The sequence below is a fragment of the Sphaerodactylus townsendi genome, linkage group LG08, assembly GCF_021028975.2.
Source record: "Sphaerodactylus townsendi isolate TG3544 linkage group LG08, MPM_Stown_v2.3, whole genome shotgun sequence".
In the NCBI taxonomy this organism is placed as follows: Eukaryota; Metazoa; Chordata; class Lepidosauria; order Squamata; family Sphaerodactylidae; genus Sphaerodactylus; species Sphaerodactylus townsendi.
In genome coordinates, this window is record NC_059432.1 from 95109502 (window position 1) to 95397859 (window position 288358).

Sequence of the window (288358 nt, forward strand, 5' to 3'; positions counted from 1 at the left end):
CTTCGACAATACATTAAACAAACAGGTGTTGAGACATAATAAAATGGTGGTCAGTATCTGCTTAACATGGCCTCCACTCTCTTTCAGATCAGTGAAATTTATTTGCTTAAAATTATCAGTCATCACAAAACAATGTTCTTTGGAAATATACATAAAAGATTTTGCGAATCATCAAGCATATACTTTTCTAGAATTAGCTAATGCTAAACATTATATTTTTCACACCAAAATTATGGTGGAGCATTTATCAAGCTTTAGATATACATAATTTTAGGAAACTTCCTCTATCAGAAAAAATATAATACTGTTTATATAATATAAATAATATAATATAAATAAATTATACTATAGTATAATTTTCCAAGATGCTACAAGCTAAAAAAAAAAAGCAACAACAACAAAAAACCCTCCACACCTTTGTGTGTCAAATGCTTATCTAGATCAGGCAGATTTAAAATCTAGTAGCCCAGTAGTTCAACACAGCAGGACTGGAAATTTTTTGTTCTGTGGGTTTCTATATCAAAACCATAGTCATGCAGTTATTGGGATTTTTTATTTTTATGCTGGTGGGTTTATTGAAAACACAGTGAGGGTCCTCAGTCAGGCATGGGCCAATTCTTTACCTCCCCTTGTATCTACACACAACCCAAATAAGCCCTTCACTTTTTTCTGGTGGTGGAAATAGCGATCAAGTCACAAGTGACTTATGGTCTCCCATCCAAGTACTAACTAGGGCAGACTTTGCTTAGTTTCCAAGATCTAACTAGATCAGGCTCATCCAGGTTAGGGCCATCCAGGTTAGGGTTCACTTTTTCTACCACATATCTGCTTTCCATACATCCTGCAAGCTTCTGCCTCTAGAGGCTCCATGCCTTCCTGGCTCATTCAATTCCTATCTAGGGATTACTCCTGCATTCATGTTATCTTTTGTAACTAGATATGGTTTTGAAACAGGGTTTCATCTCTAGTGACCATGGCAACAAGCTGGACTTGTGTACAACTCAAGTTAATGTCAAAATAATATCAGAATACAGCATTAGTGAGTTTTGATCACTAGATTCTCATGGTCTGGTACTTTTCAACATCAACTGTTTTTCATACTCTTCATCTGCTCTGTTTTCTTAATTGCTGCACTGAAGGACCTCTGGTTTTCCTTCATTTTAGAAGGCACTGAAGAAAACATATTTTCATTTATTCATTATGTATTATAGGTACAGATCATCAATTTTAACGTGACTAATGAACTTCTGAAGGGTGTTAAGGTCACTCAACCATTGGCTCAGTACTTTTCACTATAGCAAAAAAAGAAATCAGTAGAATTAGAGATGGGGAAAAGATCCATTAGATTATCTGGTTCATCTTTCTGCTGAGAAATGCACCAACTGTCATGTCTGATTGCCTAATTAAAGGTATTCTTCTTAATGGAGTCTTCTAGTGTGACTTTCAAAATAATGACTTCCATTGCCATTATGGGAGATTATGTTTCATCTTGCAATGCATCACCTATGATTGTTGTAAGGACTTATAAGTGGAAATACAGATGCAAGTAGGAATGATTTCAAATTTTTCATCCCTGAAGTTTCAACCTGAAAATCCCTGCTTTAATGTTACTTTTTCTTGGGCCGAGTGAAACTTGTGATTTTTTATTTTCACACCATAGCTCATTTTCCTCACACCTCCTTTCCCATTAAATGTAGGCATTTTCAATGTTGTTTATGCATCAAAATAATCAGTGTTATAGGTTATACCAGGGGTCCCCAAACTACGGCCCGGGGGCCAAATGTGGCCCCCTGAAGGCATTTATCCGGCCCGCCAGGCATGGCGGCAATGGCTCCATTCATGTACAGTGGGGGCTCGAGGGAGAGGAGGAACCGGCCCCAACGGCTGTTGATTGCAATTACATGATGGCACCCCCAAATCTCCATGAATTTTCTGACCCAGAGTTGGAAACCTTACACGTGGCAACTCCTGCTCCGCCCTTCCCTCTTGGCTACTCCATGTGTTGCTCTCAGGCTTTCTGTTCTGCCTCACTCCCATTGGCATCAGCCAGGCTGGTGAATCACTCGCTGGCTGCTAGGGAGGAAGGACCCAGGAAGATACCTAATCCTGGGTTAGATGGAATGCTTCATTGGGCAAGTTCTGCTTTTTTTTTACAGGGGAAGGTATTTCACAGCCTCCCCAACAATATTTGGAGCCCACCCTGTACTTGTCATACTTTGGTCACTGTTCTAAAAACAGACCATGACAGAAAGGCTGAAAGGTGAAATCAGACATTTTACAATCATTTGTGCATAGGAATTTGTTCATAGTTTTTTTTTAGTCTGAGGGACAGTGAACTGGCCCCCTGTTTAAAAAGTTTGGGGACCCCTGGGTTATACTAATACTAATATTAGTATTAATATTAGCAGGGAGATCCCAGTATTGTGGGGACGGGGTAGATATGCGGGTAGGAGGGGGCCGTATGAGAGAAAGGGGGGGAGATGCATTTATGCTCGTCCCCTTTCTGGCCTCCGGCCTATCCCGAGAGATGCGGGCAGAGAGGCTCAGGTATACCCTGCTTCGAGCCTGGTGTTGATTAATGCCAGGTCCATTAATAATAAGACCACAACGCTTCGAAATTTTCTCGAGGCGCAGCTGATGGACCTGGCCTGCATCACCGAGACCTGGGTGCGAGAGGGCGAGACGGTCACCTTGAATGCGATCATGCCCCCAGGTTTCGCTTGTGTCCACCAGCCTCGAACACAGGGCCGGGGGGGAGGTGTGGCGATGTTCATCCGAGATTCCATCGCCTTCAGGGCAGTCCCTGCCCCTCAAATTCTCGGATTCGAGTGTGCTGGATTGGAGTGGCTGTCTGGGGAGAGGTTGGCCGTCCTCTTGGTGTACTGGTCGCCTAGCACACCTGGGGACGGCCTGCCACGGCTGCTGGAGGCGGTGGCCGAGTGGGCGTTGCGTTTCCCTCGACTTATTGTCTTCGGGGACTTCAACGTCCATGTGGATGCCGCCTCATGTTCAGCGGCAGTGGACCTGGTGTCATCCATGGCGACGCTGGGACTCTCCCTTCTAAACACCGGCGCCACCCATGAAGCTGGTCACACTTTGGATCTGGTTTTTGGGGCGGGAGTGAACATGGTTGTATCCTCTGTTAACAGAGTGCCATGGTCCGACCATTTTGCCCTGAAGGTTCGGGTGGACTCGCCGCGCCAACCCTGTCTAGGCGACGGACCTATTTACGTCCGCCCGCGAAGACTTATGGAACCGGCTAGGTTCCTGAATGCTTTGCGGGACCCTGAGCCTCCTGGCACCCTCGATGAGCAGGTGACAGACTGGAATTCCAGACTGTCCGATGCCATCGAGGAAATTGCTCCCAGGCACCCTCTGCGCCCCCGTTCACGACGGGCTCCTTGGTATACCGAGGAGCTGCGCCAAATGAAACGGGAACTCAGATGGCTAGAGCGAGTGTGGAGGAAGTCTCGCGACGAAGTGGCGCGAACAACTTATAGGACGTTTATGAAAGCCTATGAGTTGGCGATACGGAGGGCGAAGAATGCCCATTTCTCGTCCTCCCTCGCATCTGCTAGCTCTCGCCCGGCACAATTATTTTGGATTGTTCGATCCCTCACCTCCTTGGTGGAGGGGTCTATAAATTCTCAATTGACTATCGGCTGTGAGGCATTTCAGAGCTTTTTTGTAGATAAAGTCGCGTCACTCCGCCGGGACCTTCCGGCCACAATTGATACAGTAAAGGAACTCGAGGCTCTCTCGCCGTCTTTGGGTCCAAGTCTGGACCGGTTTTCCCTACTCTGCGAGTCCGATGTTGACAGGGTCCTAGCTGCTGTTAGACCTACTACCTGTCCTCTGGATCCGTGCCCCTCTTGGCTGATAAAAGCTTGCCGGGAGGAGTTACGACCCCACCTGTTGAATATAGTCAACTGCTCCCTTGAGCAAGGAGTGTTTCCGGGTGGGTTGAAGGAGGCAGTGGTCCGCCCACTCTTAAAAAGACCAACTTTAGATCCTGGCGATCTGGCCAATTACTGCCCCATTTCGAACTTGTCGTTCTTGGGGAAGGTAATTGAGAGAGTTGTGTTGGAGCAGCTTCAGGGCTTCCTGGAGGATGCATCAGTGCTCGATCCCTTCCAGTCCGGCTTCCGTGCTGGGCATGGGACGGAGACCGTCCTCATTGCCATCACAGACATGCTCCGCATGCAGCTAGACCACAGCATGATCGGCGCTGCTTGTGTTACTTGATCTCACAGCAGCGTTTGATGTGGTCGATCACGACCTTTTGATCCACCACCTGGCAGCCTCTGGAGTGCGGGGCATTGTCCTCCAATGGATTGCCTCGTTTCTCCAGGGTCGGGGTCAGCAGGTATGGTGCGGGGTTGAGGCCTCCCAGAGAGCCCCACTTAGTTGTGGGGTTCCTCAGGGGGCCTTGCTTTCCCCGCTTTTATTTAACATCTACATGCGACCCCTTGCTCAGCTGGTGCGGAGCTTTGGGCTGGTCTGTCACCAATATGCAGATGACACCCAGCTCATTCTGTTGATGGAGAGGGGGGCGGCCTCTGCCCCTGCAGCTCTACAGCATTGTCTGGAGTCGGTCGCTGGTTGGTTGAAGCAGAGTAGGTTAAAACTTAATCCAACAAAGACGGAGGTCCTCTGGCTGGGCTGGGGGGAAAGACCAAGGGAATTCCAGCCGCCTATATTGGAGGGGGTCGTTTTGGCCCCGGCATCCCTGGCTCGTAGCCTGGGGGTCCGCCTGGACTCTGCCTTGTCAATGGAGAGCCAGGTGGCCCATGTTACCCAGGTTGCGTTTTTCATCTTCTTCACCAAACGCGGTTGGCTCCCCTATCTCTCCCAGACTGACCTGGCCACTGTGATCCACATGCGACAGTCACCCCAGCGGTTAGATTACTGTAACTTCGCTTTCTGGCGGGCCTTCCCGCTGCATTGATCTGGAAGTTGAAGCTGGTCCAGAATGCAGCGGCACGGGCTTCTGACAGGTGGTGATTACTCAGACCATATCACCCCTGTGCTACTGCCCGTCTGCACTGGCTCCCAGTGGAGTTCGGATGCGCCTTCAAGGTATTGGTAACAACCTTTAAGGTATACTCGCGGCATGGGGCCCTCATATCTACGGGACCGCATCACCCCTTATGTCCCACATAGGCCACTGCGCTCGGCAGTGGCAGAATTGCTGGTGACCCCTAGCCCCGCGACGATGCGGCTGGCCTCGACCCGGGCCAGGGCCTTTACGGCTCTGGCCCCAGCCTGGTGGAATACCTTACCTTCATCAGTCTGGGCCCTGCGGGATCTTGGCGAGTTCCGCAGGGCCTGTAAGACAGAATTATTCCACCAGGCCTTTGGAGAGGCTGGCCGCTGTTCTACTGCCCCCCACTGAAACTCTGCCGAATTTCCATCTTTGTCATCTCGGTTGGGCCTGCTATGACTCCATCTGGGCCCACCTGTTCCCTCCCTTTCTTCTTTCCTCTTTTCCCTTGCTTTTAGCCTTAGGAACGGGCGCCTGTTTGAACTGTTTTATACTGTTTGAATGGCTTGGATTGTTTAAATTATATGTAACTGCTGCCGGAGTTTTAATGTTTAAGTTATGTTGTTGAGTTGCTGTTAATAACAGCCATGTTGTTGAGCCGCCTCGAGCCCTTCGGGGAAGAGGCGGCCTATAAATCTAAAATATAAATAAATAAATAAATAAATAAATAAATAAATAAATAAATAAATAAATAATATATTTTATATTCTTTTCTTTGCCCCACTGAGGGCTAGGGAGGCTACCAGCCGGAAGACCACAGAAGAAAAGAGAATACTTTCTCTTACATTCCAAGGAAACTCTCAAGAGACTGGCTTTTTTTGCACAAGTCAATAAAAAATGTTTGCAAAATGTTTGCAATCCTCACTCCATTTGTTCACACCCCATTTGCAAAATGTTTGCAATCCTCACCCCATTTGTTCACAGTCGCCTCCTTGAAGCAATTCCTGGCTGCCATTTTGTGCATGGATCTGATGCTTTGATGCTTCAAAGTGTCATGCTGCAATTCTTCATAGATCGTGCACTCATAACTAGTGCTTTTTATATTTCATATGTGTTTTATGTATTTCATTGTGTTTTGTTATTACTTGCATTGTAAGCCAGCCAGCCAGCCAACCAGCCAATTAATCAATAGGTATTTCATTCCCAAGAAAGCCTGCTAAAAATGATGACTTAGCAAAAGGTGGAGAGTCAGTTCTCTTATAGATCTTATTCAGACTAGCAATGTTATCTTTCAAAATTCATTTCTTGCTGTAGTTGGACTGTTCCAACCCTACCTTAGTAGACATTACAGTGATTGTCATAATAATCTCAGCAAATGAACATCAGGGACTTTGAAGTGCAAATCAGGATACCATCCAGCATGCTGAGCTGAGGGCATACTACTCCCTCTTGGCCTCAAAGATTTCTGTCAGATGCCAAGGGAGACAGGGAGCTGCATATATTTATTTAGTCTAGTGAGAATTAATTAAATAGAAAGAGTACATGTATAAAGATGTTTCAGGGCTTATTAATACTTGATATAATCAATGGGTTTCCTTTCCAAGAGACTCTCATGTGAAGGAAAGAATGAAAGATATGGTGTTAAGCACCATACAGATTCATGCTTTCTTTTCTAATAATGGAATAAAGTCATTATTTCCTCTCTCCATATATACTCAACACTGAAAAAGTGTTCCAGGCATATAGGTCTAAGATGATAACCAGTTTTCATAACACACATTCTTTGATAGCTGTTGGTATAATTTATGTTCGTGCCTTGGCACTTTGTGAAATACAGTTTTGTGCATATACCTACACCTTGGGCAGTGTAGTGTAGCCATTAGACTGTTAGACTAGGATCTAGGACAGTGGTGGCGAACCTTTGGCATTCCAGATGTTATGGACTACAATTCCCATCAGCCCCTGCCAGCATAGCCAATTGGCCATGCTGGCAGGGGCTGATGGGAATTGTAGTCCATAACATCTGGAGTGCCAAAGGTTCGCCATCACGGATCTAGGAGACCAAGGGGCAGAGGCGTAGCTCCAAGGGGGCCAGGGAGTGTGCAATGCACCGGCATGCGTCCCGTGGGAGTGTGGCGAGGGCATTCCAGGGGCATGGCGGGGGTGTTCTGGGGCGGAATGAGGGTGTTCTGGGGCGGGACGGGGGCGGAGGATGCACCAGTGCACTGGGTGCTTTCCCTCCTTGCTATGCCTCTGCCAAGTCGTTGGAGACAGCCAACTTTTTACTCAATCTCTCTGAATTCTCCTCCTCTTATCCTTTATCCCAGAAGAAGAAGGAGAAAGAGAAGAAGAGGGAGACGAAGTTGTATATAGAAACATTCCAAAAGAATAGAATTTTGGATTGTTTTTAAGAACTGAAGTTCTAAAAGATAGAAAACCTGCTAGAGTGGGACTGATAGCTAAGCTTCTATGAAAAATTCAGATGAAAACACAAGAATGAGCAGGAATTCAGATACACCAGTGTTCATGCTGGTTTCATTAATGTTTCTTTGTTATTCGTAAACAGCTTTTTTTTTCAAGGACGGAGGAATAAGACATAAATAGTTGCACTCCAGAGCCTTGTACAGGTTATTGCAAATTCAATTATTTGATTCTAAATATAAGCACTATACACAAAGTCTGGGCTCCAAACCAGAAAAATAAAAATAAAAACCTACATTGGTGGAACACAAACATTAAAGTGTTTCAGTGTCTCGGTCAAATGGAAGATAATTTAATGGCAAAAAACCAATAGCAAACATATGTGGGGGGAAAACACACACACACACACACACACACACACACAAGATAAAAGAGTAACCAGAGCAGTCATTTAGAAGGTTACCTTTTAAAGCCCACAATATTGATCATAGAATTCACATTTATTTTCTTTTTCAAACTGTGATTTATATATATATATATATATATATATATTGCTACGAAGCATCCGTCTAAATGGAGGGAAAAAACAAGTATTTTCACAGTCAAGTTACTTGTTCTGCTTGTACCATTGAAGATGGTTTGTTGGAAGCCAAGACCATTGTTGAACATCATAACAGCAGAAAAAGCATTCGAGAGAAGCCAGGTTCCTTTGCAAGCCTTCAAAGAGAAGCACAATTTCCCTTCCCTCTCAGAATCAAAATGGGATAACAAACTGGGACAGAGGACAGATAGCTCTTACTACCAAACACAGTTTGTTTATTTTATTAAATTTCCATACTGCCCCAAGGACATATGGCCCCAAGGACATATGGCATCCACTAGAGCTACAGCTTTTTCTGCTCTGGTTTCTACTTGGTGAAATACACTACTGGTTAACATCAGAGCCCTACAGGACATCACACAGTTCCAGAAAGCTTACAAAACCGAGCTATTTCACAGCGCTTACAGCTAGAGTCATAAGATCTGTATTGAGTTCAGTTGTCCCCTGTGATTTTATTCCCCTTCCTGTGGCATGAATGTTAAGTTTACATGGGTAAAGTACTACCACCATTCTAACATATATGTTAGAATGTTTTAATTGTAATTATATAATTTATTGATTTCATATTGTGATTTTAAGCATGTGTGTTAGCTGCCATGAGCCTGGCTTTGGCCAGGGAGGGTGGGTGGGATATTAAGTTGAAATAAATAAATAAATAAATATCCAGTATCAGGAGGAAACGTAGAGTGGGAAGAATGGAAGAATAGAGAAGGCTCTCAGCTGTGTGCTGTGGATTGCAAAATAATTTTATCTGTGGAAATAATATATTGTGCGCCAAAGCACTTGAAACAGGTCTAATCCACCTTTCCACCTGATCAGAACCCCCAAGACAGTAACCATGAAAGCATGAAAACATCTGAGCAATTAAAAACATTTAGAGCAATTAAATTCAATTTTAAAAAATCTCACATAACCATAGAATACCAGAACTCGAGAGGAGGACCAATAACCATTATTGGGGGTGTGCCAAAACCAAACCAAAAAGGCTTCGCCCACTGGCAGAAGATATTGATAGTGGGAGACAAATGTATCTCCCTGGGAGGGAGTTTCAAAGTTCTGTACACATTACTAAAAGTTAATGGCATTAATTTCAGCTCTGAACCAATTACCTAGTGCAGGTATTAGTACTCTATTGCAGACATTCTCTACCACCATCTGTAAGGATTTCCCCATTCATCTTCATAGGCATATGGAGCTATGTCCTGCTGAAGTTAAGGAGAAATCTACACATCAAAAAGTACTGTGCATGTATTGCTTGGGCACAGATTTCCATATTAGAAAGGTAACTTTACTTGAAATGTACCATTCAAGTCAATAAAGCAATTTTGTACAACTGCAGCATCAAAGTATATTTTTTACGTGTATGAAGCAAAATTACTATTCAAATATCAAGCAATTCAAGGATGGCAAATTTAGCCAGCCATTTTAAAAACACCTGCTACACCGTACAGAGACAAGCATTAAATATAATGTGTCCGAAGATATCATGATAACTGATTCTAACATGCAGTTTGAAAGAGAATATTTGTTTAGATCAATATCCAATTAGGACTGTGGCTACTTTGATTCCACTGTTTGGTTTCCCATCAAATTACTAAGGCTCAGGCTATTAGCAGATGTTATTAACTTCATGCTGGCCTCCGGAGAGTCTTTCGACCTGACCACTTTGTGTTTCTTAAAAGATAATTCTGAACACAGTATGATGTTGATTGTTTAAAGACTGTAATGTTGACTGTTCCAGTATCACATTTTTACAGTATGTGTGTGAATATGTTCCATTAACAAGTCAATAACTTCCTAGTTGGCAAAGATATCGAAGTGTAATCACTCAAAAAAAGAGTTGGAAACAAGTCCAATAAGTAAATATAAACATTGAGGTTGCCCACACAAACTTAGCTACACAGTTTTGCTTCAGAGAGTTGCCATGTTGGCCTGCAGTAGAACAGCTAGATTCGGACCCAGTAGCACCTTAGAGACTAAGTCCGCTTCCGCACGGAAGCGGAAGGGCTTGGGTCGGCGTAACTGACGCAGACCCGACGACACCGGGACCGTCCACATGGACGGTCCCAGAAAGAACATAACTGGTCTCCGGCCCTCCGGCGCGTCGCCAGGGCCTGGGGACACGCCTCCCCTGCCCTGTGCGCCTGCTTCAGCGTCGCAGAGCAGGGGGGCGTGTCCCCAGGCCCCAGCGATGCACCGGAGGGCCGGAGACCAGGTAAGTGAAGGGAGGGAGTGGGGAGGGAAGGCGCCTTGAAGCCGCTGCCGTTCGCACAGCAGCGGCTCCAAGCCGGCATTTCTCAACAACCTCGCTCCCCGAGCGAGGTTGGGAAATGCCGGCTTCGCAGTAGCTGCACCCCCTGTGCAAATGGCGGCCTAGGGACGGCGTTTTTGTCGTCCCCAGGCTGCCATATTCCGCCTGTGCGGAAACGGCCTAACAAAACTTTTGCTTCCTCTCTCCTTCCCGCTGAAAAGACCATTTCACTGTTGCAACCTACTAAGTACTAGAGTTGCCAGGTCCTTCCAAACTACCAGCAGGGGATTGCAGGCAGGGTTTCCAGACCCAGGTTGGGAAACTCCTGGAGATTTGGGAGCTAGTAAAAGGCAGTGACCTCAGCAGGGTACAATGCCATAGAGTCCACCCTCCAAAGCATCCATTTTCTCCAGGGGAAACAATCTCAGTAATTTAAAGACGAGTTATAATTCCAGAGGATCCTCAGGTCCACCTGGAGGCTGGCATCCCTGCTAGCTACCTATAAACAGTCAGCCTTTGCTGACAGACCAACCTAGACAGGAGTGGGGAGGAAGTTGGACAGAAGCCATTTTGTCAGTGGAAAAATTGCAGTGGACCTAGGCAATGTCTTTAACCTCTATGCTTTTACAGTGCTATGGCAGTTTTGAAACCAAGCCATTACACACACACACACACCACTTTCAAATAAGTACAATTCTCTTAGGAGTTTTGTTTTAAATATTGAATTAGTGCTTTGATGGTATTTAAAGAGAAGCAGGAATCAAGCACTCCTGGGGGCTAACATTTAAATTAACATTTAAATCTGTGCAAGAAAATAAATGCATTGGTTGTCTACAGAACTTAGCATAGCTAACTCTTCAGTTACATTTTACAGGAGTGTTTCATCCTATTTTCTGTGGGTTTCGAAGATCTCCATTTAATGGAGACGTTCAGTGACCGTTTGTCCTGACACAGTTCCATCAATGTAGCAGTAAAAGCAATTACTACATTACTCTACAACATTCCCATCAACTTTCCAGTAAAACCAATATGTTAAACCAATAAGCCTGCTCCTATATACTGTTAAGCCTAGACCCTTATACTGTTAGGTTTTTAAGCCATCTTGAAATTGTAATATAACTGGTTTTATACTGGTTTTAGTATTTATATTTTGTGATTTTGTACTGTTTTTATTATGTATCCTTTGTAAAGCCACCCTGAGTTCTTCAGGAGAGTGGGCAGGGTATAAATGTAAAACTAAATAAATAAAATATGTTTGGATTAAGACAGAATTTTTCCCTGAGGCAGACTGACTAAATGGTTCTGAATTCAATATTAATACTTGAAATCAAGTCTAAGGGCTATTATTACCTCAAATCAATAGTCATCATGGGGCACAATGACCATAACTCCGTTGAGTCTTTATATATATATTTGTTGGATTTATAGGCCGCCTCACCCCCGAAGGGCTTGAGGCGGCTCACAATATGGCTGTTCTCTAAGACAGCAAATCAATAAAAAAATATAACTTAAACCCATTAAAAATGTAAGCAGCAATTATTAGGAATAAATACAAATTAAAACAGCAGAAGTTGTTAAAAACAGGTGCCCGATCTAAAGGCCAAAAAGGGGCGGGGGGGGGGGGGGGGAGGTAGGGCCCAAGATGGAAAAAACAGGCAGCCTCAGTGTATTACATATAGCTGTATTACAAGAGTTTTTAAAAAACTTGGAGAAAAATAACAGAAAGACCTTCCTGACTAAAATATCTCTATGCGTAATTGAGCAAGTAGAGATAACACACTTCTAGCCAATGCATAGGCATGACTCACTTTCAGCCAATCTCCACACACGACTCATTTTCAGCCAATGACACTTTAAAGATTAACCCATGTAGGTGCCTAGGAAGAAGAGGAGGACAAGGAGGGAGATGGTGATTTGGGGCCAAGTCAGGGGAAAATGCAGGAGGGATTGGCCCCTTGGGTGGACACCGCTAACCCACCAACAGACCCTGTTGTATCTGTATAATGGGCTGTACTGCTAGTCTATTCATCACTGGAGTAAACCACATGAGACTGTAGGATGTCTTTTGTAGGCATCTGGTGAACACTCTTAATTCCTAATAGCTTGCCTTATAGTGAGGGACTGAATTGGAATAGCCACTGTGGAACTAGAATCTTATTGCTCTCATAGATATGAATAATTTATCATCATTTGATTCCTAAAAATCTTCAGAAAGAAAGTGGGAATCCAGAAGCAAAGAGGAAGTAAGGAGTATGTTGTTGATTAGTGTTTAAATACCTGCAAGGAAAGAAGTATTGGATCTTAGGAACAGAAGTGTTGCAAACCTCATGGGGAAAATGAAATCACTCTCAAGCTAAACCTCATATTCCCTCTTCTTGCCACCATTCAACTTGAACAGCAGCTAAACAATTTGGCCACTTTTTTTCTACGCCATCACACTTTCCATTTCAGACCTGATTTCTGTGCCATCAGTTATGGAGTTGAGGCAGGTGGCAAGTAGAGAGGGGGCTTTTGACAATGGCACCCCTTCTATAGAATACTGTCTTGGAAGATTTTCTTTTAGGCATCATAAGAAGAACCTTTATCAGACCAATGGCCCATCAAGTCATGTATCTGTTCTCAAGCAGTGGTCAACCATCAGGTAAAGATGGTCTTTCTTCTACTGTTGTGGTATTCTTTTTTTCTTGCACTGCTGTGAGGTTATTATGATTTAACATTGCTTTATTTTTAATCAAGTGTAAATTGATTGCTGCTATTTATTTATTGTGAACCCCCTCAAGCAGTTCTTTACTTTAGCAGTAGCTAAAATTAAAAAAAACTGTTAGATTTAGAAAATATTTATGTAAATGTCCCTTTTGTTAACACATCAGGTAACACTATAATAAAAAATAATGATTGCAAACAACGTATCCTACAATTATTGTTGTTGTGAGCATTCTTAATTCTGATTGATTTGTAAAACAGTGTCAGATTGCAAAAGCTTGTGAATGATCTCAGGATTCTCATAACATTGAAGCTCGATTAATTTTCAGAATTGTTCAAGTTAAGGTACGGCATAACAATCCATGGTGGGGTAGCAACTTAATAAAATGCAGTAAATGTGAAAAATGAATGTAAAGCAAGTAGCACTTTCAGCTAACATCTTTGAAATGAGTGTTTTTTTTTTCATTTACCTGAGCAAATTTGGAATGTGAGAATGGGAGTAAAAATCCATCTCTCAAAATTCCGTTCTATTCTATCCTACATACCTAAATTTAATTTAATTTACTTGATTCTGTACCAGATGATGTTCTCAATAATGGTAGCCAGGAAATGGGTCTGAGGGACTGAATCTTTCAGATGGATGCATTCATAGATAGAGATCGAATTAATCAGTCCAAAGTTGCCCCCTTCATTAAACGTTTTAAGGAGGACCATATTAGCTTGCCCTATTTAGAGAATTTGTCAACTTATATTTTTAGAATGGCTTTTACTAACCTGAGATTCCAGGCTATACCAACGGTAGTGTATAGCGCACAATGTAGCAATGTGCTGGTATCTAACTATAGATACATTTGTGGCAGTGAGGCAGATGAGGACATTCTGCATTATGTTTTGGAGTGTCCTCTTTATGATGACATAAGGACCAAATATATTAAAGAACTTCTCCCAATTGTGGGGGATGCTGATAACACTGGGAAACTGGTTTGTCTACTATCCAATGGCAATCCATACATTTCCAACTAAGTAGCATTTTTTACTCATGCCGCAAGAAGAATCAGGCTACTTATGGTGTAACGATGATGTGTTTTATTATTTGACAGGGATATTTGTATTAGTACTAATTAAGTTCATTTTAGCTATATTGGTATATATGGGGTTTTTTTGTGTCTTTTAATTTTACTATATTTGTGTACAAGCAGATTGTGAAGGCCTATGGCCAGGACAATAAGCTTATTACTACTACTACTTGATGTTTATTCCACAGTTTTATTCCATGGAGCCGAAAACAGCATGCATGGTCTTTATTTACATTCACAATAACCCTGTGAAAAGGTTAGGCTGAATGAGTGGCTCAACATTACCCAGTGAGGTTCATGGCTGAATCAAAGACCTCATGGCCACAATGGGGGTTGGGTCGGTGTACATAACGCCAACCCAACCCCCCCGGGACCGTTCGCATGACGGGGAGGACGGCGCAGCATCCACACAGGCTGTCCCGTCCCCCAAATGCCTCACCGTGTCCTCTGGCCTCCGACACGTTGCACAGGCCAGGGGACATGCCCCCCCCTGCCCTGCGCGACAGGTCGGAAGTCGCAGGGCAGGGGGGGCGTGTCCCCTGACCTGTGCGACACGCTGGAGGCCGGAGGACACGGTGAGGCGTTTGGGAAAGGGGAGGGGGAATGGCACCTTCCAGCTGCTGCCGTTTGCACGGCAGTGGCTGGAAGCCGCTGTTTCCCAAAAACCTTGCTGAGGAAGCGAGGTTGGGAAACAGCGGCTTTGCGCCGCTGGGGAGGCGCAAGGGCGGCGCAGCTGCAATGCAGCTGCACCCCCCCATGCGAACAGCTCCCTGGGGACGGCGTTTTTGCTGTCCCCAGGGCGCTGTTTATGGCCTGTGTGGAAAGGGCCAAAGCTAGGTACTTTTGGTCCTAATCTGATATGCTAACTCAGGACTCCCCAACCTTTCTGAGCCTGAAGGCACTTTTGGAATTCTGACAGTGTGGTGGGAGAAGTCACAAAATGGCTGCCACAAGAGGCAGAGCAAGCTACAAAATGACGGCCATAGCTTACTTTCAGTCAAACAGTTGAAGAGCCTTGTGCTGTTGTTGCCATTGCTGTCAAAGCAATGTTTTAAAAATCTGCATAGACAATCAACAGCCTTGCTGAGCAAAAGCATCCACCCAACCCCACCAACTTTAGAGAAACATTTGGTAGGAACCAGGAAAGGTGCTGGTCAACACCATAGCAACCATGAACACCGCTGGGGATCTCTAGGCTTTAATGCATTGTACTTGTTCAGCAAATTACAGAACTGTCAGGAGCAACCTGACCCACATCATTTAGCATTCCTTCACTTTATTCATTCCCTGACAAAAATGTAATCCAATAAAAAAAAAGTAGTATCCGTCTGTCAGAATTGCCCATTCAGGCCTTTACATCTGCTGATCAATTCATTTGTAATTGCTTGTCGGCTTCATGGGTTCAGAATAATTTTCCTCAACTCTGCAAAGTATTTTTCCTTGTGAAACTTGAGAAAGAAACTTTGCATTGCCAGTCCAAGCCATTTGTATTAGGATAACTTTGACTGGAACAAACTTTGCTTCAGCTACTTTCAGGAGTAATTTCACTGCATTGATATGGACTGTCTTCTGGCATCAGTAGAAGAAAGTGGACTGACTTTGTCTCTCATGTAGAACAATGATTCAGCATCTCCATGAGGAAAATAATGGCTTCAATGTTCAGAAACAAATGCTTCATACTCAGAAAATCTTTGAGAAAAATTAACAAAAAGAAATTCTGTGAACTTAGCAGTCTTTTTGGATGCGTTCTCTGTACTTGACTGCCTTTGGCATTCATAAAATTAAGTTATTCACATTAATATTTTAATCTATATTGGGCAACTGGAATTGATGATAGAATTTTTAAAAAATGATGAATATAAGTTGGTCTTCATTTTTTTTAAAGCTATTGGTCATGAAGGCTACATTAATTATAAAAATGGGCCCTTTTCTTAAGAGACCTCATCAATTGGAATTTTTTTTTAAAAAAAAACACTTACTTTATGCCTGAAAACTAGGTGATCTCCTTCTGCAGAAGAGCCATGATGTTCGCATTTTTATATAAGTAGGCTTGCTGACACATTGTTCTTTGTATTTGGGGCTTCATTTACAGCATCTTAATTTGCTGGTGATCTCTTGCCAGGATAGGTTATATAATCCATGTTATTCAAAGTAACAGGCAATTTTATCTGATTTCATCTCATTTCATGGGGGCAACTACAGATAGGTTAGGGGTTTCTGCAAAAATACCAAGACATGTTGTCTGAAGAGCATTGAGAAGGGCCAGTTCCTTCCAGAAATGGGCCAAAGTGGGGGAAAGGTCTTCAAATCCTTCTAGACCGAACCCTCCCTTGGTTCAGCAATATCTAAGCAGTTTCTAAGAGACACACTGAGGTTATGCTATACATTTCCCAGAACAACTCTACTGTTCTAACAGCCCCATCCAGATGCGGGGGGAGGGGGGGCTTCCCTGCAGCATGGGAAGTCTGAAAAGTAAAGCAAACAGAAACAAAAGGCAGCTGACAGAAATAACAGAGATATGCCCTGAAAAATATGGCATATCTCTGAGGCCAGCTCCACTGGCACACATGGACTCAGATGGGGGGAGTAGAAGCCAACTAAGGGTGACTGTAACCCCTGGTCTGCCCTTGAAACACACCCAGCCTAGGGAAGGATGGTGGCTTCTTGGTTAGGTGCCACGGAGCCACTCGGTGGCCACTGGCCTGGGTAAGTCTCTCCTCCACCGGCACATTTGACCCTTGCTCTGAAAGGGTCAACACCTTCTATTAGTCTATTATGGATTTTTTAAACATGGAAATTCCAAAAGAAAACGAAGCCAAGCTTTCAAGGATTTGTTATGAATTATATTCTGCAATCTAAGTTTTCATAAGTAATATTTCAAAATCAACTCAAGCTGCTCTAGATTCTGACATGTTCGGCATCCCTTCACTGGACTCAAGATGGGATTTCTGAAAGAGATAACAGTATACAGGTTCTGCTAAACAATTCAGCAATGCATCAATGACATTTCGGTGCCAAAGGCAGTTCCAGAATTAATTACAAGGAATAATACAAAAAGTAACTTGGAAATAATTAACAAATAAACTCAAAAGGAGGAAATACTGCAACTGTGGATTGGTGACGCTGCCGCATGTCTCATTTGTTTGCTTCTGTTCCCAGATGCAATTTACTCACGCAACCATTAAATAGCCTTCAAGGAAGCATGCTTGTACACTTGAGTTTATTTTGAAATACTACTTAAGATAATGTGGACTGCATAACATCATTCAAAACAAAATCTCGAAAGCTTTTATTTTCTTTTGGATCTAGGGATTCCACTTGAATTGTACTAATAATCTGTATTCTTTTTTATGCCAATGCAGACCTCCAAATTCCCCTTGTGTTCTTTCAAGGTGTCTCCTGTCACACTGGAACCATTTTGTACTCCCCCAGGAGGGGGATATAAAGAAATCCTGTTCCACAAACAGGAATGCTTCTGATTAGTGAAACATGGGATCCAAGCCATTAAAAGAACAGTATGCATACACAATACAAACAAATATTAATCCCTAAAGGTAAAGCTTTTCCAGCATAAATTTGTGTGTGTGTGTGGATGCTGTCAAGTCACAGCTGACTTTTGGTAACCCCATAGGGTTTTCAAGGCAAGAGATGTTCAGAGGTGGTTTGTCATAGAAGAAGAAGAGTTGGATTTATATCTCCCTTTTCTCTCCTGTAAGGCGACTCAAAGGGGCTTACAATCTCCTTTTCCTCATATATATAGTTCTATGGATATATAGTTCTATGGATGTTGAGTTCTATGGAAACAATTGCCATCCTCCAATTGGTATCTGGAGATCTCCTGCTATTTCAGCTAATTTCCAGGCAGCAGAGATCAGTTCACTAGAAGAAAATGGCCGCTTTGGAAGCTGGACTCTATTGCATGACAGCCCATTAATTGAATAAATTAAATCCATCTTCTCTGCACCCTCCTCAGCTCCATCCTCAGAATCTTTACGTATTTCCCTGACCAAAGCTGGCCACCCTATCTATGCAGCTTCACCTCGCATAACTATGTACACCCAAGAGTCAACATCACCAAGGTATTCTTTAATGTCCCCTAATACACTGGAATTACTGAAACTATAATGATGACATTGAGATATTATGTTATTTAATAACCTTTTGTGATCTTTCTAGAGTAAAGGACATTAAATATCAAGTTATGCTCTTTTTTTCCCTTCAGTATCCCATGACTGTATCTGTCACATTGAATAACTTGCTGATTAATGAACTCTAAAAGAAATCTGAAAAAAAATTGTTCACCATATTGATCACTCGCTGACATTTCCAGCTTCAAACAATGTACCTGTAAGAAAAAACAATAGTTGCATCATCAAGCTCACAAGTAGCACGTGCTTTACAACCTAAAGAACTTATTTTTTGCACATGGAAATAGGGCCTGTGGTTACAGAAAGGAAAGAAAACACTCATTTTATTTGATTTCATCTCATTTCATGGGGGCGACTACAGATAGGTTGGGGGTTTCTGCAAAAATAGCAGGTCATGCTGTCTGAAGACCATTGAGAAGGGCCAGTTCCAGTGGTGGGATCCAAAAATTTTAGTAACAGGTTCCCATGGTGGTGGGATTCAAACAGTGGTGTAGCGCCAATGGGGCTGGGCAGGGCATGATAGGGGCGTAACCAGGCATTCCGAGGGCGGGGCATTGCTGGGCAGGGCTGTGGCAAGGATGCAGCCACTGCACCAGTCCTTGGGTGGGAAACGAATGCACGCAGGTGCAGGTTGCCACGCATGCCGGTGAACCTCCTGCTAGACCGCTTCAAGTTCTGCGTGCTACTGCTGAGGAGCGGAGGAAGGGCGTAACTAAGGCAAAAATCACATGGCAAAATCACCAATTAGTAACCCCTCTCGGCACACACAAATAATTACTACCCTACTCTCGGGAACCTGTGAGAACCTGCTGGATCCCACCTCTGGCCAGTTCCATCTAGGAGTCCCAGAAAGCTGTCAGTGATTGAGCAGGATTGAAAAAAAGGGAAAACAAGGCAGAAGGATAAAGTGACGTTGGATAAAAATCACTGATCCATTTCTGTAGTTTCGCTATTATTTCCCTTTCCACATCCTTCCAATGACTCACTGTAAATTTTTATGACCCATTCACATGGAGGTGCATATGATAGATATTTAGAATATTTCAGTTGTAAAGAAATCAAGGTCCAAAACACACAGCATTCTGCAGCAATGGTGGTGTGGACAATCTGTCCTGCTATGGTGCCCAGGACAGGGGTGCCTTCCAGCACCTGGCTGTCCTCCTCACACTCTCCATTTTCATGGATGCCCACCCACAGGCAGTGGGGGGATCCAAAAATTTTAGTAACAGGTTCCCATGGTGGTGGGATTCAAACTGTGGTGGAGAGCCAATGGGGCTGGGCAGGGCGTGACAGGGGCGTGGCCAGGCATTCCAGGGACGGGGCATTGCTGGGCAGGGCTGTGGCAAGGACACAGCCGCTGCGCTGGTCCTTGGGTGGGAAACGAATGCACGCAGGTGCAGGCTGCCACGCACGCCAGTGCACCTCCTGCTAGACTGCTTCAAGTTCTGCATACTACTGCTGAGGAGCGGAGGAGGGGCGTAACTAAGGCATAAATCACGTGGCAAAATCACCAATTAGTAACCCCCTCTCGGCACACACAAATAATTAGTAACCTACTCTCGGGAACCTGTGAGAACCTGCTGGATCCCACCTCTGCCCACAGGCTATCCTGCAACAGGCAACTCTGCCCCAGACTTGCTAGAGAACACAGGCACCTTGTACAAGCCAGGAGAAGCTTCAGGGAGCTGGCAGGAAGGCCTGGGCAGCAGGAGCCAGCCTCAGCACTTCCACAGAGCAGGGCACAGCTGACACATCTAAAACCAAACTGCAATCAGCAGGGCTCAGCATTTCTCCAGAATAGGGCAGGGCTGACACAGCCTCAAGCAAGCTGCAATCAGCAGGCCCCAGACTTTCCTTAGAGTAGGGTGGAGCCTCCAGAGACCAAACCAGGCTGCGATCAAGGTTGAGGGCCAAGACTACTGGAGGACCAATCCTGAGACAGCAGGGCTTGACAGATAGCCCACCAGCCACTGATAACCTTGAGCAAAGAGATTCAAAGCAGGGGAGGAACCCTTTTAAGGAAGGAATAGAGGGCAGTACTAGTTGGTTGGTAGGAGAGATATGGAGAGGGTTGTAACTGCTTGAAGAAGAAATAAAGGCCTTCCAAGCAAAGAATCCTGTGGTCTTTGCCTTCTATTGTTCTGCTGGCTGATTGGGAGGGTCTGAGCCACCCTGCGAGGTTGGCAGAGAGGGGCAGTGCTTATATGTGGTAATATTGATCCCACCAAAAATGCTACATAAAAATGAAACTATTGTGCAATGATTTTAAACTGCCGTTAAAAGCTACTGATGGGTTGTTGTGAGGAGAAAATCAAACTTTGCTTGGTCTGACTCTTAAGCAGATTCCGCAAGGGCCAAAAGCAGCAGTGTGAAAGGAGTGCAAAAATGGTGTAAACCCTTTTACACCGTTTTAAACCTTTTTACACCAATTTCACACAGCTGTTTTTGGTGAAATCCCAAGCAAAATCCACTTTAGTGTGATGGTGAAACTATTGGCTACGATCCCATGGATCATAGGTATCAAACTCGTGGCCCTCCATCATGCTGGCAGGGGATGGTGGGAACTGTAGTCCATAACACCTGGAGGGCCATGAGTTTGACACCTGTGCCATGGATCATTTCTGCTGACAGGAAGGATCTCTATCAGCTGAAATTTTCTTCACCCCTCCTCTCTGCACCTGAAAATGTTTCCTGAATGAGGAGCATGAGAAAGGAGTTAGAGGTCTGCAGTCAGAGGGAGAAATTAGCAAAATTCCTCCCCCCACTGCCATGAGTAGAGAAATCATACTAAACCTGGCGTATTAAATGGAATTTGTCACCACCAGCATCTCAGCTTTACAGCATCCAAGACATGGAATGTAACAACGACCAGAACTCTCTATTTTACACATGTTATTTTTCCATTTAGGCCTCAGTTTCATTTTACTGGCACTGTCAAATAAATTTTTAGCACCTACATTACTGCCATGTGAATGCAGTCATATCACAAATGAATGAATAGCAATAACAGAAAATGATGTTAATCAATCTAACTTCTTTCTCCATTTTCCCTCCACAATCAAACTAAAAAATGTATGATTTGAGAAGATCTGTTTTTCCAACTATATTTTTAAAATTCAGTTAATTCTCTCATCACTGCATTGGGCAAGACATTGAAGGTGTTATGGGCTGTCAAGCTGTTTCAAGCTTATAGCAACCCTATGAATTAATGACCTCCAAACTGTCAATCACTAGCAGCCTTGCTCAGGTTTGGAAAACTATAGACCATGGCTTCTTTTGTTGGGTCAATCCATCTAAGTTGGATCTTACTTTTTTCTTGCTGTTTTCAACTTTTTGTAGCATTACTGTCTTTGCCAGTGAGCAATTTACCCTCTAATCCTTCCCTGGTGCTGCATGGAAGTTCCAAAAAACCTGTGTGGAACTTAGCCTCCCAGGAGAGCTGCACCTGCTGGGCAGCCCCTTATCTGTAATAGCACCAATATATTGTCTGTGCATGCATTCAGTTTACAGGGAACATTACCAGTGAATCTTGTCTAACCAAAGTGTTCCGTCCGGTCAGTTTAGCTCTTACGAATATATCAGGGTGGGTTTAATCTAGAACCCACTTATTTGTCTTTTTGATTATCTATGGTATCTGTAAAATTACCTTCCAACGTCATATTTCAAATGAACCAGTCTTTTTCCTGTCAGCTATTTTCATTGTCCATCATAAAGGTCACCAGCCTTTAGGTGGAGTCTGAAGATCTCCTGCAATTGCAAATGATGCCCTGACAACAGATAATTTCCTGTGAAGAAAATGGCTTCCTTGGAAGGTGGACTCTATGGCATTCTTCCCTGCTGAGATCCCTCCCTTCTCAAAACCTTTTCCCAAGGTCTGCTCCTAAATCTCCAGGAATTTCCTAACTTGGAATTGGCAGCCCTATTCAAAATGAAAAGCCATAGATAGTAATGGAGGATGCTACAGTATGACTTATCTTGATTTAGGTCACCAGCAACACTGCCTTACACTTAAGGATCTTTTCGAGTTCTTTCATGGCTGCCCTTTTAAGCCCAAATCTCCTTTGATTTCTCCTTTTGGTTGGTGATTGAGCCAAGAAAATGGGGGGAAAAATCAGTGTCTTCATTGTCAGCATCAACATTAAAGTTGTGGAATTCCTCAGTAATCATTACTTTTGTCTTCTTGATGTTCAGTAGTAATCTTGTTTTGGCTCCTTTTCCTTTAACAAGATATTGGGGGATCTACAATTGCTCTCCCGTCTCTTTAAATTCCCATTGTATTTTCTCTGTTGAGGTAAATAGCAGCTTAGAAGAGAGATTTACAATGAGAAAAATAGTGGGTTAAATTATTTTCCTGAGTCCTATCTGGCTTCCATTATGGTTGCTAATAATAGAAGAATAAGGAGACAGAAGAAATGATGTTGGATTTCCAAAATCACACACAATTTGACATTGAGTACAAATCTAAATAAAGCTACACCATTTTGATCCCATTAACTTCAATGGATTTAGAGGGGTGAAACACTGCTCAGGATGATACCATTAGTATATTAACATTATAAAACATCTCATTTTATAATATTGAAAAGCGGTCATATGATCCAGTTGTACCAGCTGAATAATTTATTCGTAAGACCAAACTATACTGCTGGTAAATAGAAGCTCATAACCTTCAGTTCCATGCTTCTTGTATCGATCACAGTTACTAAAAGTTGATAGAACTGAATGTACCAACTTTGACTCAAATGGGGGGTACATGTAGTGCCAACATAGCTCTATAGTCATTTTAGGTTACAAAAACTGAACTGAGAAAATAAAGAGAACAATGCCTTTTTGGTTTGATTTGTCCAGTATTAATAAATATAATATTAAGTAACCAACAATAAGAATTTATCACTTTTTCCAAAAGCTTTTTCCAAAAAGTAAATGCAGAGCAGCCCAAACCAGAGCCTTAGGTGGCCAGGGATGGCATTGCTGCCTCACCACCCGTCTGCCTCCAGAGGTCTTTCTGTTGGCACAGGGATGCAGAAATAGCAAAAAGCAAACAAACAAATCTTGCCATCAAAAAGCTTAATGGCCGTGTCACCCAAAAGAGTAGCATAAATCCAAGGCCTGGGCCATGGCATAACTGGCTGTAAAGCCAGGGTAGAAGCTGACTGGGCTGGCAGCAGCACAGGAGTGGTGATGCACCACCCACCACCATGTACAGGTATTTCAGAGGGCCATGGCACAGAGGCATAGCTAGGCCAGAGTGCACCCAGTGCACACTCTGGCTTTTTTGTCCACCCATAGCCCCCCACGGCCCCCCACAGCCCCCCTGCGGCACCCCACCCCACTTACTTTTAGGAAAGGAGCAGTCCAAAGAAGCCTGCCTGCGTTGCCTGGGCCTGGTGGGAACTACATTTTCCAGGAGCCCCTGAGAAATGTAGTTCCCACCAGGCCAACAACTCCGAAGCAAACTCTTCCTGAATGTTCCATTCCTAAAGGAAATAAAGATGAAGTCTTGCCCGTGAGGGCTGGAAGGATCCCTTAGCACGTGACCAGAATCAGTTGCACCGATTATTGTTGCGCACCCGTCCCTAGAATTCACCACTGCCATGGCATCCATCCAGCAGCATGTTTGCCCCAAAGATGGTGTGGTGTCCCCTCCACAAATGGATTCCCCACCCCAGATTGTGCCATTAGTAATTTAGATATGTGATAAATACTATTGTATATTTAGTATTCCAATCTCTCTTTTTCCACATACCTGTAATACATTCTGCTGATTTCTTGGCTTTTTATTACCCCCTAATAAATTGAGGCACAGTATGCAGTTCTCTTGTCGGACACTATGATTGGAATATATAGATTAACACAAAATAAATGAGTTTGGGTAATATATTCGTCTGGACCACATTAGTTCTCTCTATAAAAATAATATTTAAATGTGTTCATACCCATCTCACATTCTGAGATTAAGATAGCAGGAACGGGGGAGAAAGCTCGTGAACCTGAAGACTGCAGCTTTAGCTTTCCTGGGAGATTGATGGCAAATAGCAATTATGAACAGGGAAACTTTGGCAAGGAATCTAGCGATATTCAAAGAGGTTAGTGTTGCATCATAGATACAGCACTCAACAGAGGAAATTTATTTGACTGTTTGTTTCTAAATTTGGGAGGACTGTGGCTCCAATCCAGAATTTGGCTGTGGCAGAATACTCCCCAAAGCATGCAGTTTAAAGTTAGTATTGAACAAATTCTAGACAGCAGTGGCGTAGGAGGTTAAGAGCTCGTGTATCTAATCTGGAGGAACCGGGTTTAATTCCCCGCTCTGCCGCCTGAGCTGTGGAGGCTTATCTGGGGAATTCAGGTTAGCCTGTACACTCCCACACACGCCAGCTGGGTGACCTTGGGCTAGTCACAGCTTCTCGGAGCTCTCTCAGCCCCACCTACCTCACAGGGTGTTTGTTGTGAGGGGGTAAGGGCAAGGAGATTGTAAGCCCCTTTGAGTCTACTGCAGGAGAGAAAGGGGGGATATAAATCCAAACTCCTCCTCCTCTTCTTCTTCTTCTTCTTCTTCTTCTTCTTCTTCTTCTTCTAGACAGAATCAGCTTGAAAGTTGGGGAGAAACATGAAGGTGGAATTCCATCAGTATAATGGCATTTCTGCAGGCGGAATAAGTACATTTGTTGGTAGAAGAAGGGGTGATTTACACTAATTCAACTAACAATTGTATACTCCCATAGTTTATATGGGAACCCTGGGATAAAATGGGGGATGGTGTTGTGCCATATGAGGAGGTTAGTGGGAAAGCCCCACTTCATGAGTTTCACTTGACTTGTAGACATTTGGCTCCAACCTGATGTCTGTTTTGTCTTTTCTATTCCAATGCTGTAACAGATCAATCAAACATACATGGACTAGGATCAATATGAATATATGATTTTTTGTGTGTGACAGTGTTTTACTGATGGGCATGTGTATTTCTGTGCACTGATAAAGCACTGCACTAAAAGTATAACAGTCATACAGTTACCTCAAGATTTGGTGAGGAAGCAGTGTTTTATCAGCAAAACCACATTTATAAGAAATATAGAGGAAGGGAAAAGACAATAACAAAGTGATGAAATGGGAGCTTGGGAACGGTGAATACAAACCAAAGGCGGGAAGGGGGGCGGGACTGTATGTGTGAGGCAAGACGTCCTAATGAATGTTGCTGTTTGGAAGTAAACAAAATGTCCTATAACTCCTGCATTTTCATCAGTCTGTCCGGTGTCTGAGCAGATACCCATCCTGGCCCCTTTAAGATCTTTTCCTTTATTACTGTCACACTCCACAGCAGTTAGGCTGTTGGTAGTTTTTTCCAGGGGCCTTTTCACATGCCTCACATTCCAAGGGAGCAAAAAGATTTGCCAAAGTTACTGCACACTCTTTCAAGGCACACCCTAGTGATAAATCCTTCCTGGTTCCATAGAAAACCCCTATGTTAAGCTGCTTAGCTAATGGGGGAGAGCTTGATGCCTCCTGTTCATGTTGTTTCTTCTTATGACCTATACTTCAAGTGCGATGACTCACTCCAATCAAAGCAGTATAGAATAATGGACTTTGCAGTCAGATACTTTTAGCAAAATTAATAACAATGCATCTTAGCGAGGGAGGATTGAAGAGCTGCTGCAACCTCATCAACTGGAACCGGAAACAATATTTCCTATACTACACTACTCTTTGGAAGTAAAAACAGTGTTGCTTACCATAACTGTTGTTCATCTAGTGGTCCTCTGTACAGGCACATGTGGGGACTATGCTTGTGCAGGACCAACCATGAAGAATAGCATATTAAGAGCTTTAACCTAATTGTGAGCACTCCTCTTCCCCAGCCACAGGCCTGAGCTAGCTACTTTCTCTGCCCAGATCATGTGACTAGGGAGGAGAAGTTCACCTATTCCCTCCAGATCTCTCTTTGCCACAACAGCCCACAGTGGGGAAGGTGGGAGGGACATGTGCCTGTACAGAAGACCACTAGATGAACAACAGTTATGGTAAATAACACTGTTTTTTGTCGTGGCCTCTGTACAATTCCATGTAGGAGAACCACAAGCTTACTAACTTTGGAGGTGAGTGTGGCTGTTCGATGACTCTCAGATTGCAACACAGCTTGGCTCACATTGGTTTCAGCCCCAGCATCAACATCCACAGCATAATGCTTGATGAAAATCAAGGGAGTGGACAACATGGCTGTTCTACATATATCATTAAGGTCTACTATATTTTCAAAAGCCATAGAAGCCATCAGGACCCTCATAGAGTACACCCTAATGGGCAAGGAACCTAAGCCTTGTTGTAAGCCAATCTTATTGTAGACGCCACCCAATGTGATAGAGTGGGGACAGATACCTGGGAGTCATTCTTGGAGCCTCTAAAAACATATGAACAATTCAGTGTCCTTCCCTAACAAAGGAACTTGGTTCTAGCAAAGAAGTGGTACAAAGAGGGACTCTATACACACAAAATCCAGGGTACATCACCTATCCTGCACAGACCCCCAGAGAGTCCTACAGAAATATTATTCAGGCAGTGGGGAAGACTAAACATTTCTCCCCACATGCCATAATGCCGGGTGTGGGGGCACGCCTGACACAAAGTCCTCATGTAATCTACCAGCAAACATGCAATGTATAACAAGGTCCAAGTCTGAAGAAGCACAGTACCTCATCCATGGGCTGTCTGAACAAAATTTGCCTTCTTTCACCTATAAGCAGGAGTGCAGACCCTCAAGAACCAAATTCCTGCTCTTTGGCAGGAGGTTGGAACATGGCTCTCCCCTAGGCAGATCATATGGAAAACAAGAAGAGTTTGGATTTATACTCTTCTTTCCTCAACTGTAAGGGGCCTCAAAGCGGCTTACAAACCCTTTCACTCCTCCCCCTACAGCAGACATCTTGGGAGGTAGGTAGGGCTGAAAGGTGTTTGAGGAGAACTGTGACTAGCCTGAGGTTTGTGAATAGCAGGCTTCATGTGGAGTGGGGAAACAAACTTGATTCACCAGATTACAGTCTGCTGCTCATGTGTAGTTGTGGGGAATCAAATCTGGTTCTCCAGATTAGAGTCCACCTGCTCTTAACCACTGCACCATCCTGGTTCCAGGGCAAACCAACAGGACACTGTCACAGGACCACCGATAGAAGCATAAGGGTGCTGAGGGTTCCATCTGCTCCTAGCTTTCTATTTCCACGGATCAACAGAGTACATCAGCCATTCTCATCAGGAGTTTTTAAAACTTTGCGATGTTCTGCATCCCCGGGGAGTCCTCTTTGTATGCAGAGCACCCCTATGTGGTCTACTGGTGGCCCTGCGACAATTATTTGTTGGTTTGCCCTGGGGCCACCAAATTGATCATTAGAGAACATCATTAACAGTCATCCAAGAGAAATGCAATTTGGCAGTGCAAAATGTTAGAATGATGATTAGCTTGTAGTGGATAAGAAGACCTAATAGTAATTTGACATCTCCAGTTCCCATAATTCTGCACATGATAATTCAAACCATTTACGCTACTAATTTCTGCACGTTCTTTTTCATTAAAAGTGTTTAAGTCACCTTTGCAAAAAGTGGGCTGTCAAACTGCTCCCATTAGAAAGGGCAACCATCACCCAAATGGAGCTGCTATAGGGGAAAATAAATGCGATGACATGTTATTTTCATTTCTTTTGCTGCTCTCTGAAAAATGCTAAATTTTCTGCCATTGCATTTCAGAGGAAACCTATTTACCACTGACATGATTTCATTATGCGCTACCTCTCGCTTTGCTTTGCCAGTTTTTTTCTTCTTTCATATTCCCTTTGAGCAGCAGCACTAAGGATTTAGTGGTAAACAGGAGGTTTTCAGCTCATAGTTAGCCTGGGCTGCCAACTCTGAGGCCCCTTCTGCACACGCAAAATAATGCGTTTTCAAACCACTTTCACAACTGTTTGCAAGTAGATTTTGCTATTCCACACAGCTTCAAAGAGCACTGGAAGCAGTTTGAAAGTGCATTATTCTGCATGTGCAGAATGAGCCTAAGTTGGGAAATTCCCGGCAGCTGGGATTTAGAGATGGGAAGGACCACAGTTGGTTATTATGCCATACACTCCATTTTCCAAAGCTGCCATTTTCTCCATGGGAACTGATTTCTAGTCTGGAGATGACCTGTAATGTTGGAAGTTCTCCAGGCCCCATCTGGAGGCTGCCATACACTGTCACAGTATTATGAAGTTGGCTTTTACAAGCATGGAACAGTGGATGGTGTTTGCATGCATGCTCTCCCTCAGATGTTCAGTCCACTTCCAGCTTTTGAAACCCCTCAATATTGTACAAAAAAATAAAAAATGAGAGCGTGTCTATGGGACCACCTCTCCCCATATTGCCCCTGGGCACTCTTGGCCCAACTTACCTCATAGCATCATTGTGAGGATAAAATAGGGGGAGAAGAGAAAGATGTAAGCCACTCTGGATTCCCACTGTGGAGAAAAGCAGGATAGAAATGAAGTAAATAAGTAAATAAAAGGCCCTCTTGCCTCCTGTTGTGATCATCTTTGTGTGTATGTAGGGCTGACCATTGCCAGGTTACTCCTGGAGATCTGCTATTACCACTGATGTCCTGGTGATAGTGATCAGTTCCCCAGAGAAAATGACTGCTTTGGTGGGTGGACTCGATGGCTTTATACCCTTTTGAGGTCCCTCCCCTTCCCAAACCCCATCCTCCCCAGGCTCCACCTTTAAAATCTCCAGGTATTTCCCAACCCAGAGCTAATGCAGGGTTGCTTAAATCTTTTACCAACCTCACCTCCACTACCACCACTACTACTTAATTGTTATTGAATATTGAATTATATTGACTACTATTTATTTATTTATTTATTTATTTATTCATTCAGCAGTGGCGTAGGAGGTTAAGAGCTCGTGTATCTAATCTGGAGGAACCGGGTTTGATTCCCAGCTCTGCCGTCTGAGCTGCGGAGGCTTATCTGGGGAATTCAGATTAGCCTGTACACTCCCATACACGCCAGCTGGGTGACCTTGAGCTAGTCACAGCTTCTCGGAGTTCTCTCGGCCTTACCTCACAGGGTGTTTGTTGTGAGGGGGGAAGGGCAAGGAGATTGTAAGCCCCTTTGAGTCTCCTGCAGGAGAGAAAGGGGGGATATAAATCCAAACTCCTCCTCTTCCGCCTCTTCCTCCTCCTCCTCCTCCTCCTCCTCCTCCTCCTCTTCTTCTTCTTCTTCTTCTTCTTCTTCTTCTTCTTCTTCTTCTTCTTCTTCTTCTTCTTCTTCTTCTTCTTCTTCTTCTTCTTCTTACTACCACCCCTCCCCTTCTGGGCTCCAGGCAGCTTACAACATATAAATATACAACATTAAACACAGTGAAACATCAGTGAAACATACTATTAGATCCAAGTAACTACCAATTCATAACATTTAACAAATAACAGCCATAGCTCTGGACAGAGGCCCACAATCAAAGATGGAGAAATCAGAAACTCAAGAGATTAGAGTAGTGAGGGAGCCCTTGATAGACAAACCAAAACTTTTCTTGGGTGCTGCCCTCCTAAGCTTGTAATTTTTTAGATGCTGGTCAAATGGGGGGGGGGGGGGAGTAATTCATGAAATTGTCGATTTTTGGAACTTTCAGAACCTTGGCCTATTCTATGAATCAGGGATCTGTCAACCACAGACCCATGAACTGATCTTTGGACATTTGCAGTGGAAACTGGGAAATGTAAACAAGAGCCATTCATTATTCTGTAGTTTCCATCGTTATGCATGACCAATATCAGCCTTTGAGTAGAAGCGGGTGACAAACCCGACAGTAAGTGCAACGGAGCAGCACTATTTTTTCCCGTTTCAACAGCCGGTTATGCGACAATTTTTAAATAAATGCCTTTCAGAGTACATATAGTACCTTTTCATGGAGCACTAAGTTTATATTTAATAAGCCTTAATAAGCTGATTAATTCTGGGAATGAAAAACAGAAGTGCTTTCTCTCAGCAAGATGTGGTGTTGTTGTTGCCATGAAAGGGAAATACTACAGGAGCAGCATGTGAGGTAGCATCTGGCAGAAGGGGGGGGGGATGTGCAGACAATTAAATGATCAGGGAAAGTATAGCACAATTAAAATATTGATGAAAGATGTGATTTAAGAAATACTTTGCATCAGTGGCGAAAGGAACTGTCTTTTGACAAAAGTATATTCATAATGGCAGTGTTTGAATGAAGTAGTTGGTTGCTGGTGGCTTTGATAAAAGCTGCACAGAACGTCTTTTATTGGGTGCCTGTAAAACCTCATACTTCAGAGGGAGACTTGACTGCAGAGTCAGACAGAGGGAGAGCTCAAGACTACCGGTCATCATGTTGTGATCCCTCTGACACTATTTCTTTGATTTGTAGAGTGATACTGTCAGGGAAATTTCCTTTCTTCCTCTTCTTCTCCCAGCTCCTCTCACACATATGCGCATTACTCCATCTTGCCACCATGCTGGAAAGGTGCAGGCCCTGTATCTCTCTCCATCCCAGTTAGTTAGACTAGATTAGGAAACTATATTCACTCTATCCTATTTAGAAATGTCATTCCTGCAGTAAATATAGTATATCCGTTTAGACAAAAGGCTCTGCGTGATTTTGGCGATACCTGGCATTCTAAAACAGGGTAGATGGAACTGTGTTGCAATAATGTGACGAAAGCCTTGTACCACTCTGCTAAATTACTGCATCAGAAGAATCTGACTCGGCTTTTCCAAGGCAACCTTGAGATCCTTGAATTCAGCACCCTAGTTCTTAGGGCAGACCTGATCTGGCGAAGAGGCCATTTGAGAGCACCTCTTAAAGGCTGCAAAGGAGGGATGGCCCACTCTGCTGACATTCCTCTGGCTAAGTTTAGGGGTCAACCTCCCACCCCACATTTAGCCGAGATTGCTTAGGTTACTTTGGCTCTTCTTTTCAGATTTTACCATTCCCTAAAATAGCATGTTATCTACTTTTAGATGTAGCCCTGATTCTGAGTAAAACGAAAATGTTGCCATAGGAGACGGGCATTTCATACAACTGATTTCAATCTGCTAATAAGACACCTGTAAATTGCTCTGGAGCACTCTGCCCATTTCAAGCAGCAGTGTGTCTTTCTCCTGCCTTTTCTGCAGCACAATCTTTTTCAGCTTTTTTTAAAAAAATATTTTAAGATTAGTGCTATAGTCCCATAGCAATCCAATGCATCCAAATGGTGGTTCTATAGCACTACCATTCAAATGTATTGGAGTGCTATGGTGCTATAGCAGAATGTTTTTTAAAAAGTGCTGTGGAAAAACATGGGGAAAAATTGGTCTTTATGTCAACATTCCAGACATTTTAAAACCAACCTTACGCTGCCTTGTAGCAATTCAGAAACAAAATGGAAGAACTGAAAAGGTAGAAAGCAGTTTCTTCATTTTTGGGACATAATGGGTTAAGTACATAAACCATAGAAATAAAACTATCAATGTGTTATATATGTGCCTGTGTGTGGGTGGGTGGGTTTTACCTTGCTACTGTTAGCCACTTAGGTTTTCAGAGGAGTGGGCTACAGAAATTTGGCTCCAACTATCCATCAAGAAAAGGAGCTGAAGGCTTCATACAGTTAGCCTATAATGGTTTCTACTCCCTTGACAGTACTTTCTGATTCTTGGACGCAAAATGAGATTTAGATTCCAGGTCCAGCACAAGGGTTCCTGAGCTGCAGTATGGAAAAGGAAAGGAACAAAATCCTGCTTCTTCCATCAGTGATTATATGTGCATTTGAAGTGGAAGGAATAAAGAGAACGAATTTCCTCGGCTTTCTCAAACCTTCAGCCTCATCGCCATGGCTGTTAGACCGTGTAATCTCATGATCCTGAAATTATTTTTTGTGAAGTAAAAAAAAAACTGTTGCAGGGGAGCGGAATGCCACAAAGATCTACAAGCTTGCTCCCATAGGTCAATCAATCCTGGTTGTTTTTCTAAATTAAAAAATACCATGATAATTCTCTGTATGGGTTTTATGGGAGGAGAATTAGCACAAATAAAATATTTATCAAGTAACAGTATGGTGATAGCCGTTATAATTAAAACCAAAGGTTATACTGATGCTACAGAGGATTTGTAGTAGTTATGAGCATGTTTCTCCCAGCTTGATTCAAAATGAATTTGCCCAAAAAATGTGGAGGAAATTGTAATTGCTATGGTTGTGTGATGTCATTTCCTGTACTAGGATTCTATTGAAGCTACATCATAATATTTCAGTGAGATCCTAGAGCATCACCTTGCCAATAGGGTGATTTGTTTCACTCCCCCCCTGCCTCACTCCCAGCCTTCTTCTGATAGCAATCATGTACATAGTTCAGAGTTGTATTCTAGATGATCAAATCCTGTGTGTGTATGTGTGCTGTCAAGTCACAGCTGATTTATAGCCAGCCTACAGTGTTTTCAAGGTAAGAGATGTTCACAGGTGGTTTCCTATTATCTGCCTCTGTGTGGGTTGAGAGAGCTTTGAGAGAATTGTGCAGATGTTTTCGGAAGGACAGATCTGGAAAGATTCTTGTGGTGACCAGCCTACTTCAACAAAATGAAATGGTTGGGTTCACTTGCAAGCAAATGTTCCAAGGATTACAGAGTCTAAATTTCTTTTCAGATTTGTTTTCCCTTACTGTAAACTGCAATTCAGTTCCTCTTTCTTTACGGACTTCAGATGCCTGTATTTGAAGATAAATGTTCCATAGAAACAGGGAAAAATATTAATTAACTTTCCATAGCAAATGAGCTGCTTTTGATCTTGGGGCTCACAATGCAGTAGTTAGTGGTTTATGATAGGATAGGCTTAAATGCAATACAAAAATGGGGCCATCTGTAGTTGTGAACCAATTTACGGATTTGAACACAATGGGAACGGGAAGGAACAGTTAACAATTATGCTGCTGAATGGCTCAATGGAGCTAAATGTTGCATAGCATGTTTTCTGTTTTTATTTTTGCAGCGCTTCACCATTCAATTTGATCAGTGACATTCCAGAATATTGCATGCAAAATGTATCCCTCTAGCACAGGGGTAGGGAACCTGCGGCTCTCCAGATGTTCAGGAACTACAATTCCTATCAGCCTCTGTCAGCATGGCCAATTGGCCATGCTGGTAGGGGCTGATGGGAATTGTAGTTCCTGAACATCTGGAGAGCCGCAGGTTCCCTACCCCTGCTCTAGCACCACTGAGTAGGGAGCATGCTTACCCTTTGGACACAAAAGTCAGAATAATGTTTGCCAGTCAACAACGGTAACTGTCATGTCAAAAATTAATTCAGTTGTCTAAAATTTTTAATCGACTTGGGGGGTGGGGGTGGGAGAGATGTTATTACTTTATGCTGTCATAGGATGTTGCATGAATGTCTAGTGAACATTAATTTTTTTATCATGTTATGGGACGTTAAAAAAAGTTATGAACATTACCTTTCTTATAAAATACAGATAAAGAGTAGCAGTATGGTGGTTCAATAGTTTTAAAAGGTGACCAAGTTGGTCTATAGCAGAACTGCTAGATATAAGTCCAGTAGCGCCTCAGATACCAAAAAGATTTTCAAGGTATGAGATTTCAGAAGTCCAAGCTCCCTTCATCAAATAAGAGTGGTCAGTTTCTACCCCACTGATAAACTCAATAGGTGAGGTTGGACCAGTGGTGGGATTCAGCAGGTTCACACCACTTCGGAGAACCAGTTGTTAAAATGGTGCTTGTAAACAACCTGTTGTTAAATTATTTGAATTCCACCCCCAGACCTGGTTATTAAATTATTTAATCCCATCACTGGGTTGGACCAATCTCTTTCAGTCATCTTACCCTAACTCATAGAATTGTTATGAAGATAAAATGAAGATGTGAAAGCAGAGCTGAAAGTTGCATTAGGTCCATCTATTTGTTTTCCCAGATTTCATTATGCCATTTGAATCTATTCGGTGGGTTATGTTGCTTATGACTCATAGCTGAACCTGAAGTCGGCCCGCGGGGGTTGCAAGGAAGAGGCGAGACGCGGTGATATCATCCGGTGGAGAGAGCCAGCAGCAGGAAGCGCGGGATCCTTGGATCTGGCAACTCTCCGTGTGCTAGTCCCTGGCACCTTTTATTAGGGTTTCTTTGGGGGCGTGTAAAGGAGGTGAACAGGCAGGAAAGCGGGAGAGCGGGAGACCATCATGTGATGCATGATCTCATGGGGCTGCTACGTGCAGGAGGAAGCGTCTGTGTCTGGGTCTAATCCATACCTGGGGGCAAGAGCCCCTTTGTCCCTTTGTCTGGGACACCTGGTGACCGTGAGTCGGGTAGTTAATGACCTGTGACTCATGGGGGAATGGGGGGTGGGGGAGCGTGTGCGCCCAGAAGGCCGCAGCTGGCACAGGCATTCCATGCGCTCTATCTGCGGTTCTGCTGGGTACGCGGGCTCACCCCTACAGAACCTAATATGAAAATGCTTTTTATTAGGTATTCATATATTAACTTTTCCATAACATAAGCAATTCCATGATTTTGTGGCTTACTTTTTTGGGACTTTTTAAATCTTTCACTATCTGATTGATGTTAGAATTAGGGTGAGTGACTCTTTGCATGCATGTGAGCTTCAAGGCTGAAGATTCCAGAGCAGAAGGGGGGGCAGCTAAATTGCAACTATCCATGAAACACTCTGTGTGTTCTACAACTGTAGTGTTGCAAATTTCCTGAGCCACAGTTGAAAACAACCTCTTCCCCATTTCCTCTCATTGTCTTCTGGCACCTTGGATGCTAGCTGAAGGAACAGGGGGCTGGTGGTGGTGGTGACTGAACATGAACTGGCACAGTTCTGGCATGCTTACATCATTTTTTTGTGAAAAATGGAACAGACACATGGGTCTTTCTATCATTTTGCAAAAACTGAATGGCAAAGAGGCATACCAGCCTCCAAGTGGGACTTGAGAATTCCCTGGAATTACAGCTCAGCTCCAGTTTACAAAGAAAATGGATGCTTTGGAGGATTCTAGGATTCACATTTATGGAACTGCTCAAATGTATTGGGTCTCTTCCTTGTCCTTTGGAAACTGGGAGCACACCCCACAACACACCCTACACCAGTGGTGGCGAACCTTTGGCACTCCAGATGATATCGACTACAATTCCCATCAGCCCCTGCCAGCATGGGAATTGTAGTCCATAACATCTGGAGTGCCAAAGGTTCGCCACCATGGCCCTACACTGTTCAGTAGGTGTATATAATAAGAGGATACTACTAGCAGTGGCCAAACTTGTCCTTCATTATAGACTTCTGCCATAGATGTTCTCATTGAAAAGTTCCAGATAAACATCTAAAGCTCCTGAATTTCCCTCAAAATAGTCTGAAAAATCACAGGACAATGTTTTCAATAGGAAGATCATTAGTTTGCCATTGTTAGATAAATAAACAGACAGATATTTCACATATATTTTACATTGGCTAGGATATGTGCATTTAAAGAAACCTCTGGATTTTTGTTCCTAATTTTCCTTATTCGTTCAGTAATCAACAATCAACATCTGGTGTCATTTATCTTCATTTTCTTAAGCCTGCTCAGCAATGAATAGGGCATTGCTGTTCCTAAGCTGTTGGCAATCTTTTGTCTGACATTGTTGGTAATTGGTTGTCTTTCATCACATCACCAATCTCTAGCTAATTCTGTTTGTCTTTGCTCCCTATATGGTTCTTTAGGCAATTGCCATTCAATGTCATTGCCCTTGGCTTCAGCTGTTCACAGGGTGCACGATTGTATGATTCCTTTGGGTCATCTGTCATAACTGAGATGCTGACTAAGGTGAATGAATGTCTTGAAAAACACTGGACTAAATTAGAAAACAACATTGATAGGAGCACGTATAATTACGTCATGCTGCGTTTAGGCTTTCAGCCCATCTAGTTTGGTGATGTCTGCTTTAAGTTTCTCAAGGGCATAAGGCTTTGGGTTGATGCTGGGGCTGAAACTGGGGTCCAATATATGTCAGGATGTACTCCACCATTTAGTACAGCCCATCTGAGACTCCAACTTGTCCATTAGGTGACAAGGGTGTGAGAAGATTATGGAAGGAAGGTAGGGAGATTGCAAACATTTGTGTTTGCCTTTGCTGTGAAAGATGTTGGACGGACGTGTGCATCCAAACCATATTTTTCAGGTCTGTATAGTGCACATCTAAGATTTCTTTAAAAAAATCATTTAAAAATCTGTAATTTGTCATGAACAAAAAAGCACAGCTTTCCTGCTGGTCATATTGTCCAGCATCCAGCTTATACGCTGGCCAGCCAGTTTCCTTGGAGGCTGAAAAACAGGACCAAATGGACAAGTCTGTTCTGTGTTGTTGCTTCCTAATGCTGCCTTCCAGATGTTTATTGCCTCTGGGTGTGGAGGAATTGTCTTTAGTAGAAAGTTATATTAAAAATAGAATTGTTAAAACACATGGCAAAATGAATGAAGAGGAATCAGCATGACATCTGCAAAGGGAAGTCCTTCCCCCTCATCAAACTCTTTGAGGATGTCAACAACTACGTAGATGGGGTAAACTAGTAGACATTTATATCGGGACTTCCAAAAAGTATTTGTCAATGTGCCTCACCAAAGGCATTGGAGTAAACCTGTGGGTCATGGGGTAAGAGGATGGGTCTTTTTCTGGATGGACAACTGGTCTGATATGAGAAGGCAGGTTAGAAGGTAGGAACAAGACAGATGATGTTTGAAATAGAAGGAAGTGAGCCGAAGAGGCCGAAGCCATCTTGAGTTAGTACCAGTACTATTGGTTTATTCATAAATGACCTGGAACAGTGGAGTGAACAGTGAGATAGAAAAGTTTGAGGCTGGTACCAAATTATTCTGGACCAAATTATTCCTGGGGAAAAACAAAGTCAATTTTGAGGAGACAGAAAAAGGACCTTTTCAAACTAGGCAAAATGCCAGATTAAATTCGTTATACATAAGTGCAAAATGATGCACATCCAGGCGGGAAAAAAACCTTAAGAACATAAGAACATAAGAACAAGCCAGCTGGATCAGACCAGAGTCCATCTAGTCCAGCTCTCTGCTACTCGCAGCGGCCCACCAGGTGCCTTTGGGAGCTCACGTGCAGGAGGTGAAAGCAATGGCCTTCTGCGGCTGTTGTTCCCGATCACCTGGTCTCAGATCAAAGAGGATCAAGATTGGTAGCCATAAATCGACTTCTCCTCCATAAATCTGTCCAAGTTTTCATATGCATCAATACAGTCTGAACGGTAGTGACCAAAAGACTTTACACTTATGTTGTATAGCTCACTGAAAATATCAGTGTACAGGGCAATAAATGTGGTAAAAACATACTAGGAAACATCTGGAAAGTAACTGAGAATGAAACTATCAGTGTAGCAATTCCTGGATGAATGTCCACCAGATGGTCACATTTGGAATGCTGGATAAAGTTCCAGCACCCACATCCCCTGCACCACCACCACTGCATAGTGAAAGTGCCACAAAGGACAAGCAAAATGTTCAAGAGATTGGGGCACGTGCTCCATGTTGCAAGACTTTGAAAAACAGGGCTTTTGTGTTAGGGGAAAAAAGCAACTGAGGAGTGGTGTGATAGAGGTCTACAAGCTATGCATTATGTACAGCCAGTGGATGCAAAGGACTGTTTCTCCCTATCTTAGGAATGTCGTCCTCCAGGTGGAAACCGGGAATCATCTGGAATTACAGCTCATTACGAGACTACAGATATCAGTTCCCCTGGAGGAAATGGATGCTTTGGAGGGTGGACTTGTACCTTGCTGAGGTACCTGTCCTCCCCAGACTCTACCTCCAAATCTCTAGGAGTTTCCCAACCTGGATCTGGTTTCCAAACCCTACTCCCCCCCCCCCATCCCTTACCAGTTGCCATGGGTGACCTGGCAACCTTACCAGCCTCTCCCATAATACTAGAACTCAGACTCAGCCCATGAAATTTATTCAAAACAGAAAAAGAGAATACTACTTCACACAATAGGACTTCCATGTGGACCTCTTTGCCATGACATGTGTTGGTGGCCACTGGTTTAGATATGTTTAGACATGGAGGACGTACTGATTCATGTGTAACACTGCCTATTAATGAGGATAGCCAAATGAGACTTCTGATGCCTCTGATTGTTCACAGGGGAGGGCTGTTACCTGACAGTCTTATTTGTGCACTTCACTGTGTTATCTGACTGGCCGCTGTTGGAAACAGAATATTGATCTGGATGGCCCATTAGTTTAGTCCAGCATTCAACAGATAGCAGAAGGTAAAGCAAAATGGAAATAATTTTGCTCACTGCGTTAATGAAGGAGAGCAGTTGTGAATTCAGGCACAAAGTAAATTAGACAGCCCACCGTTCTTGCCGCTCATGAAAACAGCAGGACGTGCATAGGCATACAGCCAATGTTATGGCAATATCTCATCTCCATTTGTCAAACATTTAAACTAAAAAAAACCCTGTTTCCTAGATGAATAATTTGTTCCTTATTGATTATAAATTAAAAACATTGTGTCCTTTGCATTTGACAACAGATCAGAATGGACCTCCTAGATAACAAACAGAAGGCAGTATAAGTGGAGCAATGACACTATAGCCAAAGGCAATCCACCAGTGTGTTATGGAAGAAAAACTATAAACAGTCTTTGCCGAATTTGTTAATAAATGTCAAGCAGAGTTGAAAGGCTCAAGAGAATTTTTTTTGAGGGTGAGATTTGTTTTCTAAGATTTATTAACCCCTTTGGCAATGTTCACAGCGAGCTTTCAACCACATGTAATTAATTTAAAAAAATTCTGTGCATTTATAGCAATGTTCCACTATCTCTTGTAAAAAGAGCAGGGAAAAATAACTTGAAGCAAGTTAACTGTGCCTAATCATGACAGTTTGGTGGTGAAGCTGAAATCCTAAAATAAAAGGCATGATTGTTCAAAAATAAAAGACATGACTGTCACTCCCTGATAATGGTCTTCCGCTTGTACTTCAAATACAAATATTACTAGTGCTTTTAAAAAAATATTTCCAGTACAGCAGAGCATTTGGCAGCATTTTATGCAAGCACACAGTGCATAACACTGCCCAATTAGCGTTCTAGACCCCCATCTGTCTGCTTTCTAACCAATCGCACAAATAAACCTGAGCAAATTAATCAGGCAGCCAGTGATAATGCAGTCAGTATTTTAAAGGAGTCCTATATTCAAGTTCATCTTACCATCATTTTTTTCCATACATGGGCATTTTTACACAGCAGTCTTGTATTAGCCCTCCTTCTGTATCATTAGCAGCTCAGTCCAAACAAGGGGCAGTAGAACAGCAGCTGGGGATGACAATACACTGCCTCCAAAGAGACAATTGTGGCAGAGGCACTGGAGGAGAAGGGGGAAATGTTTACTCCCCCAGAGAAGCTCATTGCACAAAGCGCCTTACACCTCACTTTTCAGCATTTAAATAAAGGTTTTTAAGGATCTTTTACCTGTTCTTGCAGTCTTTTCCTTGTCTGACAACTGTTTTGTCTACATGCTCTTACATCACTTTAGGCTATGTGATATTTATGTATTATCCTTTTTGTGCTCGGGATAGTTTTAATGACTGACTTTTAATGGTGTGGTTAGATTTTCAAAGGTTTTGTTCTATGACTTTAATTTTAAGTTGCTTCAAACAGGGCTGTGGAGAGGCAGCATAAACATTTCCAAATGTAACTAGCTATACATATATTTAATCAGGGTTCCCCCCCCCCCCCATATCTTGAATTTACTTTTTTTCCTCATAAGCATGAATTTCCCAGTCTGACATTTGGCAGCAAGTAATGTAGAAACGTGAGACCTTATTGAAAAATGTCATGATTTTTTAGAAAAAAACAAAAAAAACAAAACTTTGGTCTTCATTTTTATGCCTCCGCCAATTTGAACCATGGCTGCTTCAAATGTAAAGCGCACAATAGACGTTCAACAAGTTTATCTCATCCCATCATAGTGCTTAGCTTCTAAGATACTGGGCTAGTCTGGGCCATTCAGGTCAGGGCCAGAAGATAAATACACGCTGTGTAATCTGGCGCTATGTACAGGTAATTGAAAGCAAATCTCTCTGTGCTCAGTAAGGCTTCCTGACAACAGACGGCATTTGCCCCTGAACTCCTGAGCCAGAAGCTCCCAAATTCCAACCCTGATGGTTCCATTGTTTCCACAGATATTTTTCCAGAATAAACAAAAAAATCCAAATTAATTTTAAAATATAAAATGGGGAGAAACTTGATGGCGGTGTAACCTCTAACTGTGGGTTCTGTGGGGCAGAACTTGAAAGGAGTTGCAAAGAACTATATTTTAAAACAAAAATGGTTTACTTCCTTAACAAATAACACTTTTAACATTAACATTAACAATTTACAGTCCTTCTAGGTTGCATTTCAAGTCCTTATCTTGACAATCTACTGATAAATGCCAAGTTCAATTCTTCCTGCTGGTGGTTGGCTTATGAAGACTTCAGAGGCTTGGTGAATGGGATCCAAGATGATGAAGGTCCCCAAACGAACTCCCATCAACTACATACATAGCAAGCCCTGAAACAATAAATTCTAACATTTACAAATATAGCAAAAATAAACAACTCCCTTCCCACTAGTTCCCAACAACTTTGCAGTTACCTTAAACAAGGTGTTAAGAGCTTATAAAGAATTAAAGCAAGGTCCCAGACTGGTAGCCTTGCTTCCTCCAACTTCACCAGTTTTTGCAGCCTTCTGCTGCTTTGAGTCTCCACCCCTTTCTGGGTCAACCCATTCTGAACATAGGGGTTACAGCTGCTGTTCCTTAACAAGCTAACAAGCAGTGTAACGTCAAACAAACTGCGTAACGTCAAAATATAAATTCCAAATCTGGTGGTTCAGAATTATGGTTTTAGGAGAAAGGTTTTATTGAAATGCTTCTCATTTCTGGAGGTCCACTTTGCAACTTCCTGGAAGCTTATATAGCAATGTGTGTTTCAACTGGAGAGTTTTAAAAGGCTGGGCAAATGTATTGCTCTTTTCTCATCTGGTGACAGTCAGTTAAAAAGACAAGGATGCATTTAAAAAAAACCCCTTTTTAAATAGCCAGTACAATTTATATTGTCACAACTGACTGATAGAGCGTGGTTGCTAAATCACAGTTAATCTTCTTGTTTCCTCTTCATGAGAAGGAGACGCTTCATATATTTAAAGGACATTTAGTGATGATTATTGTTTGGTTTGTCCGTAGTCAGTTTTTATTTCTCTATCTCTCTACCTACCTAGCTACCTATGCCTGTCAAAATAAAGACATTCCAGCTGGATTAAACAATCCATTTCCTTCTCACAGCATGGCTTGGAATTGTTGTTTAAAGCTCTCCTGGTCACAGCAGGCTCAGAGTGGTTAAAATCAGTGTATACATATCAAAAAAATATACATCATAGCATCCAAAAATACAGCTATGGACAATATATCAACATAGCAATAAAAACCTGGTATCCTAAAACAACTCCCATCACATCACCAGCCAAGTGTAGAAGCCAGCCGAGAACTAGATGTATAACTTACCAGGAATGTTCCTGTACACAGTACACCTGCAGCTCTTCAGAGCCGCTGAGACACAGAAGCAATCAGAGGCAAGTGGTAGGAATCCTAACACTACTTGGCAAACACTGGAAGATCAGAAAGTCTGCATCTGAAATAAGCAGAGTTTGGGTGGGTTTGAGCTCTTTCTAGAGGATTGCATTTGGTTTGGTAGATAGCAAGTTCTGCAGGATTGGTGTCGGAAGAAAGCTAGAGGAAGGCAATGCTCTCTATTTAATTCTAATTAAATGTTAGGTTTTTAGATTGAAAACATTTTCCCATTTTCACTTTAGAAATTTGACTTCGAGGGATATTTGAGGAGAAGACATAAATTTAACTCCTGTGGATTTATGTTAAGACAGAGGATAGGGTCAGAATTCAAAATGACCTGGACAGATTAGAAAGTTGGGCCAAAGTGAACAAAATGAATTTCAACAGAGATAAATGTAAAATACTACACTTAGGTGATTTCCTCACTGGCAATTAATCCTGGGATAGTCACCTGAAATATCCAGGTTCCCTCAAGATCTCCTCACAGCCGAACCGTGGAGCAGAGATCAGTACTGTTTCTGGTGCTCCTCCCCACACCCTTATCACGGGATTTTCCTGGACCTGCTTGTATATTCACCTTTTTGAAAAAAAAACAACACTCCAATGGGAGCTAATAGGAGATGGGGGCTACACATTTGAGGGTCCATAACTTTGGCCCCTATGAACCAAACTTCACCAAACCTGGCTGGTATCATCAGGAGGGCCTCCTAAAGACACTCCTAAAATTTTGGTGCTGCTAGCTTAACAATTGCACCCCTGACAGCAGGTGCCCCCCCAAGGGGCAGGCCTATATGTCTTCACTAGAAACATGCTGCAGTGAGGATGTTAGAACCTGGATGAAAAGGTGCCGATTCTTTTGAAACTTGGCTGTATCTAGATTACATTTTCAGTGGGAATTTGGCCTTATAGACAGAAAAAAATGAAATGCATAGATATAGGATGGGTGGTACCTGATTTCACAATAGTACATGTGAAAGGGATCTGGGAGTTTTAGTAGACCACAAACTGAACGTAAGTCAGCAGTGTGATGCAGCCACCAAGAAAACCAATGCAATTCTGGGCTGCATCAACAGGAGTATAATGTCTAGATCGAGGGATGTAATAGTATCACTCTATTCTGCATTGGTCAGACCTCACCTGGAATACTGTGGCAGGGGCGTGGCAGAAGCGCAGGGTGCACATGTGCACTTGTAACCTCAGCTTGTGGGTTCTGTGGGGCAGTACTTGGAAGGAGTTGCAAAGAACCAAATTTAAACAAAACAGTTTACTTCTCTTTACAAATAACATTAAACATCAACATTTAACATTTACAATTCAAGGTCCTGTTCAGGTTTGTATTTCAAGTCCTTATATTTACAGTCTACTGATATTGCCAAGTCCAATTCTTCTTTGCTGGTGGTTGGTTTTGAAGACTTCAGAGGCTTGGTGAACGGGATTCAAGATGATGAAGGTTCCCAGAAAACTCTCACCATTTACATACACAAAAACCCTGAAACAATAAATTCTAACATTTAAAATATAGCAAAAAAAATAAACTCCCTTCCCACTAGTTCCCCACAACATTGCAGTTACCTTAAACAAGGTGTTAAGGGCTTAATAAAATCAATCAAGGTCCCAGCCTGGTAGCCTTGCTCCCTCCAACCTCATGAGTTCTGCAGCATTCAGCTTCTTTTCAGACTCCACCCCTTTCTGGGTCATCCCATTCTGACACAGGGGTTACACACTGGGTTCAGTTCCCCCTCACTCCGCCCCTGTGCTAATGCAATTGCAACAAAATGCAGTTGTGAGTGTGATTGCAAAAGTGATTGCACGTGCAGTTGCGAATGTGATTGCAAACACAACTACAAATGAGCTCTACCCAGACACATGCAAATGTCCCTTACCCCCTGGAGAAGTGGACAAAAAAATGTAACCTACCACACAATCATTCCACACTGTGCCACAGAGGGAAACACATCTCACTGTGACTTGCCTCTGAAGATGCCAGCCATAGAGCAGGGGCAAAAGTTAGGAGCAAAAACTAACAGACCATAGTCACGCAGTCCAGAAAAAACCCACAACAGCCAAAACCAATTCCAGTTTATCAAAGTTTAACTAGAAGTGGAGCATAAAGTTTTCTTTACAGGAAGTTAAATGGTTCTGGGGAAATTTTTAGCTTGTAGTTCATTGCCTACTGCAGCAAATTGTTGTCTGGAGCTTCAGCAAGAATTTTCCTAGTTTTCTCTTGTTTTTTTTTTTAACCTTTTGTCTTTATGATAGGCAGTCATGACAGAAATTGCCATCTACCTCAGAGTCTCCTGAGAGTTTCAGATAGGAAGAATTCCACTGTTTTCTTGTGACTCCCTCTGCAAACCTTGATGTGATGACAAACTGATCGTTTCCTCTTGCGTCAGCATCCAAAACATCTTGTTGTCAACTACACAGTGATTTTGTTTGCACAGTGTTATAATTACCAATCACTGCTATGTCTAACATTGTGCACATTCAAATTGATTATTTGTCTTCGGAGATCTGGAAATGGATTCTGATTTAGAGGCTCGGGTCTAATGCTATTCCAAACAATGGAATTATGAACAGAAAACTGGGCTCAATTTCCACAGACACCCTAAAGGTTAAAAAGGAGGAGCTGACATCCTATTCGGGGAGGTCCTATGGCTCAGTGGCAAAGCATCTGCTCTCTATACAGAAGGTCCCATGTGCAAGAAAAATATCTCCAATTAAATGAATCAGGTACTACATTACTTGAAAGACCTCTACTGATAAGCTGTCAGTGTAGACAAGACTAACATGGTCTTGCACTCAGTAGCAGGTAACTTAATAGGTATGCCCAAACATCCTATGTAAAATGCAGGGCACTGTCTTTTGTTTAGCACAGTGGTTCCCAAACTTATTTGGCCTACCACCCCCTTTCCAAAAAAAATATTACTTAGCGCCCCCTGGAAATTATTTTTTTTTAAATTTTAATAGCAATTAAACAGAAAGATATATGTATTAATGTTTCTACCTGTGGCCATCACCGCCCCCCTGGATCGCTGCAGCCACTGGTGTAATGCCCATTGGGCAAGGTGGGCAGCTGCCCAGGGCATCACCTTGTGGGGGGCATCAAAATGCTGGGTTCGTTTTTGGGTATTTTAGTGGTTTTCCATTTTTGGCCTGCAGGGGGCGCAGTTTTTAGGCTAGCGGCACCAAAATTTCAGCATATCATCAGGGAACTGTTCTTATGGTACCCCCCAAGTTTGGTGCAGTTTGGTTCAGGGAGTCCAAAGTTATGGACCCTCAAAGGGTAGCCCCCATCTCCTTAGCAAAGAATGGGGGATGGGGCACCCCCTTTGAGGGTCCATAAATTTGGACTCCCTAAATCAAACTGCACCAAACTTGGGGGGTACCATAAGGACAGTTTCCAGATGATACCCTGAAATTTTGGTGCTGATATGTCCAAGAATGCGACCCCTGCAGGAACATCCCAGAAATTTGCCCAAGAATCTTTGTTCTGCATTGAGTTTTCTGTATTGCTGTCCATGGGGGTTGCAGACTGGGGGGGAAGGGGGACATTTCTGAAGGCACAGTCTCAAAACTTTCAGGATCTCATCAGGAGACTGCCCTGATGATACCCCCCCCCAGGTTTGGTGCAGTTTGGTTCAGGGGGGCCAAAGTTATGGACCCTCAAAACTGTAGCCCCCATCTCCTATTAGCTCCCATTGGAAACAATGGGGGATGGGGCACCCCTTTGGGAGTCCATAACTTTGGACTTCTTGAACCAAACCTCACCAAACTTGGGGGGTAGCATAAGGACAGTCTCCTGATGATATGCTGAAATCTTGGTGCTGATATGTCTAAAATGCACCCCCTGCAGGCACCAATGTCCTGGTGCAAAAAAATTGGTCGTGGTGGAGTGGCCGCCCATGGGGGGGGCATCCAACTCAGGTTTTGCCCAGGGCTACAGTTTGCCCAGGGCTGCCTTGTTATGCCCCTGGCTGCAGCACCCACCAGGGGGCGGGGGCGCCCACTTTGGGAATCACTGGTTTAGCACTATGGGAGTCACTAATAAGTGGCTTCTTCTAACATGGCTTGGTCAATTTGGGTTGCCAATCTCTAGAGGAGATCTGAAGAGCTCCCAGAATTATGGCTGTTCTGCAGACTACAGAGCTCAGTTCCCCTGAAGAAAAGGGCAGCTTTGCAGGGTGAATTCTACATGAGTACACCTGCACTGAACTCCCTCCTCTCCTCAAATTCTGCCTTCCTTGGACCCCTTAAATCTCCATGAATTTTCTAACCTGGAGTTGTCAAGGATCCTCAAGAAGAGCATGGGGGGTGGGGGGCTGTGGAAATTGTCCCTTCCATCAGTGGAACTTCCAGAAATTTAATCAAACCAACATTCCTTCTGAACTAAGCTGAACCCTTTATCAGTTTACAATAGACTATATGTTCACTTTTCTGAATAATATCATGCACCAACTATGAATATTTATAACAATAAACAACCCATAACAGAATTCCTGCTGTATCACACCCAAGATACAGCATGCTTTTCCCAGCTATCTCCTGAAGCTTACAAGGAGGGATGTAGGAAACCACCCTTTTCTACTCTTTGTCCTCAACATCTGGTTCTCAGACAGCCTCAGATCATCCATCAGCTTAAGCCTCTGGAGGGCAAAGTTTTAAAGAGACACGGCGTGAGATGAGAAACATAAGCAGGTGGGTACCTCCACAATACATCTTTACAACAATTATCCAGGCTGCGTCCCAGCCCCATAAATCCTGTCTGAGAACTGCAAGAAGAAAGTTGATACAGAAAGAAATATGCTTACTTTTCCTTCGGAACGATCATGATAAACTTCTCTCCATCACATGTAGCTTACTTCTCAAAAACAATGCAATTTATGGAAATTCACATAACAATCAATCATGTGAGCATCTGGGGCTGTGATTTACATACACTGAGCAGGTGTTCATTCACCCAGCAAATGTACTTTGCTGCTGATAAAAATATGCATAATATGCTACTTAGAGGGGATTATTGTTGACATCCAAATTGTGTTAAAGGTATCATAATCACTGTAATATACCACTAAAACCCTTCTTCTGCCAGGTAACAAAGGAGCATTAACAATGTCGAAATCTGTTAGAGAAAAGGGAGGTTGCTGGGGAAGGTCTCCACACATTCGCACGTTCTGAATGCACCAAACATTGGAACACCAATGCATGGGCATGAATTAGTTCCTCTGTATGTAATTTCTGAGCACTCAGTGGTTACCAGGTGAATGTGTAAACCGACAATATAGAAAAGTGTTGTGCATTCGAGCTATTGTGATCTGTGAAAAGTGGTGATGGATGAAGTCTATGTTAGAATGGCAAAATATGAGCAACACTGAGGAAAGCAAAAAAAGAATTCCCCAGGAGACTTCCAAAATAGTTTCAGTTTGTCTAGTCTATCCTCTACGCCCTCCATAAACTATCTTCTAAGCGCTTCGTTACCTACCGATCACCTCTCTCCAAATCTTCAGCAGTTCGCATCATCAATCGTGGTTCCTGCTGCTCCAGAAGTTCATAGGAAGGATCGTCCTATCTTTGTATGCTTCTCTCCTTCCTTCTCCAGATCTTCAGAGATAGTTATGACCATGGCCTTCTATCTGAATGCAAAATTCAGGCCTACCAGGAATAAGAGACCAAAGATGGTAAGGGAAGGAGATGGGTGAGAGACACTGACCTCTCTCCATGGCACAGCCTAGCTCTGACTAAAATTGAAGCTAGAGAAGACTACATGAGGGTATTGCGAAGTGCTGTGATTTGCATTCTGAACCCAAAGACTTGGGTAGCATCTCTAGTTAAGGCCCCTTCTGCACACCCAGAATAAAGCATTTTCAAACCACTTTCACAACTGTTTGCAAGTGGATTTTGCTATTCCGCACAGCTTCAAAGAGCACTGAAAGCAGTTTGAAAGTGCATTATTCTGCATGTGTGGAAGGAGCCCTTATTTCTGTTTGTGGTGTTGTTTTGTAATGGTCATATTTTATGATGCAGTCATCAAACAATGAAGAGGCATGTCTGCACCAGCCCTAAAGTCATGACACTAAGTGAAATATGAGAAAGTAAGCTTTGGATCAAATGTATTACTAGCTATGGTAACAAAAGGAAATTTCCACATTCAGAGGCCTCTGAATATCAGGTAAAGTTGCCAGCTCTATATTGAAAAATAACTGGAAATTTTGGGGGTGGAGCCTGTGACGGGTGGGGTTTGTGTAAAGGAGGAAGTTCAATTGTTCTGTCGCTTGATGGGGGTCACCGAGGGCCAGATCTAGGAGGGCAAGAAGGCAGGTGCCCTGGGTGACAGGCAGAGAGCGAGGGTGGCAAGAGGTGGGGAAGGCTCAATTGCTCAGCAGAGATGGCTCATTCTGCAGCATTCATGCCTTGTTCCCCCAATTAGGCTGCTGCTGGGAGTTGGAGGAAGAGAGAGGAAGAGAGAAGAAGAAGAAGAAGAAGAAGAAGAAGAAGAAGAAGAAGAAGAAGAAGAAGAAGAAGAAGAAGAAGAAGAAGAAGAAGAAGAAGAAGAAGAAGAAGAAGAAGAAGACGACTCAAAGGGGCTTACAATCTCTTTGCCCTTCCCCCCTCACAACAAACACCCTGTGAGGTGGGTGGGACTGAGAGAGCTCCGAGAAGCTGTGACTAGCCCAAGGTCACCCAGCTGGCATGTGCTGGAGTGCACAGGCTAACCTGAATTCCCCAGATAAGCCTCCACAACTCAAACGGCAGAGCTGGGAATCAAACCCGGTTCCTCCAGATCAGAATGCACCTGCTCTTAGCCACTACACCACTGCTGCTCCCAGGCATCAGAGGGGAGTCACAGCCATTTTTAAGGCAGAAACTGTACATGTTTGTTGGGTGAGATTATGGTGAGGAGATGCTCAAAGATGCCAAATTATATGCAGTGGGAGCCTTAGATCCCCAGGCACTCTTTCTTGACCTGGGTAATCTCCCCTCTTTCTTCAGCTGAGGCACCCTTTGCTCTTCCACCTGCAGGACTTTTCAATGCTCAATTCCACCTGCAGGACTTTTCAATTCCATCTCGAGTGTGGTTACAATTGTAAACATTTTTCTTTTTCTTTTATTTACTTATTGTCATCCAGGCAGATATAATACATTCCTCAACATGATAGCTTTCTTTTCCATCCTTTGGGGCACTCTTTCTTGACCTGGGTAATCTCCCCTCTTTCTTCAGCTGAGGCACCCTTTGCTCTTCCACCTGCAGGACTTTTCAATTCCTTGTCTCCTCCCATCTGTTTCATCTGTTTTGGGGATTTTTTAAATTCACTGTTTACAATTTTTTAATTATGGAATTGATATTTTATCATATCTGTTATCAGGGATTAAATTGCCGGAAACTGCTCTGAGCCCAAAAGGGCAAGGGCAACATTAAAAAATCCAATAAATCTAAATCTTACACTCAGTTCTAATTAAGAGGTGTAGATTTTGAAACTTTGGTTCAAGCTCCAGGTCAAAACTTCTGGAAGAAAGAATTTTTAAAAAATGTCTGGTTGTGGAATGCACATCCATCTTTAAGGATTTTGTTTTGTTTGCTTTTTTCCCATTTCCAGAATGGCAGGTGTCAGTGGATTGAATAAGAACAATGCCATATGTATTGAATAAGAAGCTGCTGCTGTAGGGGAGTTTTGAGTATTCACTGGTATTCAGAAAGCCTGCCTGGGAGTTTTCATCTTTAGGATGATTGGAATGTATGTGTTGTCTGGCTTTCTCAATGCAACAGCATACAGAGCTATCTCCATCTCGAGGGTGGTTACAATTGTAAACATTTTTCTTTTTCTTTTATTTACTTATTGTCATCCAGGCAGATATAATACATTCCTCAACATGATAGCTTTCTTTTCCATCCTTTGGGGGACCTTTTAATTAGTACCATACAAATGCTATTAGCACTGTTGATTCTTGGTGATTAGATATAGTGGGATTTGTCTTCTTTTCCCTCATGAGGTAAGTGTCAGGTAGAGTGAGAAACAATTATTAGCCATTTTAACAATATCTCCATCTGTACTACTACATTCATATCATATAATCGTTGCATTTAAAATTACCTTGTGTTTTCTCCCATCTTATATAATCCACAGTCCTTAATATTTTGGACTTAACATACTAAGGAAATGGGGATGTTACCAAATTTCATGAGTTTCAAACTGAAAACCCCTGTTTCTGAAATGGGTTCTCTCTGCTTATGATGAATCTTGAGATGCCAACATCTCAGTAGTGTCTGAAGATGTCCTGGGATTACAAATGATCTTCAGGAGAAAGAGATCAATTCACCTGGAGAAAACTGCCACTTTGGAAGACGAACTCTATGATGTTATACCCCACTGAAGTCTCTCCCCTCCTCAAAATCTGCCCTTCTCAGGATCCACCCCCAAATCTCCTGTTATTTCCCACCCTGGAGCTAGCCACCTTAGACAAATCCCAATTGTATTTTTCACCAACTACAGCCAAAAAAAATTAATGGTGTTGGTGATGGACTGCACAATATAAGTGACTCAAAAGGTGCCAGTCTGTCTAAAGAATTATTGTTTACAGTTCAGAGTGGGGAATAAATTCCCTAGGAACAAGAGCAGCAACTTAATCAGATGTATTAACACGTACTGTGATTGCTGTAGCAACTGGATGACGTAAAGAGGAAGGAGGACATTTCTTTGACAAGAAAAGTTTAAGAAGCTTTTGGATTTGGATTCCTAAGGGTGAACATCTGAGTGCCTTAACTGTGATATTCTCTGAAAGAATAGTTCAGTCAGTGAGAAAAACCTGACTGGTTCTACAGTGACAGCCTGATCATTGTAAAGGCAATATTATACCCAGGCAAGAGAGCTAGTGCTTTATTGAGGGGTCATAGCTAAGGAGAAGCACCTGAGTCTTTCCACAGGAGGGCATATATGTAAATCAGATAGGAATGGAATAGAGAAAAGAAAAATTCTGGAGGTCAGTTTGGTAAATTGAGATTTTGCTTTGTTTTACAGAGAGAGAGAGAGAGAGAGAGAGAGAGAGAGAGAGAGAGAGTTATGTTTGTTTTTGGAATTCTAACTGGGTGAAGGCTGTGTGACCGAACTGGGTATATGTACCAGCCTATTAGGACCCTGTGTACAACTCTAACTGTCCTATCTTTCAACATCTAAGCTTTTGTAACTGAAACATTTTAAGCCTATGTAGGATTTGTTCCAGTACTTGAAAACCAGAAACTATAAACTGACTTCATACCAAAGCTCTAGTGTGTATATATTTCTCCTACCCATTTTTCTTCCATCTAAGTTTCTCCTGTGCCCATCTCCTCTATTAATAAACTTTGATGCTGTTGGTTTGAACCTGCCTCCATATTATTTTGCGCCTTGAGAAGGAGTTTGCCCAAAAAGTAAAATGAGTCTCCTTTCACTTTCTGGAACAGAATTATAGGGCTGAGAAATAATGGTTTTATTTTTCCTCATGCTACCAGCTGAAGCAGCTCAGTTCTTGGAAAAGGCAGGAAATCTGACAAGCCTTGTCAGAGAGTGGCTGACCTGCCTTAAGAAGTTAAGAAGTTGAGGAGTTCTGTTGCAGAGTTATTGTTAAAATGTATGTCTTTCTCTTTCATACAAGTAGCATTAAAACAACATAGGAAAAATGGCATAAAAGGAACAAACAAATTAACACCAACTGCACAAAAGGATAAAATGAAGACGCTCATGATAACAATATGTAAATCCCTCAAAATAAATGAAAGGAGGGTGTATTTCTAATCTCCAAAAAGAAACAGGAATCAATGTAGCAAATGGGTAGCTTGCTTTCAACATTCCTTTTCAGATTTTGCTTGTCCCTGATGTAAATTGAACCCATGCATTTTATTTTTGCACCATTCTCTTTCCTTTCATTAGAGTTATCCCCTAAAATGCACACATTTTCAAATATTATTTGTGCTTTTTACATTATACATATTTCTACCAAAAAGTACATACACTGTACCTTAAAAAGTGTGTAAAAACTGCATAAAATCAACAAATCAACAAATGAGAGGACTGAAACTGTTTATAGTGAAAACCTATCCAAGGAAAAATAAATACAATAGGGCATATTCATCTATCCCTACAAAGAAATAACAGAGGACTAAGGATCTCTGAGTGCCTGCTGGTTCAGTTCACGTTTGGCTTACATACCAAATGCAAGCAGGGAACCAAGTTTTTGTCTATCAGCTCAGCTGTTCCTGAGCAGCTTGAGTATGTTTGTCAGGTTGTTTTTCACATAGTCAAACAGCATGTGGTACTCATGCATTTTAGTGAGAGTTAATTTTCACAGTCCCCACAGACCTATCCACACTACATGCTGTTGTGCTGCTAAACATATGAATAAATAGTGAGCAAATCAGTTGGTCAGTGCTGCTTATTTTTATAAATAGTTTTATAGTCTGATGTTCATTTAAGTCCATGTTGTGTGTATGAAGTACTGTCAAGTCGCACCTGACTTATGGCAACCCAGTAGGGTTTTTAATGCAAGAGACATTCAGAAGTGATTTGCCATTGTCTATCTTTGCATCACAGCCATGGCATTCCTTGGTGGTCTCCCATTCAAGAATTAACTAGGGCCAACCCTGCTTGGGTTCTGAGAACTGACAAGATCAGACCAGCCCGGGCCTTAGTCCATGTTATTTAGCCCATGTCTATTTTTCACAGCTTCATGGAAGACACAGTTCTGCCTCTGCCCAACATCATTACTTGTGAAGGTTTTCATGGCTGGAATCAACTGGCTGGTGTGGGTTTTTGTTGCTAATGTTTCACTTGCATCTATGGCTGGACCTTCTGAGGTATGTCACAGAGAGAAACACATCTTGCTACCATCAGCTGTGACCCTGCGAACACTCCAAGCTGCACCCTCCCACATTTGGGATGCCAGCACACAGCCCTGCCGCAATCTGGTCTTCCGGGTTTCACTGCAGCAGAGCTAAGGGGTGGGCAGCTGTTGGCATGTCTGCCTCCTTCACTAGGACAAGTGCCCTGGTGAAGGTAAACATGCAGCTGCAAGGCTGTATTGCTCCCTCAAACCCTTTCACACACACACACCCCACTACTTTGAATTTGGCTCTTATCCACATTATCCTAACTATGCCACTCTAGATTAATACAGATACAGGAGGATTTTTAAATAACCATTCTACAGTTATGAAGCTGCTTTCCCTGTGACTTTTTGAGTGTTCAATACTAAACAGGAGTTTTGTTCAAAGTTTTCTAAAGTGAGCTAAAATGAACAACTACGGTTCTTAAAATTTCAGAATTCCAATTTGATTTTTTGAAATTCAGCCATAATCTAATTTTGCTGTTAGAATCCAGATGTGAGGGATAGTTTCCAGTCTGTGCCAGTGAATTTTAATGTAACAGAGATTTATCAACTTGTCAAATATTTTTATATCTTGGAGGAAAAATGAACCAACAAAATTTAATTCAAGGGATGAAATAGAACATGATCCAAGATCCTTGCAAACAAATTTAAATCAGTAGAATTTTTTTGAGCAGCCAAGAGAGTGACTGATTCTCCTGGTTATCCACCTGAGTGCTGAGTTTAAACAATTATACACAGACCCTGAATTGGTTTATTGAAGGGCCAGGTGAAGGCCTAATAAATTTAAACAGTGGCATAGAGTCCACGGGGCAGGGGGGGTGACACCCCTGGTGGAGCCGCAGTGGAGATGTGGCTGTGCCATGGAGGGGGCATGGTGGGGGCGTTCTGGAGTGGGGCGGGGCAGGGGTGAGCGGTGCTGTGGAAGGGTTGCAGAGCGTGCGTGCGCCCAGGCACACTTTCCCTTTGCTCTGCTTCTGAAGTAGAATAAGGAGTGAATGAATCTAGCCTGTGATAGGACCCTATAAGTGAATAGCCATAAGCCAGAACTTCTAAACAAAGGAACTGTACAAGCTGTGAAACATCTTATGAAATATCTCTGAAACTACCATCTAAGTAATTTTAAATGCTGTGCTATGTGTATGGGCCAAACTCTCTTGTGTAATTAGTGTAAATATATTCTTTCTTGTCTCCTGCCTCGTTTGCTGCTGTCACCCATCTCAAACTTTAAATATCCTTTCCTTCACCATCTCCTCTGCCTGATGAATGAATCAGAGTTCTTGTTTAAGTTTAAATCTGCCTCAGTTTATTTAGTGTGCCTAGTGTAGGGAGTGTCTGAGAAGAAAGGGAAATAAAAGCCAATGGACATCCCTTTGCCTTCTGGTATGTAATAAAAGAGTTGAGGGAAAGTGCTTTCTGCCTTCACGCTACCATTATTAGAAGCACCTTAAACCCTGAAGTGAAAAGGCAGGAAAAAACAGAGGCTCATTCCGCACATGCAGAATAATGCACTTTCAAACTGCTCTTTGAAGCTGTGCGGAATGGCAAAATCCACTTGCAAACAATTGTGAGAGTGGTTTGAAAACGCATTATTTTGCTTGTGCAGAAGGGGCCAGAGTCATTGGTTTCCCTGCCTTGATGATACAGAAGGCTGAGTGGATTCCATTGCACATGGCTTTGCAGAATGGCAAAGAAAATGGAGGAAGAAGGTGTAATGAATGATCATGTGAGGGGTGAATGTGTATGTGATAAGATGCTTTTGACTCATGGCAATATTATGAATTAATGTCTTCCAAAACATCCTATCGCTAACAACCTTGCTCATGTCTTGCAAACTGAGGGCCCTGGCTGCCCCTATAGAATCAATGCATCTTATGGGTGCTGTGTGGTTTCCGGGCTGTATGGCCGTGTTCTAGCAGCGCACGGCCATACAGCCCGGAAACCACACAGCACCCAAGTGATTCCGGCCGTGAAAGCCTTCGACAATACAATGCATCTCATGTTGGGTCTTCCTCTTTTCCCGCTGCCTTCAACTTTTCCTAGCATTATTGTCTCTTCCAGTGACTCTTGTATTCTCAATATGTGACCAAAGTACAATAACCTCAGTTTAATAATTTTAACTTCTAGGAAGAGGCTGAGGAGTCTATGGAAACCTGGCCTTGGATCCTAGCCTATTACTGTGATATGATCTATTTCTACCATTTCAGAAAATAGACATTTTTTTCATGACTTAGGAGAACACTAGTATGGCATCATGTGTGTATGGATTGGTACCAGGTCCAGAGAACTGATTCCTGAGCCTTGGGTAGAAAGAGCTCATTCTGCAAAGAGGGTGAACTTTAATTGACATTTGAATTCAGCTGAAGTCATCTTAGGCCATTACCGCACGAAGGCGGAAGCGGCCGGGTTGGCGTTTACGACGCCGACCCGACGACGCTGGGACCATCCGCACGGATGGTCCTGAAAACAGCCGGGCAGCCGGAGCCGCAGAGTGCCAGCGCCCGGCCAACCCAGCATGTCCCCAGGCCTCCAGCGTGTCGCTGGGGCCTGGGGACATGCCCCCCTGGCCCTGCGCGCCTGCTCCAGTGGCGCAGGGCAGGGGGGCGTGTCCCCAGGCCTCGGCGACGCGCCGGAGACCCGGGGACAAGGTAAGTGCCGGGTGGGGGAGGCGTCGTGAAGCCGCTGCCGTTCGCTCGACAGCAGCTTCGAAGCGGCATTTCCCCCAAAAGAGCGCTTCCAAGCTCTCTGGGGAAACGCCAGCTTCGCGATGGGCGGGCGGCGCAAGGGCGGCGCGGCTGCGATGCAGCTGCGCCCCCTGTGCGAATGGCAGCCTGGAGATGGCGTTTTTACCATCTCCAGGCCTCCATTCATTGCCCATGCGGAAATGGCCTTAGTCTGGAGCAGCAGTGGTGTAGTGGTTAAGAGCAGGTGTACTCTAATCTGGAGGAACTGGGTTTGATTCCCTGCTCTGCTGCTTGAGCTGTGGAGGATTATCTGGGGAATGTAGATTAGCCTGTGCACTCCAACACACACCAGCTGGTTAACCTTGGGCTAGTCACAGTTCTTCAGAGCTCTCAGCCTCACCTACCTCACAGGGTGTTTGTTGTGAGGGGGAGAAGGGAAAGGAGATTGTCAGCCCCTTTGACTCTCCTTACAGGAGAGAAAGGTGGGATATAAATCCTCCTCCTCCTCCTCCTCCTCCTCCTCCTCCTCCTCCTCCTCCTCCTCCTCCTCCTCCTCCTCCTCCTCCTCCTCCTCCTCCTCCTCCTCCTCCTTCTTCTTCTTCTTCTTCTTCTTCTTCTTCTTCTTCTTCTTCTTCTTCTTCTTCTTCTTCTTCCTCCTCCTCCTCCTCCTCCTCCTCCTCCTCCTCCCTTTTTGGTGTACTTCCTAGGATTATTAAGAGAAATTCTCTCAATTACTCTTTAAATGATACCTCCCAGAAATCCATTTCTTGTCCTCTTTTTGGGAATTTGAAGTCAGTTTCTAATTAATTCCATTAGGATCATGATTTCATTTCTGGGTGCACAGAAAATGATGTCAGCTCTTTGGGACACAGCTTATGCTGTCCTTGTTTCCCACCATTTCCCCTCCCCCACCCCCTCCCCACTAAGCAGTGTTAGAGAAGTGACTGCTGGGTTTTGGCTAGCCACTGTAGCAGAGATTGGGAGATTTGGAGTTCAAGAGAATGTCAGCAGTTTTCTTCTGTTTTCCGGCCAGCAGTATAATTAGGCTTTTGCTCCAATTAGACCTTGACTTTGAAAGGCTTGACCGAACTAACATTTTTCATTTAAAATTAAAAGGTATTCCATGGCAGTTACACCAGCCCCTTTTAATGTAACAGAAAAATACATCATCTTTTGAGAAGCTTTCACAGTCCCACAGAATCTAATATAGGACTAGATTGCTATCATAGAATATTACAGGTAAGTTTAGATGTCTTCTTGAAAGGTAATTTTCCTTTAATTCCATAGACTTTTCCTGAAGGGTAAATCTGATCCTTTATAATGTCATGTAATAATGATATTTCTCATGAAGTTTCCATTAATTAAATAATAGACAGAGATAGTGGAAATTTGACATTTTTCTTAATTATAATGAAGCAGAGGAAGAAAGATAGGATTGAAGAATAATTCTCTAATGATCATACAGAAGCCTGTGTACTTGAACAACTTTAAGCTACCATGATTTCCCTAACACTTTATCATTTACAGGATTTCCAAGAGGTTCCCTCTTCCTTCCCCTTTACGCCATTCTTATCTAACTCAAACATCTCATGAATACAAACAATATAATTTGCCTAGCTACATGACCAGACCCAGGGCCTAAGAGGAGTTTTTTCCCCTTTTCTTTCTTCTCTTCTCAGTTCTTTCAGAGATCAGCGTCAGTGATACAATCTTGAGGCGATTTCAAAATGATATCTTTCTACATGGAGATTTTTTAAATAACAAAGATGACAGAAATAAGGGAACAGGGGTGACACCTCTCAAGATTACAAGGTTATGGAGCTGTTCCTGGTGAAGAAGGTGGTCCTTGAGTCACTCTGGTACCAAATTATTCATGACACGCCATAGTAATTTTCTTTTCATGTATTCATCAGCAGATAGATACACATCATCAGGATGGCAATAGTAGTGATGTTATTGGGAGAGAGCAGTGGGGCGTCATGATGAAAGTGTTTTACTTGGAGTAGAGATAGCTAAGTTCAAGACCTCACAGCTATAAAGTTTACTGGGTAACCTTGGGCCTTGGATTCTCTTTCACATCTTACGGTGATATTGTCCCTGTCCCAGAGAGTACGTTCAGTGTAGAGGTTAAAAGCAATGAACTGTAAACTGGAAAACCGAGTTTGATGGACCTTTATCTGGTGAACTGGATATGTTGACCCCCTCCTACACTTGAATCCTGCTAGGTGACCTTAGACTAGTCACAGTTCGTTCAGAACTCTTTCAGCCCCACCTATCCACAAGGTGTCTGTTGTAGGGAGAGGAAGGGAAGAAATTTGTAAGCCACCTTAAGACTTTTTACAGGACAGAAAGGTAGGGTATAAATCCAAACCCTCCTTGTCTCTTTTTCTTCACTTCCATCAAATAAGACAAATAGACGACAACAACAGCAATAGAATGATTTGACTAGATTATTAAATGGCTGATAGATGTTATAACTTATTTCTTTTTTTTAATGTGGGCAAACTGCATGTGCCAGCTAGGGTTGGAGATTCGGAAAGTCCGAATCTGGATTTTTACCGAATCTGCACTGATTCGGACGGATTCGGACGAGCAGGGGCCTAATCTGAGCTGTCCGAATCCTAACAGATCTGAATCCCATGGATTCGGATCACCAGCCGAATTGCATTTTTATTTTTTGGTGTTTTTTCACGTTTCGGCCTGCAGGGGGCGCAGTTTTAAACATATCGGCACCAAAATATCAGGGTATCATCAGGAGACTGTCCTGATGACACCCCCCAAGTTTGGTGCAGTTTGGTCTAGGGGGGCCAAAGTTATGGACCACCAAAAGGGGTGTCCCTGTCCCCCATTCTTTCCAATGGGAACTAAGGAGATGAGGCTACCCTTTTGAGGGTCCATAACTTTGGCCCCCCTGAACCAAACTGCACCAAACTTGGAGGGCATCATCAGGACAGTCTCCTGATGAAACACTGAAATATTGGTACCGATACATCTACAAATGCACCCCCTGCAGGCACCCCCAGAAATTTGCACAAGATTCTTTGTTCTGCAGTGACTTAGCTGCATTGCTGTCAATAGGGAATTTCTGATAGAGGGCTGTGGAGTGCACATTTTTCATGGTAAACCCACAAAACTTTCAGGGTATCTTCAGGAGAGTCTCTGGATGACACCATCTAGGTTTGGGGAACTTTACTTCAGGGGCAGTGGGATGGGCCCTACCCTTTGGAGTCCCATAGAATTACACCCCAGAAGCAAAATTCCCCAAACCTGGATGGTGTCATCCAGAGACTCTCCTGAAGATACCCTGAAAGTTTTGTGACCATACCTTCAGAAATGTGCACCTCACAGCCCTCTACCAGAAATTCCCCATTGACAGCAATACAGCTAAGTCACTGCAGAACAAAGAATCTTGGGCAAATTTCTGGGGGTGCCTGCAGGGGACTCATTTTGAGATGTATCGGCACCAAATTATCAGGATATCATCAGGTGACTGTCCTGATGTTGCCCACCAAGTTTGGTGCAGTTTGGTTTTTTATTTATTTATTTATCAGGTATGGACCCTCAAAAGGGGTGCAACTATCCCCCATTGTTTCCAATGGGAGCTGATAGGGGATGGGGGCTACACATTTGAGAGTCCATAACTTTGGCTCCCCTGAACCAAACTGCACCAAACTGTGGGGGTATCATCAGGACAGTCTCCTGATGATACCCTGAAAGTTTGGTGTCACTAGCTTTAAAAATGCTGGTTTGCGTGTTTCACCGCTCACTCACTCCAGCAGGCTTCATGTGCAGGAGCGGTGAAACATGAAAACCAGAATTTTTAAAGCTAGTGGCACCGAATTTCAGGGTATCATCAGGAGACTGTCCTGATGACACCCCCCAAGTTTGGTGCAGTTTGGTCAGGGGGGCCAAAGTTATGGACCCTCAAAGGGGGGCCCCTATTCCTATTGTTTCCAATGGGAGCTAAGGAGATGGTGGCTACCATTTTGAGGGTCCATAACTTTGGCCCCCCTAAACCAAACTGCACCAAGCTTGGGGAGTGTCATCAGGACAGTCTCCTAATGACACCGTGATATTTTGGTGCTGATATGTCTAAAAATGCGCCCCTGCAGGCACCCCAAAAAATTTGCCCAATATTCTTTTTTCTGCAGTGACTTCTGCATTGCTGTCAATGGGGAATTTCTGGTGGAGAACTGTGGGGTGCACATTTATCAAGGTACAATCACAAAACGTTCAGGGTATCTTCAGGAGAGTCTCTGAATGACACCATCCAGGTTTGAGGAACTTTGCCTATGGGGGCAGTGGGAGATGGACCCTACCCATAACATTGAACCCCTTGAAGCAACGGTCACCAAACCTGGATGGTGTCATGAAGAGACTCTCCTGAAGACACCTTGAAAGTTTTGTGGGTTTACCATGAGAAATGTGCACTCCACAGCCCTCCCACAGAAATTTCCCATTGGCTGCAATGGAGCCAGCCAGCCAGCCACTACAGAGCACAGAATCTGGGGAAATTTCTTTGGGTGACTGTGAGGGGTGCACTTTTAGAGCTACTGTCACCAAAATTTCAGGGTATCATACAAGTACTGTCCTTATGATACTCCCCAAGTTTGGTGAAGTTTGGTTCAGGGGGTCCAAAGTTATGGACCTTCAAAAGTGTAGCCCCCATCTCCTGTTAGCTTCCATTAGAAACAATGGGGGATGGGGCACCCCTTTTGAGGGTCAATAACTTTGCCCCCCCTGAACCAAACAGCACCAAACTTGGGGAGAATCATCAGGACAGTCTCCAGATGATATCCTGAAAGTTTAGTGCCGCTAGCTTTAAAATTGCGTCCCCTGCAGGCCAAAACGTGTAAAAACACCAAAAATTCAAAAAAATAAAAAAACGGACCAGAATTTTTCGGATTTACCCGAATTTTCGGGCATATCCAAATCGGCTATGATTCGGATTCGGGTATACAAATCATTTTATGCCCCAAAATACCCAAATCCGAATTTTAACGAATTTTTTTAGTATTGACCAACCCTAGTGCCAGCTTATCATAGATACCTTTATTTAGGCCTAATCAACCCCAAATTAATTCAAAATTATACCCTAATACAGAATGATCAGTAAGGAAGTGTCTCTACTGGACATGAAACAGATACTGTATTTTATGTATTTTATGTTATGTGTGATTGAATTTATGTATATATATGAACAAATGTTTTTGTCTGTGCAGACAGAAATGAATGCATAAGATTGAGTTTATTAGAATTTATTATATATACACACACACAAATGAAACAGCAAACAAGTTTTATGATCTATATTCTTGAATAGTTCATTACTGATCATTCTGCATCGGGGCATCGTTTTTATTTCCTTTGGGGTTTATTTGGTCTGGGGTTTACTATACTGTCCCTTTTACATTTGGGTATACCTTTGTTTGGGCAACAGTATCCTGCCTCCAGATGTAGGCAGCAAATGGTTGCTGACATTGATTATCCTCATTTGCATATGAATTGTGCTGAGTGGACCCAAACTTCATCTCAGTTTCCCAACATGCCATATGACAGCTAAGGGTTGGATTGATGCTGCTCAGCACCCAGGATGCATCTTCCTGATCCACCCCACTATGCAATGATTGATCAATTGGATACTTGCCAATTTCCCCCACCTAACTCATTCCCATCTGACCAATCTAAAGACGAGGCTTAGCTTTCTCTTGCATTTTCATTGTTCTTCCAATGCAGGTTGCAATTAGATTTTCCTGTGTGAAGCAAGAAAATCCACTTGCAAAAGATCCCTAAAATGCATTGAAAATGGTTCGAAAGAAGCATTCCTCACCATCTGAAAGCACCCTTATTAGTTATTCCACATAATCACAAAGGAAAAGCCTCCCACACATATATACCTGAAAACACCCACCAACCAAACAATATAATAACTCAGAAATGTCTCGGAAATCTTCTCGCCGCTAGAACAAATAACCCCTGCTGTCACAGGTGACCAAATCACTTTTTAAGCTATTGACTACACACACTGGCCAATCTCTCACCTTCTTACAAACTGTCAGAAAACAGAGTTGGAATTAATGAGAACTAGCAGAAGGACCACTTCTGACTACAACCACCGGTGTGACAATTATGCTCTTTCCAGGTATATTTGTTCAAATCCTCTCATATGGTAAGATCAGCCTTGGCTGAGTTACATGGTGATGCCCTCTTATGGAATATCCTCCCAAAGGCCCCTTCCACACATGCAGAATAATGCACTTTCAATCCACTTTCACAATTGTTTGCAAGTGGATTTTGCTATTCTGTACAGTAAAATCCAGCTGCAAAATGCATTGAAAGTGCATTATTCTGCATGTGCGGAAGGGACCTCAGACAGCCAGCATGGTGCAGTGAACTCTAAACTGGAGAACCAGGTTTAAGTCCCCACTCCTCCACATGAGTGACAGGCTTTTATGTGGCAAAGTGGATTTCTTTCCCTGCTCCTACACATGATGCCAGCTGGGTGACCTTGGGCAAGTCACAGTTCTCTCAGAACTCTCAGTCCCACCTACCTCACAAGGTGTCTGTTGTGGGGAGAGAAAGGGAAAGGAGCTTCTAAGCCACCTTGAATCTCCTTAAAGAAAAGAAAGGCGGGATAAACTCCAACTTATAAATTGTTCTTCTTCCTTATGTAAAGGGAGCTTCTTTGATAAGCATTTGATATAGGACAATCTAGGTAACTTTTTTTTCATTTATGTATTTATTTATTTGTTGGATTTGTATCCCGCCCTATTCCCACAGGGCTCAGGAGCTCTTATGATGTCAGGTTTTTTTTAAAATTCATATAACGTTGTTATTTGAACTTTAAAGTCAAAATCCAAAACATACATAAAAATAAATATTAAATTATTGACTTATTTCATCAAGACTTCCAGTTTTCTCTGCACCAAATATTAGCCCTAAAAACCCTAAACCTTTAGCACTTGCCATAAACATCAAAATAAAATTAAATCTTTAACATCATTATTGATAAAAATCTCTAATAGTTTTCTTTATTAAATCTTATTTTAACTGTCCCTGGCCTTCAAAACCATTAGTCATCAACTTTTATAATGCGCTCTGTGTGTGTGTGTATATATATATATATACATAAAGTGTGTGTGTGTGTGTGTGTGTGTATACATAGAGTACTTCTTGAGGAGAAAGTATGAGTACTTCTTGAGCGTGTGTGTGTGTGTGTGTGTGTGTGTACATAGAGTACTTCTTGAGGAGAAAGTATGAGTACTTCTTGAGTGTGTGTGTGTGTGTGTGTGTGTGTGTGTGTACATAGAGTACTTTCTTGAGGAGAAAGTATGGAATATGAATTCTTAAATAAATAAAAAGACAGTGACTAGCCTTGTGTCTGCTTTGAAGTTGTGGCCCAAAGTGGCTATCCAATTTGTGGAGGCAATATGGCCCCTCTGGCTGGTGACCAAAGTGAAATGCATGTGAACCTTGAAACATGTTCCTGATTTCCCTGGAATGTGTGACTTGCAAAGTTCCTCAGCAAATGAGACATAGTGCAATCCTAAATGGAGTTAGGGTACTGAGCTGATTGACTTCAACAGATTTTGAAGAGTATAGCTCTGCTTAGGTGTGCCTTCTTAGTGTCAAAAACAGAAAAGGTAGTCGGTGTGGTATTAAAGGACAACCAAGCAGAGGCGTTCCTCCCGTTGGGCAAAGTGGGCAGCTGCCCAGGGCGCCCCCTTGTGGTGGGCGACAAAATTGCAAGTTCGTTTGTGGGGGATTTTGTATTTTCAGTGTTTTTCCATTTTTGGCCTGCAGAGGGCGCAGATTTTAGGCTAGCAGCACCAAAATTTCAGGGATTTTTCAGGAGACTCTCCTGATGACATGATTCGGGTTTGGTGAGGTTTGGTTTAGGAAGTTCAAAGTTATGGACTCCCAAAGGGAGTGCCCCATCCCCCATTGTTTCCAATAGGAGCTAATAGGAGATGGGGGCTACACCTTTGAGGGTCCATAACTTTGGACCCCCTGAAACAAACTTCACCAAACCTGGGTGGTATCATCAGTAGGGTCTCACAAAGATACTCTGTAATTTTGGTGCTGCTATCATAATAATTGCACCATTGACAACAGGCAATTCTCTTTTTAAATCCACTCCCTGCCAATGCTTGTTTTCTTTCTTTCTTTTATTCTCTCAATGTCTAATAAAGGTTGTTGTTGTTGTTGTTGTTAAATCCACCCCCTTCGGCATGGATTTAAAGGGAGAATCTGAGGTCCCCAGTTTTAACAATGAAAGGGATGCTGTTTCAGGGTGGGGGAGAATCCACCGCAAAATAGCATCACTTTCAATGTGGTTTAAACTGGGGACCCCAGATTCTCCCTTTAAGGTGGATTTAAAAGGAGAATCTGGGCTCCCTAGTTTAAACACCATTGAAAATGATGCTGTTTGGGGGTGGATTCCAGCATCACTTGTTTAAACTAGGGAGCCCAGATTCTTCTTTTAAATCCACCTTAAAGGGAGAATCTGGGGTCCTCAGTTTAAATAACATTCAAAGTGATGCTGTTTCCCCCAGTTGGGGGGACTGGATACAACACCATAAAATGTTTTCATAGCAGTAATAAAACATTTTGAAATCATTTTGAAAATGTTTTCAAAAAATTATTTCTGCTGTGTGGCATGGCCCATTGCTGTGTTCAGATTTGTGAGTTGGGGGATGTCCTATAATGTGATGGTGACTTTAAAACGACCTGGTGGAAAAAATAATTGTTTGGTCACGGTGGGGGAGGGTGACCGCCCATGGAGGGGGGGCATCAAACTCAGGTTTTTCCCAGGGCTCCAGTTTGCCTAGGTACGCCTCTGCAACCAAGTTCCATCCACTGCATAGTCTGAGAATGCAAACTGTAGCTGAGGATACATTTGTCCTCTGGTTTTCTACACATAAAAAAAATTGGATGAGCTATTTTATACTGAATCATATAGCCTGGATATAATGCAAGGCTATTATTTGTTAGACAGAACCCATGAGGGAAGTGATGTTGATAGATAGATGGCATTAAAATGATCATAAATAATCCACACATTTTTGTTTGCTGTTGCTGTGAACTCTACACCCACTGTTTCTCTTCATTCATAAGGCTTCTTCTGTCACTGTTAGCACTATCTATAGTCTCAATCAGCAGGATCACTGATACTTGGATTTCTGAAGGACATTCACATGATTTGTAGCTTGTCGCATTTACCATGAATGAAAGCACAGAGATGTTAGGTTGCCCAAATCAAATGTATTGTTTGAAGCCCTTACCCAAGGTCAGGTTAGGCTGTTATGCAAGAATAAGACAATGATAAACAAAGGCAATTATAGTCTGTATAATCAGAAATGAAACTGTTAACAGGACAAGCCAAGGATTCTGCCCGCAATTAATTTTTTTTTCCAGCAGGAAAAGAAAAGCATTTAGGTATGAAGGGTGGGTCAAATTCAGTCCAGACAATAAAGCAGCATTGAAGCAAATACTCTCTGTCTTCGATTGTGCTTGATTGTAGCTTGGCTTGCTGTGTTTATACAATGAAAAATATATAAAAACTGTTTATCCAGATCTTCCACAAAGAAATGGAAATCTAAACTGAACTCTCCTGAAATCATGAGGCAATTAAATTGGGCTAAATGGCCCTTTGGGGTGGCATAAGTGCATCTTCCGTCTTCCCTGCCACTGGCGTTTCCAGAGCCAAAGCCTGGTGGGAGCCAACTAATGCTGGCTCCACATCTGAGAACGTTCCCAGCTATGTCAGCTTCAATGTCAGGCCAGTGCAGCTGTGAAGCAGCAGCCAGAGGTTAGTCAGGTGCGGTAGAACAACTATACATTAGGAAAATTTCAAGGTTTTCCTGTATTTCTTTATGGCATTTTAGGCCTGTTATTTGCAGCAAACTGAGAAAGTAGACTGTAGTACAATAGTAATCTTTGGCAGAGACTGAGGGAGCAGGGCTAGGTGACTCATGATACCCCAACATCATTTCCAATCATGAAGCTCAAAGTGACATCACGGAATCATTCAGACACACTAGGAATTTCTCAAATCTCTATGGTTTTACCATAAAAATGGGGAGATTGCTAGAAGTTTGTGATGATGTCATAGCATCATATGACAACTTCCCCCCTTCATTTTGCCCCTGCTGCTGCACCAGGGAGCAGTAGGTTGCCAAGGGTAGGAGGGCGCCAACTGCACCAGTAGAACTGGACCCTGTGCATACAAAATTGACTCCTCAATAATGTTGGGAAATCGTAGATTTGCATGAGGAAGAAATGGCATGAGGAATCATTAATCAACATGAGAATGAAGACTCATGGACTTCTTTCTCATAAAGGAGAAAATTGAGATGCTTACATTTGAACTGAATTAGTGACTGAGGGGATTAAAGAACTGTACTGAATGACATTTTTAGTTTTGAAAGCTTGCATTGCTCAATATGATTCCCTTCGTCCATTTTCTCAAAGAATTCTGGAAGGTGCCTTATAGTCCAACTTGCTGCTGAATGCAAAAAATAGACAGCTAGGATGTTGCTGAGATATGGTTGACCTGCCTCTACTCAGCCTTCAGTGAGACCCGTTTCTGGTAATAGTTTCTATTGCTGAACTACTTTTTCTGCTAAGAAGTTATCACTGCTAACGTTGTTCTCTGACAAACTCTATTATCCTGTAACTTAAACCCATTAAATCTAGTCGTACTTCTGAAGGTAACTGAAGAGTGCAATCATATCTTCCTTCAGCCTTTTCCTATCCAGCCAAACCATTCCTAGGTCCTTCAGCCTTTTCTTCTAGGACTTATTCTCCAGTCTCTCAAACTTCTTTGTTGCCTTCCTCTGAACTCATTCCAGTTTGTCTAAATCTTTCCTTAAGTGCAGTGTTAGGATTACCTCTTTGCTCTTTGCCTGATGGAATGGAATGGAGGTGGAGGAAAACATCACACCGGTGTGCCGATGTTGCTTCAGGTAAAAAGCAGAAGTGATGCAGCCAATGCTGTACCATTTACAAAAACTCTATGGTAAAACCATTGAGATTTTTACAATACTAGAGAATCTAAAGATGACATTTCTGGTTTTTCTAGAAGTGATGTCAACTTGCCAATATGTGAGGCCCTGCTCCCCAGTTTCTCCTGGGGGTTGCTGGCTGAGCACTGACAGTGCCCAGCATTGAAAGGGCGTTCCAGATAAGTTGAGACTAGTGCGGAGAATGGATGTCACAGACCTTGACACAAATGTGATTGGCAGGTGAACTTACCCTGCCTGACTTCCATCAGACTGGATCGCCTCAGCAGTCACTGGCAAAGGTTATGTGGAGCAACTTTGTGCCAGTGTTTACTTGACAGGGGCCCAGTCATTTCAGCTTCAGTTCTATTTGTCATTTTTTTTTGAACTGCCTGTCATGTTCACCATTTTCTTTTAAACTGAAATTGGTGCTATTACACCATTACACTATTACTACTGTTAGGCAATATACCTATTTTCAAGACAGACTAACATATATGGCTCAAAGTTGTTATTAAAATAATATACTTCATGAATTTCAGTAAACTGAAGAAGCAACTGATTGATGATCGCGCTGCATAATAGGGTAAGGTGACCAGATGGTCACCTTTGTAAACCGGGACGGACGGACGGGCAGGTAGGTGGGCGGCCGTGCGCACGCGCGCATGCGCGTGCAGCCGCAGGAGCACACTGCCTTCTGGGGCGCTCCCATTTCCCGCCCTGTGACAGGGCAGGAAATGGGAGTGCCCCAGAAGGCCGTGCTCCTGCGGCCACGTGCGCGGGAGGCTGCCGCACTGCCTTGCGCCCCAGAAGGCAGTGCGGCAGCCTTCCAAAAATTGGGACACTTCAAAAAACCCGCGGGACGCGGGACAAATTGTTTTAAGGCAGGACTGTCCCGCCAAAAGCGGGACGTCTGGTCAGCCTATACTAGGGTTGCTAAGCCTCTGGTGGGGCCTGGAGATCTCCCAGAATTACAACATATCTATGGACAACTTGTATCATTTCCTCTGGAGAAAATAGCTTCTTTGTGTGTGGATGCTAAGGCAGTATATGCTGATGAGATCACTTCCCTCTCCAAACTTCACCCTCACCAGGGCCTTACTTTCAAATTTCTGGGAATTTCCCCACATGCAGCATTCAAGCCTAGGATACACCAAAACACTTAAATACAAAGTTTCAATTAAAACAGATTATTTTGACCGGTGCCTTTTAAAATAAGGCAAGGTGGCAGACAAATGGCAGGAGGATGACTGCAAGGAAAAATCAGTGTCACCGTTCAAGAAAGCAGCATGATCCTATTCGTAGAAACCCAAACAGCACCGTGAATTATCATCTTCCTGCTCATAACCAGTGAGCAGGATGTGAGTTCAACTGGTGGGTGCTTGGGCCTAGCACAGAGTAGGTCATAATTTCCACAGAATACCATAAATGCCACAGAAAACTCATGAAGGTTCTTTGATTTTCTGACTGGCACTATGCATATATTCTCATAAATGTGGAACCTAGAGATTTTAGAGTGGAATTAAATTGTACTGTGCTGGTTTGAAGCTGTCATGCTCCAGTGTTTATTTTAACAAAGTCCATCTTTTCCCCAGAAAGATATTGCTAACAAAAAATGCCACTTCCTAGCCTTGTTTGACAGTTCTCTGAGCAAGAAAAAGCTATATATGTGTGTAGATCCAGGTTTTTGATAAATCAGAAGACACTTTAATTCCTAAGTATGTTATCTCCTTACATAGTTGTAGAGGAAATGGCTATAGCTGACCAGCATTTTCTTATCTTCTCTTTGCCGTCTCCTTGATGGAATCTTCCTGGAAACTTGTTATCTTTTCATAATACCTTTGAGTCTAGATCAGGAAGTGTAACGGCTTGTCTGAAAGCAAAGCTTCTGATATGTTTTTTCTTCCCCCCTGCTTCAAATTTCTCTTGCTAGCACATGCTCTGTTCACATTCCCGCATATACACACAAGCCTCTGCCTCAGAACTGAGAGTGTGTCAATGATTAAACAATGATACATTTGTGTAACATCTCTATGCCTTTCAATTAGCTTCCATGTGGTGGAGGGGAGTGATGCCACAGTCTACTTGCCCATTGTCCTGTTCACGCAGTGTCCTTGCTGGTGGGGCTTATAGTAGCCTCATAACTGAGACAGGAGGAGGCTGCCAACAGCTTGTTCTTCCTGTCCTCTCCAGCTTTCTCCTCAGCTGCTGGGAGAGACACTGGGCCTCATCAGCCTATTTATCAGCCCCTTCAGGAAGGATAGCAAGTTGAACATATAGTCCTGCTACTGCTGACCTCTTAAGGTCAACCTGTTCTGCCTTTCTCTACTCCAGAGCTTTTCTGGAACAGTCACAGGGCCCCATTCAAAGGGGATGGGGCAAATCCACTGTTGAGAGCAATACAGGGCTGCACCAACAGATTTGCTCGCCCCAGGGCACTTGCCTTGGAGGAGAGGCAAATCTGCTGCTGGGTGGCAGCCATGGCCCTTCACAGAGGTGAGATGTGGTGCATTCCTGCCCTCACCACTGGCATAACAGGAGTGTCCAGGGGTGTGGCTGGGGGAGGAGTCAACACTAGTCAACTCCCACCCAGCTGTTGATCCTGTTGTGCCAGCATCCAGAACCTGGGACTTATGCTACCTTTTCACTGGCCTCAGTCCATTAAACCTAATGGGGATTTCTGGCAGCGGAGAGGCTTTTTTGCATTTTTAGACCACCCACACCTCTGGAAAGCCTCCTTGTGTCCGGTGGGCCAGGGCAGCTGTGGCGCTGCATTTGGGTACCCCACCTTTTGGATGCAGCTAAAAAAGACTCATATTTTCCATGTGCATTTTTAGAGTTAAGCTGTCCTCCATGAATGGAATAGTGTTTATTTGTTTGTTTAGTTAGTTACAACATTTATATCCCACCTTTCTGCCCTTACTGGGCTGCCAAAAGGACTAACAATTTGAAATATACATGATAAAATTACATCCTAAAACCATTAAAATCAACCCCCCTCCCAAGCATACATAATTAAAACAACTTTTTAAAGAGTTCAAAAAAATAGTTAAAATATATACAAAACATAGGCCGTTTCCGCACGGCCTGTTTATGGCGCCCTGGGAACGGTAAAAACGCCGTTCCTGAGGAATGAGCCGATACAAGCGGCGCTTGCTTGCTTCGGCAGCAGCGCCGACCTGGCGTCGCTCCCCCTCCCCCAGGGCGGCGTCAGGCCGCCCTGAAAAACAACCCTTTAAAGAGTTGTTTTTCCCGCAACAGCGTGTTCCCGGCGGCGCGGTGCGAACAGCACCGCCGGGAACACACTGTTTCCCTTCTCCGTCCCACTCACCTTGTCCCCGTCATCGGCCTACTGGCCGTCGAAGCCCCGCCCACACTGTCCTCCGACCCCTGGAGGGCGGGGCTTCGACGGCCAGCAGGCCGACGACGGGGACAAGGTGAGTGGGATGGAGAAGGGGGAAGAGGCGGCTCCATGCGGAGCCGCCTGCCGGCCTCTCCGGAGGCCGCCCGCACGCTTGCGTGCGAACGGCCTCCGCCTCCACGCCGGCAGAATTCTTGCCGGCGTGGAGGCGCCTGGGGGGCCGTGCAGAAACGGCCATAGAAACAGTGGTTAGGAATGAGGAATCATTGAAGGAGTGCTAAATGAAACATGAAAGTTTTCACTCACTGGCAGAAGATAGCAACAGGAGATAAACAAACCTCTCTGGAGAGAGAGAGTTCCAGAGTTTTGGTGCCATGACCAAGAAGCCCTTCTCCCAAGTTGCCATTCTCCTAATCTCAAAAAGCGTAACAAGGCCATTGGCCCATCAAAGTCAGTATTACCTAATCTGTCTGGAAGCAGCTCTCCAAGATTTCAGAATCTTTCACATCACCTACTTTCCAATCCTTCTGATTGGAGATATTGGAGACTGAACCAACGTCCTTGTTCCTGCCAAGCAGATTTTCAACTTCTATGCTACAGTTTCAAAATGTACATTTAAAGCTTTACTTCCTAAGTGTATTGGAGGATCCCATTTTGTTTCATAAAAAGGAGAGGTTAAAGTGAAAATACATCTACTTTCTTGTCCTATGGGTAATGAGATTTTAAAATGCCGTAACATTTTCTCCAGATAAACCTTCCTGAGGGAAAACCTCAATAGTAGGGTTACACCCAAAGACATCTAGAGATTTCTGAATAGATTAGCAACAGCATTCGAATGTTCTCTACAGACATAGACAAACCAAGAAACAATACAGAATTGAATTTACGAGGCCTTGTTTCATTTATTCAGCAAATGCTTCACATATTCTATTTACAATAAAGGGAGAATAGATCTCATCATGATATTTGCATCTCATGTTTTGCAGCTGAATTTCTGTCATCTTGCTGGCAAAGACATTCCATCAAGATTCAACAACTGGTTGCTACAGCCATTGTCTTCACAACAACAGTGTCAAGAAGATAATGATGAATGTTACAAGGAACTGCTGAGTTCCTCAGGAACCTTTATGTGCATACCAAACGGCAGCATCAATCACTTGTCTTCTCCTTTCTTATTTCCTTGCAATACAGCCCTAAGGGAAAAGAGTTTGCTGTTGAGGTGGGAGTTGGCTGAAAAGGAATAAACAAAGCAAGGAGCTCAGGGTGGCTTCTATGGCCAGGCATTCCTCTCAGGTCCACTAGCCAAAATTAACCAGACAATTGGCCTGTTGACCATTTAACTAAGTCCCAGCGCAAGATTAAGGCTTAGTAGAGACTCTCCTTCCCTCACTTATAATTCATCCAACCTGACAGCCAATCAAGGCCTCTTCCCTCCATCCACTCCACTGTTCTCCCAGTGTCCAAAAGTGTAGTTAGTACTGTCAGCCAAAGGAAGTCTTCATTGGATATATTACGCATTGCTCCTCTTGTAATTTTGCAGTAGCCTTATCTAGTGTATGTATGCATTGTTCTCTGGTTCTGTAATTCCTGTGTTATTATGTATATTGAACTGTTGTAGTATAATAATTTCTAATTTCATTTACAGTTGCTACAGAATATTTGCTGGTTGTATGTATTGGTAGTGGAAGGTACTGTCAAGTTGCATAGAATTTTTAAGACAGGAGATGATCGGAGGTGATTTGCCATTGCCTGCCTCTGCATAGCAACTGTGTTATTCCTTGATGGTATCCCATCTGAGCACTAACTAGAGCCAAGCCTGTTTAGCTTCTGAGACCTGAGGAGATCGGGCTACACCAGGCCATTCAGGTCCTGGCATCTATGCATTATGCTGTTCTTATTGCCTTGATTTAGTTGTAATACACCTTAAGCCTCAGCAAGAAAATCAGACTATAAAGGCAGGCAGGCACTCAGGATGCATGGGTTTTTAATGTCTTGGCATTAACAGGAGAAGGTTCTAATTTTCCTAACCTCTGCCTCTCTTGCCTGCCCAGTATTACTGGGGAATGAGGCATTCTCAAATGGGAATTCTTAGGACAATTCTGCAGTGACAGAGTGCCCGCGGGGCGGGGTGTGTGTGTGTGTGTGCGACACCCTGGGTGCACACCAGGTCGGAGGCATGCCCATGGTGTGGAGGGGGCATTCCGGGAGCATTCTGGGGCAGGGCGGTGCCAGGCGGCATTGCAGCAGAGACACAGGGCGCACACATGCCCCAGGTGCAGTTCTCCCTCGCTCCAGCCGTGCTCTTCTGCACGTGCAGAATAATGCACTTTCAATCCACTTTCAATGCACTTTGCAGGTGGATTTTACTGTGCAAAATAGCAAAATCCACTTGCAAACCATTGTGAAAGTGGATTGAAAGTGCATTATTCTGCCTGTGCAGAAGGAACCTTAGAGAGCCCAGACTGGAGATGAGCCAGGCAGCGGCAGAATCATTAAAAGACCTGCAGCTGAGAAGGGAAGTTTGCTGTAGTATATTTCCGCACAGGCCAAAATATGTGTTCAAAAATCTTTCAAATGACCTCTGAGAGCTCTGTCAATGGATATTACAACAGTAAAACCTTATATTAATTATATAGTAAAACCAGTATCCAAGGTTAAAACTAGGAATATATTATTAAAGAGGACTGTAGACACTTGGCGTATTCTAGTTAACATTTATTAGCCCGATAAAAGACCAACAAGAAAAGATAAAGGATTCAACATTCATGAGACCTTTTCTCTGAGCCGAATTGTACAAATACAACCACTCAAATCTACAACTTCTGCATTTTAGATTGGCTGCCTTACAAGGGATTTATTTATACAAAGAAAGCCTCCTGCAGGAGGTTATTCTGAAGAAAAGGATTTACTATATTACATGGTATCGTCCAATGAGACTTCATTTTTAAAAACTCACTGATCAACCAGAAGGCAAAACCAGGGTTCAATTAAATGAACTCTGGTCAAGTGAGACAGTCTGAACATTAGTACCTATGTTTAGTTAGGGTCAGTCAAACCAAGATGATTCAAAGTTCAGAAACCAAGAAGATTTGAAGTTCAGAATTAGATTTGTGATGCAGCTTGTTTGTTTGTTTTTTAAGAAAACATGCTGCTAACTGGCTAGTAAGAGATTGTAGCCAGATTTTATTTGTTCTACACTCTGGATGCTATTTATGTCAGTAATTGCTTCCTTCATATATTTGTACTTTTATTTTTGCTAGCCAATTTTAATCATAGTGTTAAAAAAAATCAGAAGCATCATTAATGGGCCAGGAGTACTAGCTGATGTCTGACTTGTTGTCTGGCTCACTTGTTAAAGGCAATTTAAGCACTTATCTTTCCTCCGCCGGTTGTCACACTGAGATTTCAACAGCTCCATTAAGCATTTCAAGATGCAAGCAACAACCCTGCCTTTTGTCATTTTTTTAAAAAACTTAAATTCCAAACCTTTCCAAAATCAATTGAATGCTTACAATAATATTCAACATATATGTTTATTGCAATTTTCAAATTTGCATTTCAAACAGGCTCCCACTGAGTTACAATTCAAATTCTCTCCTATTCTTCGCACCCTGAAGGAACACGGGCTAGTTTTGTGGAAATCCTATTAAGTCTCACTGGATGGAAAAGATGCAAAGAGATCAAATTTTGCAGCATCCCTACACATTGCCCCATTTGAAGAGCTGGTCAGAGGAAAGAGAGACAGAGTAAAGATAAATGTCTCGGTCTAACAAAAAAAATCAAGTTTTCAGCAGGAGTCATACCTCTCTCATTTCTTCTTATGTGACTACTGAAGACTGTGAAGAGTTCTTAAGTCTGCTGCTAACAAACAGATGGAAGAATTCCAGTATATGCAGGCTTCTATGTGAGATGCAAAAAGCACATCGCAACTTTGCATGTTCTTGTTTGCCATGTAATTTACTTTTTTATCCTATCTTTCTTCTCTGATTAATTTCAAATCAGTGTGCCTTGAATTCCCAGGAAACACTCCATAAAGGCACTGGCTAGATCCAGATTAGTTTAAAAAAAGCCACTTCATTATGTGACTTCCACCCATACCTGGAACTGAAGAGTTCAGAGTTCTTTGCCACGTCATGGTGAAGGTTTTTCACCTTCTTCATGCAGACAGCAAATTCCAGTTAAGACTGTGAATTGAGACTATGAAGGTGGGTTTCATTTCCCCAGAATTAGCGCAATTATTTCCCCACCTAAGGTTCCCTACCCACTGCTTCTTTGACCAAGAGGACATCAAACTACTTCCTGGGTGAGGTTCAATCTCCTGCTCCCCACAAAACCTTGCAGTAAATATGGCAATACATCCTGGGTTCTTTGAGTTACAAGGTACATTTTATGCCATGTGCTGATAGTCTAACACACTGTCTTATATTCAAAGTATCATAACCAGAATTATAAGGATGGATTAAAATTTTATCAGCAAATCAGTTTTGCCTGTTAAAAAAAAAAGTCCACACATTGTCTTTTTCTGAAGGCATTGTGTTAATTTCATATGCGTGGTCACAGTGCAAATGTCTGAAAAGGTCTACATTGCAAACCACACCATTTACCCCTTTTTGTAAAATGGGCATTGTCAAACACCCAATGTATTTAATTCCTTTCATTTATTCATTCACCTTCTTCTTTTTGTTCATCATCATCATCATCATCATCATCATCATCATCATCATCATCATTCTTTTAGAGTAAGCTAGCTTGCATCATAGGCTCCTTCCGCACATGCAGAATAATGCACTTTCAAACTGCTTTCAGTGCTCTTTGAAGCTGTGCGGAATGGCAAAATCCACTAAGAGCCGTCAAGTCCAACCCCCCTGCCATGCAGGAATACGTACAAGCCTATTCCAGACCTTTTCCCCTTTTGGTTGCTCTCCTCTGGACATGCTCTAGTTTGTCAACATCCTTCTTGAATTTTGGTGCCCAGGGAGGCCATGGCAGATGCCTACTGGCATCTTTGCCCCTTTACTGGAGTAAGTGCATTTGCCCCTCCACTGGGGGGGTAGGGTGGGTATTTCTCATGGCATAGGACCTGCCACCTTCGCAAGTCCCTTCACCACCACCATCACCACTCTGGATTCAGTTGTAAGACTCCCAAATTCCTTTCACATGTACTGTTGTCAAGCCAGGTGTCACTTATTTCCAGGATGAAGATGAGCCATTGGTGAGCACCCTTTGGGTTCATTTGATCAACCAATTACACATCCACCTAACTGTAGCATCTTGCCCACATTTTACTAGCTTTTTTGCAAGAGTATCATGGGGGACCTGAAGAGAGCCACACATGCATATAAATGTATCTTTACAGACTCCATAGGAAGAACAGGGACCTGCTTTTTGCATGCTTCATGAAGATGGAAATGTATATTTTAATGCAGATTAATATTTCGATGAAAGCATGGACTATGATAGTGATCATAATCTCACTTGTACTAGTACCTTTGAGTAAGGACATGGTACACCACTATGCAGGTTAACTAGTTTATTAATGGCAGATCTTCTTCAATTAAGCATTCCTGAATTAGTGCAAGTTGCTACTAACACAGTCTACTAGGGCCACCCGTGTTTTGAATGAACACATCCCTGCTCCAAACTTAGCTGGCATTATTGTATTTGCTCAAAAAGATGAACCTGAATGTCAGATGACTTCCTGAAAAATGGTGTAGACATTTTAAAAAATCACTGCACATAACTGTAACTTGTATGTGAAAATAAGACAACCCCCCATTTTATCGCCTACCTGGGGGGAAAATAGTCTTATATTTGAATAAATATTGGATCACTGGCTTGATTTATCTTCCCCTGCATATAAAACAGTGCTGAGAGCTGTTCAGCCTTTATCTCTCTCCATGAATATGCTGCACCAACAACTAAATTCTACTCATTCACCAAGGCTGCGTCCTTTCTAGCCTACCAACCCACTCAAGTCAATGATACTCCAACTTGAAATTAAAATGGGAATTTTAAGTGCCAAGTGCCAACACTTAGTGGAAAGCACCACTTTAATGACATAAGGTATGAGCATCAGTGTCTTGTCGATGTGAAAGGTTAAGGCTAACTCAGACTTGTAAACATTTTTTTTTATTTTTTTTTAAAAATTCAACAGTTACTGTTACAGAAAATAAAATAAAAGGATAAAACAATCCAAGCAGAAAGAACAAAAAAGTGGATCTTGACTTGATTGCAATTCTGAGCACTGAGAGAGCCAGCATATTTTTGTAAATAATGTTCTACAAAACATTTAAAGATTGTACTACTTTTTAAAATACATACATTCTACTCTAGCTGCTGTCATTAAATATCAAATTCTTCTGAGATTACTGAAATGTTATTTGGCGCCACACCTAGTAATAGTGTCTTGGCATCCATACCAAATTTGATTAGACTCGGGCCTTCTCAACACAAGTCACTTACAACGTTTCCAGGAGGATAATAAAACATTTCCTCTGTGGATTTCTGTGTTAGTCCCCCCCCCCCCACTTTAGTCCCAGAAACATTTCCAAACAACTTTTTTCTCTGTTATTTCTGAAAACAATTTTACCACGTTTTTCACTGAAATGTTTGTGAGCTATTTTCCCTCACAGCGTAAGCATATCTGAAATGTTCTTTCTTTCCTGCCAAAACAGGGACCGCTATCCACGCCCCCTGTGCAGTCACCTGACCTTCCCTTTGGTGCTTGCTCTGCCATTTCCCCACCTTGCCACTTTGCCCCCTCCTATTAATTTCTAGTTTCTTTCCTTTTAACTTTTTTGTTGTTGTTCATTTTTTGAGACTATTGAATCAGCAATGCTGTGAATCATTACTGCAGAACTTGAATGAAAAAAGTTTTGAAAATGGCTGCCAGCAAGCAACGTTCGGCGAAGGGGAGTGCAACTGTACTTCGTTGTAAACAATGAGATTTTAAAAAAAACACTTTGGAAATGGGATGAGTGCAGAGTGTGGAGAACACTTGCAAACATTTTTGAAGGAACTCACCATAGTAGACTTGAACCAGCACAGTACTGTGCATTTTTTTTGAGGTTAAAGTCCTCATTCACAGTCCAAGGCTATGTATCCATAACCCTTGTCAGATCAATAGTAATACCTGTGGTCATTCCTTTAAGGTTAACAAATGTTGGACACATACTTCTCTTTCTTTTCTTCCAAACTTATAACAGCAGTGGCGTATTTGCCTAGGGATAAGGAGTACCCTCTGTTCCTGAACACCACTAATTTGGTCACGTGGGGTGTGTGCAAAATTGGCCCCCAATGTGACCAGGAAGATGGCAATACAGCACAACATCCTGCTGCCTTGTCGTCTTCAGGTGCTCTCGACCCCGCCCATGTTGTCATCGACATGGGCAGCGTCGAGGGTGCCCAGCTGCAGCCACCCCCTGCCACCGCTGCCCTCCCTTGCTCCCGGCTCATAACAGTTACCATCAGCAGCAATCCAACAAGGGATATGTTTATTCAGGTTTCTGTGCTGGTCTATTGACCATGGGGAAATGTATTACAGCATCTGTTTACATACATCATTCCACATTCAGGTAGAACCAACATGCATGGAAGTCAGAATGCAGCCTTAGCAGGACTGCAATAAATAACTATTCTGTTATTTTTTTACCACTTTTCCTCTACTTTTGAGATGTACATAAATGAAAGGCTGACAAATCAAATTTAGAGGACTGTCAGCCCTCACTAGTGTATCTGCAAATCTTCTGACAGTCACAAAATTCGTTGGGGATTCATTTGCTTATTTTAGAGTCATATTCTCTGCCATGGTAGGAGGATCCAACTATACAATCATCCATTTAAAAAAAGAAGAAGTGTAAAACTGTCTCTGATATATTTAAAAAAAGGTAAAACACTGAATAATACCATTATAACAAGATGGCAAATCAAACAACCAGTCTAAAATATAATGGCAACAGTATTATGATAGAGAATGGAGAGCCAGCCTGGTATACCTTGAATACTGAAATTGATTGCTACTTTCAGCTTCTCAATGAACAAATGCAGGAAACAAATGGTTTAATACGTATGTAATAAAGGGGAAACCCAGGTTCAAATCTCCCTCCTGAGATGAAACTCACTAAAGACCGAACCAGATGAGATGGCAGCCACCGGTCAAATCCATGGTCACTAATGCCATTTTAGAGTGAGATTTACAGCCTAATCCAGACCATGTAGGTGGTGAGGGATGGTGCTGCTGCTGCTCCATGTTACCATTCCAGAGGTCTTTCCAGAGGCATGGGGAGGGAGGGAACAGCAGAAACCCTCCCCACCTCCAAAAAGCCCTCCACTGGGGCCAATGGACCACCATCTAAGCCCCAGGTGGGAACTGGCTGCAAACCCCAGGTGGGAATGGACTAATGTTGGCTCCACTCCCAGGAGTGCCCTCCCAGGAATCCCCCCTCCCCGTGCCAGTGTTCATTTCAGATGCCAGCGCAGTCCAGCTGTGACTGGGATTTCTGGCTTTTGTAGTGGCCACCCTGAGAGACACCTAACTACCTATGTATTAGGTCCTCCACTGGCACATTTGCTCCTAGAGCCAGAGGGGTGGGCACCCACACGAGCACATGGCTGTGCAGGGTCCACAGATAGATCCACCTTCCCTGGATTGGGCTGCCCATCATTTAAAATGATTGTAAGAATCCAGTTGTGATCAGGCCTGTGGTGTGGTGGCCCCAGGAGATCTTCTTTCTTCCTGCTGTGCCTTTTCAGGTGAAAAGCTTTAAACCACTTAAGTGGCAGCATGACCTTAGTTCCAGTGTAAATGGCTCTTGTGCCGGCGTAAGGGGCATTTATGCCACAGCAGAGGCACTTATGGTACTCCTGGGGATCCGTGCAGTACTGCAATACCTGGATGCCAGCACAGTCATGGCAGCAGCACTTCCCCAGTACACGAGCCTTTGCTGGAGCCCAGAGGTGTAGCTAGGGAAAATGGAGCCTGGGACAAAACCTGAGTTTTGCACCCCTACCCCATATGGGCGGCCACCCTCCCCCACCACGACCAAAAAACATTTTTTTTGCACCAGGTCATCTCAAAGTCACCATCACATTATAGAACAAGCTCCAACACACAAATTTGAACACACCCAGTTTCCCAAAAATGTAACAAAAAATAAATTAAATAAAAATAATAGGTTAGGGTTAGGGTTAAGGCAAAGGCTGGGGATCTGGTTTGCCTTAGAGTTAAGTTGAGTTCTAGGGTGCCGTCTGAAAATATGGCTATGGTCAGTTTTAGGTTTTGGGTTTTTGTTACAATTTTGGGAACAATTTATGACCAAATAAATTAAATAAAAATAATAAATTAGGGTTAGGGTTAAGGCAAGGGCAGGGGCTCAGGCTTTCCTTAGTGTTACGTTGACTTGTAGGGCGCAGACCAATATTAGCATGATGGTCAGTTTTCGGTTTCGGGTTTTTGTTACAATTTTGGGAACAATTTATGACTGAATAAATTAAATACAAATAAAAAGTTAGGGTTAGGGTTCAGGCAAGGACAAGGGTTAAGGCAAAACCCCAGAACCTGAAACTGACCATAGCCCAATTCCCGGACTGCTCCCTAGATCTCAATTTAACAATAAGGCATACCAGAGCCCCTGCCCTTGCCTTAACCCTAACCCTAACTTATTATTCTTATTTAATTTTTTCTGTCATAAGTTTTTACCAAAATTTTAACAAAAAATAAATTAAATAAAAACAATGGGTTAGGATTAAGGCAAGGGCAGGGGATCTGGCTTGCCTTAGTGTTACGTTGACTTGTAGGGTGCAGTCCGAGAATACGGCTAGGGTCGGTTTTAGGTTTTGGTTACAATTTTGGGAACAATTTATGGCTGAATAAATTAAATAAAAATAATAAATTAGGGTTAGGGTTAAGGTTAAGGTTAAGGCAAGGAGAGGGGCTCAGGCTTGAGTTTGGGTTATGGTTAGTCAAATAAGTTACGGTTAGGGTTAGTCAAAGAGAGTTTTTACAAGGTCTAGGACACTTTAGTCAGCTTCATGAGTCCTGTCAGTGAACTTATAGCAGTAAAATCAGTGCCACAGATCTTGCTGGTGCAGGAAAGGAGCAGCGACATTGTTAGCTTTCTCTTAGAAGGCAGAGAAGCTGCACCACGCATGTGCCATCTCTAACCATGGTGCAACTTTCCTTCTTTAAAATTGCACTGTGGTTCTCCCTTTACAGCATGCTAGTGGTTGTGTGTTGGACCGATGGCTGCCACTACATCTAGCTTGTCCCTAAGTGACCGTGGGCCTGGTACTCTAGGCCATTCATTTTAAGCCTTATCAGATGTCACAAGTGTGTGTATGGAGAGCCTACCACCCATGCATGACAGGAGGGTGCTATTCACATTTCTCCTGATACAGGCAATCATGATTTTATGGGAATGGGGCAATATGCATTTTTATCATATGTGTACAACATGATTAAGAGCCTTGAACAATACAGTGGTCAGTTCATTCATATGGGAGCTGTGTGCACATGGTGAATGCACATTTTATTTCTGTTCATTCAGCATGAAGACTGCCCATGTCAGAAGGATTCCAAGTAGCACATTCTCTGTTTAATGTGATACAATCTCAGTACACAGTAACATTTGAAAAGGGCTTCTCTGACCACCAAATCTGCCTCACAAAGTTTATGCGAGGATTACGTGGCAAAAACCAACTCTATGCTCATTGCTCTGTAGGATAACAATGCTATGGATTGCAACTTCCTTATAACAATAAGTAACATACTATATAGTAACATACTATATAGACCATGGGTCCCCAATGTGGTGTCTGTTGGGGCCATGGTGCCCACCAATACCTTTTGGGGAGTCAGCAAGTGTTTTTAGGAAGTGGGTATGGACAAGTAGGACTTTTTGCCAGCTAGGCTTCTGATTTATTATTGGAGATTTGATTGGCTGTTCAGGTTTTTTTAAAATGTTGCTGCCACTACAGCACAAGGACCTGTACTGTGTTACTAAAATTAATCTGTGGCAATCTTTTTGTGGTTGGCTGTGCCTCCTGTGGCAGCCATCTTGTTGCTTTGCCCACCATTCCAAATGTGCCCACAGGCTCAAAATGTTTGGGGACTCTTGATATAGATTATCAAGTAACCCTTACAACATAACACTTTCAGGTAAATGGACATAAATAGCATCCCCATATAGCAGATGAGGACTGCATCTGTAAAAATAACTTGCTTAACAGCTCAATTTGGTGGGGGGACCTATCTGTGGAGCCAGCATAGCCTGACCCCAGTGTGGGTGCTCACTCTGCTGGCACAAGGGGAAAATGCAGTGGCAAAGGGCCAAATATGCAGGCAGCCAGGTGCCTTTCAGCCCCACTGCTGTGAACACTGTATGTTCCAGACACAGCAGGGCTGCACTGGCATCTGAAATAGATGTTGGCCATTTCCCCACTCACCTTTAGTTGCGGGGCACTTGCGGCAAATAATCCGAGGGCCTGCTGCGTTCCCCACTACTTCAGCGGCAGCAACGCAGTTACCCCGATTCTGCCGCTCTCCTTCCTCCTTTGCGCGCGTTATTTTAGTTCCTGGATGTTTGAGCGCCATTTTAAAAACCCCGCGCCGAGCACGGGGGCGCGCAGGGGAGTAGGGAAGCCCGGGGAGTGACTTCGGTTTTAAGTTTCCCGCCATCCGTCCAATAAGGCAACGGTATGTGCCATCCGCGTGCAGACTGGGTTTTAATTTTTTATTTGTAACGCTGAAAATCCACGTCTCCATGTTGTTTTGAGCGAACATGGGCAGATGCATATTGTGGATTCCGCAGCAGAATGTGGAGACATGGATTCGTCTTTTTGAAAAATAAAAAAAGTTCCCACCCCAGAACAGCGCACCAGCCAATCAGGACAGCCGCTGAGCGGAGTGGGGAGTCCTGAATAGATGCTGCATGGCTGCAGCATTCATTCGACCAAGGGGCAGAAGCTGTGCGGGCTCATGAGCAGTGTGGGCTCATGGTCCCCACCGAAATGGTCCCACAGCAAAGGAAACCGTAGCTAACATCCACCATTTCGTAAGTGGGGAAACGACCGGTATCATGGATGGAGGGAGGGACCTTCCTGGGACAGAGATGACATTAGTTTGCTCCCACCCAGGGTTTGTGGCCAGTTGTGCCACAACCCTGGCCCTGAAGTTATGCCACCCTTTTGGACGGCACAGAGATATAAGAGCAATTGAATCAAAGGTAAGCAGGGAGGGTTTTTGCAGTTTTCTACCTCCCTGTGCCTCTGGAAAGCCCTCTGGAGGTGGCAAGGTGTTACACCAGCAGCACCATCCCCAGCTGCCTTCACAGTCTGGATTGAGCTGTAATCCCCCGCCTCCCCCAGTAATATTGGAACCTGGAGCATCCACATTCACCAGTTTACATCATGGCGATCAGTGCAACAGTAAAAATTCCCCCATTCAGATTTCAAGGAATGCCTTCTTAAATAATTTAAAATGGACGTCACCATAAAAGGGAGTAGATTATTTTTAATGTTAGAAATAAAGCTTTAGGTTTTTAAAAAATAGAGTAGACTTAGAGAAAAGTAATCTATGGGGAAATGTAGTTGTGTGACACCATCAGTGTCCTTGATCTGATATGTTGGCAAATTAAAGATGCCACAGGGAATCTTACATCCTTAGTTGTCCAACACATCAAAAATGTTACAGGAAAAGATTACATCAAGAGGGTGAGCTGATTTATTCTTCCCCTGTCCCGCAAAGCATGCTTGATTTTAAAGCCATGCGACCAGCAATCTTCCTGGGTTCCCTATAGAATTTAATCTATAATTCTCCCAAGACTTTTGAGTCCCATTTTTCCAGCCGTCTATCTCTGCGCACATCCGACAGCAGTCCCACTGCTGTTGCTACCATGCAACAAGGGGTGTATTTGTTTAATTTAAAATGTGCACCTCATTCCTCCCCTCCATGGGACTTCTTAAAATTCCCTGGCTGATCTTCCCTCCCTGGTTCTATTGTCCTTATGTCTCTTTTTTTAATGTCATTTGTTTCTACTTTTAGATTGAAATCCTGATTTCAGGGACTGTTTTGTTTTAAAATCTTACACAGTACCTAGCTGTTGATGCTGCTGCTGCTGTTGCTACTACTATTATTACTACTTACTAGTACAAAGGTTGCCAACCTCCAGGCGGTGGCTTGAGATCTCCTGCTGTTATAACAGATATCCGGGAAAATACAGGTCAGTTTACCTGGAGAAAATGGCCACTTTGGAAGGTAGACTCTATGGCATTATGCCTCATTGAAATTCCTCACCTCCCCAAACCCCACCATCAGCCTCTCTCCAACTGAATATCTCCAGGTATTTTCCACCCAGAGATGGCAAACCTATCTGCTACTATTATTTCTGGTGGTGGTGGTGGTGGTGGTGGTGCTACTACTACAAGAATCTCCAGAGAGGAGAGGTCAAATTTTCTCTTCCCTGAGCTCTCATTACAACCACCTCCATCTGCTCCAGTGCTCCTTTTGAAGCTCCATCTGCTCCAGTGCTCCTTTCTCTTGGTTGCTTCCTCATTGTCCCTGCCAGTTTCTGCATGCCATTTGGGTTGTTATAGCAACATAAAATGATGCACAAACTTCAGTGGTTTGCTTTTTCTCTTCACACGTGTGTGGATGTTCTTTATTAGCGGGGCCCGGCCATGCGTTGCTGTGGCAATTGTCCTTCTCATCACTGTCCGCAACCCACGCAGATGTCCATGCAGGTCCAATGATCCCCAGCATAGCCTTTTGGGGTGGTCAAATGAAATCCCTCTTTCCCTTTTCAATTCACATTGTTATATGCTGGTGTCTTGTTTTTTTAGTATAAGGTAACCCTTTCCATTCCACAACGGAACTGTCCAGAGTGCGAATCCTGCTGTCCATGAGGCTGGTTGACACGCACAGTCCTGGCTTGGGGAAGGCAGAACTGGGGCAAGCAGGCTATCCCAGTCAGGCAGCAGAGGCAGGGTGGTGAGGCGCTCAGATCAAGGCCAGCTCCCTGGGTTTGTAAAGGGCCACATGCAAAAGAAGTGGAGCCAGTAGTGTTGGTTCGCTCCCACCCCGCGGATTTTCTTAGAAGAAAAAGGCAAACTCCAGCTTGCTTTTAGTAAAAGAGAGCTGTGGCGAATATGGGTGAGGAAGTGGGTAAGTGGTGGTTGGATGTGAGGGAGGGCAGAGTGAGGTGTGTGAGGATGTGTATGAGAGTATGTGTGTTGTGTGGTAGTAGTGGGTGAGGCACAGAGAATGAAAGTTACCTGTGTGTGCGGTGGGGAACCCCACCTGATGTCTCACATGGCAAAGTGTGTGTGTGTTTCACTTCCACTTGTATTACCTAACAGTATTACCTATTTACTGTTTTCAATGCTCATCTCTGGCCATCTGCACGAACATTGTAAGGGCATACCAAGCCCTCAGGCCACAGACATGCTGCATGAACATTATAAGGGTGACAGTTAAACACAACCAGCTTCATGGCCTGGTGTGCCAGGTTTTACCTGGCTCAGGTATTGAATTTCCACAATGTGAATATCCAAAAACCTGCCCGCATTGGAAAGGCACGTCGAGTGAAAATTTGAAAGCAATCTGTCCAGTGGTTTTGGAGTTAGAGCACGACTCACAAACAGATGGCTTGCTTTTTATATATATATATATATAGATTTCTGAGAAGATACCCTAAATTAGTATTTTAACAATTATATGGCAAAATCCTAGTCTCAACTGGTTCCACTGTGGACATTTCACTATCTGCAGGGCAGGGGTGGCCTTGTTTATTAGGTATAGTTAGTATTTCTAATCAGAACCAGTGGGCTGTAGAAGATGAAATGTCAGAGTAGGATTTAGATTGTCTGGGTTCCATTCCCTCTGTAGGGCCCCTTCCGCTCACACAGAATAATGCGTTTTCAAACCACTTTCACAACTGTTTGCAAGTGGATTTTGCTATTCCGCACAGCTTCAAAGAGCATTGAAAGCAGTTTGAAAGTGCATTATTCTGCATGTGCGGAAGGAGCCTATATGTCGTCAAGGAACAGCTAACTTATGGTTTTCAAGGCAAGAGACATTTAGTTTGCCATTGCCTTCCTCTGTATGCCCTGAGAGAGTTCTGAAAGAACCATGACTGTCCCAAGGCTTCATGAGGAGGATTGGGGAATTAAACCCGGTTTTCCAGATTAGAGTGTGCGACACTTAACCGCTATATTACACTGGCTCTTCACAAATCCCTACTAAGCCTTAAAACTCACTGATGACCTTGACCCAACCACTCTGCTACAGGTCTGTTAAGGGGATAAAATAGGGAGAGCACTATGTGCTGTCCTGATCTCCCGGGGAGAAGGATGGGGAGCAGCCATTTTATAGAAACCAGCACAGCCGATTAAAATCTATGTGTCCTGTGTAATCATCAGTGGAGAAACATTAACTTCTATACTATTACCTAAGACTGAACATGAACAAGACAGAAAAATTAGTTGAGATTTTTAAAAACAAAACTAGAAACAAGAAGATGCTCCTGTTCACATGCATCATTGCTAAATGAAATACACAACCAAGCAGATTTTCTTGTTCACATTATTTTCCTAAATGCTAAGCGTTTAGGTGTGCTACTGGAGCAAATGTCCCAGTGTCGGGTATCATTAAGAAAATCTTAACATCCTTGCCTGAGCACATGGAAAAGGTGTACTCCACATATGTGTGATAGAGAGAAAGAGAGACAGAAAGTGAGGGTAATGTGGATTGGTTCTCTCTATTGTGGAAATGGCTATTGTGGAACTCCTGCTTGATTTCTTTCATTTCCCAGTGGACTGATGAAGACCAGTCATGAACATCCTCCTGAAATGATCTAAGACCTTTGTATGTGGGCCAACATTATTTGCCACAAATGACATCTTTTTCATTCCATGAGAACAAACTCCAATTGCGAACAAGTCGGTCTATTCTGCTGCACACTGAAGTACTATTGTATTCAGTGGATTCAAGGAGGCCTGGAAGAATGCAGGCAGTTAATCGCTCTAGCTTCACACTTGCGGCTACAGTAATGAAATGTCAGGTGAAATGAGAAGCAGGAAAGGCCCTCTGAAAGTGATGTAATTGGAAATACCATACTGGACCCACGCTGATAACCATCTTGAAACGCAGAAGGCAGCTGCTTAATAAACACTAAAACTTTCCTGTCTGAAAGATTGCCGCTCCTCTAATTGCAGCAAATTAAATTGTTTGAGGGAAAGCTTACAAACATATAAGACATTAGGAGCTCGCTGAATAATCCTAGAACGCTGCCTCTTTGTTTGTTTGGCACCATCTAATCTCCCTATCGGTTGTGACGCTAAACATTGGGCAGGCTGCAGTTGAGAATTGAAAATGGAACTTGCTAAAGGATTGGGGTGCTTTGGGGAGAAAGGCATGCCCAGATACTCACTATCATGAGATGCAGAGATAGGGCTTGCAGCTGAGGAGGTCAAGGGTACACTGACAATCCTTGGCATCCCATATAGGATGAGAGTTCTATGACTTCCTGAGGCACACTGGCTCTTTTTCATTTATGACCAAAGCAGGTGGGGAAAGAAGCTGTAGCCTCTCCCCTCTGCTGTTTTCACATCTGCAAACAGCTCTGTTAGATCATGATTGGCTCAATTGTAAAAAGCAAATTACTTAAATAGTTACTAGCCTGAGTTTATTAGAGCTGAATGAAGCTAAACAGGATTAGTGTTTGGATTAGGATGGGAGACCACCAAGGATGACCAGAGTAGCTATGCAGAGGCAGCCCACAGCAAACCACCTTTTGTTTGTCTCTTACCTTGAAAACTTTACAGGTCACTATAAAACAGCTGCAACTTCATGACATATAATTGTTATTTAATTCTGTTTAATATCACAGCTGCCAGTTCTTTAGCTGGTTGTTGGCCTTTCATTACAATTTGAGCCCCACACAGAGGACTAGGACCTTGTAATGTATTGACTTAGTATTCGTGTGGATCCCAGCAGGGCTACCTTTTGAATCTGACAGATGTTAATTTTGTAAGGTGTTTCAAATGCAGGCCTAGTGTTTTTGGAATGGCGCCCAAGGTGCCAATTACCACTGGGACAACCACAGCTGGTTTGTGCAATAGTTGCTGAATCTTGATTCTCAAATCATGATATTTAGTAACTTTCTCATGTTCTTTTTCACCAACCCTGCTGTCAACAGATATTGCTATGTCAACAATGGTCACTTGTCCTTGATCACTGCGATATCCATTGTATTATGCACCAACATTCTGTCCATTTGGATTCGAAAGTTCCACAAGATCTTGTTTCTGTTCACTCAGGATTTTAATTAAGTGATCAATTTTTAAATGTTGTTTTAGTCTGAGAATTCTTAAGCTGTCAGTGTTCTGTTTTGATAATCTAAGTAAGGTTTTTAAATGCTGGATTCTAAGTCACATCTTTTGATGTTTTCTTTTTATTATTTTTCTTTTGTGAGCCACTGCAGGCAGGTCCCTGGAGAGGAATCATAAATACTTTCCAAATAAATACATACATACTGCATCATTATAATATCATGGATTTGGATCCCAACTAAATTTTCTGCTAACAGAAGGGGAGGTATAATTCTGTAGGTTCTTCCTCTTGGCTGCAGATTTGAAGCTCATGCTGTTCTTGAGGACTACCTGCCACCAAGGAGCAGTGCTTTGGAGGAAATGGGGGAGAGAAATGGGGGAGAGAAGGAAGTGGGGGAGAGAAGGAAGCTCTGTTGTGCTGCCGGAAGTCCCTTCAGTTTGCAGAAAATCCACCCTGTTGTTTCTGCATTTTCACAAAAAAGTCATTCGAATCTGGAAGTTACGTCATAAAAATAACTCCATAGAAAAATGACCAAGCAGAAAGAAGAGAGATGAAATACGCTCCCTGACTGGAAATTAATAGCCAAAGAGAAGATTTAAGGCAAGACTGTTGTAAATGTGCGAAATGTCATTTAGACAAATGTGAAGCTCTGCAGCCCTGCTTTTCAGCTAGTCAGTGCTAAAATACAAATAGGGTATTGTGTGTCCATATAAACTATGATTGGAACTAGAAACATTTCTCCCCTTGGGTTACATATAAATGAGAAAATGGGTGTTCGCATTTTTATGAGGTTGCAGTGTGTCATTTATTGAATGATAACTATGAATAAATATGCCGTCCACAGAATGATAATCCTCTTCCTACATACAGTTTGGAGCTATCAGAATCACAGTAGGTATCTATTCCCTCGTCATCCCACCTTTGTGGGGCTCTGCCATAGTTCAGTAAGATATTTCAGGCAGGATGGCTTCGCTGTTGAGCTCCATCCCACCGTTAGCAATGCCATGCTTTAGATTTTAATGGCTAAGGTTGGTGTTATGCAAAATAGCAAAGTATGACCTGGAAAACCTCACAAACCATATTGACAGAGGAGAGCTAGCCACACTCACAAACCTTTGGGGGGGGGATTCAGGAGTGCTAGGCCGTTTCCGCACGGCCATCAATGCGCCTCCACGCCGGCAAGAATTCTGCTGGCGTGGAGGCAGAGGCCGTTCGCACGCACGCGTGCGGGCGGCCTCAGGAGAGGCCAGCGGACGGCAGGCGGCTCCGCTTGGAGCCGCCTCTGCCCCCTTCCCTGTCCGACTCACCGTGTCCCCGTCATCGGCCTGCTGGCTGTTGAAGCCCCGCCCACGCTGCCCTCCGACCTCCAGGGGTCAGAGGACAGCGTGGGCGGGGCTTCGACAGCCAGCAGGCCGCCGACGGGGACATGGTGAGTCGGACAGGGAAGGGAAACAGCGTGTTCCTGGCGGTGCTGTTCGCACCGCACCGCCGGGAACACACTGTTGCAGGAAAAACAACCCTTTAAAGGGTTGTTTTTCAGGGCGGCCTGATGCCGCCCTGGGGGAGGGGGAGCGACGCCAGGTCGGCGCTGCTGCTTAGCAGCAGCGCCGCCTGTGTGAATGGCTCCCTGGGAACGGCGTTTTTACCGTTCCCAGGGCGCCATAAAAAGGCCGTGCGGAAACGGCCCTAGTTGAATAATCAAATACTACGGCTTATTATTTTCAATGCTTGCAGTGGGATATATTTCAAGGAAAATGGGGATAGGGGTTGGGGGCCCAGGATAAACTTTGAGCATGATTTTGAACATCAGGCATAACCATTTCCTCCTGAAAGCTTTCTAAAATTTTAGATTTAGAGAAGGGGAGTTGGAAGCAAAGGAACTTGACTTGAAACTCTATGGCTGTTTCCACACAGCACAAATAAAACATTTCAAGGCATAGTAATAAAATGTTTCCTGCAGGAGTTCCACACAGTTTTTAGCCCAAAATGTTTGGGAATGATTTATTTCTACCTCAGATTGTTTTATTTGGATATGGTAAACTAACAATCTTTTTCCCCCAAAATGTTACCTGCTTGCTGTGCAGAGATCAGGAAACATGTTATTTCTCCCACTTTCATTTCTTTGCTGCCCTCCATTTCCTGATGCTTCAGTGATTTTTGTGATGTCTACCATTTTCTGAAGTTTCCTACAGAAGTTTCCAACAGAAGTTTCTGAAGTTTCCTACATGGCTGCTCACCATTTCCATAAATGCTGTGCACTAATACATTTTTTTGCCTGCCAATTCCATGAACGTGTCATTTTTCCAGGTTTTTTTTAAATCTGTGAGGTATATTCAATGCTACTATGGACATGACATTTGAATCACCAAGGCTTCAAGTCTTGAGTCTCTGTAGCTTTAAAAATAAAACAGCATGATTTTTTTTTAAAAAAAGGAAATAATTATTTTCTTCTGAAATGCTTTATTTTTCCATATCCAGACAAAAAACCCCCCAAAAACGTTTCTTTTCAAAATGTTTTAAATGTTCTGTGCGGAAAAGTCCAGTGGAACACTTTCATAATGACAATATGGCTGCTGACAGTTTTTCCCTCATAATCAGCTCAGCAAAACTGATTTCTTCTATAAAATGATGTAGAAATAACTAGGTTCATCGTCTGTATCAATATGATCTGTGACATGAACTAGGAAGGCTAGAGTTAGAATTTGAAGAAATTCTGATCAGCAGGTTTTCCAAAGCCGAATCTAATAATAAGACAATGTCAACAATATCATGCAGTGGCGTAACTAGGCAAACTGGAGCCCTGATCAAAACCTCAGTTTGATGCCCCCCCAGGCGCGTGCTCGGTGCAACGCGCACTCCCCGGCTCCTTGTAGCTATGCCCAGTGGTGTATCTATGCAAACTGGAGTTTGGCACCCCCCCCCCCGGGCAGCCGCCCTCCCCCACCATGACGAAAGCAATGATTTTTTAGATTAGGTCGTTTCAAAGTCACCATCACATTATAGAACATGCCCCAACTCACAAATCTGAATATAGCAATAGGCCATGCTACACAGCAGATATAATTTTTTGAAAACATTTTCAAAATGCTTTCAAAATGTTTTATTACTGCTATGAAAACATGTTATGGTGTTGTATCCAGTCCCCCCAATTGGGGGAAACAGCATCACTTTCAATGTTATTTAAACTGGGAACCCCAGATTCTCCCTTTCAGGTAGATTTAAAAGGAGAATCTGAACTTCCTAGTTTAAATAAGTGATGCTGGAATCCACCCCCAAAAAGCCCCATTTTCAATGGTGTTTAAACTAGGAAGCCCAGATTTTCCTTTTAAATCCACCTTAAAGGGAGAATCTGGGGTTCCCAGTTTAAACAACATTGAAAGTGATGCTATTTTTGGGTCGATTCTTCCCCACCCTGAAACAGCATCACTTTCAATGTTTAAACTGGGGACCTCACATTCTCCCTTTAAATCCATGCCAAAGGGGAGGGGGATTCAAAAGGAAAATCTGGGGAAATTTTGGGGGTGCCTGCTGTCAGGGATGCAATTGTTAAGCTAGCAGCACCAAACTTTCAAGGTACCTTTAGGACACTCTCCTAATGATACCACCCAGGTTTGGTGAAGTTTGGTTCAGGGGGTCCAAAGTTATGGACCCTCAAAGGTGTAGCCCCCATCTTCTATTACCTCCCATTGGAAACAATGGGTAATGGGGCACCCCCTTTTGAAGTCCCTAGCTTTGGACCCCCAGACCAAACGTTACAAAACCTGGGTGGTATCAGCAAGAGACTCTCCTGAGGACACCTCCCAGGTTTGGTGAAGTTTGGTTCAGGGAGTCCAAAGTTATCAACCCTCAAAGGTGCAGCCCCCATCTCCTATTAGCTCCCATTGGAAACAATGGGGGTTGGGGCACCCCCTTTGGGAGTCCATAACTTTGGACTCCCTGAACCAAACCTCACCAAACCAGGGTGATAGCATTTGGAGAGTCTCCCGAAACATCCCTGAAATTTGGTGCTGCTAGCCTAAAAACTGTGCCCCCTGTAGTCCAAAAACAGAAAACCCACTAAAATACCAAAAATACACAAACAAACCCTGCATTTTTGGCGCCCGCCGCAAGGGAAACTGCCCACTTTGCCCAATGGGCATTACACCCGTGTATCAAGGCAATCAAATCAAGGCTGTATTCATGGATAACTAAGGAGTATAATCAAAGGATGTCTGCCCTGCAAACATATTCATGTCAAAGTTCTCAGCATCCCTACTTCTATCATCAGGCAATCCCCACATCTTAGGAGAGTTATGTTAGGCTAAGAGTGTGACTGGCCCAAGGTCACACAGCAGTTTTTTATGGTAGAGTGGGAATTTGAACCATGGTCTCCCAGATCCCTGTCCAACCCTCTAACCCAGGGGTAGGGAACCTGCAGCTTGAGAGCCGCATGCGGCTCTTCTGCCCTTGCACTGCGGCTCCACGAGCCGAGCTGCCGGCTTCATCCTTGCCTGCCCTGCAGGCAGCAGGGCGGGCACACCAACTGCCCGCGGATGGCTGGGCTGCGCCGCGGGCTTCCCCTCTCGCCTGCCCCATTGGGCCGAGGCTGAGCCGCCGCGAGGCCGAGCCGCCGGCTTCATCCTTCCCTTCTCTCCCGCCCCGTTGGGCCGAGGCCGAGCTGCTCCGAGGCCAAGCCGCCAGCTTCATCCTTGCCCGCCCTGCAGGCAGCAGGGCAGGCGCACCAATTGCCCATGGATGGCTGGGCCGCGCCACGGGCTTCCCCTCTCACCCGCCCCACTGGAGCTGGGCGGGCAGTTTCCCGGTGGCCGGCAAGGCCGAGCCACCAGCTTCATCCTTGCCCGCCCTGCAGGCAGCAGGGCGGGCGCACCAATTGCCCGCGGACGGCTGGGCAGTGCCGCGGGCTTCCCCTCTCGCCCACCCTGTTCGAGCGGGGCAGGCGCTTTCCCGGCAGCCGGCAAGGCCAAGCCGCTGGCCCCATCCTTGCCCGCCCTGCAGGCAGCAGGGCAGGCGCATCCATGCGCTTCTCAGAATGAGTGGAGTAAAAGGTTAAAAAAACCAATATATACAGTGTTATCTTTATTTTAAATGTCAAAAATTGTTTGCGGCTCCAAGTGTTTTATTTTCCCATGGAAAACAGGTCCAAATGGCTCTTTGAGTGTTAAAGGTTCCCTACCCCTGCTCTAACCATTGCACAAGACTGGTTCTTTGTGACTTTTACTTCTATTCATGCTCCAACTAAGGTTAGAGGACAGATGCAGGAATGTATTCCTCATGCTGTCATTGCCTTGTACAATTAAAGCTCTTAACTTGTTGCTTAAAGTGCATTGGAACATGTTTGCTATTGAAGGAAAACCATGGGAAACATCAGCACTTTATGGCAGGGAATAAAGATAGAATGGCTATTGCTTTTTTGCAAATGGGAATGGTATTGCAAAGTAGGCAGGCTGTGTGAAACTGCCCTCTTCATACGGCATCACCAGTTGTATACATGCTGTACCCAGACTCTGTCTGGCTGTTGACAAAAATACAATTCCTAAATTGAATTAAGCACAATGGAAGTGATGCAGTATAATGTTTAAAAGCATAGACAAGAGGGATGCTGTTTTCCAATGAGTTTTTTTTAAGGATATGGAGAATCAATGAGGCAGAGAGATGAAGAGCCTCTGTTCCAGATGGCAGAATCTTCCGGGAAAGGATTTGCACATAAGACCGTCTGATGTGACAGCAAGGAAATGGGCACGAGATGAGATGAGGGAATCTAAAGGGGTGCCAGAGAAACAAAGCACAGCATGGCCCACTGAATCAGGGCCCCAGAGAACAGATTTCCATCCCTTGTCTACAACTGCCTTGCCAGTTGACTTTGGGCAATGTCTTTGCTGCTGTTGTTTTACCATAATTAAATCCAAAGTTCTTCTTCACAATGTATGATATGATGCAGTACTGGGCTAAAGCAAAGGATTACAAAATTCAGACCTTAGAAGGTACCTCTGAGAAAGGGAGGAATGATCGATGAATGGATGAAGCTCTTCAGGAAAAAACAAATTCCTAGTGTCATTGAAAGCTTATGGCTTCCTCCATAATGCTTCAGACTTCTCATGCAAGGAGGATCCTTTGTACTCACCTGTTAGTTTTGCTTTGTTTTGCTTTAGGAAAAGTCAGGGTCAAATAATGCTGTGTCAGATTGTCAGGCTAAAACTTCCCCTTTGTCCCGAAATCCACAAATATTATTTTCCTCCACACACATCCATTTTTGCAACTGTTTAAGAGCCGTCTTTCAAAACAAAACCCCCAAAAGGGATGTGTCTCTGTCATAATATGATCCCAGTCATTTGGAAACCAGATCACAAATATTGCAGTGCTCCATAGCCAATCAAATTTCACCACTTAGTGATGCCACTGAAGACAAACTAAATCCTCATATTACCCTTTTCATAAATGAAAAATGGAGGTAATTGCCGAGAAAGGCATGATGTAACAGAAAGGAAGAAACAGATGAAACTGCCTATTATTGTTGTCACTGTTACTAAATTTAAAGCCCGCCCTTTCCTGACTGCAGTCAAGCTCAGGGTAGGTCACAACAGAATTAAAACAATACATATACATAAGCAACAGCTCTCCAGGCCAGAAGGTTGATTGATCAAACAAAGTGATACAAGGCACCCGGCCTGATTCACTTCCTCCTGAGCTTTATATGTCCTTTAAAGACTGGTGGGTGTCTGTTTTGGCCTCTATTTTTACCTGTGTAGATAAAACTGGAATAATTCCTGCTTCATGGACTAGAGCATTAATAATTCCTGTCTTTAAGAAAGGAGACGCAACCCAGCCTGCCAATTACAGACCAATAAGCCTATTAGATATTTTGGGAAAGTTGTATGCAAAGTACTTATTAGATAAACTCTCTTTGTGGATTTCTAAGAATAAAATCATTGATCCCGAGCATTTAGGTTTCACCTCTGGCAAATCTACACTTGATCACTGCTTGGTCCTGAATACCTTAATTTCCAAGTATTCTTGACATAAGTACTCCAAGCTTTATCCCGTTTTTTTGGACCTTAAAGTGGCCTTCGATTCCATACCCAGATTTCTTCTCTGGAGGAATCTGCAGTCTCTGGATGTTGTTGGAAGACCAATTTCTCTAGTTTAAAGCTCTATATACAAATACATCTTGTTAAGTTAAATACAATCAACTAGGCCTTCTTACCCCTCCAATACCAACTAACAAAGGGGTGGAACAAGGCTGTGTTCTTGTGCCAACATTATTCAATTTCTACCTAAATGATTTGCCTGCTGTTCTTTTAGAACTAGATGCACATGAACCATCTCTAGGAACTTCTAAAATGCCTATCTAACTTTATGCAGATGATGTGGTTCTACTATCACACTCTCAAGTAGGTTTAATGTGACTCCTCAAGTGTTGCCAAAATTATTGCAATAACAACAATTTAGTCCTAAATTACTCCAAATTTAAAATTATAGTCTTTTCAAACTCATGGCGTCTCCTTAAATGGCCTCTTAACAATCACTATCTGGAGCAAGTGAAGACCTTTAAATACTTAGGTCTTAATTACCATCATAAGGCCGACTGGATGAAACATAGGAATAGAGTGATAGCATCCAGTAAAATCACCAATAATGTCATCTTTCACTATTTTTTTACAACAAAGGAACATAGATATATCCTGGCGGCTTTAAAGATCTTCAGTTCTAAAACCTGCCAATAGCTTTTCTATGGCATCCCTTTATGAATTTCAAGCATGGAACATTGAAATTGAATGAATTCATTCTAGATTTTTATATAGGGTTTTTGGAATCCCTCATTCAGTGCCCTATGCTATCTTGTGCCTGGAAGCCAGCCAGCACTTGATGGAAACCAGGGCCTGATGTCTTACCTTCAATTTCTGACTACAAATTTGCTACAGAAATGAGGACCCTAGTTTTATTTCTCAAACTCTCACCTTTCTTCATTCAACAGACTGCTGGGTTCATCTGAATGCTACATTACAAGACCTGGATCTGCCCCTGGACTCTCTACTTATGCTAAATGCCAATGAGACATTCCATGCAATAAAATGTAGACTTCTCGAACAAGAAACACAGAGATTGATGGCCCAAGTGAATAAATTTTGCTCTTGTATCCATCTGGGCATCCTCCCTTGGATTACCATGATGGCCAACTATCTTTATTTACTAACTGACCCCAAACTTACTCTGGCTAGATGTAATGTGATTCCTTCCTTCAGAAGATACAGCAGAGAGAATCATCTCTCAATCTATGACAGAAACTGCAGCTGCACCCTCGGATCAGAGGAAACTGTACATCACATCCTTCACCATTGCCCTTTTTCTGACAGTGCAAAAAAAATATAAGTCCATCTTGACTGGCCAAGACAGTATTGCAGATGCTACTAAAACCTTGTTTCTGCTAGATAGTAATTCAGCCACAATACTTGAACCTATGGTCAGATTTCTGTGTGTTGTCACTGCAGATTCTGAATTTTTTTGCTAAGCAATTAAAAAAAATTAATGGCTGTATTCAATGATTTAATTTTTTTATATTTTTAAAACCCATACACATACAACCATGTGAATATCAGGGGCCATCAGCTCAGTCAATCCCTGTTAAGTTTCTCTGTGCCTGTCAATAAACCGTTTCAATTAACTGATATTATAACTTAAATCTCTGAGCTCTGCAGTTCATCTTTGATATGCAGTTCAGGCCACACACAGGGCGAGCTATGCATGCTTACCCCGAAGAAAGAGTCCCTGAAGCTGAACTCACTGGGGCTGACTTGCTAGTAAGTGGGCTTAGGCTGACCCAGGCCACCAGAGGGTTTCAAGTATAGGAGTGGGAAATCAAACACAATTCACCAGTCTGCCACTCATGTGGAAGAATGGGGAATCAAGCCCAACTCTTCAGATTAGAGTCCACACTCTTACCCACTACACCATACTTTGTGCTATCTAGCATGTTTCCTTAACATTTTTTTGTTTCCTTCCTTCTTTTCCTTGCTTTGGCACACCATTTAACATCTAAGCACTCAATATGCCATCCTTAGCAGAGTTAGCCCATTGACACCTAGATGGGTGTGACTCCTCTTAGTATCACTTTATAAATCAGATACATGCAATGGTGCCATCTAGCCACAGATTTTGCCAATTTCAATAGCTATAGGAAAGAAGGAAGCAACTTTTTCCCCTGACTAATTTGGAGTCTTCTGTGAAGTGGAAATATTTGTCACAGGAAGAAGCACATTTTCCCACTGAGAGGACAGAATACAACATTCCAGTCTTTGCAAAAGATCCAAAAAGAAGCAGAGCGGGAAATTTGCCTTTCATCTGCTCTTATAGAACCTTCAAAAGATCCCTGTCATCTTATAGTTTTCTAGTAAACGCATGTCAGAATCTATATATATATCACTTTTAAGGCAGAGCTACATGTTGCAACAAATCAGTGATAGCTGCTGAAAATAGTAACCGTGTGTCAAGCCACACCCTCGTAACCTGAAGTACACAATCCAAAATCATTACACAATGTATTTTCTCAATATATTACCAAATTATTAGGTGCAATCGGTGGGGATAGGGAAATTTATAAAATAATGATGAGAGCATATTATGTGAGTTCTACTATTTGCTACATAAGCTGCGGTGGGGACTCAATACAGGGCTTCCATTGTTGGCAACAGCCCCTTCTTTCTTGCAGCACAGCTTCATCCTTAAAGAATAAGCCCGCAGAGAAATCAAGTAATGTGAAAAATTGTATTACTGTGTCAAAAAGCTCCTGTCAAAAATTATCCACATATAATGTCCGTACATGATTACAGACAAAGCAGTTTCCTTTCACAAAGATATGAGTCAAAAGTAAAATACAATTCCAATAATCTAGTACACTGACTGACTCTCAACAATCTTCTCAAGTAATGCATTTCCGCAACTCTCACAAGTTTTTATAGAGGTCCATGCATTCTCTGTTTTGATTAGGAATGTTGTTGAATTTCTCATCCCTGCTGATTCGATTCAAAATGCCCATTTCAATCTTGCTCCCCTGTTGCTTGAATCAAACCTACAAGCTTTGTACATTTGTGCCACTTTCTCTGTGTCCAATGTTTCCTTGTACGATCTATGCATTTTTCAACAATATTTGACAATAATTCATCATTACTCATTATGCAAATATATTATAAATCATGTAAATTGTATAAATCAGTCGTGGGTACGTATTGAAATGCATATGAATTGTTTCAAAGAAGCAAGCAAATTATCAGCCCCAGCAGTGAAGATGGGCAGGCTGAAACAATTTACCGTGGGAGCTTATGGGAAGAGAAATAAACAAAAGGGGCCCATTTTAATTTATTGTCGAAGGCTTTCATGGCCGGAAACACTGGGGTGCTGTGTGGTTTCCAGGCTGTATGGCCGTGTTCTAGCAGCATTCTCTGCTGACGTTTCGCCTGCATCTGTGGCTGGCATCTTCAGAGGATCCTCTGAAGATGCCAGCCACAGATGCAGGTGAAACGTCAGGAAATAATGCTGCTAGAACATGGCCATACAGCCCGGAAACCATGCAGCACCCCAGGGGCGCATTTTTGTCACAATTACAAGCCCTTTGAAGAGTATTCCTGTGAAACACAGGAAAGTTTCCACTTCACAAGGTCAGTGATTTACACATGATTATAATAATAATAATAAGCCTTTATTTGGCATAACAATAATCATAACACAATAAAAAACCTGAGATAAAGGTATACAAATACAAAGGTTTAAGATAAAATATAAATTATTGATTGTGCATCACCTCCAGTAAAAATTGTGCTACCAATTCACAGGTTTCATTGTCAGAATTGTCCAGAAGGAAAGGAAGTCTACCTGATTCTCCCATTTCACTAGGTATCCTAGAAAGAATATTGGAATATTTTGATCTGATATTAGCAGATTTAGGGCAGCAAAGCAGTTGATGTGCCAATGTTTCAATTTGTTGTTCACCACAAGAGCATACCCTTTCGCTCATTTCCAAGTTGTTAAATCTACCACGCAATAAAGCGGAGGGGAAAACATTGAAGCGAGCAACTGTGAGGTCTCTTCTCTGCATTGGATTAGTCAAAAAATACAAATAGGGAGCCATCCTGTTTTGATATAGGGGTATTGAAAGATGTAAGGGTGAACAAGTTTTCATAGCAGCCCTAAATAAATTAATCCATTCGCTTTCCAACAATTTTTGTTTTAACAAGTTGTAGGATTCTGAACTAGATAGCGGGAAAAGCGAGTCGAGAGATATACCAAGTGATTCAATCTTTCTTTCGATCAGAGAGAACCATGGATTAGCCTGAGTATCAGACAAAAGTAGGTGAATCAGCGAGTGCTCATCATGAGAGAAATGCAGGCGAAGCCAAAATTTAAAGGCTCTCAACCAAGCCCTATGAACTAATGAATTTTGGCCCAGTTCTAAACAGAGGGCCGCATACAGTACACAATTTGGCAGGCACATAATTTTACAGAAAAATTTGGATTGGACAGTATTCAAGGAGTCGTCAACTGCTTGGAGCCAGATAGGTACTCCATAAAGTAACTGCGCTTCTATCTTAGAGTTAAAGATTTTTAGTGCTGCTGGGACAAGGGAGTGGCCCTTTCCATAAAAGAAGCGTGCAATGGCAGAATAACTGATGGTAGCAGCTGCAATAGCAGCTTTTTTGTGGGGTAACTAGGAGAGGTTATAAGAAAATGTAATTCCAAGATATTTATATTGGTTAACCTGCTCCACTGGCACTGTATTAATCGCCCTACACATGATTATAATTCTTTGTTCAAAATGAATGTATTTGAGTACTTCATTTATATTCCACCTTTCTCTCCAATGGGATCTCAAAGCAGCTTACATTGTACACCTCTCCCAGGGCCAGAGTGAAGGGGAACTGCACCCACATCATGCGTGTGCCCTGCGCCCCTGCCATGCCCCCGCCAGCCATGCCACGCCCCGGAATGCCCCTGCCATGCCCCCACACTGGCACGCGCGTGGTGCATTGCGCACCCCCCGTCCCCTTGACATTACGTCACTAACTTCTCATAACAACCCTGTGAGGTAGGTGAGGCTGATAGTAAATGAGTGGTCCGAGGTCATCCAGCGAGCTTTTGATGCAGAAATGGTATTTGAACTTGGGTCTCCCAGATCCTAGTTAGACATACAACCACTACAGTATAGATGGGCTCTCGCAGTGATTGTAGCTACTTCCATCTGCCATGTATCACTTTCCTTACTTCAAATGACTAAACCCTTCAAAACTATTTTGTTTGCTAATCATCATTAATCTTTTTAAGCTTCCAAAGACTTCACTGTCCTTTAAATGTACTGCCACCTATCTTCAACATAGGAAGAATGTTTTAACTGTTTACCCTGCCGAGATGTTTGCAATGCAATTTCCAAAAATGTTCTGATTTTTTAAAAAATTCTGGTCTTATCATAACACCTGCTGAAGATATCCTTCCTTCTCTAAGGCTGCAGCTCTAAGCATACTTGTCAGAACACAAGTGTCATTGAACTCATCAGGAATTACTAAACATTTTTAAAAACTTGAAAATATCAAGCTGTTAACCTTAGGTAATTAACAGCGTATTTAACCACAGCCTCTTTTCCCAATGACTGAAATCTCAGAGCAGGCATCTTCTGCATTTCAAAATTAATTTCTTCCTATTTTTTTTCTTGATGATCTTCAAGATTTATTAAAGTAATCTACCAGAGTGTTATTTTAAAACAACTGCAGCCATTCATTACCATTCCTTTGCCCCGAGTTCTCTAATGTTAATATTAAATAATCTACTAAGGATTTTTAAGGCTAGAAGAATCTATAAACATAGCAGAACACTGACAGTAGTTGATCCTGAACAGAGCTCACAGCGTTCTTCAGATTGTATTTGTGAATGCTTACCACGAACTGTCTTTTTTTTCCTCAAGTAATTTTTATTTTATCAACAACAGACTACAGAAAAAGAAAATAAAGTTAACAGCAATAACAACAACACAAGGGCGGCACTTAAAATATCTCCAAATCAACAAAATCAATACCTGTCAGATTTAGAAGGCAGCCCTGCCGAGATCCGCATGAATACTACACCAGTACATTACAATATCCCAATTCACTGTAAAAAGTAGATGAATAAAGTTTGTTTAGCCTGATGATCCCATGTACATGTTGCTTCCCCCTTTTTGTGTTCTCCCATGCTTTGTGTGTTCTCCCATGCTGTGGGAACACAAAATTCCCCAAAGGATCTTTTTTATAATGTCCTAAAGATGTTATATTTATGCTGCGCAGAATCCACCAAGGAGAGACAGTTTCCTTCTCTTTTTGTGCATTTCACAGTCAAGAGGCAGCACATCATTCTATTATGTTTTACAAGGACCTCAGACCCTCTGAGGCAACTGGAGAGGCAACATGGGAGTACTGCCAATGGCAAAAGGTAGTGGCGTAGCATCAATGGGGCTGGGTGGGGCACGATGCCCTGGGTGGAGCAGCGGAGGGGGCATGGCTGGGCCACGGAGGGGGCATGGTGGGGACATGGCATGGCATTCTGGAGGTGTTCCAGGGTGGGGTCGGACAGCGCAGCAGCAGGGGTACAGGGTGCGTGTGACCTGGGGACAGTTCCCCCTCGCTCCACCTCTGGTAGAAGGGGATGTGCTCCCAGCTTTTTATTGAACATCATCTGCCAAATGCCAAAGATCATACTCAAATGATAGGTGTCATATATTTCACTATCCAGAGACTATCAGACATCAGAAACTGGAGAGAAAAATGTTGGGTGAAAGGACCAAATATGAAAAGAAGTCACCTTTGGAAAGTTTGAAAAAAATCTTCCTTGCATACATAGATCATCAGAACAGTTTGCCTCAGTTTTCCTAGTTGATCCTCGACCAAGAAAGCTTAGATCGAACCACACTTTATTAGGGTTGTAGACCAGTACATATCACAGGGAAACACATAAGGACACCCATGTCCCCTACATTACTTACAATGAAAGGGGGGGCCCCGGCACACCATACATACGTAGAGCCAAATTTTTTGCTCCTTGTGAAGGATAAGAGATGATGAATACAGGTTGTTGTTTGAGGTCTTGATAAGCAGCAGGTTGTTTGGATCTGTATTTGAGAGTGGAGGCATATACAGGCTTCACATGTTTGGATCACACCTGCCATTGAAAAACCTGGTATCAATTCAAGCACAATACTTTCTAATGGATCGTATGGAAAACTAATCTGCCATATGTTTCAACTTTTAATACAGGTCTGTTGTGCTTATAGGTTCCCTCCTTCCTTTTCCCACTTTTATATTTCCTTTTTCTTTCTATTCCCCCTTTCCCTCCTTTCCTTTCTTCTGATTAATTCCCCATAGTTAGTTATGGATTGATCTTTGTGGTGTCTTTTTACAGTAGACAGATTACAAAGTTTAACTGTTTAATTTATCATGGTAAGTTGTCCGGAGCCATGGCCTAGAAATCAAACTATTTATAAACAAAAACGAACCAACAAATATGGTCTCCCTCTTCTCTTTTCCATTTCCCTCTTCCTGCCTTTCCCCCTTTCCCCTCCCTTCCATTCTTCTAATTCCTTCTTCTTAGTTAAATACGGATTGATGTCTGTGGAGCCTTTTTTTTACAGTTGACTCATCACAGAGTTTAACTGTTTAATTTATCATTGTAAGCTGCAATGACCCTGTTTTTGGGGAAAATGACCTAGAAAACAAATTATCTAATAACCAAAAATAAACAAACAATATGCTTGTCCTGATAAACAATTATTCCATTTTCAAGAGATGGAGAACCAGATAAGCGAACGACAGTTAGTGGAGGACTTCCGGTGGAATGACATTTCTATCTGGTTGAGCCACAAAATACTCCCACATTACTGCTAAGGGCTATACCTGTTGAGCAGCAAGTTTTTTTTTTTTTTTTGGGGGGGGGTAGCTTCAACCTCCCCAGAAATTGGGGACCTTGAATTTGAAATAGTGAACAGATGAGCTGCAAGCAGAGGAAACCTCCAGGGGGAATCTCCACAGAGAATCTCCTGCAGAACATAAAATGGCAAGCACAAATTACAGAAGTTAAAGTAAGAGGCTTGGGTGGGAGAAATAAAGCATTTCCTGCCTGCTGGCATTTGCTCAGTAGGCAGGAATCATCCTCAGCCCGGGTTGGGAGGAAAAGATCACTAGTGTAGTGATTTTTGAAAAACCCAGGTTGAGAAGAATATAACGGACTATTTATAACATCATAACGATGTTATATTTGTGCTGTGAGGAAGCCACAAACAGGAAGAAGAAGAGGAAGAGGAAGAGGAAGAGGAAGAGGAAGAGGAGGGGGAGGAGGGGGAAGAGGAGGAGGAGGAGGAGGAGGGGGAGGAGGAGGAGGAGGGGGGAGGGGGAGGAGGAGGAGGAGGGGGGGAGGAGGAGGAGGAGGAGGAGGAGTTTGGATTTATATCCCACCTTTCTCTCCTGTAAGGAGACTCCTTTCCCTTCCTCTCCCCACACCAGGTGGAGCTGAAAGAGTTCTGAAGAATTGTGACTAGCCCCAAATCACCCATCATAAATGTAGGAGTGCAGAAACACATCTGGTTCTCCAGATAAGCCTCTGCCACTCAGGTGGAGGAGTGGGGAATCAAACCCAGTTCTCCAGATTAGACTCCACCTGTAGAATCCACTACACCATGCTGGCTCTCTTGGCTGTTTTTCAAAGGTTTCTTCCTATCCATTCCTTCCTTTTATTTCAGATGCCTGGAGGATATTTCCAAATGAATAAAACTACTATTGTAGCCTCCACTCAGAAAACAGTATGGCAAACCCTAATGCAATACTGCCTGGGCAAAATAATCTTCTCCTAAAATGGCAAAAACCATAACAAATGCAATAAACAGGGAAAGAAGAAAAGAAGCAATCAAAAGTTTGGAACGCTGTGATGAGATAGCAATCCCAGACTGTAGTATGATGAGCCTTTGCATTTAATTCTAGCTTTTACATTTTTTTTCTCGTTTTCACATAAAGCAGAGCAGCAATCAGCAAAACTGCCAAGTGGCTTGTGATATAGCGAAATCTGCACAATGTGAACCCCTGCCCACTTCTCTGTCTCTCTCTGTCTCTGTCTCTGTCTCTGTCTCTCTTGCTCTCTTTCCCTCCCTTTTATGTTCAGTCACAGCACTGACATTTTGAGAGTCACCAATCTCTAATGGAATCGACTCTTTGTATTAGACATTTCCTTAAAGATCAATATGGTGCAGTACAGAAATAGTCAGTCAAATTTTGTATTACAAACACCTGTTCTGTTGATTCTGATGTCCTGAGAATCAGATACTGTGGCCATTAAAATAAGCACATATAAGAATGTCTGGCAACCCAAGGCATGGTTTGTAGATGTGAAAAAATAGTGGTATGATGCCATCTACCTGTTAGTTTTGAAAATTACTAGGTGGAGGAGAGTCTTGCAGCACTTTAAAGATGCATACATATATCAGGGCATAATGTTTTATAAGGGCTGGGGTATCATAAGAATGATGCGATGGAGCTGTCCGGTCTGAAACTCTCTTCTGCCATGCATCATTTAGGCATTCTCCTCTCTCTCAGCTTTATCACACTGTCTGCAATATGGGGAATAATATTACTGGCCTCCCTTACAAGGTTATTGTACATATTATACAATGATATCAGTTAAATACTTAAACCATGTGAATGCACTACAGAAATGTGAAGTAGTTTTTATTGTTGAGGAACCTACTTCATCAGGCACTGGTTATGAAGATGTTGTATGCCCATAAAAATGAAGACAGTTGTGAAGTGAGCAGGATTGCATTCTGTGACTGACACATAAATGGATTTATGCTTCAATGGGGATGTGAAAAGGTATAGAATAGCCCAGTCTCATTAAATCTCAGAAGGTAAGCCGGGTCAGTATTCGGAAGAGAGACCTCCAAGGAAAACTCTGCAGAGGAAGACAAACCACTTCTGCTTAAGTACTTGCCTTGAAAAGCCCACTAGGGGTCACTAGAAGTCAACTGTGACTTGCTGGCATTTTACACACACACACACAAACCACACACAGAGGCGCATTGGGGGGGGGGGTGCGATGTGGTGAGAGGAAAGCAAAAATTCCACCAAAAAGAAAATTGTGTTCATTTTGTAGAGGAGACAAACATTTTATAGAGAAGACAAAGAAAAGAGAAACAAGGATTTGTGGGCGTAATAATCCTTCGTTCTTTGGAACATTCACAGTCAGTGTGAATCGCATACTGTCCATTTTATCCTCACAAAAACCCTGTGAGAAGGTTAAACCATGAAAGGGGGGGGTGTTTCCAAAGGCCACCAAATGAGCCTGATGGCTGAGTGGAGATTTGAATGCAAGTCCCCAAGCTTAGTCCAGCACTCTACTATCATATTATACTGACTTGCACAGTGGTGCAGGAAATGACTGTTCTCTTGCCAGTTCAGAGGCTGAGTTTCAGCCCTGTTTTGTCAAATGCAAGACTTTCAACAGGGACAGTGCTCCCAGAATACATTTCTAACTTTAAGAAGGCCTCCATAGGAGCTTTAAGATTCCATGAGTATTATAAGCACCGTCCATATCCTATCTTGCATCACACCCAAAAGGCTGTGTGAATAATTCCTTAAGGAGCACCTCAGGAAACCCTTTGCTGTTTGCACCTGTTTAATATTTATCAGCATGAGATTCTCAACAGAAATGGCATATTAAAGTCAGGCTACTGCCTTGCTCAAGTTTGTTTAATCTCTAGTTAGTTAGCAAGTCCCCTGTGGTCTGTCAAATACAAGAAATGAACCATTTCTCAAGTGTTTGTAAAGAGTTGATATAGGGGTTTGAGTTCTGGGCCAGGGCTGGGTTCAAATTCTACACAACTGACTGGGGTATTTAAAAAAATCACCATCTGAGGTGATTTACGAGGCCCCAAAAGTATGTACAAGACAAACTCTGTGTTGGCTGGGCACTAAATTTTACTATCTAAATACTGAGCCTGTAGACAGTACATTGAGGTCTGAAGGTAATGGGCATTTTAATAGGCATCCATTCCCTTGTGTTTAACGCTTACAGCTAAACTACAACCAGGCCCAGGAAGGGGGTTACAGTCACTATGGAAACCAGTCCCTTCCTATCTTTGCATTTGGTACATCTGTCTTATTCTGTCTGCGGCTCTCAGAGAGAGAGAGAAAGAAAAAATCCTGCTGTGATATAACACAGGATAATAGGGAGAAATAAACAGAAGAGGAGATGAGAATCTAAGCCAGATATGAGAAAAGGAAAATTCCATGAAACTTTGCTGAATAAGAACACAGCTTATCGTTGTTCCTGTCACTGATATCAAGAGAGAGATTTCAGGTGCATCCCCTCCCCATTTGTGTCAGACTGTCACAATGGTTAGGAATTGGGTTTACATATATATTTATACTTATATATTTTTAGTAGTGGGAGGATAAGGAGTTATCATTTTGTTATGCTTTGTTTCATACTAGCTTCCATCACCCAAAGCTGCAGTAATAGGGTAGAGTGAGTAGGTAGATACGTGACATCGGCAGGAGAGTGTGGTACCTGTTATTAACAGCAGGTAGCTATCATACTGTATTCAGTACTGGAAAAGTAATAACTTTTAGCACTTATTCAGCACTTCAGCATTTCAAAGCATTACACAAACTTTAATTCATTAAGAACATGTTGTTTATGAGCAGCAGTGGCGTAGAAGGTTAAGAACTCATATATCTAATCTGGAGGAACCGGGTTTGATTCCCAGCTCTGCCGCCTGAGCTGTGGAGGCTTATCTGGGGAATTCAGATTAGCCTGTACACTCCCACACATGCCAGCTGGGTGACCTTGAACTAGTCTCAGCTTCTCAGAGCTCTCTCAGCCCCACCTACGTCACAGGGTGTTTGTTGTGAGGGGGGGGAAGGGCAAGGAGATTGTAAGCCCCTTTGAGTCTCCTGCAGGAGAGAAAGGGGGGATATAAATCCAAACTCCTCCTCTTCTTCTTCTTCTTCTTCTTCTTCTTCTTCTTCTTCTTCTTCTTCTTCTTCTTCTTCTTCTTCTTCTTCTTCTTCTTCTTCTTCTTCTTCTTCAGTTAATGCTCAGTGATTTAGGAATGGCAAATTCATTGGGGAGTTGTTCACAGCTAGATTTTCAAAGAGTACTGGTATCATCCCTCCATTTAAAATCTCCTGAGTTTCTAGATCAGGGGTTCCCAACCTTTTAAAGCCTGTGAGCACATTTGCAATTCTGACAAGGCATGGTGAGCGCAGCAACAAAATGGTTGCCTCAAAATGGCTGCTGCAAAAGGCAGAGTCAGCCACAAAATGATTGACGCAGCTTAACGTCAGTATTACAGTACAGATCTGTGTGATATGGCAGCAGCTGTTGCCAAAACAACATTTAAACAAATCCACACAGTCAATCGTTTCTTAAATACTTGGCAGATGCCAGGAAAGGTATCTCTGGCTGCACATAGGTACCATTTTGGGAACCCCTGTTCTAGGTACTTGATCCATGCATACGGAAGGAAATCCCATTGACCCCCAATGGATATCTTACTACATAATTGAGCAGCATGTTCCCAATGACAAACCAGAGAAAGCAAGAGCTACTGGGAAGTGTGGTCCTTGACCATCCAGGAGGGCCAGATTCCAGCTCCTCCAGAAGGGACAAAGACTAAACTTCCCAGCAGCCCTTGCTGTAGGAAGACATACTCCTCTCCTCCCACCACAGTGTGCTTCTCACTGGTGGTCGTGAGCCTTGAAAAGGGGGGGAGTGTACGAGAAAGCTATACTCACCTTCTTCCCCCATGGTGTGCTTCTCTCTATCAGGATTAGGTACCTCTGATGAGCTTTGAAGAAATTTCTACCCGGAACATGGAACAAACTCTGTCAAATCATATCTGGCCCAGGAAAGCCTATTTGCACATTTAGGAAAGCCTGTCTCTGTGTGTGGGGAATCTGAAAAAGGAGAACTTGATTGCAAAGTGAGGGGAGCCTGAGAGTGGTGGGGGAGGGAGGGAATCTGAGAAAGGAGAGCCCATTTGCAAAGTTAGAGAAGCCTGTCTGTGTCTGTTGGGGTGAGGGGAGAGAGAATCTGAGAAAGGAGAGCCCATTTGCAAAGTTAAGGAAGCCTGTATGTGTGTGGGGGGAGGGGGAGGGGGAGGGGAGGGGGAGGAAGACAGAAACTTTGAGAAAGGAGAGGAGCCTGTGTGTGTGTGTGTGGAGAGAAAGAATACGTGAAAGGAGAGCTCATTTGCAAAGTTAGAGAAGCCTATCTCTGTGTGTGTGTGGAGGGGTAGACTGAGAAAGGAGAGCTGGGAGGGGGAAGGAGAATTGGTAAATCATTTTTTCATTGAATAATTAGGCTAGGTTTTCATTATCTGTGGCAAATTGTGAGCTGGTCCCCTCAGTGGGTGCCATGCACCCACCAATACATTTCTAGAGTCGGTTGTATTTGTTTGTACAATGAGCTTTATTGCTACTTATAATTGTTATGGTCGTGGTTATAATTATTACTGCTACTACTAAGCATCATTGATATGCAAAATATTTTACACAGAATTTTTAATTAAAATCCTGAGAAAAGGAAGCCAAGAAAAGATGGGGAGGAAAGTGGAAGCAGTGATAAATAGCAAAAAAAGGGGTTGCCATCCTAAGGAGATCTATTCAGACTCCTACTCAAGTTTATACAATGGAACTTGTGCTCCGGAAAGTGCTTTTAGGATTGTGCTTTTACAGACTTACTTCTGAGAAAATATCCTAAATATCATGCTGTAAGAAATTCAGTCCATGCTGGCTGTATTTAGCAGTGTGATCCTGAAAAGATTACATCATTGTATGTCCACAAAGGCCAATAGAAGAGTGTAATTCAGCATAGAAGCTCGGTGTTGGTGATTTTCGCTTCCTTTCCTCTGCAGGGAAATACAGAAAAGAATCCTCATTTCCTTTGTCCTTGGTGTTGCAAAAAATATTCCAAATCCCTTTGAATCCATCAGACCATCCACTTTTGTACTATGTTTCTCTATGGTAAGCAGCTTGCAACAAGGATCAAATTTATTTGGTAACGTCCTGGGTACATCATGAAGTTGCTAGGCACAAAATTGATAAAATGAAATTGATGATTCATGCTGTGCTGTGCTGGATGTTTGTCTCATTTTTATTTTAATTGTAATTGTAATTGTAATTTTATTTTCATTTTATTGACCATTGGCCACCTGAGGGTTCTGTTTTGTGGCTGAAAAATGGATATGAATGAATGCACAAAGAACTGATTTAAGAAACAGAGTCAGTTTGGTGTAGCAGTGCTGGATCTGTGAGACCTGGATTCAAATTCCTAGGATCTAGGATCTGAGAGACCATTATTTTACAGAGCTCAGTAACAGACCTTGGGCCAGACGCACTTTTTCAGCCTAATATACCTTATTGCATTCTTGTGAAGATAAGAATGGTGTTTAAATGCTTCTCAGATGGTGTTTAAACTAGGGAGCCCAAATTCTCCTTTTAAATCCACCTAAAGGGAGAATCTTATGGGAGAATGTTTAAACAACATTAAAAGTGATGCTATTTTGGGGTGGATTCTCCCCCACCCTGAAACAGCATCACTTTCAATGTTTAAACTGGGGACTTCACATTCTCCCTTTAAATCTATGCCAAAGGAGGGCGGGATTTAAAAGGAGAATCTGGGGAAATTGTGGGGGGTGCCTGCTGTCAGGGGTGCAATTGTTAAGCTAGCAGCACCAAATTTTCAGGGTACCTTGAGGAGACTCTCCTGAAGATACCTCCCAGGTTTGGTGAAGTTTGGTTCAGGGAGTCCAATGTTATTGACCCTCAAATGTTTAGCCCCCATTTCCTATTAGTTCCCATTGGAAACAATGGGTGATGGGGCACCCCTTTGGGAGTCCATAACTTTGGACTCCCTGTGCCAAACCTCACCAAATCTGGGTGAGAGCATCAGGAGAGTCTCCAGAAACATTCCTGAAATTTTGATGCTGCTAGCCTAAAAACTGTGCCCCCTGCAGGCCAAAAACAGAAAACCCACTGAAATACTAAAAAACCCACAAACGAACCATGCAGGGAGGAGGAGGAGGAGGAGGAGGAGGAGGAGGAGGAGGAGGAGGAGGAGGAGGAGGAGTAGTAGTAGTAGTAGTAGTAGTAGTTGGATTAATAAGGAACCAAATAAAAAGTGGATTTATAGCCCCCTTTCTCTCCTATAGGAGACTCAAAGGGGCTTACAATCTCCTTGCCCTTCCCCCCTCATAACAAACACCCTGTGAGATAGGTTGGGCTGAGAGAGCTCAGAACAACTGTGACTAGCCCAAGGTTTCCCAGCTGGTATGTGTTGGAGTGTACCAGCTAATCTGAATTCCCCAGATAAGCCTCCACAGCTCAGGCGGCAGAGCGGGGAATCAAACCTGGTTCCTCCAGATTAGAATGTACCTGCTCTTAACCTTCTACGCCACGGCTGCTCCTGCAGTGTCATGCAATATCATTTCTGGTTTGTACCCAGAAGTGATGTCACGATGCTTAGGGATTTGTTAATCTCTATGGTAAAAAGCTTAGAAATGAGCCAATTCCTAGAATGTCAATGATGTCACTCCATGTGCGAACCACAAGCGATCTCACAACATGGCATGATATCATTTTCTGCCTCCAAAATGCTTCTCCTGCTTTCCAGAGCTCAGTTGGTGTCTCCCAGTTGGTGTGTGTTGGAGTGTACCAGCTAATCTAAATTCCCCAGATAAGCCCCCACAGGCGGCAGAGCAGGGAATCAAACCCAGTTCTTCCAGATTAGAGCACACCTACAATTAACCACTATGCCACTGCTGCTCTTATCCACTACACCACTGCTGCAAAGGTGAATTAAGTGTGCACTAGATTTCAACTCTTATGGTTTAGTACGGTTAACAGAGTTAGCACTGCTGATGATCTTCAGAAGTTTTCCATGTTATTCCAAATTCCCACCATTCACACTGGCTTCTGCAATTACTGGATCTAAAATTTAGTGTTGCATGTAGAATGAACAGATTTTGTACAGATGGACATTTTGCATGTGTGATGTAAATAGGGTCATTGGCCACAAAATCGCACTGTTCTGGAGGCTGAAAAGATTTCTCCCTATGCATTCCCAATAGTGGATAATAACAGAACCAGAATAACAAATCCTGCAGTCCTAAAGAGATAGCTGTGAAGAGATCTGGTTAAGTAGGCATGCTCTTTGCAATCCTACCTTCATTTGGAACAATCATAAAAAGTTACCAGTTTAACCTGCTGCTTTATTCTGTAATTCATATGCTAACAGGTTTTCAGAACCATTCATTACCTAATGCTCGGTGCACTAAACAGAAGGCAATAGCTCTCATAAAATGTGCTCAGCATGCATCACATGGAAATATTTACCACAGAAACAAAACTTTCAGGAGGACAAATAGCTTGGAAGATGGCTAACAGGATATAGAGCTTTTCATGAGCACATTAATGTTCTGGATTTTGAAGGGGAGATCTCTCTAAATTCGCCACAAATTTCAATTTTGGAGAACTCCAGGGACAAATCTTATTTCCTCCTATTTCTCTGCCCATCATTTCCAAAAGCAATCACAAGATCAAGGCTGTTAATCTCATTTTGGTTTGGTTTTTTTTTTTTTTGGTTTTTCAAACCCCTGGTAAACTATTACTAGAATTTTGAAAAAAGTACATAGGAACTGGCTGAGTCTAATATAACCGTGGAAGCAGTGAAATTGGAAGCACAAGTTATTCTGAGCCCTTGGGGTAAAGAAAATACATGGAAATATATTTTGCCTCTATAAATTACCCAGATACATTTGAATGAAAAATATAATGGCCCTGCTAAAGCATGCTCCTACAAAGATGGAGTCTGATGACAGATAAATTTATCTGTGATACTGGCATATCTCCAGGTCTAGAATATGCATTTTTCCCCTTTCCTATTCAATAGCTGAATGTTAAACAATGACCCTTAGTGGAATATATTCTGCAGAATCGGAACCTGCAGAATTTTTATTGTTATGCTAATAGCAGGCATTCAGGCATCTCTTTTATATGTCGCTTAATTCCAGTTTTAGAAGATATATTTTCCATCAAAGATTTCTGGAAAAGGAAAGGAAACTTTGGTGCTGCTTCAAAACACAGATAACTCAGCAACTCCTGCCATATATACTCAGTTTTTAAGATATCTGTTCTAGTTGTATGCAAAAGACACAGAAGAAATTTTCTTTCTGCTTCCCTAGTTCTAAGGTTTTTAGAGAAGATCTACAGGCAATTTTGATCTATTTGGGTGGCATTTCATTTCTTTCAATATCGTGTCAGTTGTTTGTTTCATTCCTTCGGGTGTTCTTATGCATACATATTTGTGCACTGTATCATAGGATTTGTAGTCTTGAAGATTAATCATATATTTTAGCACAATGGGGACAAAAGTGTATGCTTAGGGGCCTAAATAGCACCCATGGGACTATTTCAAGTCAGGGAAACAGTGTATGGGGAAGGCTGAAGCTCATCCTCCATGTTTGCAACAGTCATGACCTGAATCCAGTGCTGTATGTGCAGAAACTGAGGACAACAGTCAATTATGGTTTTTACATAGGACACAGGGTGGGGCCCCCAGACCTGTGTAAATTGTGCTTTAGCTCACTGGGTTTTTTGTTGTTGTTTCCATGATAATCTGCTGTTTTAATGTGGTTTTAATGTAATTGTTTGTTTTATTGTGTTGTTCACCGCCCAGAGCCCTTGGGGGAGGGGCAGTATACAAAATCGATTATAAATAAATAAATAAAATAAGCAACAACAAAAGAGTATCAGTTTTGGGAGAAAAGCAATAACCTTAAGGACCACCTGCTCTCATCATGGTCATCATATCTGTCAGACCCCACACTATTACAGGAGACTTCCTCTCAATCTATTGCTCTGTCCATTGCTATCTGAAGTATCAATACAAAGAAATCGGAGGAGAAATGGTGGCTCACTCTGAGATTGTACTGGTATTCTGGCATCACTTCTAGTAAAAACAGGAAGTGTTATCAAGAATGCTCTAGGATTTGCTCTTCCAATTTTCACTGTAACTGATGCCAGTGCACTGGCATGATGCTGGGACTCCAGTCCCAACACCCTAATAGCTCCCAGGGATTGCTGGTTGTTGTCTGGCAACTCAAACAGTCGTCACAGGCCCTGCTTTAGGTGTCTCTACCATCTGAAATTAGAAGGAAGGCAACCAAAATTGTGGATTTTCTCCCAAGAGATATTTGTTAGTCTTCTATCACTGCAAGCAGCTGACATTTTGGTTTGGTGTTCCATCAGTAATGCTCATATAGACCATTCTTCCCATTTATGTGTATGTGTCTATATGTTGGTGTATGTGAAATTGTTCTTAGTGTTTTGACTGGGAGACTCTGATTTGGTGGCAAAGTGGCATATTTTTAAATAACAATAATAATACCTTATTTTCCCTTTGTCTGCTAAAATGATTTTCCTCAAACTGCTTTTCTCACTGTAGGCGTTTTGTCTCTTTTTTTCTTATGATTGGGAAAATGCTTGGGAGAAGGGTTATACACTGAAGTATAATGCCATAAGGTCCATCACTCCATTGAAGCCATTTTCTCCAGGGGAATGCATCTGTGTTGCCTGGAAATCAGTTGCAATTCCAGAAGATCTCCAGGTCCCTATGGGAGGTTGGCAACCCTAGGTGGGAGGAGTCACTAGAGTGAAAAGATGACACGTCTCCTAGATGCCATCAGTATTGGATCTCATGAAACTGGTGACCAAATTCCATAATACCACATTTTAATCTGCTACACCCACTCATCAGTGAAACATCCAGAGAGCCTTTTTCTGATGACCTCAATTAGAGGTGACATTTCTTTAGGAGAAGGTAGACCTTGAGGATGAAACTAGAAAAGTTTATGGGATTTCCACATTTAGAATGCTCCACACAGTTGATTTCCCTTTATGAAGGCTGTGCAAAAGTCTAATTGAAATCAGTAATGGGGGGGAAGGGTAACCTTTTCCCCACGTTATTCTTCTCCACCTGGAATGACCTTACAGATACATATCAGCATTCTGTATGCTGCCTTATCTGTGACCCCACAAGGCAAATAAGTGCTTGGAATGCTTTTTCTCCAAGAAAAGGTGTGAAGGAAATGGAGTAAGCATCCCTTCTTGATGCCATGGGCCCAAAGCAAGTCAGACCAATGCCTTGCTACCAGGAACATCAGGAAATGCTTGGGATCCATGAACAGGGAATCCTTAGCCTCCTGTAAAATTTGATCTTGAGACAAGTGTTCACTGGTTTGTGTATCTGAGATAATTTCTACTAGACACTTCCCCCCCCCCCAATCTCTAACCCAGTGTTTCCCAACCTTTTCGAGGTCAGGGTACCCTTGACCTCACTCCTCATATCTCACGGTACCCCTACCACCACCCTCCACCTTCCCCTCCCATTGCCCCTGCTTGCCACACCCCCCACCTTCCCCTCCCAGGGTGAAGGGAAGCACTGGGGGTGGTGGTGGCTGCTGACCTTGTGGCAGGCCCTGCCCCATGGGCCAGCTCCATGTCCTTGCTGGATTCGGTGGGAGACACCACAAAAATGAGGGGGGGGGGCGGTTGTGATGCGGGGTACCCCTGGGACATGCTCACGGCACCCCAGGGTACCACGGAACCCTGGTCGAGAATGGCTGCTCTAACCAAATGTTGCAGAATTTCCATCAATGACTTTTCATCTATTTCCATATCCCTACAATGTGGGATTAAAATGAGAGTTCCAGACAGTGCTCATTATTTTCCATCTTTTTTTAAAAAAATGAGGATTTACTAGTTAATGATTCCACTCCCTCCCTCCCTCTCTTCTCATATTACAAAATACTGCAGTTTGAGGCAGTGCAATAAAAACAGCATACATTTAATATGCCCCTGGCACAGCAGGTGATGCCACAGCTTGGGGAAGGGGAGAAAAAGAAGCTGTCACCAAATCACTTCAGGTGCCAACAGAACATTTTTCAATTGTCAAAAGCCATTTTTTTTTTTAAAAAAAACCCTCTTCTCTTTTCCAGGCACAAGAGAATCAGCACAATCCCTTAATTCTCTGTGCAATCCACATTAGATTCTGCAGCTCACAGAATTTGCAGAGCTATCCATGGCCACTGATGCAATCAGGGAGTATTCAGTATACTTTTCACTCAGTTTTCCGGTCCCATTTGGTTGCTTGAGATGCAAGTGGAAATGAGCTATGGAGAGAGGAGGGGGGAGGGATTTTTTTGCTCATTGAGCCTTTGACAAAGACAGAGAGAGAATGCTGCTTATTCACTTTGAGTACAACACCTGTTTCCCAGCCTTTCCCACAATGCCTATTTTACATTGAAACAAAACAGCCAACTATCTTATTAACATTAAAATGATATTCAAAATGAGAAATCATACGTGTTTATACAACATGCACGCTGTGTGGGGATATCTTCTGCTTTCAGGACAAGATGTTCTATCTGTCAGCTAAAGTGACTCAACTGACCTCAAGCCTTAACAGAATTCCCTAGTATGGATTTGTTTGGGGAGGGTTTGGGCCGGGATGTACATAGTACATACTCCACATTTCCCCATAAGCATTTGGCGTTTCATTGGGGATTCATTTGCATATTTGTATGAAGACTAGTGGTCTGAATCCTTGGCCTAGCTCTGACACTGACAGAGCAACCCAAAGCAGCTTTAAACCATTCAAAGCCCACCATCTTCCCATTATTTAGAAGGGCATAACTCCACTAAGGGATGAGAGGTGGCATGGCATAACCCAATCTCATCAGAACTCAGAATCTAAATAGGTTTATTACTTGGATGAGAGACCATTTAGGAAGACTCCTAGAGGAAGCCAGTGGAAAACCACCTCAACTTCTTGCTTGCTTTGAAAGCCTCTTGCTGAGATTGTCATAAGTGAATTTAGGCTGACCATGGGAATGCGGGCAGGAAGGGCTACCTCAGTGCTTGGCTCTCATAGCCCTTTCTTACTCACCCTGGGCAATGACAATTGCCACTTTGGGATCAGGAAGAATTTTCATGCGGACCAGATTCAGCATGGGGTCACTGTGTAGGCGGGTGGGGTGGAGGCAGTTTTGAATTTGTACTAGGCCCCTTCCGCACATGCAGAATAATGCACTTTCAATCCATTTTGCAGCTGGATTTTTCTGTGCGGAATAGCAAAATCAATTTGCAAACAATTGTGAAAGTGGATTGAAAGTGCTTCATTCTGCATGTGTGGAAGGGGCCCTAGATGACTTTGTTGGTCTCTTCCAACTTTGTTTCTATGATTTTAAGCAGGCTGCAACTTATCAGCACATATGTATGAAATTCAGCTTAGTATTGCACTGTGCTGGGGGCACTAAAAGTCTTACTAAGGAAGAGAGTAGGTTCATTCCCTTCCCCTCTACCAAACAGATAAAGCATGAGGGGTACCATGCAGGCAACTTCAACACAAACAATGATGTAAGTTGAAGGTACCTCGATAGAACTTCCCCGCTTACAGACAAGGTGAGTTTCTGACCAGATTGCTCCAGGTTTGTTTGTTTTTTTTAAAAAAAAATCAGAATGTGACTCAAGCACTGTGCTGAACAGCTTGACACCTACATTGCTGCTGGTGCTACAGAGTGATGGGTGTTGGCAATAAGTGACAAGTTTGTGTTTCATTTTGCACAGCTTGAGAGCTAAACCTTCTTGATTACCAGAAAAGAGGTACATAGCCTTTAGAGTTATTGAAGTGACATACTTACTTACTTAATTGTATTTATAGGTTGCCCTTCCTCTTGTTCTGGAATAAAAACAGTAGTGATTTCCACACAGCAGATATAAAATGACTTGGGTATGTTTTAAAAAGCCTTTTGATGAAGAAGTCATCACAGTACCCCCCCCCCCAAAAAAAAAACCTTCAAAAGGTTTTATTTCTCTCAACATGGGTTTTTCAAAAATAGCTACACTAGCCAAATAGCTATCCCCACCCTCCCAACCAAACTCCGGTTGAAGACGTTTCCAGCTTGCTGAGCGAACAAAAGCAGGTAGGAAATGCTTAATTTCTTCTGTCCAAACCTCTTTCTCTTCACCAGTACACAAAGCAGTGCGTACAACTGTGAAACTGACAAGACCTCTGTGGTGCAGACAGAAAAAAAGATCCATTTTGGCTGGCAATGTTTTTGGCAGGCCGTGTGCAAACTGAAAAAGCCAAAACAGGTCCTTTTTAAAAAGTGGCTGCAGGATGTTTTGTTTCTGCTCTGCAGAAATCACCAGTGTGGAACTCCATGGACAAAACATTTCATTTCCTGCCTCAAAACATTTTAAATGAATTGGGTTTCAACAGTGAAGAATCTGACCTTATATTCCAGGCTCTCTCTACTCTCCATTCTACCAAGTGGTGGTCCAGAATTGAAACCAAGCTCAGTGACCTGGGGATTCTTATTGATGGTTTGTCAGTGTTAACAGAGCAAGAGGTCTTCAGTGTCATTAAGAAAAGACTTCTCAACAGAGAATTCCAACAGATGTTGGAGGCAGCCAACAAATCCTGTTCCCCTGTGTTTCTGGAAATCCCCTTTGTTAGATTAACAGCTGCCAGATATCTTTATCTATTGATGGAGACTCGATGGCGTAGAGCACTTACTCTTGTCAGGTGTAATGTTCTACCTCCCTCCCTCCCTCCCTCCCTCCCTCCAACAAGGACGCCATCTTGGGATCCCATATAAAGGTAGGAAATGCCCATGTGATCTGGACTGTGAGGAATATGTATCCCATCTGTTGTTATACTGTCCTTTCTATGTTCTAGATAGGGAGATGTATATAACCCCCCCTTGGAATGGAAGGGACAATTGACAAAGGGAAGGTTATGTTTCTCCTAAACAGTCATTGCTATGAGGTGCTGGAAGCTGTGGCCAAATTTTTTAAACGGTGTAATTTTAAGTCGCTCTAAACTGTGTTAACTGGAAGGTTGAGATGCTATCTTTTTTCTTTCTATTTATATGCCATTAAAGGTATTTGATTTGATTTGATTTGATTTGAAATGAAATGAATTGTGCAGAAAAGCCCAATGCAATGCATCCCATTAAGTCCTAAGAGAGAGAGAAATGAGCTGAAATCCGTGAGGTGAATTTTAGAATAAATATGCTTTCTAGGACTACCAAAGTAAGAAAAAGTTTTCACCTACAGCCAGGGGCGGAGCGAGGGGAAACTGTGCCCAGGGCACGCATGCGCCCTGCACCCCTGCCATGCCCCCACTTGCCCCCGTTCTGCCCCTCCATGCCCTGGCCACACATCCCCCCTCCCTGTTGGCACTATACCACTGCCTACAGCACGATTGTGTCCTTCCAAAGAAACTGGGTTTTTTTTTCTGTTCTAAATAAGTGAATGGGTTTCATTTACTGCTGTGGAGAAAAAGAACATGCTGGGGACGTCATTGTGATGAAGGTAAACCTTGTCTGCCAATCTTCACATCATGGTTGGCTTAAGCCAATGGATCTCAGTGCTACATTCGAATACTCTATCTTCTGTATACATTCCTTGGCCATCGCAATAGTAGGTTTTACACCAGCTGATCCATAAAAGGAACAAAATAGTTAAATAGCCGAATATTTGCTAAAGCAAAGTAGGGATGTCCCTGGTCTTTTCTAACACAGCTACTGCTGTGCTCATGAAGCAACAAAACACACAAAGGAGACCCATCTAAGAGAACCTATGGCTTGTCAGTCTTTTCAGTGCAACTGCTTCTGAACTGTTCAATAATACCTTACATAACTTTTATTCGTCAACAGACTGACAGAGGCAGTGTCGAGTCCGAGAATAACCTTGACAATAAAATTACCGTGTCATGCTATTATTAGCACCAAATGCTTGAAATTTTTAAGAAGAAATGGGAACGCCGATATCTTGGCAGTGATGTGCTAATGCCGCCAATAACTCCAAAGGCAGGATGGCTGAGAGCAGACGAGATCAGGATGAAAGCACCCACTTTGCCTTGAAATGTTAAATCATGATGTATGATTTAGGTGACCATGAACATCGGCAACAAGGTATCAGCATTCACATTTCTTTTTTTTAAAATGTCAAGCATTGGACTGATTGTGGGGCTAATAACAGCATGATACAGTAATTTTGGAACTCTTAGCACTTCTGAGACACTTTCCCCTTTCTTCGGCCAGTTGTCACTCGTGATTCTTTTGAGTAGTAAACACAGCGAGCTCTGAAAAAGGATCATCCTTCTTTCAAGGTCAAGGAAGGAAGGAAGGAAGGAAGGAAGGAAGGAAGGAAGGAAGGAAGGAAGGAAGGAAGGAAGGAAGGAAGGAAGGAAGGAAGGAAGGAAGGAAGGAAGGAAGGAAGGAAGGAAGGAAGGAAGGAAGGAAGGAAGGAAGGAAGGAAGGAAGGAAGGAAATGGATTGAGTAGAGCTGATCTCTATGCCCATGGCCCCCAGTTCTTCTTTATGCCTTTCCACCCATTCCTCTCATACCGAAGCTACTGCGGAAAACCATAGAAACAAAAGCTCAAATCATATTAGTAGCACCCAATTGGCCGAGGAAACCCTGGTTCTCCACAATTCAAGAACTATCCATTTCTCCTCCGTTTCGAATCCCAGTTTCGCCAACACTGCTCCACCATGTTACCTATAATGTGGTGCAAGAATAAGATGGTAGGACTTTAGTATATAGCACTTGAACTGAAGATGGCTTAAAGGTTTGAATGTTCCCCACAAAAAAGCTGGTACATCAACAGTGAAACACTCCAGTCTTGACCCATCTATGCTGAAGAAGAAGAGCAGGTTTTTATACCTACTTTCCTCCAACTTAAGGACTCTTACGGCCAAATTTGCGGGGAGGGGGGGTTGCAAAGGATGTTGTGGAAGTGATGGAACCCTAGGTCAACAGATTTGCCATCCTGGGGAGAGGCAAATCTGGCAGTGAGTGGGCAGTCACCACAGCCCCCCACAAAAGCCAAATGCAGCACAAAGCTCTCATGCTTGTATGTAATAGTAATGCATGAGGATATCCATCACCTACTGATACCCCAAGAACTTAAAAGGAGGCATTTTTCAGCACAACTAATGTACCAGAACTCAGTCTGAACAAACACACTTTATTTTACCCCGTCATAGCTCTGATGATGATTTTTAATTCTTCAGATTGTGATGAATGGCTTCATACAGAAACCATCTCTTAGGGAAGCAAGACATGGAAGATGGCAATATATGATCAAATCATATGCTGCCACTGTGCTAGAGAAGTTAAGCCTCCCTTTGCAAGTAGGAGGAAGGGAGGGTCAAAGTTAATTAGCTTGCCATATACAAATGGTTTGAGCCTGTTAGCTCAATATGTGAACTTGGAACATTAAATTGCTTCTCATTTTCAAGGCAAACACAGCCCTCCTTAATGCAAAAGAATCAAGTTCCATTTCCAAGCCAGTGATCTACATAAAATGGGTCACTCTGATTTCAAAATGACTTAGATTCATCATAAGAACATGTCTTAACCCTGCCATAATTTCAGACAATTTAGTGAGGATATTACTCACGGAAATTGCCCAATGAAAATTCAGGTTAGATAAGCCAGCTAAGTGGTCCCACTTATGCAGTTAGCAGTCAGTTCCCTACTCCCTACTTGTAGCTGCATTCCTCAGTCACAAGCCATCAAATGTCAAAGCACAATTTCAGTGCCAGGAAAAAGAACTGAAGGATCCACATAGACCAGTAGCTGGACTCAAATTGGGTCATAAAGTCCCATTTGCTGGGTTACAAGTCCCTATGCTATCAAGCCTTCTGACTTATGGTGACTCCAGGGCTTTCAAGGCAAGAAGTGGTTTGCCATTACCTGTGTCTGCTGGGCAAGTGTTTCCTTGTCCCTGGGTCTGTTGTCTGCTGCCCACAGTTTCAGCCTTGACACTGGTGAGGTCATACCTTTGCCTCCCCTATTCCTACAGTATCATTCTGATGTCACCTGACTTCAGTGGATCCTATGCTCAATTGACCTGGGGTTTGGAAATGATGTAAACAGCTGACATAGGCATTTTTCAATCAGATATGACTGTAGTCACATGGAATTATGCAGGAGAACGCTTTACAACAGGAAGTGAGCTATAGTCCAAGGCAATGAGTGCTGTTGTCTTGGGGTTTTTTTATTGCGCTGCTTTTTATAACCTGGTTTTTGCATTTCTTATATGTCATATCCTGTTTTTTATTGTGTTGTTTTCTAATTTTGAAAGGCAGTTTAATTACACTGTTTATTATTTGTCATATGATACTCCTATGGCATTGTAAACTGCCTTTAGAGTTGCAAAGATTTCCAAAGTCTCTGACCTACTGCAACTGACAGGCAGGGGTCCTAGGGTTTCCAGCCTCCAGGTGGTGGCAGTGGATCTCCTGAGATTACAACTGACCTCCAAAATAACATTTCTCCATTTTTCCCTGGAGAAAATGACTGCTTTGGAGAACGAATTATATGGCATCATACTCTGCTGAAATCCCCTAAAAATTTTGTCATTCCCAGGCTCCAACCCAAAAGTCTCCAGAAGTTTCCTAGTCTGAATTTAGTTCTCAAAGGAGCCCATCTCCAAACCATACCCTTCCCAGGTACCTATCAGGGGGATGCTATCTAGGTGATTGACATACATTCCTGTGCAACTGCTTAAAATAACAAATTATTGCTGCTGGAAAGATATATGTAACCAGCCTGCTATATGTATCCACTGCCATCTGTGCATTCTTTCCTTGACCTTTACTTTATGGCTTCACATGCTTTGTAGACAACTAGGCTTCCCTTGGTACCTCTGTCCCATGAGAACTGTATTACATCCGTTATCTTGTAGGGCAGGAAGCCAGGTGGCTTTCTCTTGCTATCTGCCACTGACCTTGGGGCACCTTAGTTCCAAAGACTGTTTTTCACAAACTATTAGGAAAACAAGAGGAGGGTCCTCAACAGGGGATAAGGGGACTGTGAATGCCAGCTTTGTCAGAACTGGCTTTGCCAAGTGTGGCGTTTCAATGCCTATTCAATAAACGCTACTGATCAGAGCCTATTGGCTTAAGGTTGCAAGGCCTAACAGTACCACCCTCAGAAATCATTGGATGTAGGGCATTTGCTGAGGCAGAACTAGCAACTTTAAACATGCAGTAGTTCCTAATTCTGTCTAATTCTGTCTCCAAAATCTCCTGTGTCAAAAGATGTCAGGCAGCTACACTGGAAAAGAACTCAAACTGAGATCCACTGCCAGTTTGAGTACACAATGTTGGGGTAGAAAACTGATCCAGTTTAGACAAAGCAGAGGTTGAAGAAGTTTCTGTTCCCTTTGCCTGGAGGGTCTCTGCTTTCTTGCAAAGGGGGATGGCTGTGGCAAAATCCGAAAGGCCTGCCTCTCTGGATATTAGCAAAATCCTCAAACAAAGAAAACAGATGTATTAATTTTTTAATAACCTAGCAATTGCTGAGAAGGGGGGAAAAAGGCACAAATCCCTCTGTTACTCATGCATTTGTTGTCATTCCAAGGTACAGCAGTAAGTCACCCTGTCGCCCAAGATGTCTCTCCCTCGCAAATCCAGCAAAGCCTGGGAATTTATCATTCGCAGAGATTAATTATTAAGCAATTTAAAAGGACTGTGTTAACATGGAGCAGAAGACCAAATAAACAACAGGAACAAAAGCAAGCAAGAGCTTTGTACAACTAATATTCCTTAGCTCTCCGCCAAGTTGTACTGCCATTGCTATGGCAACAACAATAAACCAGTTCATGCTGCCTGGGACACACTGATATAACATGGCTGTTTATTTCAGAAATTTGCTGGTGCATACGGGGAGAAGCAAAACAGCCAAGAAAAAATTGCAGGGATTATATGCAGTTTACATTTGGGCAATAAAAATGTGTTCATTGAGCTTGTATTCATTTAAACTGTTCAAGGTTTAAATGTCAGAATTGCCTTCTGCTGAAAGTTCCAAGAAAATGCACTACTAACAAATAGGCCCTTCTGATGTTTCTGACTAGTAAGGGGTTTACCAAAGCCTCTACCTCAGAATTCAAAGACAGACGTGGAAAACATATAGAAAATTCCACCTTGGCATGGTCTGGACTATGATATCTTTTGTATACATCGAATACTCCATTGGACCTGAGGTTTATATTCAGATTGGAGATGGATAGAACTATTTTCTTCTCTCTTCCAGAGTTTCCTAGGAGGAAAATCAACAGTGTTTTCCGTGCTAAAACCTCACAATACATCCCATGGAATCCACTCTGGATATTAGGGGTCCATTACGCACAGAACAAAAAAGATATCCTGGAGACATGCCTCCTAATTTTTCATTTGGACAGCATGGACAGAAATTGTGTCAGAGGAGAAAGAGGCTTTTTCTCCAGCGACCAATTCCTCCCACCTGAGTTTAAAGCTCTCATGCTCAACATTTTGCATCGCAGGAATTCTCCATGCATGCAGCTACTTGGTGAAGGCTACCCCAGACATAGGTGGAGCTACAACAGGGCGGGGGGAATGGCCAAGGCATGGGGGGTGGAGAATCACTTCCCCCACCCCTCCCTTTAGACCCCTCAGGCAGCCTATGCAGCACCCACAGACCGGAGCAGGCTGCTTTTTAAAAGTTTAAGGCTTTAAAAGGTGAGGTGTATTTGGGGGGTGGCCTGGGGAGGCACACTGGGGTGGAGGGGGGGTGCAGGTGCCATTTTGCCCCAGGCACCATTTTCCTTTCCTATGGTCCCTAGATGTTTTCTCTGCAGGCTTCACTGCTGGGCATCTTTTCAGCTTCAAAAGTACATGGCTGTACTAAGCTCATGCTACTGATTCCATTTTCTTCGAGGATGTGAACACATGATATGAGAATCCAAGCCAATTTTTGTATCCTGTGTTCATGTCTTCAAAGACAGCTCATCAAAAATAAAAAAGGAAAAACTATATATTGCCATAATCAGCAGGATAAGCTGGGCACGGCCATGTACATTTTGGGCTGAAAAGGTGCCCTGCAGTGGAGCCTGCAGAGCGAATGTATGGGTTAACATTCACCAAATAGCTGCTGTAACGAACTTGCCCCACCCTGAAGGGCTGGCGTACAGCAGGCCAAAGGGAGAAGGCCTTAGCAACAGCCAGAAAAAGAGAAAAAGGCTCCACAAGTAGAGAACCCACCTGATTGGGTGGAAAAGGTCCAATGGCGTTTGGCAAAAGCTAGGGGGAGCTAGTGTGATTACAGCACTGAGAGTGGAGTCAGTGCTGATCGGAGTCTGTCAGAGAGCAGAGCAGAGTTGGGCAGTCTGTCAGCTCTGACAAGAGAAGGATTCTGACTCAAGCTGAGGAAGCTTGAGGGAGTGTGTGGAAGGCCCTGAGTCTTGGTGGAGTGTGAACCGCCACTCAGGTGCCTGGCAGCTAGCCTGCCCAGACATAGTCTGTCCATCCCCTGTTCTAAACCCAGTCACCAGAAGTCCAGTCCGAAAGGGGGCATTTTAGGCCTGAGTAGGGGACTGATAGGGTAGGTGGCTAGTGTGTGCCAGTCCTACCAGACTTAGACTTGGGGTATATGAACGAGAAAGGGGTGTGTGGAACAGAGACCATCTAGTGTCTGTGAGGTAACATCTCAAGAAATAAGTTTTCCTTCTGTAACCGACAAGCTTTTGAAACCTCTCAAATCACCTGAGAAGCCTCTCTGTCAAGCCATAAATAAACATTTTCAGTTTTGTTCATTTAAAATCTGTTCCAGTGTTTCTTTCTGTCAGTGTCTGTGTTCCCCAGTCAGGGTGGTGTCCCTTTTACGTTACAGCTGCACTTACAGAGAATCCCTGCAGCACAAAATGTTGGGCACGAGCAGAGACTGACAAGAGAGCTTTAATGGTCAGGCAGGGAAAATAAGTCATTACCTCAACTCCTGAGTTCTGCAGAGCAAGAAGGAGATGACTTCTGGGGAAAAAGTCCACGTTTTAGTGACTTCAAAAAAATAGTTCAAGATGAAATAAGGTGTCTTGAGGATGTCTTGGGGAAAAACCTGTGCGGAGTTCCTCCCTGAGACACCTTTTTTCTGTCCTCAACAGTGGCAAAGCTACCAGGGGACAGGGGGGTGCACCGCACACTGGGTGCACGGTTTTGGGTCATGTGGGGGGTGGGAAATTCCCCCAGACCCCTCCCCCTTCCCCCATGGCCCCCCTGTGATGCTCCCCCCATGGTGCCCCCCCACACTTCCGTTATAAACCGAGCAGGCTAGAGAACAGGCTTCAAAGGCCCTGGTGGGAATTACATTTCCCAGGGTCTCCCACCAGGGCCTTTGAAGCCTGTTCTCCAGCCTGCTCGGTTTCCAAAGTAAGTGTGGGGGGGGCGCCGCAGGAGGGGTGCCATGGGGGATGAAAATCAACGCCCCCCCCCATGATCCCTCCACTTACTTTAGAAACCAAGCAGGCTGGAGAACAGGCCTGTTTCCTTCCAGGTTTCAAAGGCCCTGGTGGGAACAGGCCTGTTCTCCAGCCTGCTCTGTTTCTAAAGTAAGTGTGTGGGGGGGGGGGCACAGGGGTGTGTGTGTGCCACGGGGAGGCACTGCGCCGGGCGGGGAGGGGGGGGAGAAAAAGCCAGAGTTCGCGCACCGGGCGTGCTCTGGCCCAACTACGCCTCTGGTCCTCAAGACGTCTTATTTATGTTGTGCGAAATGGACCAGGGTTTCCAGATCCAGGTTGGAAAACTCCTGGAGATTTGGGGATGACAGAGACCTCAGTGGTGCAGCATGATTAGCATGAATGACTATCTAAAAAGAATTATTATTTTCAGTGTGAAAGAGAGAGGTAATACCACTTCTAAAATGGCATCACCTCTTCATTATTTTTGATATGTAGAGAAAAAAATAGATTTTTTTCTAGTTGGTTGTCCCAATCGATTAGTGGAGGGTGCATTTTTTTAATCTGTTAAAAGGTTTCCAGCAGACTCATCCAACCAATTAATTACACATTACTGTGATAAACAAACACATAAAGGAACACAACCACTAGTCTTCCTAAATGGAGTTTTAAAGGTTAAAGGTTTTCATAGGTGGATCTAGCCGCCACCTATCCAACCCTCTGAAAAAGAATCCCGTTGCAAGGTCATTTGGAGCATGTCAGCCCAACTATGTTCTACTGGAGCGTGAGAATTAGCAGATCACAAAACCATCTGGCATGAAAACTCGTTCTCAGCAGATGCAACACTTTTGGAAAAGCAAAGCATTCATTTTTATTGTGCACTAAAATTAGATTTAAAGTGTACTCAAAAGCATAACTAAAACAGATTGCCCCTTCTAGCATTCACGCTGCAGACATCAACAAGAGACTGTATTTGCTGATTCTTTCCTCAGACCTTTGATCTGCTTATTATCCCTGTCAAGATATTAAATGGGTAAACATCTTTCTTTCGCCCAACTGTAACTCCAGGTAATCACGTAAATTGTTCTCTTAAATTTGTTAGCTGTTCAAAACGGTCCCTCTTCTTAAGAAATCACATCCGTTTGCCTTCAAATTCTGCTATTGGAAATCTATCTGCTTGCAGAGTAGCTGTCCCACTGGAAATGCGGGGGGGGGGGGGGGGTGCCTTAGATTCAAACCATGTCCTAACGGCATGAAGAAAGTAATACAATTAAAAAGGGGGGGAATGTATAGGAGGGGGCTGTGGCTCAGTAGATAAGCTTCTGCTTTGCTTGCTGAAGGCCCCAGGTTCAATCCTTGGCATGTCCAATTCATAGAATCATAGAAAAACAGGCCCTTTCTGCACCACACAAATCAGACGTTTTCAGGCAGGAAAGTCAATGCATTGTAGAAGGTTTTCAGAGGCACGTCACAGTAATAGGCGTTTCAGCAGCAAATGTGTGCCATGGAGAGAAACACATCTTACCACAACAGGCTTCTGAAGATGCCAGCTCCTGGAGCCACACAAACAATGCAAAAATTCAATTAGTATCCAAAAGACTATCACCACAACCATGTAGTCAGTGGTGGGATTCAAATAATTTAGCAACCGGTTCCGATGGTGGAATGCAAATAATTTAACAACTGGTTGCTTACCAGCACCATTTCAACAACCGGTTCTGCCGAAGTGGTGCGAACCTGCTGAATCCCACCACTGCATGTGGTATATTTTGACAAATAAATCAGTTTCGCCCAACTGCATGTCCCAGTTCGGCCTCTGCTTTTTGCAGAGGCAAATGTATTGGTGGTCCCCGGCCCCGGGCTTTTTCAGCCCTGGCCCCTGCCTGGTGGAACACTCTTCCTCCATCTGTCAGGGCCCTGCAGGACCTTGGTGAGTTCTGCAGGGCCTGCAAAATTGAGCTGTTCCACCGGGCCTTTGGGGAGGTTAGCAGCGGATTGACCGCCCCCTCCTGATCCCCCATGTATCGTCTAATTTCCATCTGCAGCAATCTGCCAATCCCCTCCCATGGGGGCAGGAGGTAAAGTTTGTTGGACACCATCTCCAGTATGGTTTATCTGAATCATGAAGTTGCTACTGTTTTAATTGATTTTAATGCACTTTTTATTTCTTTTGCTGTACTATGTTTTATTATTACTTGTTGGTTTTATTGTACACCGCTCTGAGCCCTCTGGGGAGAGGGTGGTCTATTAAATTTAATATATCAATAAATAAATAAATATAAATGAAAGTTTACAATAAATCATGTGTTTTATACACTTCATATATACATTTCATCACCCAACATTTTATCATATCAAAAATAAGTACATAATTTTACATAAACAATTTTCAGTTACAAGCAATTTCAAAGCTGTGAAAATATGAGGTGGGGCTGGTTAACCTTCCTGGAGCTGGGAACCCTACGCAGTCTGAAAGAGTATTGTTCTGCTCCCCGGGTGGTTATTTAGGTGCCCTACAGCTGGGTTTGTCTTCTTTTCAACTTGCTGTAATTGTAACGCTACTGACTTTAACTGAATTGAAACTTATTAATGTAAATACTGTGAGCCTATAACATCTATGACTGTCTAACTTGTTGATGCCACCTAGCTTCCGTTGGCACCTAACTGACCAAGCCAGACGGGTTGCTGGGTAATGAACTGAATGAGGTTCCCTCCCACTGAATACTATACAAAACATAGCTACACCCATTCTATATAAAGGGACAACTGAGGTTTCAGCATAAAATAAGAATGCCTTTGGGGTCATGACAGGTACAGCTCAGCAATTTTATTAGCATGATTGATCTATATGAGTCGATTGATTTTCCATATGATAAACCTTCATCTCCTTAGATACAAAACTAAATGACACTTTGAAAGATTATCCGGCTCCCTTTCTTATGTTGTGGATCAAGTCCATGGAATATAATCCAGCTAAATATTTACCCAACCACTCCATCCATTTTTGTCTCTTCTTTTATTTCCATTTGTCTATGCATCTGTCAAAGCCCATACCCGCTCATTTCTGTGAAATCTATACTAATATTGCCAACACTTCACTTCCTCTGGACCCCGATTGCAATTCCTTTCTTTTTATATCCTTCTTAAATCCCCACTCTCTAAACTTCAGAGATTCCATAATGTCATAGTCAAACTTCTCTTTCAGCTTATGATGGATGTGGGCTATAAAGTATTATTATGAAGCTTTGAATGAAGGGCAATATATAAAAAATAAATGCTATGCATTGTGTACTACCCAAACATCTCTCTGGACGTACAGCTTTATTTCCTACAGTCACGGGATCTTTTATATCAGACAACTACCTCTCTACTTTATCTCTTCAACTCAACTGAAATGTGGCAGTAACTTTCCAGCGGAACTGGAAGCCATGCATACATGGCCCCAGTTTGTTTCAGCAGTGGGAAATAGGAAAACAATTGAATTGTCCATGGTTGGCTGAGTTTACAAAGAAGGGAAGCAAATCCAGATGATAACGTCACCCCTCTTTTACTAGGATGATGACGAGCAGAATCAGGAACATTCTAGAAGCATGTTTATTGAAAAAAGCCAGAGCAGTTGCACGATAGTCTCATTAAAATGCACTGCCTGTCACTGCTTATTGCTTAATTATAGCTTGTGAACTGTTAAACCAACGAAGCAGTCTGACTGTCTGAATATTGCGAAGTCCTTTATAAGGACCATTCATGCATGTGCATTTTTTGGCATTCTCATCATCTCCATTGCTTACTCTTTATTAGCATGTTGTAGCTTCCACTGTTATAAAATCCATGCTGTTAAAGTTGAATTGCCACTCCCCCCCCTTGAAGCAAGAACTAGGAGACTGTGGTGCGCTGGTATTCAGTGCAGTTCAATGGATTTTGGTGCCTGTTGTCAGTTCAGATCCAAGAGGGAATTTCTTAGAAGTATAATAGTTGACAATGTTCATATCTTCCCCCTCCCACTTAAGCACAAAATGTTCCCAGGGGATCACTGTCCCCAGAAGTAGGCATCAGAGAGGCATTTTAGGCTGCAGTAGGAAAAAGAAAGAGGAAAAAGCCATGCACCGTGGGCAGAAATCCTTCCATTCATGAGAACACTCCAGTGGATCTAAGGATGATTCCGCATGGGCCAAAAACAGCGGTGTGAAAATGGTGTGAAAACAGTATAAACCCTTTTACACCATTTTAAATTTTTTTACACCATTTTCACACTGTTTTCACACTGCTGTTTTTGGCCCATGTGGAATCAGCCTAAATCTTGTCAGTAGGGGCATTGAATTGATGGAAGCCGCCAGAAGTGATCAAGGTAGGCATAGGATTTCTAGTGGAATCCCCAAATAAGCTATATCCTTGTAAGCATTGGCTTTCAAGGGGTTAACTCTACTAGTACCACATTTAAGGTACTCACTACTAGTACCACATTTAAGGAGAAAATAATTACCTGAACATTTTGGAGGAAGGATCTTCTTGATGTTGGCGGCAGCTGTGAAGATGAAAGGGATAGGGGATCAGCAGAGCCTTTTACTTCTCAGATGTTTCACTTGACAAAGAGCCCTTAAATCTGCTTTAAATTTTGCTCTAGGTCAGTGGTTCTCAACCTTCCTAATGCCATGACCCTTTAATATAGTTACTCGTGGTGACCCCCAACCCTAACATTTATCCATTTTACAGATGGAGAACACTGATGCAGAGAGTCTTAGGCGACCCTGTGAAAGGGTCGTTCGACCCCCAAAGGGATCCCGACCCCCAGGTTGAGAACCACTGCTCTAGGTGGCAATTATAAACATTTCAGAAAAATTAAACCACTACCTCAAATAATGTAGCCAGGTCATGTACCCACGATCACCCACACACATTCATTATACTCCCATACTTGCTTACCAAAGTTGGTCCCAGCCATCATCTTGACGTGGCCCTGAAACTTTCCACTCTTTTGACATCTCTTTGGACCTAACTAATGATATAAGGAGGCTGTCCCTTGAGTAGTAAGAAAGACTGCACTCAGTACAATAGGTCATCTAGATATTTCTGGCACTTAAGACACCTCAGGAATAGCAGCATGTTTGTTTAACTTACTGGTACCTCAAGCACTGTGAGCAGATCTGCAGTTCTTCTTCAGGTCAGAAGTTGCTTCATTTCTCAAAAAGAAAATTTGCTGTGCAACGAATTTATCTTCATCTTTTCGGCCCCAGAGAACAAGATGCCAGGGCAGTGAGTTAATAGTTGGAACAGTCATTCAGAGGCAAAGGATAGCATAAGTCAAAAAGGCCAGCCTGTTCAACAGAAAAGGATTGGAGGATCCACTTCTGTAGATACTCTCTGGGCTATGTCTGTTCATATTCAGAGTTAATTAGATATTATTTAATGTGCCCAGTGGCTAGGGTTGATCTAAAGATTCTCTCATTGGCTGTTGTTAGTCTCAAGGAACCCTGTTCATGATGAAACATGATGTTTTCTTCTGGGTAGAAACATGCTCAACTTATAAAATTATTTTTCTAAACTATTACCTATATTTTGTCATCGTTCCCAACTTTTCAGTACCAACTGCACTGCTGAATTCTCTGGACAAACTGGACCCTGCACCAGTGTGCCAAGAGGTGCACACAGAAATTAGGATAGCTGTTTTCCTTATGACTCTCGAGAGCCAGCGTGGTGTAGTGGTTAAGAGCAGGTGAATTCTAGTCTGGAGAACTGGGTTTGATTCCCCACTCCCCCACCTGAGTGGCAGAGGCTTATCTGGTGACCCAGATGTGTTTCCACACTCCTGCTTTCCTGCTGGGTGACCTTGGGCTAGTCACAGATCTTTGGAACTCTCTCAGCCCCACGCACTCACAAGGTGTCTGTTGTGGGGAGAGAAAGGGAAAGGAATTTTGAAGCCACCTTGAGTGTCCTTACAGGAAAGACAGGTGAGGCATAAATTCAAACTCTTCTTCATCATCTTCTTGTTTTTCCAGCAATAAAACTGGATTCTGAATAACCTCTAGGCTATTAACTGAGTCATCTGGACTCCATGAAAAGCCTATGTCCTTCAGACCTTCAGGTTCCCAATTATTATTATCTTTGTCTCATTAGGATTGCTTTTCAGCTTGTTTACCCTTGTCCTTTCAACTACAGCCGTCAGATATTCTGCAGCATCACCAGGCAATTTGGATAAAGAGAGCATATTGATGGCACCCTATTCAAAACCATCATGATTTATCCAAAGGAATGAGTGACACCAATCCAAAACATCTCTTAATCCCTTCCTCTATCTTCAGACATCTCAACAGGATGGCACAGGTCTCCGTGTTAAAGGTTTCTGACAAATCTAACAAAAGCAGCAGAAATGTAGCTTTTGTTTCCAGCCTGTAGTTTAAAGGTGGACCCAGTCAGCTGAGACCAGCAGAAAATGGGCTGCTTTAAACTCCACGTGGAGATGGGGGTGGGGCAGCTAGGCTAGGTACATGCTCAAATTCTACGTGGAGTTTGTGAGTGGGGTTGGCCCTACTGACCAGCATTTGACTGTGCCTTGCCCCCAAACAGGGCCAGGGCAAAGTTGTGAAGGGAAGCGTGACAATGCACCTCCAGGAAGTGGCACCCAGCGCGCTCAGGGCCCTTGTGCCCCTTTTGCTACACCAGGTTATTTACTAGGTTAGCAAAATGGTAAAAGGTCTGGATTCCAGAGCTAGGTTTGATTAGTCTGGACAAGAGAATGTTAAGGGGCGACATGAGATCCATGTTTAAATATCAGAAGGGATGTCATATTGAAGAGGAAGCAAGCTTGTTTTCTGCTGCTCCAGAGACGAGGACAAGGAGTAATGGATTCAATGTACAGGAAAAGAGATTCCACCTAAACATTAGGAAGAACTTCTTGACAGTAAGGGCTATTTGACAATGGAATGTGCCGCCTTGGAGTGTGGTGGCATCTTCTCCTTTGGAGGTTTTTAAACAGAAGTCGGATGGCTATCTGTCAGGAGTGCTTTGATGGTGTGTTCCAGCATGGCAAAGAATTGGACTCAATGGCCTCTGTGGTCTCTTCCGACTCTATGGTTCTATGATTATAGGGCCACCAGTGCCATCTCCATTCCATAGTATAAAAAGTTGCTCTGCAGCTGCTTTTTCTACATTTTGCAAATTAGAGAATGGGTGATAGTTGGTCATAGCATTTTTCTCAAGCAATAGATTTTTTAAGTAATGGGTGGACGATTGCCTGTTTTAGGGCACAAGGAAAGATTTCTTGGACTTCTTGACCTGTGTATTAGACTAATTCTAAAATGGTTGAGCTGCAATTAGCAAAGCATAAAATTTACGCTGTAGTGCTGGGCTGAAATAATCTGTCATTTAACACTGTGTTTTTATTCTAACAATGAACTGGAAGTAAAAGTTAATAAAACTCAGACAAATAGCTTCTGGTGTATTTTTCTATGTCTGGACCTGCAATAAGATTTTATTGTTGCAAATTAAATGTCAGCGTTGTAAAGCATCCTGTGTTATCTAGAACTTAAGTCAACTCTGTATGAAATATACAAGAAAGGATTCAGCAGGAGACATATGACAAGAAGATAATGTAAGAGATGCCTCACCCAAGCTTGTACCTGGCACAAGAAGCAGGGAAATGGATCAAACTCATTACCATCTTCCTTCCAGTATGGATCACATAACAACCAGTGTGAAAATGAATTCACCACAGTACAATTGCCTACCAGTTTATCCATGTCTATAGATTGTGCATGGCTGATTAAAGCTGGTCAGAGAGCTGTTCAGTTCACTCAGGCTCTATGTTTGTAGCCTGTTCTTGTTAGATCTCAGAAACTAAACAGGGTCAGCCCTGGTTAGAATTTGGATAAGCACACTCCAAGGAATACCAGGATTGTAACATGGAGAAAGGCAATAGCAAACCACCTCCCAACATCTCTTGCCTTGAAAAACATGAGTCACCATAAGTCAACTGTAAAAAAAAACAATTTTGGGACTTCACTGCCATTGACGACTGTTCTTAAGAGACTGTATCTCAAGACAGCATATGCACACAGACACACAAAAGTAGTAAGTCTCAACTCAAAAATCTCTTTTTTGTTTGTTTTAATTCTGTGCCTTTCAACAGAGGTAGCAGCCAATGTCAGGGGTGACTTCTGTGCCAGGAAACATAAGAATTAATTCCTAAACATTAAAACCTTTGTGAATGATCAACTTGCTGATCATGACTGGCAAGCAGCATGTGAATTGAACTGGAAATCTCTGCTTGTGAACCAATGCCCGGTATGAAATGACTCAAAGTGTACCCTTCTGTTACCAGCTTCTGCCAGAAGATTTAAAAAAAATTAGTTTGTTTGGTATTCTCTTAATCACCTTACTTCCTGCCTGATGTTTTAATTGTGTTTTTTTAAGTTTTGTATGTGTGTTTTGGAGCTGTGGAATGGTACAGTGTAACCTGATCTGATCAGATCTCAAAAGCTAAGCAGAGTCAGAACTTGGATGGGAGACCACCAAAGAAGATTTTGCAGAGAAAGGAAATGGTCAACCACCTCTGCTTAAACACTTGCCTAGAAAACTCTTTGCTGGGGTTGCCATAAATTGGCTGTGACCTTGTGACCATTTACACACACATGTGTATATTTTATCTTTATCTTTAATTGTTTTAACGATGTGGGAGGGTGTTGATTTGAATGGGTTTGAAGATGTATGCTTTTAATCTTTAAGCCTCTTTGGTCACTTTGATGAAGGCACAAAGGCAGGGTACAGATTCCTTGCCAGCTGTCAATGCTGGCCTGAGTTATATCTGTAACCTCTGATTTAGGCACTGGAAAAATTAAAACAAGACATCAGCTGAGATCACAGTTCTTTTGAACACCCTTGTCTTGCTAACTAAAGCTGACTTCATATGCAGGGTATCTAAAACCTTCTCTGTACTTTCCCTTGGCACCACTCAACCAGTACTTGGAAGATTAGTGGGAGTACTATGTGTGTCATCCTGTAATGCAGTTATAATCTCTTCTGGCACCTGGAGAACTCTTTCAGGAGCACTGACAATGAAAGGAGATCAACCTCCACATTTTATGACCATATGGCTACGTAACATGCCACTTAATTGGCTTCTGGACCAGCCATCTTTAAGAGGAGACGTATGACACTGAAATCAAATGTGGAGCATGCCAATGCATTTTTAGCACATTGCGGGCACCAGCTGTTAAGATTATAACTAAGTAATAGTCCCGAACCTAATCAGAGGTGAGAGAACTTCACTTTCAGCAGCGGATGATGGAAGTGAAAATTGTAGCCAGCTTTTAAACGGATAGTGATCATTGTGCTTCTGTAACAATAAAATGCCATCATAGTCAAAAAAGAAAGCACCAGGCAATCGCTCACTGCCTCTTGGGACAATGAGGTACCAGCAAACTGTCGAACGCAGGAAGATTCAAAAGACAGCAATTGCTAACAGCTGCAGATAATAGCCCCATGATTTCTGAATACATAAAACCAAAAGTCATTACCATACCGATGGCTTGCATGATGACTCATGGGGAAGCGGAGGAGAGTCGGAGTCCAGTTTCAAATGACCAGGTGTCAGCCGCTTGAAAGCGAACCATTCCAATGAGCGTAAATGCCAAAATATTTCCAGAAAAGCCAAAGACAAATGCATCTGGACATCCTTATAGTGGGCAGCAAGATGGGGAACTTAAGGGGTACATGATTCCTGGGTCCATAACGGGAGCCTGGGAAGCCATGAAAGGATATCAATCGATCAAATCAATCAAATTCTTTATTGCAGTCCAGGAACAGCATATAGCGCAATAAACATTTTACATAACTCATAATCTGGAAGCTTAAAACCTCAAAATTTCAGATCAAATAATTAGAATTCTCTACAAAATGCTATAAAACATACTTCTTAAGAAGTTATGAAATATAAAATGGTTCACTGTCGCTACCAAGGACCCTTATCTTACTTGGACTTTAAAGGAAAAAGGCCCCCCAATTTTCCACTTCCATGCAACAATAATATCAGTTTATATCAGCATTCCCTGGTATACATTCTTCTTTTCATGAGCTGAAGTCATGGAGGGATTTCTTTCTGAGAGGGGAAATCCCATGTCAGAACTAAGGATTTTTAAATTGTATCAGTATGTTTCAGAAATTTCAGAAACGACTCTGATTATGGCTGATCTTAATTGTGTTCTTTATCTTGAGCTGGCACCAGTGAAAATGTTCTGGGGAACTAATTGCCAGATTGTACATCAGGGCATACTGTGGTGGCACAAGAGAAGAAGATTGCTTAATTAATTCAATGGAAGGTTCCTGATTGCTACCGAATGGCAGAAGGACTGCCAGGGCAACAAACTTGATGCCCAGACTTTTATGGGAGGGAGGAATCTTGCAAGAGTTTGAGAAGTTCTATGGGATATGAATGGTATGTCATAGTGAATGTTAACAACATAAGAAGAACCAAGCTGGATTAGACCAAAGGCCTTGCAAGTCCAGCATTCTGTTCACACAGTGTCTCACCAGTTGGCTCTAAGAAGCTTACAAGCTTGATGATTTCCACAGCTTCCTCCCACCCATGCTTCCTAGCAACTGATATAAAGGGTTGGGATGCTGTGTGGTTTCTGGGCTGTATGGCTGTGTTCTAGCAGCATTATCTCCTGACATTTCGCCTGCATCTGTGGCTGGCATCTTCAGAGGATCTGATAGTAGGAAAGGAAAGTAAGTGAAGTATATATACCTGTGAGTAAAGGTCAATAGGTGAGGGCATCTGAATAGGAGTGGCCTGGCAAGTGAGTAACAATGAAGTGTAGCATGTGAGTAACAATGAAGATAGCAAGGTCAATAGGTGAGGGCATCTGAATAGAAGTTATCTGGTCTTTGTTCCCTTTGATTGTTTATTGTTTATAGTCATCCTGTGTTTGGATAGAGCTGATTAGTCACTGTCTTGACTCTACCAAAGTTTTTATGGTGCTCCTTTTTTGTCCTGGATGATGATTGGAGTTTTTGTGTAGAAATCTATCAGTGTGCATAGGTTTTCTGTATACTGTGTGGCCCGATTGTTGGTTTGGCCTCCTTGGCCCCGCCAATGTCGATAATGACATGGGTGGAGCCAAGGGCACCAGAAGATAACATGTCAGCAGGACTTTCTGTCTTCCTGATCATGTGGGAGGGGCAATTATCCACCCCCCCCCCCATGACCAGATCAGTGGCGCCCAGGACAAATATGTCACTGGCTGCAAACTATAGGCATATCCTGGAAAATAACTATTTCTCACTCCCCCCCCACCCATTTAACATCTCAGTTATGGTAGACTCAAAAATTTGCAAACGGCTTTTTGTGACATTTTGCTTTGTCTGCAAAAAAATGTGTGACTCTGCCTGCAATCTTGCCAATGCTAACTGTAAGTTTTTAGGAGTAAAAGTGTGCATACAATTTTAATTCTGAAGAAGCAGTGTTTGAGCTACCAGAAACTATAAAGCATTGCTTCCCAGTAAGTAGTTGAGAAAAGGCCATGTGAATATATTACCTTATATGCTAACAGAGCCAGCTGATGTTTAATAAATCGTTAAATCTTAAAACACCAAAAGTGACTCAGATTTTTAAACATGGGGGGGGGGGGGATCTGGAAAGGTTACCAGCATGGTTGTTGTCAACTTCCCCCACCAAAGCCAAGACAAATCTTGCCAAGCATTTTTGTTACTGTTGTTTTAATTGATAGATGAAGCTCTCCAATAACAATATCCCAGATGGAAAATGTCCTTCATCTTTTCAGCAAAATGTGGATCACAGTCCAAAGAGCAGGCAAACAGATTCAGTTGAGTGTGTATATCACGGCAGAAAGTGTCATGCTGCGCAAAAGACGACGATGGAAAACAAAATCTCATAGAAAAGAAGTGATTTGGGGATGCAATTTACAAGTTCAGAGCAAGGAAAGATATAATCAACCAACCTACCAATTAGGATTGATGTATTACTTTCCACTGCAAGACCCATTATTAGGGCAGAATATCCTGTCTGATACTACTTGACGCTCACTTAAAAGAAAGACATTGTTGAGACTTTTTGTTTCAACAGAAACTTACAATCCAATGATTCATACTCTCCAACTTATGACTAATTATTGCATGATGAGAGTGACATCCTTACATTTATTAATTTATTATTTTTGGCTGGAAGTAGGCTGCAAGTTCAAAATGTCCTTCCTTCCTTCCTTCCTTCCTTCCTTCCTTCCTTCCTTCCTTCCTTCCTTCCTTCCTTCCTTCCTTCCTTCCTTCCTTTTTGGTATGGAGTGGTAGAATAAGGACCATTAAATTGATTGCTGAGACTATCTTTGCTGTAGCTTTTAACTTTTGTTCATCTGAGGAAGAAATACTTCCTATGGTATTTTCGCCAGCAAATTGTGAATGCAAAAGCTCCTCCTCAGTCCTATTAGCATGAGTGCAAAACCTTATATTGATTTCTGACAATTTTGGGTCATAGGCATTATTAACTCTGAAAGGTAAGGGACTCTGCTTTGGGATCTCCCAATCCATTGCTGCATTGATTATGAAGACAGGCATTACTAAACATGGCCAGGTACTGTCTCACAACAGTGTCTTGAGAGATAGCATGACACTGTCTGAAGTAATTACATAAAGCAGTGATTAATTTAACTGTTAATTTAATGTTTGGCATTACTTTCACATGGGCCGTGCCACCAAGCAGCTTGAGATGGTGAACACATCTAATTTTGTCACAATTGACTGTGGCTAATTAAAAAAAACCTGAAAGTAGATATGGAAATAAATCCTGTTATAGTCCACCATTTGAACAACTACAAAAAAGAATCAGTAAAAGATAACCAGATTAAAGTAAGTCTGTAACAGTAAAAATGTTCAATCCTAAGAGAAGAAGAAGAGTTTGGATTTATATCCCCCCTTTCTCTCCTGCAGGAGACTCAAAGGGGCTTACAATCTCCTTGCCCTTCCCCCCTCACAACAAACACCCTGTGAGGTAGGTGGGGCTGAGAAAGCTCTGAGAAGCTGTGACTAGCCCAAGGTCACCCAGCTGGTGTGTGTGGGAGTGTACAGGCTAATCTGAATTCCCCAGATAAGCCTCCACAGCTCCACAGCTCAGGCGGCAGAGTTGGGAATCAAACCCGGTTCCTCCAGATTAGATACATGAGCTCTTAACCTCCTACGCAGATGAGCAGTTGTCACAAGCTTATTTGTTCTCAGAGATAAAATAGGATTGTTTTTTACCAAAGTTTGACCACAATTGTATAAGACAGTTAAAAACTAATAATTTACTGCTCTTAATAACACTAGTGATATTGTGCTACATAACGTGAAAAATGTTAAGCTTTCAGTGCTGTCCCTTTTTCCCATAAATATGTAACAGCCCAAACAAAGAATTTACTTAGGTGTTGCACAGTTGTGATCTGACAAGATCCTTGTGCCTTTGATATACCCCATCTATTCCCATTTGAACCACCCCGAGCATAAGATCCATTAGAGAGATCCTGCTTAAAGTTCCATTTTGAGAAGGCCAGATTGACTTTTATGTACAGCAAGGTCTCCTTGGTGGTTGCCCAAAACTCGGAAATCCACCCATTCCTCACTTTCCTTTCATCTGCCTTACTCCATCCATCCCAATAGACATTTTGGAAGCTCCTAGAAGTACTTTGTGCAAGGTAGGCTTTCAGGGCCCAACATAAATATTATGTTGGCATGCAAGAATTTACCTGTGTAAGGTTACACCTGCCCCAGAGTTTCATTTAAACTGTGCTCTCTGCCTGTACACACACAATGTATGCAAGAAGAATGCATGGGCATGTTCCACATGTGTGCTAATGTTAAGTGCATGTTGGCAAAGCTACCAGCAGCAAGTTTACAGCATTACATTGTAGGTTCTTCTAGCTCAGGGGTAGGGAACCTGCGGCTCTCCAGATGTTCAGGAACTACAATTCCCATCAGCCCCTACCAGCATGGCCAATTGGCCATGCTGGTAGGGGCTGATGGGAATTGTAGTTCCTGAACATCTGGAGAGCCGCAGGTTCCCTACCCCTGTTCTAGCTCAACAGTGTCAAGTCCCCCACAGCTGATGTTGCCTAACTTCTGCCCTCATCACTACTATAATTTTCATTTTAAAAAATTCAGAATGCATGTTGTCAATCTTGTGTTTCATGACCATCAAGAAACTCAACTGGAAAAAGGACTGTCATTCTATCTAAGCCAAATCTACTTTACAGGATTATTGAGAGGACAAAATGGAAAAGCGGGAAACCATGTATGCCATTTGAATCTCATCAGAAGGACAAGTTTAAAAGTTACTAAAATAAAAGGAGGGGGAACTTCGTCCCCTCCTATCTCCCTAATTCATCCATTCAACTAGGGATGCCAACCTCCAGGTGGGAATTGGGAATCCCCCAGAATTACAGCTCACCCCCAGATTACAGAAATCAGTTCTCCAGGGGGAAATTGGTGCTTTGGAGGGTGAATTCTGTAGCATTGTATACCACTGAGATCTCTGTCCTCTCCAGGCTCCATTCCTGTCTCTCCAGGAGTTTCCCAACCTGGATCTGGCAACCTCCTCCCATGCCCCATCCATGACCCCCATCCATGACTTGGCAACCCTACACCCAACTCACAGAGGTTATGCAGATACCATTATCCCACTTGGCTCCTGGTACCAGCCACTTCTTCTGCAGTCAGCAGGAGCAAAATAATGGGGTAAAATAGAAACACTTCTAGAGAAAACTCAGAGACGATGTCAATCCACTCTAGGAATTGAAGGAAACTCTATGGCCCTTTCCGCATGGGCCATAAACGGCACCCTGGGGATGGCAAAAACGCCGTCCCCAGGGAGCTGCTTCAAGACAGGCGGCGCCATGTAAAACGCAGCAGCACCGACCTGTTCTCCCTCCCCAGGGCCAAGGCCAGGTCACCTGAGGGAGGTTTGAAAAACAGCACATTCCCGGGCGCGTGAATGGCACGCGCTGAATGCGCTGTTTTCCCCGTCCCTCTCCCACTCACCTCATCGCCTCTGGAGGTCGGAGGGTAGCATGGGCAGGTCTAAGGAGGCCAAAGGGGCTAATGGCTATGCGATGCAGGTGAGAGTAGGAGAGGGACGGGGAGAGAGGTGCTTCCGTGGTGGTGCCGCCACTCCTGTGCTGGTCAGCCTATGCAAGTGGGGCCGCCAAGAGACGCTTCTTGTCGCGAACGGGCTTTCCACTCCTCCACCGGCAGAATTCCTGCTGGTGGGGAAGTGCTCTTTGGCCTGTGCAGAAAGCCCCTATGTCTCTCCCCCCACCCCTCACATTCACTCACACACTGGACTCCCTAGGTTACCACAATACTGGGGATCAATTCTTGAGAAGTCAGAAAGTGAGGCTGTGGGGTACAGAAACAGGGATAAGATCTTCAGTTATGGCAGTTGGGATTCAAACATATTTTTAATTGATTTGTGTACTGTTTTTTATCCTGCTTCTATACAACTTTGAATCTCTGGAAAAAAGCTTGTAAATAAATTATGCAGTTGAATTCAAGTTTAGGATTAATTCCCTTCAAATACCAAAGGTGAATAGAATTGTACAATTTCCTTCTCTCAGGGGCCAGCAGAGAAGTTTAAATTATGTGCAGTCCTGAAAAAAAGTGGAAGAATCAAGGCCTCTATAAAATTAATGTCCATTTATAATGCACTTATAATAATGTACATACAGGTGAATGCCAATATCCACTACCCATGGGACATTCACTTGAAGACACATATAAAATATAGAATGTGTCTATATAAAAATAATGTTTCAGAAGGCTTTTTTCATGCCAGCTTCATTTATATGGGAGAAACTCATATTCACTCATATGGAACAAAGCGGAGGTAAATCTGTGTTGGGAACTAAGCACAGCTGCACTTGTTTTCATGCAAAGTACCCTCCCAGATGTCTTTGGATCTGATTCGAGAAGCCATCATGTTCATAAATCCATGGCAATCACACATCATTGCTGGGCCAGTATCTCCGGGCTGAAGGGAAAAAATGAATCTTCCAGCTTTTGTGCTGACATATATATGGGAGTATAAAACGTTCCGTTTCAAAGAATCACAAACATTTCCAGAGTGTGTGAGCCACATTTCAATACAGAAAAGAGCTACACAAGCCTCCTCCCTTCTCTCAGGCAATCATGAGGAGACATCAACGGCTTCTCCATACCCATAATTTCCTCAAGCCTACAGCAGCATTTGGCAAATTGAACCGAATAGGCATGCTAGTATTTAGAGATCTGTAACACCAAGATATTAGAGAAAATGGCTCTTTCCATTAGTTGAGAAAGTTTAACCAAACGGCTGGTGGGGGAAAGCATACAAAAAATATTTTTAACTATTTGGACATAACAGTGATATTATGTTTCTATTACATTTTATTCTATTACATTTTATTTATTACATTTTCTATTACTCCAAGAAATTTTGAATGGCATGTTTACATGGTTCTATGGGTCTTTATTTTCTTTTCATAATGCCCTATGAGTAGGGTCGCCAACATCCATTTTTTGGCTGGAGATCTCCCACAATTACAACTGATCTTCAGGTGACAGAGATCAATTTAGCTGGAGAAAATGGCTGCTTTGGGAGGTGGACTTTATGGCATTATACCCCATTGATGTTCCTTCCCAGTCTAGCCGTCACCTCCCTTAGGCTCCACCCCCAAATTTACAGGTGTTTCCCAAACCAGTCTTGGCAACCCTACCTATGATATAGATTAGACGCACAGGTGTCAAACTCACAGCCCTCCAGATGTTATGGACTACAGTTCCCATCATCCCCTGCCAGCATGATGCTGGCAGGAGATGATGGGAACTGTAGTCCATAACATCTGGAGGGCTGTGAGTTTGACACCTGTGGTTAGGGTGAGAAGGAACTACCTATTTCAGTAGGAATTTGTATGACTGGTAAAATCAAGTTAGGTACAATTTTATCAAGTCTAAGGGGATGATAATGGAACGCCACTCACATCTTGAAACATTTTCCTCTCGTGCTAAATTGCCATGTTCATTTCTATTCTTTATCCAGCCTCTCTCTGACTTGTACACTTGGGTTATTTTGCAATATAAGGTATCATTCTACACAACATTCAAAGGCTTTTTTTTATTCATCTTTGCTTGTGAAGATGTTCTGTTCTATTAAAATGTAAATTATTAATATGCTAGTACCCTGGTGATATGTTCTATTCCTTTTGAGATGGGAATCCTTAAATATTTAAGCTGCTTCACGTTTACTGTGGGTTTGGTTTTCATCAGATGCGTAAAAAACTTTTAATTTATGATGCTGGGGATTTCCACTGGCAAGAAATTTATAGTTTACATGGCTGTGTTTTGATACAAAACCATTCAAGCTTGTACTTTTGTGCTGTTTTGCAAACTGGGAAGGGTGAATAATAGGTGGCAGCATTACCACAAGAAGTGGATAAGGAATAAAAGACAATGAATGGTGATTATTGCAGGGCCGAAGGAACCAACAGAGTAAATGAAAAACGTCTGTGTCTCTCCTTGGGCAATTCAAGAATCCATACATAAGCAAACTCATTTACAGCTTCTGTTCAGAGATGTGTCAGCAGCTGTGGCACAAACAGAGGTTTATATCCTCAACTGGAATCCAATCATAGGCAAGTAGTTCTGCTATCAAAACTGCCACAGTCATCCAGGCAAGAGGTAAGAAAACAAAACAAGGAAACAAAACTGTTCTTGAGTTGTACCACTTCAGATCTAAGATGGAATGCATGGCTCAGTGGCTGAGCATCTGTTTAGCATGCAGAAGCTCCCAAAGTTTAATCCCTGGCATCTGCAGTTAAAGAAGAAGAGCTGTTTTTATACCCCACTTTTCACTACCTTTAAGGAGTCTCAGCACAGCTTACAAACTCCTTTCCCTTTCTCTACCCACAACAGACACCTGGTGAGGTAGGTGGGGCTGAGAGACTGTTAAAGAACTTTGACTAGCCCAGGGTCACCCTGCAGGCTTCACATGTAGGAGTGAGAAACAAATCCAGTTTATCAGATAAGAGTCTGCCACTCATGTGGAGGAGTGGGGAATCAAACCCAGTTCTCCAGGTTGCAGTCCACCACTCTTAACCACTACATCACGCTGGCCCTCTCAGAACTCTCTCTCAGCCTCATTTACCTCACAAGAGGCCTGTAGTGGGAGGAAAGGGTGATTTTAAACACACTCCTTAGGGTAGAGAAAAGAGGGGTATAAAACCAACTCTTCTTCTAAACAGGAAACTAGGTATCCAGTTTGACTGTGTCAGCCACTGTCCTGAAGGTCAAAGGTTAAGCACGCACAGCCTTTTGTGTTCTGTCATTTTAAGCAATATGAACTAGTATGTTGGGCCTTTAGCTTTGTGGGGGGTTCTTAAGCTCCATTTTTCCTTCAGGTAAACATTATGATGAAGTAGAACAGTAACAAAGTGTCTTGCGAATACCCTCCTTGGGAAGTTATAAAGTGTCCCTTTCAAGCTTCTTTCTCTCCTGGGTGGCTAGTCATTGGTGGTACAGTGAAGATCTCCTTCCCTTGACAAACGACAATGACTCAAACTATTCTTGTTCCATTTCATTTTCTTTTATGGGTACTTCTATTCCCCATGCAGAAGTCTGAATCAGTTTTGTTACGCAGACTGTTATATTTCTTCTGCCAATTGTAGTTGTATTTCTTTCTTTAAAAAGTATGTGTGTGTTTTTATTACTTGAATCGGAAGGGAAAGGATTAAACAAATTGATGACACTTTGATGAAGAACAAAGTAATAATATGCAGTTGCTTTCATAATTTCTCTATGTTCCTAGGAGAAAATCATGCTCGTGCCGAAAAGAAACAAAAAGGACAATAAAATTCAGGTGATAACACTCAATTCCCTTTGCATAGAAGTCTGAGAGCCGTGGATGCAAATGCAATTTATGAACAAAGTAATATTGCAGTTGCAGATATCAAATAGGTTAACAGGTATCTTATGGCTTGCCCAAGGAGACAAGGGACTAAAAATATACGCAGGATTTTAACCAATGAAATTGCTATTGAACCAGCAACCTACATAACCTGCAGTGCTCTGCTAATCCACATTAAGAATGATTTCACAACTCTTCTTATACACATTTCTCCAATAACTACAGAAATAATGGAGGGGTCATGGTTGACCCAGTGATAGAGCATCTGCTTTGAATGAAAATGCTGAAGGTCACAGGTTCAAATCATGACATCTTCAATTAAAAGGATCAAGTATCAAGTGACATCGAAGTTCTCTGCCTGCAACCAGATAGCAGTCAATTGCCCTTTCTGCACAAACCTTTTAAAACATTTTCAAACAGGAAATAAAATGTTTCCTCTGTGTAATCCTGCATTGTTTTTCCCACCTTTGGTCCCAAAAACGTTTTATTTACAGTTTGGAAACATTTTATCTGAATCCCCTTTAAAAATTATTCTTTGGTTTGATATGTTTTCAAGAGGTTTAGCATAGCTGTGAGGGAATATTTAAAACGTTTTAACTTTCCTGCTGCCATTTTCCACGTCTCTGTGCTGTCCCAGCTTCATTTTATCATGTTTCTGAGCTCACTCCATTCCCCTCACCTTTTTATTTTCATTATTTCTGTGGGTTTTTTTTATTTTTTGTGTGGGGGAGGGGGATTAAATCTTTAAACAATTGGATACATGTAGCTATAAAGAATTACAGGTAGGAAGCAGTGAAGCAGTGAAACATCGACGCTGGATGTTTCTCCCAAAAAAGGGGAGAAACTGCCTCAGAGTAACCATGAATCATTTTGAGGGGGGGAATGTGGACAAACATTGTGGTAAAGGGGGGAGAGTCGAAAATGTTTTGCAAATGCTTTAGATGGCTCGTACAGAAAGGGCCAGTATGGAATAACTGAAAAGTACTGAAAAACACTAGAATAAAAATAATGACTATTGAACACCACCCAGACAAAGGATGTCTCTAGGCAGTAAGCAATCAAAGGGATCAAAAGGCCAGGCTACTACTATGCAGATGCTTTCACTAATTGATTATGCTCTCTTCATGGTTATTTACATGCTAAAATGGGTGGATCCCACTCAACATATGCAAATCAAGCTTGCTAATTGCACCCTTTATACTTGTTAACAGGCAAATGGTTCTTTCTCCCACCCTGGACATTCCACAGATATATATACACTCCATTTGCTTTACTGCTATCAGATCCTCTGAAGATGCCAGCCACAGATGCAGGTGAAACGTCAGGAGAAAATGCTACTAGAACACAGTCACACAGCCCAGAAACCACACAACACCCTGGCCAATATTGACTTTGACAGTCCAGTGGTCTGACTCAGTATAATGCAGCTGTATGCATTCATGTATCCCAGATTATGGTTCTGGAATTGGAACCATCAATAGAGTTTAAGAGGATAAAACAAACTCTTGAAGGAAAGTACATCAATGGCTACTGGCCATGATGACTAAATAAAATGTCCACATTCAGAGGCAATAACCCTCTTAGTGCTAGTACTGTTAGCCTCCATGTTCCAAATAGCAGATCTTCTAGGGACATTTGGTTGGACACTACTGGAGGCAGAATGCTGGAATAAATGGATTGTTTGCTTGCTCTTGCATGGCTTCCATTACATTCTAATATTTAAACTAAGAATTATTCATTGATCCACTTAAAAAAATTCAAATTGTAAAAATAGTGCTACAAATGGCTGCACCACTTACTTAAACTTCATGCACCTCATTTTTTTCTCTGTGTCATGTCTGTGCATATGAGCATGGAGAAAATGTTGTTTGTTTGTTGACATGTTTAAATCCCACCCATCCCTGTGGCACAAGGTGCCTTACATCTCCAATTTAAAATACACAATAACACCCCATGCAATAAAACTGAATCAAATCCTGCAACGGAAATGCTCTTTTGTTTTGTCAGTTCACTGGAAAACATCTGAGCGTCAGTAAAATATTGCACAAATGAATCTTGCTGTAGTGTGGTATCGTGATTACGAGTGGTGGACTCAGACCCAAAGAACTGGTTTGATTTCCCACTCCTCCGCATGAACAGCAGACTCTAATCTGGTGAACTGTGTTTCCTTGCTTCTACACATGAAGCCTGCCGGCCTAGTCACAGTTCTCTCAGAGCTCAGCCCCACCTACCTCATGAGGTGTCTCATGAGAAAGGGAAGGGAAGGAATTTGTAAGCTGCTTTGAGATTCCTTGCAGTTGAGAAAATTGGGATATAAGCAGTGGTGGGATTCAGCAGGTTCTCACCACTTCGGCAGAACCGGTTGTTAAAATGGTGCTTGTAAACAACCAGTTATTAAAATATTTGAATCCCACCACTGGATATAAGCCTAAATTCTTCAATTGATGTTGCTTTTTAATTTTTTTTCTAAGCATTAAAAGTATTACGACAATTCAAACAAATGGGAACCTGCTGCAAACGGTGCAGGAGTCAGTCCCTGAATTTGCTTGGGAAATTCTTCTAGTTAAACTGGAATTCAGGAGGAGGGGAACACTGATCAGAGAGAAATGTGATGACAGCCAGCTCAGCCAATAATCTCCCATGCCTCAGTTGATTTCAAAGGGGCTGAGACAATAAGCTCCCCATCAATCCATTCATGGGCTGATTCCGCATGGGCCAAAAACAGTGGTGTAAAAACGGTGTGAAAACAGTATAAACCCTTTTACACCGTTTTAAACCCTTTTACACCATTTTCACCCCGTTTTCACATTGCTGTTTTTGGCCCATGCGGAATCAGCCATGGTCATGAAAGGCAGGAAGCTTATTGTCTCAGTCCCTTTCAAATCTACTGAGGCATCGGAGATTATTGGCAGGGATGGCTATCATCCAGCCAATGGGGACTGGGATGGTTGGAGGCCTTTAAAAAAGTGCTGCACCTGTTTTATACAAGCTGTGAGCTGATGACCCATCCTTCCTCAAGGCTCCAGGGGAGTATCAGTTGCTTTGAGGCCAAGCAGGAATTCTGGGTCCCCTATGATTGGCAGCTCAAGAAACCATTTTTCACCCGCCTCATGTAGCTTGCAAATGAGGTAAATTGCCCTGGCCTATGGACCGGTTAGGTCATAACTAGCAAAGTTAGGAATGGAGCAAGTTTCTCAGCAATTGACACAGTTCAGTAGCTTCTGCTGGCTCTGGGGTGTGGAAAATGTCAGTCAGCACAGTTTTCTCCCTCACAAGCTATTTTTCCTAATGAAGGATTTTTTTTTTCTCCTCGTGGGGACCATTCACACTCCTAACCTTGGCCCAAAGAGCTACATCGCCAAGATATAAGTATGGCTTTCCTGGTTGATATATAGAACCAGCCCCCCATGTAGACAAAAATTGAGTCAACAGTATTCAAGCACCCCCATTGTTATCTGGAAAAGCTGCCTTGACAGCGGAGAAGCTTCTGTCACGAAGGAAGCACTGAGCTGCAAGATGCAGAAATCTCTTTTATCAGCTCAGCTTTACAAGATGTGTTCTTCCTTATTCAGGGGACATCAGAGGAAGCTTTAAATTTTCTTCACTTTCTTTACAAAGTCCCATGAAATGGCTATAAAGTAAATGACTTTGATGGTTTTAAATAAAATTGCAACTGTTCAGCCCTCCAGCTCGCTAGGATTTTTTTTACCAAAAAACAAAAAAAAACATTCTGGCTATCATACATCCTCACATTTCATAGCACCCAGGTGGATTTTGATTCATGTCCCACTGCAAAAGGCTTCCTTTGGCATCATCTTTCGAAGCTGCTAGGAAATATTGATAAGGGAGGGCTTTTTTTCCCAAGGGTGCCTTCCTTTTTAGAGGAAGAAGCTGGGGGTTGGGGGAGGGGGAGAGATCTAGTGGGTTTTGTTAATGCCAAATGTTATCTGGCCAAGAAGTTGGTAAGCTGTAAATTGCCAGGTTTCTCCAGGGTGAATTTCAATCTGGAAACTTTGATAATGCTGCCACCATGAGTTTTGAAGACATAAATGTCACGCTGTCAGCCATTGTCAGTGAAGACAATGAAAATTGGCAGATCTAGCCAAGTATGAAGCATGACAAATTGTAGGGAAGGGGAGGGGGGGAGCCAGAAATGCAGGGGTGTCTGCGACTTCAAAGTCAGCTGACATTTGCTAGAAAGCTGATAGAAATTATCCAGACATGCTGGCAAGACATGTGCTCCGTGTTACTGCTGTTTGAATGATGAGCAGGCACTCACAGCACAATCATTTGTCATTAATAGAGACTTTGAGGAATTTTCAATTAAAGCTGTCTTATTTATTACAGTTGTGTCTAGAAGGTCCTCCAATGAACTCAGAGCACTGTTCATCCTTTGCCTCTGTAGGTTTTTAGGTTCACTGCAATCCTGTGAGGTAAGTCAGGCTGAGAAATAGCTGACTGGCCCTGGCTGAACTGGATTTGTCCAGTTCCAGTGAGAGGAACGCTTAGGAAGCAGACCTTGACTGCTGGACAGTATGAGAGGATGTTATTTCGTTCCAATCCACATAGCACCTCAATAGTAAGATTGTATTATAAATACTCCAAGCGTAATTTTATCATCCCAGAAAACTATTGCTATTTTTGTTCTGATAATTGCTTCTACCCTCCCCGGTGTATTAAACCCAAGTTAGGATGATGTGAGGAAGAACTGATGAGCAGGCAAAAAGCAGAGAATGAAGGGGAAGATGCTAGAGCCACAACTAACCAATACTTTGAATTGTGCCCAGGGAACAATCAGCCACTGCAAATCATTCAGCACAGAGGAATATGATCACTGAATCCAACCTCTGAAAATAAACTGGTGTAGCATTCTAGAACCGGGTGCGCGTTTCCAAACAGCTTTCAACAGCAACTCCACATGAAACACATCACAGTAGTCTAACCTGGATGAGAAAATCACTGTGGCTAGATGCTCTTTGAGGAATGGCCAGAGCTGATAAAGACACTATAGTCCTTTCCACTTAACACAAATAATATATCTGGAGGCTGAAATATAAAGTGTTTCCTGCTGGAATTCCACATAGCTTATTAACTATTGTGCTGAGAGCCAGAGGCATAGCTCCAAGGGGGCGGAGGGCGTGACGCACCGGGGGCGCGCCCAGTGGTAGGATTCGGATAATTTAACAACCGGTTCCGAAAGGACTCAGTGGTGGGATTACAACCATTATCTGAACTAGATAAAAAAATCAGCTACCGGTTCTACCAAATAGGTGCGAATAGGCTGAATCCCACCACTGGGCGCGCCCCTGTGGGGGTGGGGGGCATTCCGGGGTGGGGTGGAGGACGCACCAGTGCACCGGGCACTTTCCCCCCTTGCTACGCCTCTGCTGAGAGCCCCTCTTGATCCTGACATTGTATGGCTTTTCCCTCCCTTGCAAAGAAACGGACTCACATCAGTTCCCTTTCAGTGTGTCTTTTCTCCCTTCGTATACCTTACTCATAATTTTTTAAAAAATTTAAAAAGTAAAGTTTATTTCCATTAACAAAAGTTACATAGAACATCTATTATATGGTGTTTAAAGATGAGAGCAAATAAGAGAAAGAAATGTACATACTGAAATCCCTAAAATAGAGATTATCACAGTATAGTTATCCACATTTCATTCAGGTGACTTCTTACTCATAATGATGGGCACTGAACTAGTTTTGTATCATCAGGACCTATCCTCATAAGTACAGATAGCTCTTTTCCACTGACACGTCATGGAAAATAGGCAATGAACATCTTCTGCACACACCATTAGACAAAACTAAAATGGAGAGTTGTTGAATGTAAGCTGAGAGGTGTGCTCTGTTCTGCTCACTCTCAGTGCAAAAGGCACCAATTAGGAACATGACAAAAAGTGCCACACTTAATTAGAGATGATGGCTTTGCTGAACTAAGCCAATCACCCTGAACTACTTCAACTGATAAAAAGTGCACTCCATTTCAAGCTGGTTGGAAACAACCATTTTGTTAAGAAATGCTACACTTAACATCGAGGGCTTGAAAGGTATTAACATGAAAACTTATTGCACAGTACTTAGCAACCTGGCTAGAAAAATTCCACCAGTTAGCAGCATTTTAATCCACCCCTAACTCCCATGTTAGTTTTTTCCTAAATAACTCCTGACTTAAGGAAAGGCTAAGGTCTGTGAAGAACAAAGTTTTATCTGAGATCCTCTGCCATCTGAGATTCTAGCTGCTTATCTCAAGTGTATCCCTTTGGACATTAAATGTCAGAAAATGAAGGACTTTCTAGATGTACATGTTCTGTTGACACCAATACTCTTCCATTTAGTCGCATCACATGGAATACAGAGTTCATCCAAGTGTTACCCACCAGGTCTCTTGAGAGCAATGAATGAGTATATTCCTTTGGGAAGCCTACACTTATATCTCTTTGCACTAATGAATACCAGCTGTCTTTTCAAAAGCCCTTGGGGAGGGAAGAAGTTCACAGCTGTTTCATGCTCTACTTCTTTGGAGAATAAACCAGCAGACTCTGCATCTCAGTTGAACCTGGAAGGAAGGAGAATCTTCCTGGCAGGCAATGGTAAAATCCAAATGAATAGTTATATACAATTTGGTCTCAGGGTATGGTTGGAAGGTTCTCAGTGCAGCTACCTGGCTGAAGTTCTTCACAGATGTGAGTCTGGTCAGTGCCTCGACAAATACCTTCTTGGAAACTGTGTATACAACCCCAGGTTCTGTGACAGAGGAGAGCTGGGCCAACAAGTTCTAAGGGTTATAAAAAGTATAATGGCCAACAAGTTCTAAGGGTGATAAAAAGTTCTTTAAACTCCATGGCTGCTACTCTGTGGTGGATAGTTTTCCCCATCCAGCATAATCATGCTGACCCACCCCGGTGACATCTAGTGGCCCTGAAAGCATGGTTGCTAGAGACACTGGCATGGTCACAGTCTGGGCAGCCCAGCTGTCACGGTATTTGCCCAGTCCCCTGCCTATGTGGATTCCATTTATAGTGAAAAGTGTTGTTAAGTCACATATGTCATACAGCAATCCTGTATGTTTTTCAAGACAAGAATTGTTCAGAGGTGGTTTGCCATCGCCTGCCTCTGTGTCATGACCATAGTATTTTTTGAAGATCTCCCATCCAAATACTAGCCAGGGACAATCCTGCTTAGCTACTGGGATCTGATGAGACTGGGCTATCATAATCAGAGCAGATTTCCTTTAGGCAAATGAAGTGCAATACTGCTATTGTGCAGGCAGTTTGTTGCCTCCACCTTAGAGGTCCTCAGTATTATGCTGTTAGTCTTTTAAATCTGGCAAGATAAGGGTAGGGCCAGTGGGGTGTCATTGCTATCAGGGTGCATCAGAATTTGAAAGACCTGGATTCAACCCTCCACTCTGTTGTGCATGTCACTAGGGGGCTTTCCCCACTACAGAAGGGAGCTAAGGTCGACTCGGTTCCCTTCAGTGGAGGGGGTTTCCAGGCTGTCCCCACAGCAACTGAGTTGGCCCCCTGGAACTGAGCTAAGTGGGCGGGATCATCTTGGTGCCTGTTTCGCTCCTCGATCGTGATTGGAGCTTGTGCAATGTGAAGATGAATGATGCATCCAACCCAGAGCTTCTTGGAGAAACAGTGGGATAAAAATGTTCTAGATAGTTCACGAAGACAGAGAACAATTTTATTTAGAAGAAGAAGAGTTTGGATTTATATCCCCCCTTTCTCTCCTGGAGGAGACTCAAAGGGGCTTACAATCTCCTTGCCCTTCCCCCCTCACAACAAACACCCTGTGAGGTGGGTGGGGCTGAGAGAGCTCCGAAAAGCTGTGACTCACTAGCCCAAGGTCACCCAGCTGGCATGTGTGGGAGTGCACAGACTAACCTGAATTCCCCAGATAAGCCTCCACAGCTCAGGCGGCAGAGTGGGGAATCAAACTCGGTTCCTCCAGATTAGGATGCATCTGCTCTTAACCACTACACCACTGCTGCTCCTTTTTTATTTTTTAGGTTATTTTTTTATTTTATTAGGTTTATATACCATTCTTGTATAGATTCAGCAACCTTCCTAACATGATATGGATTGCCATATAATAATTTAAATATAAAACAATGAAAATATAAAATGTAAACATAAAATGAATTTACCAATGGGTTTTGTTTCAGCAACAGCAGCAAACGGGGTTGGAAAAATTCCCCTGGCATTGGAAAAGACCAGATTTGAACAGGCTGTACGAGAGATATTGACACGAGAATTATCGGCCAAAGGTAGCAACATGGCTTTCTTTTCTTCCTATAGTGACATATGGTATGAGTCTCCTGATAATATGCATGCCCACCCTTCCATTATTCTAACTCAAAGGCAGAGTCTTAAAAATCTAATTCTGGACACTTTTCTGTATGATTGTCTAAAATGCTCCCCATTATATGGCACTAAATGCTTCTCAGTGCATTAATTGGATGCTTCTTTCTTGAGCTCAATTGCTTTTTCTCTCCAGTGACACTTCTGCTTGACCTCCAAGTGCTCAGCAGCCAATTAAGGTATAAACAAAGCAGATAGTTTTTCCTGGGCTCAGGTTTACTACTTTAGATTCTGAATTTCACCCTGGAACCATTCTCATAAAAAAACATTCATTGTAGATAAACATTCAGCTTCTCTCATTTCTCTTCCACGGCTCATATTTTTGCACTCTCAGTGTGTAGCTGCTAAAGTACGAGAAAGAATTATTTCACAAACATCAGTAAATATTACCGAAAAGCACATCGTTATGTTTGCTGGGCATAACAACTGTTCAGGAAGAAGTTGGGAAACCACAGTTGATTACCTTTTGGATTACCACCTCCTTGATCCTCAGGCCCAACTAGGAAAGGGAGGGGATATACCCCCCCCCCCATGCTTTAAACCACATATTATTCTTCCAAACCATCTGCAAGTCTCCAGGCAGCTCTTTGGTTATTGTGGGCTTGAGAGTGCTGGCCCAGTGAATCAGGACTCATTCTGGATGTGGTCAAATATATTCTTTTTTGGAGTGTTGTGGGGTTTCTGGGCTGTAAGGCCATGTTCCAGCCCAGAAACCCCACAACACTCCAGTGATTCCAGCCTTGAAAGCCTTCAACAATACATATTTTTTTTGTTTGCTTTAAATTGTTTTAAATTATTTGTGTCTTTAAATTGTATTTTGTCTTTTATGAAAATTGCTTTGGGCCCCCCTTTGGAAGGAAAGCAGTACCAAAAGGACTAAACAATTTAATATATAAATATAACTGCCTTGGGTTCTGAAATGCTCAAGAGAAAGTTGGGTGTATAAACCTTTTGGATATGGTTTAATATATTATTCTTTGTTTTAAATTGCAGTTTTGTTGTTTAAATTATTTGTTTGTATTGTATTTCAGTTTTTATGTACATTCCCCTTTGGAAGAAAATCAGGATGGAAATGATTAACCAAATACATGTATTACCTGCTTTGTGTTGGAATTTTTTCTCTCTCGGTTACGCTGCTCTCTTTTCAAAACGGGTCAAAAATATTTGTAATAGAAAAAATGTGACCTTAGAGTCAATGGTGGGGTCATCCTACCCTGCCAACCCTGTCATTTTTTAACAGTTTAATTTTTAATTGGTGGAATTAGATTTCAGCCTTACAGTGGAGATGACACTGGCAATCCACATGTCAGGGAGCAACATTCTCTACCCACATTTTAGCAAGTGTGATGACCCTTTCCTTTTTACACACACACACACACACACACACACACACACCTATATACACTGGGTATAAAACTCTCTGTATTTTGCTTTCTCTTCTGTGATGTTAGCCATTAATCCTTAATTGAATGCCTACCATTTTTACATCATGTTCTTCTTCCAAAGTGGTCAGAGCAATGTATGCTATTTTGAACTCCTTTGGGCAACTATCATATGGGTTGGATCAAAATGAAAATAAGTAGCCAAAATCACTCAATGGCTGTTGAGGAGCACTCCAACATTCACCAGCTGGGTGACCTTGGGCTAGTCACAGCCTTTCGGAGCTCTCTCAGCCCCACCCACCTCACAGGGAGTTTGTTGTGAGGGGGGAAGGGCAAGGAGATTGTAAGCCCCTTTGAGTCTCCTACAGGAGAGAAAGGGGGAATATAAAACAAATCAACATTTCCTCTAATGTTGAGCCTTCAATTCTCCTTTCAGTATTTTAAATCAAGATGAAGGTCATGTCACCTATAATTTTGTTCCCAGCATGTAGTACTGGGGCATTTCTTTGCAGTGGTGAAAAGTGCTGTCAAGTCATAATGGACTTCATGAAAATTGAATGGGGCTTCAAGACAAGAAACATTCAGAGGTGGTTTACTATTGTCTGCCTCTGCATACTTCCTTAGTGGTCTCCCTTTCAAGTATTAACCACAGCCAATGCTGCTTAGCTTCAAAGACCTGACAAGATTGGGCTAGCCTGGGCTTTCCATGTTAGGGTTTTGCGCCCTTCCAATGTCAAATAAGGCATGAGAGCCCTATTGTCTTTTGGTGAGGTAACACAAACCAGCCAATCAGAAGGGTTCTGGAGAAGCTATTGTGCTCCTCTGTTCTCCCTGCAACAGGCTTTTGCTGAGAATTCTGGGATCAAACATTAAACAACATGCTGTACTAGCACTAATTCAAGAAGTGTCATGCCCAATGTAACTGAAACAAATTAGGATGTACTTTGGTACCCACAGAAGACATTAAAGAAAATCTCAGAATTCTCTTTTGGTTCATACATCTGTGGCAACAACTTCCCACATAATCTGCAGAAATCTACAGCGAAGTTAGCTGAAATAAAAATCCTAGCTCCTTCACTTTTTTTTTACATTATACTTCAGTCAGATTTAAGGCTTGTCCTTTATTTTTTTGTGGCAAGAAAATAAAAGAGGATAACATGTGAGACAATTCTCTCTATTATCATGAGTATACTTGCAAGTTGATTTTTATAGCTCTGCATTCAATGGATGTTATTTCCCTCTCTGGGAACAAAGCGCACTAAATTTCGTAATGGTAGAAAGTGCTGTTTAAATTGTTTTAAGGTCAGTGAATGGAAACTTTCTATCTACAAATTTCGCCTCAAATCTCCTAACAGTAATATTGCAACATTATGATGACATTCATTATTCAAGGTGGACCCAGTGTGGTGAACAGAAGCAAAGAATCGAGGGCATTTTTGGAATGATTCAATAGTTAAAGGTAACTTGATTCAGCTTGTGAAATAAGGATCATAGCAGCTATGGTATGAAATGGGCACATATCACATCAACTGATCCAGGATTCACAAATTAGTGAACTGTTATCCTTATGACTCCAGGAGAGCACAAGGCACTTCAGAACAGGAGCAACATATTTAAAAACTTTTCTTGCACTAGTTATTGTTTATGAATTCTAGTGGCCACATTTCATCTTCTTGGGCTGTATCTTTAGGCAGGAGTTTGCTCACACATGCAGGCAGATGGGTAGAGCAGATGAGGGGTGGAAGTATAGGTTATGACTTCTTTCAGTCATTCTATGCAGTTCAGATTTTGGGCAAAATAAAGTAGACTCTCTCTGCCCAGTGTGCATGACTGGCAGCCAGCCTGCTTTACACATGCTAACAAGCAGGGCTAAAGAAAATGGGGGAGAAGCTCTGGATGTGTGCACCAGTTTATTTTTAAGGGGGGATATTTTTCAGATTTAGGTTTAACAGACTAAATTTTTTTCAGAAAATCTAAAAAAAACCCCTTGAGTTTCCATATTGATGTGGGGTTTTCCCCTGCTTTTTTAATATCCAAAAATTGTCTCAGTTTGATTCTCTGATCTAAAGTTGCTTGATTCCAATCAAGCAATTTTAGACCAGAGAATCACTGTGAGACAAATTTTCCCATCATTTTCACTGACAATTTTGTTGAAAAACAGCTCACTCCAGAGGCTTAGAAAGATTCACCGTAGGGTAACATGGAGGCATTCCTTTTAAAAGTTAAAAGGAACACCTCCAACGTTAGTTAATGGGAAAATTTGTGGGGTTCTGCCCCTCCCTATTTTTTAAGGTAGACCTGGGAATCTGAAGTTAAGTGGGAAACCTGAATCCAACTTATTTAGGCCCCTCTATGTAGCATTAGGGTCCTAGGACAAGAGCGGAGGACAATCTGACTCTAGCAGTCTCCATGATAAACGCTTAAAAATATAGAAGCCCAACCACTTTTTGTGCTATTGAAAAAGTACCCTTCACTATTTTTCAAATGCAGCTATCTTTGTTTTATGAAATGAGAGAACGATTCATCTGCAGAGTAGAATAGGGAGTAAGTGGTATAATCCATTACAGTTTAAAGGGACCCCTATATTCAGAAGACTATTGGATGCAGGTGTTATAAATGATGCTTCAGAGCAGCACTAGAGCTAGCACTAGAGCTAGTGCCCAAACACTGCCATTTTAATATTACTGCTTGGCCCAATGTGTAAAAGGTAGGCTTCAATACTGCAGACACTGCTCTTTTCTCTACCTACATATATCTTAATTGGTCTTGAGGCCATAGATCCATTTAGGTAACATAATGTTAAGAAGTAAGTCTCACGGCATACATTGTTTTCAATAAAATCTCTCTCTGGCACCATACAGTGCCAGAGAGAGGTATCAGCAAAGACACAGCAGGCCAACCCTGCAATAAGCCAGGTTCACAGAAGGAAATCCCCAGAAACTCTTGCTGCTGAATGACCCAAACCAATGATCAATACAGGTGAAAAAGCTGAAAATTAGAGGTATAAAATCTGGGTATAAAAACTGATATAAAAGCATTCCAATTATATGTATAAACAGTAAGGAGGATGAAATTTCCCATGTGAACAAATCCTCTCATCACACTAGCTAACATGGGTAAGATTTCTATGTTGTGTTTGGTGTCAGCATGACTGAACCCTAAAGTCCAATCTCAGCAGGTGCATTGGCAGTCTGGGTGTTCGGAATGAACTCTGACTGAATTCTATGTTATTACCAGTTACTGTTCTTTCCGCGGGTAATCATCACAGTGTGCAGTCAATAAATCTTATTAGCAATTGTGTGGCGGGGCAGTAACCCTGTTCACAAAAAAAGAGGATAAAAGCTCTCTGCCTCTTGACAATCCACAACAACTGATCACTCTTGCAGGGGTGACACTTGGCATTATCTCTAAACCAGGATGTTTGACAGCTTCTGGTTTTTGTAGCTAGCACTGAAAGTGAGTAGGTAATAAGCAAGAGGAGTTGTTTTCACACCATACTTCTGATCTCTCTAGGTGGCATCTGGAAACAGAATGCTAGACTAGAAGGACCTTTAGTGTGCTGCCAGCAGGCAGGGACATGACCAGTTCTGACCCTGCAGGGCAAAGCAGACAGCAAATGCAAGCGAGCTCAGGTTACAGTCCAATGAGTCAAGGCTGGCAGGTGTAGTCAAGTCACAGACCAATAGGTCAAAGCAGGCTGGGAATCAACACAGAACCAGGCACACGACAGCAACAGGTAGCACACTTGACGCACCCTGGCAGAAGCTAGTTCACAGCAAGACTTATATAGAAAGCCTTGTTCAAGGGGCTGGGATTCTGCAAGGACTTAATCCTCATCAGATGCAAAGTCTTCTAATCTCCCATATCTTGCTGCCAAACAAGAACTCCTTCTTTGTTTCTGCAGTAGCAGCCTCTGCTTCTGCCTCCTCTGCACAGCTGGCTCATCACTGGGTTCCCTTAAAAATCTGCACATTTCTCCACCAGTATGTCATCAGGCAGGAAAGGGATGGGCATTGGCTCTGCTGCCTGGTCTTCCTCAGGAGCAGAAACCTCTGGCTGCACTGTGTCCTCAGGTTCTGTCTCAGAGTCCTCTGTGTCCTGGTAAGTACCTAGGGGCTGGCTCATGACACCTGGTCAGACCCTGCAGGAACATTTATGAAGGCTGATTCTATAAGCCATCACAATGAAGTAGGTCCATCTTACAAGTCTCTGTTGCCCCCCCCCAAAAAAAATAGCTTACAAATCCAAAGCCCCACATTCATTGACATGTTTTCTCTGTGGGACATCCTACCACAATGATTGTGTCCTTGTTATCATCATTGCAGAAGGCCATCTTCTCTACTTTGGTGTGATCCCATTATATTCCATTAAGTTACTTTTCAGTGGGTGCAACATGAATCTAATGGCTTATGAAAAAACACGGGCAGTGCAATCCATGGAGGGGGCAGTTTAACAGAAGCTGGAGATGGTGCTGCTGTGGCACAGCTGTGCCACCTTTAAAGAGGTGTTGGGTGAAATGAGAAGTAAGACAAATGGCAAAAAATCCTTGGTCATCCTGCAATCTCCCAATAAACTGTGCCACATTTTAGCTGGTGTAAGTCCATGCCAGCCAAAGGGGTGTGTGGTGCCCTCTGTCATCCTTCTCCTCTGCTCATCTGACTCCAGTTTGCTATGTTCCCTGAAGGTCTCAGAAATGAGACAAAAGAACTCACTCACTGTCACTCCCTCTAGGTTTAACACGCTTCCCAGTTCTGCAGGAATGTCAGCCCAAACCATCATCCTTGGCCTTCCCTGTCTTGCACCCTTTTATTTCCCTTTACTCCACTCCTATCCCCCTTGCTTTCCAACCATGGCCTCTGGGCCTGGGCTGAGCCTGCCCTTTTCTGGCCCTAGGGGCATCCTGTGCTGTCAGCATCACCCTAATCCTCAAGACTTCCCTGAGGTCCTACTCCCATTCCCCTGTCTGATGCCAAGGCCTGTGCTCCTCTTCACCTCGCCTGGGTGAGAGCTCCTGAGGGGAAAGGGTTGGGGAGTGTCTTTGAGAGTGGGGTGCTGGAGGGGCCCACACTGTCCTTGGTGGCAGAGGGTGGTGTGTTGCTGTCTTGAGCAGCTTGGGGCTCCCCCAGCCACCCTGAAGGCCACAACTGCTGGTTGGTGAGCGTTGGGAGGCTTGGGATCTCCCAAGCTGCCCTGCAGTTTGCAGAAGCAGAATGGTGTGGTCTTGAGAGGCTTGGAGTTTTCCCAACCATTCTGAGAGCTGCTGAAGCAAAGCAATGAGACCTTGGGCAACTCTGAGTTTCCCACCGCTCTGTGAGCCACTGCTCTGAGAGCCATCAGAGCAAGACGATGTGGTTTCAGGCACCTCGGGGCTTCTCTGGTTGCCGCAAGGACCTCTATGAGGCAGCTGCGAGGCTTTAGCTTCCTTCCAGATGACAGGGACTCCTGCTGTCTTGAAACAAGAGGTTCCGGGACTGAAAGGCTACAGGAAACTAAGAGAATGCCCCTGGAATGACCCATCAGTGCTGGTGCAGGCTTCTACACCAAATGAATGCTGGCACAGTGACAGCCTCCATATTCAGACCCTGGTGCCAGTGTCCCTTCTGCTGGTGTATTTGCCCCTTGTGCTGGCATCTGGGACACTCACACCAGTGCACACTCTCACCACTCCCACTACTCTTTCCCCTCCCCCATTGTGGACTGAACTATCCAATCAGATTTTCAGCGATAAACATTGAAAAGGGGGTTCCATTTGGCCAGCAAAAAAAAATTATGCTGATAGGAATGAAGAAAAACAATAGGGACTTGGGAGAGGAGTTGGGCAGCATTGAGTGCTTCTGGGACACAGACCTACAAACACTATATTAATGGGAGGTCATTTATAAAATTAAGAAAAAAAGCCTTGTCAGCATATATGCGGTCATCAGTAACTTTACAATGTTGAGTTTAATGACAGTTTTTTTTCTGCTGTTTTGCACATTCAGAAATTCATACTCAATTAATTAAATTTGTAGCCCAAAAGTCAAAACAGCTATTCCCTAAAGAAAGAGCTAATATGTTAAGGAAGCAAAGGATGCTGTACTATTTGCTTACATTTTTTGAAGTCACCACTTAGTCCATGAGCATTGTTAATTTAATTTTAATTATGCTCAATTAAAACTTTCACACCTGGCAGAGCTTTTGTAGTGTTAGTTCAAGTGGTGTGGATGAAAGGAATTTCACTATGTGAAAAAATATGGCTTCACGGATGAGGAGATATCACATGGTGCAAGTTTCTCAGAATGTATACACATGAAGAAATCATATAGTGCAGAGTTTCTTCGAATATTTTGCTCACAGTCACTTTGTATCATGGATTTCATAGAGTTAGGGCTGCATGAACAGTATAGTTCCATTAGATTTGATTAAGAAACTTGGGTGTGATTATACATCACCTTAGATGGCCTTGTGCATGCTTATCCAAAACTAATAGAGTTACACTCCAAACTCCATTCTAGTCAATGGAGTTAGAAGGATGTAAATCTACTTGTTTTAACTGTGGATAACCCAGACTAGCCCAATCTCATCAGATTTCAGAAACTGAGCAGGATCACCCTGGTTAGTACCTGGGTGGGAGAACGTCAAGGAAGTCCAGAATCATCCTCCAGGTGATTGCTGGAGTTCTCCTGCTATTACACATGGTCTCCAGGCAACAGAGATCAGTACACCTGGAGAAAATGGCTGTATTGGAAAGTGGACTGTATGGCATTATACCCAATTGAGGTCCCTCCTCTCAACAAGTTTCACCCCCAAAATTTCCAGGTATTTTCCAACCTGGAGCTGGCAATTCTAGTTGCTCTACAGAGGCAGGAAATACCGGTAGCAAACCACCTCTCAATATCTCTTGCCTTGAAAACCCCATGGGGTAGCCACAAGCTGGCCAGGACTTCGTGACACTTTCCACCACCAATTGCGGTGCATAGCATTGTACTGTCTATTGTGGAAAGTTCAAAGGAATATACCTCTAATTAACTGTGAACAGGATAACAGCTTTGCTGTTGAAGTTGATATTGTGATCTCTCAAGGTATTGTATGATTAATAGCCCAATTTAGACAGGGCCATGGGTGAAGACAGCACCATCACAACCATAAGCTATCTTTTAGTTGATAGAAAGGTGCATATAAAATGTCTGAAATTGCTATCTCCTCTGCAGATTTCTTACTGGACAATATTTCTATTGCAAAGAAGAGGAAGAGTTTAGATTTATACCCCCTTTCTCTCCCATAAGGAGACTCAAAGGGGCTTACAATCTCTTGCCCCCCCAACAAACACCCTGTGAGGTGGGTGGGGCTGAGAGAGCTCCAAAGAGCTGCAACTAGTCCAAGGACACCCAGCTGGCAAATGTTGGAGTGCACAGGCTAATCTAGTTTCCTAGATAAGCCTCCAAAGCTCAAGTGGCACAGCAGGGAATCAAACCCATTTCTCCAGATTAGAGTCCACCTGCTCTTAACCACTACACCACGGCTGCTCATAGGAACCAATGTATGAACTTAATGTACTTATCCAGTCTAAGACCAGAATTATCAAACTTTCTAGGCTGCTTCTTTTTCTCGTATGCTACATAAACCAGGTAGTGGTTGTGCTTCTTCTCAATACTAGAAATTCAGGACTACATTTCAGAACATGTTGTTAAACACCGCACCACACTGACTTTGATGTGAACTCTACTAGAATAGTCCTGTTCTTTTAAGGGTCCTACCTGCATGCCAATTATCCAGATCCTTTGGAGGAATCCTTGTTGAGGACTCTGACATCCTTTCCCTTTTGCCTACAAATAGCCCAAATGGGCTTCATTGTTGAGAGTGAACTGTGAACTGTGGTAACTTTGCATTGTACCACCAGATGGCTGACTCTGCTAATTGTTGCACTGAGTGACCAATTAGGGGGAAAAATGTCAGCTATGCATTACTAAAATTGCTATTAAGCCATCAGCCAGGATCTCTTTAAGTTGCGAGTGGAAATATTGGTAATTTTGCTGTACCTCTGGTGGAAAAGAACATCAGAGAAGGCAGCATCGTGTAGGATCGGAGGCTGTGTACAGGTTACAGGCAAATAGCAATCTGCAGTTCAGTGACGGCTGCTGGCAAGGTCTTATCTCCTGCTGCACTAAGCAAGCTGCTGTTTGCTTTTGGAACTATTGTCACAGTGGCCAGGTTAACTCACAGTTGGATGCAGTAATGGTTATTGCCTGAAAATAGCACCGTTACCACCTGCCACTACTATTTGCACAGTGGGCATGCAAAACGTTCCCCGTTCCCAGTGACTGGCACACTCAATTTGACATTGTTTCTGGAATTAACGTCTATCCGTGCATGAGCATGAGCTTTGGGTCTCGTTGAGGCTGCTGATGAAATTCACAATGACTGTGAATAATTATGCAGGAGCAGAGCCCATATAACTTGAGAGACTAGTGGGAAAAAAAAGCAAAGAAAAGGTGGGCTGAGAGGGTGACGAACTCTGAGATGCATTTCCATAATAATATTAGGTGAATGCTGTATTAACTATTTTACTTGGCAAATGACCTCATATGATTTCACTTTAGATATACACCACTGAGTGAGAAATTCTAATCATGAGATAGCCAGAATAGGTAATGGGAACAAAGAGGGCCTTGGCCAATATTTCCTGCATCACCAAACTACATCGGTCTCGTAGTACAATATTATTCATACGATCTGAAGAGAAACCAAAGTATAGTACAGTGATGGTGAACCTTTTTGAGACCGAGTGCCCAAATTGTAATCCAAACCCCATTTATTTATTGCAAAGTGCCAACCCGGCAATTTAACCTGAATGCTGAGGTTTGGGGTTAGAAAAAACCAGTTGACTCCCTCTTCCTCTGCCCCACCTGCTCGAGCAAGGGCCAGCCTGCTCTAGCCTCCAGCAATTCCCACGCGCACCACTCTGTGACTCTCTAGCATCTCTGCTTCCTCTGCGCCTGCCCCCCAGGCAGCAGCCACCCGGAGCACAGGCACCAGGCCTGCCAGCCAAGTCCTCCCTGCTCACCACGGTGCGCGCACGTCATGCTCAGTGGCCCAGGCCAGCCTAGATGTGTGTGTGGGGGGGGGATGATTTTCCACCCCACACATGATGAACTCTGTGTGCGCGTGCCCACAGAGAGGGCTCTGAATGCCACCTCTGGCACCCGTGCCATAGGTTCACCATCACTGGTATAGTACAATATTTCTATAGTAATGGTCTGAGAACTTGTTAGCATGGAATACATAGGTTTTTTAGACTGCCTTCCAGCTAAGCACTGATGGCTTCAACCAGTACTGTCATATCATGTCTTGAAGAATAATTTTAAAAAAATGTTAACAAGGACCAATTGCAAAATCTTTAGTCTGAGTAGGTATATAACTCCAAGCTATTAAGAACGAGGCAGATGGGGTGAATCCATTTTCTCTGACCTGGATTGGGAACACAAATACCCTTTGATCACCTTTGCCTGGAGCGAGATATGGAATAAGAATCTTGATGCTCCAGGATCCCTCAGTGGCTTTCTTTACTACTGGCTATGATATCCTTTTATCCTAGGTAGGTAGGTAAGAGAGGAACTCTACTCCTTTTTGTTTTCATTTGACTCATCAATAGTAGAAGACAGTGCTGGGAAACTGCTATTGAACTGAAACCAGGGTGTCCAGTCTTGCCCTCGAAGCTACTTAATGTTTATAAGAAACCTTTGTAACAGGCTATCTAGAGATTTGAAATAAAGTATCATCTATGAGTTTATGAGAACAGACTCTTCTTATCCTTGTCAGTGAAGTTACGTGTGTCAGCAGAAGTCCTGAGTATGTTGTGTGTGGTGGATAAGTAGCAACTAAATGACAGGCAACCCATCTCAAATTAAGTCGAGTTGCTGTCAGTTAGTAAGAAACCTAATCGGGGGTGGGAGCTCTGCCTGTTCTGGATTAGGCTATACTGCCTCTAACATATCTTTTGCAGCTTCTGTTTAGATATATGCCAGTAGATGGATGGTCAGGTATCATCTGAGCATTTAACCCACTTTGATTAATTTGCTAATCAGGCACTGTTTTGAAAAGCAATAACAGGCTAGAGGTGTTCATTCCTTGATCACTAGTGGTGTGAATTCTGGAATTCCCAAGTTAAAAATCGATGAGAACACCACCGTTTAGGGTTACTATTATGATTTTCTGGCACAAATCTAGAATTCTTAGCCATTACAAAAACACACACACACTGGAAAATCCATGGCGGTTTCCACATGGGCTGAAAGCAACGGCTTCAGCCTGGTAAAGCACCGTTTTGGCGGGGACTCTTCGCACAGGCACCGCTGCCAAATCGATGCAGCAGCGCTCTGTGCCCGCCAAAACGGTGTTTTCAAAACTCGCTCGGGGAGCGAGTTTTCCTGCAAACGCCGGCTTCCATCCACTGCCATGCGAACGGCAGCGGGTGGAAGCCAGTGTGTTCCCCTCCCTGGCCCCAAACGCCTCCTTACCTCCTGCTGGCAGCCGTCACTCTGCTGTCGCTCCGAGGAGGCCAGGAGACAAGCCCCCTGGCATCCGTAGTTGCAGCCGTCGCTCTGGCCATGGGGGGCGTGTCCCCTGGCCTCCTCAGAGTGACAGCAGAGCGACAGCTGCCAGCAGGAGGTAAGGAGGCATTTGGGGCCGGGGAGGGGAATATGCAGCTGTGCGGAGCCTGCTCCAACAGCTGCGCATCCCATAGGGCCATTTTGCGAACAGCCCCAGAGCCTGCATCGGCATGATGAATGCCGATGCAGGCTCTCTCCCTTGGCTGTGCGGAAACAGCCCATTTTTTTTGTGTTCAGGTGCTTACCAGAAGCAGGCATCTTGTTTTGCTTTGATTCTCTGGCTTTCTCTGGCAGAGACTGGGGGGAAATGGGTCTCAGCCAGGGAAAGCTGAGCACTGGGCGTGGCAGAACTGCAGTTCTTGTTCATTCCTTCTGCTTCCCTCCGTCCTTTGCAAGGTTGGAGTCTTTTTCCCTTTATAAGGCCTTTTCTGCACAGCCAATTACAGCATTGTGCCGTCAGTATCATTGGCAATGCTGCAGCAATGGAGCATTTGCATGACCGGCCACTCCATGGACAGGTAGCGCATCGGCTGAACCGTGGCACTTCACATGACTGCGCTTCGCAAATGGCGTTCTTTTTTTCCCCAGGGTAGATGTCACAGGCATTTGGCATCAGGATTGGCCAGTGTGGGCTGCCATTGTGGGGGCGGGCTCTGCAGCACCGATTCCCCCTGGCAGGCCCTTCGCACGATGCCAGCTGCGGAGCACCGTTGTTGAAAAGACTCACTAGTTTAGCAATTTTTGAATACACCATTGTGGGGCTGCTGGAGTGTTGCTGCATCGCTGCAGCATCATTTCTGCAGCTGCAGCCATGCAAAGCCTCCACCCATAACGCTGTTTTTACTGTCGTTTTACCGGCCTTTTTTGCCCGTGCGAAAACGGCCTAAGTAACATGACTTGGGCCCATAGAATTGGAGCCTATGATCCACTTTGGTTGAAATTTGGTGGTTCTTTAGAGGACAGGCAATCATAGCTGCATCACAATTTGGATGTAATTTGGATGGGGGCGGGGGTAGCCATTCCAGCCACCCTGCAAAAAAGTTTAATGAAAACTCTAAAAAAAAAATACAGAACAAATTGCATTGATCATCTAAACCCAGTGCAAGCAGAAATGCTCCAGTTGAAAGACATTTTGCCCATAATTTCTCTTTCAAAAGCTGGTAATGGTAATATCTTTGAATCATTCATGATGCCGAAACTATTTTCATTAAGAGTACGGGTTCTGTTTTTGTTTTGTTTGTTTTTTGCTGAAGTCAGATGTAAAAAGCTTTTCCTGTTATTACTGAATCACAAACTAGCAATGTAGCAAATTTGAATGTATGAAAGCTTCTAGTGGCAGGGTTTTTTTTGAAGGAAAATCATAACCCAGTTTTACACGTTGATATTTTGAGACAGTCACGGTCCTTATCCTTACAATTAGAATTATAATGGGCAACTCCAATCCAGCTATATTTGTTGCCTTTCAATCCATCTCCCAGGCAAGCAAGGGGGTAAAATCACCAGGTCCCTAAACTATCTTCCTCCCACCAAAAAAAAGTTAGTACTTAAAAAAAATACCCACCACTGAAGTCTGCCAGTGGATTTGGTAAAAACCAGTGGGCTGCATCTCCAAGCTTTTAAAATCTTTAAGATTAGGGTTCTCTGGCTGAGAAATGTTGGGGATGATGCCTCAGAGGATGGAGTTTCAGGAGGATGTGTTGTCACTAGGATTCTCCTCTAATTTCATTTTAAAGGCCATAGAGATTAGGGAAAGTTGCCAGAGCATCTTCAGTGATTCCAGGGTTAGGTGGAAAGATTGCCAGATGCAAGAGGGTAAACAGCATGCCTTCCCTGCTTCTAGTTTCATGCCATCCATGGGCTCTCCTCTCTATGAGAACATGAATTTCATTCAAAGTTTGGCATCTGTACACAGGCTTATTATTTTCTGGTAATAAGCTCTAAAATAAAGAATGGGTACAAATGCGGATTAAAGAGCACCTGTTCCTGGAAGCACCACATTTTAACTTTGTTATCATGTTTCATTGCATGTCCAGAAGACAGAAATAGAAGCAAGAAACTCTCATGTTGCTTTTAGCAGTCCATTGGCAGAGGCTAACTAATGCATAGTCTCGGTAGTGGGGATTGCTACACAGAGGTGCCCAGTGGTGGGATCCAAAAATTTTAGTAACAGGTTCCCATGGTGGTGGGATTCAAACTGTGGCATAGCGCCAATGGGGCTGGGCGGGGCATGATGGGGGCGTGGCTGGGCATTCTGGGGGTGGGGCATTCTTGGGTGGGGCTGTGGCAAGGCGCAGCCGCTGCGCCGGTCCCTGGGCGGAAAACGAATGCACGCAGGCACAGGCTGCCACACATGCCGGTGCACCTCCTGCTAGACTGCTTCAAGTTCTGAGTGCTACTGCTGAGAGAAGGGGCGTAACTAAGGCAAAAATCACGTGGCAAAATCACCCATTAGTAACCCCCTCTCGGCACACACAAATAATGAGTAACCTACTCTCGGGAACCTGTGAGAACCTGCTGGATCCCACCTCTGGAGGTGCCTATGGTGGCTTTCTCTAATTTCACCTTGTAGGGGAACCACCTAAACTGGATTAATATTCCTTGGGCTGGTGTAAGGTTTCAAATTTTGCTGAGCAGAGTGGTAGTATCCTGGCCATGATTATTGTTTGCCTGATATTGCTACTACTTGGCGCATAGATAAAGCAGCTCCACGGACTCACTCATTTCCAATTCTCAGACACTTGGAAAACACTGGCCTAATTAAGAGGACATCTGCTGAGCGTCCAAACATTATTTTACTCTGTCTGCAGGAACTGTAATGATATATGCCCCATGTAAGGGGACACAGGAAGGTTTTCACCAGAAGTAGCTGTCTTATATACATGTAGTTGTTCAAAGTTTTGCAGGCCAGAAGTGGCGATGGTTGAAAAACCATAACAGAAGATACAAAGATTACCTCAGGACAGACTGATCAAACTAGGTTTAATCAAAAGAATGGTATCAAACAGCTGTGTTCTGAATTGGCCACGTTCTCTCTGAGGAGGTTAGCTAATCATGATTTCATTTTACTCAGAGATGTCATAGTGTTCCCATTCTTCTTACTTTCCTAGACACACTTTCCCTCTAAACAGAGTATGCGAAATAAAGATTAATTAAACATCAGACTGAATCTAGATTATTGTATATAGCTTTCTCCTGGGACAAAAAAAGAAGAAGGCTAAAAAGAAATAAGCATTACTGCAATACTTCTGTTTATCATATTTCTATTCAGGGAAGGGAAATTATATTTTTTTATACAAAAGTAACAGTTGCAGCTTCTTTGGTTTAGGGGAAAAAATTGCAAGCCAGTGTATTATAATCGTTATCTACATGTGGAGTCAGTTCCTGTTCCAATTGCTTGAAACTCTACTTATCTGTTAAATTCACAGGGAAAGTGAGAATGACAGAATCTATGGAACTGATGATAATCATTTCACAGATGATAATCATTTCATAGATGCTAAAAGTGCATGTACACATTCTCCATAGCTATCAAGGTGGAGATAAATTCAGTGGGATCCAAGCTGCTAAGAGCAGAAGTGAATACTTCTTGCTTTCCCTCCCTCCCTGTAGTTGGTTCCTGAGCTGTGCCAGTGCACTAGATAGCATTTTCTTCCGGATGCTTGCCTTGTGGTTTCCTCTGGACTATTGCCTTGTGTTTTCATTCTGGACAGTTGCCTTGTAGTTTCCTTTTGGGAGTCCCTATCAGAAAGTCTTTGGGCACTTTCGCACATGCAGAATAATGCACTTTCAATCCACTTCCACAATTATTTGCAAGTGGATTTTGCTATTTCACACAGTAAAATCCAGCTGCAAAGTGCATTGAAAGTGGATTGAAAGTGCATTATTCTGCATGTGCGAAAATGCCAAAACTTGTCTTTTTTTTGAGAGGGAGGTAACCTAGATATTATGTATTAAGAATACATAAGAATAGACAGATGACTTAATTAATTGTCAAAAATGCTGTATAGTTCTCTTCTTCATGATATGCTCCATTCTCCAATACAGGTGACTGAATGGATGCATTAAATACCAAAGGTCATGACAAAAGGAAAAAAATCAAACCCAACAATGGAAATAAATTAGTCCATGAACCAAATTATAGCAAAACATCAGCTGCAATCTGAGTTCTGGTATTAGCTGCTACTATAGCCAATGTGGCAGGAATGCCAGTTCTGGAGTGTCGTACTGCCAAGCAAATAAGGAGCATTTTATGGAGAAAGCATAAGAAATCCTATCCAACAAACCTGTACTACACATCATGTCTGATTCTGGCATCTCACAGGCAATGCAACAAATAACACAAATCTCCATTACTGTTTCCAAAGACACAATCGTAACTCTAAGCTGGACTAAGAGCAACAGCTCTTTAAAACCTTTGTGCAAATAAGCTGAAACTAAAGGACAGGAAATGCTTTTGTCAGCTGGACATCTTTTTTTCAGTTTATCATTTTTTTAATTAGATGAGTTTATTTATAAACCTTTCACACTGTAGACAGTAGAAGCCAAAAAACTCTATGACACATTCTGGCCTTACACGTGGTTTCACAGTGAGTAATCTTGGTTTTATATGAACCAAGATGTAACCACAGGTCCACCATCTTTTTGTCCATGTCCCCCCCCGCCCCACCACCACCACCACCACATTTTATGTCAACTCAATTTTGGGTTTTTGAACATATGCTGGATGTCTTTCTGTTACCTTTGTAGGTATACATTCTACATGTTGGTTCCAAGAGCGGGGAAATCAGGTCATTTGACTCCATAAGAGGCTATGACAATTTTTCTGCATGGCCAATTACTGTTGTAGTTTTTCCAGGCTGTATGGTGGCAGTCTGATAGCTATTGCTTCTTATGTTTCACCCATATCTTCAGAGGCATGTCACAGTAAGATGCGTTTCTTTTTGTGGCATGGTAACAACTAGCAAACCATGGCCATGCAGCCCAGACAAGGGCATAGGTAAGGGGGGGTTCCAGGTTTAAACCAGCCCATTACATGTCTGAAGCTCTGCCCCGCCCCCCGTTTGTTATTTTTTTGTATTTTAAAGTGTTTTTTCAGTTTTTGCAGGTTTCAGGGGGCAGGGGGTGCAGGTTTCAGACTAGCAGCACCAAAATTTCAGGGATTTGTTAGGAGACTCTCCTGGTGATACTACCAAGGTTTAGTGAGGTTTGGTTCAGAGGGTCCAAAATTATGGACTCCCAAAGAGAGTGCCCCATCCCCCATTATTTCCAATGGGAGCTAATAGGAGATGGGGACTACACCTTTGAGGGTCCATAACTTTGGACCCATGAACCAAACTTCACCAAACCTGGGTAGTATCATCAGGAGACTCTCCTAAAGATACCCTGAAAGTTTGGTGCTGCTATCTTAATAATTGCACCCCTGACAGCAGGCACCCCCCCCCCAATTTCCCCAAATTCCTTGATAAATCCACCCCATTTGGCATGGATTTAAAAGGAGAATCTGGGCTCCCTAGTTTAAACACCATTGAAAGTGATGCTGTTTCAGGGTGGGGGATAATCCACCCGCAAACAGCATCACTTTCAATGGTATTTAAACTAGGGAGTCCAGATTCTCCTTTTAAATCCACCTTAAAGGGAGAATCTGGGGTCCCCAGTTAATATAACATTGAAAGTGATGCTGTTTGGGGATGGATTCCAGCATCACAGTGGCTGCCCATTGGGGGTGGCACGCAAAATTCAGATTTTGCACTGAGCTCCACTTTCCCTAGATATGCCTCTGTCTGGAAGGGAGGGCAGAAGGGGCTGCCAGCTGCCTGCTGGGAGCCCAGCCGATGGGGGGGTGGGGGTGGGGCAGGGGTGTCTGCCATCCCTAACCTCGGAGAGCTGCTTTTATAAGCACTGAGGCTGGGGGTGGGGCTTGGGGAGGCGTGGCCATGCCCCCAGGTGTGGGTGGGGGTGTGGCCCCACCCCCAAACCCACCCCATAAAAATCTATACCCACGTCATTGAGCCCAAAAAACCCACAACACACATTATCTTGCTCTCACTGCTTTGTTTTCTAATTTCTGTAATCTTATTTTGAATAGCTCATATGTCATGTTTTAAACTTTAAAAAAATTATTATTATATTCTAATTTGGTAATGCAGTCCTCTTACCCTGACTTATATGTTCCTATTGCAACTTTTAATTGACAAACCCAGACTATAAATCAAGGAAAGTATAGAATCAGTTTGGTTTTGATTACATTTGAGTAATTTATCTGTTAGATATCATTTATCTTCAGATCCTCTGAAGATGCCAGCCACAGATGCAGGCGAAACGTCAGGAGAGAATGCTGCTAGAACACGGCCATACAGCCCGGAAACCACCCAGCACCCCAATTTATCTGTTAGTTCCTCCTCTCTCCCTTCCTCCCTTCATTGATGGGAACAACGATCTGTTTCTAATTAATCCAAACAGAAACCGTTCAAAATAAAAGGTATCCACGAATACAAAAGATCAGTCTTGACAACACTGGTGAACCCATCTGTTGGAATTCCAACTCATTATTTTCTCAGGAGTCTCATTGCCGTCTCCCTTGATAACCCAATTCTTTCTGTAAAAAACCAGGCAGCTCAACATCGCAATTATGTTCTGAATGTGCTATCAAGTCAGCATTCAGGACCTTTGTTTCCCCTTGTGTGGCTTTTCTGCTTGGCAGCTGCTCATATTTTCTTTAGAAGTTTAGCATTAAGCACAGAAATGCTACAATATATAGTCCTTCACTGAATGTTAACATTGGCATAACCTGCTGTCTTCCAGTCAGTGCCAGTCTCCTTAAAATTCTCGCTCTTCTCCAAACTCTGGAAGTGTTTTAATACGAGCATGTAAGAGGCTTCATTTAGAGTCTTTTACATAATTCACCCCCAGAACTATGTCTTGCTCCATTTAATAGGAGATAGGGCAAACGAAGGCTATAAAATTCTAGAAACATTAAATGAGATTCTTGCACCTGTCCTTTGGCAATTTTTTTTATTATTGTTAGACAAACCCGTTAATATTGCAAGAATGTTTAATGCTATGCCTAGGCTGCTCTCTTGACACTTGACTCTTTCCTACTGCTTCTGAGCCTTTTCAAAGACCCACTGTAAATTACCCATGCACAGACCAGTTTGTCTTTTTTTTTTTTAATTTTGCTTTATTGAAAAATACTAAAAGGTATACAAGTTATACATTCGTATTTTAGTCTCATACATTTTATCTCAAACAATTAAAATTTTTGTTTCCCTTACTTGGGAATTTCGTACACTTAATTACTTTAATCAAAAGACTTCTCTCCTAACTGGAGTAATCTGCACTGAAATCAAATATGTGGAAATAATATGATATAAGTCTGCATTCAATGAATCTTTCATAGCGAATTAAACATTTATCTTTCAAATTATTCAAACATATATCTTGCATAATCTACCTACTTACTTATTGACAACATATAATTCTTCTTATATTTCTACTTCATATTTATCCTATTTATTCTATCTATTTCTATCTACTTGGTAATAGATTTGAAATATTCTTCCAGTGGCTTCCACTCCAGTTCTTTCTTTCTTGTCTCTTCTTCCTGTAATGTAAGTGAAATGCGTTCCAAATCCATAAACATATATATTTTTTCAAACCACGCCTCCATAGTTGGAATATTATCGGATTTCCATACCGACGCAATCAACATACGTGCCGCTGTTATAAGGTAGGTAATCAATTTTGTAAACATTGTAAATTCCTTATCTTTAAATAGACCTAACAAATACATTTCCGGTTCCATTTTAAATTGTACCTTCAATATATTTTGTAGATGATTATGTATTTTCACCCAAAACCTTTTTATTCTTTTACAGTTCCACCAAAGGTGTATAAACGTTCCTGTTTCCTCCCCACATTTCCAACAGGTTATTGGGTAAGTATTGTCCATTTTAGCAATAATTACAGGGGTTAAATACCACCTATGGATTACTTTATAGATGTTTTCTTTAACATCTGTGCATACTATAGAAGTATGCGCTCTTTTCCATATTAATTCCCAATCATCTAGATCGATATTCCTTCCAACATCTTTGGACCATTGTATCATGGATGTTCTAACTAATTCGTCTTCCGTTTCTAAATCTAATAAGTATATATAGATTCTGCTAATTAATTTTTTCCTTCCCATATTCATAATTTCATCTAATTTCGAAGGTTTTTTTGAAAACCCCCACAGTTTGTTGTCACTCTTAAAATAGTCCATAAGTTGCGCATATGTGTACCAATCGCATGCCTTATCGGCAATTATTATATTTTCTCTATCTTTTAAAGTTAATTTCTCTGATTTAATTTCTGATTTAATTTCTCTGACCCGTTTGTCTTGATGGGATACGTACTTGATGGGAGATATGTATCTTATGTCTTCAGAGACTCAAGAACAAATGTAAAATGAACACAGGCACCGATAAATATAGAAACAGAATTGACGGATCAAGCATGAGTAGTTAATAGGGAAGTCATCCCCCCACCCCGGCTAACCAAACAAGGGGAAAACATGGTTGGATATATCATATCACTTATATCAGTAGCACCAGTCAGCTGGCATTCTCCAGCACTTCCTTATGCACCACAGCAGAGAACTGGGGCCTTTCCAAGACAGGAAGCTATGTAGGAATCACTTCCCTGAAATCTTCTGGTTTAGAGGACTCATAATCTAGAACAGTGGTGGCGAACCTACAGCACGGGTGCCAGAGGTGGCACTCAGAGCCCTCTCTGTGGGCACGCATGCACAGAGTTCATCATGGGGTTTTTTTTTTGGAAAATCGCCCTCGACACATCTAGGCTGACCTGGGCCTCTGGGCACGATGTGTAGGTAACCCTGTTATGTGCTGTTAAACCCCACTGATTTTCATGGGAAGAACTAAAGCACAATCCTTTACCTGGGAGTAAGCTCAGTTGCTGGCAATGGGGCTTGCTTCTAAACCCTCCTAGGGCTTTCACCCATTCGAAGTGATTCACCCATTCGAAGTGTTGCACGGTTGCTTCAAAGCAAAGCCACCGACTACCACCAAGCTTACTCCTGAGTAATGCATGCCTTGGGGCCAATCGTTTTTTCTAAACTAAAACCTCAGTGTTCAGGTTAAATTACTGTGTTGGCACTGTGCGATAAATAAGCGGGGTTTGGGTTGCAGTTTGGGCACTCAGTCTTGAAAAGGTTCACCATCACTGATCTAGAAGGAGGAAGAGGAAGAGGAGGAGAAGTTTGGATATACACCCCCCCTTTCTTAACTGTAAGGAGTCTCAAAGCAGCTTAAAAACTCCTTCTCTCCCTCCCCCCTATAACCTTGTGAGGTAGGTGGGGCTGAGAGAGTTCTGAGAGAATTGTGACTAGCCCAAGGTGTAGGAGGGGGGAAACACCTTGGTTCACCAGATTAGAGCCTGCCACTCATGCAGAAGAGTGAGGAACCCGGGTTCTCCAGATTAGAGTCCACTGCTCTTAATCACTTGCTGTCTGGCTACAATTTCTTCTTCTAATGCCGAAGTTTCCAAAAGTTGTCATGGCACCCAGCAACACTTGTTCTGGCACCTGCCAAGTGTATTTAGAGAGTGAATGGGGTCAAATCGAGCTTTTGCTCAGCAAGGCTTCTGATTGGCGGCTGGAGATCTGATTGCTTTGGCAGCTGCTGTCACCACTTCGCATGGATATTCACTGTGTTACTGAAAGAAAGTTGTACAGGGAAGAAAACATGTTTGAAAATATGTCCACATTAAACAAAACTTCTGCCTGGAATACTGAAGAGTTACTATTGGGGTTGTGCTCACATCTCTCCCTGACATTTTGTGGTTGGTACTGCCTCCTGCAGCAACCATTTTGCAGTTGAACCCCACATCAGTATTCCAAAAGTGCTTGCAGGCTACAAAAAGTTGGGGAACCCACCCTGTTCCAGCCCAACCATGGATGTCATAGCCATGTAATTCATACCAAATCTGTAAACAGATGATGGATGAACCCCGTCCGTTCGTTTTCAGTCATGCCAATCTGCAAAGACACCCAGTGACTTTTCTCAAACACAGAAGATCCAGAATTTTGCTATGGCCCATTTAGATTCATAGTCCTCTTCCCACCTGCTACCAGAGCAGCTACAGCCAGAAGCTGCCAGCATTGTTATTAGCATGCCAAGATTTGTATGATGGATTGCAAAGGCAAATGTTTAAGGATGCACCTCTCTTGCTTCCCTCTCCACCCTCTGTCAATGCTTTGGAGAAGAAGAGCCACTCCGGCTGTTGCTAATTACCTAGGGGTTCTGCCAACTCATTTGCCAGAAGTGTATATGATCCTATTTTTTTCCCCCTAAACTCAGTTCACTGCACTGATAATACTGAAACAACAAAGATCCGAGCCAAAAACCATCACTGCTCCACTATGCCCAACAAGGGACAGAAATTAATTTAACATACAGAACCCAGAGAAGTTCTTTTTTTGGCCCTGATTCCCACTACCACCTTCGTTCAGGATGAATACATGCAGGCTGCAGCCGTTTAATTTTTCAAGTTTTTCAAGGGAAAGAAGTTTTGCAAAGAATTGCGAGAATGACTTGGAGAATGAAGCAGTGATCTTCGTTGCTTCCCACGAGTATCCTTTCCAATAAACTTACTCTGTAACTTCACCGGAGTCTTTGAACAATCTCACATTCTGGTGGGAGAAACACTAGGGAGAGAATAATACTCTTAATGCTCCATTTAGAAAAGAAAGCCATGGTGGTGGGAAAGGAAAGCTGCTCGTAGTGGGGAGAAGAAATGTGATGGAGGGTGTGTATACATCTCTTGTGGTCGGGGGCTCATGACACTTTGAGTCCAGTCCAGCTGCAGGCATATGATGAAACTGGAAGTGCCTATCTGGCCAATGTCTGCATGGAAGACCACCTGGGGAGGAAATAGAAGAAGAAGAAGAAGAAGAAGAAGAAGAAGAAGAAGAAGAAGAAGAAGAAGAAGAAGAAGAAGAAGAAGAAGAAGAAGAAGAAGAAGAAGAAGGAGGAGGAGGAGGAGGAGGAGGAGGAGGAGGAGGAGGAGGAGGAGGAGGAGGAGGAGTTTGGATTTATATCCCCCCTTTCTCTCATGTAGGAGACTCAAAGGGGCTTACAGTCTCCTTGCCCTTCCCCCCTCACAACAAACACCCTTTGAGGTGGGTGGGGCTGAGAGAGCTCTGAAAAGCTGTGACTAGCCCAAGGTCACCCAGCTTGCATGTGTGGGAGTGCACAGGCTAATCTGAATTCCCCAGATAAGCCTCCACAATTCAAGCGGCAGAGCGGAGAATCAAACCCGGTTCCTCCAGATCAGAGTGCACCTGCTCTTAGCCACTACGCCACTGCTTAGGCATGTTATTCTAGTTCAACCAAAGAAAGGTAGCGAATACATGCGAGAAATCAACAAGGTCTCCAGTCTTCTCCAACACCTGCCTGTAGAGAGTATGCTGTCTCAGTCTTTGAGAACACTACTGTTCATACTTCCATGGCCTATACTTTCATTCCTTAGTATGCTTGCCCCTAATAGAGCTTCAATTATAGGTTTTTTTTTCATCAGAAAGCAATGAGGCTGAATTAAACCTGGGATGTCTGCCAGTGAAGTTACACCTTTTTGCACCAGGTCTAAATCTGAGTCTCCCCTGTGTCCTCTTAAGCGTTAAGTTCCAATTGTTATCTGTCTTCTTTACACTCCATTAAAAAGAGCATTATGAATGAAGGTCATCTGGATCAGTACCAGATGGACAGACTATCAGACAAAATACTTTTTTCTTTTGTTTCGAAATAATGGGGTACGGTCCAAAAATAAAAGAGAACTTCTTCAAAGTTTTGGAAAATGTTAGGCTAGATTGTGTAATGGACCATCAAAGCAAGCTTCCAGATTAACTTAGAGTAGTTTAACCCCTATCTTCTTATATATATCTTTTGGGAGATAACATTGCCATCTGTGTTCATATTCCTGACCCTGTTTATGCTATTTCTCTCACATATTGGTTCCCTAGGAGTGCAATCCTAAACAGTGCCAAGCTAAGCAGAGATACAACATTCTGAGTCCACTGATGTCAATAGGCTTTGGGTGTAACTCTGCTTCTTCCACATAGGCAGTGAATGTGGCAAGATTCTTAGGGTAGCCTTCCAAAATACAACCAGGCATGGGTCCAAGGATAGATGCCAGATCAGATTGCAAAGATCTTTAATGCCTGATTTAAATGTGATGCTGGTAAAAGAGAAGAAATTATCTGCATGTTCTCAACACACACACACACACACACACACACACACACATATATATATATATATATATATATATATATATATATATATATATATATATATATATATATATAAAAACTGGAACTTATAACTTATATATATACACACACACATACTTATAATCTCAACTGGAACTTATAAAAATAAAGGAAATTTAGAAAATAAGAAATAGATAATAACTAACCCCCTCAAGAGGAATGTAGCCCAAGAACAGGAAGAAAAAGAAATATGGTAGATAATAAAAAGAAACCAAGGAAAAAAACAGAGCAGTATGGAAAGTTAAACTAAAGGGGGGTGTAAGAGAGATGAAAGGGAAAAGTAGTTTCTGAAAGCCAAAAGCTTGCACACACTTACTGATCCTGATTCTTTTCAGAACTCGTGGGTCTAAAAATGACCCTAACTAGTTCACCTGTTGAATTGAAGGTCCAAAGATCTCCTGAGGATGTTAGAGCCAGACTCCATCTGCTCTTAAGCCTTTTGTTGCCTTTTCAGTAATGTGTGACCAGGAGCTTCTGAGATCTCAGACCAGTCAAAGCGCCATGTTTCCCAGACGTCTCCAGCATGATATTAATAGTACAAAACCATTACAACCCCAACCAGTGAGGGAGGAAGCATAAAATTAATATTTTATGCTCCTGCCACTGTGGCTCTACAACATTGTTTGGAGGCGATTGCTGATTGGTTGAAGCAGAGCAGGTTAAAACATAATCCATCTAAGATGGAGATCCTTTGGTTGGGTTGCGGGGAGGGGATCAGGGATTTCCAGCCGCCGGTGTTAGAAGGGGTTTTTTTGGGACCAACCTCTTCGGCCCGCAACCTGGGGGTCCACCTAGATTCATCTCTTTCTATGGAGACCCAGGTGGCCCATGTTATCCGGGTTGCTTTCTTCCACCCTCGCCAGGCCTGGCGGCTGGCTAACCCTACCTCTCCCAACCTGACCTGGCCACAGTGATTCATACAACGGTCACTTCCAGGTTAGACTATTTTAACTTGCTCTACATGGGTCTTCCCTTGCGGCTGATCCAGAAACTGAAATTGGTCCAGCATGCGATGGCTCATCTTCTGGTGGGTGGTTCAATAAGAGATCACAATTCCCCCGTGTTAGACCGTCTACACTGGCTCCCAGTGGAATTCCGGATTATCTTCAAGGTGTTGGTGTTGACCTTTAAGGCTTTCCGTGGCCTGGGGCCCTTATACCTTTGAGACCGTTTGACCCCATATGTCCCAACTAGGCCTCTGTGTTCTGCAGAGGTGAACTTACTGGTGGTCCCTCACCCCTTAATGATGTGACTAGCCTCTACCTGGGCCAGGGCTTTTACAGCCCTGGCCCCTGCCTGGTGGAACACTCTCCCTCCAACTGTGAGGGCCAGGGACCTTGGTGAGTTCCGCAGGTCTGTAAAACCGAGTTGTTCCACCACTACACCACACTGACCCTTAATGGTAAGAATCAGAATTTTGAGTTGCTGATGGAACTCATTTAAACAGTGCAATTAATTCCTCAATGCACACTAGCACAATGCTCACCAATGTTGCTACAGATACCTGGCATAATAACACTGCATAGGTATGCATCTGGATTAGGGTTGCTTTGTAGTAGGCTGCCACATGCAAGAGCTTGCAACTGATCATTTCAGCAATTGCAGTAGGGGAAGGGGGAGGAAACAGCATCACTGACATCCCAATAGAATTCCTGGGCAAAATCTAAAAAGTGATGTCATGCCCCCTTCCTCCATGACACCAAGAATTTCAACTATCTTTATGGTCTTTGCCATAGATACTTGTGAAATTCTTAGAGGATCATAAAGGGGAGGGACTTGATGTCACTTCCAGGTTTTCATCCAGAAATGATGTTATAGTGTTGGTGACATTGTTTTTCAGGTCTCTGCCCCTAGAAATTAGGCAACTCTAATCCTGATATTTTTTTGAATGACAACTGTCAAATATAAAAATCTCATCAACTGCCATCAATTAAATATTGCCAGTTTATTTATTTATTATATTTATACCCCACCCATTCCCAGCTAACACTGGGCTCAGGGCAGTTTACAATAATGTTAAAAACATAGCAGCAATTAAAAAAAACAATTTGACATTAAAACCAACTATCTATGCTGGCATACTATTCAGTACAACCCTAGCCTAAAAAATTATTTCACTTCCCTCCTGACATAAATTCATTGGTTATCCAGAGAGGGGGGAATGAGGTATGCATATTGGATATCAAATGCAGTAAAAAAAAAAAAAGGAGACCAAAAATGGAGACACATATGCACAAATCATGATTAAACAAATCAAGCAACAATCAGCTAAGACCCAAGTGATCAGACATAATTATTTTGTCCCCATTATGTGTCCAAAGTGCCTAACTTTTGAGGTGAATATTTAAGAAGCAGGAAGACTATATTACATAGTTCACTTGGTTGTTATGCAAAATATACTAAATACTATAGAAACAGGGATGATTAGCATTGGAAAATTATGCTTTTACACAAAGGCTAGAATTTTGGAAGAGATTATGCAAATGTAGGAATATCTGTTTACAAGCCTGTTTGCTGCATAAAGATGTCTGAAACTCTAGGCACGAGGGAACTAGGAAAAAATTCTGAGTGCACAACTCACTTGGGGGGCTTTTCCCAAAAGTCTATCTTCTTTTTTATTAAATATTTTTATTAATTTTACACTTAAAATATAATTATAGATATAACAAAATATAAAAGAATAAACCTTCATGGATAAAAATGACAAAAGTTGCACACACAGACATATATGAGTTTTGACGTTTATCATATTTTACATTATATAAAGCCATTCTTATCTATCATTATTCAAGTAATATAACGCTAGCCCATTCCTCACAGCACAAAAAAAGGCACCTGTGGGATGTCTTAAAAAGAGGTGACTTCCTCTTTTCATTTCGCACACCCAAAGTAAAACATCCAGGCAGGGCCGGAGCAAGGGGGCATTGTGCCCCAGAATGCCCCCACCACACACCGGTGTGCACCTGGTGCATTGCATGTGTCCCCCGCTCCCTTGGCACTACACCACTGCATCAGAAAGATGTCTTTGTAACCCTGTACCACAATTCTCAACCTCTCTATCCCTTGAGATAAAAGAAGACCCTGTACCACAGGGACTCCCAAATGTTTTTTTAATTATTTTATTGAGAGAATCAGGAAATATAAAAATAATACATTTATAGGAAAACACAAAGTTATAACATCTTGATAATTTATAAAAAGAATAAAAAGATAAGGAGACCCAGCAATATCAATACTCACATTTCCAATATAATACTTCAAGACAGATTACTTCCAATTGTCTCTACTATATATAGTTTTTTAATTAGTATAATGAGAAAACCAAGAAGTCTTTACAGTCCATATATAATTAAACCATTCCTTTTGAAATTCCATGGTCCCTTCAAGTTGTGTCATATCACATATTTTCACTGCATGCGCTATTTCCATAACTTTTACTTGCCATTCCGATTGAGATAGGCATTTATTAAGTTTCCAATTCTTAGCCCAAACTAATCTGGCTGCAGCAACAAGATACTGGAGTAGTTTACTTTGATTTTCCTCCAGTCTTTTGTTGACCATGAGGCAATCCTATTCGTTTTCTGCTTAATTTCATTCAACTCTCCATCTATTTTCCACACTTTATCTATTTTTCCCATTTGTGTCCAGCATTGTTGTAGACATTATACCCACCCTGGACAACAATTCTTGCATTACATTCATATCAAAAGCTGAATTAGTTCCAAAAAGAGGATTTTTTTCCCCTTGGTGTCATTACTTTCCGCAAAAAAGCTCCTTTCTCGAAGCGGTGTCCCTTTGAATGCAGGAAGATTTGTTCTTAGCCAGTCAGTCAACAAAGCAACTTTAATTGGTAGAGATTAGTAGAGACAATTCACCTAGCAACACTGCTTAACTTTAAAGATAAAAAACAAAGCACAGCAAATTATGTTACTAGGAAGTGGAAACCAGCCTCAGGACTGCTTATTCGACTCTACAGCAGCAGTTGTGTGGGGACTGTGAGGAGGCTCGCAGAGTGCAAAAGTCTCCCCGCTACTGAGAAGCCTCAATACATCACAATGACGGCTCACTGGTATAACGCCAGCGAAGGATGGGGGGAAGATGGCTGAGGTCAGCTCCTCCTCTGGGCACACCCTCAGCCCACCCCGACTACACCGGCAGTGGCAGCAGGGACTCTGGGATACTGGCATGGTGTCCAGCACTATGTTCCAGCACTGAGGTGGGTAGTGATGGCCTCACATTGGTGGGATTGCTCCTCTGCCAGGGCAAGTGCCCCAGGGAGGGTGAATTCACTCGCACAGCAGTGCACCCCCCCAAAAAAAGTGGATCCCCCCCTTTGGATGGGGCTCTTCGTCTCATGGAATGCACATCTGAGAGTTCTGGATATGAGGGGTGTTTTTGGTATGGCTCTCTTATAGAGGCACAATTTCACGAAACATCATTCTGTAACCTTGCCCTGTATACCCTGCCTTATAAATTATTGGATTCCATATTGTTTCTCATACTGTGTGCTGCAAACTGCCAGTTTCCATGTTTGTATGGGTGGATAGCAGAGTGTCCAAGCTGAGAGCAAGCCTAAGGCAAAACAATCTGTTTACAAATCTATGAGTTACTCCAGGCAATACTACCTGGACATCTCATAACAAGGACATGAACCTTTGATTATCTCACCCTGCCAGAACACTCCTTTAACATAATGGAATCTGTAGAACTCCTGAGCACCACACCTCGCTAAGCTGTTTCTTTGGAAGTCCCTGATACTGTGCTTTTGAGAAAACATATCTCCAAACAATTGCTTCTTCCCTGCATTTCCCCCACCTCTCAGATACAATCTCCCTAACAACAAGATCCCTTCCTGATTCACCAAGCCTCAGCAAAATTTGAATACCTAAGGCAGAGACTGTAGGAAGTACCTCTGCATAAACTATTCAAGGTTTCACTGATATAATCTAGGACCAATTGTCCCCATTGTCCCGGGGAGTGGAGACAATAGATAAAGCTGCTAATTAGCTCAGCCCCGCTAGTCCAGCAAGGAAACCCCAAGAAGTTATAAAGAAACAAAACCTAATGCAAAGGGTCTCTTTTCCTGCCAAACTAGCAATCCACCCTATAAAAACCCTGCTCACCTTAAGCTCATTGCTCATTACTAGCCTGAACCTCCCTTGGTCAAGTTGGTGTGAGACACGATATAACATCCTTCGCTTGGGTCCCAATGCTGGCATAGAGATCCTTGCCTTCTTCTGGAACTTCTCTGCAGATCTTTGGTAACGTATAAGTTCTCTGCTTCCCCAAACCCCATTCTATCATCCCACCTACCTTTTCCTCCCTATCTATTTACTAAGGAACTGTGTGTATGTGCCTTAATGTCTCACTGTGTGATTGTGTGCAATCTTATATAAACATATTTAAACTACAATTTGGTCTGTTTTGTGAATTCTCTGCAGATACGTTTCAAGCCGTTTCTGGTATACATAGTCTAAAAAGATCCCCTCCCAGCCTGCCTCTAGCATTCCCAAGCCGAGTAATTCCCCATTGCTCTATAAAAATAAGTTTGTATACTGTTAAAGCCGCCTAACAGATTTGGTGGAGTATAAAAATAAGTTCGTATACTGCTAAGCTGGGTAACAATTCCATCAAAATCATTCAGTTTGTTTCCTTTGATTCTATGATACATGAAGATCTGAGTTCGTTAACTTTCCCACAGAACTACATGTGGCAAACCTGTAATCCATACATTCTTCACATTGCAAGAGATATTTCCAGGCATTCATCCAGCAATTCAGAATTATCTCTGTCATTCATGTAACAACAAGAATTATGATAAGTGAACAAATATGTGTTTTGTCAAGTTGTCAGGTTTGTTTTTGTTCATTCATCTATACAATTAACAATCAAAGCCTGTGACAGTCTAAATAATTCACTCAGTATTCACCAGTATGAGCCATTCTGACTATTTCCACTTTACTAGGAGTTCACATGTTGTCAGTTTTGCATTTTATATGAAATAGTTTTTAAAAGTAAATAATGTTTATTTGTAGTATTAATTAGTGTTTATCTGTTTATCTGCAGGTTTCCAAAAAGGTCTGCAGAGAATTATTAAAATTGCACCATTCCATAGAATATTGATATTGTGTTTATATTTTGATTCCCCCCTTTTTGTATTCGTTTCATTTTCTCACTTATAATAATTTGTGTACCTGTTTATTACAGAACATTTGTTTTATTTTGATGTTATATATTTCCAGCCATTAAGCTCCCTCTTCCAAAGAAAGGGTGCTAATTTTTATTCCGGTCCATCTTATGATTGTATTAACTCTTTACTTTTTAACTCTAAGCAATGTTGAATTGTATGATGTCTTTCATCTATTTTAAATCTCTAAATATTTTAAAATTTTGCATATTATGTAATATTTTTCAGTCTTGGATTGGACTGGATTGGGTTGGGTTGGTATATATTTCTGAAATAGATTAGATCTATTCTTCAACTTTTTCTGATTTAGTTGTGATCTCAGACATTACTATCCTTGATTATACTATCCTTTCATTACTTTCCTTGATTATACTTTATTTTATTTATTTATTAAAATATTTATATCCCACCTTTCTTCATGGTTCAAGAAGGTTTATAAATCACAATTTAAAGCACGCAAAATGAAGCCTGAAACAACACCCTCCCATTCTAAGATACCCAAAGTCTATATCCCGTCAAACCTCTGGCGAATGAAATGGACATGTATAGGAATGTACCCTCTCTCAAGTTCTCAGCGAGCCTGTTCTACAAAGTGGAGAATGCGGAAAAGGCCTGGACTCTGGTTAATAACAGGTGGCAACTTTAAGTGAGGGGAAAGCCAATTTTTTTCCTTTAATGCTATTTCTATGCCATCTATATAGAGCTAATTCACAAATGATGAAGAGTTAGTTTTTATATCCCAGTGATGGCGAACCTATGGCACAGGTGCCAGAGGTGGCATTCGGAGCCCTCTCTGTGGGCACACGCACACAGAGTTTGTCATGTGGGGGGGTAGAAAATCACCCCCCCCCCCAATAGGCTGGCCTGGGCCACTGAGCACAACATGCGCGCACCGCAGTGAGTACTCGGCTGGCGGGCCTGGTGCCTGTGCTCTGGGTGGCTGCTGCCCAATGGTGGGGGGCAGAGTAGGCAGAGATGCTAGAGAGGCACAGAGCGGTGCACAAGGGACTTGCTGGAGGCTAGAGCAGGCTGGCTCCTGCTCGAGCGGGTGGGGTGGAAGAACAGGGAGCCAACCGGTTTTTTCTAAACCAAAACCTCAGCATTCAGGTTAAATTGCTGGGTTGGCACTTTGCGATAAATAAGTGGGGTTTGGGTTGCAATTTGGACACTCGGTCTCAAAAAGGTTCGCCATCACTGTTATATCCTGTTTTTTTCTACCTTGAGTAGTTTCAAAGAGGCTTACAATTACATTCCCTTTCCTTCCCCACAAGAGGAACCCTGTCAGGTAGGTAGGGCTGAGAGAGTTCTAAGAGAATGTGACTAGCCCAAGGTCACTCAGAAAGCTTCATGTGTAGAGTATAGGAGTGGGGAAACAAACACAGTTCTCCAAATTAGATTCTGCCACATACCATATTGCCCTCTTTACATTTTTTTTAACAGGAAAAAAACAATAGAAAAAAACAGGGTGCAATTTTTTTTACTTTTATCACATTCTCCTCCTTTTCAATTGTATCTTCACAGCAGCTCTTTGAGGTTACAGAGTACTCTCCCAATCAGTCAAAGTTATGACCAAAATCCTGAAGTGAAATTATTTGTGGAATAGATCTACTGCCAAGAGCAACCTGGGAAAACTAGCATCACCTTCTGATTGCCCCTATGTTTCCAGAGCATAATATGGTATGCCTTTTTGTGGGTGCCTGGAATGGATGGTTTTCACCATTCCTCCCCACTCTGAAGTCAGGTATTTCCTATTCCTGTCTCTTATTGTCTAGCTGGAAAGACTATCAGCTACCTTTTGATTCTGCCTAATGAACAGAACCGTTCTGCGTGTCTTGACACTACACATATTCTGAACACTGGTAGAAGTAACTCCAATGAAAGCTATTGCTATTGCTACCCTTTAGACATCATTCTCTGCAATAGAGGAAAAGGAAACACACTTTCAAATATTCTTCAGCAGGTAATATGCTTGTTAGTGATGGAAGTGCATATAAAAATCCTTTTCATAGATTTGCACTTCACTGGCAATGCTTAAGGTACGGTGAAGGTCATCTCTGACAGGGCTTTAGTCATTCCCCTTTACAGTTTGAATTCTCATTATGAGACTTTCGCCCGTCACTTGAAACTATTGAGCTCTTCATAAATGCCAACAGGAGTTCTCCCCCTTTGGAGCAATGAAAGGAGAACACAATGTTCTCCACGAGCGCCCCATTCAACATCACATCAGCCGTTGAAATGGGCCATTTTCCCTTGTTAGGCGAGAATCTGCACAGTCATTAGTCTCCCCACCGTTCTCTTCTCTTCTGTGGTGGATCAAATGGGAAGCACTTCAGAAGGGACCCCCATTTGGCTGGCCTCATCGATAATCGAGATGTGGTTAAGCAAAGTTTGATAATCTTAAGGAAACAATGTCACAGGATGTATGCTGAGCAGGCATGAGTAAGCGTTCCCCACAGTTCTTCATTATTGTTATTGTTATTATTTGCTTTGGGAAAGCATTTGGTGGAGGGTAAATTGTTTCATTTTAATTTTCGTTTAAAAAATATTTTTAACCCCGTGTGCTTTTAAAACTGTAATCTGAACCTTTTTTTAAAAAAAGCATTTTTAACTAGAAGGTCTTTTTTCAGCTGAAAATAATGCTCAAAAAGAGCCACCGTGATTGCTGCTCCAAGAATGGAAACTTCCTCATTAGCCTTCTGGGCAGAAAATGTAGCATAGAAATGGGAGATGATCAAATGCCTGTGACCATCCCGAACAAGGAGGCAGAGGTTTGCACAGATAAAACGGGTGAAATCCTGGCTCGTATACTAACCCTGTAGCAGCCAATATGAACTAGGCCCGTCAATCGCCATACCACTGATGCATGTCCAGAATGCTGCAGCTCAATGCAACTAGACAGAGCATGCATATGACTCCCATTCTGCAGAGGGTCCACTGGCTGCCCATCTTTTACCAGACTCAATTTAAGGTATTGGCTATCACATACAATCCCCTTCATGGCTTTCATCCCTCTCGTTTGCCTCTCCCTATGCTCCAAAACAACAACTTCGTTCAAATCAACTGGGGCATCTGCAGATGTCAACCTGTAAATGGGCAAGATCAACAATTTCTTGCACATGTGCTTTTTCTGTTGTCACTCCCACCTTGTGGAAAGTTTTGCCCAAGCAGGTCAAAAAAACTCATACTGGCTATCTGCAAACTATCCAAAACTGGACTATTCAAGAAGGTTTTTCTGTGCAGGTAAGAGAGTTACACTGTACAAAGTAGATTTACAAACTTGCTTGTATAAATGATTAGAGAGATTTTGGTCTATACTGCTACAAATGGTTTATTGTAAGTAGAATTCTATTTTTTGTAATTTCTGGGTCATGTGTATACTTAGCATAAGCATAAGCATAAGCATAAGCATAAGCATAAGCATAAGCATAAGCATAAGCATAAGCATAAGCATAAGCATTTTATTGTCATTGTGCACGCACAACGAAATTTACAGCAGCATTCCTCGATGCACACAATTTCAGACTCATACAATTTCAGACTCATGCAATTTCAGACTCATACATCATCATCCTCCACCCATCCCTACATAGCCCCAAATACATCAATATGAAGCAGCGGAGTTTAGCATAGCCACAGCTCTAGAGTAGAAGCTGTCTCTAAGCCTCTTTGTCCTAGTTCTGAGGGCCCTGTATCGTCTGCCAGATGGTAGCAGTTTAAAAAGAGAGTGTGCTGGATGAGACGGGTCCCTTAGAATATTTTGGGCTTTATTTAGACTTCGGGCATTATAGATTTCTTCCAAGGAGGGGAGAGGGCAGCCGATAATCCTTTGTGCAGTATTGATCACCCTTTGGAGCGCCTTCCTATTCGCCACTGTGCAACTGGAGAACCATACACAGATGCAGTAGGTTAGGACACTCTCTATAGCACAGCTGTAAAAGGACACCAGAAGTTTTCCATCTAGTTGTTGCTTCCTTAAAAGTCTCAGAAAGTACAGTCTTTGCTGGGCTTTCTTAACCACCGCTGTAGTCTGTACTCCCCAGGTCAAATCCTCTTTAATCATAACGCCCAGGAATTTAAAACTAGCCACCAGCTTCCACTTGATCTCCATTTATAGTCAAGGGCTGAATTTCTGAGCTATTCCTTCTATAGTCCACTATGAGCTCCTTTGTCTTGTTAGTGTTAAGAACCAGGTTATTTTCCCTGCACCATGAGAGCAGTCGGTCCACTTCATTCCGATAGGCAGACTCATCCCCTCCAGAGATGAGCCCCACCACCGTTGTGTCATCAGCAAATTTGATAATGGTGTTACTATGATAGACAGGAGTACAATCATATGTATAAAGAGTGAACAGTAAAGGGCTCAACACACAGCCCTGTGGCGTTCCCATATTTAGAGTAAGAACTGAGGAAACCCGATTCCCCAGTCTAACCCTCTGGTAACGCCCAGACAAGTGGTCCCTAATCCACAAACAGATTAAATGTGAGAGTCCAAGATCCACAAGTTTTGTCACCAGTCTTTGTGGCGAGATTGTATTAAATGCGGAACTAAAAGTCCGCAAAGAGCATTCGCACATAATTCCCCTGCTGTTCCAGATGCGTCAAAGCTGTGTGGAGGCTAATGGCAATAGGCGTCCTCCATTAGATCTATATTAGTCCGATATGCTTAACTGATGTTTATCAAATGTATCTGGAAGGCAAGAACTAATATGCCTATGGACCAGTTTTTCAAAACACTTCATGATGATGGGGTGAGTGCCACTGGTCTATAATCCTGAAGATTGTCAGCAGGAAATCTCTTTGGTAGTGGAACAATGGTGGAAGCTTTCAAACAAGATGGAATGGTGGACTGGGATAAAGATCGATTAAAGATCCCAGTAAAAACACCAGCCAGTTGGTTAGCGCATTCCTTTAACACCCGACCGGGAATACCATCCGTCCAGCCGCCTTCCTTGGATTCACAGCCCTCAAAACTTGCCTCACCTCATGTTCCTCCACAGTGAGGTGTGAGCTGCAATCACCTGGTGGCTGTGTGTCATCTCCTTCTGATAGACCTGTTTCAAAGCGGGCAAAAGTGATTTAGCTCCTCCGCCAGAGAAGAATCCCCATCCACAGAAATGTCATTGTTTGGTTTTATGGTTGGTAATTTGTTGAATTCCCTGCCACACCTGCCTCATGTTGTTATTATTAAAATAATCTTCAATTTTTCTCTTTATAACTCATCTTGGCTTGTCGAATGCCTCTCTTGAGACTGGCTCTCGCCGCACTATACTTTGCCTCATCACCAGATCTGAAAGCAATATTCCTGTCATGCAAAAGTCGCTGAACCTCCCTTGTCATCCAGGGTTTATGGTTGGAGTAAATCAGGATCGCTTATACACAGTAAGAGTGTCTGGGCAGTGGGTGATATAACTCAGGACAGCGGTGGTATACTCCTCCAGATCTGGGTGGTAGCAAACATCCCACTTTGTTGTCTCAAAACAATCTTGAAGTAGTTTAGAGGCATCATCAGGCCAGGATTTTACAGTCTTTATTACAGGCAACACCCGCCTCCCAAGTGGAATATATGCTGGTGCCAGAAACAGTGATAAATGGTCTGACTGACCCAAGTGTGGTAACTGTATCACCTTGTAGGCATCCTTGATGTTGGTATACACTTTATCCAATGTATTGGCTCCTCTAGTGGGGCACCTGACATGCTGGTAGAGTTTAGGGAGCACTGTTTTAAATTAGTATGATTAAAGTCTCCTCCTATAATGAGCACAGCATCAGGATGCTTTTTCTGCTGGTTTTCAACAATGTTATACAGACAGCTCAAAGCTATGGCAGCATTAGCATCAGGTGGAATGTATACTGCAATGATGATAACCACACTACACTCCATTAGCAGATATATGGGTCTGCATCTAATAGTCATACTTTCCAAATCCCTTGAGCAGTGACCTGTGATGCTTGCATTAGTGCACCAGCTTTTGTTCACATAGAGATTTAAACCCTCCTTTATGCTTCCCAGAATCTTTACTACTTCTGTCCTGCCGGAAAGAAGTGAAACCAGATAGTTCAACTGCTGAATCGGGAATGTGTGAGTGAAGCCAGGTTTCTGTAATTAATAAAACACAGCTGTTCTTGCCAAATCTGCTCTTCACAATTTGTAGCCTTAATTCATCCATTTTGTTGCTAAGAGATCGTGCATTAGTAAGAAAAATGCTTGGAAGTGCAGACTTGAAACTACACCTTCCCAGCTTAGTAAAATCACCAGCCAGTAGCCCTCTCTTCCTCCTTCTATCCCGCCTTCGTCTCAACCTCCTACCAGGAATTGTAATCCAGGGTTCCCCAGGGGTCCTAGCTGCCTCTGCCGGTATATTGTGAAGACATATGAAATCTTCCGTAATAGCCATTTCACATTTCAGTCCAATTTGTATTAAGACTTGCCGACTATAAAAACTCCTTGCTCCACGTAGCATGTTTAAGAAGCACAAAAACACAGCACAAAACACAAAACACAAAACATCCACACTACATGGGAAAGCAACCAGCCGCAGCAGTTTCCCGGCGCAGCCATCCCTTCCTGGGGACCGGGAAGCTAAAAACCTAATGGCTTGAGTTGAAGAGTTGAGGCGTTAAGGCGTTATGGAGAGGGGGGGGTTGAGGCGTTGTCGAGGCTTGAGGGAACCTCCCGATGAAACCGGGGACTCGCTTGCAGCTCCCTCAGTTTGAAAAACTCCCGGCTACTATGACTCCACGGCTCTGGAGCGCTGCGCCCTCCCAAGTTTTGGAAGAAAATGGGGAAGGCAGCCGTCTCTCCCACGCGCACCTCTCCGTCTCTCCCAAGCGCGCCTGCCGTCTCGTCACAACCCGACCCACTATATTCCTTAGTATTTAATGCACACTGTTCGCCGCCTCCCTTACTGCTCACTCCCAGCTGCGCCTCTTTCCCACCCGACCGGCGTCGTCGACGGGAACGAATCCCGGCAGGCAACCAGGGAAGGGACCCTATACTATGCTATACTTATGCTATACTATGCTATACTTATGCTATACTTCAGCTCTTTTGGGTGGTTCCAGACTTCTAAAATCCTGATGCACTGGTTACTGAATGGCCTGTTTTTGTTGATTGTATGGATTCACTATGCACCAGTTACTGAATGGCCCCTTTTATTGATTGCATTGACTAGGTGTAACCTGCCTTTGGTCCCTGTTGGAAAGGTGAACTATAAATAATGTAAACAAATAAACAAATAAATAAACAAGCACCACCGCATCACTGAGGCCAGTGGGTGATAAATAAGGCATGTAACCTGTGGTGGGATTCAAATAATTTAACAACCAGTTCCAGTGGTGGGATTCAAATAATTTAACAACCTGTTGTTTATAAGCACCATTTTAACCACCAGTTCTGCAGAAGTGGTACGAACCTGCTGAATCCCACCATTGCATGTAACTATTTCTACTTTTGCTGAAGTTTACAGAAGTGACAACTCCAGGAACCAACAGCAAGCCACTCTAAACAGCTGTATATATGGAACGATAGTTTGCATTACATCAAACTCAGATCTGCACTTTGTCCACCAGGTGGCATTTTGTTTGGTGTTCTCGAGAACTTCTTGCATAATGTTTGCTAAAGCGATTTGACTGTTTTATTGGAACAAGTGACACAATCCCCAGAAACGAGTTAATAACTGACATTTTACAGTCACTGTTATTTCCACCATCCTGTGCTGAGGATGAGTTGTGTAGAGGGTTACTGATGGAAAGGCACACCATGTAGGCTGGAAGTCTGAAAGCCACCAAACGCATAGCCATATTTTGAAAGAGTTTCCAGCAATCTGAATAGTTTTGCATCAGTATTTCACAGGGAAAGGGTTTGACTTTCCATGTGCAGGTTATTTTGCAAAGCCTGAACTTTCCTCTAGCATTCATAACCCTTCGTCTGCATGGTATGGCTGTTTTTCCCCTCATGAACTGGCCGAGATTCATCTCCTTGGACATATCACTGTATTGGAGCATGCAAGTAGCCGTGTATCACCTTTTCCTGTTGTAAAACAATGACATTTATGTTGCCTGCCATATTTGTTCCTGCCTGATAAGCTGAAATTGCATCCACTTATCTGGAAGAGAAAATGTTATAAAACATACTTCAGGCTTCAGTATCTGCCCAGATACCATAGCAGGCAAATTTGGCCTCAGAGACCTGGGAGGCCATATCTACTAAATGCAAGAGTATCATTTTCAGACACATACACACACACACAGGTGAGTGGTCACTGATGACTACACAGTTAAGGAACAAACTCTTGGACCTCTTAAAAGGCCAAAGCACTAAGGTGAGAAAATGTTTACTTAATGAGGCCCAAGGATCAAAACACCATGTCCGTTACCACAATAAGGCGATTCTGATTCACATTCATAGAATGGTCTGTGTTAAAAATTACTTCTGGGCTCAGAAAAATACAGCTAGGAGGCTGGCTCTTTAAAACACAGGGTGTCTGTTCTACACAATCGAAATCCATATTCTGGTATTCTGGACCAGACAAATCTGAATTCTGCAAGGAAAAATAATTCAAGAAGGCAATCATGGCAGATAGTTGTGGAACGTTCTTGCAGCAAAAAGAACAAGGATCTATTTTCTGCTGCTCTGGGTAGCAAAGACTAGTGATCTAATGAGACAAATTTATTGGATAATCTGTTCAATGATTACTATGCATGCATTTCTACTGGATCCAAATTTTGAGATAGTTTAGAGAGGTCTGCAACCTGTGGCTCTCCAGATGTTCATGGACTACAATTCCCATCAGCCCCTGCCAGCACGGCCAGTTTGCCATGCTGGCAGGGGCTGATGGGAATTGTAGTCCATGAACATCTGGAGAGCCACAGGTTGCAGACCCTGATGGGAAGAGGGCATCCCAGAGGCTGGGGAAGGCAATTTGCCAGACTGCCCACTTTTCTTTATTTCAAAGAAACTTGACTCCACAGTATATAACAGTTGGTTTTATGCCTGTTACTTTTTAATTTTTAATTGCTGGCTTTTAAAATTGATCTGCTTTAACTGTTGTTTGCCACAATTGTTATAATATTTTATTGCTAGTATAGTTCTTTATGATGCGGATGAGGTTTTATTACGAAATTGTTGTTGCTTTCAATTTTATTTGGAAGCCACCTCATAAACCTTCTGCACTATATCCAGGACATAAATATGACAATAGGTAGCTAGGTAGGTAGACAAATCAACAGACAGTGAGACTTGCTGAAGTCCATCACACAAGTAGTGCTATGGCACGGGGCGACAGATTATTCATAAATTATCTGTTTGGCTTCCAGAAAGACCCAAGTTCAATCCTCCTCATCTCCAGTTTAAAAAATCAGGTAGCAGTTGATGAATTGGCCAAGCTAGCTTGATCTCATCAGATTTCAGAAGCTAAGCAGAGTTGACCATGGTTGATATTTCAGTGGGAGACCACCAAGGAAGGCTAAGATTGCTTCATACAGGCAGGCAATAGGAAACCGCCTCTGTTCATCTGTTGTCCTGCAAACCCTACGGGGTTGCCATAAGTCCTATGCAATTCCATGGCACTCTGCCCAAATAGCTGGTATCATAAAAGATGTTTTCCTGAGGTCCTCGATAGCTTGTGTCACTGACTTCAAACAACACTGACCTTGGTGTGACTAAAGCATCTTTAAGTGATATACTTCATAGATTCCTTAATTCTACTCAAAAGAAAGTATTGACTAGGAATGGAAGCCACCCCGTAAACATATATTTATATAAATCTCCTGCCCTAGGAAGGTTGTTTCCCTTTTTGTAATGATTGCAGGTAAAATCAGATTTCATGATGTAAATTTAAGCTAATTAAATATTGTTGTTTTTAATGCATGTGGTACATAAGCATATTAGCTCATCTACATAGACCTTTCCTTCTCTAAAATTGGATCCTGATGTTTTCATTCCTTGTTTATTATGATTTGTGGGCAGTACAAACTCCCATCTAAAGTGAAGCATTCAGTTTCCATGCATAAAGAAATGCAGAAACCTTTGTGAAAAGTGAACTTGTGGGATCACGTGAGAACACACAAGCCACAGTAAAATTCTTAGCTAGGATTAGTTAAGATTTTCTTGATATAGGATTTTTACCCCCCAAAAAGCCTTATGATATCTGTGCTCGTTTGCCAATGATATCTGGAGATTAAAGGAAGAGGCAATTAAATGCACACACACACCGGCCCAGAAATGCTGAATATGGAGAGCGAGAAGAATCTTCCATTCATTTATCATTCATGACAACATACTGAGCAAAGCTGTGAGTTCCACACTGACAATTCATTTTACAATGATGTACTGCAAAATGCAAAGTACTTCTCAGGATAATATAATACAATATGCAAAGGACAAGGAAATGATGTACATGCATTTAGCAGGGTATGTGTCTTAGGCCGTTGGGTACCTACCAGGAAAGTATTGTTTCCCCTGTGCTAAAGCAATGAACCTCTTTCTGGGCTGCATAACTAAGGCTATGCAACCCAGTTTCTCCCACCAATCTCAGTTCAGGGAAGGAAGTGAAAAACTAGGATTCTAATCTGACTGTGGGGATGAGACAGCTCTGGTCACTTTGGTTGACAATCTTTGCTTATGTCTAGATAAAGGAAAGTTAGCACTGTTGATCCTTTTGGATGTATCAGCTGTCTTTGATGCAGTTGGCACCTTGGTCCTGATCGACTCTTACTGACTCTTATAAGCTAAAAAAAATCTTATAAATAAACCAGGGATGAAGAGGTGGGGATGTAAAGAAGGGAAAGTAGTTGTCCATATGCATAGGTAATTAAGCATTCAGAAAGATTAGAGTAACGCCGATGGTGAGTAACGCTGATGGTGTAACCTGTGAACAACACAAGCCAGCATACGGCACAAGAAAAGAGCTTACAAACAAATGTAGAAACTGAATGACGTTAGCATGTGTAGTGAGATAAGAATCTGATATCTGCATCGAGTCCTGGTATTTCTTTTGTCCTACTGTTGTAATAAGTTATGACACAACATCCTCCCATTCTATTCTATTTATGATTTTTTTAAAAAAATAAAACTACGTTGAGATCCTGCATTGAATTACTTGAAAGGTTGAAGGGTTCGCCTACTCTGATGTCAGAATTGTGTCCATTTGTCTTTGGCATAGGGTTGACCTGTTTGCCCTATGTAGCCAACTGGAAAGTGAATTGCTGGCATTTAATGGCATGCAGATGCAGAATGTTAGAAGATGAGCAAGTGAATGAGATGGTGTAGTTGATTGATGCTGTTGGTTCACTGACTGTGTTTTCTGGGTGCAGACAAATTGGCACCTGGGTTGACACTAACTAGCCCTTCCAGGCAACACCCTCCCAGTGGCATAGCACCAAGAAGGCAGAGGGCATGACGCACCAGGTGCGTGCCGGTGCAGGGGCTTGGCGGGAGCGTTCCGGAGGCATGGCAGGGATGCAGGGTGCACACTTGCCCCCACGCCATTCCCCCTCACTCCGGCCTTGCACCCTTCCTACCCTCTACCTATATGTAATTGTTGGTGACTTTTGTTTCAGTGTATCTGCCCAAGAGTGCATGCAAACAAAAGCTTATGCCAAGAATAAAACTGAAAGGTGTCACGGGACTCCAAGCTTTTTTTCCTGCTGTTTCAGACCCATATGACTGCTATGTTAATTAATGGGGGGAAATGGGGGGGGTATTTTTCAGGTAGAGATACCAAATTTCAGAGCATCTGCTGGTGCCTCTTCTTACAATAATCCCTGAGTTTGGTGAAGATTGAGCCAGGGGGTCTAGTTTTATGCCCCTTCCCAAATATTCCTCCATTGTTTCCAGTGTAGGGTGAATGGGGATACCCTTTGGGGGGGGCATAAAATAGGACCCTTAGACCCAATCTTCACTAAATATGGGTGGGGGGGTCTTCTGTAGCTATGCTAAAAATTTGGTGACTCATCCTTAAAAAACCGCACTCTCAGAGCCCTGCAAAAATAACAGACTTGAAAAAGCCAGGAAAAGTTCCCCAAGGCCCTTTCTGCACACGCAAAATAATGCGTTTTCAAACCACGTTCACAACTGTTTGCAAGTGGATTTTGCTATTCCGCACAGCTTCAAAGAGCACCGAAAGCAGTTTGAAAGTGCATTATTCTGCATGTGCGGAATGAGCCCAAAACTGACTTTTTTCCGTTTTGCCTTTTTTGGTTCTATTAAAATGATGCATCATTTTCGGCCAAAAAAAAAAGCTGGATCAGTTTTTTCAACTCAGCACATCTGAATTCATACCCCTAGCACCACAATCCTCAATGAACTGGACTCTGGAGGACTTAGAAACTTTAGTTCACCAGTATTACATGTGGTTTCAAGTCGGCAGAAGATCCCATGTAGAGAACTCCCAGTGATTCCTCCCCCTTTTGAAAAAAAAAAGCCAATATATGGGATCTAATTAGGGCTGGCACTGTGATGGGGGATGGAATAGGCTAAGCTTCACCCCACACCATTTTCCAAGTTCTCCACAACCCTATTGAACTGATATTTGCCCCACCGAGGCAAACGTACAGCTGCTCTATCTGGAACAGCACAGCTGTCCAGCTGGGCCCATTGGGCCCACTGAACTACTCCCACAGGATTCCGTTGGCTTAGTGAAGGAGAAAGGGCGTATCCCCACCCCAGACGATAGTCCTAATGTGAATTCAGACCCTGCGCTAATTAAAAGAACAAAATGCTGCCAACTCACTGAATAGAACTCTGAGCATCTTGCCTGCTTGGGCTATCAGTCCTGACTGCTCAGGGCAATGCTCCCATTCTCGACTGAAACCAGCATTCATTAACATTTGGTGAATCTCTTGTGAAAAGCCATTGCATTTGCCTCTGAAATCTCTTTGTCACTCGGTGCTATTATGTGCTGATTGGGAATGCCTAGGAACAAAGGCAGACACTTGGTCACAAGATGGATGCCACCTTCTTATTTTGAAACGGGATTAATCACTTCAAATAAGTAAAAGTGTTGTCAAGGAGATTTTAAAAACCCCATCTGCACCAGCTCGCTGCTCCCAAGGAGGCTTTCCAGTGGCGCGGGGAGCTTAAAATGCAAAAAAGCCTCCCCACCACCAGGAAGCCCCCATTAGTCTTAATGGACCGAACCCCTGGCTGCTAGTGAATGGACCAAAGCACCAGACACCTGCACAACAGGGGTAATGGCCAGGAGGAAGCTGAGTAACATCGGCTCCTCTCCTGGCCAAGCTCCCGAACTGTCCCCACTATGACAGTGGGGCAGAGGTGGGATCCAGCAGGTTCTCACAGGTTCCCGAGAGTAGGTTACTAATTATTTGTGTGTGCCGAGAGGGGGTTACTAATTGGTGATTTTGCCACGTGATTTTTGCCTTAGTTCAGCCCCTCCTCTCAGCAGTAACGCGCAGAACTTGAAGCAGTCTAGCAGGAGGTGCGCTGGCGTGCGTGGCAGCCTGCGCCTGCGTGCATTCGTTTCCCGCCCAAGGACCGACGCAGCAGCTGCATCCTTGTCACAGCCCTGCCCAGGAATACCCTGCCCCCGGAATGCCCGGCCACACCCCCGTCGTGCCCTGCCCAGCCCCATTGGCGCTACACCACAGTTTGAATCCCACCACCATGGGAACCTGTTACTAAATTTTTTGGATTCCACCACTGCAGTGGGGGTTCAGGGACACTGGCACCATGTACAGCACTGCGTCCACCACCAGGGAGGGCTATGGCAGCTGCCCACTGGCAGATTCACCTCTCCACTAGTGTCCTTTGGGGAGCAAATGTTATTCTCACACAGATTGGGCAAATGCACAACACATGATGCTGTCAAATAATGAAGAAAAACAAAGGTATAAACCATCAAAGCCATTCTTTTGCATTAATTTGCATTCATAGTGACAGTTTGTATGCCAAGTTTCACCATGATGCAAATTAAGAGAACTGAGTTATGAACTTCTGTCCAAGTAGGTTTACAATGGAAGCAGCAATGAATCTTTAATTATAGGATCATAAAGAGGATACCGTAAACACAAGATGTTGCAAAGGCAAGTAACGGATGTGCCTGGTATGGTCTATAACTTATGGTTTGCTGTAATTTACTACCTCTCTTTGAGGGCGGTCTTTTTCATTTATTTGCGGTATCATTTTTATGTATCCTGTTCTTTTACAATTGCAAAAAAAGCCATGGGAATGGCCACATCCTTCCCCTGTTCAAAGAAGGCCAAATACTGCTTTTCAAATGTTTGCAGATTGGATGATGTGGACCTACAGTATCGGTACTATCCTCTAATATGGAAAGAGCCAAAAAACATCTGCACTCAGTGGAAGGCTCCTTCAGTCAGAGCAAATGGCCTCCATAGCAAAGCAAATCCATGTAGGATTTTCATTTGCCTAGAAGAGGAAGGCAGGGAGCAAAGAGGAGGAGGAGGAGGAGGAGGAGGAAGAAGAAGAAGAAGAAGAAAAGAAGAAGAGGAGGAGGAGGAGGAGTTTGGATTTACATCTCCCCTTTCTCTCCTTATAGGAGACTCAAAGGGCTTACAATCTCCTTGCCCTTCCCCCCTCACAAAACAAACACCCTGTGAGGTAGGTGGGGCTGAGAGAGCTCCGAAAAGCTGTGACTAGCCCAAGGTCACCCAGCTGGCGTGTGTGGGAGCGCACAGGCTAATCTGAATCCCCCAGATAAGCCCCCACAGCTCAAGTGGCAGAGCGGGGAATCAAACCCGGTTCCTCCAGATTAGAATTCACCTGCTCTTAACCTACTACGCCACTGCTGCTCCTGCAGTGTCATGCAATATCATTTCTGGTCTGTACCCCACAGTGATGTCACAATGCTTAGGGATTTGCTAATCTCTATGGTAAAAAAGTTTCGAAATGAGCCAATTCCTAGAATGTCAATGATGTCACTCCATGTGAGAACTAGAAGTGATCTCACAACATGACATGATATCACTTGCTGCCTCCAAAATGCTTCTCCTGCTTACCAGTGCTTAGTTGGATATGTGATCCAGCTAGCATTGCTAGCTCCATGTTAGGAAATACCTGGCGATTTGGGGGCCAGAGGCTGTAGAATATGGAGTTAGAGAGGTGAGGGGCCTCAGCAGGGTATCATGCCACAGTCACTACCCTCTAAAGCAGCCATTTTCTCTGTAGTCCAGAGATGAGTTGTAAATCTGGGAGAACCTGGAGGCTGGCAAGACTAATAACTATATCAGCATTTGTAGAGAGCTTTAAGTAACATAAATAAAATAAAATAAAAAATAATGAGAAGACCAAAAGTAGAATCTACTTTAAAACAAATTTGTTGTGGAAGACATACCTAAAGCAGCAGTGGCATAGTGGTTAAGAGCAGGTGCATTCTAATCTGGAGGAACCGGGTTTGATTCCCCACTCTGCTGTTTGAGCTGTGGAGGCTTATCTGGGGGATTCAGATTAGCCTGTGCACTCCCACACATGCCAGCTGGGTGACCTTGGGCCAGTCACAGCTTTTTGGAGCTCTCTCAGCCCCACCTACCTCACAGCCCTTACTGTCAGGAAGTTTTTCCTGATGTTTATGTGGAATCTTTTTTTCTTCACCTTGAACCCATTACTCCTGGTCCTAGTCTCTGGAGCAGCAGAAAACAAGCTTGCTCCCTCTTCGACATGACATCCCTTCAAATACCTAAACATGGCTATCATGTCACCTCTTAACCTTCTCTTCACCAGTCTAAACATCCCCAGCTCTCTAAGTCTCTCCTCATAGGGCATGGATTCCAAACCTTTTACCATTTTGGTTGCCCTCCTCTAGACCCATTCCAGCTTGACAATATCAGTAACATATATTGTACCTAATGACTACAAGGCAATCTGAATCCAGAATTACTAATTAACAATGCTAAAGGACCATGTGCACCTCCACACATATACTCGCTTGTAACATCCTTTTGCCTTCCCTACGTAAGAGACTAATTCCTTTGCTTTGTGGCAGTTTTCCACGCTTCTTATTTTCATCAATTGTGCCTATACTGCATTGTTATTGTCACCTTTCCTGCATGTGTTTTACTCTGTCTGGTAGTCACTTCAATATTTTCATGGCTGTATCTCCAGTTTATTTCATGCAGTTTTAAAGTCCTCAGGAATAAACTGGGGATAAAACGATGAAATAGAGGGAACAAAACTCATTAGAAACAAAAACAAACTGATGCAATAGGGGCATGCAAGCAACAAAATAACATGCGTCAAAAAGCCCAAAGAAAGGTTTGCAAATTACGTAAGCTCCTTCTAAGCAAAAATGAACTCCATCAGTGGAATAAGCAAGGTCACATCATAAACTTATCCCTTATTAAATACCCCCTCTTCTGATTTCAAGAGCTAGACCAGTGTTAGAATCCCATCCAATCAAATGGCATGGCTGTTTCCTTTTTTTAAATAAGCATGATCCCTTTTAATTTGCTGTCTTTCATTTGAAAAGGCTTCTCTCTGTCTCTCTGTTTCAAAATAAAATTTCATTTTCTCAGTTAAGTAGCAGTAGATGAAGTGTTTGTTCTTATACCTCACTTTTCTCTACCTTTAAGGAGTCTCAAAGTAGCTTACAATCACCTTCCCTTCCTGTCTTCCCACAACAGACATCTTATGAGACAGGTGGGGCTGAGAGAGTTCTGAGAGAACTGTGACTAGCCCAGGGGTCTGCAATCTACGGCTCTCCAGATGTTCATGGACTACAGTTTGTAGTCCATGAACATCTGGAGAGCCGCAGGTTGCAGACCCCTGGACTAGCCCAAGGTCACCCACTAGGCTTCATGTGGAGGAGCAGGGAATCAAAAGATTAGAGTCTACCACTCAACCACTGCACCATGCTTGCTTTCAATAAAAAAAGAAACATTTTGTGGATAGATACATTCAACCAGACTCAACAGATTTGTTACTTGTTTTACCAGAAACAAAAGAAAAACCATCTGTGATCAGATTTCAAGAAACACGGAAACTTCTGTTACCTGAGCTAAAACGAAAGCAAGCATTTCATAGTGCAATCCTAAACAGATGAGCATCCTATCGAAATCAACGAGGTTTGCTCCCAATTTGGAACACCGGCCTTATTATGCAGGGCACTTCTGGTGTTCTTAAGCTGTGGGTCAGTCACTTTCATGGGCTTACTGAGGAAGCTGGGCTAGAGTTATAGCAGAAGAACGAACCCCAATCAGAAGGTCAGTAGCATTTTATGATTGCAGGCTGGGCGGGGAAGTCGTCTTCTTGTCATCTCAGCCTATTAATACCGACGTGGAGTTCCTTCTGCAGGGATCTCATCTGCAAGTCATTTCGATGCATTTTTTACATTTAAGCTAATCACATCCCCAAGAAGCCAATTTCTTCCCCTCTTACTATTACAGAGCATTATTGGAAGCCAAATTATTATCCACCCCTGTACCGTCCATCATTTCTCGGAGACCATAAACACATAAGACATAATCTCTATGAAGAGTTAAAAGGGCACTGGGAAAACTCCCTGAATGAACTGCAGTTTTAACAGTCTCTGTAAAATAACATCTGCTCCTTGTTTTCATTCTAAATGGGGTTTTTTACATCACTGCAGGGGACACTCGTGGCCATAGCCAGGGTAATTCATCTAAATCTTTAATATGCTTTTCTGTACTTGGGAACCGAAAATACATATATTTGCTTTCCAGAGAGCGCAAGAGCAAACAGAAAGGGGATAATTTTTTTAGTGCTGTAGGCTTAATGATCAGGTATTGAGACAATTGATTGTGAATGTGAGGCATATCTGTCACTGGCATGGCTGAATAATGTGTCAGTCTGCCAAGCAAACACACAGCTCTCCATTTCCGCTGCCTACAAGCAGGCAGCTAATATTAGACCACACACATATATACTGTAAATCAGGTAGCTGTGAGGGGCATGTAAAAATGTCATTAGCCGTGATCCAGCCCTCTCATGAGCAGTCCGAACAGAGTGAGCATTGATAATCATAGTGCAAAAACATGAGACTCGCATATAAGTCTACTTTTTCAGCACATTTTTTGTGCTGAAAAAGCTCCCCCTCGACTTATACGTGAGTGAGGGTCCCACTTAATTCTTGTGTGGCGTTCCCCCTCTCCTGTCTTTGCTCTCCTCTGCCTTCTTCTCTTCTTCCCTTTCAGCCACTTTTTCAGCCTCCTTCTCTGCTTTGCTCTCCTCTGCCTTCTCTGCCTCTGCTTTCAGCCGCTTTCTCAGCCTCCTTCTCTGCTTCGCTCTCCTCTGCCTTCTTCTCTGCCTTCCCCCTTTCATCCGCTTTCTCTGCCTCTGCCTTCTTCTCAGTGGTGGTCGGCCCCTGGCTCTCGGTGGGTGATAGCCAGTCGACCTGGGTGAGCTGGACAAGCTGCTGGATGGAGAGGTTGGTGGCAGAGACCTTGGGATTGGTGAGATGGGGGGTCAGTGGCAGAGACCCGCAAATAGTGCCTGACTATCAATTTTTATTTTTAAAATTTACCAGTAGCTGCTGGATTTCCCACCCTAGACTTATACTCGAGTCAATAAGTTTTCCCAATTTTTTGTGGTAAATTAGGTGCCTCAACTTATATTCGGGTAGACTTATACATGAGTCTATACGGTAGACGTTGAATGCAAGAACATTGGAACACTGGTGACCATTTATGAGCTGGACAACCACTTCATGCTCACTTTGCACAGGACTAACACAAATGACACCTTGTGTCATATTCTGTATGTGGTATATGAATACGTGGGAGCACTGGTGTGATATCATGGAATCAGTAATGTACAAAGTGCATGGATAGAATCATATTGCTGGAAAAGACCACAATGGCCATCAAGTCCAACCCCCTGCCATGCAGGAATACACTTCCAAAGCACTCCAAACAGATGGCCATCCAGCCATTGTTTAAAAACTTTCAAAGAAGGAGACTCCACCACGCTGAGGCAGCATATTCCACTGTTGAACAGCCTTACCTTCAGAAAGTTCTTCCTAATGTTTAGGTAGAATCTCTTTTCTTATACCTTGAATCCATTACTCTTTGTCCTAATCTCTAGAGCAACAGAAAACCAGTTTGCTCCATCTTCAGCATGACATTCAACATACCTTTGAGTTGGGTTCCCAGATCATAACAATATCACAGGAGTGCCATTCAGTGGACATAAGCATGCTGAAAACTGTAAGTGAACAAAGGTACACATATAGGTCATAATTATGATGTGAAGATCCAACTTGTGACAAGAGGACCCCTGTTCAAGGCCTAATCCTTGAATGGTAATTCTTGGGAACACGTCTGCCACTTACTTTAAAGATATGAGCTGAGCTTTTTGTTTGTTTGTTTGTTTCAGGTATTGAAGCTTAAGAATAGCCAACAGCATTTCCAGCAAAGGAGGGGGGGGAGGTGCTTTGAGTACAGTTCTGTTGGTTGCCTTTAAATTCTGCTTCCTTTTTGGTTGCAGGTATTAAAGTCTGGGTGTGGCCCAGAGACACAAGCTTTTTCTTAAAAGCTCTTGAACCTTGCCTTTTAGCACATCGCTTTTTGCCTGCGGTTCTGAGTGAGCCAACCTAGCAGATGCTGGGACAAACCCAGGATATAATTTATTGATTTTGTTTTTTCTGTGTATTTATATTATATTTGTGTAAGCCACACTGGACAAAAAAGCAAAGTAAAAATACATTAAAAATAATCCTAAGGTTCATTTTCATAACAGTTAGCATGACATAGTATAAATGATTATACCTGGGAAACATATTTGATGATATTATTGCAATGTATCTACGGGCCTTTCCCCACTTACCTTAAGCCCCGCGCTACTCTCCTTAAGTAGCGTGGGGTCCTGGGACACTCCCCACGACAGGGGCGGCAACAGCGCAGCCGCCCCGACGCTGCCGCTGTCGTGCCCCCTCATCACGCGGCATCCCTGGTGCTGGAGAAAATGGCGCCTTTTGATGATGTCGTGTGGACACCCGGGCACGTGCCAGGGATGCCACGCGCTGAGAGCAGCGCGCAGCATAGGGGGGATCGGGGTGAGTGAGGAAACGCCCTACATTATAAAACTGAAAAACATCTGAAAAGTGAATAATTTTCCACTGTAATACTAAGTAGTGACCCTACGCTGCTTGCATGATTAAATTACCAGTAGAACTCCCTTTTTTGTGTTCAGAAGATCAGGAATATCAGTTTAAGCCAAAATATTTATAAAACTGGGAAAGGTCACAAAACCCTTTCATCCAGGGACAGAAAACCATCATGAAACTTTATCTGAAATTAATTGTGCATCTTTATTCATAGCTTCAGGCATTCCACCCTCAAAGAACAACAACAAAAATTAAGTCTGAAAATAAAAAGGAGCTTGTAGACATCAAGATACATTATTTGGAAGACAGTATTATTACCGCTGACTTGCCAAACTAACCAATCAAGCAATTCACCCAGAGAAAAGGTTCAGATGTTGCCAAATTTCAAATTACATTAACAGAATATTTAATTGGGCTTGAAAGCTAATGAAAAGGCCATGCTAAACCTTTTTCACTTATGCCTCTGTTTTGAATACAGCTGGAGATGTTATCTGAACATAGCTCAACAGAGAAAACTTGGGGTCAATGTGCAGATTAATCTTTGTGTTGGACAAAAAGTGTAGTTTGTAATCTATGAAGAGAAGTGCAGTGATTTTTTTTGCAAGTCTCATAAGGGAGGGACCAGAGGCACGCACTAGCCTGGGTCTGGAAGTAAGAGCAGATTTGCTATAAAGGTAAAGTTTCCCCTTCAGTCGTGTCTGACCCTGGGGTACCACTGTGAGGAGTCATTTCATAGGCAAGCCATTTTTGTGGGGTAGTTTGCCATTGCTTTCCCCAGCTATTCTTTACCCCCTAGCTATGAGCTAGGTACTCATTTACCGACCAAAGAATGGATGGATGGCTGAGTTGACCATGAGCCAGCTGCCAGGATATCTGACCCACAAGGGGCTTGAACTCCTGACCGTGTGAGTGGCAGTGCAAGCACTTAACTACTACATCACGGGGCTCCTTTTAGATTTGCTATAAAAGCTAACAATTCAATCCTTATTCAAAACAGACAAAGCCATATAGAGACCAAGCATCACTTATCTGGGTCTTGTACTAATTTGTAATATGCATCCCTTCTCCCTGATCCAATCTATCCTGTATGTACAATAATATTAATCATAAGGGGGAGGGGGCTGCTTCTTTCTTTTTTTAAAAAAAAGGCCATTTCCTTGATCTCTTGCTCCTGAGATAGATAGATAGATAGATAGATAGATAGATAGATAGATAGATAGATAGATAGATAGATAGATAGATAGATAGATAGATAGATAGATAGATAGATAGATAGATAGATAGATAGATAGATAGATAGATAGATAGATAGATAGATAGATAGATAGATAGATAGATAGATAGATGGATGGATGGATGGATGGATGGATGGATGGATGGATGGATGGATGGATGGATGGATGGATGGATGGATGGATGGATGGATGGATGGATGGATGGATGGATGGATGGATGGATGGATGGATGGATGGATGGATGGATGGATGGATGGATAAATGGATGGATGGATGGATGGATGGATGGATGGATGGATGGATGGATGGTGTTTAATTTTTGTTTTAAAAGGAACCCCATCAACCCACTGGAAATGCTGGTGGAACTATTCCTAAATGGGCAGGGGAAGAGCGGGAGGAGCAGAAAAGCTGAGCAAAGCAAAACACATACCGGTACTGCTGCACTTCACTTTCCTGTGCAGGCAGGGGGAAAAATAATGTTTTGTCTGCTTTTAGAAACTATGGGCCTTCTCTGATCTGTGGCTTGATGAGGTCTGAAGAGGTGGAAACACATGCACAATTGAGAATCTGACTCAAAGGCAATACACGCTAGACCAGCCATGGTTTGCCATTGCCTTCCTCTGCACAATACCCTGGTATTCCTTAGTGGTCACCGTCACCCAAGTGCTAACCAGGAATGATCCTGCTTAGGGCTTCTGAAATCTGAGGATTTCTGAAATTTGAGGCTTGCCTTGGCCATTTAGGTTAGGCTCACAGTAATTCAATATTGCTGAGATGCAACCCTCAGAGACTGTGCTCATCATCCAAGCAAGCCTCTCTCCCAAATTTCAGGATAACAGAACAAAACCTGGTAATTTTACAGGTAATTAGCCGCAGATGTATGCTTTTCTAAGTTCACTGAAGTCAATGGGCTTAGAATACTTATAAGAAGTGTAAAATTCCAGAGCATCTGAAAACAAGTCCTTGTCTTGTCCCATGTGACAAATTTTAGGTAATGGGAAAATGTCACCCTGTGCCCCAACTCCAGTCTTCCCTAAGCAAAACACTCCAAGCTCCTTTAACCACTTCTCACATATCACCATCTTTTGACCAGGATACCAATTACAATTATACATACCCAGACATTAAATATATTTTTAAAATGCTGTTTATGATCAACTCATGTTAAATTCTTTGTCAAGAAAATACATGGAATTGCCTGTTTAACAACTGACACCATATTCTGCCTTTCTTCTTGCTGTGGAGTGTTGCGCAGGTGGAAATCAAGTATTGTGCCTGTAATTATAGCTTTCCCTTGTGAACAACATAAGTAAGTGACAAAGACAATTACTTTAAAAAGCACCTATCAAACAGGATTACATTCATTTGTTCATTTACAGGTATGCAACATTTTAAACAGCCAGCTGGCTTTCTTAAGTTTCAAGATCTGTAATCTTTCTAATCACTACTTGCATTTCTACTATTTTTGTGGAAAATAGCGTTCCCGGTCCCATTAATTTATCTGAATTCATCAAAAATATAAATCACCCATTATTCATTATCTCCAGGTATATTTTTCTTCATCGCATTTTTACAAGATAGCATGGGATTGTGAATTAGATTTTTAAAAAATTTGACATGGGATTTGAATGTGTTCTGTTTAAAGGTATACATGTATTTTTTCTATTTATTATACTGCATCATATTATAGGTAAGACTGGGAAGGTGCGAGTTCAAATCTCACTGTACCACCAACCACACAAAGTGACCTTGGAGTGGTCATTTTTGACCTGCCCTGCATCACAGAGAAGTTGTGAGGAGAAAATGAGGGAATTAAACACTTTGCCCTGAAAGTCCTTGGAAGAAAGATGGAATAAAAATGTGAAGAAAGAAAGAAAGAAAGAAAGAAAGAAAGAAAGAAAGAAAGAAAGAAAGAAAGAAAGAAAGAAAGAAAGAAAGAAAGAAAGAAAGAAAGAAAGAAAGAAAGAAAGAAAGAAAGAAAGAAAGAATCAATTGCCACTTGCTGTCACTTGCTCTTTGACTTGCTCAGAAGCAGCAGTACAGACTATACTCTCTGAGAACAGGGAGGAAAACAGTGAGAAAAAGGTGAGCTCTGTTTTTTTGTGGGGGTTATCCTTAAAGCTCAATCCTTATCTAGTGTGTGTGTTTTTGAGGGCTTATGTGTTTGTTTTTTGAGGGCTTGGGGAAGCTTTTGTTCTGTATGGGAGGTTCCATTGTTGTTAGCTGTGTGTTTGTCTCAGGCTGTTGAGGGGTGGGGATTCCGTTTAATCACCCTACCAATTTGAATCAACTGCCACTTGCTGCCACTCACTCTTTGACTTGTATTCTCTGAGACCAGGAGAAAAGGCAATGAGAAAAAGGTGAGCTCTGTTTTTTTGTGGGGGTTATCCTTATCTAGATCTGGGAGTCTTAGTAGATCACAAACTGAACATGAGTCAGCAGTGTGATATGGCAGCCAAGAAAGCCAATGCAATTCTGAGATGCATTAATAAGAGTATTGTGTCTAGATTGAGGGAAGTAATTGTACCACTTTACTCTGCGTTGGTCAGCCTCACCTAGAGTACTGTGTTCAGTTCTGGGCACCACAATTTAAAAAGGATATTGAGAAGCTGGAACTTGTCCGGAGGAGGGCAACCAAAATGGTAAAAGGTCTGGAATCCATGACCTTCGAAGAGAGACTTGGAGAACTAGGTATGTTTAATCTAGAAAAGTGAAGGTTAAGGGGGACATGATAGCTATGTTCAAATATTTGAAGGGATGTCATGTCGAAGAGGGAGCAAGCTTGTTTTCTGCTGCCTCAGAGCCTGGGACACGGAGTAATGGATTCAAGGTGCAGGAAAAGAGATTCCATCTAAACATTAGGAAGAACTTCCTGACTGACAGAATTGTTCGACAGTGGAGTTCACTGCCTCAGAGAGTGGTGGAGTCTCCTTCTTTGGAGGTTTTTAAACAGATGCTGGATGATCATATGTCGGGAGTGCTTTGATTGTATGTTCTTGCATGGCAGGGGGTTGGTCTTGATGGCCCTTGTGGTCTCTTCCAACTCAATGATTCGAAATAAAGAATGAAAGAAAGAAGTAGAGTTTTTGTGCATTCATTTTGCCCCTCCCCCCCCCCCCGCTCACTCTGACATCATTCTGCACCAGAATCTCTATCAGCATCTCTTAGCAGTCAGCCTCATCACAGTCTTGCATGGCTGATCCATGTACAAGAGTTATCTTTGACATGTGCAGCCATGAGTGACAATGGATACTGGAATGATCGCATAGTGATTTTGACCCTGTTGAACTGAATGGAAGCGCTGTCTAGGAATGTGCATACTTGTGTGAATTCCCTCATGGTTTTATTTGACTATGCATGATTACAGATCGATCAGAGTTAACAACTTTGACCTCTAAAGGCTTGCTGAAAGTGAAATGATTTCTTTTTACCAGTCTTGATAAAATCACAATCCTGAAGGTCCCCTGTTCACCAGGACGAAGATTTGGCGGCGGCGGGGTGGGGATTTGGGCTGGTGCTGAAAAGGGGAGAAAGTTGCAGTCTGAGAGTAGATATCCATATACCAGTGGAAAAACTGCAGGGATCTAAGCCATTATGTTTAGGGGGGATGGACTGTTGTGGATTCTCTGAGCATGGTCTGTGGAATTTTTCCGCATAGAGGAACACATCTGACTGTGACATGCCTCTGAAGATTCCAGCCATAGGTCCATGACTCCAGGTGAACCATTCAGTGCTAAAACTAACCAAACCACAGCCATCCAACCCAGAAAACCCACAACAGCTAGTTGATTCCAGCCTTAAAAGCCTTTACAATACTTTTCAGTTTTCATCCTATTCATAAACACTTTGATTCTTTTCTTTAGCCTTGAACTCAAGATTATTCAGTACTAGGAGCTGTTTCTTTAAAAACGTGTGTTTGTTTGTTACTGGATTTCTTATACTGCCCACCCCTTGGCCTCATTCCAAAGTATGGAAGTCCTGCAGAAGTTAGAATATGTTAATGAATTAATTAATTTTCTACTTCCGGTGTGAATGAGACTCTGAATTGGCAGCCAGTTTGTAAATGTAACCCGTGGAAAAAAATATATGAGGAAGCTTTATGAATGCTATCCGTCCTATTCTGGATACACAAAGGATTTATCTTGACTTGCTTATTTACTTATTTTGTCCACTGCCCAGTTTCCTTCCAGCATGGAATTTTGGGCCGCTTACATAGAATTCCAGAAAGTGTTGGACCAAGGCTTGCTTGCCTTTCAGCTGGGTTTCTGCACCATATACTTTCCAGCCATCTTCTAGGACCAGTGTGAATGTGACTGCTTTGTGTCTTTGGGGACCAAGAGAAAAAGAGAGTTTTGGGCTTGCAATTCCCACTCTGTTCTGTTGCCCCTCTTTGAGCAATTGATATTAGCAGTAGTAATTTTCTAGTTCCATGGAAACAGGAATAAAAAAGAAAGAAAAGATGAATGCATACCTTTCCTTACTCTGATGCCATGGCAAATTCAAGTATGAACTATCCCTTATCATTTTTTTTTCACCAAGAAAACCAATTACAATGGCTATAAAAATATAATTGCATAAAATCATATTTTATTCATATTAATTATCTGTTCCAACACCACATAATAGAATTGTATTTCCCTGTTTTGCACAATTTGTTGTTGCTGTCGGAAGAACACTGCTGGACCATAAACTATGAGAAATGCGTGAGATATTTAAAAGAAAAAGAAAACCTCCAACCTTTCTCTGAGTCAAAATGTTAATTAAAATGGCTCTTATTTCAAGAAGCATTATGCTTGAGTAGCACTTTAAGGAAGAGAGGGGGCAAGATGCAGAAACATTCTCAGTATTAACACACCCGCCCCTTTATTTTCAATCAGCCTTTTCTTCAGCTAACGCAGAGACTAGGTAGACTTCTATCTGTTGATTTATATAATCCTCAAAACCACAAGACATTCTGAAATAGTTCTTGGAAATTCCATTGAAACCTGCAGTAATTTTCTGAAATAAGCAGTTTGAGTGCATTAGCCCATATATTTCTTGGCTTTTCCTCAGTCCTCTATGTAAACCAGCAGAATTTTACAATTGGGAAATGAACTTGCAGGAAGAATTTTCCCACAGTGGACCTGATGGAACTATCTATGACCCTGATTGCTGCATACAACTTCTTTCCAGGCGAATGGATGTAGGTTGCATCAGACAGCAAGTGTGGTTCGGGTACTGGAGTGCCTAGAATTAAACACCCACTCTGCCATAGAAGTTCATTGGGTGACTGTACCAACTGTGATACCCGCTTTTATGTCTTTACAAATAAATACAACAGGTGCAAATTAATTCTCATTTCCCCCTTCTTTTTCTCCCTATATTTCGCTGCCACCAGGAATTTAATTCTGAAATTCTTTTATACTTTTCCCTGAAGTAGTGTGTCCGAGCTTTAAATCAGATTCAAAGGGCTACATGGTCCTGAGGAAATTATTAGTGAGAGATTTCAGATTACATTGAACAAAATAAAATTGTATTTATAGATGTTATTTGGCTTAAATATTTCAAGAAATAATTTACAAAAAATAGAAGAGAGGCAACAACCTCTGCTGAACAGACATTCACTTTACATCAATCCACTCTTTCACTTCTTTACATCTCTGAGATCATATCAGAATTTGACTCCTTTTCTAGTCTCTCAGTCTCAGTGTGGCACAGATTGATTCTCTCTCTCTCTCTCTCTCTCTCTTTTCTCACTCACTCCAGCACATATTCTCTTTCTCTCTCTCTCTCTCTCTCTTTCTCAAGTTCTGTACACACTCTGATTCAGTTTAGCTCAGACTGGTCTTTTCCACACAACATGATTGGAACGTCTTGAGGATGTTACAAAAAGCTTTTGGGGGAGGATGTTTGCACAGCTCTCTCTCCCAAAACACTTTCGTATCATTTTATTTTTCTGAATCCAAAAGACTAGTTTCCAGATGAGAGAGGGCCTTTTGAAACAAGAGTTCAATTTCTTTCATATGTTTCTATGTCCTGGTGTGTGCTTGTTGCCTGATTTTATTGGTCAAAGTATTTTACTGACTTGCCTTGTTTTATTGATTTTTTTCTATAGGTATTATTTGTTTTTGTTTTGCTTTTATATTGACTTGGGTTTTTTGCCTTGCTTTGCTTTGTCGTGTTGTTTTAATGGTAAGCTGCCTAGAGCAAGTGTGGAGAGCTGGCACACAAATTTTCTAAATAAATAAATGAATGAAATACTCCCCATGGAATCCACCATGCTTATGTCAAATGCTTGCAGCCGACTAAAAGCATGAGGGAGAGTCTTGCACTAACATCGCAAAGTACAAAGTCAGTGGGTGGCAATAGAACCGTCAGGATGAAAGATCACAAAGTAGGGACAGTAGTGTCTCTTATTGGACCAACATTGGATAATGAGCACTTCTTACTCTTTCAAGATACAAGATAAAAAGCCATTCCTCTTTTTAGAAAATGTGGCTAGTTCAACCACTGTTATTTTCTAACATTTTTTGTCTCGCTCTTTCAACATGACAGGGGAAAAATATTTTCAGCGTTTACCAAAAGAGAAGAGCTTTGTTCAGGATTTTCAGTTAGTTTGCCTCAGAAGTTGTTGGTACGCTGAAGTTTTAAAAACTGGTTTTTGACCTGAGGGAAAGTTGGTGGGGACTTGATAGCCATTTACTGGCTTTGTTGATTTACGTTATTTATTACCATGCAATTTTTTGTTCCCATCTGTTGTTCTTCTTAAAAGCTTGATTCCATTGCATCAGATAGTATTTCTTTTAGTTATGCAATCTTGGTTTTGTATCTGGCTCGTTCCGCACATGCAGAATAATGCACTTTCAAACTGCTTTCAGTGCTCTTTGAAGCTGTGCGGAATAGCAAAATCCACTTGCAAACAGTCGTGAAAGTGGTTTGAAAACGCATTATTTTGCGTGTGCAGAAGGGGCCTCTGATTGGGATGGAATTCTCATGGAATGTAGCCTTCAGCCTATGGCTGCTAACTCTGGGTTGGGAAATACTTGGAGATCTGGGGGGCGGAGCCTGGAGAGATCAGAGGAGGGGTGACCTTGGAGAGTCCACACTGCCATTTCATCCAGGGAAACCAATCTCTGCAGTCTAGAGATCAATTGCTATTATTATTATTATTATTATTATTATTATTATTATTATTATTATTATTATTATTATTATTATTATTATTATTATTATTATTATTATTATTATTATTATGGTAGATTTCACAGCTGCCAGATCTTTAGCTGGTTGTTGGCCTTCATTACAATTCGAGCCTCACCCATGAGGCCTAGGAAGTTGTAATGTATCGGCGTCGTATTCGTGCAGATCCCAGCAGGGCTGCCTTTTGAATTTGACAGATGTTAATTTTGTCAATTCGAAGATGTTTCAAGTGCTGCCCTAGTGTTTTTGGGATGGCGCCCAGCATGCCGATTACCGCTGGGACGACCTCAGCTGGTTTGTGCCATAGACGCTGAAGCTTGATTTTCAAATCATGGTATCTAGTGACCTTCTCATGTTATTTTTCAATGACCCCACTGTCACCAGGGACTGCTATATTGATGATGGTCACTTTCTTGTCTTCGATCATGGTGATATCTGGTGTATTGTGTTTCAACACTTTGTCTGTTTGGATTCAAAAGTCCCACAGGACCTTGACCTTCTCATTTTCCATTACTTTCTCTGGACAATGTTCCCACCAGTTCTTAGCTATTCTTATATTGTAATTCTTGCATAAATTCCAGTGGATCATCTTGGACACTGAGTTGTGTCTCTGTTTGTACTCAGTCTGGGCAATCTTTTTGCAGCAGCTGAGGACATGATCTACAGTTTATTAAGCTTCTTTGCACAATCTGCAATATCTCCAGGTGACAGAGATCAGTTGTCCTGGAAAACCTGGCTGCTTTGGACTCTACGGATTCTATGGCATTCTATGGCATTATACCCTGCTGAGTTACTTTCTTTCCCAAACCCACTCAGGTGCCATTCCTACCCCCACCCCCCACCCCACAATATCTAAGAATTTCCCAACCTGGAATTGGCAGTCCTACATCATCAGCAAAGCTGCAGGAATGCCCTACCAGGTTCCAGTCTGTTTTCCCCAGGGCTCTCCTGACACAGTCTGTATTACAAGCCCCTACCTGAACAAGTCCCTACCTGAGACATTTAAAAAATGGTTTAGAGCTACAATATAAGTATTGTTTGCTTGTATTTCAATCAAGAAAGTCACATTGCTGATACTGGGCAGGCCACTGTGGAATAATAGTCTCTCCAACATACCTTTTGTACTTAAAAGAGCTCTTATGCCATCTACTGACAACTGACCTACATTTCAGAGCAGACTTGGAAGCCTTTGTGTATGAGATAGAGGGGCAGAATTTCTATGCTGAATTGTGAAGAAACCATGATGGAGAAAATATTAATTCCTCCCTGATTAATTCCTCCCTAAATTACAGCTTTACATCCTTTTGTCACAATAAATAATGGGGACTGCCAATTTTGATAATTTCAAAAGACCCCATATTAGTGATCAGAAAACGCGCTACTTACGGGGCTGGTTCTCCGGTTAGGGTTCCCAGGCCCCTACCACTTTATCAATCAGATGGCCAGCTTATTTATTTATTTTATTTATTTATGTTTCAAATTTCTATCCCGCCCCGTCCCCGAAGGGCTCTGGGCGGCGCACAACATATAATGGATACAATCATAAAATATCATAAATAAACTAAAACTTATAAAAGCAGCGAAACTAACTACACATTAACATTTAAAATGTGAAATGAGTAAAAGCACAAGTATAGGTATAGGTGGCGCCCGATACCTAATATCAAATACTTCCCCCTAGAGATAAAAGGCGTCCGACCCCAATTTAAAACCTACCCCCATGGGGGGGGGATGGCAGGACCCCTCAATATGAGGGGACCCTGATGTAACTGCCCTAGGGGCAGGGCAGTAAGGGGGCACCATGTCAGCAGCTGGACACTCCAAAGGCCCGGTGGAACAACACAGTCTTACAGGCCCTGCGGAACTCACCCAGGTCCCTCAGGGCCCAGACAGCTGGAGGAAGGGTGTTCCAGCTGAAAGACTTACTGGCAGAAAAGGGAGGCCTAGGCCAGCATTGCTGTTGATGTGGCCACATAATTTCTATCATGCACCAGAAATGATGGCATCAGCATGTGGGAGGCCCTGGTGTTTGGACAAAAGATTGGTTTCTACCATAGAGTTCCTGCCCAAATACAGAGCACTCCCACATTGTCAGCAACGTGATGACGTCACTTCCTGTGTGCACCAGAAATGACATGTCTGCATCAAGATTGATATCAGTCTAGTCATCTGTTTGTTAGAGCCAGGGGGTACCTGGCTTTTGTATGTCCAGATAAGCTACCCAAGTGCATGTGTGCACCTGCAAAATGAGGGCATTGTCAACTGTAAGATCATCATTTCCTCCTAGCTATGGACAGTGTAGGAGGCAACAGGTCTCACCACATGGACCTATGCTACCACTGGCTAGGTCCAGGACTCTGTGTCATCACCTCAGAGGCTCACATCAGCACCAGCAGTCAGTGGTGCAGAACAATGTGATGGATATACCTCAAATTGGCTTGTGGCCTCTGGGTTGTTATACTAATTACAGTCCCATGCAGAGAACTGTCCATGCATTGACTCACCATGTGAGAAGGAAGACCAAGCATGAGCATGTTGGCATTTCCACCTGTTCGTTCGTTCGTTCGTTTGTATAGTTTGTCTGTTTAATAGAATAATAAAGATGGAAGAGACCACAAGGGCCATCAAGTCCAAGCCCCTGTCAGGGATACACAATCAAAGCATTTCTGACAGATAACCACCCAGCCTCTGGTTAAAAACCTCCAAAGAAGGACCCTCAAAGCAGCAGAAAACAAGCTTGCTCCCACTTCAACATGACATCCCTTCAAATATTTAAACATGGCTATCATGTCACCCCTTACCCTTCCCTTTTCCAGACTAAACATACCTAGCTCTCTATGCTGCTTCTCATAGGGCATGGAATCCAGACCTTTTACCATTTTGGTCACCCTCCTCTGGACCCATTCCAGCTTGTCAATGTCCTTCTTGAATTTGGATGCCCAGAACTGGAGACGTATTTCAGATGAGGTCTGACCAATGCAGAATAGAAAGGTACTATTATGTCCCTTGCTCTTGACATTCCTAGTGATGCAGCCCAGAATTGCATTGACTTTCTTGGCTGCTACATCACACTGCTGACTCACGTTCACTTTGTGGTCTGCTAAGACTACCAGATTCCTTTTCACATGTACTGCTGTCAAGCCAGGTGTCACTCATCCTATACCTGTGTGTTTCTTTTTTTCCCCGCTGAAGTGTAACATCTTACATTTATTTCTGTTGAAATTCATCTTGTAAGTTTTGGCCCAGCTCTCTCACTTATCGAGGTCATTTTGAATTCTGACTCTGTCCTCTGAAGTATTAGCTATCCCTCCTAATTTGATGTCATTTGCAAATTCAATTAGCATGCCCCCTCTTCCATCATCTAGGTTACTGATAACAAATATTGAATAGCCCTGGGCCCAGGACAGAATCTTGTGGCATCCCACTTGTCATTTCTCTCCTGGATGAGGATGAGCCATTGGTGATCACCCTTTGGGTTCAGCCAGTCAACTAATTACAAATCCATCTAACAGTAGCATTGTCTAGCACACATTTTACAAGCTTGCTTGCAAGCATGTCATGGGGGGACCTTGTCAAATATTTATTTATTTGGCTTGCTATCTCATCCTTTCTCAGCCAGAGCCAGGCTCAGGACAGCTCATAAACATAACAATAATAATACACTATACATTCCATTAAAAATATAGCAAGCAATTAAAAACAATAAAATTACAATTTCCATACCCTTACCCAGTGGTGGGATCCAAAAATTTTAGTAACAGGTTCCCATGGTGGTGGGATTAAAACTGTGGCATAGTGCCAATGGGGCTGGGTGGGGCATGATGGGGGCATGGCCGGGCATTCCAGGGCGGGGCATTCCTGGGCGAGGCTGTGGCAAGGACGCACGCTGGTCCTTGGGCGGGAAACGAATGCATGCAGGCGCAGGTTGCCACGCACGCCGGTGCACCTCCTGCTAGACTGCTTCAAGTTCTGCACACTACTGCTGAGAGGAGGGCGTAACTAAGGCAAAAATCACATGGCAAAATCACCAATTAGTAACCCCCTCTCGGCACACACAAATAATTAGTAACCTACTCTCGGGAACCTGTGAGAACCTGCTGGATCCCACCTCTGCCCTTACCATTGCTAAAGATGATGACAACATAATTGATTAGAAACTATTTTCAGATCCTAAATAGCCTAAAATTCCTCTCCCACCCACCATAAACAAATTAAGCAGATGCAAGCCGGGGAGGGGGGGAGAGAAGGAGGGAGGCCAGCAAGATGGAACAAGATCTGTAGCTGCCTCAGACAAAGGTTGAACATCTCTGTTTTGCAGGTCTTGTGGAACTGACTGTGATCCCATAGGGCCCTGGTGTCAGCTGATACAGAGTTCCACCTGGCCAGAACCTGGGCCACAGAATGCCCTGGCTCTGGTCGAGGCTAGCTGAATATCTTTAGGGCAGGGGCCAACAGAAGGCTAGCACCAGATGAGCAAAGTGTCCTCCAGGGGATAGAGAGCGTAGGGAGCAACTCATATCTCCAGATACAGGGATTCACGACAGCCCCTGCCAGCATGGCCAACTGGCCATGTTGGCAGGGGCTGATGGGAATTGTAGTCCATAACATCTGGAGTGCCAAAGGTTCGCCACCACTGGTATAGGGAGATTCAGTCCCACAGGTCCCAGACCATTCACAGCCTTAAAGGTTAACACCAAGGCCTTGAACATGATCCAGAATTCAACTGGTAACTCTTGCTGCTGCATTCTGGACCATTTGCAGTTTCCAAAGCAGTCTCAAGGGTAGGCTTACAGAGAATGAGTTACAGTAATCCAGTCTGGAGTATCGTGTTCAGTTCTGGACCACCACACAGAAGATAAGACAGGGAAGAAGCAGCCCCACATTTCTAATTAACATTGTGCACTTTCTCTTTCTTCTTTTTAGTATTGGGCACTGTTGTTGCAGGCCGTTGTTTTGAGTGTTATTTCCTGAAGGGCACTGAAGAACCTGTAAACTTCAGCTGTGCTGTATTCATAGCCACTGCGATTTAGTTTTTATTGTATTTGTAAAATTGTGTTCATATTAAATGTTTGTTACTTTGAATGTTGCTATTCCTGTTTGAAGCAATTTGTTACCAAGCCACAAGGGTGCTGTCATTTTATTGATTTCAAATTCCCCACAAGTCTCTAACACAGATCTTTGTAGCCAGGGTACTTACATAAGCAGGACATGAGATTTGAAACAGACTTTGGGGGGAAGTGTATCCCAAGGCTTCACAAAAGCCCAGTAGGCCATATTGAGAACAGAGTCTTCCTTGCTTTTTTTAAAAAAATGAATAAAAAAATTCCGATGATTCCAGCCATGAATGGCTTTTCAAATCCTGGTGGGCCGCATGAGACAGTACGACATTGAAGAATGCTTTTATTATGGTTTTGTATGTTGCAGCTGAGATATCAAGAGGAATATCAAGCATTGTTGGTTGATGGCTCTTGAAGTTGTCAACTGCATTGAAAATGAGACTTTTGCTGGATTGGAATTCACTGAGATGCACGCCTGCCTTTGTGACAGCTCTCGGCTTTGTTGCAACGCATTCCTGGCTCTCTTTGATTGGATTGGCCATCCATTAACTAAACAAATAAAAAAAGTTAACAATCTTTGGGGGCAAATCTCAGAAGACATATGCTGACATCTGAGCCTAATGAATACTCCTGAACAAACATGCACAGAAACACAACAGACAAATTAAATTTCTGATTTGGTGCCAATTCTCTGAATATCTGAAGTGTAATGTTCATAGTTCCATCTGGGAAATCTGAAGATGAAAAGAGACTAGGAGGCAGTATCCCAAAGTCGTTTCCTGCTTTCTGGTTATTCCATCTATCACAGAACCAAAGCAGGATTTGATTAGGTTCTCAGTCAGGGCAATTATGGCTCAAAGTGTGGGTAAACCATTTGGCCTGAAGATCTGTTGTGCATTGTGAGACCAATATGGCTTCTTAGGAAACAAATGAAGGAAGAGATGCAGGTTGTTCTGCTGGTAGAGGTACTCAGCTGTCGTTATTTCAACCATTTCATGCATTAAAAAGCCCCACAGAAACTGAGATAAATCTCAGGTGAATCTCTGAGATGTATCTTTCCACCTCTCAGTTTCCCTCCACAACGGCCAATGGACCAGTAGCCCGGTAAAATCAGATGACGCAAAAAAATAAAATCTGAGATTTTGTTTCTATTAAGTTATGGTTAAATGCAGGTCTCCAGAGGAAATTTTTTTTTCAAATTGCTACACTTTCTGGATGCACAGCTCCTTAAAGAATGAAATCCAAGTTATCTCCCCCTAAATATTCAATCTGTCAATGGGGGAGGTGACCATTGTGATGTTTATAGAGTCAGAGCGGAAACTACATTTTTTTTAAGGACTGCAAAAATGATACTCCTCCCCATATATTATATACATATTTTTCTTTATATATATACCTATCTAATCAACATATATAACATATGGGCACCTGTTGTTGCTGTTGTTAATTTGCTTGCCTTATTCTTGTTATTTAGTTTTAAAGTAAATTTAGTTTTAAAGTATTTAGTTTTAAAGTAAATTGTTGCTGCTCTTAAATTAATTGATTATTTTAATGATTTGTTTTAATGAGATTGTTATTATGCATTTTATGGATTGTTGGTGTATAGTATGTTGTGAGCCGCCTCGAGCCCTTCGGGAATGAGGCGGCCTATAAATCCAACCAACCAACCCACCCACCCACCCACCCACCCATACATACATACATAATTCTTTTAAATAATAGAATAAAGTGTATTCATATTTAATTCTGCTGAAGGTCTGAAGGCTGAAGATAAAGTCTTGTTTTGTTTTACTTCCTCTTGTGCAAATCAAAACCGCAAATCTTTATTAGAAGAAGAAAAGTTGGTTTTAATATCTCACTTTTCTCTATCAAAAGGAGGGTCAAAGCAGCTTGCAATCCCCTTCCTCCCAAAACAGGCACCTTGTGAGGTAGGTGAGGCTGAGAGAGTTCAGAGAGAACTGTAACTAGCCCAAGGTCACCCAGCAGGCTACATATGAAGGAGTGGGGGGGTGGGAGAGCCCACTGATATTTACCACTACACCACTCCAGCTCTCGTGTTCTCCTCTGTTTTTCTTGTGCCAAATTCTTCCATGTACGAAAATGTTGCCTCAATTATCAGTGGGGGTCACAAGACTCAATTTGTTTATTTATAAAACTGTTTAATGTCCCCTTTCTCATGGTCCTGCAATCTGCAGGCAGGCCCAGCCAGATCTCCTCTGCAGCAGTGCCCTCAGGTCTAGGACAGCATCAACAGGTGACCACACTGCCTTTCACCTAGTATATTAGCTGATCCAGAAACGCAGCACACCCAAGCCTCGGCCTAAATAGGCCAATAAGTAATCAGGCATAGCTGGCCTGCTGGCTGGTGTGGAGCTCCCTCCTGTGGCCGTACTGTGCTTTGGCCAGGATCCTGCAAAGAATTATTGTTCTCCCTGCTTGGCTCTGGGCTAGGTGTGCCCCCAGAGGCGTAGCGCCAATGGGACGGGGGGCGCAATGCCCTGGGCATGAGCTGGGGCGAGGGTGTGGCCAGGGCATGGAGGGGGCATTCCAGGGAGGGCGGTGCTGGAACAGGGACGCAGGGCGTGTGCGTGCCAGAGGCTCAGTTCCCCCTTGCTCTGCCCCTGTGTGCCACTGGTTGAGAACTTTAGCTTCTTTGGGCCTCCTCAGTCTGGATCTTCTGCTATCACTATTTCTGCAGAATGGGAGTATCCCCTAGCAGGAGACAGGCCTGGGTCCATGTCCTGCCCAGCAGAGAATTGGGGATTATTTCAGGAGCTGGTGGCAAGGTCTTCCTGGCAGGCTCAGTCAAGAGGGCTTCTAGAGATGCTGGACAGTGGTCAGCAGCAGCTTCAGACATTTTAGCTTTTCCCTGGCTATGCCAGTCCTCCTCATCTGGTGGCCTTGGCTCTTCCTCTGAAGGCTTTGAGTAGGGGTGCCAGTCTCCAGGTGGGACCTCGGGATCCCCTATAATTACTGTTCATCACTAGACTACAGAGATCAATTCCCATGGGAAAATGGATGCTTTAGTGAGGCGGGGGGTAGGGGTGGACTCAATGGCATTGACATTAAGGTCTCTGTCCATTCCCGGCTCTATCCTCAAATCTCTGGGAGTTACTGAACTTGGATATAGCAACCCTAGCTCCAGGTCTGAGCCACTGAGCCTTTTGGAGAGTCTTGTGACCCCCACTGAAATTCAAGGAGGAATAATACAAAATTATGAAGCACTGTAATAAAGACCAGTAAATACAGGCAATACAGTAACACTGGATTACATGGTTAGAAAACAGAGAAATTAAAACAGTATAACACATCCAGCAACCCGGATTGTATAATTAGAGTACAATGAAACAAAGACCGAATATATCCAATGAACAATGCAGCATCGGGGAGAGAAAGACCATCTAAACATTTCACGGATAATTAAACCAACAACTCTCTTGCAGAATTCTGTTTTACCACAGCCTATTCTGTTTATAAAAATACTCTATAGTGTAGTTGCATGTATGCATGTATTGGGGCCTTAGTATCTGAGTGGTTGCCTTTCTCAATACATTCCCCAAAGAGCATTTCACTCAGCAAACAACAACTTTCTGCTGGTCTCTGGCTCAAAAGCTCTCCGGCTGGCTTCAACCTGGTGGAACACTGTCAAATAAGATGCAGGCCTTGCAAAACTTTCTAGAACCTGAGAGTCCCAGCCTGGTGGAACACTGTCAAATGAGACGTGGGCCCTGTGAGACTTAGCACAGCTTGCAGGGCCTGCAAGACAGAGGCTCATTCCACACAACACACATAAAACAGCTTGTAGACATTTTGAAAGGAGCCGTTTGGCTTTTGTCTCCTGCACTCTGATGCCCAAAATCTTGAAGGAATGAAGTATTCACCCAACTCTCTTTCCCTTCAGATTTCTCCAAACTGTAGTATTACATAATAGATTTTGAAATAAATCTACCACAGAACTAGGATTAAAATTCTTCTCCCATACAAAGTTTAAATTCCCCTCCTAGCTAGAGATTAGTCCCTCTCTGAACACCATCTTTCAGCCAGCTCCCTCTGTTCTACACACACAGCTCAGTAGATGAAGTAGCTCTGTTTTTAGATTGTGGTCTAGCAATTCTTCTTCCCCTGAAGTTTCTTCCCCTCTTTGGCTAAATAGGGCCATTTTACCCCCAAAACTCTTTCCCTTCCAACATCACAGGTCTCTTTACAGACACTATACACATCTGAACCCTCTGGTTCCAAGAATTACACACACATACGCACACACACACCCATAATAAACCTCTCAACAGTTTTGAGTTGTAAACTCCACCCACTCCCAGCATGTCACTCACAGAGAATTAACCCTTCACACGTTTTTTCTGCCTCGGCATTCTCCTAGCTTTGCAATAGCCTTATATGGAATGAAATTTTTATACACTTTTTCACTTAGGTCTATTACAACAGACTATATAGATTTAAAATGGTTTAAACAAATTCATTGAAGGGAGGTCCATCCATGGCTACTAGTAGCTATGGTGAATAGAAGAAGAAGAAGAAGAAGAAGAAGAAGAAGAAGAAGAAGAAGAAGAAGAAGAAGAAGAAGAAGAAGAAGAAGAAGAAGAAGAAGAAGAAGAAGAGGAGGAAGAGGAGGAGGAGGAGGAGGAGGAGTTTGGATTTAGATCCCCACTTTCTCTGCTATAGGAGACTCAAAGGGGTTTACAATCTCTTTGTAAGTGGGTGGGGCTGAGAGAGCCCCGAAAAGCTGTGACTAGCCCAAGGTCACCCAGCTGGCATGTGTTGGAGCATGTGTTGGAGTGCACAAGCTTATCTGGTCCCCCACATAAGCCTCCACAGCTCAAGCGGCAGAGCTGGGAATCAAACCCGGTTCCTCCAGATCAGAGTGCACCTGCTCTTAGCCACTTCGCCACTGCCTCTCTATATGTGGAGGTGAGGCAGTAATCCTTGGAATGCCAGGATGCAACATCAAGGGAAGGCCTTGGCCTTTTATGCCCTTTTTGTTGGCCCTCCAGGGCAACTGGTTAGCCATTGTAGGAGAGGAGATGCCTGACTAGAAGGACTACTGGTTTTATTCAGCAGAGCTTTTCTTATGCTCTCATATGACTGAAATACTCAATATTTTACTGCTGCCTATTCCCAGGCAAGGCGGAAGAAGTGTTATCTAACCTAATAATCTGCCCACTCAGACAGTCACTGCTTGCTAGTTCATAAATCAAAGCTAATTAAGCTGAAGCCATCATTTCAGATGAGACTGAAATTTGCATGTACATATTTAATAATGAATAATTGCAGACGTTGCTTTATCAGGAAAGACCTCTGCCATTGAATTTCTGTTAATCTCTTTGGAAGATAGTAAATGGAGGCTACGTTACTCGATTAAAATTAATTTTGTATAGGAAGATCCAAAGATGAAAAAGGCAAGGAGAACCAAAACAGAATCAAACTCCCGCTCTGTCCCCTATTCTCCTAGAGATAAAAACTCGATTGCTTTTGCTGCTTTCTGCATTAACAGCAGAAGCTGAATCACTTTCGTTGGGTTGTTTGTGGAAGAGGTATACTTCGGTAAATAAGAAGTTTTTAAAAAATGCATTGATCTGTTCTAGCATGACCAAATGTTCCATTTTATTCATTTCACCATTTTTTTTCATACAGCTTTGAAAAATGGTATAAAGCAGGGAGCTCCAACCTTGATAAGGTTGTCGACACTTCCTAATTTTGAGAACTGGGAGTGGGATAACAATTACTTTAGGGGCAAAATCCACTTGCAAACAGTTGCAAAAGTGGTTTGAAAACGCATTATTTTGCATGTGCGGAAGGGGCCTGAGACTATTTTGTATATGTGTGTGTGTGTGTGCTGTTAAGTAACAATTAATTTATGGTGACCCCAGCAAGTGGCAACTTCAAAGCAGAGGTAGTTTCCTGTTGCTTTCCTTTGTAGAGCCTTCTATTGTGGTCTCCATCCAAGTACTGACTCTGCTTAGCTTCCGAGAGCCAACAAGATCAAACTATACCATGCCGCCTTCTCTCCCACTGGAGGATTTCAAGCCTCCTATGATGTAGCCAGCTCTTTTGGAATGGAATTTTGTTAAATGTAGCCTAGAATCCCACACTAGTAATTTCCTCAGGACCAGCAGCCCTTCGAATCCGCTTTAAAGTTCAGACACACTATTTCAGGGGAAAGCATAAAGGGGTTTGGAATTAAATTCCTGTGGTAGCAAAATATAAAGGGAGAAGGAGGAGAGGAATAAATAAACATTATTTTACACCTATATATATATTTATTTGTAAAGAAATAAGAGTGGGCATCGCACATAGGAGCACCTTCCTTATGAGGAGATTGGAGCACCTTCCTTATGAGGAGAGGCTGCAGCGTTTGGGACTCTTTAGTTTGGAGAGGAGACGTCTGAGGGGGGATATGATTGAAGTCTATAAAATTATGCATGGGGTAGAAAATGTTGACAGAGTGAAATTTTTCTCTCTTTCTCACAATACTAGAACCAGGGGGCATTCATTGAAAATGCTGGGGGGAAGAATTGGGACTAATAAAAGGAAACACTTCTTCACACAACATGTGATTGGTGTTTGGAATATGCTGCCACAGGAGGTGGTGATGGCCACTAACCTGGATAGCTTTAAAAAGGGCTTGGACAGATTTATGGAGGAGAAGTCGTTCTATGGCTACCAATCTTGATCCTCCTTGATCTCAGATTGCAAATGCCTTAGCAGACCAGGTGCTCAGGAGCAGCAGCAGCAGCAGGCCATTGCTTTCACCTCCTGCATGTGAGCTCCCAAAGGCACCTGGTGGGCCACTGCGATTGGCAGAGTGCTGGACTAGATGGACTCTGGTCTGATCCAGTAGGCTAGTTCTTATGTTCTTATGTTCTTATAGCCCTTGGTTTTAGGGAAGAGGATCATGTGGAAGAAGGAAGCGGGCCCCAAAAAACACATTGGCTGGCACCATGGCATCCATTGGGTCTAAAAACTGATTGTGGAAATGTGTCACTGAGAAAAACAGCTACTTGGATAGTCAATTTTTGAGCTATGGGTGTATCTGATAGCAATATCAGAAGGATCTCCCAATGAAGGAAAGGGGCATTCTAAGTCACAGAAGAAAGAGCAGCATATATTTTAAAGGTATATAGAAATATGAACTATATAACAATTACACCACAGAGGGTAAGACTGTACTGTCAACTTGACATGCCCCTTGTCAAATAAAACAATTTGAACCAAGCAATTGCAACTGTGTGACAGCTCATGTACAAAAAAAGCTTGGCTATTCTATTTAGAGCAATATTGAAAACATCGTTGGAGAGTTTTAAATTGGCAGTTCACAATCTGAGATCAAACTGTTATTTACATGGAACCATTCCCTCCATTCTTCATGATCTGGTGCCGGCAACTAACCCTGATGAGCTTTGGCTTAAATTCTAAGACCGAAGTAGCATGTGGAACGGGTTTAATAGGCCATTCTGGCTGAAGATAGGGAGTTCAGCTACATTGGAAACAGCCAAGGAACCAAGCAATTTTATCTGCCCACTACAAATCCTACTCAATTTTAATAACACAGAAACAAACTCTGCTCATCATTTTTCGGCACTTGTATTTGAAGGTTGTTCTATGCAGATAATTTATATTTTAATGTGGCATCTCTCTGTCTCTCTATCTTTAGGGGTATGAACACCCTATCTTGACTGATAGCTGCTCTGAAGAGTAATAAAGCACAGAATATATTTTACACACATTTTACAGTGTTGCTTTCTCTCCGGCACCTTTTGGAAAAGCAAACAGGCCCATGGCTAATTAGCCTTTTGAGAAACTCAAGTGTGCCTGCATTCAGTTCTGCCAAATTTGAATGAATGAAACAAAACCAGGAAAGCTGATTCTCGTTCTTTTGGACTTTATTCACTGAACTAATGCATCCTTTTCCAGCCGATCAGCACTTTGTGGATGCAGAAATCCTCTAAGACAGTTAAGCACCTTACTCTGTAGTAAGAATAGAATTTGTAAGTTGGAGCAACCATGAGACCAGGCAAATCCTTAGAAGCCATTCAATCAGAGCCTTAACAATATTGAACTGTGCAGTATCAACAATTAATGGATCTGTTATTTCATGACATAATTGGTTTGTTTTCATCTCGTCTTAATTTACAGATCTTTTACTTGCATTTAGTATTTTTCACTATCCCAATCATTGCTTACAGTTTGCCTTTTCATTCTTTGACTTCCCCTCTTTCTCCTTACAAATCCACTTGCTTTCTGCATAGCCCAGGCTGATGCTAGAACTGGTGACTGGACCATTGCTGCTGCTGGTTTAAGACAGTAGACACATGTTACTGGAGCATGAAATGGACAAGGTGGACAAGGCTAGAAGTCAAGATGGAAGCGTAGCTCTGGTTGAGAATCACACGCTCTCCTTGCCTCTCCTGGCATCTTGGATACTTGTTTTGGCAAGTCTGAGATGTTGAATCCCACTGTCTCAGGGCACCTAAAGTAAACAACTGAAGGTATCCTAGGATTACATTTCCCAGATTGTAGCAGGATGCCAAAAAGACTATCTGAAGTAACAATTTATTTATTGCATGTTTTTTTAAAAAAAAACACACACACACCTCATAATGGAATTCCAGAACTGGATTTTTGATAAGTGTGGTGTCATGGTTAAGAGCAGCTGGTTCTAATCTGGTGAACCAGGTTTGTTTCCCCTCTCCTATACATGAGACCTGCTGGGTGACTTTGGGCCAGTCACAGTTCTCTCAAACTCTCTCAGCCCCGTATAGTTCACAAGGTGTCTGTTGCTGGAAAGGGAAGGTGATTGTAAGCCACTTTGAGATTCCTTGAAGGTAGATAAAAGCAGGATATAAAAACCAACTCTTCTAACAATTCAATACACCAAAGAGATTTTTCAAAATAAACTAACATGTCACGTGAAAAAACAAAATTCCCCATGGTCAATCTTTCATGTAGACTAGACCTTACTGTCTTAACCTTTGTGTTATTTTAGATCACCTGTTGATGGTACAAACTCTCCTGCCAAAGTAGAAACAGAAGATGATTCAAAACTGTTGGTGATACCAGATATATGTTGCTGGAGAATGAAATGGACAAGCCTAGAAGATCATCCTCCTAAAATGTTGTCAGGGCCCCCAAGAGGATTACCCCGTATATACCGGTGTATAAGACGACTGGGCGTATAAGACGACCCCCCCACTTTTCCAGTTAAAATATAGAGTTTGGGATATACTCGCCATATAAGAGTACCCGGCGTATAAGACGACCCCACACTTTACAGATGATTTCCCAGGGTTCAAAAGTAGTCTTATACTCCAGTATATACAGTATGCCATTCTGATTGACCTTTAGGTTTGTGCCTGATGTTCAAATGCCAAGCATGAAAGTAGAAATTCCCATAACTAACCAATAACCGGGATCTTTTGTTATGAGGACGCCAAAACCCCAAGTCCCTTTCTTCCAATAAAAAATAAGACAAGGTTCATTCCTAGCTCTGCCAACTGGCTGCCTGTCAGCCACACTCCATCACAAAATGAGTTAACTGCTGCAATCTCAGAAAAAAAAACATAAACAGGCAGGTGGAAGCAAAGGCCTGAGGTGCTGTATCCATGGCAGCTAATATAAACAACTGATTGTACCCTAAGACTATATTTCCCAGATTGTACCTAGATGCCATAAAGATCACCTAAGGTCTACAGTCACAATTCCATCAGGCTGAGGCAGCTACAGTTTTCCACCTTCTGGCCTCCCTCTTTCCTATCCACCTTTACTTTTGGATTATATTGTAGTTAGTATGATTTAGTTCCATATCATTTAGATTACGTTTTTCACTGTTTCAACTGCATTATTGTATTTATAAATTGTTTTAAGTCACCCTGAGCCTGTAAGGAGAAGAGTAGCATATAAAACTAATAAATAGATAAATAACAAAGATCACATACACTGAGGCCCCTTCCGCACACACAGAATAATGCGTTTTCTAACCACTGTCACAACTGTTTGCAAGTGGATTTTGCTATTCCGCACAGCTTCAAAGAGAATTGAAAGCGGTTTGAAAGTGCATTATTCTGCATGTGCGGAAGGAGCCAAAGATTCAGATAAGACCACATACTAGAGGACTAAAGTCTCCTTTCTGGTCCAACTTGGCTGCTGTGTTCTCCAGCCAAATCAATGCTGACCTGGTTGGTGAGAGGGCAGAACTTCCTGAACAAGGAATGTGCCCAGCAAAGAGATCTGAATTCATGGCCCGAGGCAGAGCTTCTTTAATAGGAAATGTGACCGGCAAAGGTCTGAATACAAATGATTTCCACCCATGCCAGTGTTCCTCACAATCACTGTCCTTATGTGCAGAAGTTTTTCCAAGTCACAGCCAACTTTTGGTGACCCTCCCACAACAAGGAGCTTTCAGGGCGAATGAGAACCGGAGGCAAGTTATCACTGCCTTTCTCTGCAAGGTCTTCCTTAGTGCTCACTCGTTCCTTAGCAGCCTCCTTAGTGCTTAGCTTCTGAGACCTGATAAGATAGGACTCCATCATGCCGCCTTCCCTCCCTCCATCGCTGTGCATCCATTCCAGGTGAAGCTTGGAGAGCTGGACTTTTAAAAAACATAATCACACACACCTGTGTCTTTATTTGCCTCAAATGCCTCTGTTATTTGCAAGGCATTTATATGATTGGCATCCCACTCATTAGCTCATGAAAAAAACAGGGGGGGGGGGGGAAGCAGATGCCAAACTCTACAAAGAACACACAAAGCGTCATTTTGAATTGCATTCACAAAGGACCTTTTTTAAAATCACGCCCAGTTCAATTAGGTGTTTGCCTGTCATTGTGGCTTGAGCTGGCCGAGTGCCTAACAATACTGCTGGGATTCCTGCGTTTCTAAAACACCTTTACATCTGTGTAAGAAGAAAAACCTCAGCTGAGGGATGGCCCTTCTGTGCAGTATTTGGTTTAAAAGCCGGCTACAACACCTGCTGTATTCCTCAGGCACGTTGATGCAGTATAAACAGACAAGGAAAGAAATCTTCTGAGATGCACTGGGGAACATTAGCGGCAGACCGAGTCCGTTGCGTTCTCCCCATGCAGCACCAGTCCGTGTTTCTGCCTTTCCCTTTGACCAATATTGTCGGCAGTTCAAGCTCCCAGCATAGAATAAAGAAAATTATATATAGCTTGTGAAGAGTCCCACCCCTCAATGAGACGTCTGGATGAGAAAATGGACAGCCTTGTTGATGGATGTGGAAAATTCAAGCGTGCTTGCTCTTTCTCTCTCTTTTGGATCCGAAAACTAAAAAAAAGTCAGAATTTGGGCACCTAAATTGTATACTACAAGGAAAACATTTGATTCCCTGCCTTTATTTCCCTAGTTATGCAAATAGTTGCAGGAGTGTTTGCAAAGGGAAATCAGCCAAGCATGAATATGTGCCTTCCTCCTCCTTTACAAATCTTAATTGTGTGTGGGGGGGGTTGTCTCAGCTAAAATCTGAACAGGAAGTTAGCTGAGCTGTGGAAAAAGCCTGGGGAGAATTTGTGGTCACAGCAAAGGTTAATTTATTTACATAATTTATACCCTGCCATTTCTCCTCAGTGGAGATCCAAAGTAGCCCCTGGGCCTGACCCGCCTCTGAAGATGCCAACGGCAGCCACAGATGCAGGTGACACGCTAGGAGTTAAAAGCACCATACCATGGCCACACAGCTGGAAAAACCACAATAGCCAGTTGATTCCAGTCCATGAATGCCTTCGACAATATGTTAAATTGAATCAAGGTTAGAAAGGAAACAGAACAACCCAGACAAACTGAAAAACAAAACGAAACAAAACATGAGGTATGAAGACATCTAGACATCAAGCTGCTGAGAACTTCAAAACATCTAAAAGACAATAGGTGGAATATTTTACCACGATTCTTCTAGCCCAATAGTGTGCCAGTGGATGAGACTGCACTGCTAACATAGTGAGAATATTAATTCCTACACTGGTTTTGCATACCAGTCCTACACAGGTTGAATCATGACAGTTCTCCGTCTCCAATGCAACTGGACTTTTCTGTTACTTACCCAGAAAGTGTGGAAAAGACAAATCAATTTGCAAGATAGGCTTCCAAACAGCAATGTCTGTGTGCAGAACCTTTGGCCCAATATTTTAAATGGTTGAGCAATTTCCTGCTCTCTTACAGTGTGATCCTATGCAGAGTCATTCCAGCCTAATTGGAATGACTATGAATAAGATCGTAATGTTAGCATTCATATGAAGCTTCCAGAACCAAGCACTTCCAACATGCTCAATATGTATTTAACCTACTGACTTAATTGAAAACAATAGAGCTGAATTTCTAGGGATTCACCACATCCAGAACCCATCAATGACTAAGTGTGGACTTTGCCTTTATTAGATTGCAGGTTCAACTCTGGGCATCTCTGCTTAAGGGTAATAGGTAACAAGGACTGAGAAAGCAATCTGGTTGAGACCTCAGAGAGCTACTGCCAGCAGAGCAAATCTAATGTAATGTAAAGAAACATCCTTGGCCTTTTCTCATCCATGCAGTTAAATTGTAGCATCTGTTGTAGAACTGAACGTTTAGACATGTTATGGTTTCTGCAGAAAATGGGATTGCTGTCTGGTAAAGTTATGGAAGCCAGTGTGGGCAAATTTCTCCATCTCCTCCTTGGGGCTTGTTGAAAACAATAATGCTTTGCCCAACAAGAGATCAGTCTGCATACAGAATCAGACTTCCTTGCACACAGTTAATGTGGAGGAAAATGTTAGTTGAATCCATGCTCTGTTTCATGTCCAAGAAGAACAAGTTGGACATCACCCTGGATGAGTATGCTCAGGCAGAAAACATCCAGTTGTAGAGTGTAAGCCTGACAGTTTACTGAGTGGGGAGTCCCCCCACCCCCGCAAAGTGCCTGTTGAAGTCCCAATCAGGCATCAACATTAGCAAGAAGTCCATGTATTCAAATACATAAAACCAAATTAATACACGCATAGCATATTCAGTACCAAATCAATTTTACAATTATTATTATTATATTACAGAAATGAATCTCATTTTCTTACTTGTATTCTCTATTCTCTGCTTATTTTTCTCTAACATATTTCCATGTGAAGATCACAGCCGATCTGGACACAATAAAATATAATGATTAAGACCGCTATAAATTGCCAAGTGTAATATTATTTTCACACACAAAAAAAGTCTAGGGACTGCAAAGAGGTGTGGGAAACATTTTTAAAAACATACAGGTAGCAAGTAAAAATGTTTTGAAAACATTTTCAGAAAAAGAATTGCTAAAATCCCAGATGCATATAAAACGGTTTGTGTCAAAAACCATGCACAGCTCCAAGGAAGAAACTTTTTTTATTTCCTGCCTCAAAGTGTCTTATTTGGGTTGTGCAAAAAGGGCTGCTCTTCTATGGTGTTGACAGAGAACAGCTGGGCGCCCATATATAACAATAGCAGAGCAGGAAGGAATGTCTCAGCTTTATATCATCATCAGTAACTGTTGTTTTAAAACAGGCTGTGACTTTCATTCACTCAACCTTTTATTAGGTAATTGGATTTTATGTGGCCACATTATTGCAATTAAATGGGACATTTCTCATCCTTTGCAATGTCCATTTCACTGACTGTTCTGTTCTTGGCCTAACCGAAAGAGGCATTCATTCTCCCTTCTGGAAACTTCAGTGATTATGGCACTCTGGTTGCACTGAGGTTCCAAGGGCTGACTTTTCTGATAACGCTGCTGAACATGGTGAGACTTTCTTGTCAGTAAACATGCATAAAAATCAGGCTGAGAGAGTGTCTTGCGTAGTGAATAACTTGAGAGCAATTTCATGGGAGAAAAACCTGTTTGTTTTCTGCATGAGTAACCTCTATCTGTGGGTTCTGTGGGGCAGAACTTGGAATGAGTTGCAACAACAAATTTTGAAAAACAAAATGGTTTACTTTCTTAACATATAACATATAACATCAACATTTAACATCACACTTCAAGGTCCTGTTCAGGTTTCATTTCAAGTCCTTCTAGTTACAGTTTTCTCATATTGCCAAGTCCAATTCTTCCTGCAAGTGGGTTGGCTCCTGAAGACTCCAAGGGCTTGATGAACAGGATTCAACATGATGAAGGTTTCCAGGAGAACTCTCACCCATTACAAACACAAAAAACCCTGAAACAATAAACTCCAACATTTACAACATAGCAAAAATAAACAACTACCTTCTCACTAGTTCCCAACAACATTGCAGTTACCTTAACAAGGTGTTAAGGGCTTATACAAACCAAGGTCCAAGTCTGGTAGCCTTGTCTCCTCCAAACTACATGAGCTCTGCAGCCTTCTGCTGCTTTGAGTCTCCACCCCTTTCTGGGTCAACCCATTCTGAGCATGGGGGTTACACATGCTCAATTTCTTCACTGTGGAATGTATATATGCCTTGGGATAGTCTCAGCCTCAGTGTTCCCCAGTGGGAAAATGTGATCTGTAGTCAGTGGACTGGCTCATTTTTTTAAGTTATCTATTCTGCATGTTGGCTACTTTCTGATGGCTGTAGCTCTTGTAATCCAGATTGTGTGGTGATATATGGAGGCCCGCTACCAATTGGTGAGTTTGTTTACTTATAATGAATGTATAAACACATAAAATAACATAATATTTCCTGCTGGTTCTGCAGCTGAAAGTACAAGTTCTTCATACTCAGGTAATACCTGGTCCCAGAATGTGTTATTTCAAGATTCCACCCTACTTATTACGGTCTGTGCAGCATTTGCCGTCTGAGGGTGGGAACCTCTTGTGCGACGCCCTTTCCCAATAATCACACCACTCCTTTTGTTGGGGGTAAATCAATTGGCCATAGCCATTTTATTAATCAAACAGAAGTGTGAGGCCTAGCAAGGGTCTTAATCTGGTCATATCTGCATGATGGCGAAGCTCCTGCAGGCTTCGCTCCGCCGTGGAGCTCTGCCGGGTGGACGCTTCTGGCAAGAGGTATTCCCCATGCTCCCAGATCAGCAGGGCGGTTGCCTCTTGCCGCCATCAACTACTCCCAAGGGGAAGAGATAGCTCCCTCACTTTCTTCCCCTGGCCCTTCCAGATCAATACCCATGCGCCAAACCAAATGTGGCTATGACAAAAAAAGTGCATTAACAAAACTTGGATAGGGAGAGGCGGGCGGGTAAATCGTCAGCCGGCCAAAGCACATGGCTGGCACAAAGGAGGGCTTGGTCCTTTAAAGGCTCGGGCCAACCCTCCCACTTCCAGTGACATCTGCCCTGACCTAACATGGCCAGGGCTCTGCTTCCGCCCTTACTTGGGCAGAACAGCCAGCTTAGCTCCGCCTACCCACCCCGAGCGACAACTGCAGCCCGTGGTGATTCACAGCTGTCTTTGGCAGCTGAAGCAAAACTTGATGTTTGCCACACATTTCCATCCCTTCAGTTTATTAGGTCCTTTCCACTTTCTGTCTATTATTGATGTACATATGTATATAAACACTGCAAAAAAGGGGGAGAGGCAATCTTGGTGTGTCCATAAGTCTGAATGTATCAAGATTTTTTTAACCAGTACATTAGAGCAAATGGGTATGAACAAATACTGCCAGTTTGACACAGTCATATGAATAATCCCATCTAGATCATTTTTGTACATTGTTTTCGGCCTAATTCAGAGGCAAGAGGTAAAACAGAGTGCCTGGAAGCAATATAAGGCTGTGCTGGCATGTTTGTCATCTCTGCCGGCACAAGGGACACCCATGCCCGCAGAAAGAACAGAAATGCCAGAGTCTGGGTGCCCCACATATCCCTGGCAGCCAAACCTGGAAGTGGGCACCATCATGGAGCTACATTGGTGTCCAAATAGATGCCAGAGTAGGAGGGTAGGCCAAGGCATTCCTGGGGGTGGATCCAACTTTACCTAGGCTTTTGAGCCAGGTAACCTCTCGGCGCAAGTTTCAGACTTGTGCCACCCCAAAGTGTGTCGTAACTCCATTCAGCCCTATGGAAGGCTTTTCAGGCAGCTGAGTTCCCCCCCCCTTTTTGCTGCCTTCCCAAGCTGCCTGGAAATCCTCTGGGAGCAGCAAAGTGGCATGGCAGCAGTGCCATCCCCAGTCACTGGAGCCCTGTGGATTGGGCTGTCTGTCAAAGCACATATGCCCATGAACTCAGACACATTATAAATATATAAAGTTGAGAGGACCATTATAGGCCATCCAAACCAGAGCATCCTTGACAGATGGTTGTCTACCCTTTATTTTAAAACCTCCAGAGAAGGAGCAGCCACTCACATCGAGATTGTTGTCAAATTGCTCTTATTATTAAGACAATCAGCTGAAACCTGCTGTTCTGTAGCAAAAATCTAGGAGGCTGTGTTTTGTTCTGTGGAGGCTGTATTTTGTTCTCTTGCCCACTTCAACTGGATTGTCCTTCAGGTATTTGAAGATATTCTCTCTTTGGGTATTCTGTTTCTTCAGGCTAAACATTCACTCAAGGGAATACAAGCTGTCCTCATAAGACATTTTCCAGATCCTCTGAGCACTGTTGGTCCCTGACCATCCATTTCAATTTGTCAACATTCTTCTTTGAACATTGTAAAGAAGCTGAAAGATACAGAAAACTGTATATATATCCTAAAACCAAAAATTAAAGGGAAGTAGAATGCACAGCAGGGAGATAACTTCTCGAACAATAGGGGAAAACCACTCACCCTCACTTCTGCACTTTTAAATGTCTCCCTGAACACTTTGCTTCAAGAAAAGAAATATTATGTATATTTGTCTGCCAAGCAAGCATCAGATACCACACAAAGATAATTGTATTCTGTTAATCTCAGTGGTATTTTTTTATTTCGGTTTCCCTCACGCAAATACAGCACAGGGACAACGCCCGCTTACAAGCCAACTAAGACACATTTTAGAAGATTAGCTTAATAATTCTAATATGTCCAATCCTATTGAGGCCAGCTGAGAAGCTGAAAGCCGGAGAAGCGGAACTAACTTTTATTAGGCTGGCAAAACTCCACTCCTTGGCATCACCTAAACGACTGTTAACAGCATCTGCAAAGGGGTTGACAAGAAAATCTTGTCACGATGCTTTACTTTATTGAAATTCCTATTACTGATTAATTTGCATCTCATGTGATTTTACTTTGATATCATCTATTAGCAATAATGTGCAAGTAGGCACAGTCCTGTGAGTTAAATGCTCATAAAAGACTTCTGGCAAATCTTTGGAGGACAGGAGTCAAAATACGCTGAGGTGGATTCCGCATGGGCCAGAAACAGTGGTGTGAAAACGATGTAAAATGGTTTAAAATGGTATAAAAGGTTTTTCACACCGCTGTTTTTGGCCCATGCGGAATCCGTCTAAGTCGAGCTGTTGTGTGCCTCTCCAGAAGGGCTTGGATTCAGGCTCATTCCGCACATGCAGAATAATGCACTTTCAAACTGCTTTCAGTGCTCTTTGAAGCTGTGTGGAATAGCAAAATCCACTTGCAAACAGTTGTGAAAGTGGTTTGAAAACACATTATTTTGCATGTGCAGAAGGGTCCTCAGTCAGCTTTTTCATACCATGTTGCCCAATTCAGTTCCTTACTGAGGCTCCCATCCCACATGGCTTTTGTTCATGCAGGTCTCTTGATGCCCAGCAGAGCATTTTGCAGTTCAAACAGAGCTCTGTCTTCTCCTTTTCATCAGCAATAAAATGAACTTTATTCAATCCAAGTGATTCTCTAGAACAGGGGTAGGGAACCTGCGGCTCGAGAGCCGCATGCGGCTCTTCTGCCCTTGCACTGTGGCTCCACGAGCCGAACCGGCCCCATCCTTGCCTGCCCTGCAGGCAGCAGGGGGGGCGCACCAACTGCTCCATCGGTTGGCTGGGGCCGCTGCTGTCCAGCTTCCCTCGCCTCTAGCTCTGCTGAGCAGGGCGGGCGCTTTCCCGGCGGCCAGTGAAGCCGAGCCGCCGGCTTCATCCTTGCCCGCCCTGCAGGCAGCAGGGCAGGCACATCCATGCGCTTCTCAGAATGAGCGGAGTAAAAGGTAAAAAAACCCCTATATATATAGTGTTATCTTTATTTTAAATGTCAAAAATTATTTGCGGCTCCAAGTGTTTTCTTTTCCCGTGGAAAACGGGTCCAAATGGCTCTTTGAGTGTTAAAGGTTCCCTACCCCTGCTCTAGAATAAGGTCTAATTTCAATATATAATGGGCATTCAAAGGCCTTGGCGGTAGGACACAGCACCGCTGAGGCACTGCCCTGCCACCTCCAATAGGGCTTTCTGGTAGCACAGCGAGCAAAAAATGTCAACCCCCCCTCCCACCAACCGGAAAACCCTCTGGAGGGCTTAAAGGACTTACACCATCCAAAAGGTGGTGTAAGTCTGAGGGCAGGGACACTGTTCTCCCAGCCCTAAACCCCAGGCGGGAGCCGACTAACTAATGTAACTAATGTTGTTACCTTGGGATATGTTTTTAAATTGTTCCAAAGGTGACTCATGTAAACTGATTTTACCATGCTCCCACTGCCTGCTTACTTTTGAACAAAATGCCTCATATGATCATTTTGATGATTTATTTGTGATTTAAAACAAGCAGTATTTTGAGAGGATTTGTGTTGGTGCAGTGGGCGGGCGTGAACATTATGTTTCAACACCTGCCAGTGCAGCTCATGTCCTGTTTGCCATTTGTGACCAGAAATTTAAACGGTTCAGTCAGCGAGATATTTGGATGTATCCTTATAAACTCAAATGTGCCTGTTTTCTTGCACAATTAGTTTTTCTTGCTGCTGCCACACCTGCCTCTGCTCTGTGGGTTCAGCCAGCTCCAATTTTCAAAGAGTATATAATAAAATGAGATTGACATTTTTTTGAAAAAAATTGAGACCCACCCTCAAGTCTATAAGAAAATCAGGGGCATACCTAGGCAAACTACCGGGACAAACCTGAGAGTTTGGCACCCCTCGTTCGTGTATGGGCGGCCACCTGCCCCCCCATGACCAAACAATGATTTTTGTACCAGCTCACAAATCACCACTCCTCATCAGGAATATTACATGGCTCTCTACCCACCAACTCTTTTCCTAATTTCCTAATCACAACAACCCTATGAGGTAGGTTGTTAGCCTGAGAAACAACTCCAAGCCAGTGCAAGTGGGTATTAAGCATGTAAATCTCTCACAAATCACCCCCCAGCAAAACATTTACTAAAACAAATGTCAGCATCATCTCTCACAAAACACCTCCAGTGGAATCCACTTTCATTGGTAAGTTTAAACTAGAGCTCAGATTCTTCTTTTAAATCTACCTTAAAGGGAGAATCTGGGGGTCCCCGTTGTAACAATTGAAAGTGATGCTGTTTGGGGTGGATTCTTCCCATCCTGAAACAGCATCACTTTTGGAGGGTTGGAGATTCAGATGAAACAAATAGCAAATCTTCGCTGGAATCTGGGCAGAATTTGGGGCACATTTGGGCACAAAAATTGTCCTGATTATGTCCTGCTTCCAAAAAAATTCGGGCCAACAAATCTTGCACGTACAAAGCATTTTGGAAGAGTTTTGGGGGGGTATTTTTTGGTAGTTTTTTCAGTACCCTGTAGGGCATGATTTCCAGTTAGCAGCAATTATGATTTCAGGGCATCATCCAGAGATCGTTCCTGATGATACCACCCAAGTTTGGCGACAGTTTATTCAGAGGCTTGAAGCAAAGTTATGGATGCCCAAATGGAGATGCCCCCCAATCCCCACCGTTTTCAGTAGGAGCTAACCTGAGATGGGGGCTACTGCCATTTGAGGGAGACCAAAACCTTGGTTCAACTTTTGAACATCAACTTCACCAAACTTGGGTGGCATCCATAGAGAATAGTTACCACATGATACCCCTTCTAAAATTTTGGTGTCCACTAGTTTAAAAATACATATCCCTTCCAGGCCACCCCCAAGGAAATTTGCCCAAGATTCTTTGTTTTGGCAGTGACTTTGCTCCCTTTGTGGAATTTCTGAGAGCAGGCTGCACATTTTGAAGATAGAGGCTTCAGACTTTCAAGGTGAGAACTCCAAGAGGCCTATGAGTAATAGCATCCAATCTTGGTGAAGCTTTGAAAGCTTGCAGGTGAGTGGGGAGCTAGAGAGAGTTCTGGAGAACTCCAGCCCACAGGCTTTCATGTGTGCAAGAGCTGGGAAACAAAGATAAGCCTTTTAGGGGCCCTATAAAATTGAACCCCAGAAGCAAAGGTCTCAAACCTGGATGCTATTTAGGACTAGAATTCTCCAGAGCCACCCTGAAAGTCTGGTGCCTCTATCTTCAAAAAAATGTACCTACACTTCAGAAATTCCCATTGGCTACAATGGGAATGCAAAGTCACTGCAAAACAATCTGCGTAGAATTCTTGGGCAAATTTCAAGTTGAAGGGTGGTTTTAAGTTAGTGACACCCAAATTTTCAGGAGTATCATCTGTTAACTACTCTTATGACGCCACCCAGTTTGAGTTGGAAGAAATTATGTTTCCACAGGGGAGACCAGTTATAGGTCCCTCAAATGGGAATTTAGCCCCATCTCCTGTTAGCTTCCATTGAAAACAATGGGGATGGGGGGCACCCCCCATTTGGGGTCCATAACTTTGCTTCCCTGGAAGCCAAACTTGGCTGGTATCATCAGGACAACCAGTCCTCTGGATGGTACCCACTGAAATTTTGGAGTGCCACTAAGCTTTAAGAATGCGCCCTGCAGGCCGGAACGGGAAAACACTTAAAAAATTTAAAAAAAAACACACAAATCCACTCCTGGGAAATGCTGGCAAGCCCCCCCACGTGACTAAATGCAGAGCCTCGGGACAAAGATTTGCACTCTGTCCCTAGGCAGGAACGCCACTGAAGAAAATGTAGTCTGAGTCTGCACCCATGCCATAATTAGTGACCAAGCTGGACACAGCCCATCATTTTGACTTGCCAAATTACTCAGGAGCCCCCCTCCCCCAGCAGGAAAAACCAGGAGGATATAGTCCCTGATGGGCCACCATACTTGGTTCGTCAGTATGGTGGATTGTGAGCTGTACAAGCCAGCTCCAAAGAAATCACAGGTAAAGATGAAGAAACATTTTCAAACAGAAAATGAGACATTTTTCTCTGTGTACTTGATTTCCATGTGAATTCTTTCCTAGTCTTGAGGATTTTGTGGTTTCATAGGCTCTATTGGGACATTCCTCACCAAATCAATTTTGGATGAACATCAAAGAACCATTTTGTTAGCTCAAGAGGAATTAGCTGTAATGAAATTAATAACTATGGATTTGCATGCACTAATTTGTAATAATTACCTGACATCCATTCACATCAACGAATATGAAAATGTCGCACGTTACAAGCCAAGCATCACTGCTATGAGAGCTTATCATTTATGGATTTGATACCTGAGTGATAAAAGTCAACAGGAGAAACAAACCATTGCATTAAATTGAAGCAAAATATTGTTTTTGTCATGAATGACTAACCTTCAGAGCTGGCAAGTGTGCAATAGATCTATGCTATGAGAACTTATATGCAATTGCCAGATGATTATGACAGTTCTCCTTATGTCCTCTTAGTATACTAATCCCCATTGGTAAGAATGAACTATGCCATTTCATTTTGCATTGTTTGTCTAGAGCTTGACTGATAGCTGGAAATACATCATCAGAATGAAACCCCAAGGATGTAAGCCAGAGCAATCTGTCCTGTTTCAGAAGGCATGCAACTGACACATCAGGAGGCATTAATCAACTGAAAAAGTGCAAAACATTAAAAATTATGACCATAAAACAGCTGGCGAAAATTTGACAGAATAGCCAATCTGTGACGTTTTTTTAAAAAAGAAAATGAAATAATTCAGCTGAGAAGAATTTGGATTCCCCAAACATAAGCTGACCTTAAAAGAACTGACAATTTGCAGGGTTGTGCATCCCACAATGAGACTGAAAATACTGGGTCAAACTGAAAATACTGGAAGGGTCGTGAGGATAACGTCAAATGTGCATCCATTATGACTAAAGGATTTTAGTGCATCAGGATCCACCACCATGCATCCAAATGCACACAAAATGCATATTTCCACATAACAGAAGTTGTATATAACAGAAGTGTCACAAGAAGATAGGAAGAGTTCTGCTGGACTGAGGGAGTAGGCCAGTTATTTACAGAATGATGTTGCTATTTCAATTTAAACACTGTAACAAGATCTAGACATATTTCTCAGTCCTTGGCAAGATGTTACAAGTAACTTAATATACAGAAAGCTTTCAAATGCTTGCTGTTTTCTTTAGGAATTGATAATTCTATTTCAGTTTGTGCACCTCCAGACATCAGAGTCAGGGCCCCTTCCGCACACGCAGAATAAAGCATTTTGAAACCACTTTCACAACTGTTTGCAAGTGGATTTTGCTATTCCACACAGCTTCAAAGAGCATTGAAAGTGCATTATTCTGCATGTGCGGAAGGAGCCATAACTCTATCGTCTATAGATAACTTGAGTGAGAACTTTTACCCTGAGGTAAAATCTTTAGCAATTTACCCTAACACCAGACTAAGGATAATCTACCAGAAGTTTATTATCTATTCACATAGATTATGATCAGGATTTTCCCTTCAAACCCTCAGAAGAATCCCTTCCCTCTTTGACTGAATTAGAAGCCTCACTGCCTCTCCCTTGCAGTATATCTTTCCCAAAGAAAAGTAATATCCCTGTATCAGTTAAACTGCCACCAGGGAACACAGGTCAGACCAATCACATCTGTCTGACAGTCCCCTCAAAAAACAAAGCTTTCAGCCAACAATACAAAATTGCTTACTCAACCTCTGAGTCTTCATAAATACATATATATATCATGTTTCTATGGTCAACTCTTTATATAAAGGTTGGCCCTGCTTAATTACATGTTGCCAAACTCCTGAAATCCATCCCACTCTCCTTATTTTGTTGACTCAGCATCTAGTATACTGTGTATTGCATGGAGTGTAGTGCCTCTGAACATGGGAGTTCTATTTAGGCGTCAGTGAATTGTGATCAACCAGTGGTGGTTGTGTTAAAGCTGCTGTGTTATTAAGGTTTTAATATCACATGTATATTTTGTTTTATTTGTTATGTACTGTAGTTATGCACTGTTTGTACATCGCCCAGAGCCCTTAGGGGTTGGGCGGGTTATTAAGTTGAATGAATGAATGAATGAATGAATGAATGAATGAATGAATGAATGAATGAATGAATGAATGAATGAATGAATGAATGAATGAATGAATGAATGATAGCTATTTATGGACCTATTTTCCATTTTTCCCCTCTAAAGGCCTATTAAAGTTATTTAAGTCAGTAACACCTAGTACATGTAGCAGTGAGGTCCATAAGCTAGCTGTGTGCTAGGTGAAGCTCTTCCTATGGTACGCTCTGAATCTAAAGGCAATCAATTTCTTGGCTTGGCTTCCCAACATTAAGTATTATGAGCAAAAAGAAAAGAATTTATGCAACCCATGCCACTGATAATTGTAATAGCCTTCTCTTTCATGTCCCCCCTCTCTTTTCTTCTAAACTAAAAATCCCCAGATGCTGTAGTTCATAACAGCATAATAACATAAAGAAAGCAATGTTAAATGAGTCTGATCAGAATCTATTCAGATCTATTCAGTGGGGATTCTCACAGGAAAGTACTCTTAAGATTGCACTGAAAACATAGCCTTATGCCATAAAAAACCCACATGCATTTGTTAATGGTCCTAACCAGGACAACCCCCAAAATCAGGTGAGATGGAGATATGGTAATATTTGTCCTTGACTAGAGTTAGCAGGTAGCACGTTCTTTTACATCCTTTCTCAAATCTCCAAGGATGATCATTTCAAAATATTTACATAACACAGAACAAACATGATTTTCATAATAGCTGCAGAATCTTCCATGATATCCCATGAGGCCTGGAAATGAATCAAGAAAGTGTGAATCATTGTTTACCTTAGAAACAGTAGCCTGGAGCCCAGATACATATGTTAATAGACTTTTACAACTCTAAGAGAAACATAATGGTGACTCAAACAACTTCATTACTTGCTAGCAATATACTATCTTGCATGTTGGGAATAAAACCCTTACAAGTATTGTATTCTAGGCTGTTTCTGCACTGGGGCCGTTCGCACAAACGGCCCCATGGGATGCGCAGCTGTTGCAGCAGGCTTTGCACAGTTGCGTATTCACCTCCCCGGGCCCAAACGCCGTTCGCATGGCAACAGATGGAAGCCGGCGTTTGCAGGAAAACTTGCTCACCGAGCGAGTTTTGAAAACACCATTTTGGCGGGCACAGAGCGCTGCTGTATCAATTTGGCAGCGGTGCCTGTGCAAAGGGTCCCCACCAAAATGGTGTTTTACCGGGCTGAAGCCATTGCTTTCAGCCCATGCGGAAACCGCCCTAGATTTCTTTTTCTTCTTGAGCTTATTGGCATCCTAGTAAATTGCCCATTACAACAGGCATGCTGCATGGAGGTACGGCCAGTATATGACAAAAATAGATTTCTGTACACTGGACATCTATTTACTTGTATTTCACGGAGAGAGCCATTTTTAGTAGGTCTACTCACAATCCTACTCAGATCAATTCAATGAGGCTTACTTTTGGGGGAATGTACTTGGGGTAGAACTGCTATTTCCTTAGACTATTTTTACAGCATTTTCTAACAAAAGTTATAAAAGTGGATTAATCAGATCTCCCTCCTCATCATTTGCTCCGCTGGAAAGAGTACAATCCAAGTTTTTAAGATCCCTGATACAAGTTCCAAAAAACATCTCCAACTCATGGATAAGGCTCAAAACTGGGATGTTAAAAATTGAAGCCTTGATTTGTTTATTATCTATCACAAAATGGCTTGGCTGTTTTTATAGTCCCCAAGGTCTTCTTCCCCTGATCTTCCAGGATAATTTTCAGTCCAGCTGGCATAAGTCAGTTCAAACTTCCATACAGCAGATGGGATTTTCAGTAGAAACTCTTAGAGCCGTAGGAGCTGAAAGGGCCCATATACTAGTCAAACAAAAAATATCTGACATAGGGAGACAAACAGAACTACAGAAGTGCCCTAAATTCCTTGCACCGGAACATTTACGATGGCAAGTTAGTACAGCACCATATCTGTTCTTTTTAGAAAATAGCAACACGAGAAGATCTTTTACATTGGCCAGATGCAACTCTCTTCCCTCATTACTGCTAGAGGGAAAATATAAGAAAGTTCCTTACGAAAAAAGGCTTTGCCCCTGCCCCCTAGGCAAAATTGACACTACCAATTACATTCTTTTTAGATGCCACATGTACTATCAGCCCCGAAAGGAAATCCTTAGTCCTGTCTTGTCTGCCTTAACCGGCCTAAATCATAAAGATTTACTGGACTACATATTGTCAGGCAGAAACCAGAAAACGACACGGGAAACGGCAGGTTTCTGTGCACTCATCTGTAAAGACAAAAAGAGATATCCTGTGGCCGAATAGTCAAGGGAAGGGAAGATTAGATCAGTTCAATTTTTAGACGACTTGGCCGGAAGTCCAGTTTTTTAGCCAGACTTGGCCAGAAGTTCAGTTTTTTTAGACTTGGCCGGAAGTCCAGTTTTTTAGCCAGTCCTTATTGGCTTCCTTTTTGCAATACTGTAGGGGTCTTTTATACCTAATTTTTTATCACTGTTCCAATCTTTGTACTTTTATCCATTGTATCGCAATTTTAGGTGTAACGGGATTTTAAACATAAGTCACAGGAAAATTTGTTAAATAAATTATTTAATTCCTGCGTACATCCCCTCAGTCAGCAATATTGACTATATATTTTGTACTATGTACTATCTTTGATTCGTGATTCATTATTGCTGAATTGTGTATTTCTGTTATTGCTGTTCTGGTCGATGACCGTAAATAAAATGATTTGATTTGATTTGTGGATTAATCAAAAATAACAGCCATCAAAATATCTATCAGCTTATGCAAGAAAATCATTAAAATCAGCAAAAAAAAATTACGGAAGCTGGCACAGTTTAAGGTTTAAACAAGCCTTTGGGCTTTTTTAAAAAAGTGTTTTTGATGTTGGAGCATTTTTTTGCACTTCCTGGCGATCTTTTCTTAAAATAAAACCTATATTTGGCAAATTATTCCAGTTAATACTATATTCATCTTATGTTAGTTTTTAATATTTATGTTTTAGGCATTTGAGCAGCAGTGGCATAGTGTGGGAGCAGCAGTGGCATAGTGGCTAAGAGCAGGTGCACTCTGATCTGGAAGAACCAGGTTTGAACCCCCGCTCTGCCGCTTGAGCTATGGAGGCTAATCTGGGGAATTCAGATTAGCCCGTGCACTCCTACACACGCCAGCTGGGTGACCTTGGGCTAGTCACAGCTTTTCGGAGCTCTCTCAGCCCCGCCCATCTCACAGGGTGTTTGTTGTGAGGGGGGAAGGGCAAGGAGATTGTTAGCCCCTTTGAGTCTCCTACAGGAGAAAAAAAGGGGATATAAATCCAAACTCTTCTTCTTCTTCTTGATTCTAAGGTACTAATTTTTAAGCAACTAAAACATTCCTTTTTAAGTCTGCTCTACTTTTCAGAGATGTGAATGGTTAGGTCTAATCCTGTACTGTTTTGCTTTTGTTTCTGACAGCAAATTAGAAGAAAGATGCTAATCTATTGTTAAAAGGCTTGGAAATTTCTACCACATGCTAGCCCATTGCTTTGTTCAATTTTATATTATTAGTCCAAGGTGGGTCCTGGAGTTTTGGAATTACAACTGTTCTTTAGCCTACAGATATCAGTTCCTCTTAGGCCCACTCTGCATGGCCTTAAGAGTGGCGGTGGACCGGCATACTTGATGCCGATGCACCCCTGGGGCCGTTCGCATGCTTCCATGCACGCAGCCCCGGAACCGCAGTGGCACATGAAAGTGCCTTTGAACGGAAGCACACCACTTTTTTTCTTAACTTACCTCCTCTTCCCTGAGTAGCTCTGCAGAGATGAGGGGACATGCCCCTGTGGCCATTGCGATGCCTCGGGGTTTGGGGGCCAGGAGGCATGTCCTCTCATCCCCACGGAGCTACGCAGTGAAGATGAGGTAAGTAAAAAAAGTGGTGCGCCGAAAAACAGTGCCTTCCATCTGGTGCTGTTTGCTCGGCACCAGGTGGACACCACTGTTTCAGAAAAGACTCATTCACTGAGTGAGTCTCAAAAATTTTGGCTGGGGGGGAGAAAAGCATGGCACTGCCTGTCTCGGGAGGCAGCAGCCATGTGAACAGCACCCCTGAGATGGCGTTTTTGCCGTTCCAGGGGGACTGTTTATGGCCCGTGCGGAATCCACCTTAGAGATGTAAAATTTCCAAAAAGTATGAAGTGACAAGGTGTAAAAGGACAAATTATGGGAGAAAATAAAATATATGCAATACATACTTACCAAGCAAATCAAACATTTATTTTATTGTTTGAACAACAGAAAATGCAAAATTTATAATTCAGCCAACATATGAACTTTTTCTATTTGGCATATTTGTGGAATTTGAAAGTATACCTCCATTTTCTATAAGAACAATTGCAAGTAATACTTGAGAATAGGGTTGTCAACTCTGGGTTAGGAGATTCCTAGAGATTTTGGGACAGATCCTGGGACAGGCAGGGTTTGGAGTGGTATAAATATATGTAGTACATTGTAAAAACAGTGCTGTGATTATGAACTATAAATATTAAATATACAAATTAATAAATGTAATGTGTCACGAATGCATGTAAAATGGCTTAAATAGAAAAATATGTATAAATATGGTGGAATATATAGATTACAATAAAGAATTATACAAAAGTTAGAAACATCACTGTAAATATACTCACAATGTAACATGGCTTGTAAATATTCCCAGTCTGTAAAGGGCTGAGCATATGCAATGTCTTCTTGGACACTGCATGGAACAATAAGCTGATATCTTGTTGCATTATATACAATTAATGGTTGACTAAGCTGTATGCGAGATACTGGATAGTTACACTGTAATTAAAAACAGCTGTGAACCTGTAATCTTTTGGCTTGATTACATTACTCCCATTTGGGCAAGCCCTGAGAAAAAGTACATTGCTGACTAAACTGCCCCACAGTGAAATGAGCATGATCCAGAATTCCCCATCTATTTACCTGTGATTTACCTGCTACCATCTATGCACATGAGAATGCGGAGACCGACCTGAATTATGACTGCATATATCAGACCCTCTTGCATTCTATATTTATGGGGACTTTTTTGTACTTACTGGCTGGTTTGCACATGTGTATGTTTACTTACACAGTGTGTGTTTACTTTTCTTCTCGTTTTTGTTTTATGACAGTTAGCACTTGTATGACCATTGGCACTTTTTAGATATAAGTAACGCTATTAAAATGAGCACTCTTTGTTGCTATTCTGTTTTTCTGGTTGGATTTTTTAAAACTGGATTCAGACCTCCTGAAGTCAGCATCGAATAAGTCCTCCCCACTCCCAAACTCTGCATGGAGCTTGGGGGTGGGGCCAGCCCTACTGATGTTGTTCAACTGTGCCCCTTCCCCAAACTCCATGGGGAGTTCCATGTGCCCCCAACCTTACTATCAGGAGTGGTGCCTGGGACTCCAGTCCCCAGGCCCCTCCTAGTTATGCTGCTATGCTGCTGCCAGCCAGCTGAATGGTACCGGGGGGATAGGTCCAAAGTAGGGGGATTTCCTGCTCCCACTGAGTGTCTGGGAACCCTAAATCATAGCTAGTGGAGTGGGCTGCATACAGACTGTCATATTAACTAGTTAGTTTAATCAAACTATGTATGTACAATGACGCCAAACGTAGTCACTGTTGTTGTCTCTCTCCCTCCTAGTATTCCCATCCTCACTTCTGTTTTCTTCTTAGCAGCAAATATCCTTATGATATTTACAAAAGAAGTAATATTTGAATAGTTCCTCGGCTTGGTATTTCCCCTGAAAATACCACAAGCAGTCAGGTTTCCATGACATTTCTATTGACATTAATATCAGCAGTACCTCTCAAAAGTCTTTAGGGAACAAAAGAATATATAAGAATTCCTCCACAGCTCAAATTTCACGCATTTAACTGGTTATTTTTAAATGCAGGGAAGTATGTTTTGAAAAAGAAAAAAACGTGTATATAAGATTCATTTATTTTCCAAGAGAGAGGCATGATGGTAAAGATCACATCAAAGAGCAGGGATATCCAGTCATCTCTAAAGGCAAACTGAGAGAGGATGTGGTTGCTTGAGTGAGGGAGGTGAATTTCTGTTCAGCTTTGCTAATCGAAACTGCTGCCCATTATATTTTTAACACCTTCAAGAAGAAAAGACAGGCCCTTTTTAAACAACCAGTAGTTGTCCTTTAAAGGAGGTAACAATAGTGTACAGCGAGAGTCTCACTTTGTCCAAGTGTACAACTGATGAAGGGTTAAACTCCTTTTCTTCATTCCATGAAGCCTTGAGTCAGAACATTCGGGTTGTAGACATTCGGGTTGTAGAACATTGTGTGACATTCGGGTTGTAGAACTAGGTTGTAGAATTGCATGTGCAACATTCTCCCCTTCATGTCTCCTTCCTCATCCTTTTCCTTTCCTTCCTGTATTCCCAATACCTGTGTGAATGGTGGTTTTTAACTATTGTCCCTTAGCGGAGATTATGATGTTGAGATACAGTGAGTTTTGTTGTTTTGATTAACAGTGATGTTTCATGCCACTCTAAACCCACATGGTCAACAGCAGACTGTAAAACGAAACAAATACAAATTAAGAATTGTGCAAACTATTCTGTGTTCAGTGAAAAGTATATTTATAGAAGCTTACTTCTGATGCCACCTTTTGCCCACCCTCCACTTCATTGTTCTATCTGCATGGGGTGGAACTGCCGTTGTATCAATGGGGAAAGCCAGGAGCAACAAGAAAACGCGAGGAAAGCAAAACATATGCTAATTCCCTTTGCTTTCCTGTTGACAAGGGGAGGGAGTCACATTTTGCCATGTTTCAAAAGCTGTGGGTCTTCTCTGATCTGCAGCGCAGTGAGTTCAAAGGGGGGAGGGAAATGTGGTCAACCAAGAAGCTGGGCAGCATTCTCTCCTGATGTTTTGCCTGCATCTGTGGCTGTGAGGTCAAAAGGTGAGGCCATCTGAATAGAGTAGCCTGGCATGTGAGTCACAAAGAAGTCTGTAGTATGTGAGTAACAATGAAGATAGCAAGGTCAATAGGTGCTATTGCTATTGTCTATAGTTGTCCTGTGTTTGTGTGGAGCTGATTAGTCACTGTCTTGATTCTAGAGTTTTTCAACAGAGCCCTCAGGGGATAGGGCAGTATATAAATATAATAATAAATAAACAAATAAACAAATAAATAAACAAACACTGGCAGCCAAATTCTGTTCATTTTCCTTCCTGTTGAAATTGTCCATGTGCTTGTGAATTTCAATGGCTTCTCTGTGTAGTCTGATGTAGTGGTTGTCAGAGTGGTCCAGAATTTCTGTGTTTTCAAATAATATTTTGTGTCCAGGTTGGTTTATCATGTGTTCTGCTATTGCTGATTTTTCTGGCTGAAATAGTCTGCAGTGCCTTTCGTGTTCTTTGATTCATGTCTGAGCGCTGCGTTTCATGGTTCCTATGTAAACTTGTTCACAGCTACATGGTATGCGGTAGACTCCTGCAGTAGCTAGAGGATCCCTCTTATCCTTTGCTGAACGTAGCATGGTTGAATCCTTCTTGGCATCTGTAGATTGTTTGTAGGTTATGTTTCTTCATCAGTTTTCCTATGCGGTCAGTGGTTCCCTTGATGTATGGTAAGAACACTTTAGATAGTTTTTTATCTTTGTTCATGTGGCTTGTTCTTGGTCTTGCAGCTCTTCTGATGTCTGTAGTAGAGTAACCATTAGCTTGTAGAGCCCAGTTTAGATGATTCAATTCATCTTGAAGGAGATGGGGTTCACAGATTCTGTTTGCGCGATCTACCAAAGTTTTTATAGTGCTCCTCTTTTGTCCTGGATGATGATTGGAGTTTTTGTGTAGATATCTATTCGTGTGCGTAGGTTTTCTGTATACTGTGTGGCCCAATGGTTGGTTTGGTTTGCAGATGACTAAGACATCTAGAAATGGCAGTTTTCCTTCATTTTCTTTTTCCATAGTAAATTAGATGTTTGGGTGGATCTTGTTGATATGGTCCAGGAACTTATTTACTCACATGCTACAGACTTCTTTGTGACTCACATGCCAGGCTACTCTATTCAGATGGCCTCACCTTTTGACCTCACAGTATATACACTCCACTTGCTTTCCATTCCTACTATCAGATCCTCTGAAGATGCCAGCCACAGATGCAGGCGAAACATCAGGAGAGAATGCTGCTAGAACACGGCCATACAGCCCGGAAACCACACAGCACCCCAGTGATTCCAGCCGTGAAAGCCTTCGACAAAGCTCAAAATGATTGTGAGACTGGGGCATCTAAGAGGATGTTCTTATTACAAACTATTACAAACTTATTACAAACAGTAAGTGTTATTGTCTCGTGTTTATGTTCTAGCCGTTGATTCTATAATAAAGTTATCCGTCAGGTAATAGAGAACGTGTTATACCCTCTCCTGAAATTCCCAGCTAAGGTTTATGATAAGTCAGAGTCAAAAGGTGTTTTTGCCAAAAAAAAGTCTTAGTCTGGGAAGAACCCATAAATAAGGAGAGCTATTGCAGTAGAGAAGTATTAATTTTAAGCATTCTGCTGTGATTAATAGCACGGAATGCTTTTCTCTTCACATATAGAGTTATTCTAACGCCAGTCCGCACTCTGCAGAGCTGAAGATCTAATGCTGCAAAATCCTTCACGATAAAACAATTTGCATAAGCTACTTTTGTATTCTGTAGGCCTTTATTAATTCTCCACTAAAGTTATTAGTGTTTTTGTTTTCCTTGTTTTTCACCGTTTGTTCATTCATGTCCATTATCATTCTGCATTCGTTCGCCATCATTTTTACCATCCTCATTTTATAAAAGAGAAAGGCCGATATAATTATGAAGTTCAACGGAAACTCTATTCAAGCACACGTGCAATTATTTTTAATAGGTATCAGTGCCTGCTGTTTAAGTTGTGTATCAGAGACACTTTTTTCAGTTCATGGTGTTTAATTGCAAAGGGGTAGCTGTATCATAGGAAGGTGAAGCAGTAGCACCTTGGAGACTGACATTTATTTCAGTGTGAGCTTCCATGGGTCACAGTGTCAGATACATCAACTCTTCCCCATTTCTCTTTATATTGAGAACTTATGCTTGAAAAACTCTTGGTGTAATTTGCACCAAATCTTGCCTTCTCCCTCCTGACCTTCCCCAAAAGATTTAGCAGGATGGGGTTTCCATCACATATCTATCTAAAGAAGTGAGAAGAAAAAGAGTTTGGATTTATACCCCACCTTTCTCTCCTGTAGGGAGACTCAAGGTGGCTTACAAGCAGCTTTCCCTTTCTCTCCCCACAACAGACACCTTGTGAGGTAGGTGGGGCTGAGAGAGTTCCAAAGAACTGTGACTAATCCAACGTCACCCAGCAGGATGTAGGAATGTGGAAACACATCTGGTTCACCAGATAAGCCTCTGCCACTCAGGTGGAGTGGGGAATCAAACCCGCTTCTCCAGATTAGAATCCACCGGCTCTTAACCACTACACCACTCTGGCTCTCTGTGAGTGACTCATGAGAGCTCATATTAAAATAAATGCTCTCAGTTCTTTTGTTTCTCATATTTTTCTACAGTGTAGTATGCATGTAAGGAAGTAGAATGGCGTAGAATAGCATGATCTCAGCAGATCTTGTGGGAGACCTTCAGGGAAGACACTGCAGAGGAAGGCAATAACAAAACATCACTGTGTAATCACTTACCTTGAAAACTCTACAGGGTGCAATATGACAGCATTTTTTACACAGAATATGCATGTAGCAGATGTTAAACCCTATTTGTTTGTTCAAATTGAGGGCTTGGCCTGAGAGATCCAGGAGCACTAAAGAAAAATACTCAGCACCATTCCCCTTGCACAAGCAGAATTACTTCAGCTGTAGTGACACGCAGCTGTTAACTTTTCATGAGATGGTTCACATTATTTTATTTACATTTGCTTTTGTATATATGCTTACTTTGTATATGTGCTTACTTTTGTAATTGGATCAGAAGGAATCATTCTGTTCTGTCATGCTAGTGTTCCTGCTTAAGGAAATCTTCCATGGGATCCAACCCACAGTTATTTCTTTCTGACAATCACCGAAATATTTATTATTATTATTCCCCCCCCAAACCCCCCCCCCCCCCCACCCCCCCCCCCCCCCCCCCCCCCCCCCCCCCCCCCCCTCCCCCCCCCCCCCCCCCCCCCCCCCACCCCCACCCCCCCCCCACCCCCCCCCCCCCCACCCCCCCCCCCCCCCCACCCCCCCCCCCCCCCCCCCCCCACCCCCCCCACCCCCCCCCCCCCCCACCCCCCCCCCCCCCCACCCCCCCCCCCCCCCACCCCCCCCCCCCCCCACCCCCCCCCCCCCCCACCCCCCCCCCCCCCCACCCCCCCCCCCCCCCACCCCCCCCCCCCCCCACCCCCCCCCCCCCCCACCCCCCCCCCCCCCCACCCCCCCCCCCCCCCACCCCCCCCCCCCCCCACCCCCCCCCCCCCCCACCCCCCCCCCCCCCCACCCCCCCCCCCCCCCACCCCCCCCCCCCCCCACCCCCCCCCCCCCCCACCCCCCCCCCCCCCCACCCCCCCCCCCCCCCACCCCCCCCCCCCCCCACCCCCCCCCCCCCCCACCCCCCCCCCCCCCCACCCCCCCCCCCCCCCACCCCCCCCCCCCCCCACCCCCCCCCCCCCCCACCCCCCCCCCCCCCCACCCCCCCCCCCCCCCACCCCCCCCCCCCCCCACCCCCCCCCCCCCCCACCCCCCCCCCCCCCCACCCCCCCCCCCCCCCACCCCCCCCCCCCCCCACCCCCCCCCCCCCCCACCCCCCCCCCCCCCCACCCCCCCCCCCCCCCACCCCCCCCCCCCCCCACCCCCCCCCCCCCCCACCCCCCCCCCCCCCCACCCCCCCCCCCCCCCACCCCCCCCCCCCCCCACCCCCCCCCCCCCCCACCCCCCCCCCCCCCCACCCCCCCCCCCCCCCACCCCCCCCCCCCCCCACCCCCCCCCCCCCCCACCCCCCCCCCCCCCCACCCCCCCCCCCCCCCACCCCCCCCCCCCCCCACCCCCCCCCCCCCCCACCCCCCCCCCCCCCCACCCCCCCCCCCCCCCACCCCCCCCCCCCCCCACCCCCCCCCCCCCCCACCCCCCCCCCCCCCCACCCCCCCCCCCCCCCACCCCCCCCCCCCCCCACCCCCCCCCCCCCCCACCCCCCCCCCCCCCCACCCCCCCCCCCCCCCACCCCCCCCCCCCCCCACCCCCCCCCCCCCCCACCCCCCCCCCCCCCCACCCCCCCCCCCCCCCACCCCCCCCCCCCCCCACCCCCCCCCCCCCCCACCCCCCCCCCCCCCCACCCCCCCCCCCCCCCACCCCCCCCCCCCCCCACCCCCCCCCCCCCCCACCCCCCCCCCCCCCCACCCCCCCCCCCCCCCACCCCCCCCCCCCCCCACCCCCCCCCCCCCCCACCCCCCCCCCCCCCCACCCCCCCCCCCCCCCACCCCCCCCCCCCCCCACCCCCCCCCCCCCCCACCCCCCCCCCCCCCCACCCCCCCCCCCCCCCACCCCCCCCCCCCCCCACCCCCCCCCCCCCCCACCCCCCCCCCCCCCCACCCCCCCCCCCCCCCACCCCCCCCCCCCCCCACCCCCCCCCCCCCCCACCCCCCCCCCCCCCCACCCCCCCCCCCCCCCACCCCCCCCCCCCCCCACCCCCCCCCCCCCCCACCCCCCCCCCCCCCCACCCCCCCCCCCCCCCACCCCCCCCCCCCCCCACCCCCCCCCCCCCCCACCCCCCCCCCCCCCCACCCCCCCCCCCCCCCACCCCCCCCCCCCCCCACCCCCCCCCCCCCCCACCCCCCCCCCCCCCCACCCCCCCCCCCCCCCACCCCCCCCCCCCCCCACCCCCCCCCCCCCCCACCCCCCCCCCCCCCCACCCCCCCCCCCCCCCACCCCCCCCCCCCCCCACCCCCCCCCCCCCCCACCCCCCCCCCCCCCCACCCCCCCCCCCCCCCACCCCCCCCCCCCCCCACCCCCCCCCCCCCCCACCCCCCCCCCCCCCCACCCCCCCCCCCCCCCACCCCCCCCCCCCCCCACCCCCCCCCCCCCCCACCCCCCCCCCCCCCCACCCCCCCCCCCCCCCACCCCCCCCCCCCCCCACCCCCCCCCCCCCCCACCCCCCCCCCCCCCCACCCCCCCCCCCCCCCACCCCCCCCCCCCCCCACCCCCCCCCCCCCCCACCCCCCCCCCCCCCCACCCCCCCCCCCCCCCACCCCCCCCCCCCCCCACCCCCCCCCCCCCCCACCCCCCCCCCCCCCCACCCCCCCCCCCCCCCACCCCCCCCCCCCCCCACCCCCCCCCCCCCCCACCCCCCCCCCCCCCCACCCCCCCCCCCCCCCACCCCCCCCCCCCCCCACCCCCCCCCCCCCCCACCCCCCCCCCCCCCCACCCCCCCCCCCCCCCACCCCCCCCCCCCCCCACCCCCCCCCCCCCCCACCCCCCCCCCCCCCCACCCCCCCCCCCCCCCACCCCCCCCCCCCCCCACCCCCCCCCCCCCCCACCCCCCCCCCCCCCCACCCCCCCCCCCCCCCACCCCCCCCCCCCCCCACCCCCCCCCCCCCCCACCCCCCCCCCCCCCCACCCCCCCCCCCCCCCACCCCCCCCCCCCCCCACCCCCCCCCCCCCCCACCCCCCCCCCCCCCCACCCCCCCCCCCCCCCACCCCCCCCCCCCCCCACCCCCCCCCCCCCCCACCCCCCCCCCCCCCCACCCCCCCCCCCCCCCACCCCCCCCCCCCCCCACCCCCCCCCCCCCCCACCCCCCCCCCCCCCCACCCCCCCCCCCCCCCACCCCCCCCCCCCCCCACCCCCCCCCCCCCCCACCCCCCCCCCCCCCCACCCCCCCCCCCCCCCACCCCCCCCCCCCCCCACCCCCCCCCCCCCCCACCCCCCCCCCCCCCCACCCCCCCCCCCCCCCACCCCCCCCCCCCCCCACCCCCCCCCCCCCCCACCCCCCCCCCCCCCCACCCCCCCCCCCCCCCACCCCCCCCCCCCCCCACCCCCCCCCCCCCCCACCCCCCCCCCCCCCCACCCCCCCCCCCCCCCACCCCCCCCCCCCCCCACCCCCCCCCCCCCCCACCCCCCCCCCCCCCCACCCCCCCCCCCCCCCACCCCCCCCCCCCCCCACCCCCCCCCCCCCCCACCCCCCCCCCCCCCCACCCCCCCCCCCCCCCACCCCCCCCCCCCCCCACCCCCCCCCCCCCCCACCCCCCCCCCCCCCCACCCCCCCCCCCCCCCACCCCCCCCCCCCCCCACCCCCCCCCCCCCCCACCCCCCCCCCCCCCCACCCCCCCCCCCCCCCACCCCCCCCCCCCCCCACCCCCCCCCCCCCCCACCCCCCCCCCCCCCCACCCCCCCCCCCCCCCACCCCCCCCCCCCCCCACCCCCCCCCCCCCCCACCCCCCCCCCCCCCCACCCCCCCCCCCCCCCACCCCCCCCCCCCCCCACCCCCCCCCCCCCCCACCCCCCCCCCCCCCCACCCCCCCCCCCCCCCACCCCCCCCCCCCCCCACCCCCCCCCCCCCCCACCCCCCCCCCCCCCCACCCCCCCCCCCCCCCACCCCCCCCCCCCCCCACCCCCCCCCCCCCCCACCCCCCCCCCCCCCCACCCCCCCCCCCCCCCACCCCCCCCCCCCCCCACCCCCCCCCCCCCCCACCCCCCCCCCCCCCCACCCCCCCCCCCCCCCACCCCCCCCCCCCCCCACCCCCCCCCCCCCCCACCCCCCCCCCCCCCCACCCCCCCCCCCCCCCACCCCCCCCCCCCCCCACCCCCCCCCCCCCCCACCCCCCCCCCCCCCCACCCCCCCCCCCCCCCACCCCCCCCCCCCCCCACCCCCCCCCCCCCCCACCCCCCCCCCCCCCCACCCCCCCCCCCCCCCACCCCCCCCCCCCCCCACCCCCCCCCCCCCCCACCCCCCCCCCCCCCCACCCCCCCCCCCCCCCACCCCCCCCCCCCCCCACCCCCCCCCCCCCCCACCCCCCCCCCCCCCCACCCCCCCCCCCCCCCACCCCCCCCCCCCCCCACCCCCCCCCCCCCCCACCCCCCCCCCCCCCCACCCCCCCCCCCCCCCACCCCCCCCCCCCCCCACCCCCCCCCCCCCCCACCCCCCCCCCCCCCCACCCCCCCCCCCCCCCACCCCCCCCCCCCCCCACCCCCCCCCCCCCCCACCCCCCCCCCCCCCCACCCCCCCCCCCCCCCACCCCCCCCCCCCCCCACCCCCCCCCCCCCCCACCCCCCCCCCCCCCCACCCCCCCCCCCCCCCACCCCCCCCCCCCCCCACCCCCCCCCCCCCCCACCCCCCCCCCCCCCCACCCCCCCCCCCCCCCACCCCCCCCCCCCCCCACCCCCCCCCCCCCCCACCCCCCCCCCCCCCCACCCCCCCCCCCCCCCACCCCCCCCCCCCCCCACCCCCCCCCCCCCCCACCCCCCCCCCCCCCCACCCCCCCCCCCCCCCACCCCCCCCCCCCCCCACCCCCCCCCCCCCCCACCCCCCCCCCCCCCCACCCCCCCCCCCCCCCACCCCCCCCCCCCCCCACCCCCCCCCCCCCCCACCCCCCCCCCCCCCCACCCCCCCCCCCCCCCACCCCCCCCCCCCCCCACCCCCCCCCCCCCCCACCCCCCCCCCCCCCCACCCCCCCCCCCCCCCACCCCCCCCCCCCCCCACCCCCCCCCCCCCCCACCCCCCCCCCCCCCCACCCCCCCCCCCCCCCACCCCCCCCCCCCCCCACCCCCCCCCCCCCCCACCCCCCCCCCCCCCCACCCCCCCCCCCCCCCACCCCCCCCCCCCCCCACCCCCCCCCCCCCCCACCCCCCCCCCCCCCCACCCCCCCCCCCCCCCACCCCCCCCCCCCCCCACCCCCCCCCCCCCCCACCCCCCCCCCCCCCCACCCCCCCCCCCCCCCACCCCCCCCCCCCCCCACCCCCCCCCCCCCCCACCCCCCCCCCCCCCCACCCCCCCCCCCCCCCACCCCCCCCCCCCCCCACCCCCCCCCCCCCCCACCCCCCCCCCCCCCCACCCCCCCCCCCCCCCACCCCCCCCCCCCCCCACCCCCCCCCCCCCCCACCCCCCCCCCCCCCCACCCCCCCCCCCCCCCACCCCCCCCCCCCCCCACCCCCCCCCCCCCCCACCCCCCCCCCCCCCCACCCCCCCCCCCCCCCACCCCCCCCCCCCCCCACCCCCCCCCCCCCCCACCCCCCCCCCCCCCCACCCCCCCCCCCCCCCACCCCCCCCCCCCCCCACCCCCCCCCCCCCCCACCCCCCCCCCCCCCCACCCCCCCCCCCCCCCACCCCCCCCCCCCCCCACCCCCCCCCCCCCCCACCCCCCCCCCCCCCCACCCCCCCCCCCCCCCACCCCCCCCCCCCCCCACCCCCCCCCCCCCCCACCCCCCCCCCCCCCCACCCCCCCCCCCCCCCACCCCCCCCCCCCCCCACCCCCCCCCCCCCCCACCCCCCCCCCCCCCCACCCCCCCCCCCCCCCACCCCCCCCCCCCCCCACCCCCCCCCCCCCCCACCCCCCCCCCCCCCCACCCCCCCCCCCCCCCACCCCCCCCCCCCCCCACCCCCCCCCCCCCCCACCCCCCCCCCCCCCCACCCCCCCCCCCCCCCACCCCCCCCCCCCCCCACCCCCCCCCCCCCCCACCCCCCCCCCCCCCCACCCCCCCCCCCCCCCACCCCCCCCCCCCCCCACCCCCCCCCCCCCCCACCCCCCCCCCCCCCCACCCCCCCCCCCCCCCACCCCCCCCCCCCCCCACCCCCCCCCCCCCCCACCCCCCCCCCCCCCCACCCCCCCCCCCCCCCACCCCCCCCCCCCCCCACCCCCCCCCCCCCCCACCCCCCCCCCCCCCCACCCCCCCCCCCCCCCACCCCCCCCCCCCCCCACCCCCCCCCCCCCCCACCCCCCCCCCCCCCCACCCCCCCCCCCCCCCACCCCCCCCCCCCCCCACCCCCCCCCCCCCCCACCCCCCCCCCCCCCCACCCCCCCCCCCCCCCACCCCCCCCCCCCCCCACCCCCCCCCCCCCCCACCCCCCCCCCCCCCCACCCCCCCCCCCCCCCACCCCCCCCCCCCCCCACCCCCCCCCCCCCCCACCCCCCCCCCCCCCCACCCCCCCCCCCCCCCACCCCCCCCCCCCCCCACCCCCCCCCCCCCCCACCCCCCCCCCCCCCCACCCCCCCCCCCCCCCACCCCCCCCCCCCCCCACCCCCCCCCCCCCCCACCCCCCCCCCCCCCCACCCCCCCCCCCCCCCACCCCCCCCCCCCCCCACCCCCCCCCCCCCCCACCCCCCCCCCCCCCCACCCCCCCCCCCCCCCACCCCCCCCCCCCCCCACCCCCCCCCCCCCCCACCCCCCCCCCCCCCCACCCCCCCCCCCCCCCACCCCCCCCCCCCCCCACCCCCCCCCCCCCCCACCCCCCCCCCCCCCCACCCCCCCCCCCCCCCACCCCCCCCCCCCCCCACCCCCCCCCCCCCCCACCCCCCCCCCCCCCCACCCCCCCCCCCCCCCACCCCCCCCCCCCCCCACCCCCCCCCCCCCCCACCCCCCCCCCCCCCCACCCCCCCCCCCCCCCACCCCCCCCCCCCCCCACCCCCCCCCCCCCCCACCCCCCCCCCCCCCCACCCCCCCCCCCCCCCACCCCCCCCCCCCCCCACCCCCCCCCCCCCCCACCCCCCCCCCCCCCCACCCCCCCCCCCCCCCACCCCCCCCCCCCCCCACCCCCCCCCCCCCCCACCCCCCCCCCCCCCCACCCCCCCCCCCCCCCACCCCCCCCCCCCCCCACCCCCCCCCCCCCCCACCCCCCCCCCCCCCCACCCCCCCCCCCCCCCACCCCCCCCCCCCCCCACCCCCCCCCCCCCCCACCCCCCCCCCCCCCCACCCCCCCCCCCCCCCACCCCCCCCCCCCCCCACCCCCCCCCCCCCCCACCCCCCCCCCCCCCCACCCCCCCCCCCCCCCACCCCCCCCCCCCCCCACCCCCCCCCCCCCCCACCCCCCCCCCCCCCCACCCCCCCCCCCCCCCACCCCCCCCCCCCCCCACCCCCCCCCCCCCCCACCCCCCCCCCCCCCCACCCCCCCCCCCCCCCACCCCCCCCCCCCCCCACCCCCCCCCCCCCCCACCCCCCCCCCCCCCCACCCCCCCCCCCCCCCACCCCCCCCCCCCCCCACCCCCCCCCCCCCCCACCCCCCCCCCCCCCCACCCCCCCCCCCCCCCACCCCCCCCCCCCCCCACCCCCCCCCCCCCCCACCCCCCCCCCCCCCCACCCCCCCCCCCCCCCACCCCCCCCCCCCCCCACCCCCCCCCCCCCCCACCCCCCCCCCCCCCCACCCCCCCCCCCCCCCACCCCCCCCCCCCCCCACCCCCCCCCCCCCCCACCCCCCCCCCCCCCCACCCCCCCCCCCCCCCACCCCCCCCCCCCCCCACCCCCCCCCCCCCCCACCCCCCCCCCCCCCCACCCCCCCCCCCCCCCACCCCCCCCCCCCCCCACCCCCCCCCCCCCCCACCCCCCCCCCCCCCCACCCCCCCCCCCCCCCACCCCCCCCCCCCCCCACCCCCCCCCCCCCCCACCCCCCCCCCCCCCCACCCCCCCCCCCCCCCACCCCCCCCCCCCCCCACCCCCCCCCCCCCCCACCCCCCCCCCCCCCCACCCCCCCCCCCCCCCACCCCCCCCCCCCCCCACCCCCCCCCCCCCCCACCCCCCCCCCCCCCCACCCCCCCCCCCCCCCACCCCCCCCCCCCCCCACCCCCCCCCCCCCCCACCCCCCCCCCCCCCCACCCCCCCCCCCCCCCACCCCCCCCCCCCCCCACCCCCCCCCCCCCCCACCCCCCCCCCCCCCCACCCCCCCCCCCCCCCACCCCCCCCCCCCCCCACCCCCCCCCCCCCCCACCCCCCCCCCCCCCCACCCCCCCCCCCCCCCACCCCCCCCCCCCCCCACCCCCCCCCCCCCCCACCCCCCCCCCCCCCCACCCCCCCCCCCCCCCACCCCCCCCCCCCCCCACCCCCCCCCCCCCCCACCCCCCCCCCCCCCCACCCCCCCCCCCCCCCACCCCCCCCCCCCCCCACCCCCCCCCCCCCCCACCCCCCCCCCCCCCCACCCCCCCCCCCCCCCACCCCCCCCCCCCCCCACCCCCCCCCCCCCCCACCCCCCCCCCCCCCCACCCCCCCCCCCCCCCACCCCCCCCCCCCCCCACCCCCCCCCCCCCCCACCCCCCCCCCCCCCCACCCCCCCCCCCCCCCACCCCCCCCCCCCCCCACCCCCCCCCCCCCCCACCCCCCCCCCCCCCCACCCCCCCCCCCCCCCACCCCCCCCCCCCCCCACCCCCCCCCCCCCCCACCCCCCCCCCCCCCCACCCCCCCCCCCCCCCACCCCCCCCCCCCCCCACCCCCCCCCCCCCCCACCCCCCCCCCCCCCCACCCCCCCCCCCCCCCACCCCCCCCCCCCCCCACCCCCCCCCCCCCCCACCCCCCCCCCCCCCCACCCCCCCCCCCCCCCACCCCCCCCCCCCCCCACCCCCCCCCCCCCCCACCCCCCCCCCCCCCCACCCCCCCCCCCCCCCACCCCCCCCCCCCCCCACCCCCCCCCCCCCCCACCCCCCCCCCCCCCCACCCCCCCCCCCCCCCACCCCCCCCCCCCCCCACCCCCCCCCCCCCCCACCCCCCCCCCCCCCCACCCCCCCCCCCCCCCACCCCCCCCCCCCCCCACCCCCCCCCCCCCCCACCCCCCCCCCCCCCCACCCCCCCCCCCCCCCACCCCCCCCCCCCCCCACCCCCCCCCCCCCCCACCCCCCCCCCCCCCCACCCCCCCCCCCCCCCACCCCCCCCCCCCCCCACCCCCCCCCCCCCCCACCCCCCCCCCCCCCCACCCCCCCCCCCCCCCACCCCCCCCCCCCCCCACCCCCCCCCCCCCCCACCCCCCCCCCCCCCCACCCCCCCCCCCCCCCACCCCCCCCCCCCCCCACCCCCCCCCCCCCCCACCCCCCCCCCCCCCCACCCCCCCCCCCCCCCACCCCCCCCCCCCCCCACCCCCCCCCCCCCCCACCCCCCCCCCCCCCCACCCCCCCCCCCCCCCACCCCCCCCCCCCCCCACCCCCCCCCCCCCCCACCCCCCCCCCCCCCCACCCCCCCCCCCCCCCACCCCCCCCCCCCCCCACCCCCCCCCCCCCCCACCCCCCCCCCCCCCCACCCCCCCCCCCCCCCACCCCCCCCCCCCCCCACCCCCCCCCCCCCCCACCCCCCCCCCCCCCCACCCCCCCCCCCCCCCACCCCCCCCCCCCCCCACCCCCCCCCCCCCCCACCCCCCCCCCCCCCCACCCCCCCCCCCCCCCACCCCCCCCCCCCCCCACCCCCCCCCCCCCCCACCCCCCCCCCCCCCCACCCCCCCCCCCCCCCACCCCCCCCCCCCCCCACCCCCCCCCCCCCCCACCCCCCCCCCCCCCCACCCCCCCCCCCCCCCACCCCCCCCCCCCCCCACCCCCCCCCCCCCCCACCCCCCCCCCCCCCCACCCCCCCCCCCCCCCACCCCCCCCCCCCCCCACCCCCCCCCCCCCCCACCCCCCCCCCCCCCCACCCCCCCCCCCCCCCACCCCCCCCCCCCCCCACCCCCCCCCCCCCCCACCCCCCCCCCCCCCCACCCCCCCCCCCCCCCACCCCCCCCCCCCCCCACCCCCCCCCCCCCCCACCCCCCCCCCCCCCCACCCCCCCCCCCCCCCACCCCCCCCCCCCCCCACCCCCCCCCCCCCCCACCCCCCCCCCCCCCCACCCCCCCCCCCCCCCACCCCCCCCCCCCCCCACCCCCCCCCCCCCCCACCCCCCCCCCCCCCCACCCCCCCCCCCCCCCACCCCCCCCCCCCCCCACCCCCCCCCCCCCCCACCCCCCCCCCCCCCCACCCCCCCCCCCCCCCACCCCCCCCCCCCCCCACCCCCCCCCCCCCCCACCCCCCCCCCCCCCCACCCCCCCCCCCCCCCACCCCCCCCCCCCCCCACCCCCCCCCCCCCCCACCCCCCCCCCCCCCCACCCCCCCCCCCCCCCACCCCCCCCCCCCCCCACCCCCCCCCCCCCCCACCCCCCCCCCCCCCCACCCCCCCCCCCCCCCACCCCCCCCCCCCCCCACCCCCCCCCCCCCCCACCCCCCCCCCCCCCCACCCCCCCCCCCCCCCACCCCCCCCCCCCCCCACCCCCCCCCCCCCCCACCCCCCCCCCCCCCCACCCCCCCCCCCCCCCACCCCCCCCCCCCCCCACCCCCCCCCCCCCCCACCCCCCCCCCCCCCCACCCCCCCCCCCCCCCACCCCCCCCCCCCCCCACCCCCCCCCCCCCCCACCCCCCCCCCCCCCCACCCCCCCCCCCCCCCACCCCCCCCCCCCCCCACCCCCCCCCCCCCCCACCCCCCCCCCCCCCCACCCCCCCCCCCCCCCACCCCCCCCCCCCCCCACCCCCCCCCCCCCCCACCCCCCCCCCCCCCCACCCCCCCCCCCCCCCACCCCCCCCCCCCCCCACCCCCCCCCCCCCCCACCCCCCCCCCCCCCCACCCCCCCCCCCCCCCACCCCCCCCCCCCCCCACCCCCCCCCCCCCCCACCCCCCCCCCCCCCCACCCCCCCCCCCCCCCACCCCCCCCCCCCCCCACCCCCCCCCCCCCCCACCCCCCCCCCCCCCCACCCCCCCCCCCCCCCACCCCCCCCCCCCCCCACCCCCCCCCCCCCCCACCCCCCCCCCCCCCCACCCCCCCCCCCCCCCACCCCCCCCCCCCCCCACCCCCCCCCCCCCCCACCCCCCCCCCCCCCCACCCCCCCCCCCCCCCACCCCCCCCCCCCCCCACCCCCCCCCCCCCCCACCCCCCCCCCCCCCCACCCCCCCCCCCCCCCACCCCCCCCCCCCCCCACCCCCCCCCCCCCCCACCCCCCCCCCCCCCCACCCCCCCCCCCCCCCACCCCCCCCCCCCCCCACCCCCCCCCCCCCCCACCCCCCCCCCCCCCCACCCCCCCCCCCCCCCACCCCCCCCCCCCCCCACCCCCCCCCCCCCCCACCCCCCCCCCCCCCCACCCCCCCCCCCCCCCACCCCCCCCCCCCCCCACCCCCCCCCCCCCCCACCCCCCCCCCCCCCCACCCCCCCCCCCCCCCACCCCCCCCCCCCCCCACCCCCCCCCCCCCCCACCCCCCCCCCCCCCCACCCCCCCCCCCCCCCACCCCCCCCCCCCCCCACCCCCCCCCCCCCCCACCCCCCCCCCCCCCCACCCCCCCCCCCCCCCACCCCCCCCCCCCCCCACCCCCCCCCCCCCCCACCCCCCCCCCCCCCCACCCCCCCCCCCCCCCACCCCCCCCCCCCCCCACCCCCCCCCCCCCCCACCCCCCCCCCCCCCCACCCCCCCCCCCCCCCACCCCCCCCCCCCCCCACCCCCCCCCCCCCCCACCCCCCCCCCCCCCCACCCCCCCCCCCCCCCACCCCCCCCCCCCCCCACCCCCCCCCCCCCCCACCCCCCCCCCCCCCCACCCCCCCCCCCCCCCACCCCCCCCCCCCCCCACCCCCCCCCCCCCCCACCCCCCCCCCCCCCCACCCCCCCCCCCCCCCACCCCCCCCCCCCCCCACCCCCCCCCCCCCCCACCCCCCCCCCCCCCCACCCCCCCCCCCCCCCACCCCCCCCCCCCCCCACCCCCCCCCCCCCCCACCCCCCCCCCCCCCCACCCCCCCCCCCCCCCACCCCCCCCCCCCCCCACCCCCCCCCCCCCCCACCCCCCCCCCCCCCCACCCCCCCCCCCCCCCACCCCCCCCCCCCCCCACCCCCCCCCCCCCCCACCCCCCCCCCCCCCCACCCCCCCCCCCCCCCACCCCCCCCCCCCCCCACCCCCCCCCCCCCCCACCCCCCCCCCCCCCCACCCCCCCCCCCCCCCACCCCCCCCCCCCCCCACCCCCCCCCCCCCCCACCCCCCCCCCCCCCCACCCCCCCCCCCCCCCACCCCCCCCCCCCCCCACCCCCCCCCCCCCCCACCCCCCCCCCCCCCCACCCCCCCCCCCCCCCACCCCCCCCCCCCCCCACCCCCCCCCCCCCCCACCCCCCCCCCCCCCCACCCCCCCCCCCCCCCACCCCCCCCCCCCCCCACCCCCCCCCCCCCCCACCCCCCCCCCCCCCCACCCCCCCCCCCCCCCACCCCCCCCCCCCCCCACCCCCCCCCCCCCCCACCCCCCCCCCCCCCCACCCCCCCCCCCCCCCACCCCCCCCCCCCCCCACCCCCCCCCCCCCCCACCCCCCCCCCCCCCCACCCCCCCCCCCCCCCACCCCCCCCCCCCCCCACCCCCCCCCCCCCCCACCCCCCCCCCCCCCCACCCCCCCCCCCCCCCACCCCCCCCCCCCCCCACCCCCCCCCCCCCCCACCCCCCCCCCCCCCCACCCCCCCCCCCCCCCACCCCCCCCCCCCCCCACCCCCCCCCCCCCCCACCCCCCCCCCCCCCCACCCCCCCCCCCCCCCACCCCCCCCCCCCCCCACCCCCCCCCCCCCCCACCCCCCCCCCCCCCCACCCCCCCCCCCCCCCACCCCCCCCCCCCCCCACCCCCCCCCCCCCCCACCCCCCCCCCCCCCCACCCCCCCCCCCCCCCACCCCCCCCCCCCCCCACCCCCCCCCCCCCCCACCCCCCCCCCCCCCCACCCCCCCCCCCCCCCACCCCCCCCCCCCCCCACCCCCCCCCCCCCCCACCCCCCCCCCCCCCCACCCCCCCCCCCCCCCACCCCCCCCCCCCCCCACCCCCCCCCCCCCCCACCCCCCCCCCCCCCCACCCCCCCCCCCCCCCACCCCCCCCCCCCCCCACCCCCCCCCCCCCCCACCCCCCCCCCCCCCCACCCCCCCCCCCCCCCACCCCCCCCCCCCCCCACCCCCCCCCCCCCCCACCCCCCCCCCCCCCCACCCCCCCCCCCCCCCACCCCCCCCCCCCCCCACCCCCCCCCCCCCCCACCCCCCCCCCCCCCCACCCCCCCCCCCCCCCACCCCCCCCCCCCCCCACCCCCCCCCCCCCCCACCCCCCCCCCCCCCCACCCCCCCCCCCCCCCACCCCCCCCCCCCCCCACCCCCCCCCCCCCCCACCCCCCCCCCCCCCCACCCCCCCCCCCCCCCACCCCCCCCCCCCCCCACCCCCCCCCCCCCCCACCCCCCCCCCCCCCCACCCCCCCCCCCCCCCACCCCCCCCCCCCCCCACCCCCCCCCCCCCCCACCCCCCCCCCCCCCCACCCCCCCCCCCCCCCACCCCCCCCCCCCCCCACCCCCCCCCCCCCCCACCCCCCCCCCCCCCCACCCCCCCCCCCCCCCACCCCCCCCCCCCCCCACCCCCCCCCCCCCCCACCCCCCCCCCCCCCCACCCCCCCCCCCCCCCACCCCCCCCCCCCCCCACCCCCCCCCCCCCCCACCCCCCCCCCCCCCCACCCCCCCCCCCCCCCACCCCCCCCCCCCCCCACCCCCCCCCCCCCCCACCCCCCCCCCCCCCCACCCCCCCCCCCCCCCACCCCCCCCCCCCCCCACCCCCCCCCCCCCCCACCCCCCCCCCCCCCCACCCCCCCCCCCCCCCACCCCCCCCCCCCCCCACCCCCCCCCCCCCCCACCCCCCCCCCCCCCCACCCCCCCCCCCCCCCACCCCCCCCCCCCCCCACCCCCCCCCCCCCCCACCCCCCCCCCCCCCCACCCCCCCCCCCCCCCACCCCCCCCCCCCCCCACCCCCCCCCCCCCCCACCCCCCCCCCCCCCCACCCCCCCCCCCCCCCACCCCCCCCCCCCCCCACCCCCCCCCCCCCCCACCCCCCCCCCCCCCCACCCCCCCCCCCCCCCACCCCCCCCCCCCCCCACCCCCCCCCCCCCCCACCCCCCCCCCCCCCCACCCCCCCCCCCCCCCACCCCCCCCCCCCCCCACCCCCCCCCCCCCCCACCCCCCCCCCCCCCCACCCCCCCCCCCCCCCACCCCCCCCCCCCCCCACCCCCCCCCCCCCCCACCCCCCCCCCCCCCCACCCCCCCCCCCCCCCACCCCCCCCCCCCCCCACCCCCCCCCCCCCCCACCCCCCCCCCCCCCCACCCCCCCCCCCCCCCACCCCCCCCCCCCCCCACCCCCCCCCCCCCCCACCCCCCCCCCCCCCCACCCCCCCCCCCCCCCACCCCCCCCCCCCCCCACCCCCCCCCCCCCCCACCCCCCCCCCCCCCCACCCCCCCCCCCCCCCACCCCCCCCCCCCCCCACCCCCCCCCCCCCCCACCCCCCCCCCCCCCCACCCCCCCCCCCCCCCACCCCCCCCCCCCCCCACCCCCCCCCCCCCCCACCCCCCCCCCCCCCCACCCCCCCCCCCCCCCACCCCCCCCCCCCCCCACCCCCCCCCCCCCCCACCCCCCCCCCCCCCCACCCCCCCCCCCCCCCACCCCCCCCCCCCCCCACCCCCCCCCCCCCCCACCCCCCCCCCCCCCCACCCCCCCCCCCCCCCACCCCCCCCCCCCCCCACCCCCCCCCCCCCCCACCCCCCCCCCCCCCCACCCCCCCCCCCCCCCACCCCCCCCCCCCCCCACCCCCCCCCCCCCCCACCCCCCCCCCCCCCCACCCCCCCCCCCCCCCACCCCCCCCCCCCCCCACCCCCCCCCCCCCCCACCCCCCCCCCCCCCCACCCCCCCCCCCCCCCACCCCCCCCCCCCCCCACCCCCCCCCCCCCCCACCCCCCCCCCCCCCCACCCCCCCCCCCCCCCACCCCCCCCCCCCCCCACCCCCCCCCCCCCCCACCCCCCCCCCCCCCCACCCCCCCCCCCCCCCACCCCCCCCCCCCCCCACCCCCCCCCCCCCCCACCCCCCCCCCCCCCCACCCCCCCCCCCCCCCACCCCCCCCCCCCCCCACCCCCCCCCCCCCCCACCCCCCCCCCCCCCCACCCCCCCCCCCCCCCACCCCCCCCCCCCCCCACCCCCCCCCCCCCCCACCCCCCCCCCCCCCCACCCCCCCCCCCCCCCACCCCCCCCCCCCCCCACCCCCCCCCCCCCCCACCCCCCCCCCCCCCCACCCCCCCCCCCCCCCACCCCCCCCCCCCCCCACCCCCCCCCCCCCCCACCCCCCCCCCCCCCCACCCCCCCCCCCCCCCACCCCCCCCCCCCCCCACCCCCCCCCCCCCCCACCCCCCCCCCCCCCCACCCCCCCCCCCCCCCACCCCCCCCCCCCCCCACCCCCCCCCCCCCCCACCCCCCCCCCCCCCCACCCCCCCCCCCCCCCACCCCCCCCCCCCCCCACCCCCCCCCCCCCCCACCCCCCCCCCCCCCCACCCCCCCCCCCCCCCACCCCCCCCCCCCCCCACCCCCCCCCCCCCCCACCCCCCCCCCCCCCCACCCCCCCCCCCCCCCACCCCCCCCCCCCCCCACCCCCCCCCCCCCCCACCCCCCCCCCCCCCCACCCCCCCCCCCCCCCACCCCCCCCCCCCCCCACCCCCCCCCCCCCCCACCCCCCCCCCCCCCCACCCCCCCCCCCCCCCACCCCCCCCCCCCCCCACCCCCCCCCCCCCCCACCCCCCCCCCCCCCCACCCCCCCCCCCCCCCACCCCCCCCCCCCCCCACCCCCCCCCCCCCCCACCCCCCCCCCCCCCCACCCCCCCCCCCCCCCACCCCCCCCCCCCCCCACCCCCCCCCCCCCCCACCCCCCCCCCCCCCCACCCCCCCCCCCCCCCACCCCCCCCCCCCCCCACCCCCCCCCCCCCCCACCCCCCCCCCCCCCCACCCCCCCCCCCCCCCACCCCCCCCCCCCCCCACCCCCCCCCCCCCCCACCCCCCCCCCCCCCCACCCCCCCCCCCCCCCACCCCCCCCCCCCCCCACCCCCCCCCCCCCCCACCCCCCCCCCCCCCCACCCCCCCCCCCCCCCACCCCCCCCCCCCCCCACCCCCCCCCCCCCCCACCCCCCCCCCCCCCCACCCCCCCCCCCCCCCACCCCCCCCCCCCCCCACCCCCCCCCCCCCCCACCCCCCCCCCCCCCCACCCCCCCCCCCCCCCACCCCCCCCCCCCCCCACCCCCCCCCCCCCCCACCCCCCCCCCCCCCCACCCCCCCCCCCCCCCACCCCCCCCCCCCCCCACCCCCCCCCCCCCCCACCCCCCCCCCCCCCCACCCCCCCCCCCCCCCACCCCCCCCCCCCCCCACCCCCCCCCCCCCCCACCCCCCCCCCCCCCCACCCCCCCCCCCCCCCACCCCCCCCCCCCCCCACCCCCCCCCCCCCCCACCCCCCCCCCCCCCCACCCCCCCCCCCCCCCACCCCCCCCCCCCCCCACCCCCCCCCCCCCCCACCCCCCCCCCCCCCCACCCCCCCCCCCCCCCACCCCCCCCCCCCCCCACCCCCCCCCCCCCCCACCCCCCCCCCCCCCCACCCCCCCCCCCCCCCACCCCCCCCCCCCCCCACCCCCCCCCCCCCCCACCCCCCCCCCCCCCCACCCCCCCCCCCCCCCACCCCCCCCCCCCCCCACCCCCCCCCCCCCCCACCCCCCCCCCCCCCCACCCCCCCCCCCCCCCACCCCCCCCCCCCCCCACCCCCCCCCCCCCCCACCCCCCCCCCCCCCCACCCCCCCCCCCCCCCACCCCCCCCCCCCCCCACCCCCCCCCCCCCCCACCCCCCCCCCCCCCCACCCCCCCCCCCCCCCACCCCCCCCCCCCCCCACCCCCCCCCCCCCCCACCCCCCCCCCCCCCCACCCCCCCCCCCCCCCACCCCCCCCCCCCCCCACCCCCCCCCCCCCCCACCCCCCCCCCCCCCCACCCCCCCCCCCCCCCACCCCCCCCCCCCCCCACCCCCCCCCCCCCCCACCCCCCCCCCCCCCCACCCCCCCCCCCCCCCACCCCCCCCCCCCCCCACCCCCCCCCCCCCCCACCCCCCCCCCCCCCCACCCCCCCCCCCCCCCACCCCCCCCCCCCCCCACCCCCCCCCCCCCCCACCCCCCCCCCCCCCCACCCCCCCCCCCCCCCACCCCCCCCCCCCCCCACCCCCCCCCCCCCCCACCCCCCCCCCCCCCCACCCCCCCCCCCCCCCACCCCCCCCCCCCCCCACCCCCCCCCCCCCCCACCCCCCCCCCCCCCCACCCCCCCCCCCCCCCACCCCCCCCCCCCCCCACCCCCCCCCCCCCCCACCCCCCCCCCCCCCCACCCCCCCCCCCCCCCACCCCCCCCCCCCCCCACCCCCCCCCCCCCCCACCCCCCCCCCCCCCCACCCCCCCCCCCCCCCACCCCCCCCCCCCCCCACCCCCCCCCCCCCCCACCCCCCCCCCCCCCCACCCCCCCCCCCCCCCACCCCCCCCCCCCCCCACCCCCCCCCCCCCCCACCCCCCCCCCCCCCCACCCCCCCCCCCCCCCACCCCCCCCCCCCCCCACCCCCCCCCCCCCCCACCCCCCCCCCCCCCCACCCCCCCCCCCCCCCACCCCCCCCCCCCCCCACCCCCCCCCCCCCCCACCCCCCCCCCCCCCCACCCCCCCCCCCCCCCACCCCCCCCCCCCCCCACCCCCCCCCCCCCCCACCCCCCCCCCCCCCCACCCCCCCCCCCCCCCACCCCCCCCCCCCCCCACCCCCCCCCCCCCCCACCCCCCCCCCCCCCCACCCCCCCCCCCCCCCACCCCCCCCCCCCCCCACCCCCCCCCCCCCCCACCCCCCCCCCCCCCCACCCCCCCCCCCCCCCACCCCCCCCCCCCCCCACCCCCCCCCCCCCCCACCCCCCCCCCCCCCCACCCCCCCCCCCCCCCACCCCCCCCCCCCCCCACCCCCCCCCCCCCCCACCCCCCCCCCCCCCCACCCCCCCCCCCCCCCACCCCCCCCCCCCCCCACCCCCCCCCCCCCCCACCCCCCCCCCCCCCCACCCCCCCCCCCCCCCACCCCCCCCCCCCCCCACCCCCCCCCCCCCCCACCCCCCCCCCCCCCCACCCCCCCCCCCCCCCACCCCCCCCCCCCCCCACCCCCCCCCCCCCCCACCCCCCCCCCCCCCCACCCCCCCCCCCCCCCACCCCCCCCCCCCCCCACCCCCCCCCCCCCCCACCCCCCCCCCCCCCCACCCCCCCCCCCCCCCACCCCCCCCCCCCCCCACCCCCCCCCCCCCCCACCCCCCCCCCCCCCCACCCCCCCCCCCCCCCACCCCCCCCCCCCCCCACCCCCCCCCCCCCCCACCCCCCCCCCCCCCCACCCCCCCCCCCCCCCACCCCCCCCCCCCCCCACCCCCCCCCCCCCCCACCCCCCCCCCCCCCCACCCCCCCCCCCCCCCACCCCCCCCCCCCCCCACCCCCCCCCCCCCCCACCCCCCCCCCCCCCCACCCCCCCCCCCCCCCACCCCCCCCCCCCCCCACCCCCCCCCCCCCCCACCCCCCCCCCCCCCCACCCCCCCCCCCCCCCACCCCCCCCCCCCCCCACCCCCCCCCCCCCCCACCCCCCCCCCCCCCCACCCCCCCCCCCCCCCACCCCCCCCCCCCCCCACCCCCCCCCCCCCCCACCCCCCCCCCCCCCCACCCCCCCCCCCCCCCACCCCCCCCCCCCCCCACCCCCCCCCCCCCCCACCCCCCCCCCCCCCCACCCCCCCCCCCCCCCACCCCCCCCCCCCCCCACCCCCCCCCCCCCCCACCCCCCCCCCCCCCCACCCCCCCCCCCCCCCACCCCCCCCCCCCCCCACCCCCCCCCCCCCCCACCCCCCCCCCCCCCCACCCCCCCCCCCCCCCACCCCCCCCCCCCCCCACCCCCCCCCCCCCCCACCCCCCCCCCCCCCCACCCCCCCCCCCCCCCACCCCCCCCCCCCCCCACCCCCCCCCCCCCCCACCCCCCCCCCCCCCCACCCCCCCCCCCCCCCACCCCCCCCCCCCCCCACCCCCCCCCCCCCCCACCCCCCCCCCCCCCCACCCCCCCCCCCCCCCACCCCCCCCCCCCCCCACCCCCCCCCCCCCCCACCCCCCCCCCCCCCCACCCCCCCCCCCCCCCACCCCCCCCCCCCCCCACCCCCCCCCCCCCCCACCCCCCCCCCCCCCCACCCCCCCCCCCCCCCACCCCCCCCCCCCCCCACCCCCCCCCCCCCCCACCCCCCCCCCCCCCCACCCCCCCCCCCCCCCACCCCCCCCCCCCCCCACCCCCCCCCCCCCCCACCCCCCCCCCCCCCCACCCCCCCCCCCCCCCACCCCCCCCCCCCCCCACCCCCCCCCCCCCCCACCCCCCCCCCCCCCCACCCCCCCCCCCCCCCACCCCCCCCCCCCCCCACCCCCCCCCCCCCCCACCCCCCCCCCCCCCCACCCCCCCCCCCCCCCACCCCCCCCCCCCCCCACCCCCCCCCCCCCCCACCCCCCCCCCCCCCCACCCCCCCCCCCCCCCACCCCCCCCCCCCCCCACCCCCCCCCCCCCCCACCCCCCCCCCCCCCCACCCCCCCCCCCCCCCACCCCCCCCCCCCCCCACCCCCCCCCCCCCCCACCCCCCCCCCCCCCCACCCCCCCCCCCCCCCACCCCCCCCCCCCCCCACCCCCCCCCCCCCCCACCCCCCCCCCCCCCCACCCCCCCCCCCCCCCACCCCCCCCCCCCCCCACCCCCCCCCCCCCCCACCCCCCCCCCCCCCCACCCCCCCCCCCCCCCACCCCCCCCCCCCCCCACCCCCCCCCCCCCCCACCCCCCCCCCCCCCCACCCCCCCCCCCCCCCACCCCCCCCCCCCCCCACCCCCCCCCCCCCCCACCCCCCCCCCCCCCCACCCCCCCCCCCCCCCACCCCCCCCCCCCCCCACCCCCCCCCCCCCCCACCCCCCCCCCCCCCCACCCCCCCCCCCCCCCACCCCCCCCCCCCCCCACCCCCCCCCCCCCCCACCCCCCCCCCCCCCCACCCCCCCCCCCCCCCACCCCCCCCCCCCCCCACCCCCCCCCCCCCCCACCCCCCCCCCCCCCCACCCCCCCCCCCCCCCACCCCCCCCCCCCCCCACCCCCCCCCCCCCCCACCCCCCCCCCCCCCCACCCCCCCCCCCCCCCACCCCCCCCCCCCCCCACCCCCCCCCCCCCCCACCCCCCCCCCCCCCCACCCCCCCCCCCCCCCACCCCCCCCCCCCCCCACCCCCCCCCCCCCCCACCCCCCCCCCCCCCCACCCCCCCCCCCCCCCACCCCCCCTGGGGAAAGGCCCATAGTGTGTTCAAGACAAGAGACCTACAGAAATGGTTTGCCATTACCTGCCTCTGCATATCGACTGTAGACTTGGTGCTCTCCCTGGGCTGACCCTGCTTAGTTTCTGAGGTGTCATGAGATGGGGGCAGCCTGGGCTAACCAGGACAGGGAAAGTTTCAAGTTACGCACAAAGAATTAGTTATGGGCTGCATCCTACCAAGCCGCTTAGCCAAGTCAGAAGCCTTTTTTCAGCCTCAGGAGGCTTCTTCCACTTTAAATGGTTCTCCCTCAAGTGGAGGACCATTTAAATAGATAGGCTTTGGTGATTTGCATGGTAGAATACAGGCAAATATCTTGTTTGTTTTGCCACAGACTGTATTTCTTTCTTAAGCACACATTTACATGCAAACACTTATCTTATTTAAACAGTTATGATCATGACTGTTGTCTGTTATTTTTTAAAATTCGGGGACAAACATTTCACAATATAATTTTTTCTTTTAATTCTGTTGTAGCAGTTTGTTTTTGTTTTGTGTTATCTCTTTACAAAAGCATTCACAGAAAAACTTGTACAGTTATTGCTGTGTTTTCCTTCCTTTTTCTCCCCCCTTCCAAATAATTACAACTAGGAAAACTGCAGGATTCCTTTGTTCTCCAGTGAGCTGTATGTTCACGAGAAAGGCCAAAATGCGCTCTTTTCATCTCTTGCATATTAAGAAAAATTACATTACTTCAGTAAATTACTTTGACATGAGGCCAAAACTTATCTGCATTTTGTATTTCAAAATGTTCTCTTCTACTGAAACAATGTTGGTGTGAAATATGAGAGGCTTGGGGGAAAAAAACTTTAAAATGAATGAATCAAGTGTTATGAATAAGCGAAGGAAGAAGCATTGCACATAAACACAGGAGGTAAAAGCAGTTCTTCACAAAAGACAAAGCCACTTTCAAATTATAGTCAAAGACAAGAAGTGTGATTGTACAAGGCCTCAGTCAAGTCCCAATAGGCCAGACGTACGCACCAGGTAATGGTGTACTCATGGCAGCCCCTGAAAAGAATGCCCTTATTGCTTCTCCTCCTTATTTTCTCAGTCACATTGACATGCGTAAAATGAGACATTTCTCCAGACCCATCTTATATTTCCTGTAGCCCAATGGCAACTCTGTCATGATAAATAAAAAAAGAAAGGTTCATCTTCTAGCCAGCAGAAGTTTGCCCAACACAGAGGCCGGAGACAGTCAGTCTAGGGCCGTGGTGGCAAAACTTTGGCACTCCAGATGTTATGGACTACAATTCCCATCAGCCCCTGCCAGCGTGGCCAATTGGCCACCACTGGTCTAGGGACAAATAGCTACAATTGACCCTTAGCATGATTGGTGAGTTCAACTGTGACTCTAGACCAGGGGTCCCCAAACTTTTTAAACAGGGGGCCAGTTCACTGTCCCTCAGACTGTTGGAGGGCTGGACTAAAAAAAACTATGAACAAATTCCTATGCACAAATGATTGTAAAATGTTTGATTTCACCTTTCAGCCTTTCTGTCATGGTCTATTTTTAGAACAGTGACCAAAGTATGTCAAGTACAGGGTGGGCTCCAAATATTGTTGGGGAGGCTGTGGAATACCTTCCCCTGTAAAAAAAAAAGCAGAACTTTCCCAGTGAAGCATTCCATCTAACCCAGGATCAGGTATCTTCCTGGGTTCTTTCCTCCCTAGCAGCCAGCAAGCGATTCGCCAGCCTGGCTGATGCCAATGGGAGTGAGGTGGAACAGAAAGCCTGAGAGCAACACATGGAGTAGCTGAGAAGGAAGGTTGGAGCAGGCGTTGCCACATGTAAGGTTTCCAACTCTGGGTCAGAAAATTCATGGAGATTTGGGGGTGCCATCATGTAACTGCAATCAACAGCCATTGGGGCCGGTTCCTCCTCTCCCTCGAGCCCCCACTGCACATGAATGGAGCCATCGCCGCCATCGCAGGCGAGCAAGGAAGGAGGCCACCGGGCTTCTGTAGGAAGCCGCCATCGCGGGCTGGATAAATGCCTTCAGGGGGCCACATTTGGCCCCCGGGCCATAGTTTGGGGACCCCTGCTCTAGACCAATGAGAGGCTGTTGCCAGGGTGGGGGGAAAGTATCCTTGTTGAATGTATAAGAACCATTGCATTGTATATGCTAAGTTGAGAGTGAATCTGAGTTCAGTCTATTTCAGTGTGTGTTCAACTTTGTTCTTGCTGAAGAGTTCTGTATAGTTTTATCATTTGTATACCATAGACTTGTGTAACCTTGCAACTGCTAAAGTAAATCTTCCTATGGAAAGAACATCTTGCGTGGAGAGTATTATTTTCCAAAGTGCTAGGAGGCTGCAGTGAATACAAGAAGACTACTAGACCTTCTCATCTTACCAGAGTAGCTCTACTTTAAACTCTGCTGATAAACTCTTGGGAACCTATTTCCCCAAGTGTTGCAGAGCCTGATTGTAGGATAGCCATGATACCCTTTTTGGTAAGAAACCTCTTGTCCCCCCCCTTATACCTGCCCCCATTCAACAGTGTGGTGGAAGGGAGAATGTGGATCCAAAATGGCATCTGGCAACACAGCCAAGTCACTTCACAGAAAGCTTTAGGATTTCCCTGAAAGAGCTTTAGCGAAATCCTAGCGCGTTCCAAAAGTGATGTATCACAGGATGCCATTTTGATAAATCTCCATCCCCCTGTACTGGCATGGCCACAACTAGGGGAAGTGAGGGAAACAACGGTCCCAGGCATAGGAAGAGAGGAGCCAGCAGGGGGCAGCAGCACGGCGGAGGCAGCAGCCACTATTCAGAGGCTGTGGATGGCTGCCCACTGGGCTACTACATGCACCGCCCCCCTGAGCATGTGAGGTGAGGTGACACCCTCTTTCTTCATAATACATCCCTCTCTCTACAGACTCCTCAACTTCCTAAAGAGATTGTGAAGCTGAGGCTGCCATTACCCCCTCCCATTGGAGCAAGGTAGCATGGCCATCAAGGGTTATTATGAAGGTTGGGGTCGGTGGAGCAATCAAGTGGTTTTGGCACACATGATTGCATACTTCGAACATGTGTGTGTGTGCGTGAACTCATGTGGGAGAGCAGGCAGCTGGAGCATGGATGTGTTGGTGAGGTGGAGAGACACGAAGCCATGCCAGAGAAATATGGAGGGGGCAGCCAGTTTTTGCTCAGGAATCTCCTCAGGTCAAGAATGGTCCTGGTGATAAGGAGCAAGGGGGAAAGAGCTAATTCTTATCACAAGTTAAAACTGGAGACCCCCCCCTCCCCTTTCAAAAAGCTTTCTTTACACTTTCTCCATGTGTGATTTTACCAGCTTCTCTCATTCCCTTGCCCCATCTTCATTGTTGCTTTCCTGAACTGATAGATTCTACTCAGGCCTTCTTCATAGAGAAGTAAAGAGGAAAATAGAGAGTGGCTACAGATGCCATGAGGAGGGGAGAAAGCTAAGCTCTCTGTCTCTCCCTTTCTGATCTTTCAAGGACATTTCCTTTTTTATTTTTAACCTCAGTGTAGCTTGGAAATAGAAAGAAACCCTTCAATGGATTGTTATGGATTTGCTGATGTGATAGGGAGGAAGAGGGGGTGGGTATGGTTGCCAGCTCTGGTTGGGAAATACTTGGATATTTGGAGGGAGGAGGTTGGAAAGGAAGGGGTTTGGGGAGGGAAGGGGATAGACCTCAGCATAGTATAATACCATAAAGTCCTCCAAAGCAGCAATTGTCTCCAGGCGTTTAGAACTTTAATGTCTGGAGATCAGTACTATTAGCAGGAGATCTCCTAGGAGGATCTCCTAGGAGGAGGAGGAGGAGGTTAAGAGCTTGTGTATCTAATCTGGAGGAACCGGGTTTGATTCCCCGCTCTGCCGCCTGAGCTGTGGAGGCTTATCTGGGGAATTCAGGTTAGCCTGTGCATGCCCACACACGCCAGCTGGGTGACCTTGGGCTAGTCACAGCTTCTCGGAGCTCTCTCAGTCCCACCTACCTCACAGGGTGTTTGTTGTGAGGGGGGAAGGGAAAGGAGATTGTAAGCCCCTTTGAGTCTCCTGCAGGAGAGAAAGGGGGGGACAAATCCAAACCTCCCTCCCTCCTCCTCTCCCTCCCTCCCTCTTCTTCTTCTTCTTCTTCTTCTTCTTCTTCTTCTTCTTCTTCTTCTTCTTCTTCTTCTTCTTCTTCTTCTTCTTCCAGGTGCCAACTGGAGGTTGGCAACCCTAGGGGTATGATGTTGCAGCAGAACAAGTTGCATGGGGATCAAGACTGTGGATGCTGTCGTCCCTTGTTCCTGTGCCAAATGCTTCCTCTGCTATAGCAAAGGTGTGTTTTTCCAAGTAGTGAGTAGTGTGGTGGAATTCAAGTAATGGCCATTGACTACCCATTTTCACAATGGAAGCGAGCATCAAAGTCTACCATTCAAGCCAAAATAGTCCCAATCCATGGAGTGCACCCAAGGACTTAAATAGACCTAAAATTGTCCTTGGTTTTTTTGTCGCTGAGGTGGACAGATGCCCTGTAGGGCTGTATAGTTCCCATGGCAACTGCATGCAACTATTCAAAGAGGCCTACCTCAGAGCTTGAGGGTCAGAGTGCTAAATTACTTTAGCCATCGATTTACATTTTCAAACAAACGAAGTTATGACTATACTGGAAAACTCTGAAAACCTTATTTAAACCACTGCCAGAATCAATTGACGTGTTTGCCAGGGCAGCTAGTTAGGAGACTTCATCCAAGCTAGTGAAAAATCCCTAGAAGTAGATCACAAGTTGTGTGAAAAAGTATCATAAGCCTTGCTGAATGCAATGTGGAATTGCAAAGATAAAAGCCAATGAAAGTTATAGAAGAACGACCTTTGTGAAACTGGAAAATATCATTTCTCTTTGTATTTTTAAAGAAAGGATGGAGTCATTAAAAACAGCTAGATGAGAAAACAACCTGCCACAAAAGACAGAAGGATAAATCACCTCATATTATCTCTGTGCCTATTAACATATGACACAAATTCATCCTATATTTAACAACAATCACTGCCACCAGGTTATGGAAAAGCTAACTAGCTACATACAGTTTAGAGAAGCAGGCGGAGACGGTTTCTGTGTACAATAAAAGAATGGCAGAAAGGGGTCTCATGGGAATGTAGAATTCAGGAATCCAGCAGACGAATGTTTCAGCACAGAAACACTTACATTAAGGAATGCTATCTTAATTCTACTATATTCTACTCATTCTTCATGAGAGGGAACCATATTGTCCATTAACTGTTTGCCTGATTGTGAGCAGCACATGTTGGATGGTTACTTTTGAAGGGAAAACATTAAACTGGATTTGCTACTTTTCAAGGGATCCACACAGAGTAAGCGGGAGAGTTTTAGTACTAAGATTAGTTTGCTGCATCAATTAATACCAGCTTGTCCCTTTCCACACAAATCATCTAAAACATTTCTAAAACATTTTCAATCTCCTCCCCCACCCCTTTACAACAATGTACGTCCACTTATCACCCCAGAACAATTCATGGCTGCCATTACATGATCTTCCCTTTCTTCTTCTTCTTCTTCTTCTTCTTCTTCTTCTTCTTCTTCTTCTTCTTCTTCTTCTTCTTCTTCTTCTTCTTCTTCTTCTTCTTGTTCTTGTTCTTGTTCTTGTTCTTGTTCTTGTTCTTGTTCTTGTTCTTCTTGTTCTTGTTCTTGTTCTTGTTCTTGTTCTTGTTCTTGTTCTTGTTCTTGTTCTTGTTCTTGTTCTTCTTTTTCTTTTTCTTTTTCTTTTTCTTTTTCTTTTTCTTTTTCTTTTTCTTTTTCTTCTTCTTCTTCTTCTTCTCCTTCTCCTTCTCCTTCTCCTTCTCCTTCTCCTTCTCTTTCTCTTTCTCTTTCTCTTTCTTCTTCTTCTTCTTCTTCTTCTTCTTCTTCTTCTTCTTCTTCTTCTCATTCTTCTCCTCCTTCTCCTTCAAGTTCTGTGTTGAACTGATGCAATGCATGCAAGCCTCGTACTGCAATTCTCTACTACTTCTATTCTGGTTGGCTTCTAAGATCTCTCCCCCCCCCCCCCAAATAAAACAAATAAACAGAAATGGTGCAAATAAATAGATGAGGGAAAACGGAGTCCGCTCAGAAAATGGCTATGAGCAGAAAGTTCCGGGAAGCAGAGAAGCATGAAAAATGTAGTCAAAAGATCACACAGCAACTGAAGGCTTTTTCAAAATGTTTCAGCTGGAGAATGGTTTTGAAAGGGGATTCATGTAAAACATTTTGAGGCTGCAAATAAAATGTTTGGGAGTATCAACAGTGTGGAACTCCATGGAAGAAAGTTGTATTTTCTGCCTCAATTTTTAAAAAAGGTTAATGCGAAAAGGGCCCTTGTTTTGAATGCTTTTGCCATTATTCTTCTCTAGTAAATAAGTCACCCTTTCCCTCAAAGGAAATGTTAAAATTTAGTTTATTTACTTTGTTACAGGTAAAGTAATTCTTTCTTACGTGTTACAGATTACAGGCAGAACAATAAAGGATGTCAGACTCTGAATTGAACAGAGATACACACACAACCAGTCAACAGACTTAACTGACAGAGATAGGATTTTTACCCATTTAAAATTCTTCCAGCGTGCAGCGCTTGTATGCTAGGATGAAAAAAAAACCCCACCAACAGCTTTTCTCATGTATTCAAACCATAGATTACAGCGCAATTGGCAACATTTAGCTCATGTGCATTTTCACAAAGCCCAGTGAGAGTTGTAGTTGTCTCTCCTCACACAGCTGTTGTCCCTGCACACTGCTCCGCAGCCAGTAGTTTACATAAAAAGAAAGCAAAGTAGTCATTCCAGTCATAAACAAATTGTTAAAAAACCTAAAGGGAACAACTTCATCTACTGCGCTGCTGCAATCTAGTTTGGCAGCTGCTCAAGCTGGGCAACAGAAAGACAAGGAGATCTGAAGGACTCGCACCTGATCATGACAGCTACAAACAGCATATTTGGCAAATGTATTCAGCATGAAGTTCTCAGCAGTCCTAAATTCATTCAGCATGATTTGTAGGAGCTAAGACATGCTCTCCAAGGTCGATTCCGCACTTGCGTTATCGACCAAAATTCGAGCTGTGTTGGACCTAAGTGCTCCGCACAGCCACTGGGATCGACGTGGTTTTGTACCAGCTTCGCCCCATGTAACGGTCAAATTTCCGACTCTAGTTGGGAACTACTACTTTTTCAGGGAACCACGCTTGAACTCAGCTCGATTCCAGTAAAGTGCAGAATCTCTGGTGCCAGGAGTCCCCCATTCAGCCAATCACAACTGAGTGTGTACATGCGTACAGCTGGCCAATCACAAAACGCCACCTTCGTACCTCCATTCCTGTGGCAGTTTTTTTTATAACGTGTGTGGGGATAGACGGAACATGGCCGTAGAACAGTAGCCAATCGGAATGGAGCGGCGAAGAGGCACAGGATGATTCTGCCCTCCGAGCTGGGATCAAGCTGGTTGCAGTGGGGAACAACAATGGCTTCGACCTACGTCAGTACCCTTCTCAGGGAACTGGGTCGAACCTATTTTACTCGTGTGCAGAATCGCCCCGAGTGAACAGGCCTAACATCACAAAGTCTATGCAAGAAGTGATCTCCTTCAGGAAAACGCTGAGGTCAGATGGACATACTTCAGTGTCCTCTTCGATGTTCACCTTTTTAGAAGGAAAATACGAAGACATTTGCAACCATGGTTTTTTCACCCTGCTTTTATGCACTGGTGACTTCATTTTCTCTTTCCAGAGGTTTTAAGAGGGGTCGTTCAAATTAATTTAATTAATGTAATGATCCTCTGAAGATGCCAGCCACAGATGCAGGCGATACATCAGGAGAAAATGCTACTAGAACATGGCCATACAGCCCGGAAACCACACAACATCCCAGTGATTCTGGCCATGAAAGCCTTCGACAATGCATTAATTTAGTTTAATTTATATTTATTTGCATGTGTTCCAGTTTCGTCTTGAATGACAAGGTTGTGCAATTTCTGTGAACGTTGGGCCCTTTTAGTCAGTTGAAGTCTTTTCCAATAAATTATTCATCCCATGGATTTGCTGTTCAACAGTTTCTCCTCTTTGTTATGCAATGTTAATGCATTATTTCGTATTTGAAATTGATGTAAGAAAACATTCAGGAATGGAAATTTTAGAAACTGGTGACTCCCAGCAGTCTCACATCAACATTGACAATTAGATTCACACTCTGAATGTCTGTAAACTCAAAAATCCTGCTCACATTTGAAAAGTGTGGTGAATGTGTGTGTGTGTGTGTGTGTGTTCATATTCTGCAATCTGTAGCTATTTGAATTGTGTGAGTTTCTCCCTTTTCACCCTGACTATGGGATTGCTCAGTATGTTTTATTATTCAGACAGCTTTGTTTAAGAAGAAGAAGAAGAAGAGTCTGGATTTATACTCCCCACTTTCTCTCTTGTAAGAAGACTCAAGGTGACTTACAAGCTCCTTTCCCTTCCTCTCCCCACAACAGGCACCTTGTGAGGTAGGTGGAGCTGAGAGAGTTCCAAAGAACTGTGAGTAGCCCAAGGTCACCCAGCAGGAGTGCGGAAACATTCACCAGATAAGTCTCTGTCACTCAGGTTCTTTAGATTAGAATCCACCAGTTCTTTAGATTAGAATCCACCAGTCTCTGTCACCCAGTTCTTTAGATTAGAATCCACCAGTTCTTAACCACTACACCACACTGGCTCTGAGAAACTCCCAGTTCTATATCCACGTTTCCCCCCATCTTTACATAAAAACTGCTCTAACCTACATGGCCTAGGCTAGCCTGATCTCATCAGATCTTAGAAGCTAAGTAGGGTCAGTCCTGGTTAGTATTTGGATGGGAGGCCAGCAAGGAAGTCCGGGGTTGCTATTGCAAAGGCAAGCAATGGCAAACAACCTCTGAAGGTCTCTTGTTTTGAAAACCTTATGGGATCATCATAAGTCAGCAGCAACTTGATAGCACTTTCCAATGCCAAACAAAATCCTCTGAAGATGCCAGCCACAGATGCAGGCGAAACGTCAGGAAAAAATGCTACTAGAATATGGCCATACAGCACGGAAACCACACAGCACCCCAGTGATTCCGGCCGTGAAACCCTTCGACAATACATCAAATAAAAGCTCTTAAACGGAATTATGCCTTGCATTTGACAGAGCCCTTGACTGCAGATCAAGGAATCAATATCTGATTAGATGTTTTTATAACGTATCTATTTGAAAGACGTACCTTGATCTACTAGCGAGCAGACTATATGGACTGAAGAAGTGGAAAATAGTCCATGAAATGGGCAAAATAACCAGGAGGCTCTTTATTTCTTATGAACTGTATCACATAATTTTGTGCATCTACTCACATGTAAATTTTTCCATGCGTTTGTTTTAGGTTTGAGATTAAATATTTTGCACATACATGCACTCTTCTGTGTGTAACCTAGTTGCCACAGTCATTCCTCTTTGCTACAGATTTTAAACGGGGCATCACAATTCTGAGATCACTCACCTGGCCCTTTTAAGGCTAAATACGTGACACTTGCAAAACAAGTGCTTTGTCACTGAATAATGATCCTCAAGCAAAATGTTTTATGTGAGAGTGTTCACAAAATTCATACCGGATCGTCAGCATTTACGTGTGTGCCTTATAGTACAATCCAGGTCCTAGAGGTGGCTGGGGACAGCACTGCTGCCATGTCACCCCACTGCCTCTAGAGGGCGTTCAAGCAGCATGGGGAGACAGAAGAAACAAAAAGCCTTCCCGGCCACCCAAAACCCATTTGCGGAAAACGGAGTTACGCCACTCAAAAGAGCGTTATAAGTCTGTCCTCTTCACCACTGACGTTCCTGGGCCAAATTCCAGTGGAAGCAGACTAACATTGGATCTGCCTCTGGGAATGCCATCAGGATGCCCCTGGTTGTGCCCATTAACTAGTTAGGCCAATGCAGCACTGTATGGCAGCTAAAGGTGGACCAGACACTGAAGAGTTCCACAATGTCTCCTTGCTTCCCTATTTGTCCTCCTGGCTAGCATAAGTAACACTCTTATAGCCTCCTATGCCATTCAGTGCCCCACCCGCCTGGACTAGGCTGTTAAAGTACCATCAAATTGCTTCCAATTTATGGTGACCCTATGAATTATTTTCCTCCAAAATATCCTATCATTAACAGCATTGCTCAGGTCTTACAAATCGATGGCCGTGACTTCTTTTATAGAATCCATTCCATGTTGGGTCTTCCCCTTTTCCTGCTGCCTTCAGATATTCCTGGTATTATTGTCTTTTCCAGTGACTCTTTTCTTCCCATAGTGTGACCACAGTACAATAGCCTCAGTTCAGTCATTTTAGCTTCTAGAGAGAGTTCAGGCTTGCAAATGGAACATTCACTACACGTTGTATACTTCAGCATGTATCAGACTATGTGGAGGTGGAAGCTCATGTATAGTGACCCCATACAGTTTTCAAGGCAAGAGATGTTCAGAGGTGGTTTGCCATTGCCTGCCTTTGCATGGACTGAGAGAGTTCTGAGAGAACTGTGATCAGCCCAAGGTTCCAAAGCAAGCTTCATATCAGAAAGTAAAGACAGTTTATTGGAAAGATGACAATGACCATCTTTTTTTGCTCTAAACAGATACCAGTCTGACTTGATATTAGCAGTGCAGCTTCACTTTTACTGGCGAAATCTGTTTCTAGTTTTGTTAATTTCTCAACCTCACATCTAATGACCTCCTTACACCCTGAAGTGGAAGGATTAATGGTCCTTGAATTTTTTTTCTTCGTTCATGAAACTGCAGACTCTATTCTTATACTTTTGATAAATGGTTATCTTTTTTTTTTCACTCCCCAGATAAGATTTAAAATCTTTCTGGAATGAAGAGGCAAAAAATCCTTACAGTGCCTTTGTTCAGCACCGGTTGTCTAGGACAGAGGCCCAAATAATTGGCTCTGCATATACTTTACTTCTTAAAGCTAATCCTACAAGTCTGGTTAGAAATCAAGATGAAGTTGAGCAATTGCTGAGTTAAATTTATGAGTTGTACAAGGAAAAATTGTAGGCCACCATACCTTAGGCTGCTGAGAAAACACACTGAAGCACAGACTGTGCAAATAAAGTGTAAGAAGATATAAAAGTGCAGTGCAATGTGTCTGTCTAGGCTGATCATTCCTATGCCACTGTATACTGATGAAAGCATACAATCATGTAATTGTGCAAAAATGCATGCAAAAGGTAGGTAAATCAAACACCCTCCATAAACCAATGCTGCCAGTTTGTAATCCAACTGGTAAAGTCCCAACAGACAAGGGTCAAATCCCCACTACCGTCTTAGCCAGGTTTCAGAACACAAACTAACCAGGTTTGAGGGACAACCTCCCCGGTCGAATCCCCACTACCATCTTAGCCAGGTTTCAGAACACCAACGACCTCAAACCTGGTTAGTTTGTGTTCTGAAACCTGGCTAAGACGGTAGTGGGGATTTAACCAAGGAGAAGGTGACAACAAATATGAGCTCCAATACTCCCATATGGAACTTCCTTGAAGATTCTCCAATAGACATAGGATAGAATCATAGAATCCGAGGCGGATTCCTCATGGGCCAAAAACAGCGGTGTGAAAATGGTGTGAAAACGGTGTAAACCCTTTTACGCCTTTTTAAACCATTTTACCACCACTGTTTTTGGCCCATGCGGAATCTGTCATAGATTCCCTTTATCTACCAAGTTTGTCACTCTATCAAAAAAAGATATAAGATTAGTCTGGTATGACTTGTTTTTTAGAAACCCATGTTGATTTTCAGTGATCACATTATTCCCTTCCAAGTGCTCACAGACTGTCTCTTTAATGGTCTGTTCTAGAATTTTTCCTGGTATTGATGTCAGAAGGATGCAGGAAAGCAAGAATCAGCCAGCAAGATGAAAACTCACCCAAATCCACGCAGCCATTATAATCCAAAATGGGCTTCCATAGCTAAGATCCTCATTTTCAACACATGTCCTCCTCAGTGAAAAGATATCACACTATTATTATTGCACACATCACAAACTAATCCCGGGATGTGAACAAATGGAATGTTAACAAGAAACCATCCGAAACAAGCGGTGTCAAATGATTAGGTGGCCTACAATTTTTCCTGGTACTTCTTTACACTGTACCTCGCTGTGTTGCGGTTTTTAATTCTGTTGTCTCTTGCTGGAGATTATAAGTTTATGAGTGGGATGGACTTAGGGCTGACACATAGGTCCATGACTGCAAGGTGATGCAATTGCATCTGTGCAGATCACACTTTGCCATATTAAAAGTAGGCTGATCAACCGGAAACTTCAAATAACATCACTGATTGTTGAGATAAACTTTATCTGAAATGGGCCATATGAGACAGCAAAGCACACAGAAATGGATAGCTCCTCTACAACGCAATCCTGTGCAGAGTTACTCCAGTACAAGGCATCTGATTGAGACATTTTTAATGAATGTCTCAAGGTTAACTAGGTTTCCCGAACTTCAGGTGTGGGTTGGGGATCTCCCAGAACTACAACTGTACACCAGACTATAGAGATCAGTTGTCCTAGAGGAAAATGGTGTCCTAGAGGAAATGGAGGGTAGGGTCTGACTCTATCATTTCACACCCCTAGTGACCTTCCTCCCCTCCCCAAATTTCACTCTCCCCAGCCTCGCCCCCAAATTTCCAGGAATTTCTCAAATCAGAACGAGGAGTCCTAAATTTGATACCAAAGAAACGAATAAATACATCAGATAAACAACTGTTTATTTTTTTTTTTAATCTTGGAATAGGAATTCTAAGTAATTCACTCCAAGCAAAATATTATTCCATAGGGGCAACAGAAAGGGCTTTTTAAAAATAGATGGTGCAGTGCACATTAGACAGCGAAATGGAGAGGAAACGAGAATATTATGCTAATTCTTTAATCACACTCCTATTAGGACCATGCATGGCTTCAACTGTCTGGAGACTGTTGGGTTTGGCCGTCAATAACTAATTTTTCCCATCTAGCAGAGTAGAAACAAAAGAAGATGAATCATTTACTCCCTATCATCAAGTCCTTGGAGAAATACTGCCTCCGAACAGGGAAGTTTCAGTTAGTTACCATGGATAAAAGCTACCAATAGACTTCTTCTCTGTTACCTTATCTTTCCAAGTAAGTGTACAATGCCATATCTTATAGTAAATTCCATCAGATAAACCTGTTGAGTTAAAAGTTACTTCTGGAACTTACTGCCAATAACTGTGTTTGTGTGATTGTGACAATTCTGGGTCCTCTTTCTTCCCTCATTCATAATCTAATAAACCCTCCTTAGATTTCTTCTTGGTTCTTATCTTTCTAAACTAGAATGCCCAAGTTCTTTAACTTTGCTCTCAAGGAATGGTAATTCAACCCTTGGTCATTATCATTCTTCTTTTCTGTGTATCATTTTGCATTCCATAGAAAAACTTTTGTGGAGGTAATATATGCAAAGTGCATGTGTTGTTCAAGTTACTGAGCTTAGTAAATTATTTATATTGGCTGAAACCCTTTCCATAATTGGATTCCACCTTGACCATGCTGGACAAATGTGGAGTCGGAGATGCCAGCGTGAGGTATGTAAGAATCTATTGTGCAGGACAGTTTTGCTGGCAATTTTGGATGCTACCCCAAATTTCAAAGGCAGATCTGCACTTTGATTAAGCATTATTGAGCATCTGCCAAAGTCCCATGGCTATGGGAGGAATCCACACAGAAATAATAAGAGTTTGCCTCCTCAGAGTGGTACCATTGGCCCTTGTGGTTGCCCTGACCCCCTTCATGCTACTCTTGGCATGCATGCCACCATCACAGATGCCTACCCTTCTTCTGTCAAAAAATCACTGGGCATCATCATCCAGGGAACCCCCAAAATGTGGAAGCAGGTGGCCAGGATCATGCTTTTCCTCAAGAAGTCAGAATCCAAACAGGTGAAGGGCTTGGAAGAACCTGTCAGGAGACCTGAACGGGAAACATATTAAATCTATCTTGCAGCAGATTTTGCATCCATAATTCACTCTATCTGGTGCTGAAAGTTTACTGTGTCAAATAAATGTGCAGCAATAATTTATGCTTCCTCTCAGCAATCAAGCTCGCACTTAGAAAAAATGTAAATTGTTGGGATGGGAAACAACAACACTTTGGAGCAAGTGGCAAATCTTCCGTAATTCCATTGGCATCAATTATATTAACAAAACTCATATGGAATCATTGGTATTAAAGTGGGAAAGGCTCAAGACGCTGCCTTTAATTACCCCCATAACCATCAAGAGGAAACAACATATGTCTTATGCAACGTCCATTTTTATGCAGAATACGTAAATAAATCTTTAAAATAATTTATTCTGAGAGCTGCTGAGGAAACCTTATTGTTGATATGACAACCGGCGGCAGAGTAAATCAGTTCACAGCTTGCTTCTGATTTACATGTCCTCCCTACCTTCATTAGAAGAAGCGTTGCCTATCTGCTAGACAAGAGTGACATCTAGAGATAAGGAAGCTAATGAGAAGCCACAAAAGAAAAGGAAGGGACGCCGCATTCGAAATGCATAACAATGTCTGGGTCTGACTAAGCCTCTTGTCCTAGCTCATTTTTAATAGGGATTCTACTCTTGATTCCACCCTTTTGCAACATTCTCACAAGGCTTGACAAGTTCCTGCATGTCCCTGTTAAGGACCAATTCTCAGTGACCTAAAGTTGCAGTGTAGTGTCTGGCTACAGTGTCAGACCTGGGAAGCCATGAAGCTCACTGAAAGATCTTGGGCCACCACTTTCTCTTAGCCTAACTTCACAGGATTGCTGTGAAGACAAAGGGAAGGGAGAACCATCTGTGCTGCCTTGAGTTCCTTCAAGCAAAGAGAAAGAAAAATGTGTATGAAGTACACAGGCGTAACTACCATTGGGACATCCGGGGACAAGTGCCCCGGGCGCCACCTTGTGGTGGGCGCAAAAATTGCAGGTTCGTTTGTGGCTTTCTGTATTTTTTTACTGTTTTCCCAATTTTGGCCTGCAGGGGGTGCAGTTTTTAGGCTAGTGGCACCAAAATTTCAGGCTATCGTCAGGTGACTCTCCTGATTATACCAGTCAAGTTCGGTGAAGGTTGGTTCAAGGGTGACTTTGAGATGACCTGGTGCAAAAAAATGTTGTTTGGTCGTGGTGGGGGAGGGACGCTGCCCATATGCGGGTGGGGGGGGGGGGTGCAAAACGCAGATTTTGTCCCGGGCTCCATTTCCCCTAGCTACACCACTGATGAAGTAACATAAGCAGTAACCACATGGAGGGTCTAGTGCCGTATTCCCCAAGCCAGCATGGAAATGGGTGATATCACATAATGGGCTCTGACCACATGAGTTCTTTAGGGTGAGATAACACCACGGGGAAGTGGGATCCCCAATTCCTTGGTACTTTCTATGAAAACGATGGGTGGGTAACAGATAATTTTCAGCACCTTACCTTGCCCCATGCCCAGGAGTATTTGAGAAAAACAATGATCTGCCCAGGAGTATTTGAGAGAAACAATGACTGTAGCGTAGATTGGTCTGTGTTGTAGCTGGAAATGTGCTACTAAAAGGAATGAATTTAAAACCATATGTGCAATTTGAGGGAAATTGTTATACATATTAATTGTCTTCATGGCCTGCAATGGTCATAATGCCAACGGGGAAAAAAAGAAAGAAAAGGCATACACATACGGGCAAGGTCTATGTCTCACCCATATACATACATGCTCTGTTTTCCCACAGTAATTACCACAGCTGGTGAGACAAGCCAGTTGCTAAGTTAAATATTATCTCGGGGTATTGTGTGGTTTCTGGGCTGTATGGCTGTGTTCTAGTAGCATTTTTTCCAGTTGTTTCGCCTGCATCTGTGGCTGGCATCTTTCTTGAGGAAAGGCATGATCCTGGCCACCTGCTTCCACATTTTGGGGGTTCCCTGGATGATGATGCCCAGTGATCTTTTGGCAGAAGAAGGGTAGGCATCTGTGATGGTGGCGTGCATGCCAAGAGCATCATGAAGGGGGTCAGGGTAACCACAAGGGCCAATGGTATCACTTTGAGGAGGCAAACTCTTATTATTTCTGTGTGGATTCCTCCCAGAGTCATGGGACTTTGGCAGATGCTCAGTGATGCTTAATCATAGCGCCAGATCTGCCTTTAAGAATGTAAGAACATAAGAACTAGCCTGCTGGACCAGACCAGAGTCCATCTAGTCCAGCACTCTGCTACTTGCAGTGGCCCACCAGATGCCTTTGGGAGCTCACGTGCAGGATGTGAAAGCAATGGCCTTCTGCTGCTGCTGCTCCTGAGCACCTGGTCTGCTAAGGAATTTGCAGTCTCAGATCAAGGAGAATCAAGATTGGTAGCCATAGATCGCTTCCATAAATCTGCCCTTTTTAAAGCTATCCAAGTTAGTGGCCATCACCACCTCCTGTGGCAGCATATTCAGGATACACTCTGGGATTTCTCATGGAAACTCTTTGGTATTACCAGAGAGAGTTGGGGAAATTCAAACTCGTTGCCTGGCACACTGACATCACATGCAGGTTTTTACCTAGAAGATTTTGAAATTTGAAATTTGGGGTAGAATCCCAGTGATTCCGGCCATGGAAGCCTTCGACAATACAAACATTATCTTGCTTTTTTTGGTAGTGGGAAATAATGCAAGAAAAGTGAAAATGCCATCACCTAGCACCCCTGAAGGTGAAGCAAGGGGCAGAAATGACATCATGTGATGCATTGACATCTCTTCTAGGTGAAAACCTGCATGTGATGTCAGTGTGCCAGGCAATGAGTTTGAATTTCCCCAACACTCTCTGGTAATATCAAAGAGTTTCCATGAGAAATTCCAGAGTGTTTCCTGAAATTATTACGTCATGTTGAGAAGGAAGGCTGAAATTGTATGTAATGTCATTTCCAGCCTTTCACATTTTCCTCACTGACCCAGACAAAAAGAGATTGCCCACCCAATGTGGGCAAATGGTAAGTTTAATTTTATTTTATAGGAAGCTACCATCAGATCATTAGTCCATTTATGCCTACTTTTGTCTCCTTGGGCTAGCAGTGGTTCTTCAAAATCTCAAAATCTTTCTCCATGACTGAATCAAAGGAGACCTACTTTCAAAGTGTGATCTATTACTGACTGATGTACTTCCTTCATGATCTCCCTATGCTCCAAATAAACAGTAACATGGTCACAGTAGTGGAAAGTTTCACCAAGTTCAGCCAACTTATGGTGACCCCATATGGGTTTCAAAGCAACAGATGACCAGAGGTGGCTTGCCCATGCTTGTCTCTGTCTAATCTCTGTGACCCTGGACTTCCTTAGTGGTCTCCCATCCAAGGGCTAACTAGGAGTGCCCCTGCTTAGCAATGATACTCAACCCTTAAAGCAGCAAGGGCACATCCAGAAGCAATTCTAACGGTGAAATGTTTAATGAACACAGCCAAGGAAACTTGAATAATCCAAAACTCTCCCAGGACCTAATTTATAAGGGTACCCCCACCCCCCTTCATCATTGCCACATTTGACAATCCTGCTAAATAGCACATTTCTAGGCAAAGTTAGTTACTATAATTGCTGAATCTACTTTATTAACAGTTCTTCAGAGGCACTAACGCTACAGTTTTCAGGATCAGCATGTTGCATCCCCTCTTGCTATCGACTTCACAAAACAAGCATCATTTGCAAACTTTTTATTGGTTATCACTGCAGTTGTGCCATGTGGAATATTCAGCCAGAAGTTAGACCCCCACTTAAAAATTACACAGTATGAGTCATAGAATTTTGGACTGGTTCACCTTTGAGTGTCAGGGGAAAGATCTGCTATTTCGGTGATAGCCAAAATCTAGTTGCATGAGTCACGCATTGGCTATAAGAAATCTCAAATATGGACAAGCCTGTGGAAGTTGACAATGGTAATACCTCTTAACATGGGAGGGTCTATATCTGGCATTTCAAGTTAAAATGACCCCAGGTAGCAAAGACAGGTTGCAAAGACAAAGTTAAAATGGTAGCAAATGACCCCAGGTAGCAAAGACAAGTTAAAGGATGCGGCTGGCCTCGACCCGGGCCAGGGCCTTTACGGCTCTGGCCCCTGCCTGGTAGAATGCTCTACCTCCAGCTGTCCGGGCCCTGCGGGACCTCGGCGAGTTCTGGAGGGCCTGTAAGACAGAGCTATACCACGGGGCCTTTGGAGGGGCCGGCCGCGGTTCCACCGCCCCCCGCTGAAACTGAAATCAAAGCTGCCTGTTAGGACCACCTGGTTGGACCCTAAATCCACCTTGGGCCCTGCCTACCTCCTCCCCCTCCTTCTTCTTTCCTTTTTTGGCCTTTAGATCGGGCGCCTGTGCATATGTGTATATGTGTTTTACACAATCTTGTTATTTTAATTTATTTATTGTTATTAACTGCTGCTGACTTTAATGGGTTAATTGTATACTGTATCAATTGCTGTGGGAAACAGCCGTGTTGTGAGCCGCCTCAAGCCCTTCGGGGATGAGGCAGCCTATAAATTTAAATAATAATAATAATTTTTTAAAAATGACCCCAGGTAGCAAAGACAGGAAAGTTCTGCTCCGGGGACCTCAGAAAGCAGCTGATGTGCAACAGCGGATGTACTGAATGAACTGGAATGATGGTTTAGCTTGATACAAGGCTGCTTCGTACAAGGTTCTCATTGGCAGCAACGTATCCTATTACCGCGCATAAGCATCTGAAAACTAGGACGAGTGGATATTAAAAGTTTCTACAGGTGTTCTATTCTTCCCTTGCTCCCTCATTCATACTATTTTTGCACGGCAGGTGTTTCACACATAGCTAGCTTTTCTCCCACCGAAGGAGACATTCAGAGGACTTCCCAGGAGGTCTAGCTCATTTATGCATGCAGTATTTACCTCACAGCTGTGTGTGCTTCACAGAAGCTTCTTCCCAAGATTTTCTGTTTCAACGGGTCTCTCCCATTGAGATCCAATCTACCCTTTTGTTCATCCTCCACTTCCTTGTTCTGTTTGTGTGGGGAGGAACTGCTGTTGTGTGGGCAGGAAAAGCCAAGGAGAGTGAGGAAACCCAAAGAAAACAAAACACATGCTAATTCCTTTCACTTTCCCTGTGAAGGGAAACATTGGGGCTTCTCTGATCAGTGGCGCAGTGAGATTGGGAGGGGGAAAATGTGTATGCAACCAACAATCTGATTGAAAGGAAATGTACACTCACCGCATGGCAGACCATAAGTGCACAAATGGTCCTACTGTCCCATCACTGGTCTGACTCAAACTTGTGCAGCTTGCACAAGCCTTTCACATACCTGGGTCCCCATGTGCTTTGCTTTCCATAGTTTGGGCATTCTGATCAGCTGCTGCAGAGGAAAGAGGCAAACATATTGTGATTAAAGGCAACAGGGCAAAAGAG

General features: G+C 46.3%; 1 long non-coding RNA gene across 1 annotated transcript; it reads right to left on the minus strand.

Annotated features, from left to right (window-relative positions):
* Positions 1–213393: 213393 nt before the first annotated feature.
* Positions 213394–219849, minus strand: LOC125437493. The gene is made up of 3 exons (XR_007245227.1): positions 219839–219849; positions 214880–214883; positions 213394–213585 (listed from the first exon to the last, which is right to left on the minus strand). It is a non-coding gene; the product is annotated as an uncharacterized LOC125437493 (long non-coding RNA).
* Between the last annotated feature and the right edge of the window lie 68509 nt (positions 219850–288358).